Source organism: Aulostomus chinensis, chromosome 19 (genome assembly GCF_037954235.1).
Source record: "Aulostomus chinensis isolate RoL2024-O1b breed Wild chromosome 19, RoL_Achi_v1.0, whole genome shotgun sequence".
Taxonomy (NCBI): Eukaryota; Metazoa; Chordata; class Actinopteri; order Syngnathiformes; family Aulostomidae; genus Aulostomus; species Aulostomus chinensis.
Window position 1 is genome coordinate 3,473,447 of NC_141338.1, and position 265,751 is coordinate 3,739,197.

The 265,751-nt window shown below is 44.2% G+C and overlaps 2 protein-coding genes across 3 annotated transcripts; both read right to left on the minus strand.

The window, feature by feature from the left end:
- Positions 1-259: 259 nt before the first annotated feature.
- On the minus strand, positions 260-27,527 carry tnfrsfa (tumor necrosis factor receptor superfamily, member a). The gene is made up of 10 exons (XM_086187655.1): positions 27,239-27,527; positions 14,363-14,531; positions 10,865-10,996; positions 6,175-6,286; positions 5,024-5,157; positions 4,824-4,913; positions 4,696-4,742; positions 3,842-4,123; positions 3,373-3,409; positions 260-2,472 (listed from the first exon to the last, which is right to left on the minus strand). Exons 1-10 carry the CDS (start codon positions 27,293-27,295, stop codon positions 2,171-2,173), a joined length of 1,362 nt encoding a protein of 453 aa, XP_086043781.1. The 5' UTR covers positions 27,296-27,527; the 3' UTR covers positions 260-2,170.
- An 11,857-nt stretch (positions 27,528-39,384) lies between these two features.
- LOC147243695 (netrin receptor UNC5D-like) lies at positions 39,385-218,392 on the minus strand. 2 transcript variants are annotated; one of them, XM_086186476.1, is made up of 18 exons: positions 218,096-218,392; positions 110,553-110,759; positions 91,760-91,903; positions 91,481-91,584; positions 77,558-77,732; positions 76,477-76,644; positions 75,114-75,278; positions 74,777-74,809; positions 71,973-72,158; positions 68,945-69,094; positions 66,850-67,068; positions 65,130-65,214; positions 59,308-59,479; positions 55,988-56,218; positions 53,274-53,423; positions 49,898-50,062; positions 49,509-49,687; positions 39,385-46,871 (listed from the first exon to the last, which is right to left on the minus strand). In XM_086186476.1, exons 1-18 carry the CDS (start codon positions 218,205-218,207, stop codon positions 46,685-46,687), a joined length of 2,832 nt encoding a protein of 943 aa, XP_086042602.1. In that variant the 5' UTR covers positions 218,208-218,392; the 3' UTR covers positions 39,385-46,684. The 2 variants fall into 2 exon arrangements, with proteins under 2 accessions (XP_086042602.1, XP_086042603.1); XM_086186477.1 differs by lacking the exons at positions 110,553-110,759; positions 218,096-218,392 and adding an exon at positions 98,476-98,651.
- Positions 218,393-265,751: the final 47,359 nt, after the last annotated feature.

Consider the following 265,751-nt stretch of genomic DNA (forward strand, 5'->3'; position numbering starts at 1 on the left):
AGGACTGAGTTTTGGCAAAGAGGCCGAATGTGGCATTTTGCCATGCGATGGCTGGATTCCACGCCGCTGGATTGCCTCCAAACTTCACACGTTTAGCTCCTTACCACACCTAGAAGCTGCATTTCGGTCATAGCTCCACCTAGCGGTCGGAGGCAGTAGGACTGAAGAATTCTCAGCTTCCGAAAAATACGGAAATGAATCAATGAACAAATACAAAAAAACATTAGGAATTCCAAACAATGACAACATGGGTCTCTGTACAAAATATTTATTTGAAATTGACATTAAAAACAGCTTTATTTGCATAATTTATGTCTGAAATCCATGACAAGCAAACAATAACTAAGGGGGAAATGACTTAATGGCAATGAGCGGCACCCGATCCGCCCCAGGACTCGCAGTTAAATATGTAAAAGTTAAAAACACAGAAATTCTACAAGAGACTTGAACACATGAGCTGTCCGAGTAAAAACATGCACTGAAAACCTTGTCACTGCTATGCTACTTCAGGAAAGAGGACAGAAACAGGTTGATAAATTGATGTGTTAGAAAAAAAATGAAGAGGACAATGTTAATTGAAAGCAGTGTACAGGGTCCCTAGAAATTGATGCAGGCTGTGTTTTCTTTGTCGATCAATAGATTGCAGTGCCAGCACTGTAGCATCACTCTTCAGCAACAATATAAAACTCTGTAACTCTTCACTTTATACACAAGAGACTGCAGGGAAACGGGCAAAACCTTGCTGTCACATCAGCCACCACTGACGGATACTTTTGTTCTTACTGACTTCTCCTCACGAAAGCTGGATTTGATACCACAGCTGCGCACACACACACACACACACACACACAAACGCACGCGTGCGCGCGCACACACACGCGCACACACACGCGCACACACACACACACACACACACCTCGTGAGGATTTTATATGTATGTACAAGAGTTTCAGGGATGTTAAATTTAGCTTCTTTTTTTTCTTCTTCTTCTCTTAAATCCAGAAAAGGTTTCCTTCATCCGTACCTGCATCCCGCGTCCCCGCTGACGCGTAGGGAAGATCTACTCCGTCAGTCGGGTCCACGGGTCAGTCCTCATTTTCGTCTCCGATCTGAAACGCGGAGGCGTTTATCCTCGGAAGCTCCCCTAATGTGATGACGGCGATAACAGACGTGAAGAAATGGCACATCAGGACGACAGTGTGGACAGAAGTGCTACATTGAACGAGAGCGTAGTTAAAACACGACACGATTCAACCACACTTTCAATGATTCAGTCTTTTTTTTGTTGTTTTTTTTTTGTTACTGTTGCTGAAATGATCACAGCGCTCATACAACCTGTGTGCTTGTATTCCAGGGTAGATAATGGTATAAATAATGAAAAGATAATTATTACTCATTACAATAAATATGTCAATAAATTAAATGACGTCTGAAGTTGTACATGGGAACATGAGCTTGTGAAATTCCTTCTACGTCTCATGTGAGGAGTTAACACTGAAAAGACTGAATGACTCACGTGACTTGATTCTACAAACCGCGCTCCTTGGCCGTGAACGACATGCCGCGACGCATTTAGATCAAATGGCATTTAAAGAGGTAAAGTTTACGATTAGTAAGGCCACACATTAACCCTTGTCAGAACAAACAGGTTCCCCGGTCGTCACACTGGAGAACGTCCTCGTGCTCGCAGAGGAACCTACAAAGCGCGACTGTAGTTTTAAATCCTGCATGTGCCAGAGGTCAGTGCATCAGAGAGGCACAGTTATTAGTGACATAGCTAATGCCACTCCTACAAACCAGTGTATATCCTCGTCTCTAGCTAGTGTTGAATGATCAGGCTGCACACGCGCCCGGAGACGTCTTAGCTTTCAGTATAAGGCCACGTGTCGCTTCCCACTGGGGAACTCGACACCTTCATGTTATTCTGCTCTTTAGATTTTTGAAAACATTTTCTTGACCCAAAAAAAAAAAAAAAAAAATACAAACAAACTTCAAAATCCTCAGAGCACAAACGGCTTGACCTTCCCCTTTTTGTGTTTTTCTTTTTAAAACTACTGGCTTTTGTATACGTGGCGAGGCAGCCACAAAGAGGTCAGCCTGTTCGTGAGACACCGTGTCCTCCGACAGCATCCATGTGCTTAATTTGACTTCGTCAGGAGGCTCCTTTCCTTCAGGGTGTGTCTGCATGCTTGTAGTAGCCTCTCTGCAGCGCGGCAGAGGCGATGTTCTCAGCCGAGCGGCGCTGGTCCATACTTAGCAACGCCTCTAACAAGTCGTTGATATCGGCTTTGAGTCCCTGCCTCTGCATCCAGTTCTTCAGCAGTTCATACACTTTGTCACCGGGGGCGCCGTTCTCTGCAATCCGAATGTGGTTGTCGCTGACTCCGATCATCCTGAAGAACTTGTTGTGGATCCGTACGTCCAGGTACTCGTCGAACAAGTCAAAGCTCTTCCTCAGGGACTTTTCTGACCCTTGAAAACGGAAATAAACAGAAAAAGTTAGTGGCATAACACTGAACTTCTCTCACACACACACACACACACACACACACACACACATACAGACTTGTTAAAACAAACAGTAGTCTGCAAAAGACAATTAATTATGGTAGTCTGACAAAAAAATGGGACTTCTCTCCAGAGATGCTGGTCCCGACTGAAGTCAACTTTTCAAAGAGGGGTTAACACGCCTGGATTATGAGGCTGGGGATCGATTTACTCGGCCACTGGGCTCTAAATTCGCCTCGCGGTTCTGCACATGTTTCCTGGGTCCTGCTGCGATGTTGAAGACCAAAGACGCAACGACATCGTTGGGTTTGAAGGACCTAACCGAGCTGCAACTGGAGCTCCGCTGCAACAGTGCATGGAAACCCAGTGACTTACTACTGCTCAGTTCAATGTACAAAAAAAAGAAAAAAAAAAAAAGAACAGAAATAACTGCCTGGCGACACAGTAGATACATTCATCTATATGGCAGTGGGAACAATAGGTACATTGCAGTGCGCTCTCCTCCAGGGGATGCACACCAAAAAAATTAAACAGAGAATCAAACTGGGCCGAGTGATGTTTTCCCTAATTTAGCATGAGAAAAAAACAACAGCAAAAAAATACAGCGTGTTCCAAACCCCTGAAGGCCCGAAGGCCTGACTGTCATGAGATTATTAATCTATCAAGCCGCTAATGTGAGATCTTGAGGAGACGCTGTTTATTTGACTACCCTGTGGACTGAAATTAACTGTGCCGTGCTCTGTGTGCAGCTGCCTTTCAGGGCAAACTAAGTGGCATGAAAAGAGCCTCATGGAACAAGTAACGATTGTTTCGCCGAGTGTAAATGGGAGGTTCAATCCCTCCCTGCGTCTGCAGGCGTCTTACCTAGCAGGGGGACCAGGCGATGGTGCAGGGGGTCATCCTGCAACACCAGAGAGAGCACGTGAGAGCCGGTCCATTCAGGTTGGAAAATAAAAACACCACAATGCACAACATACACTTCAAAAACGGAGGTAGGAAGGGACAAGACCAGTTCTGTTCAGTTCTGTTCAGCTCCTCAGAGAACAATATCAGTCTTTGAGAGGTCAGAAGTGAGAGCAAGCAGGTCAAGAGGCTTTATAAAGCACTGTTGGCAAACACATGACCACACAAGTTTAACACTAACAACAGCAGAAAGAAGGGAACAATACAAACAAGACGCGCACTCTCACTGACAGTGAGAGTACCAAGACAGCTGAAGGGTAAACCAACGTCTTCTCCCTCCTGCAACTGGTATTTGTAGTCTTTTAGGTACACACTAGTACCTCCATTTCCAGTGTGTGTATGTGTGTTAACCTGTGGATCTCCCCCTCACCATTGCTGCAGATGGTAGTCTGAGGGCCGTGGGGCTCTGCTGGGGGGTGTTGCCAGACGAGGCTGCTGTGGGCAGGGCTGACAGGCTGGTCTGAGACGAACTGGTGGTGTTGGGTAAACTGTCCCCCAGTCCTCGGTCCTCATCCTCCAGGGGAGAGGAGGCCTTGGTTATCCCAGCCTGGGTCTCCTGCAGCAGAGGCCGTGACTCTGGGCGTGCCTCCTCCCCCTCCAGGCCGGCGTTCTGATTGTTCTGTCTCTCCTCTGCTGTGGGTCCAATCTCGTCCTGACGGGAGAACAGTGCAGGAGGGAAAACAGTATTTTACTGCAAATTATCTGCAGTACCAACAGCTGGATGAGAAGAATACTTTTAAAAGAACACAGCAGGAGAGGAATCGTACACAAAGCAAGCCAGAACACACTCAGGGCACACAACACCAACACGGCCTCATCTAAATCTGTTCATTTAGCTCCTTCTCAGCAGCCAGAAACGGGTCTCTGGGATCGCTGATCCAGAACGCAGCCCAAACCGCCTTCAGGACTTTGTCCCTCGAACGCATTTCAACATCACGCTGACCGTCATATTAAAAAGTAGGTCAATTGAGATGATTTCCAGAAACATTCTTCACTCTCATGAATTCAAGGAATTCTTTCGAAATTACTCTACAACATGTCCAGAGAAACACCACTGATCTCTAGGTCCTGCCAAAAGGTCCAGAACAGGATCCAGGATCCACAGTTGGAACTGGATCACCTCCAAAAAGTAAATCACATGCTCCTTGTAATGCTGCCTATCTTTCCACCGGATTTCCTGCGAGTGACACAAGCGTGTGATGATGGAGGTAAAAATGTGCTTACGATGGGAACCTTCACGATCTCGCTGGTGTCACAGTGGCTCCTCACACCTGTTGGACAAAAGGACGAACGTCATCAGTAAAAAGAAGTGAAGCTAAAGAGACTCGGTCAGGTCCATGACTCCCACTCACATGGTATTTCACACGTGCGCTGCCTGAACAGGAACCACCACAGTCCAGAGACCAGGAGGATGAGGAACAGGAAACCAAAAATAGGAATCACTGCAAAAAAAAAACCCACAAAAACCAGAAATAAATCAGGTGAGTCAGAAAACTAACATCCCTCCAATATTAGGCAGTAATCTTTGTGTGAAACAGCGACGCAAAGTTACCGATGAGCGTCGGAGAGACAGGGGCCTGTGTCGGGACAGCTGGCGTGGATTCCGTAGGGGACGGATCCCGTTTTCGACACACTGTGTTTGAGAAGGGGGTGCACTTCTTCACCTCCTCCTCACCTGCTTTACACCTGTACATTTGTAGGAAAAAGCAAAAATTGGTTACGTGTAAAACTAGAGGGGCCCTCTGAGGAGCGCACACTTCCACCAGGGCAAACAAAAATGAAAACCTGCAGTTTTTCGCAATGTTAAATGGATCTGGGCCGGAATCTAATGGTCCAGATCCGTTCTAGGCCATTTAACTTCCTCCCCGGCCCGCACCACCACAATCAGCCAGGTAGTTTTTGTGTAAGTCTGCTGAAAGACAGACGGACAAACAAACCGACAGACATGGGTGAGTGCACACACTCTAAGGTAACAAACCAAACCCAGGTCCTGAATTCTGGTTTGTTGCCGGCCAGAAACCGACTCTGAACCGGCAATTTGAACCAGCTGGATAGGACAGAACCCCCCAAAGATCCCGGGCTTCAACAGCAGGTCCATGGTTCAGCACCACAGAGGAGTCCTTACCGTGGTGATGGAAAAACTACTGCTGATTTTTATGAAACATGGTTGAGGGGCGGAGCATGGACAGGGAAGGACCAATTAGATTTTTGGGGGCAGATCAGAATCATGGGGCAGAGCCACAAATTAGCATCACATGGAGTGAGAAATTGATTGCAGATGGTGAGGAAATTGTTGAATGAAAAAGGCAAGGAGAGCATTTCTCCCTCCAGTAAGGAGGTGATTTTAGCGACGCTGTTTAACCGTTTGCTCGATGATGAGAGGAGCTGAACCCCACCACACCCGGGGGAGAGGGAAGCACGGGCTGAGGAGGAGCCCGTTCAAATTTGAGGTAGATCTGATAACCGAGCAATAGCAGCATTTTAAACCCTGGCCGGCCGCCTTGGTGGAGGTATGTGCTACCGGTCTGACAGATAAAATGTTCTCTTCAACCTTTGACTCCTGATCTTCAGTGTAAGTCATTAAAAACAGACTGAAATACATTTAACAAGGTTGGAAAGAAGCAAGAAGTCTCCCTAACTTTAACACTAACTCATATCTGCTGAGTTCATTGAACTGACGGCTGCGTTATGATCGGTACTTACTTGGCGCAGCGTTTGCAGACTTCACAGGCCTGATCTGGGACGCAGAAGGTATCTGGTCTGCACTGACACCTGGTGTCTGCAGTTGTGGTGCAGGGCGTCGTTTCAATTTCATCTGTGGGGAATAAAGTTGTGATAAAGATTTAAAGAGTCAAACACGACACCTCCGTGTTTGAACACTGCATTATTCACTTGGAGGATAATTGACAGAAGTGAGGACGATTGGATTCCCGCACTGCAGACTGAGAAGAATCCATTTTCACAGCCCTAGAATTTATTTGTCCATACAATTGTGATCATTTTTTTATGAATATCTGCCTTTAGCATGCTCAGGAACTAACGTGAATTTTACACAGGTAGGTAACAAAGTGTGACGACTGAAATGACACAAATGAAATAAACGGGCTTGATTTTCTGAAGATAAGTTTCCATCATTGTTTCACTTTGTCACTACATGACATTTGGCCTAATTTTTACAGGACAATGCAGAAGAGAATCTTTCATTCATGAAATTTAGACCCTTAAACACATCAGCCGATTCCTTTAATCAAAAATAAATAATTTGCCCTTTGCAGAAAATGTGATTTCCAAGCTTGCCGATTTCGAGAAAATGGCCATGTTAGGTAGGCAGAGAGCAGAAAGTGGGTTGTAGAGGTGGGCAGACTAAAAATAATCTTCTAAAAGGGAATTCTAACTCAATATTTCGGACGCTTCAGTTGATTTTGTTTCTCTGATGTGAGAACAAACGTTTACTTTATGTTTCTTGAGTCAACAGTGAAAACAAGCGCTAGAAATGCATTTAGTCATAGAGGAGCCGACAGTTTGTCACCTTCATGTGGGAATGGTTGAGAAGGTATGTCAGCAATGCTCTGGGGGATTAACTCAGAAAGAAGAAATGCGTCTAACGGGAAGAATTCGGGTCTTTAATCCGTCCACTGACTATGAAATCAAGTCTACTGATCCACAACAGCAGTCGAAGTTTCACAAGTGTAGATTCCCGTATTTGGGTTTTTTTCTACCTCTGTTCTATCTGCGTGTGTGTGTGTGTGTGTGTGTTAGCTACTATCAATGTAAATGATCATCATGATCCAGACGCAGTCGGTAGAAGGATAACACAGCTGCAACTTATGCTGCATTCATGTGATTTGTGACTATGTAAGGAGACACTTCCTGGCTCAAGGCAGTCACTCTGCTTGTTTGGATAAATAGAGATCAGGGTTTCATCACCATGGAGATGGTTTGTCAAAAGGTAGATTCAGTAGTTCTTAAAAAAAGAAAAATCAACTTAAAATATCACCTTTTGCAGGCAGATTTCTTTTGAGTGAAAAAAAGAATATAGCGTGTGTTTTTGGAAGATATTAAAGAGACGACGACCCTGCAGGGAGGAGATGTGTGCAGGGTTGCTACGAGCTCAAATTTATACTGCGGAAAATCTGAAGCACAAACGGTGACTGTATTTTATCACTGCAATTTTTTTTTTCATAATATCGATATAAATGCATCTGAAGGGGTGATGCATTGGTACGGAAACTGCGTGGCAGCTGTTGACTGTATTACTCATATTTTACACAGTGCAAAACCTTCGTACTTCTATAACTTTTACTGTGCAAAACTGCAAAAATGAAGAGAAAAATCAGAGATTGAGTCAGGACACGTCCTCCTCTGACAAACAATAAAATCCAGCAGCAAAGGAGGGTTCTCAGTATCTAACTTCTAAGTCACAGTACTGCAGGAATGATCGCTGCTGCGTTGTCCCTTAACTTCAGAGCCTGACACGTTCACTGGCTAAGTATCAACGTCAGATTTTTTTAAAAAAACAACAACAATTTAATCCCAATATTGGAATCGACCCCAAAAATCCGGCACTGTCTGCTCCAATTGGAAGCATCCCAGCGGTAATTGCTCTCATTGCAATTAAAAACAATAAAATCTACTATCCAGCGGCAGGGGCGCACTGGCCCTTTAAATGAGTGAGCGCAGCAGCCTCATAGCTCACTGGCATCGCAGATCATTGTTGAGATATTGGAGAACAACAAAATAACAAGAATGTACCGATTTGTGATGACTGTGACAATGATCTTATTGAATTATTCAAAAATGGCTTCCTAGGAAAAAAAGAAAAAAGGCACTCAAGAGTTGAATTTGTGTAAAGAAGTGAAACAAAATAAGAGTGAAACAAAGCGGATACTGCTGGGCATTCTTCTGTGACTCCGTCTCATCCATTTTGTCCAAGTGTTAGTTTGTCCTCCATGTTGCTCTGAAAAATCGCTTTACATTACAAGACTTATTCTCTCCCGCGCTGCTGTGCTTTGCAGAGGTGGAGCCAAACGATGTAAACACTGGGGGCTTTTAGTCCAAACCGGTGGGGGGGTTCAAGGGCATGCTCCCCCGGGGACATTGTTTTCCCATTTATGGCAGCTCTGTGCGCCATTTCTCAAGTCATCTGAGATAATGAAATGTCTACAGAGCTGCACATCGTTTTGGAAAGACATGATAGCTCATAAAAAAAAAATCCAATAAAAAAAAATCCAATGAAATCACCGTCTGCATCAGACTGAAACCACAACACCACAAATGCTGATGTCATGTTCATGTTACTATAAGAGGACACGGGTAGAGGACGAGTTTGACACAAACCATCGCTAATCTTTGTTACGCCCTACCAGAGGAGCGTTCACACAATCACATTTGAATCCATCCCATAATCGTCCAGGCTGCTCTAATTGCCCTTCAAGGACCCTCATGAATGCCGGGGAAATGTGGTCTGAATAGAACTGCGGCCCAACAGAAGAACCTTTAGTCGTGCCGTATCACGTCAATAGTTTAGGGAGAAGCATGTGAGAAACAACCATCCGTTCACGCTCCTCCACCTCCACTGAGGTTGTGTTTTGAGGTCGACTGTCACCAAACATGGCGGAGGGACGTAGAATGTGCTGAGGAGGGATTTTGGAGCGCTGCTTTCTAGTTTATCCCTTGAAGTGTCCTCCGCTGAAAGGAGAGAATTCCAAATGAAAAAGATTTCTCATTATAAATCTAAGATACAAAAAAAAAAAAGGGGGGGGGGGGACACAACATCCTCTTCTGCTCTCCTTTCCTCTTCTGCTCCTGCTCCCGTCTTCCATCATAGTTTCATCCCTCCTCATCTGCTTTCTGACTTCCTCTACTTCTTTCCTCCCCTCACTCTCCTCAGAGGGAGAAAACGCTGAAGCTGATTTGCACCAAACTATTTGCAGCTCAGTGTCAACGGATAGTTTGCAGTGTTTGTTACATAATTCTGTGGAGCGCTGATTGTAAGGTAACACAAGCAGAGAGCGGCGAGGCTTTGAATAAGATCAGAGTCCCTGTAAGGGTCTCTCCATTCAAAGAGATACGTATGAGAGGCGGACAGCAGGTAGTCAGCAACCAGAGGATGAGAGGATCAGGTCTGGACCATGTTATGATGTGAATGGTAACAGGCTTTCCATCTGAATCATAAAGAGTCATTTATGCTTTTAACCTACGCCGAAATGATTATGAATGAAAAACAAGATCACACTTACAAAAGGACAACACGCCATTGTTAATTCAGTAAGTCAAAGGACTCGTTCCAAAATAGAACTCGAGCAGATAACTGCTTCGTTCATTTCAAGTGCAAGGAGTCCATGGAGGGGACAGCTTGAATTTTTAATTCAGAGTCCCTTTGCTGTGTTCCTATGAATTCTAACGAGGTGGTTCAGAAGTTAAAACTAGAGCAAAATACTTCTCAAACCGCAATGAGGGAACAAAAGCACATCCAATGTAACAGTAGTCTCTTTTCTGCAGCTCTGGCCTTTCAATGGACACAAAGACGCCCAGTGTGGGAGACAATCAGGCAGAGACACACCCAGTTCAACCAGGTAAGAGACACACCGGCAACTCTCCCGAGACAGGAAGCACGCTCACATTCAGCGCACGGAACCAAACAAAAGAGACACGCCCTGCTACTCCATGTAACATCATAAGATCACATTTTCAGTGGTGCATGTGAGAGGTTGGGGCTCAGACACAAAGGGATCAGCTTTCCCAGGTAAAGACTCAACTTTTATGAAGTTTTTCAGGGTAATGGATAGAATTAAAGGGCAGTTCAATTAGGTATTGTTCTTTTCTTTTTAACGACCTTCAGTTGTCAGGTTAATTGATCCCGACGGCGGTGATATTATCCTCGACTTGTCTTTTAGGTCAACTCTGTTTTAATTTAGGGGGCGATCTCTATCGAATCCTTCATAATGAGGAAATATCACATTACGACTGAGCCACCAAAACCTTTCCCATTCATCTCCGAGTCCCAGTGGACGTTTGTGCCAAATTAGAGCACTTCCCTCAAGGTGTTTTAGACAAGAAGAAATTCGGTTTAATTCGGGGGGAGGGGGGGGGGGGGCTGGTTTTTCACAGAATTTGGCAACAAAGATCAAGCAATGCTCGTTCATCATTTTCATCAAAATGTTGATATTTTGTGTCAGTGTACCAATACTGTGTCACTAGAGGTAGTACTGCAATATATTGCAGTTTCCTGATTTTCCCTCCCACCCCTACCGACAAGTGTTGAACTTCAGAAAACACCAAAACTGTAGTATCCAGAATAAAAACACAAACTCAGCAGGTGAAAACGTGTCCATTTCTTCCCACTGACCCAATTAAAATGATGAAGAAGCCCAGGTGAGGGTGCTCTGCTTACCTGAGCGACAGTGGGTGCAAGGCAGACAGCGGTTCATCCCGTTGGAGTGCTCCGTGTAGGTCTGGCCGTGCTCACAGGGGAGACACATCCCCTGTTCTTGGTCTCTCTCGCAGGCCTTCTGCACAAAGCTTCCTGGAAATAAAATACGAAGATTCTGATGGTAAATATACACAAACTGCATTGAGAAAGGCAATACAAAGAGCCTCAACATGTAAAGTGTGTTAATTAAATTAATTTGGAATCCCGGTTTTTGAGGCCACGTGTAGACAAACGTGCATCCGGAGCGCCAAGATGCTCCTTTGTTTTGTTCTAATGTAGAACATTTGTCTTCAGGCCCTCTACAACCCAGCATTCAAACGCTGTTGAGGAGACTTTGACCAACCCAGAAGTAAAACTGCAGAGCAAAAGAGGCTTTTTAACCCGAAGGTGAGAGAAGTGGGATTTTGAAGTCAACATCTGTGGCGTAAGGTCACAGACAAACGCGCGCGCCTCACACTGTGGTTTTCCATGCAGTGACGTGACTTCGGGAAGTTCAACTCTGCATTTCACCGGGACCAACACAAGTAGAGGAAGTGAGTCAGTGAGTATGTGAAGTCATTTTTCAGACTCACTTCACGCACACCATTAATAAAAACACTTGATTCCCATGTGTTTCCAGAATTTCTGATCATCCATCTGATCCGGGCTTACACTTTCTGCATCCACGTGTTGTCCATTTTTACTGTGTTGAGGCCCAGCTTGGATGCACATGCAGTGACCACGCAGGCTTCTGATTATTGTGATCAATCAATTTAATCAGCCGTCAGGCCTGTGCTTTTGTTTCTGACCGTTCTGCCTCATGAATCATATGATCTTCCGTCACCATCGACTGCTTTGTCGCTAACCGGTGGCGTAGCCTCTCCCAGTAAACGTGCACAACTCCAAACAGACTCTGGAGAACCGGCCTGAGGTTCAACTCAAACTTAGAATTAGAAAAAACAAACCAACGTGTGCATTTAAAAAAAAAGAAAAAAGAATACAAGTGAAGCTGGACAGTGGAGCTGAAGAAAAGGTCAAGCAGACAGAGGTCGCTGAATCAATACATGGAAACTGACGTTTAGTGGGAAGTTTCTTCATGAACAATTAATTCAAAAACAAAAGTTCATTAATCTTAAACCTCAATGACAAAAGAAAATACTAATACATGATAATTAGAAATAACGCCTCCAAAATAAATTTGATGACTGTGCATTAAATTGTCTCAAGTTCCCAGCAGACTTGAAACAAAATAAATGAATCCCTGTATCAAATTTTAAAGACTTCAGTCAGTACAATTTTTTTAACCGGGTACTTTATTGTTTTTTTAAAAAAACAACAACAACAACCAGCTGATTTTAAAAAAATCTCCACCTTCCACATCGTACGCTCTGTGGTTGTTGCCCCGCCTCCTCAAATCTGACTCGCGCTGAGCATGTGAAGACTTGTGAAAACAGCCTTCAAACGTCACACGCACACAAAAATTCTACAAGTTGAAGGAACAAACGCAATTTACTGTCAAAAACATGTTCCGTGAGGTCACGGTGACCTTAAGATTGGACGACCAAGCTCTAATCAGTTCATCCTTGAATCCAAGTGGATGTTTGTGCCAAATTAGAAGGCCGGCTCCAAAAACACGATACCTCCGTCCACAGCTGTAAAGCCACCACGGGGGCAGAAATAGAAAGCAAATGGAATAATTTAATCAGCTAGCAGCGGCATGAAGTAATTGCATCTTGCTCAAATATGTTTCAAGCTACAAAAAAAAAGAGGTAAAAGTAATCAGCCTTACCAAATTATCTAAATAATACATTAAGAGGTCAGTCATTTTTATTACTTGGGCCTTAAAAATAACCTCTACTTCATATCCTGCACTTCTCACTTCGCTTTGTGCTTCACTCTGCAGCAGCCTTCTGCTCCTGTCATCACACATTCTTTCCAGACTAAGCAGTGAATATTTGCAAAAGTGTTTAGTATACAGTTGAGGTTACGGCTTTGACACTTGACTTCATTATTTTCCACACACACACACACACACACACACACACACACACACACACACACACACACACACACACACACACACACACACACACACACACACACACACACACACAAAAAGAGGCTGCATGTGTGGCACTGCGTAATTTGACGTTCCTGGGTGTATGAAACAATGCAGTTTGTTGTTCATGGTGTTTCAGTTTGGAAGTCGCTACTACTTAAAGAAACAAGCCAACTTTTTCTTAAATTAGCTTATTATCCACCTTCCCCAGAGCCAGACAAGATAATCTCTAACACCCGTATCTGATGGCTAGTTAGCTTAGCGAATGGTGGAGGACGGTAAGTGTTAGCGCACGGCCATCAACAGTCATCGGATCGATCAGGCTCAAGACGTTGGTTCTAAAGACAAAAAGACCCATCACACCCAGTTTGAGACAGGACCACTAAGCTAGTAGCATCTCAGTGGGACAAAGAGGATTGTTTAAGACATTCTAGTCTCATTTCAAGACACAATTTGGAAGTCTGCATCGGCGTCTTATCGTCACAAGCAAAATACAATACTACTCAGCTGAGACTTTTTTTTGGGTGTATAAAATGCACTTCTGTGCAACATCAAAATAATCAACATATTGTTGAACTATGACCTATCTGGGCTGCACGGTGGTGCAGTGGTCAGCACTGTGGCCTCACAGCAAGAAGGTTCCGGGTTCGAGTCCCGGCTCGGGCACGGATCTTTCTGTGTGGAGTCTCCATGTTCTCCCTGTGCCTGTGTGGGTTCTCTCTGGTACTCCGGCTTCCTCCCACAGTCCAAAAACATGCAATTTGGGGACGAAGCTGATTGGATACTCTAAATTGACCGTAGGTATGAATGTGAGTGTGAATGGTTGTTCGTCTCTCTATGTTGGCCCTGTGATGGACTGGCGACCTGTCCAGGGTGAACCCCGCCTCTCGCCCGTTGACGCTGGGATAGGCTCTAGCCCCCCCGCGACCCTTAATGTGTAGGAATAAGCGGAAGATGACGATGGATGGATGGATGACCTATCTGACAATGTCAGTCACATGTAAGACTCATCATCTTTCTAAAGAGTTATCACATCAAGACAGCACCTGGAATTTAATACAGGTCCTAGTGCTTCACCTTCTTTATTGTGGCAAAAAATTATTTTCCAGACTTCTAGATTTTCAGGTGGGCTGCTGTTGCTATCTTCAGCTTTTGGATTATGTTTGACCAGGTGTTTCCTCAGGGTTTGTGTACCACTGCGTCCAACTTTGCATTGCAAATATTGCTGAAAGAGGTGTTTGAGAGTTTCGAAAAGTACATTTAAAATCACCACTGCTTTTGTAACATGTTTACCCTGGCTGTGTGTGGGGCTTGCTGCAGGGTGATGTCACACTGTCTCTCTTTCTCTTGATTAATGAGTGCCCTGCAGTACCAACATAGTCCTGGGAGTGTATATTTTACTTAGTGTTTTTCATCCTTACCAGCATGGCAATTGAGGCAGCAGAGTCCCTGGTGAAGGTACTGCTTGTTCTCCACGCACGTTCTGTGCCGTCGCAGGGTGATGTTTCTGTAATCGTCACTGGACCACTGAGCTGCTGGAGGTTCTGCTGCTTGACAAACCAGCTTCATTAGAAGCATCACCACCAACACCTACATCACCAAGCGGATACGGAGCGAGAGGGAGAGAGAAACCAGACAAAAGCTTCGCATTACAATTGGGTATCACAGAATTCATCAGATGAAAGACAGTAAAAGAGGAGGCATCTTCATAGGAAGCCTTATGTGAGTAATCTATGACTTAATTTGAACCATCTGACCTGAACATCTGCCGTGGGAAAGCAATTACAGGAGCAATCCAGCCGGTCAAAACTGGAGGCAAAACAACCCCGTGTGTGCAGGATGCAGAGCTATACGCTAACTACATGCAGCACAACAGGCAACCAAACTTAATTACTCAATGATCTAGCTTTCTTCTAGGAAACGTTTAAAAAGCAGGCCGTCTGTTTTCTCTGCTGGGGACACAACAGAATGGGTTTGATAAGAAAGGTATCTTAGCGGACACCAGCATATCAAATGTGATTCCAGAAATCCATTCATGTGGTAGACAATACCAGACTTGTATAGGTGGGGTACTGGGAAGAATATAGCCGAACACTTTAGTGTTGCCCCCAGGCGCTGGTGTTTATTCACACGCTTTTCACCATGTCAATGTGAGAAGGCTCCATTCACTGGCAAACAACACACTTTAGTGCCTCTACTTCAAATGACCCACATTCTTAAACCCCGGCTCTTTGAATGCTGTGACATGTGACACCGCTACGAAGCGCCTCAAACGCAATGGGACACCTTCTGGGTAAAAGAGAGGCCTAGATTTGAAGGTTTTTGTCTCTCCTGTGCCACCACCCCTTTACTAGACTGGGAGAGAAAGGAACAGGTTAGGGCGGAGAGGGCCGGGTTGAGAGGGAGAAATAGAGGGAGGAGTGTCGATTCAAAGTGAGAAACTGTAGACTGAGAGTTGAAGATGGGATGTTCTGTAGGGAATAAGCAGTCTGAAAAGACAGTGTGGGAGTGTACAGAGCAGAGCAGCAGCGGCCGAGAAAGAGCCTGACTTTTGAGGCTTGACTCCTGACTTGGCTCTCTGGAGGGCAGCCATGCCTTGTTGCTCACAAGAACTTTCCCTTCTCTCTCTCTGCCTTTTCCCCTCTTCCTCTCCCCGCTGCTCACGTCAGACTTTCCAAAGACGCTGAGAGGCAGACGTGGAGCGGCAGACAGCCGGCAGAGCAGTCACAATCACACCATTTAGATCTATCCAAACATTCTGGGGAGGCAGAAGAGAGACGGAAAGGGGAGGGAGATAAAATGGGGTGGGGGGGTGGGGGTGGGGAGGGGGGCTAACAGCTTGCATGACACAGGGTGAGTCTCAGTCTTGAATACACTATGTGTATGACTGCAGGGTGGGGGATGTATAGAGACATGCAATTGGAGAAAGAGTAGTTAGAAGGCTATGTGAAATGAGTGAAAAATATGCATAAAAGCACATGTACGCCACTAAGAAGGGGAAAGGAGAGATGGGGAAAAAGACAACGGTCCAGAAGGCTGGCTACAGTCCACACATTGAGTCTTTAAGATGGCTGTCGTACCGTATACGCTCGAAAATGTTCCCTCCAAGATGCATTTGTAACCACAAAAGCACAATGCTAGTTGTCAAGAGAAAAACATTTGGACAAACAGAAAGGGCACACAGTGAACTGAAGGGTACGTGTGGTCCTGCGTCAAAACACAGCGTAAACCACTGTGAGTATTTACACTTCATGCTGCAATTACATCACCTAAACACTAGTTGGTTGTTGCCACTGTTAAGAGTATACAATCAAAACAGTGGCATTTACTGAAATAAGTAACTCTGAAAAGGTTTGAAAGGAGCAAGAATAAATGTGATGCTACACAGCGGACCAGCCTGTGCCACCGCAATGGGAAGTTACTCCTCTGTTGAGGTCAGGCTATGATGTGGACTGGCGTTGATGCAATGATTCCTTTACACCTACTACAAACCCAAACTTGTCAAATATTAACTGCCGGAGCCGTAATCGATATGGCAAATTTTCAAATCAGATGATACAAATGATATATGCAATGTAGTTTTTGGCGGTATCCAATTCGTCATACCTTTAAAGCTCTTTTTTTCCTGCGGTAAAGAGCACTACTGGCTCGCCAATCCCTAAAAACGTAGGCAGCTTGCTCAAGCTTCATAGTAATCCAACAAACAATAACGTTACAGCAGAAACGGTCTTATTTTATTGGACAAGGTCATAAAATGACATGATCACACCCAGTTCCACGTTTAACACATAATTACATCCATTATCACACACACACACACACACACACACATACACACACACACGGACTGCTGTCATATTATTTCAAATTAACTGGCAGATGTGTGTATCATAAATCTGGAACTATACTCCAAAACGGATGTGGACACAGACAGCTGTGGACACCACAGATGCCTCGTACTTCTGTTTATCCTTTAAGGAGCCTGCTGTAAACCGTATCCGGCCTCTGGTCCATAGTAGCCAGTAAGAGTCTGCCGTGAATCCCTGTGCCCGCCCCCTTCTCTCGTAAAAAAAGGCAGGGCCACTTGGAGGAGAATGTATAGCCAATAAAATCCCAAAATTATCACGTCATTGAAATGGGCCCTTGTGCAGCAGAATCTGTTTATGATGGTGATGACACTGTCTCTATTTTTAAGTCGCCCAGTATAGAGTATTATCACATTACCGCTCAAACCTACTGACACAAAAAAACCTAGCAGGCAATGATGGAAAAGAATTCATACAACGACTGTCGACAAATACAGTTATCAATCAGAAAACATTCGATAAGTTTCAATGGTCCACCAAATGCTAGTATGTTGTTTTTAGCATGGGCAGCAGAGAGATGACATCATTACCAGTCTTTCATTTCATTTCCGGGCCTGTGGTTTAAAACACAGCCAGGGTGCAGCCTCCCGTGACGCCACAACTCCTCCGTTCAGCGACAGCAGGTGTTCCGTCAAAGGTGCATCTGGCTTCCAATACAGCTGCAGAGTCATTCTAGTGCGTGATCATTTCTCCATGTGGGGAACAAACTGCATCCCTGTCCACCTTTTGTTTAGTAATAAACAGCACAGTCAGTCTGAGGGAATCACACTTTGTGGTGTTCCTCAAGCACAATCTGCTCACGCACAGGAAAATGAACAAAAGCTGTCAACATATGTCAGAACTAATACTCCACGGCTGTCTAACTACATAGGCATAATATGCACGGTATACATAAACACTATGGGCAACCACAATGTGGCTTGGTTTTACCTCCACGACCGAGCAAGGAGGAAGACTTGAGTGACCGTAACCTCAGTGTAGAGATCCCTCCAAACCCACAATCCCTGGAAACTCTCCAACCCTGGCTGAAGTGCTTCAGTCTACTCCACTATCCCCCTACAGCGACGGGCTGCAGATTACTTGGCTGCACACTGTCCTATTGTGAAGTCTGTGTATGATAGGTTAGTAGTTTACTTGTGTGGATGCAAGTTAAACTAATAAAAGTTACAATAAGTCATGAAGGAGCCTGTGTTTATCTGACAACAGTAGCTCGCCTCCACTTCCTCTAAAAGGCCTTGGGTTCTTCCAAATTGCCTTGGCACAAGCTCTACACATGCCACGTACACTGAGAATACATTTGTGACTAAATGACAGGACATCCTTTCAGTTGACCTGGGTTATCAATGGGCCATTTAGAGTGCCGTGATCACTCCGTGCCCCTCAGGGAATTACAGCCAGCTCCATTATAAAAACAAGGAGAAACTCAAAATGCGGTGCACAAAACACACACACACACACACACACAAACCAAGGGAGATTCTTCATTTCATATTGGATGGATGATTTCAATCATAGTCAACTGATGAGGAGACACATGATGTACGTTATTATACTCCTGCATCCGGAGGAGAACCTCATGCTTTTCTTATTAACCAATCCTTTTTTGTCTATCAATTGCGGGATGTTGGTGGAAAATATTGTGTTACTCCCCAGAACCGTGACAGGGACAGAGGAAAAGCGTCCGTGACAAGTTTAGATTACAATGGTCTGATTTATGGGATTAACTTTGAGGGAATGCACTTGCAACTGGGAGATTATTCCGCCTTCCTCCTCAACTTTAACTTTTCATGTGCTGCTGGGCATGATGATTAATTGTCCCAGAAATCACTGTGATAAACAATAACGTTGACATTTTATGAGCGTTCTATGACATAATGAGAATATAATAGCATCATAATGCAAGTAAAACATTTCAAAATGTGATCAACTTTAGAATATTTAGTCAGACATCAGGGTGCTGCAAACTATTAATAGTGGAATAAGAATGTAGATGACATTCTCAGGTGAACAAACATAAGAAACTCAATGGACGACAGGGTCTGCAGAATTACTGAATTCTGCCTGATTATCGTAAAGTCATTTGATATTGTAACTGTTGTGACAGGCATATGTGCTACCAGCCCCCCCCCACACACACACACACACATCAACAACAAACCTCAAGCTAGCTAGCTAGTAGCAAGCTATGCGCTGAAAATGTCATGTTTTTGACGAAGACTTTGCTTGTAAATGAGTTGTAAAGTTATACAACAAATATCAATATACACGTTTCATCACTCATGTTGATTTGTCAAGGTTCCGTTGCAGCATTTGTGATTTTAGCACTGCCCACAACGAGGACGATTGGCTGGCACCAAAAAACAAACAAACAAAACAAGCCAAGGTGTTTGTTTGTTTGTCCTATCGCACACATTTCTACACAAGACCAAGATTAGAGTGAATGAAACGTCACTACGTGTTGATTAAATCATAAGAATGGTCAAGAAATCTCCAATTTGAAGTCATCCTCCCTCTTTGATTTGCTCCTGTTGTCTGGTCATTAATTCAATCCCGTTTTGGAATCCAACTTTAATGGTGCGTTGATTTGTTTTAGTAAGGGGAAGCTAATTCGTTAATCAGATTATAGACAGTTTGAAATTAACCGCCACTTTATTTTTATTTTCATGTCACATCGAAAAATTTAGCCATTTTCGCCTGATATCATTTTAAGCACATGACATGAGAGCAGGATGGAACCAACATGCTTTGCCACGGATGCCGATTCGTAGCACACTTGAGCATGAAATCTTTACTGGAGTTAACATGCGTCATCATCTCACTTGGCCACAGTTCAGATGTTATCACTGTTGCCTCCCACGACCATGAAAACATGAAATATATCCCCCCCCCCCAAAAAAAGATCTGCTAACAGAGGAGGAACATCCCAGCTGCCACTGTTCAGAAGCTCAAATACCGTCAGAGTTGAGTCACATTGTACAAATGCAAACCGATCATCCTGTTATTTAGAAAGCGAAATATTTGCATGTTGCACTATCGGCCTGCATTCTGCCTGATTAGACTATTAGAAGCTGAAAAACCCGACTGCGCGTTCACTTGTCTTATCCAACTAAATGCACAATAGTTTCAAAATAATTCAGCACCTTGTGTAGCATTCGGGCAGCTTCTTGTTTTCAAGAGACATAAAAAGATGAAATGAAATTTTGAATCAAAAGTAAAAAAAGGTTGAGGACTCGTTTGGCATTCGTTTTTCATTTGATCATTTCACCAGTGTCGCCCCAAGCGCCAAGCGTCTACCTGGACCTAATGACTCATTAGGGAGCAATTTTAATTTAACTCTGAATTCTCCATGTGATCCACATTAATAAAGCAGATACTCACAGCCATTAGCGCTCCTTGAAGCTTGTGCTCGAATCAGCCTCTCATGCAAAATAAGACCACAAAACAAAATTAGCATGAACCAATGAGCTAGGCTGTAGCTGTTCCTGCTGCAGGTTACTGACCAGATTGAGCACACGTGGGTCGAGCCGTCAGTTTAATAGCCTATAATTTTGATGTATGAATGAGACGCATTGTGACGCATGTTTTCACACCTGTTCCACCACACCTGTACTTTCTTACGCTACAGGCGGTGGCTCGCTGCTGCAGCTGAAATGATTTTATTTGTGTTATGGACATCCAAGTAATCTCAGTTGCGCGTTTCGCACATGTGCTCGGACTGTGTTTTGAAGGCTGCTTTTGATATTTATTAATAAAATGTCCAGAATGACCTTTTGTTGGCATTTGTCAGACACTCTGTGTTGACTGCAGGCCCCAGAATTGAACCCAATAGTATTGCCACAATTTTTGAGAAATCAAAATTCCCTGGATTGTCTGCTAAAAGAAATGACGCAGCACCGTGATGAAACTTGTGATTTATACCACTAGTAAATATGTTGTCTCATTCATTTATTCCCAAAACTACGGCATGTGAGCTCTCGTTAACCCGAGCCAGGCAGATGAAGACCTTCAGGACATGAACATGTTGCTCACGAGTCATCACTCAGGTTAAGACGGTGGCTTTTGTCAAAATGCTGAAAGTTGATTGTTGCAGCTTTAAGATGAGAAATAACACTCCAGCTTTAATTTGTCATTGATGATAATCAATAGTGATTTTGTGTAACTGGAACTGTTGCATTTGTACGATTCCAATCAGAACAGACAGGGCAGTGAAAGCTCTTTGAGCTACGCTTCACATATAAATCCTCTCATTCCCTCGAGACAGTGGGTTACCATGCACGACTTTTCTTGAGTGATAAATCACGTTGACATTTTCTGTTAAGAAGACACAGACAAGTACAACACAGCTCATGTCAAAAGAAAGATGTCTGACACTCACTACAGCCCTGCAAATAAATCAGTGTTCAGCCGAGCGAGGACACATTCATCATTATAAATCTGAGGGATAGAAATTGAAAATAGTGACTCAATATCAAGACACGGACAAGAAAGCGCTAAGAGTGTGAAAGCCACACAAAAGATGCACACACAGAAATACGTGCACGCTTATATATACAATAGAGTGTACAAGTACACATTGAGTGTATGAGTGGGAGCGTGTGAAAAGCGTCTGCCCCCTCCTCTCAGGGAGCACAGGAAGCTCAAGACAATACAGAGGCTTCATGCAGGGTTCAGCTCCAAACTGTTCCCCTCGCAGCCGCCTGCCTCGGAGCAGGCGCAGCAACCGATTAGACCCACAACATATCCGCTAGGCGGGATATTTATAACTCAGGAAAGCTGCAGCTCCGTGACACAAATTCTTGAGTTTCCTCAGGAGGTATGCTTCACTGATTAGATGAGTGTGACACAGTGTCACAAGCAGGTTGGGTGACATTCACCTTTTGCACCGGGGACAACAAAAACAATCCGTGATGACGAAAGTTTCCCAGCAGGCAACCTCACGCTGGCCAACGGGCTGATGTTAACCACATCAAATGGCCATATTGTTTTGATGTGAGAAAGAGAGTTGGAGAGGCAGGTGCAGCCTGACACGTACTTTCCTATTTGTCTGAAATCGGGAAGTGGTTGTGAAGGGTTAGCTTCTCACACATGTGCGACACACCACTGAGTCATGCAGCACGCTATCAAAGGATAATCAAGGACAGTAATGTCAATACACAAATTGAATTAAAGATTTGTGTGCTGGAGGGCGACTAACTTAGCCTTTTCAAATTCTGATTAGGCTCTTCAGACGAAAGCTAAGCGGCGACTCACAAGACAACTCCAGGAGGGGAGAGAAGGAAGAAAGGATGACTAATAGATTAAAGAATGTGCAAGAATCCATCACCTCGCTCTAGAGACAATCACATTAGCTCCATTAAAGCTCCTCTTTGTGCTGGAGAGAAAAAAAAAAGGAGCATGAAGCGCTGGCAGTTTATAGTCCTCTCTATAAACACATCACAGCAAAAATGTAGAATATGTGGCCGGCGCAGCAGGTCAACAAGGACTTAAGTGACCATCAATAGCAGGCGTTTATGTGGGGTTTATATCTTTGTAAACAGACGTCCATTCTCTACACAAAAGTTGAGTTTGTGCTGAAGCTCAACACTTTTATTACAATCTTCTCATTCATCTCGACGCGCGGGACTGTCAGCGGGTTGCTCATGGTTTTGAATGGTCTACCTCCAAATATCTACTGTGTTCCATGCAGTTACTGATCAATAATCCTGATTAATCCATTCATTGTTAGGACAACAGTCGGTCCGAAAAAAAAGAAAGAAAGAAAGAAAGAAAGAAAGAAAGTATCGAGGACTTTTACAGTTTTGTACCCTTTGACAACCGGTAATCATTCCTAATAGAATGTCCCAACAGAGGACAGTAAAACCACTCATGTGATTCCACCCGTCAGATGACTTCTGATCACAAACGCACATGGAGGCCGCCTACAAGCGCACGCCAATTTACCCCAAATCAGCCTTTGTGACTTCTGATCATTAGCAAGAAATCAGATGCAAAAGGATAGACAGCGACACCGCTTCAGTTCAGAATTGTGGTTTTTATCCTAGGGTTACTTTCCGACTGAACGCAACAGGGCTTAAATACGGTTGCAATACCAGGCTTCGGAACCTCAGTTGCAGCATAGTTGAGGAAATTCAATAAATGTCTAAATATCAGTTTGAGCACAGAAGTAGAATAAACGTCAGCAGGCTAATTGATGGACAGCAGTTTGCTTTTAAGCACCGGGTGTGAAAATCCCCACCGACACTTAGAATAATAATCTGGCAGATCAGCGATACCACTTAGATCTGTTGATGCTCTTTTTGTTGATCTCTGTCCAGCTTATCCACCTGAACCTGTCACACATTTTGCTCACTGTGTGCGTGTCTTGCTGGTATTTTGGTGTGAAAGTAGAGGAAGTACCAAAGCAGCCTCTTGTCACACAAGCGTTCCATCCTATTAATGACTTTTCTGTTGGTTTAATCTCTTTTAAAGTGTAAACCTCCGACCCGACATCATCACTCAGAAAAGCACCTTGAACTTACCACAGTTTATGACATGTGCAGTACAAATACTGCTGCCTCTTCCTGTGCGTAAACTGGCAATTTTGTTGACGAAATCTGAACAAAAGAATCTTCCATAGACTATACTTTTTTTTTTTAGATGTTGGCAGCTGAAAGGCTGCTTTCAGAACTAATTCTTCCTGCTCCCAGTTGTTGCTAAATGCTGGTTGGTGAACTGCTTTTAGATGCTCATTTCCATCATCCTCATAGAGGGATTAAAGTTCACAACATAAGTCACAAAAAAACGGGCGGCAAACTGACACACCCACACGGTGCCTAAAATAAGACTGTAAGAGCAATTCATCGAGCAAAATGTGACTGAAACTAATGTGAATGTTGGTCAAAAGACAAAAACTGAAAAATGAAGAGACACATTAAGGCATCGTTTTTGAGAATAATTCAGAAACAGGGCTGCTACAATCCGCATGAACAGATAAAACTGTTAAACCCTGCGAATGATGAGCTCACCCGCTGAAGTTTACAGTCCAGTCGTCACCAATCATCAAGAAACCAATTATAGAAATTTGCTTTAACTCTTTGTTACCAAGTCAATAATAAACGAGGAGAACAATACAAGTCATGGTTTGCTGATGTGAATCTGGCTCATACATTTATTTCACCACCGGCCCGGTCATGCAGGAGTGGGGACGCGCCTCCTCTGGTATGCATTACGACAGCGGGCAACACCTGAACAGGTGGCACTTCCTGCATGACTCAGCAGATAAAAGGCGAGCTGCCTGCCCCCACAGCAACAGGTTCATAAAAACAAACGCCAACAATATAACAACTCTGCATCCAGAGACAGGTGATAAAATAAAGGGGAGGGGAAAAAAGAGAAGCTTTGGGAGGTGACGAGTGAGAGTCGTGCGCTATGGCAACACAACCACCTGGTATCTGACAGTGACTTGGTTGCACCCCGTTGCATCATTCAGTGGCCATGAAGCTTTTCTAAGCCACTGGCATGCTTAGAACTGTTCACATGGTCGCCATGCAGATCAGCAGTAAGCAGCAGTCATGGTCTTAGAGTGGCCAATCTGTTGACCACGGCTCTGTCCCCAGTGACACAGTTTGGACTTCTCTGGTCCCAGATGTCTGTCCTGCCCTTTTCTCTGTTGTCCACAGAGACGAGAGAGGGATATTTCCTGTGTGAACCAACACCCAGACGCACAGTAAGCAATAACAGATAACAATCTAGTGTACATTTGCATGGGCATGACAATTCTCAGAAGTAAATTGATGCCACTAATATCAGCAGATCTGTGTACACTAGACAGGAAGTTTACTGGACAGCCAGGCACGTATAACTCGGGCAATTTCAAGGGGTGTGTGTGTGTGTGTGGGGGGGGGGGGGGGGATTAGAGAGGGAGGGGATGTGAGGGGAGGGGGTGAAATTTCCTCAGAGTCCCTAAGCAACAAGGCCAGTTGGCGAGGCCTCCTCCAGAATGGCTTACAGAAGAGATAAACATTGACTTTGCCACCCGGAGAAGTAAATCTGATTTGAGTAATGGAACACTGCATGACTTCACACACAGATCTGACAACGCGGAAAACAAACACTAAATGTCCGAGCAGATGTTAGTCAAACGGCCACTTCTGTGTGCAACAGTGTTTCCATTTTATTGTCAAGCGAGTTTGAGGCAAACTCTGGAAATGTCGCTAACAGGAAAATGAGAATTAAGCGTGTTTCCATTAACTGGTTTGGAGTTTATAAACCAGACAGCGCAACAGGAGTCTTCATCAGAAGATGGCAGTACAGGCAACTTTACGCATGGAAAAGCGACAAGGGTCGTCTTTGACAGACAGAAATGAAGAAATCTGGAGGAACTACTGTCAGCTGGACAAGCTGTACAGGTTCCCACCTCCCAATTTGCACTTTTATCCTTTTTAAAAGAAGACAAACCCTCCTCAAGAGAGTTTAAAAATATTTTTTGAGGGAATCAAGGGAGTTTTAATGCATTTTGCTACTTCTATCAAAATCTGCATCAACATACGGATGAAAAAAAAAATCAAATGGCAAGCAGAGTTACAGTTATTAGGTTTGAAAAATGTGAGTAGAAGTGGAATTATTGCATTAGTACGACTCAAACTGGACATGTAAACACAGTCTGACTGTAATCGCACTTGTCAAAACTGGACTGACATACGTAGATAATGCGATTTGAGATTGAATTTACTCCAGCGTGGATCATCACGGAGGGAGAAACTGCGGCGAAACAGCACATTTGTGGACGGAGGACGAGACGACCCCCATGTCGTCTTAGTTTAAGAAGTTAGCTCTTATTCTCAAATGGTCTGTCGGCTGTCAGATGTTCAACAGGAACTAGCTTGTTGCTAGTTTCTTGTTTTTGTATGAGAAGAAAAGGGGAAGAAGAAGGAAGTCTGCGGACAGAACCTCGGAATCTCATACTGGAACAACATTGGTCCAGTGATTGTCTTCCGTCTGGGACACTGAATCATGCGTCCTCTCATTCTGCTGTGTACTTTTACACAGGCGAAGAAGAGTAACACAACAAAACAATGTTCCCACCTTGAAAACAACAACAACAGGAAAAAAAAAACAACACCAAACAACCTTTCCAGTCATGTGACTCTTCCAGGATATTCTTAATGTCTGCCTTTGTCTCCGGGCAGACTCCAGCATGGCCGAAAGCCACGAGCTGGCATGAAAGAACAACTTGCCCATCAATTCCTTGAAATTTCTCTCCAGTTTTCACCAGTAGACGACTGAGACAACCTCTTCTTCCAACAGTAAACTATGCCCGCAGTTGCCTGTACTGCCACCTGCTGACGGAACTGTGTTGCCAACTTCAGTCACAAAATTCACTTGCCAATGGAATGGAAGCACATCAAGTGAGCCCAGCTACAGTCAGAGGACATGACGGCCTTGTTAGCTCGGCCCTTTCAGAACTCTTTGCTCCTACTGTAATGCTAACTGGTCCCGTATGGGATGCAGTCCTGGTATTTAATAAACAGTTACATTTTACTGCCGCGGCACTAATGTGTTTAGAGTGTCAAGACTTTTGGTGCTGCACGGTTTTGGAAAAAACAACAGCCAAGGAATGAAAAGACGTCTCTGTGTGAAGGTCTGAGAGTGGAAAAACCGTTGAGAGACTTTTGCGGCTTTAATCGACTAACTGGCAAGTTAAATTCTTGGCTTAAAACTTCAGACACACACACACACACACACACACACACACACACACACACACACACACACACAGACACACACAAATCCTGTGCTTCTCACACACTTCACATAATTGCATTGAAAGCCAAAGAAAAGCACCTCACTGCAGGCTCTTATTATGAGTACTGATAAACACAACAACATCCGTTGTGCCATCATATGCTGGACCTTGATGACCACATGATGCCCAGCACAGGGGTGTGTGTGTGTGTGTGGGGGGGGGGGGGGGGGGCTGAACTGCTCCAACTCCTATGGGGGGGGGGGGGTAATATGTTGTCTCTCTATAAATACAAACACACAAATCAACAACAAACACAATGTCGCTTCCTGTGTATAAACTCTTGCGGGACAATGAACGGTCTGTTTCATCTTCCCCCCGCAGGCCTGGCCCTGGCTCTCATGTCCCAGCTCAGCCCCCTAACACGGCCCAACTTTTCTCTCTGATGTGGACTCCAACCGAATTTCACGTCATGGGGACTTCGATCAGTATGAATCAGACGTATTTATCGCCGCTCGGGTTGATGCGGCAGGCGGCAAGCGGCAGGCGGCAGCGCCGCGAGCGCGTTAGTGACAGTAAGCTAGCCAGAAGTCGGAGACTTGTTTAAGACGTAAAGACAGTTTGAGGAAATAAAAGAAGCTAAACGGAGCCGGAACGGCTAACGACGAGACAAGCAGGCGAGCGCGGCGTTACTGAGAGTCGTTACTTACGGAGAGTTTCCCAACCACCGGATCGAAGTTCATCCTGGGAACCTCGAGATGAGTCATTCTCACGGACTTGGACGTCGCCGCTCAACCGCCGGACAAAAGTCTCTTTAAAAAAAAAAAAAAAAAAAAAAAACACCGTTATAGTGGGGAAAAAAGCCAACAGCCTCGTAAGCCCGGGAGTCTCTCCGTCATCCGGTTTCTTTCATGAGTTTTCTTCCCGTCACAGCCAGAAGTTCGAGGCGTTTCACTACAGGCAGAGACAGACGGTCTGAGCACTCACTGAGATTTTTTTTCTGTGTGTGTGTGTGTGGGTCCCAAAAACTCTTGTGACGTCACGCAACGTAGCGGCCAATCACAGCGCGCCCTTTTGGAATACTAATTGGGCGGCATGTGTGCAGTTTTGGGAGAACTCAACAACATATTTCGATCTGATATTCGCCTCATTTTTATATGGAATTTTCGTTTAGTTTTTTTTTTTAATTATTTGTTTACTATCGGCCATGTATTTTGTTGCCACAAGATACAACTTGTTCCCACAACTTGAGTCAGTTGCCACAAGAAAACAAGAGAACGATAATCTGGACACGACCGCAACAACGTCAACCGCTCAAGTAACTGCTAATTTTAGGAGTTCTTTACTTTTTGTTTCTATCTGATTTCATTTTACTTGAATCTGATTTTTATATACTTAGTTAAACGTTTCTTGTTTGGTGTTAAGAGTTTGTTGTTTACTTCAGGGTCTATTGTCCATCTCCTTTATTTCATAAGAGTATTTATCTGCTTCTTTTTGCTACTGGAAATTCAATTTCCTTGAGGGCGCCAACCCAAAGGGATCAATAGACAGAAGTCTAAGTCTCTCTTGACAACAAGAAATATCTGCCAGCCAAAAATTCAACTCAATCAACTCATGACTTGTTAATTTTTTCATTAAAATAGACAACAACAACAAAAATTCCAGTAACTTATATCTCCTGGCAACACAATATATTTTCCCTGCCCCTGCAGTGCAGCATATACAGAGAGTGTATTATCCTTCCACCAACACAGGAGCACACAGCACATTTTCCGCCATCATGGAGGCAGGCTCCAGTCCTCACATCCAGGGAAAATAAATAGGCTAAACAAATAAAAGAGAGACTCAGAAGAAAAAACAAGCAGACCAAAAGAGTGAAGCGCACACGTATCAGACACAGGTATCTTCCATTTTAAGACCCGGTCCCAGGTGAACCGCCCCCACCTCCTGATAGCATTTGAATGGATGTGTGCTTCATACAATAAGTGGCCATCTCCTCCACTGCTGTTCTTTCAGTCCTGGATCTTTTATTTCCTTCCAAAGTAACTCAACAGACTGTTATTACACACAGCAACAACTGAGGAGTCACGCTGAGAAAGGTTTGCCCCCCCCCCCCCCCCCCACCGCCACTTGTGCTTATCGCTAGTTATTTATGGGATAAGAACTGTGCAGGCTCACCTCATGAGTAACCTCCCGCCACATTAACTAGCCTATGTAATGTGTAACTAATGTGGAATTACTCACTAATGAGTAACAAGTTGGAGCACCAGTGGATGAATAATCGCTTCTAAAGGGTGACTTGTGACACAAAAACACACTCCAGACGAGAGGGTCCACATGTGGCGTCTCCGGGGGGGTCCGAGGGAGTCCTGACGTCTTCAGCAAGCTGAGGAAAACAGTCAGCAAACACACACAAAGCAAACATTCTCATTGGATTTAAAAACTCCAGCGTCACATCACTGCTTGAATTAAAACAGATAATACACACGCAAATATGGAAAATCATCTAATAATACCTAATACAATTTTTTAATCACATTTTGCAAATTCTGCTCTTTATAGGTGTGATGCAGGCAATCAAACTTGCACTGATTTTCCAAAAACTTGGAACAGCTGCAGGTTAATAGAGAAACCCACTTTATGACTAAATCGCATCCATCCATCAAGTTTTAGATTTACTGACGTGCTGAGGAGGCACGAAAACTTGAACTGGCTTCTGTTAAATGTCATCACACTCAAGGAATCAAAAAATTCAAATCCAGAATTGGAAAACAGAGCACTTATTGTGAAAAGGATAAGTACTTGTAGCTTTAGCATTCCTTCCAGCAGAGCTTAAAATCCCAAACTGCCTAACATGTTGACATACTTTTGTACCCAAATACACAGTAAAAATGCATAATTGGGAAACTACTCAACACAAGTAGTCTTTGCCCTGTGAGTGCTATCAAGACAGGAACGCTCCTGCTACTCGACGATAGAATAACAAGGTTCCAGTAGTTTTTACTGAACTACATCTAATAACAAACATCCTCTGAAAAGTAGTTCCTGATGACAAAATCTAATCAGGGTTCTAAAACCTGTTTCTCTGGAGAGGAAAAGACAGATATTTGGACAAACCTCCTCCAAACGGTGGCCGGGTCATTAGCAAAATAAACAAACAAACAGAAGCAAGCATCTATAAATAAACATCAGACCTCCAAGTCAGACAGTGGCGTGATGAAAGAGACGTTGAGCAACTTCGAGAGACATTTAGAAGAGATGCTGTCTGGCTCGTGTATCACTTCTCATTCAGTTAACAGAGACGATAGTATTATGAAACCTTACATCTTGTGACTAAAGGCATGATAGCGAGGGTTGAGAGAGTCATCTTAGTTTGTGTGGCAAAAAGCAAATTAAAGGAACACACCAACTTTTTTTTTTTGAAATCTGCATATTGTCTGCCGGCCCCAGAACCAGACAGGTAGTTAGCTACCCCTCTCCCCTCTGTGCTGCAGAGCTGATGCCCACGCTAGTTAGCTTAGCACAATGGATGGGTAGTGTTAGCATACCCCTGCCAAAAGTCACCAGATACACTCTTCTCCAAAACTGCCTGGCTGCATTAGTATGACCAGTGTTGTGAGTACATGAATTATGACACAACAATTTAAGAGAGACTGCTTCTACTGACCATGGCTGACTGCACAGAGGATGAGGAAGACTACCCCGGGCAAACCAAGACCCTGTACCTTATGTAGGTGAACATTAACCACCTGCTACCATTCATTGTGCGAAGCTAGCAAGCAGTCAGCTGCTCTCTGTGGGTCTCAGCTCCCTAATGCAGCCCAGAAGAGAGAAGGGTATCTCCCGTCCGATCCGGCTCTGCCCAGGATCGCAAATTAAAGTTGGATTTTGGTTTCACAATGTGGAAATTAGCATCGCCATGTGTTCCCTCAACCAAAAGCTAATAAGATTTTCATGTTGGATTCTGAATTATTGCAGAAAAAAAAAAGATCTGTAGCAAACAAAAGTTTTAGATAAACTCCACAAATGCGCACCACTTTGATCATTTTTGAAACATAAATGAATCCTTCGGTAGCTAATGTTGGTTGATATAAGCACAATACCATGGAGACATAATTTCCATGTCACCACAGCAAAATGCTGCACTTCCCCTTTGTTCTTCTAAACATTCGGTGCAATGACATTTAACCTTGACATCCTCGACACATAAAAGCTTGAAAATACAGGAGTGTGGGGTTTACAGTTAGCATGTTTCATGCAGCAGAACATAACATTAAAATATCTTGAGCTAGTGTTAGCCACAGACTTTATTTCATTCATTTAACCATTAAAAAAAAAAAGGACTCCCACTGACTTTGAGACGAGAGATGTGGAAGTTCAACAGTGTTAACTTCTTTCTGGGTTTCAGGACTAACTTCTGCACTGATCTGTAGTCTCAGTATTAAATGTAAGCTTAGATCACCTCCAGATCGTGTTGGAGGGACCAGAAGTGTTGGTCATCCCGGGGCGTCTAAAAATAACTGAACCGACCTCTGCTGAGAATAATGCTAATGCGACAGTTCTCGCACCAGAATGTCGTTTATTCACAGTAAACTGCTGCTACCCACATAAAGAGCTCCAAAAAAGGAAAGAGAAAAGAAGCAAACAATATAAAAAAAGAGAGAGAGAGAGCAATCAAAAGTGTATTTAGAGAGGCTGATGTTTTGTTCATTGGAACAAGCCAATCATTTCATCTGGAACAAACAACACAACAGATGCATCCCATCTCCTCCTGCCAAACTTGTTCAAACTATCTAGGAACCCTCTATCTGTGTCTTCCACTTGGAGCACATCCTGTGTTCCTCCTTCTGAGGTCACTGGCTACGTGCTCAAAAACAGGAAGTGTATGATTGAGTTATTTGCAAGCTTATCCTGAGCAAGTTTGTATTTATGGCCACTGGGGTTGATTAGTTCAGATAGAGAACATTTGGAAAGACAAACATCTCTGAATATTCCACAATTATCCATCAGCGGTTTGAGGGAGAATGTTTGACTTTACCACTGAGGGATGTTCGGAGCTCAGTTCTGTGTTGCTTGGAGGTTATTTGCATATCCTGTGTGTGAACAGCGAGATGATCTATGTGCATAATTGTGTTTGTGTATGCGCGGCAGATGGTGGTGTGTTGGAGAGTTTTTCACTGAACTGACCTGCAGAGGAAAAGGCAGAAAAAATAAAGGGAAGAGAAACCTTCCTGTTACTTATCTTGTGACGTCTGCTGGGTATTGTTTCACTTTGCTGTTTAGGAAGGTTGAAAAAAAAGAAAGAAAAGTGGCTGATAATGTAAGACATAAGCTTTACATTTGGCTTTATCTGCAGGTGCTGCGACTCATGAAAGTTTCTTATTTCGCAGCACTGTGGCTGCTGAGTGCTTCTTTTATTTGATTTTAATTTGATAGTAAAAGGTAAAAAAGAAAAGAAAAAAGAATAGGTCACATTTATTGCAGAAACTTAGACAGGAAATGGTGTGAAAATCCACATTTGAACGCTAACCCTTTGAACAGTAGGGACATGACAAGAACTGGATGCAGTGCCGACGTCGGGGAGCCCAAAAAAATCTTTGACTTCCAGGTATAGTCTCTCCCAACCTGAGGCCTGTAGAGGAAGCGCGCAAAAGGCTTCCACTGTCCGAGCTGGTTTATCCTTGGGCTAACTTGAATGGGTTTAAAATTGTACTGGCGGCTCTCTAGACCATTAAAATGTTGCCAGACCAAACAAATCAAATCATGATAGTTGAATGAGTCATGTCTTGGGGTCGTGACCGTTTTACAGCTGCTTCTTTCACAATGCAAGTTCACTGGGAAAAGTCTTAATGGTTCCAGTGTGAACTCAACACCATGCTTGTAGTGCCATGGCGTGGCCACCGGGTAAAACTGGCGCTATCCCTGGGGGCTTGAATAGAAGACATCGGTCGCATCCGGCCTTACCTGATTCAGCGCTTGGTGCACCGGCCTTCTAGCATGCCTGTAGCACCTTGTTTCCACACATGCAGGCCCGTAGTCTGCTTGTTACAAGCAGACTACGCCCTCACAAGGTGATGAAAACTGCCGGGGTGAGAGGTGCGTCTGTCTGTTTCTTGGCATGCATGTGGAACATATATATGGAAGACTTCAGAGATATTAAAAGCCTGTTATTTAGCTCACTTGAAGCCTGTCCACTATCGATGCAAAAGTTCAGTCTTTTAATGTCCTTGAAGCCAACAACAAAAAGAAACAGAGGGGAAGAGCTTTGCAAACACATCAGAGATCCTGGAGGCTTTAGGAAATGAACAGATTTCCAGTGTATTAAGGGTCTTAGAGACAAGACCAGGTGCATGAACGTTGAAAGGTGGCAATCATTGACCTCCCAAATCCCCCTCCAGTCATTAATATTTACCTACAGCTCAGCTCCTGGGTCTGCACCCTTGTAGTGAGACGTCCTTTCATTTGCGCTGCGCCAGCATCCTTGATCTCAGTCACACGGGCTTCTTCTTGGCCAATTTGTCCCTCCTTCATCGGGGCATTGCCCTCCATATTCACCAGGGAATTTCACTCCAGACTGTTCTCATTTGTGGTTCGCCGAGGGTGGAACGTGATCCAATGCTTTCAGACGGGAGTACCTCGAAAAGAATCTCTTGAAGTCTCATCTCCTCTGAACAGACCTCCCGTCTTAGCACCTTCAACACCATAACAATGAGTTAATTTGTGTTAACGCACAATATTTGTTCATTCCCTGAGTTTATACTCATATATATATTTATATATACACACACAAACAGAGCAATTAAAACCGTGATCACTGCGGCCGTGTGGATAACAGTTTCTCTCCATGATAACAACAGCCAGGGAGTCCTAACTGCCTGTTTACAGTGAGAGGTGAAAGGTCACAGAGTGAAAGTTGTGTTGAGATGAGAAGCCGAAGCCTTACACAGAGGTTGATGTTGTTTATATTTCTCTCATCTGCGTGTGGAAGATCGGAGCGTGACATTCATCCAGTCTGATTCTTCTTCTCACGCATGCAGACACACTAGTGGAGTGAAAATGTCTCCACATGTGGGGCTGCATACTCCAACTAATGGATTAATGGAATACATATTTTCATATTTATAATGAATCACATGGCTACTTGTATGTCGGAGGGGTCACTGGAAGGGATCCATGGAGAATTATCAGTTCCCCCTCTTTTTCCAGGGAGTGTTTTCTCAACTTGTTTTGGTTTTCCAGTCTCACTTACATCAGTGTTGTGTTAAAAATAATCAGCAGATTAATAGTCCACTGTAAAATCAGCAACTGCTGGCACGCTGCTAGCGGTGTAAATCTGACCATTTGACCACTGACCATTCGTCAGGCGTGTTAGCACATTTGCTAATTAGTATAAACACAAGGCCCATCGGAGGCTAGTGAGAATGTCATGAATCTGTGGGTTATTGGGTGGGATAAGGTAAAAAAAATGAAAGGAAATCTTTGAGCTGATGTCTGCGCTACGGTTGTTAGGGTGCCGCTGAATCCATCACAGCTCATTCGGAGGCGAAGCCAGTGGAATATTTAGCCTTCACAATCATAAAACTAAAAATAAATGATGGGGACCTTCTGACAAGTGCCATTTTGTTCCTTTCATTTCAGTAGCAATGGAAAAAAATTCTACCCGTACCACCTTCCAAGAATTCGTTTGAAAAAAACAGAAGAGGTCAAAGGAGGTAAAAGTTTCTGTAAAAAAAAGAAAAATAAATTTAGAAATATTCATCAAAGTCATATTCACTTGAGGGGTAAAAGAGACATGCAGGCAGCTGGGGCAGAGAGGGAGAAGCTTTCTGACTGCTTTTGTCTGGCTGAATATTAACACAGTGGATTACGATTGACTGAGGAATGCTAGCCTTTGTTGAAACCTCGGCGGTGATGTCATCAAGGCTTGGCACCTGGGCAGGATTCACAGGAGGGGCCACGCACGCAGTTGAAGGCGGCGATGGGGCTGCGGTAATGTGGCCTGATTAGTCACCTGACTCTGTTTTTTTAAAAAAGCGCTTTTGACAAAAGACAGGCTTCAGTCAGCACTGCCATAAAGATTAGCTGCCTGGTGAACTGTGTAAACTCACTGACAAATCTGTATGTTTGTGTGAGCGCCGCGCAGGAATGCGAGGGTGCCTCTGTGCTCTTGTATATACGGCGTGATTTAGAGAGAGGGAGAGGAAACGTCTTGAATAAATAATAAGAGAGATAAACTGAGTGTGTGGAGGTGATTAAAAATAGACAGCGAGAGCAGTATTTATGTGGTCTTGAGTGTGTGGCTCATGTCAATAACGGTTACCCACAAGTAACATTAGATAACAATGTGTGTGTGTGTGTGTGTGTGTGTGTGTGTGTCATGTGGGTCCTGGTTTCACTAAATAAGTAGACTAAACTGTATATAATCTACGCCCTGTTTAGCTATCACCTGTTCCTAAATGATCAGGTAAATTATTATTGAATTTATATTCCTCATTTGCAGCCTTCACCTGGTTATTTGAATCCCACCTCCGGTGTCCCTTCATCGCAGTTTCTTACAACAGCGTTTCCTCATTTCCGGCGCCGTTTTCGTCCATCATATCGTCCTCAGCGGCGGTTTGCTGCCATGCTGCTTCTGTTTTTTGAGTTCATTGCGTGAAGCATATTTGTGGTACAACTCAGTTGTATGAACACTGCCATGTTTGACTGATTGATGGTAAGTATCTCTTTGTTTCAAGGGTTAAGACTTGGTTTTAGGGTTGGAGTTAGGGTAATATTTCTTAATTTCAATGATGACATCCCCCCCCCCCCTCCGCCAAGCATGGATAAGTTGCCAAAGGCAATGCAAAGGCTGCCAAACACACTGTCATCCACGATTTTCTAGTCCCATGTTACCCCAAGCAAAGAGTGTACAGAGCTTACTAGCTGTTCCATCAATAAAGTAGCAATAAAATACTAATAAAAACCACAAGGATTTTGGTACGTGGTCGTCACCCATGAGCCAAACTAAAAAAAAACAAAATCTAAATTGAGAAAGGGGCAATAACTGAAGTTTACAGGGGACATGTTTTTCAAAATAAACTGACAAAGATGAAACCTCCAACTACGTCCAACAATTGGGCAGACGAAGCAGGTCCCGGCTGAAAAGTGCAGGCCAGAACTCGACATCAGCAGTCCCCCAACCAGGAGCGCATGAAAGCGGGTCATCTGTCCTTTTGTGGTTGTACATGGTTGCTGTGGTGATACGTAAGTGACGGTTACGGTGAAGTCCAATTTACACTTTTGCATCAAATTGATAGCGCAGGTCGTAGCGTAGACACGGCCGATGCTGTAGCCTGATGTTCACCTCCCTAAAAACACAACTGCAAGTGTGACTCGCCTGCTTTGTGACGAGCCTGCGCCGCACGGCATGTCCTCCTCTGGTCCAAGGTGTTTTTGATGTCATAGTCATGTCCGTACATGTAACTGCATTCAGCACGTATAACTCCCCTGTGACTTGAGCCCCATTAGCGGGACGTGGGCAAATGGGAGCAAAGCTGTGGCCCCCCGCCCCCCAACTGGTAACACGCTAGGCTAGGGTAATGTACAAAAACAAGCCGTTAGCTTTGTCTCCAGGAAATGAACACAATCCTACTAAAATACAACAAAAGTGATTTATTAAATGTGTGTGTGCTCTTGTTTAAATACTTTGTTGGGTGTGAAAACCAGGAACCCAACAAACTTACATGTTGTGGTGAAGACACCAACAAAAGTTTCTCTCTTTATGTGAGCGTGCGTGCGTGCGTGTGTGTGTGTGTGTGTGTGTGTGTGTGTGAGTGTGAGTGTGATGGGTGGTAACGAGTGAGAGACGGCGGTGAAAGAAATCCAACACTGAGAAAGTGTCTCGGAAAAAGACAGTGAGGAGGAGAAGCCACAGTGCTGATGTTAGCTGTCTGATCCGCTGAGAGACAGTTGGCAGCCGACTGTCTACCAGCCACAAATGTACAGTAATTCAAAGCATGCGACGCGACGCCGTTCCCTGCGAGCTGGGCCCGCAGTAACCACCCCCGCACCACCTAACCACCCACTCACACATCCACTGGAGAAGCATATACCCTGTAACATTGCTTCATTCAAACACCGTGCAGTTCTTCACAGCTCTGTAACAAATTTGGGCTGAAGCTAATTTCATAACGAAATGGCGCCGACCAAGCATCTGTGAGGAATCCAACTCAATAAAGCGTCAAAGTTGATGGAAAAGGTCAGCAAGTTGTGTTTGCTGTCGGGAGTGTGTGAACAGCGTTTATTGCCTCATGCAATTAGAGCCTGGTAGCGACACAGCCAGCTTCTGTGTCAGAGGAATCGGAACACAAAAGTGTCTAGTTTCCTTTTCTTTCTTTTTTGATCAGGTTTTATCAAGTTTTTAAGAGTTGAAAGGTAACCGTGGCAACAAGGGAAAGAAAAGATTAAGAGCTTACAACAATGGAATTACAGTAAAGAGTTGAAAGAAAAACAAGATTCCAACTTTTGTAGGCTAGTTCTCATGAGCTGCACATGACTTGCATTTAGCCCTTCTCTCAACCCCCCTCCCCTCTCTCTCTCTCTCTATCTGCACCCTCCCTCCCTCCCTCCTTTCTTTTGCCACTTCCCACCCCTCCACCCCACCTCCACCCCCTCCCTGTGCAGCACATAGACTTCCTGTGTGTCCTGGCCTGAATGGTATGTGCATGGAGTGGGTGTCTGGTAGGCCTTTCATCCGGCATGGAAAGAAAGTCAAGAGAAAAGGGTGAAAAAAAAGTGAGAGAAGAGAATCATCTTTAATCCGTTTGACTCAGAGCAGTTGTCCAGAGGCGAGCGAGGGTGGGGCATACTGGACGGGGTGAGAGGCCTCCGGTTGTGCCAGCGACATAAATGTGCGCGTGTGTGTGTGTGTGTGTGTGTGTTGTCTGGAGAGGAAGAGAGAGAGGCCTGCTGGGAAAGCCTGCAGCCTGTCCGTTTGCCCTCTTGGGACAAATGACATCCGGTTCGGACATTGCTGGCACGTCTGAGCGAACACACTAAAGCAGGTACAGACGTAAATGAACTCCAGCACTCACACAGGAATATAATACGATGGACCAGAATCCAGCGAACCTAACATTTCCTGTACAGTAGTTCTGGAATCCTGCAGCTTGGCGGGCGAAGCTTGGCGTTGTCAGACAGGGTGTAGCTGGCTGCTGAGTGCCAGGCCTGGCTGGACCCTACCCACTCTGTGAAAGGGCACACATGCAAGTCTGCCTCATGTCATGGAAACAACCTACAGACGTGTGTGCGTGTGTGTGTGTGTGTGTGTGTGTGTGTGCTTGTGTGCACAGAATGTTTAAACATGCCAAGACAAGACTCAGAAGAAAGCGTACAGCGCCATCTGCTGTTTAGACCGTTTTCGCTCTTACCGTCAGCTTCTCTCTTTCTGATCAGGGAAATATTCACCACACGTGTTGAAGGACTATTTTTACGCAACATGCGGCTCAGTCTGTCCCTCAGACCCGAGGCCACGCCCACGTGCTCCCCAGTTTAACCTTGGACGCGACAGACGTCGGTTACACTGGATTATATGGGATTGAGTGCTGGGTTCAATTTTAATTTTTTACGAAACGATCAATTTAACGTGCCTCATTTGAACGTACGAGTTTAAATTAATGTTTTTTTCTTTATTTTTCAGTAAAAGGCTACAAGATATTTTATTTAAAAAGTGATTTTGAAATCCTTTCAATAAATCTATCAATGCTCCATCAAAAAAGGGGCAACATCTGGGTTTCCTTCCATCTGAGACTGATTTAACATCTGCACCATTTTTATTTAAAGAACAATTAATGACCAGGGTTTTTTTTTTTTCCCCTTTCTGCTATAGAAGCGACATATAAAAGGTTTTAGCGGCCGCCTTTCAGAAAAAAAAAACAGTTTTTTTTTCAAAGGCATTTTCTGGGTCTAAACGCATGAATGTGCGCAGAAAAAGTCACGCAAAGACAGAACATTAAAGATTTGTCTGTCTTTCACTTCGCCTCATGGTTCCTGTTTCAACTCTCCGCAGGGAGCGCAGTGACACAGCCGCTCAACTTCACTTTGATCCCACTGTCTTCAATATGGAGGCCCAACACCACCTGCTGGAGCTTCACACACACACACACACACACACACACACACACACACACACACACACACACACACACACACACAAAGAGCAGAGGGAGGCTACTGTTCTGCAAATGATGAGAAACTGTGTATGTACTATTTTTCAAAGTCCTAAAAATGGAGAGAGAGAGAGAGAGAGAGAGAGAGCGAGCGCTGCAGTTGATTTACCTTTACGATGAATCTGCTAATAGCGAGAGCAGAGATTTTACAGCTCATAAATAAAAGGTTACATTACCCAACAACACGGTTTATCATAATCAGAGAGAGACCCCCTTAAACCCTTATTTTCAAATTTGTGTTTCACAAACAAACAAACAAAAAAAAGCAAAGTAACACCAAAGATTTCAACTCCGCCGATAAGCTTGCGTTTGCAGTGGCTTTGGTGCGTCGGTTTGTGTTCGCTTCACAAAAATCCCACGGCACTCGGTGGAGGGGTGCAGCATCGGCCGAGGAGGAAGCCGCGCAAATCAGTGGCAGATTGGTTTAAAAAAAAGTTTAAAATTACTTCTTTATTTTTTTTTTACATTGGATTTGTTTAAGGCAGTCTTGCTGAAGGTAAAAAACAAACAAACAAACAAAAAAGTTCTTGTTTCTGCTTGTATTTGATGGCAGTTGCTTCGCCAAGCGCTCATTGCCTCGGTGAAGCAACTTTGTCAATTCATTCCTCTGCGATTTCAACTGGAATGACACAATTTATCAAAGGGAGATCTGAGATATTGGAAAAAGAACGAGCGAAATCATTTTTCTCCTTTTAATGAACCGAATAAAACACTGCAATCACTGTCACCTCCGAGCTCTGCAGTTAAAATGGAGCTCTATGACACCACAGTCCTCCTTTTAATTTAGCAGAGCGTTAATTGTTGGTGGAGGAGCGGCGGACCAAACAGATGGACTCAAAACCAGGCAGTCGGGGTGCAGGGTGGACCTGGAATGTGCCAATAAACCACAGCAAACTGAAGCTTTCACTGCATATTTATTTCAACACAATACAGTATATACACTTTCAGAATTGCAAATCTTAGAAAAAAAAAAAAGAAGAAGAAGAAGAAAACAATTTGGCGTATGGGACCATGAACAGTGGCGAGCAGTGTGGCTGTCACGCTGTGACAACTCAACATTCATAGAGCATCGAAGTCTAACCTTGAGGACAGAGCGCCTGATGATGTTTCAAATCAAACATACACGGAAGCAAAACACCGTCTAGATAATCATTTTATAATATAATAAATCATGGAATATTATATCATAAAATACCATTTAAATATCCAACATTTTCAGCCATCTGCAATGACAAACAGAACGCTATGGACGAGGGAATGCAACAAGGCTTTCGATTTCTTTTTTCTTTTGAAAGAAAAGCGGATGAAGAATCAAAATAGCAAGAACCTTGACTTGAACTCTCATCACGTCTGCAGGATTCATATACTTTTATTTAAGGTAGCATTGTTTTCTATTTCCTCCACAGAAAGGCATAGCCCTTCCATAGAGAGGGAAAAAAAGAAAAAAGAAAAAGAGAGATCATTTTGAGGCCACGAGTCAGAACTTGCTCCCTCAGTTTAGTTATCTTAACATTTATTTGTGGCCTTTGCTTTTTTGTATCTTGTCGTCTCAAAAGAACTAAATGGAGGGAACAAGTTACCTGTTGTGGCTTGAAAATATAGATGTTTTCTCTCTCTACGGCCACTCCAGGACTCCGTACCGTCCAGATCTCAAGACTATGAGAAAAACACGTTACAGCACACTTAAGCTGAAATAGTAGCACTACTTTAGGCTGGATTTTTCCAAAGACACAGTTTTTTCTTTTTTTCTTTTCTTTTTTACACACAGCTTTCCTGCGCGCACGCACGCACGCACACACACACACACGCGCACGCACGCACGCTCACTGAGTTAATGTAAAGGACGCCTGACACTGAGCGGCGTCAGGTGACGGGCGCTCACACGGTTGTTGCTGTACGTTCCCGGCACCAGAGACAACAGGATTAAATGCTTCAGTATTTGTAGGAAAACGCACGGGTTGGGGTGGCCACTCCACCTGGCAACCAACCGCTCAGCTTGCATACTTGCTTCTTTGATATGCTCTAAAATAAAAAAAAAAACCAACAACAACAAAAAACCACACATTCTGGTCCGACTGATGACACCAAACCCACATGGTGAGGCGCAGCTAGTTGGAAATTCAATGGTAACGTCCTGGTGTTACCCATTTATCTGTGATTTTAGTGATGCACAGCACATTTATCAAGAAACAAAGCACATAAAGCCCGTTTTTATAGGACGTGTTGATGCGCGTGAAAACAGCAACGTAGATGAAATACAATCCAAATGAAAACTACAGTAGAAGGGCTTCACATTTGGAGTGAACAAAACACAAAAATGTTTGGCAGCATAACTCTTTTTGCCTTTTCTTTTTTTTTTTGTCCAAGCTGCAAGCCAAAAAAAGACAATTCCAGCCAGGTGTCAGCGCCCCATGCCAAAGAATTGTACGTTTCCAGACACTAAATCTCATCCAATGTAACCTCCACTACAACATTTTTCATAAAATCTTTATGAGGTTGCATAAATCAAACTCTTGACACTGCCGGCTGGAGCTGCATCGCGAGGTGGAAATCACTGCAGATTACTGAAGTTACTGGAGAGCAGCAGGTCCACTCTCTCTGCCGTAAGTCTTCAAACTCTCCGTTTGGTCGTCAAGACAACATTTCCCTCTCAAGCCTCCAGTCTACAAGTCCAGTTATTGTTTGTGGGGTTTTGATATGTTCCTGTGACGTGTGGGATGGAGAGTACAAGCACGTGTCTGACTGCTTTCAGAAGGAAGAGGCGCCATTCAGGCCAAACCCGGACAGATAAAAGTGGTACTGAGCGCTGCAGGAACGATGCATTTTTTTCGGCCAGCACCCATCGCCATGGTTCCCTTGACCTTAAGCCAATTGGGATGAGACTTTTGTCCAGTCAAACGATCTCAAATGAACCCAACTTGCATGATTTAGGGAGTGTAAATGCAGCTTCTGGAATTAGAAAGCCAACGCCAGGCTGTGAACAAACGGCACCCTGGATGCAGGATTTCAGTGTCCCACAGTTCAGCTGCACGCTTAGTTTGATGTCCCTGACAACCTCTGAGGTCTCGTTCAGCGAGTGGGAGCAACAGCTGAGCCTTCAGCAGCAGCACTCATGCCTGCGCGACTCTACTGCGTCTCTTGTTTTCTCCATGTACAGTTTTCTGCCGGTGCTTTGGTGTCACTCCAATACTAGCAACTAAAGTCTCTGGTTCCAACTGGAATGGAGCTTTGAGAGCTGACTGACCTCAAGATTATGGAAGTTATGCAGAACCTAAAGAATTTTCCAGCAACGCCAGCGTTACGCGCGCCCGTGCAAACCACCAGCTGAGGACCTCGTGCAAAACGCAGGGCTTTCACCTTCTTACTCTCAGTGAGAAATGCAATATTTGGAGATAGTTTTGACAATCCTGCGGTGTGTGGGATACATAAGAGAATAATAACTCATGATTTGCGCAACGAGTGCAGCTAATAATGCCTCTCCAAGAAAAGCAAAGTTCGGCACCGTTAGCCAACTCCAGGGCTCCGTTGGTGGTCCCCTTTACCAGACTGTCTGCTCTTCCTGGCGAGACTGAGGGCCACTCATTCACAGCTGAACGTGCTTAAGGTTAGCTGTCTTATCTAAATAATTCTTGAGCCCAAATGGAGGGGAGAAGTATTAACTCATCCATTTTATGTGAAAGTCAGTGTCGCCCTTCACTTGAGGCTGACGCTGATGACTGCACAGATGAAGGGAGCTGGAAACAACCACCGGACACTCTGGTATCAAACAACTTAATGGACCTCTGACAGAACAATTAAGAATTGAAGCTCGGGTCCCTGCTCGGAGGCTCATGAATAATTCAAGTCCGTATTACTGGAAATGTCTGAAACTCTATGGAATGAAGAGGACGATAACCTGGTGCTTCATGAGCAAACCAGGGTTCTGTTTATCTGAAGCTGCTTCAAGAGGGGTGCATCCTGGCGGTCGTGGTACTAGTACTACTGCTACTACCAAAGGTTGTTTGGCGGCGGTGCTAACGACGGGTACGGGTAGGTCTACCGTCGAGAGGTTACATCTGATTGGGTGACCTCAAGGGTGGTCAGGTGGGGACAGAGATGGCTTGCTGGAGCTGGCTGAATTATTCATCAAGAGTCAGTACGTGAAAAGGTGATACCCTTCATCTAAATACAACAACAACATCAACTGTTGCAATAAGTAGACGTCCCTTTACTTTTGGCTGCATCTTTTCTTTTGCCACTTGGCAGCCATTGCTGCTCAGGTTCAGAACTCGCCGTCCAAAAACAGCCTCCTGTGAAAGTCGTCCAATTCAGCCTGTGACAATGGCGACTCAGTCTCCTCCAGGTCTAACTCTGCCAAACTTTAGTCTGATTACAAAGTGACCTTTTCAGGTGATAATGGAGAATCAGTTCCCTCCCGTATGGGCGGCTTGTCTGAGCTTGTGGCGTCCTGTGATCCGTAGAGATAGAACAACAAAGGCTCGCTGATAGAATACAGGTCTTCATTATTTCCACTGATTATTTGGTCGTCACGGTTCACAGAAAACAGATTTTCTGGAGCTCTCACTATCAATTCAAAGGGGATATTGCAGTATATTTCCATGATTACACAAGTTCACAGCTTTCTGCCTTCCCACTGTAGAGCCAGCATGAACACACGCGGACCCGCATCCTCCTTTGTCAGAGTGAAGATCACGTTGCGTCTTGGTTAATCAAAGACACATTCGCTTTCTCTCTGGGGGTCAAAAATAACGGCTGAATAAAGGGCCACGGGAAAAAAAAAAACAGCAAAAACAAAACCAGCTGGTTGAGTTACATTAAAATTAATTGTTCCTGCTCAAGAAGTCGTTGCAGAACATCTGCAAGTAGTTGTGTGACATTCATATGGTTACAGGTTCGCCATCAGGAGGTGATCCTGACTGACGTTCCCATCCAATCTAAAAATGTTCACCACAACTTCCTGAAGCCCACTGTGACAACTGACTGATCAACAGTCCAGAACCCCTCAAATACAACGTTTACTACAATGTCCGAGCAAGAAGAGCAGCACCTTCCTGTATCTGGGAAGGTGAAATATTCGGGGCTTTTGCCCGAGAAATGACATTGCAATCATTAAACCAATTATAACTGTCGATTACTTGTCTCCACTGATCATTGCAGCTCTTTGTTCCCAAAGGCTAGTTGTTTCCATTCAGTGTTTATGCTAAGTTAAAGTTATCATGCCAAAGATTTATCTCCCTTTTCTGGCAGAGACAGTTATTACAAACAGCTGCTGACATGTGTGTACATCATCAGAATTTAATCTATTCGGTCTGATAACGTTTGGAAAATCAGGGAGAGCCACATAATTATTTATCCACAATCAAGTTAGCGGCAAGCTAATAGGAAGTAGCCGCCTGGGCTAGCATAAATATCTGTAGGCCTACGCATAAACTCCATCTTTCATGAAAGGCAGAGAAATTTACATGGCGGTGATGGTTTTAATGAACATTGTGTGTTTGGCAGGCGCTCGAATGTGCGGGACATTCATGAAAATATGAAGCATGAAAGCTTTAAGCTAACCGGCTTCTTGCTGTAGCCTTTTATTCAGTTGACAGACTGTTATTGATCTTCTCGTCTAACTCAGAGCCAGAATAGGAAGCACTCCTTTTCCAAAATGTCTAAATATACCTTTGGGAATCCTCTCAGACGGCAGTATTATTTCAGTCAGTCTGGGCTAATCCAAGATGGTTAAATACTTCTGCTGAGACAGTAAAGAGTGAGAGAGTTGCAGAGTTACACTGAGTCACATAAGGATTTATACACTCCCCTCACTGGATATTTTGACTGGAGCAGACATCTAATCAGATTTAAGGGTTAAAACCATGCCTCTGCACGCTGGAAAGGAGCCTAATTCATATGGAATTCGCTTTTGTTTGCAGTCCAAACAGCGAAGCAATGCAGCATCACGGGAATCATTTGACTTCCAAAACATGGCGCTGACACAGCTACTATGCATCTTTCAGAAAATTGGACGTTTCATGTCTTTGCTGAATACAGTTTTGGATGCTTACTCGGGCTGACTTCTTCACTGCACCTTTCAAGCTGAATCAGTTACGTTGATGGAAAGAGAGAGCCAACGCAGAGTTCAACACAAAGTCACTTTATTCAATGTTCGGGCAGGTGGAGCAACTGAACGTGGCGAGGTTCCTGATCAGGATGTCTTTGCTCAAGTGGATGCTGGCTCTGCCTGGGAGGAGAAAACCAGGAAGTGAATCTCCGGCTAATGACGTGAGATAATCTGTTCCGAGCAGCTCCAGCGAAGCCACACATCAAAAGAAAGAATTTGAAATCCAAATTGAGGAATAATTTAGTCATAGGAGTCTGGAATTAGACACAACCAGCGATGTCTGTCTACCATCTGTCTGGTGTGATGTCACTTATCACACGTGGGCTACTCATTTTCCTCCAGACGGACCAGAGACTGATGGATGGACATGGAAGGGTGGGATGTGGTTGCCAGGTGAAGCACAGATTGTTTAACTATTCCTCCTCTGAAGTCTTTCCTTTGACTGTGAGCTTCAGCTGCGGGAGAGAAAATGTTCCAGTGCGACATCGGCGCCTTGTGGTCCTGCAGCGTGTGTTTTTGGGAGTTTCTCAAACTTGGCTATTACCTCGGCAAAGGATGTAATGTCAAGTGATGGGTTTGTGTGTGCGCGTGTGTTTGATTGTGAGCAGGAGAGATTTTGATTAAATTTGCTGGAGAGATTATTACTCTGAACAACAGATTAACTTTGGGAGGCGATCTGGACTGCTCTCGGCCGTCGGCAGGATGTGGGTACTCGCGGTATTTCTGAACATGTCACAAATGAATTTCAATCAAATTCCTTGAGCCCGAGTGAAAAGGCTGAAAGAATATTATGGAAATCCTCTTGATCCTACTCTTGATCTGTCATCCAGAGGACCAATTTTCAATATTGTAGTAATTATCTTAAAAAAGAAAAAGAAAAAAAGAAAAAGCAAAACTATTTGTTTTTGCTCCTTTCCTTGATTTTCTCCCCAACTGCACATCGTCAGTCCAGCCAACCAAGCTGCTCTGGTTGTGGCTGCACCTTTTTGAGCGCTGGTGAGGAGTTTCACCAGGGGGACGTTGCACGTGCGAGGATCACGCGACGGGTTGAGGGGATTGTGAAGAAAATGCGTGAGCTGATACTTCCTGTATATCCTGTATCCATGTGGTCTCCCAGGTGAAGGTTGGTGATCTCTAGTAGTCCAGGTGATCCACATCAATTTAACACAGAAAAAGCCATTAAGCAATAATCTCTTATAAACACTACTATCTTTAGCATGTGTGCATCATCAGATTCTTTTACATGCTAACCAGCATGAACTATCATGATCAATGTCTGGTCCCATCACGATATGTCCTGACATTACGATCCGATATTCCTTTAGTCCCGCATTTTCATCTCGCAGTGACTTCATGGACACGATGAAGGAAAGAAAACCGTTCATCGATATGGAAAATAAATGGCAACATAATGACATTACACTAAATGTTTCGCCAGCTGGGAGGAGCGTTCGAGGGCAGCACCAGCACGTCCTGTCTGGTGAAGGTCACAACACCACCCTGACCAGCATTCTCTCTGAAACGTCCTCCGTCCTGTGCAGAGAGTCGTCTCCGCACGGATCTCTGAGCGCAGTTCATCAAATGGGTCTTCAGAAGAGTTTCTCAGTTGAAAGATAACTTGTCCATATCTCTTTCCGAAATGTTCAGTTGGTGCCTCTAAGTAACATAAATATCTCTCCCCGTGTTTCGGTTTAGCGGAGTTGCTCCTTCTGTCACAGTCCCAAACACCTGCAGTCCTCTTGCATCGTCTCCTCCGCACCATAGGTTAGCTAGTAGGCCTACACCCGATCACTGGTGTTCATGCAGTAAAGGTTCGTCAAGATTTGTTCTACTGGAGACCAGTCCTACCCGAGGTTTGAGAAGTCAGAGTCTCGATCATCTATGCTGGCGTTACGGGGGGACTGGATCTTCCCGATTTCTTCGAGGGCACTGGCCAGAGAGTCCAGGTCACCTGAGTCTGGGTGCTGAGCTTCCCATAGACTCAGAATCACTGACGACGGGCTCTCCTGACAGGCAAAGTAGCACAGGTTCCTAAAGGCCAGGGAACACGGAAGATCATTTTAGTGTAGATGACAAGGCCAGAGATAAAAGCTGAGTGTTTACATGCCAGTTGGACCCCTCCTGCCTTCAGAACCACCTGAATTCTTTGTGGCGCAGATACTAAAAATGCCTAGAACATTCTCAGACATTGTAGTCAACGTGTGACACCATTGCTTTGTGTATGCACAGCAGATTTGTGGGCCGCACCTTTTAACCTGACGCTTCAGATGGTAGGCGGAGTCACACAGAAACTGTTTGGAAAAGGAGCCTAATCTACCCAGAGGAATATAAGGTCACATGGATGCGTACACCACTGAAGTGTTTTTCTAGTTGTGTGTGTGTGTGTGTGTGTGTGTGTGTGTGTGTGTGTGTGTGTTTGTTTCTTTCCCCACAAGAGCTAAAATACCATACACCAGACTCTCAGATCAGTCTCCAGATGCTCAAATCTCCCAGGATTTATTACTCAAAGTGGGAGGAATCAAACACACGCTGGGGACCTGAGCTGAAGTCTGTCGATCGGTGACATGCGGAGGTCCGAGCAGCCACGTTACAGCACGGATGAGATTTTGAGTTTGTGTTGAAACATGTTCATCAGTTAAAAAAACACTCACAGTCTTGCTGGGTCATAATTCCCTCGTCTCCAGTTTGCTTCACTATGACAGTATAATTGGGGGTCAGCGTCATTTCCAGTACGGCGTGTCCTTGTAAAGAAAACATAGTGGGCGCGGGAGTTTTCAGGGGCCGTTCATGCAGCTAACTGGCCTTTAGTTTAACTAAAATTGACCCAAAGTTAATTTGAGAGAAATCGTGACGTTGTATTTTCGCAGAAGGCTTCATATCATCCTTGTATATTCAGAAGCCATCAAGTAATTTGGGTTGGCTGAGGACACAACGGAGACGGCAACATTTGGTTCTTTGTTTGAGAAAGAATCATTTCATATTCTCTTCCTCTGCTGCTGTTACAGCTTCTCTCCAACAGGGTGCACTGTTCCCTTGGAGTGAGAGTTTGCTTGTGGCAGTCTCCCCTCTTCTCCTCTCCATCCCTCTCACTCTGCTCTGGATGATGACATTCCCCAAACATTCAGGGAAATAATTACAAAAATCAGCTTAACTAGGTGAAGACATTCCCTCTTCATGCCCCCTGGTGTGTTTGATTGGGTTGAGAAGACTCCAAAATCCTTTCTCAGCCTTCAGTCACACATATTTGTTTTCAGTGTAAGCAGAGTTGCTTCATCACACAGTTGCTAAGTTAACTTTTGCCTCTCATGTTTCAGACTGACAGCGCTGATTTCCAGGACGTTCTTCCTCGAGTGTTTGACGGAGCTGAGATCTAAGAGTGTCTTGATTATTCACTTCTCCTCTGAAGCGCAAATCCTGATCGCTCGTCACCAAACAAGTAAACTCCACCACAGCCTACGCAAATACTGACCTGGCACAACCTCGCGAGAGCTTAGCAGGGTTTGGAGGCTGGAGCGCACGCAGAGATGCCGCTAATGAGGAGTGTTAACATGAACACAGTTTTTCTGGCCAGAGGCTGGCCTGTCAGCGGTCGGAGACTTTCCCTCGGATTTCTGCTGTGCAGTTATGACGCTGCTGAAGTTGGACCTTCCATCCCGCCTCCCTCCCTCCCGCCTCCCTCCCTCCCTCCTGCCTCTCTGCATGTGTTTCTAGATCTATAATGAAATCAGCAGCGCGGTGTGTCACTGAAGGCTGGTTGGCGATGGGAGATTAGGGCTGACACGGTGCCTAAATTCCACATTAACAGTATTCAGAGCGAGGACAGTTAGCAGAGAGACTAGAGGATGCAGCGCGTCTGCTTTCTAGTCACCGCTTACTGAGTCCCCGAGTGGGCGAGACACAGAGATATAGGTTACCCTCACGCCTCAGCTCATTCGTCTGAACAGATTATGGCATCTAATTGATCAAAATGGGTTAACAAATTACATTTTGCGGCTACAAATCATTCAAATTGTGGGAAGAAGTTATATCCTGGGGCAATAAATCAGTCAAATTATGTGGAAAAGGTTATATCTGTCCATCTAGCTATGTGTGTATATATAGATACATGTCATTGCTACAAATGAATTACAAGCTGTGGGAACACCCAATATCGTGTAGCTACGGATTAGTCAAATTCAATGCACGGCCATGAATTTTTCAGTTCATGGGAACACATTCTATTTCGTGGCCATTAATCAAAGCCTGAGAGCAGGTTACACATCATTATGGATCATTCAGATACTGGGATCAAGTTATTAACCCGTGGTGACAAATTTATCAAATTGAGCAAACAAGTAAGATCTCGTGGCCATGAATTAATCATAAGCGTGAGAGCAGGTCACATCTTCACGGCCACAAATGAACCAAAGCATGAGGACCAGTTGTATCCCGTGGCCTTGAATTGATCTAAAAATGGGAACAAATTAAAAATCATATAAACACAAAATATGTTGCTGTCTCACCCTCTCTATGGTGACTGCAGGTCTCCTGTTGTTCTTATTATTAGTCAGACTAGAATATGACCAGGGTTTCTTATGGCTGCGTTTGTTTCACACAGATGACCCAGCAGAAGAGCTGGACACAGTAGAGGCAGAGTGAAATGGAGGCGTCACAGACGATAACTCATACCTGTCTACGTGGAGCTTTTGAGCTAAGAGCTGCCAGTCCTTCCCCTTGGCGTTAGCCATGTCAAAGGTGGCGCTGATTCTCTGACGGATGGACAGGGGAATTTTAAAGGCCCTTGACCCAGTCTGGGAGGTGATGGTGCAGTCCGACTGAGCGAAAAAGGGAACCACTCCCTTCTCATTCTGGCAGCAAGCAAAAACCAAGATATGAAGACAAGGACAAGGACTTATCAGGACATTTTATACATGAAAAGTTCCCTGAGAGGCTCATTAAGCAGACCCTTAAATCAAATCAAGAGTTATTCAGTGTGCTAAAAGAACCGATTAACAAGCCGAGCGACTGCCCACGCAGCCAGTAAGCACACACTGTTTCTTTTCAAGAGCGCTGCTCACCTCCACCACCGACGTGTAGACCTGGAGGATCTGCTCTTCGCCTTTGACCTGCCGTACGCTGATCTTGCAGGAGAGCTGAGACGAAGAGTGGCTGTATCGCTCCAAAGAGAAGGCACACTGCAGGGGACGCTGGTTACTGGCCCACACATGAGAGAAGGAGAACTCCTACCGCGCCAGAAGAAACAGAGGGCAGACGGAGAGAACGATTAAAGGATTAGGAAGTGGAGACAACAAACTCATTAAATCCCAGCTAAAGACATTTGTTATGTGAACCCTGCTTTGCCACCCACTTTGCTGTTGACATGATTAATTAAGACCAGAGTGGCCTCTCTAGCCAGTCAATGATGTTACCTAATCAAGGAGTTCACCTGTCAGAGAGGAACCCCAGCAGGCATTGGAGGGATGAAAATGTATCTTGTTAACATTTTGAAAGAGCTGAAGTTATGAGTGTAAAATGTCAGGAGTTATTCCACTGATATTGTAATTTTATTCACAGCTGCCCCATGAAAGTAATGAAGCTACTTTGTACAACTTCTGCTCAGCTCCACATATGGATAGTCATCAAACGAAGGCTATAGGGTGACGTCTCTTCCAGATGCACGCCCAGAGCATTGGCAGAGGTCTACAGGTGTGGACAAGGTAAAGCTGCAGTGCAGCATTTTGGTTTCCATCTTTGGCAGTGACGGGTATTACAGACATGTTGCCGTGTTTCTATGACAGGAAGCTTGTTTGCTGTTACCGTCACTGGAACGACGCACTGACAGAATAATGCAACCATCCATTTTTGCTGTGTAGTTTGCTCCTCCACGAGCCAGCGCTCGAGGGCAACTTTGAAAATTGCACAAACAAACCACTCGAGAACTACAGAAGTGGAGGGGTTGTTGTGGTAAACCAGACTAGCGGCGCGCGAACTGGGAGTAGCCACCTCCAGTAGCCTACCCTGCAGTTGTTGTTTTGGCTTTAAAACGGTGAATAAAACTGTCTTTAGTACCACACAACCCCCGAAAATGACTGGTATCGCCATTAGAATTTGATCCGTTTGGTCTAATAACATTTGGAAAGTCTAGCGAGACACAGAATTGAGTTATTAATCCGCTTCTGAGAGCCTTAGAGGCAGGCTCGGTGGCCCAGCCCGTAGTTTCTGTTGCTGATTGTTTTTAATCATCCGGCAGCCCCTGTGAAATGAGCCCTTTCACTATCAGATTTTGATCGGGTTGGTCTGATAACTCTTTGAATGGCATGATTAAGTTATTTGTCCACATTCATGTTAGCTCAGGGCTAAGCAGAATTATCCCTCTGGGTTGGCGTGAGTCTCTAGCGCACGCTTTGCCGACGGAGCATGCTCAGTATGCACCCTCCAGGCAGCACGGGAATGTCGCCACGGATACAAACCACATAGTCTGAAAGGGACAGTCACAGATATGAAAATATGATCCACTATAGCTTTGAAAGTAGAACCCACAGCTTTAAATTCACACTTGTGCCACATTGTTGGCACGTTCCATCCAATTTCCAACATTCTGATACTTCAAATGCCTTGGAGCTTGTAAATTGCTATCTGTTAGATCTGGAACTGTAATGTGATTATGGAATTAGGACAGCGATGCCTTAATTTACCCAGTTTGCACTGCATTTCCCTCAAATGTGGCAGATGAAAAACAAAAAATGTAAAAAACAACAACAACCAAAAAAACAAAACCCCAACAAAAGCTTGTTGTGAGTGGGTCTAGAAGGCCCATTTCGCCCTCCATCACGAACGACTACCTGACCCAGACGCCGGTGCAGTGAGAACAGGTCAAAAACACAGTTTTGTGGATGAATCATCCCCTCTTCACATCCATCACACAGGAGGACGGCTACTTGTAAGAGGCTCCTTTAGGCGAGAGACGTTAGCCTACTGTCATCTTCCCGGTAGGACCCTAAAATAGCGTCTCTTTCCTCTGCTAGAAAACCTTGTTGGTATTCTGGAGGCAGTGCGGTGGTCTAATTCTGCTAATAGGATGTCACTGGTGGGATAAACATCACAGGGCAGAGCAGAACATGCAGCATATAGACACCTCGCAAGATAACCAAAAGATGTGTGCGTGCCTGCCTGGCAGTCATAATTAATTTTGCAAGGGTGTGCATATGTGTGTGTGTGTGTGTGATAGCTAGTGATCTCCCGCTGTGCCCTTGCTGCTGTCCTTTGGCTTTGATGTGGCCATCAGGAAAAAAAAAAGGGGGGGGGGAACTGGTGGAGGAGAGAGCTCTAATTGAGGAACAGACGACGGCGAGAAGATGAAGGTGCGCAGCTCCTTCTCTGACCCTGACGGCGCGGCGGTAGCGTTAAATTCAAGCCGACTGGTGCACACAGCGAAACCTGCTCGCCGCGATACAGCCGCCAAATGACAGAAGCTGAGCGAGACGAGGTGAAGTTTGAAATTTCTGCTCAGATTATTTTGTAGTTGTGAATTCTGGATATTCGATGTTCACCTGTTTCCTGTAGCGGTCCAGTAATATCAGTCTTTGAAGAGTAACGAAGCAGCAGAACACACAACCTGGGGAGGCTAGAGAAGTTCTAAATGCAGTTGGTCGAACAAAACTTGCCACTGGTATCTTAAGATGTTTGATTTGTGCATGGAAGTTACGTTACAGGAGAGTTTCTCCAAAATTTGTGAGCCTGTAAATACTTTGTGTCGCGTCAGAGGCTGGAGGATGAGAAACACGCCACTAGTCCCCAAGTTACCAGATCTACCAATTCTGTGGACTGTCAGCGCTGTTTTAAATGCGCTCTTCACGTTTTCTGCATCCTTCCATCAGCATTCGGCATGTTTCTGGTGCGCGACGGTGCCAAGTTGTGTCCTCCTCGAAATGTTTGGCATGATCAAGGAGCTCCAGGATTAAAAGAGCCAGTAAAGTTTTGCCAATGTCATCATTTTGCCAGCGCACACATGCACACAGTCTCTCAAATTACGAGTCTGAACTTTCATATCCAAGAAAACTTTACGACAAAACACGGAACAAAATAAAAGCGAACGCAACAAGAGCCTGGAGCGCTGCAGGTGCCTCGTCCTGTCCATAGATGACAAGAACAGAAAGAATCCTTTTTTTTGGACTGAGCCTCTGGGAGGGGTGGCTGAGGCGTTTTCCTTCACTTTGGGTTGCGTGGTGATTTGAAGTCCATGCCGACAGCCTTGAAGCGCCATTGTTAATATCAACAGATTCAATTCAATCGGAGAAGTTAAGATAAGTCAAGATAATCAAAGAGGTGCATTCCAGACTCTGTTTAATGCTCTGCGGTGATAACAATGACATATGTCGGCTCTGATTGGATTCCTATTTAGTCCTTGGGCGCCTCGGGTGTCAGGGGTAAAACCACAAGCTGGAGGACACCTACCTGGCAGGTGGTGAAAGGCTTGATGCTCCACAGCAACTGTGGGAGATCCTGGATGGAGACCTGGAGGCTGAAAGTGTTCCCCTTGAACAGCATCATTTTAGGCTCCTCCAGCAGCCGTCCACCCCTGCTGCGCTCACCTACTACCACCTCCTGAAATGGCAAGGTGTGGTGGGGCGGAGTTAGGCAGTTTTGAGAAAAGAGGTAAATAACACTTTAGAGAGTGAGGTTGAACTCCTGTCCTTATGTTAACCCCTGCTCCTCCATTCTGAGTGGGTCAAAGACTGTAGCTCTGGTAGAACAAACAAGTTTTCCATCTAAAAAATAAACACTTCCCAAGTAGACAGAGCAGCAGCAACGAGCCCTAAAAGCTGGAGATCCTCTGTTAAATGTCTGAAATAATGTCCGCATTAACACGAGCTCAAGATATTTCAATGTTTTGTTCTACGGCATAAAAGAATCACACTCATCATCTTTAGTTTTGAAGCGCCTGTCTTACAAAGGACGGTTGTTAAAAAGTGGCTGTATACTACAGAGGTCGGACCAAACGCCGCCTCACCGCCAGAGGCAGCTGTGGTGAAGCTGAAGCCACTTGAAGTGGTTTGTGCGTAGCTGAACGTGAGCTCAGTCCTTGTACCGATTATAGCTACACTTCAGAAACGCGGTGTTCATCTGAGAAGATTATTTTACAAAACAGAACCTCTTCGTCGCATTAACTTGTCTTTGCCACCACACCAATTTGCATGAAAATCAAAAATCCAACGGAAATTAAAAAAACAACAACCCACGCATGCGGTGGCGACACTTCCAGGGTGGTCTAAAAACATTTTGACTTGACGATGCAAAGAATCACCAAATCGATCACAAGTCATCCTAAGACATCCTTGTGTCTGCGCCACATTTTTGTGTTGTAATTTCCCTCCATAAATCCTCCTCGCTCACCTTCTCTACTTTATTCTCTGAGTGCATGTGTTTTATTTTTGGTAAAAAAAAAGTTCTTGAGTAAGGGAATTAACTCCCAAAGCTTCAGATATTTGTGCCTGTTGTTTTCCACCTCTTCAAATTTGTCTCAAACCATCGAGCGTGAGCCTCCTGGAGGGGATGAAGACGATCTCAGGGCATCGCCCACATCACGGGGTGCATCATCTGGGAACCGTGAACATCTTTACGTGGCAGTTATTGAGGTTTGACGGCTGGAGGAATTGCTGTCGGAGAAGTTCCTGTTCAGCAACACGGCCACTGGGAGATGGTTTATGATTATCGGAGCCAAAGAGGGACTTCTAATTAAAAAGACAACACATGTTCTGAGGTTGTTTCCCTACCCTTTCTTTGCCTGATCTAATTTGCTCTTTGTTAATTAAATGCGTTTCTGTATAGCGTTCCATGTGACAAGTAGTTAACCCCTCGGAGTGAGGCACATTCTCCCCATGCAGCTGCATTGTTCTCCAGAGTGGCGATACATGGAAAAGTTTGCCCTTCTTCTTGCTTCGTAGGCTCAGTCAAAAACAGCTGTTTAAAGGGTTTACAATCTTGACTCCAAATCTCATGCTGATGGTTGTCTCCTTGAGCCACCTCGCCAGGAGTCCTGCTTCACTTTTGACTTCATTCAAAAGCAGAGGTGCACGTGAATAAAGAGATATTGGATGCCGGTGCCAAGAGCCAATTCACTCCACCTCTCCATCAGTCAAACATGGTTATTTGTTCATTTGTTCTCCTTTTGTTGACTTTTGTTTGTGCTTCATAGGACAATTAATTTCCCCTGTGAGCTTGAAGCAGGAATCGATCAGGATCAAGACAGCCAGTACGCTTTACATTTCCCGTCTCTGTGTGCTGTGTGACTGAAAGGATAAGAGCCGTGCACGGAGGGCTCACACACCCGAGGCTGGGCCACACGGCCAGAGAGTTATCTCAGGGATAATGCCTGACGAGCTGTCCATTATCAGGAATTCAGGGACGATGGGGGGGCCTGATTATGGACACCTCAGAGGACGTTATCCTGCTTATACCATGGACGCTTGAAAAAGAAGACGTAAAAGAACATTCAATTTTTGTGATTTTTCACGAGCTGTAATTCTGGCTTCAGACCTAATATCTGGAAAACTCATTACCACCCCACAGACGCTGTATTCATGTGACGTGGGACTGATCGGAATACAAATCTCCGACTGGGAGAGGACTAGGAATTGTCTGAGATAATTCTGGAACTCAAGCGGCCCTCACATATGCAGAAACACAGCGGACCAAAGTCAGTGTTCAGTTACTGGCATTTGATGTACTGAATATCATTTTGTGATCCGATACTGTGTGATGTTGTCAGTACGAACTGCTGCCCGTGTAGCTCGTGAGCTAGATTAGCTACAAAGGTTATTAATTAGCATAAACCCTGATAACAATCAGGTAAAGTAATATTTCAGCATTCGGCATAGAAAGAGAGAATCGAAACAAACGCTCTGAACATCAAAGTTCAGCTCATCTTCTCTGTTGCACCCGAGATGTTGACAAATTACAACTAAACATAAGTTGTTCCTGAGTCCTTCAGATAATTAGACACACATTTTCTCTTCTATGTTTTCTTATGATCTTTTTTGCAAAATATCATCATGATTCGTCTGTTTGCACGCTGGTTTGGTTCTGTTCTAAAAGCCGTTCTAAGAGCAGCAGCGTGTTTTCATGATCCATCATCCGCACCGTTCTAACCGACAGGAAGTTGATGTCACCTGAAAAGCATTGGGCGTATCGTCCACGCAGTAGACCCTGAGGATGAAGCCCAGAGAGTTGCTGCTGTCTGGGCTACCAAACACAGCCAGCCTCAGCCGTTTGGCAGCCTCCTGAGTCAGCGGCTCCCCCACCAGCGCGTAGCGACCCGGATGCTCCAACAGCACGTGACACCTCTGGGCCTCCAGCAGGCAGTAGCAGGATGTGCTCTCCTCGTCCACAGACATCACTTCCTGTGGAGAAGGAATACATCAGGATTTAGTTTGGCGCTTGCTCTCACTTTCCACTCACCATCACCGCGCTAAGCTAAAGAGCAGTCAGCTGGTCTCTGTGGGTCTCAGGTCTCGAGTGGGAAGACGACAAGAAGCATTTCACAAAAAGTTGGCAGGTTCCATTAATCCCGCAAACGTCCCAGTATTGGAATTCTGTCTTGCCGATCCCTTGTAACTCAGTTTTAACTACGCAGCACCAAATCTCAACAACTTATTTTGCGGCAGTTTACAAGAGAGCAAATCTTACCCTTTACCATGATATCGTTTAAAGACTGAGGCATTATTGATTTTGTAGTTTTGAGAGTCCAGCGATACAGAGAGAAGCACTCTATTTCTTGTTTATTAACATTTCAATTACTGTTACGAAGTGTCCGCAGAAGGAGAACGAGGCTTTAAGTGAACCACCTAACTGAAAGCTGAGAACCATCCGGCTTGTGTTATATGAACACTTTGCAGATGTGGTTGGTCGCGCGAAACCTATTATTCTGACTATTATCTATTATTACCTGAGGGGAAAATAGATGAAAGGGAAAATTTAAATGGCCATTCGGTTAAGTAATAAGCTGGATACGGCTTTTGATGGTTAAAAATGGACTCAATTGTTCAGAATATTATTAAGACACCTCACAGACAATAAAATGGAGACTCTCCCTCATATATAGAATCGGTGCGAAGCTGAACGAGGGCCAAATGAATAATGACACATCTCACAAAGCAGATGGGGATACAGTAACGCTGACAAAAAGGATTAGCGGTTGTATCCGCTGGCCAATTCCTCCTCATCTTGTGCTAAATCCTCCCTAAATCACCTCTGAAACATAACGCTGACCCACAGGTCCCCTCTGCATACGGCCAGGCTAAGACATAGAAGGCAATGAAGGGTAATTTAGAAGCCCGCAGCTTCGGAAGCTGCCCCATTAGCACTGTAGCAGACATGAAGGATCTCCATGACACAGCTCGTCCTCACAGGCTGCCGGGGAGAAGTGATGGCGTCAGACCTTAGCGGTATAAAAGTGCAAGCTTTAATGGGAATGGCACTGAGGAGCAGACCGAGAGAGAGAGAGAGAGAGAGAGAGAGGAAGACCTTCATCTCCCTTTCTATCACTAATTCCAGAGATTAGGTTTTGAGTAAGCATCCTTGCTGAGATAAAGGGCTCATTATTTCACAGCGACAGAGACGGGTCCTTGAAAGTCTCCTCCTGTCCGTCCGCCTTTTTCTGCTCTCACATTCCCTCCTTTCTGGTGGCATACAGTTCCAGCCGGTGACAGCTCTTTTGATACTTCCCCTTTTGTGCAACGCGTCTACCGGCAAATCACATCTGTGTAAATGTCACAGCAGGCTGAGAGAGAGACGCGTGCCCTCCAAGGTCATGCACGCTGCTGGGTCACCCTGCCTGCATGATGTCCCCCCAGCTTTGTGATGAGGTTAGTTAAACATTAAAGAAACATCTTCCAAACGTCTCCTCCCATCAGGAAATGGATAGAAGCTGTTGGGACTGAGCGCCGATGTCTGTCTGAGACTGTGAAGTAGCTCCATAGTGTGGCTGAATACCTTTTCTACAGGTACTGAAAGAAGTGGATGTGAGAAAAGGAATCTGAACATTCACAGAGAGAGATAGCGCCACACTGCATTCGCAGCAATTAAGTACTAAATCTTTTAAAAAGCGCACCTGACAGTTTTTATCTCTTGAATCCACACTTTGGTATCAGACTGGAGAAGCTACTTTGACCAGTTTTTCTTCAAATATCTCTGCGTGTCTGCAATTTCCATTTCATTTTCAACACAGCTCTGGGATACAGTTTCCCGTTGACTCTTATATAAGCAGCTCTTGAGATTTCTTTCATTTCACATCAGGATATTTCAAAAATGATTTCCTGATAAAAACAAAATATAATATTAAAACAGCTGAATCCGTTCTGATACGCATGATCTCAGTGTTTAAATATTCATCTCAACAGCAGCCAAAAGCACAGTGGCTGAATTATTTTCAAGGATAATTGAGATTACATGTTCTTGTATCTGTACAGAGGACCGCAGGGACGATGTGAGCATCGCTGTGGCTCGCCTGCACCAAAAACTGAGGGGATGTTTATATTGGATTTTGGATTATTGCTGAAAAAAAAAAATAGACCTCTGCAGCAAACAGAAGTTCGGGAGACTTACAGGTTTTGTTCGGCAAGGTGATCTTTAAAAAAAATAACGCCGCTTTGATGATTGTTGACTCAGCCATAAGAGCTCCAAAAACTGGAGTTAGGCAATGAGGGGACTCCTCTGTAGATGAGTGAGTTTCAGGAGAGAACAAAATGTGAAAAACGCCGCGTCAATCACAGACGTTATTTCAGGCATGAAACAAAAACCCAAAAAAAACACGGACTCGGAGACGATGAAACCAGACGCTCACGACTTATTTCTGGGTTTGAGGACTCATTCCTGCTTCAGTTGTTATTTAAAGTCACAAAATAGTAACCTGTCATCTGCAAACGCAACCAAAATTCCATTTCAACAGGAGGAGGGGGCAGTTTTAGCAGTCTCATATGGTAAAGCGTTTTCATATTTTGGATATATTTTTACAAACAAACACCGTGTTGATTTGTTTGTTTTCTTCCCCTCGTAATTTGATCTCCACTTTCTCTGGTTTGTGCCGATTTCCCAGACGTGACAAAAGAGTGCTGCTTTTAAAACACAACCGTCATTAAAGAATGAAAGAGACGACAATTTCACTGACTAACAGCCTTCATTTGCATTTGTTCTGACATTTCTGTTGGATGTGCGACAGCATGAGGTAGAGCCTCACAGGCTGAATTTTATGTTGAATGACGAATCTGAGCTGGCAACCCTGAAATCAGCTCCATGCTTGCATGGCTGCTCTTCAGGATGAACATTTCTCATCACCGTCGCATTTTATCAGGTTGTATCAATATTCTGCCCCCTGGCACAAGTTGAGTGTCGTTCACTTTCCTGTCTGATGTTACAGACAAACATTCGGATCTAAAAAAAAAAAAGAAAAAAAAGACAGAAAAAGAAAAAAAGTTTATCAAGAATTACTCACCTCCCACTTGTTGTCCTGCATTTGTTTCTTTAGCCGGATAATCCAGTTATCAGCAGCAACCTCGGCACAATGGGCGATGGTCATGGCTATGGGACAGGACAGGTCCAGGCCCGGTGGGCCGTACATGACTGCAGGGCTCAAAAAGATCTCGGGTCCATCGTCGGACACACTACTGCACACGGAGGGAAGAGGCACGTCATGATTTATCACACATGTAATACAACGGTGTCTTCTATATGCATTGCAAATCAGATCATTCAGATTAGTTCAATCCGGCTGCAAAGTGCAGTGCAAAGCAGAAGTGGTAAATGGACGCCTCTCGCCACTCGTGGCACTTGAACACGCGCGCACGCGGTGCAGGCTGCCAATAAAGGCGCCAGCAAATAGAGGACCGGTATCTTGCTCAGGGACACTTGGGCGATGGTCTCTGGGGGACGCGGGGACCAAACCAGCAGCCTTTCCTTCTCTGGACACCCCAAAGTAACCAACCATGGGCCAAGAGGACCTGCAGCTCCGCTCCAGCGGAGGAAACACTTTCTTTGTTGCTTGTCTGCCACCTTTTTTCCCCCCTAAAGACTTTCATTTGTCCGGTAACATTTGATGAGCAACGATACTTTCTGCATGTGGAAACGCCGTTGCACCCGCAGGACACTTAGACTGACAGCAGCCCTTCTCATCTTCAGCAAAGACATTAAAGCAAAATTATGAAGTCACTTGTCAACACGCTGATCCTGTCGAAGATTTAAATGATGTCGTACGCTGCTGTGTCTGCGGCGTAAATGTCCACAGCGTCTCCGTTAACGTGGAGACGCACTAATCATAAGTGCTGCGGGGGGTTTGCAGCAGGCCTGAAAGCGGCGAGGAGACCATCTACAGGAGCAGCAGGAATCCACCGCAGCTCCCTGAGGTGAGGCAGACGTGATGTTCGCAATCTCCTCTCATGTTGTGATGTTTTAGTTGTGCAAGTGTGTGACTGTGTTGCGCGTCCGCTTGTGTTGGTGCAGCTTCACAAGGAATTGAATGACTAATTTAAATGTTTTGTGCTGCATCAAGATAGCAGCGTGCCAGCCCGACCCCACCACTTTTAAACACCATGGGGGCTCAGATGAGCGCAAGTACAAATGCTATGCTAACTAGCATTGACACCTGAGCTGCTTTGTGCTGGGAGTATGATATGATATTTGAGTTTAAAGTAACACTTCATAAGTGTACTTTGGCTTTCAAGTACTCACCAACAGTTGTGCTGAGCTGACTTCTTTCCCTCTGATACCAGGGTTTGTTTCTTTCTGACTCCAGAATGCAGACAGAGCAGGCAGTTATATTTAGCTTGAGGCTAATAGCGACTGCTGGCCGAACAACAGAGCTGTTTAAAAGCTTTCATTTACAAACTCTCAAGCACATCATCCAGTAGAATCTATGTTTTATTCATCCAGCTGTATGCTCAGTAACCCACAAATGCTTCTGAGCTTCTTTTGACTTTAAAACAAACGGTAAAACTTCTGTTTCGGTGCTCGTTCACAGTAGCGCTGTGTGTGACCAGCTGGCGCATTCAGTTGAGTCAACTCGCTTACGCTACTCGCCGCTTGTTCACAGTCGCACCAAACAGGAACTGCAACTGGAACTGGAAGTGACAAATTTTGTTTGTTTTTACCCAGCACATGGCTGAATAACGTCATGGATTATATCAGATGTGCTAGGGAGTGTGTAAACGGACATCAGTTTTACTGCTGTTTGCCGTCAGCTGCTATTAGCTTCCAGCTACTTAAAAATGTCTGGCTCATTCCAACTCCTGGAGTCACAAAGGCCTGATACAAGAGTGAAATTATGTTTTTGTGAGCTCAGGAATGCTGTTTGTGGGTAATTGATAGGCAGAATATACTTTTTGGGTGAAGTATCACTTCAAGACAGTATGAAAAGAAAAAAATCTGACTTCCAGTGACACTCAGTGCTTAAACCAACGTCCAGATAGCAGAGTTCCTATAAACAAAGTAAAATCAAATCCTTGGATGCTCGTAATGAATCAATCCCTGACTAGCTGTCACACAGACACACGGAGGAAGATTAAAGCAGCAAGACTAATGGACAGAGGGGCTGGGGAGGACAGGCTTTAGCACACAGCGTGTAAGCTTGGTCGGTCGATGGAGCTTATGAAGCCTGCTCAGGCCAGCCTGGTGACAGATTAGCTGGGCCAAGCTGCTCTTGGCCAGTGGCCCAATCCTGGCCGGGAGCCCTGAAGACTGAGAGCAATCGATGGGACCACCATCAGTCATGCAGCTGGCCCGGCTGGACACCTCCCATACACAGGACGCAATACTGGGGTTGTTGTCACTGGAGCAGCATGTATTTCTCAGCATCATTAATGCAACTGCGGTGCAGACCCATCCGGACATGGAGGCAGGAATCATGGAAGTGCAAAAGTAGTGTAGTGTGTCTATGTGTGTGTGTGTGAGTGTGTGTGTGTGTAGATACAGGAATCATAAAGAGTGAGAATGAGATAGAAATTGAAAATAGGAATTTTATGAGTTACACTTTTCATGTTGGCACATTTACACACAAACTGCTGTATGGAGGCACTGAACAACCTCAGTGCATTTATTATCAATGTCTTTCTGTGTCCGATATTCATCCCTTTTATGCAGTTTTTCACACTGGCTAAATTAAGTAAACTCAACGAAGGCTGCAAACATGGTAATAAGCTTAATAGAGTCGTTGATGGACACACTCGTCCAACGCCAAGAAAGAAAGAAAAACTAAACCCAAGATTGTCAGTGTTACTTTTCCATTGGTTATTTGCCAGATTAACCAATAACAAATTTCTATGACATGGCAATGTAAGAAATCACAACATGTCTGGGCCGCATTGGTGAAACTCCAAGCAAGTATATTTAGTATTTTTGGGAAAGTGACAGATATCGCAGTATTCTGCCACATATTTCCATTTCATACTGTGACTGCTTCATTGTAGTGCAGCAAATGGCATAAGGGCAGCAGACACACACTGTTATCCAGGCAAACCACACATTTATCACACTTAGTGCATTCTCAGGTCTGAAAAAATCTATTATTTCAAAGAGAACTTCCCATAAAGGTGGCGTGTTCTCTAAAGGAGCACTTTCACGAGTGTTACTGGCACTAGATTATTTATGATACTATCGACTGTGTATTGCCGGCGGAATATTCGTGATAAGTTATTGAAATATCAACGCTACCGTCACACAATGAGGTGGAGGAGTGGTGAGCGCTGTCACATTACAGGAACAAGGTTCCACCTTCCCCCGCAGCTGAGTGAGTTCTCTCCAGCTGTTCCAACTTCACTCCACAGAACCAAAAACAGGTGAGGCTAATTGGGGACTGTAAATTGCCGGAGGTGTGGATGTGAGTGATTGACCCCGTGTGTGGCTGGCGATCTGTACAGTGTAACCCCGCCTCTCTCCAAACGGAGGCTGGGATTGACTCCCGCTCTGCGCTGCCCTGCACAGGGCCCACTGCATGGATATGGAGTGGATTTTCACTGTGTAGATTGAAAAATTGTGCAGCTACTGTTATTTTTGAAATACCTGAGTCAACAAACATCTGTGTGGGTGCTGCGTGTGTGTGTGTGTGTGTGTGTGTGTGTACGTGTGTGCATGCTGAGAGTGCGCCCTGTGTCGCAACTTCTTCAGTTCCTGTTATTTTACCAGTTTATGACGCTGCGTGCCGTGTGAAACTTTAACTGTTTTTACAATGCTACCAATCAACACAAGGAAATTAAAAAAAAAAAAAAAAGGTTTTGAGCTACTGTCTAAAAATAAAATCACACATGCAGACTGCAGCGTGGCCCTGTGGCTACACTTATGTGCTAATCAGCCTCCAGCTCAGAGGAACCCAAGGTTATCTGCTGCTGAGATGATGGTAATTTGCCAGATTGGATGTGAGTAAAGATTAAAGATGGTTCTTCAGCATCTCTGATTGTGGGTATGAGAACAAAGACATTGCACTTCAGGATGGTTATTAGGTAAATCAAGTTTAGGATGTGGATCACAACATGCAATACATTATGAAAACAAAGGTTTTTACGATGCAGTGCCAAATAATTAAGACCGTGGTATGGAAATGTGTATCAAATACATATGCGAATAAAAAACAATCCAAAAGAACCATGTGATCTTTTGGGGCTTAAATAATTAGTGAGGGGGGCAGCGTGGCTCGGAGGTAGAGCGGCTGTCTAGTAACTGGTGACCTGTCCAGGGTGAACCTTGCCTCTCACCCAAAGTCAGCAGGGAAAGGCTCCACCCCCCGCGACCCTTAACGGATAAGCGGTATAGAAAATGGATGGATGGATTAAATAATTAGTAAGAAATCAATTTGGACTGCTTTCTTTAGTCGAACAAGGGAAATCCATCAACTAGTCTTTATTAGTGGAGCACTTTTAATACAGACCAACACACAAGCACAATAAGATAAAATAAATCACTAAAATAAGTAAAAGCATCCAGTGGTTTTTAAAGGAAACCTTTTCTGAGGCAAGTATGATTCATACAGAGGGGCTGGCGCCTCCCTGCAGACTGCACTCAAAAGCGAGGGTGATACAGCTCGACTCCTTCACTCCAACTTGTGCGTCACATCATATCAGATGTATTTTGTCACACACTATGACTCTGTCCTTGGACTACTCGGTGTCCCCCGCTGAGCTGGAGAATATCACACTCTAAACAGCCTCGTAAAGCCCAGAGGATGAGCAGAGGCTCTTGTGAACACCTGAAACCGAGCCACAGCTGATCGATTCCTATTCTTTACAGAGGAAAGTGTCGTCTCATGTAGATGGCTGAGGTTTGAATGGGAATAAAGGATCCAATTTCTCCCCTGGACTCTGCAGCTGTCAGAAGATAGGCTCTGACTGACAGCTCAGGCTCCTGCAGCTTCTTAAACGACAGCCAGAGAGGTAAACAGCATCAGGCTTATCAGAGCAAAGCAGGAGCCTGAAGGGCAGCAGCTTGGCTGAATCTGGGAGCCTTTAGGCAGGGGTGTGAGCACCAAGCCACCCCCTATATGTGACCTTTTATCAGCATCTTAACCTCAGTGACCCAAGGAGCTCCATGGGAGACAAAGGTGGGATGAGAAGACTGCTGAATCGGACTAAATGTCACTTCTGATTCTCACTCAGATGTACAAATCCAGTTTCAGTGAGAGGCAAAGCTTGTTTGCTGTGTTGATAGCACGACATCTTGCTAGCAGGGCCTCAAAACTGACACGTTGACACTTTGATACTGTCTGCTATAAATCAAGAATGTGTCCAAAAATTGACTTCTAGTTGTCAGACAGCTTTTAAGTCTCTGTTGCATATTTGACTCCTTTTCAAAATGGCTCTTATCTTTCACGCTATTTAGCTTCGAGAAAATCTAAGACAACCGCCATGTAAACTTTGTAGCATATCAGGTTACATCTTACCCAATCAATCACCTCAAGTTCACTCATGATGGAAAGCGATAGTGTACCACTTCTACCACAAAACAGGCTGGCAGAGTGGATGTGCTGAGAGAGAGTTGCCTCGGGCGGCGATGTAATCTGCCTGCAGCTGCCAATGTATTTGTGACACATCAGGTCCTCCCCTGTAGAGCCTGCAAGATGAGCACCAAGCCCATGCTGGGTGGGAATATGTTTGCATCTGTGTGTGTACAGTACATGTGACAGCCAGTGGATATGTGGGCACCTATGCATGTTGGGCTCAGCAAAGGTGGGGAGGAGACGGCATGGGGAGGAGGGCGATGCGGCGCGACAGGTTGAAAGATTAAAAGAGAGCAGCCTAAGAGGCAGACTGCTCTGCCTCAGTGAGCGTCCCTCACCTGCTGTCCTCCTGGTTGATGATCATATACATTTCCCAGGTAGTGTCTTCTGCGATTCCCCCATGTGGCACCAACAGACTGATACCTGCAGCGAAGGGAGGGGGGGGGGGGGATAATGTGAAAACACATAAGACGTGACACACACCTGCCCGGCTGTCAGGTCTCTTAACTGAAGGTGACAGCGAGTGAGGTTATGCTCCAGAAAAAAAAAAGAAAAAAAAAAGGTGATGGAAGTAAGTCCTGAAAGCGGGCGGCGCACACACACACGCACATACACACACACGCACATACACACACACACACACACTTATAGGAGGTGGTGCGGGGTCGATCACTCCGGCTCAGAGGAAATCACAGCTGATCTTCTCCATCCTGCTGCTTTCCACATGCAGCCCCCCCCCCCCCCGCCAAATTCCCTCATTATGTGAAACAACAACAAACTCTGAACAAGCTGCTGCAGCTAGCTAGGAGCAACCACGCTGAAAATGGCATCATAACTTAACAGGCAGGTCTGTAGGGTTTTTTTCAGTTCTTCGTTGTAAAGATACACACACATGAGAGAGAGGGAGAGAGAGAGAGAAAGAGAAAGAGAGAGAGAGACGTGTTGGTGATGCAAATCTCAGCGCAGGAGGTTTATTGAGTCTGCGACGTTTCTAATTTCTGAAATATGTCGCACAAGTCTGCACCTCTTCAACTTGTTTGGGTGAGCTCTTCTTTGCACATAAAAATAAAAGTATGCGAAAAACATGAACATATTTCCTGAATATAACATAGTCCCACCCCCCCAAACACACACACACACACACACACACACACACACACACACACACACACACACACACACACACACACATAGAGCGATAATGACTTACTCACAAATAACAAACCAGGACAGTTTCTCTCTTATAACCGGGGATGGACAGATTTCTCAGCTCAACATCAACACGTGGTCAACTGGCATCGGCCTTTCTGTAAAATAAGGTGGCGATCCAGCCAGGTGGCCACTCTGTTGTCTTTCATTAATTTTGTTGCGGGTACATGCACTGTCGTGCACCGCCTCCCGGCAGCCGTGACTCTGGCAACATGCCATGTGAGCGTCCAGCAGAGGTGCTGTGCACACGAGCGGTTTGTTTTGGGTGAGAAAATGGAGGCTGAGTGGGAGAAGACAATGTCTCGGAGAAAAATCAGCAGCATTTCAAGTTTAAAAGGTGAATATGGGTATCAGTTATTGACCCTGCTGTTACTTTAAATCGTAACACTGTATAAGACCCCTCCAGGGAAAAGATGACGAGGAGTAGCTTGAATAATACAACAGTATCACGGGTTTATTCTTATTTTCTTCATAATGCAATTATTTCAATCTCAATTTACCTGGTGAAATGTCAGAAAGTGCATCCACTGTGTCTGCGATCACGCTCTATACTCAGAGAAGCGCTGTTTGTCAGGATGCAGCGGTTGCTTGAAAATGCCAATGCTGTCAAACTTCATCTCTTCAGTAAATAAAATATTCATGCCCCTGTTATTTGGTCGATAGGTGACATTTTCACGTTTTTGCTGCAGACCAATAATGACAAGGTCAAACATCTTCAAAATGCAGGACTAGATTCACTTCTTACATGCTAGATTTAAGCTTTTGTGTGATGTTTTGTTTTTGCCTCCAGCAATGTAAGCTTTCAACACCGAGGTGCATCAAAAGAAAATGGATGCGCGGAGCCCTCACCTGTGTTCGGTACCACCAGTCTGCCTCCTGCATGCCCAAACACTGCCGTAGCTTTGTGGTGAGGCCTGCTGGGAGCCAGGGAGACTTGTGGGTTGAAGAGGTTCTTTTCTCTTCTGCCCAATGTGGTCCCCATTGCCACCCCTCTGTAGTCTGGAGACAGGCCTCTTGGAAATGTCTGAGGGTGGGACATGACGTGGTACTCTGCCCTTCCTGCCATCCCTGGAGATATAAGGAGGGAGGTGTGACTTTGTGGCAGGTAAACAAACTCAGCTCACATGTGTGTTGCGGAGAAAAAAGGAGAAAAAGTGAGAGGCGCGTGGCATCACGGCAGCAGTGAGAGAACAATGACACGCTGGTTTTGTAGTTATTCCAGTAAGATTATAAACTGGCAACCTTGCCTGAACAGCAGCTGTCCAATCATATCTCAGCAACCAAAACTAAGCCTGGCAGGCCTGTCAAACGTTGTTCTCCTAAAGATGAAGCAGACATGTCTCTTCTAAATGTGAGGGATAGAAATATTAGCTCTCACCCTGTTAACTCAAGCTGCTAACTAGCTCAGGCACTGTGTGGTCCGTGATCATCCTTGACACTGAAAACAACTGGGGAATGTACTTATTGTCCATCCTCCCAAGAGCCAGACAAGTACACAGGTAGAGATGCTAGTTAGCTTAGCAAAATGCATGGTAGCGGAAACAGAGGGTTAATTATTTGCCAGCATTGGCATTGTTCTATTGAGTCGCTCATTAGCTACAGTAGGATCAAGGTGTCTCTTATCATGACGATTACAGGTTAAAAAACAAAGAAGAGTTTGTACTGGACCGCTAACAATTTAGCTAACAGCTCTGGCAGTTTCTCTCGCAAGACCTGCTTAAAGCTGCAAAGCTTAGTTAACTCAACAGGCCTCATCAGGCTAAACTGACATGACAGCGCTATCACATTAGCTTTAGCATTTTAGAAGATTATAGTGTAAATAACTGGAAAGGGCATATCGAGAATTCTGTTAGAAAACTGTCATTTTACAACGGCTGGAAATTGGATCAGGGTCCTGGACCAACTGAAGGATATTATAAGTAGCTAGCAAGCTATAGCTCCAGATGATGCCTCTAAGAGCAGCTGACACTTGGGCAGCTCAAGGTGGGAGATGAAAAAGTAATCAAGGACAAGGACTGGAGGATATGTAGAACATGAAGGACATGGAGGATAGGGAGGACATGAAGGACATGGAGGATATGTAGAACATGAAGGACATGGAGGATATGTAGAACAAGAAGGACATGGAGGATATGTAGAACATGAAGGACATGGAGGATAGGGAGGACATGAAGGACATGGAGGATATGTAGAACACGAAGGACATGGAGGATATGTAGAACACGAAGGACATGGAGGATATGTAGAACACGAAGGACATGGAGGATATGTAGAACACAAAGGACATGGAGGATATATAGAACACAAAGGACACGGAGGATATGTAGAACATGAAGGACATGGAGGATAGGGAGGACATGAAGGACATGGAGGATATGTAGAACACGAAGGACATGGAGGATAGGGAGGACATGAAGGACATGGAGGATATGTAGAACACGAAGGACATGGAGGATATGTAGAACACGAAGGACATGGAGGATATGTAGAACACGAAGGACACGGAGGATATGTAGAACATGAAGGACATGGAGGATAGGGAGGACATGAAGGACATGGAGGATATGTAGAACACGAAGGACATGGAGGATATGTAGAACACGAAGGACATGGAGGATAGGGAGGACATGGGGGACAGGGAGAACATGGGGGACATGGAGCACATGGGGGGCATGGTGGATAGGGAGGACATGGGGGACAAAGTGGATAGGGAGCACATGGGGGACATAGTGGATAGGGAGCACATGGGGGACATGGTGGAAAGGGAGGACATGGGGGACATGGTCCAGCAAACTTGAATTCAGCCACACCCTCCAAGGTGATGTTCAGTTTCTCTTTTTGTTTCTGGCTGCATCTCCAGAGAAGGGCTCTGATTTATCCAACGATTGCCTCTGGAATAACTAGTTTCATCCTCCGTACACAAGCTTTGAAAATATTCTCTGACCTTTGACCTTGAGATCAGGCAGAGGGTCGAGGAGCGAGCGCTCTGCCATCAGCTCCTTGTCAATGGAGTCCTGGAAACACATGGGGCTGGTGTAGGTGCGCGACACTGTCAGATCAGGTTGCATGGATGAATTAATAAGCAGAGGGTTTGCTGGAAAACACACACACACACACACACACACACACACACACACACACACACACACGCAGACACACACACATACAAAAATCTAATTACTGTCAGCAACACATTTAAGCTACAGTAACAATCCCTCATAGCAACACCTTAAACTGCCAAAAACCTCACGGGTACGTCACATCAATTAGTTCTCGTCAACTTGTGACTTTCATATCATCGCCATGGAAACAAGGTTGGCGCGCGCGCGCGCGCACACACACACACACACACACACACACACACACACACACCTTGCAGTACGTATGTCTCAATTAAATGTGACAAATGGACAAAAAAATATTTATGTACAAATAAGCCAGTATACAAATTTGTTTGTATGACCACTTGGAAATAAAGAGTACAGACTCACAGTATCCTTGTGGATTAATCAAGAAAAAAAACAAAAAAAACAAAACCAAAACCTCACAATGGATGAACTCCCCATGTTTATTAAAGATAAGATAAATATGTTTATTGTAAGGTGAAATTATTTTCTGATTAATGACTTGTTGTTTCAGCGAGCGTGAAATGATAAAGAGAAAAACAAGGCAGCGTGGTTTCTCTTAATAAGCCTTAAAGAAAAAAAAAGAAAAGAAAGGGTAGATTGCCAATTTATTCTGTCTGGAATTAAGTGAGCTACGAGCACAGTGACTCATGACGGGGGACGAGTTTGCAAAATAAATTAATAAATAAATTCAAAAAATGCTGAACGACTGTCTAAACTTCTGTAGAGCAGAATACAGCATACAGGGGCGGGGGTGGGGGCGGGGGTGGTGGAGCCCATGTATCTGTCTGTAGAGCTTTAGCCCCTCTATGAAGCGTAGCAGGGACCAAGATTAAAGCTTTCGTGCCTCCTGCTGTGTTATCAAAATGAACTTTATTATGCCCTGCTGAGAGCTGTTGCCGTAGTGACCCATAATGCCAGCCTTGTAAAAAAGAAGAAGAAGAAAAAAAAAAAAAAGCCTCAATCTGTGAGGCAAAGTACACCATGCTGCTGATGTTTTCCTGTTTGGAGGTCCATAAATGAGCTCCTAGGAAATTTAATTTCCATTTTCAGAATCATGAATAATTAAGGGAAGTTTCTTTTTCTATGTGAGGACTCCCCCCCCCCCCCCCCAAAAAAAACCCCAACAACACCCCATAACCTCACAAATCGCCACACGATGAGACAACGCTTGTTCTGCACGCTGCTTACAGGGACACCCCAACCCTTTTTGGGACATTTGCCATTCCTCCCCAGAGCCAGAGATGAGGACACACACACACACACACACACACACACACACACACACACACACACACACACACACACACACACACACACCCTCCTCTTCTGTGTGTGCACATTAGGGACCCGAGACCCTCAAAGACCAGCTAACCACTGGTGAGCTTAGCACAACGACTGGTGGGGGATGGATATGATACGCCCAGAGCCTTTTTATATTTTATAACTTTCACACTTGTCTTTTGAAAAATTGCACCAAAGGGAGTTGCGCTCCAATTTCGTTGTACGCTACACAACTCAACGTTCCTCATCGTTCCACGAGTTTACCTGAGAATACAAGTTTGAAGGAGAGGTTTATTGCTCAGTGGTGTTAGCAAATGAAACCTTAACGCACGGTGCGCTTCATAGATTAAGTGTTATGCTATAATTTATTGCATATTGAGCGTGCTACAGCACAGAAGGGCTCGAGGAAACAAACTAAAACATTAAATACAGTCAGTCCGGCCTCAATAATTAATATCCTCATATCAGTGTACAAAGAAACTCGTGCATAATTCAGGTTTTCACGTGAACACATACAAACACAAAACTACATGGTTTGCTTGCATGTTCTGCAGCTCAAGTTACATCCGTACGTCAGAACAGTGAACAGATCTGAATTTGAGTCCGGCGAGCCGGCCTAGATCTTGTGTGTTGGTGCGTCATTTATCTTTGTTCACTCATAGCAAGACAAGCAGGAAAACTAGATTTGTATCATTCCCTCAGCGGTGGTGCAACCCTCTAACGTTCTGAGGAGGATTTTCATATTAAAGCCAGGGAGCGAAAGTTGCTCAATGTTTAATCTTCACCTCCAAATCTCTCCGTAAATTCAATGATGGAGTGTGAGTCCTCTAATTAAGCAAAAAAAAGAAATTGTCATTTCTACGAAGGAGTCCAAATGTAAAGAGAGTGTAAAAGATTTAGGTTCCACTAGAGGTGATCTTTTCGTTTGTTATTGAAATCTCATGAATTAAACTTTTAGTCAAAACACCTTCCGCCCTCAGGTTTTGTCCCCGTTTATGCTCAACGTCACATACGCGTACGGATACGGACGGAGCCTTTTGTCCGTACTCTGCGCTCATTTCGTCTGTATTTCTGCATGTTTCCTTGAAGCTTACGGATACGGACCAAACGGAGCACTACCACTGGGGGGCAGTGTTGCTGTCACTACCCCGTACGTCGCTCTAGTGAGACACAAAGACGAAACAGCAACGGCGGAACTTTTTGAGGAGAGATTGTCCGAGTTTGTCTTATTATTGTCTCTGTTTACGTCTTTTATGTGGGATATAAATTATCAACACTTCCTCCACAGTTGCCATGTTTGTTTTTTGAGTTTGTTGTTGTCATAAACTTTTGACTGTGGGCTGCCCCCTGGTGGATGTATTGGTCAACACACATGCCAACGTAAAGGACGCATGGACGTATGTGCGGAGCGACGGTAACAGCGTTTGAAAACGGATGCACACATTTTCATACGTAGGTTGAACATAAATGAGCCTTTACCTGTTCAGGTATGCGGGGACAGCAACAGGAGTCCAGTTACCTGCGTGTGTAAATATTACTCTGATGATAACCTGAGTAGCTCACCTTGGCGGGACGTCTTGAAGCTGAAGGACTGGAAGCCCCCAGTGAGGGCGGAGGAGTCGATGACGTCAACGCCGTACTCACTCTGGCTGCGTCGGTAGAGGGTGACGGCGATGATCAGCAGCACCACTGTCACCACCCCGGCGGCGAGGCCTGAGTACAAGGCCACGTCACTGCTGCTCTCCACACCTTCCAAACACAGAAGCGTCTCCCTCAGTGGTTTGAACTCTCTGAGTCTGCAGCGTTTCACGAGGGAGTCGGGAGACATTTCCCCCTAAAATAAAATTAAATCTGCTTTGCTGAGGATTTTGAGTTAAAGACTGTCAAAGGAGGGAAATCTACCTTGGTTACAAACTACTTGAGCATCCTTTCCCCCGATCCCCCAGTCTGCCCTGCCTCCTGATGCACAGCTTTGTTGTTCCATCTTGGAGTGTTAAAGCCACTAATGAGGAACCTCGGAAGGAAGGCGATTATAATCAAGCCAGCACCTGACTGTCATTTCAAACACTGCTTGGCTCTGGAGTTGGAGACACTCTGGGATAATGTGACAAAACCAATTCATTAAATTAGCTCATCGGCAATGATTATACTCTATCTGGTCCCACCAGTGCTGGAGCGTCCAACTTCACAAAGGAAAAAAAAAAGAAAAGGACAAAAAAAAAAAAGAGTAAGTGGGAAATAAAGGGGCTGCTAGCTTGTTCTTGAAAGATAATGAGATCTATGCTGAAACAGGACATTCTGAGAAATCCTCTAAGAAGCCTAAAGCTCGAATGAGGAAAAATGGAGAAATGTGCAACGCGGCATTAGCAGCTACACTCGCAGGTTAATTGAGGGCTTGGAAACTTTTGGCAACACCACTGCATTCTTTTCCCAATTTTCCCACAAACAAATATTAAGTGTTAAGGACGAGCAAGGAGAACATATGCCTGGGGCTTAGAAGGTATCAAATTGATTTTTTTCCTTCTTCTTTTTTTTTTTTTTCCTTTACAAAAGTGGACAGGACTGTCACTTTAGGCGAAAGCATCTTCTAGATGGATAAATGTAAATTACTCAGCAAACTCGATGAAAATTATACATAGAAACAATCGAGATGCGGCGAGTGACCGGCCGCTCGGCTTTGAACGCTGCAGCTGACGTAGAAATGATAACGATCAGCCCCTTTACTTCCCACGAATTCAACGTGATCCGACATTCCTGCTAATTCTGGCCTTTGTCTTGTGACAAACATTTAGTTCACATCCTGTTTAGCCGTCCTGCACTTGTTTAGTCAAGCTTCGCTTGAAGCGTTAGTTCTTAGTCACGATTCGGTCATCTGACTTGTTGGTCCTGTTCGAGTCAAAAAAGCCTCATCATCCTCGTCCACAAAGGGAGATTAAAATCCACAATAACAGCTGACTAAGATGGAAAGAGTCTCTAGAACTTTACGACACATCAAAGTCGATTGCTGCCTTTCTTTCTTTCTTTTTTTTGGTTTAATCTCTTTTGGTCCATCTAGGAAGCGGGAAGATCATCAGTAAGTAGAACGAGACCGACGTTTCTGTTGATAAAACAGCAATAAAAGTCCTTATTCTCTAAAACCCTGACAACATTTCTAGAGGTTTTAGTCTTTCTGGAGTTAACTCACGATCGTTAACTTCCGTCCAGTTTAAGTTGACCCAAGCTGAGGAAGGGTCGCAGTCAGTGACGACTTTTAGTCCAAGTTCTTGGTGAGGAAATTGATGCAATCCGGCATCTGCAGTAGCGCACAATTACACGGACGGGGGAAAACCTTCATCAACCATGAATCAGAGGACTCAGCTTTCACCGTCAGCCAGGCTCAATGGGAATGTTGCTCAAATTCCTGCTGGCCCAGTTCAATAATCCAGTTGATCTGAAACCCACAATGCTAAACGGATAAATACGACATGAGCTTCTCACTCCTGGGTACGTCTGTCAGTCGCAGGTATCAAGCGTGGGAGAAGTCAGTGCAGAGTGCAACATTTTTCAGACCCACGCGTGTCACCTTGATTTTTTCTATCTTTAAACCGTGACACGCTTGCCAGCCATTACATGTTGTTTTTTTTCTTTGTTTTTTTTTTTTTTTTGACTTGGTGGCAATCTGTCGTCTAAGGGAAAACATCCCCGTCCGTCACACAAACGCGTCTTTCTTCCCGCCAGTTAACTGCGCTGAATCAACCAAATGGCTGCTGATAAGGTTTGTCGAGGTTCTCCAGGAAAAACCTTTTACACTCGGCAATGGATTTCATGTTCCCGTGCTACTCCTGGCAGAGGGTTGCCTGGCAACAGCTCCAAACAAGTTATTGTAATGACGATGAAAGTAAATAAGCAAAGAGAGAAGCAATCTGAAGATAATGAGGACACTCCAGGCATCAGGAGGACTCCGGAACGCTCTGTGGTCCCTGGACAAACTAAATAATTGTACACTTCAGTCTTTTAACAGTCAATATTCTTCTTAAATGTAATACAAATGAATATAAAGATGACACTTTATAATGCAAGCTCAGATTTCATTGTATGATCTGTGTAGAGATGGAAACGTTTCTTCCAGTCCGGTATTTTAAGTTCTTACAGTGTACAACATCGAGACCGCAGGGGAAAAGTATAAACACGTTTTACTTTGTAAATACAATGTACTTCCAGGTTGCAGTACTGGGAAACAACATCAAATGTGCGTACAATGTTGTACTGAAGAGAAACTATACCTTTTCCACTGCACCTACCAGTGCGAACTGGTGAGGATTTTATTGGTACTGGATTCACGCAACCGAAGAAAAGGATGAAGTCACATAAACTGCAGTCAAACTCACCCTGTGGTTTAGCGTCATGGAGTAACTTCCGATCTGCAAAGACAGAGAGACGAGAGAGGAGCTCCATAACCTTCCTCAAGTGTTTATTTAATTACTCCTTGTGCATGCGTCCGTGCCCGTGTGCTCTCTGTGTTATGTATAATTAAGCTTTGAAATAATGAAGATGGATGAGGTTGCCAGTGATGATCATGATCTAGCCCACACTGCCAAAAATCATGAACAGTGAATCTATTATGACACAGTCCCTGAACACAACAGGAGCGACAGTCATGATGCTTAACCGTCTCTTTCTCATTGTGAACCGTCAGAGGGAGGCGCCGCCGCTGCCGCTACTCACTCTGTGTGCACAGGCCGCCGGTGCAGTTGTGAGTCGCCAGCGCCACCCCGTCACACAGTCGTCCTCCGTGTTTGGGCTCTGGGGCTGTACACTCACGGCTCCGCTGCCTCTCGCAGTCCGAACTACACACCGACCACTCACTCCACTCTCCCCAGCCGCCGTCCACTGGGGGATTACATAAGAATACACATCTGTGAGAACACAAGGCCTCAAATACGGATTCTGACTTGCATGGCAATGTGAACTGGAGCAATCTGGCTCGCTACAAATTGCAGGAAGTGGACAGTTATTAATAACAGCTGACTGTGCGTCAAAATACAATTTCAAATCAAATAATGTGGTTTTGCAGATACGTCCCAACTGGACATGAAACTGGACGTAGGCCAGTCCCATACTGATCCCCGGAAAGAGTCAAACAATCAGAATTTCCTGGGGTTTTTATTGAAAATGAGAATAATGAGGTAAAAAATCAAATCGAATCACAACTGCACGATCAATCGAAATAATCACAAACGGATATTTTAGAAAATTGTGCTGCCCAAATGCCAACAAATGATACTAACATTCCCTACAAAAACTAATATTTTGTCATCCATTTAAACACAATCTAAAATGCCTTTCCCACTGGACAAAACCCCGCTAACATCTGGCCTTTTGTCTGCTGTGGGATGGGTTTACTCAGCATTCGGTCCCTGCAGCAGACGTAGCTATTTATCCCCACTGGCTCCCATCCGAGCTCACGACGTGTGCAGGTATGTGAAAGTAGGAGTTTCTAAATCGAAACTGTAACAAAATATGGGAGCGCGAGCGTGTCACTCCCCTCAGAGCTACACAGATGTGTTCAACACCTAAATGCTGTCCCAATTAAAGAAAAGATTACCAGACGCAAGGCAATCATCCTCAAAAGATGCAGAGGACGTGTCACGCTGGCTGCTTCCTCTCGGTTTCAAATCTACGCTAAGCTAAATTAAGCTACGCCGCTCTAAGCTAAGCTAAACTAAGCTAACAGTCTGATGGCTGTTGAGCTTCATCTTGAACGGAACGGAAATCTGAGTTTCAGTGGTAACACTGGGCAAGATAGCAAGTAAGCACATTTTCCAAAACATGTCACAATTTCTTTCATACAAATAAAAATAACCAATTTCACAAGCTTTCCCTGTGTCCAAATTTAAGAAATTAGCTTGAATGCAACAATGTAGCTTATTTTCCTAGCAACTGTACAGTTTTCATTTGTCAGCTGAACCATTAACTTGGGGAGGAACAGGGGGGAGGAACAATTTAAAAGGCAAAAAAAAAACCCTCACTCAAGCACGTTTTTAAGGCCGTACGTGCAAACAGCAGAGGGCTGATAGTGAGGATTTACCTGGACAGAGTGTGTTACAGGTGCTCTTCTGTACCGACATGCCCTCACAGAAGGCTCCTCCGTTGAGCGGTGCTGGATTTGTGCAAGTGCGAGAGCGTTTCTGCACGCCGCGCCCGCAGCGGACGTTGCAGGGGGACCAGTCCGACCACGATGACCAGCCGCCATTCACTGTGAAAGGGAGAGAACAAAAAGGATGATGAAACACTGACATCGTTTTTTTTTTCTTCTTCTGCCATCAAATAAGCACCAGAGGTGACAATGTACATCTAATCAGGTGAGATAAGAGAGGTGTCTTTGAAGAGATGATCAGTGGCGTCTTCCCTCATATCTACTTACACTCCTCTCTCTGATTTGCCGGATGAAATAAAGCCGGTGATTGAATAATCAGCTCATTTGAAGTCGCAGGAAAGGGAAGAAAACAGCCGCCAATGCGCATCTGTCTGAGGCTGCTGGGAGCCTGTCAGAGACTTCATCGTCGAAATTAATGATTGATGGGTCTCGACAACAAGGTGTCAGAAGGCATCAAATTAATCCCAACAGCGGCTAAGTGGCATGTGCGGAGAAAAATAAAAAGTAACAAGGAGAAACCCCCCATAAAACAAGCACTTGAAATACAATTATCGAGGTGTTTCTGTGGTGAGTGCAGAGGTGGTGCTGGTATGACACTGGAATTTCACTTCTTGCCTGTTCGTCTCTGCAGAGCTCTATATGGGGCTGTAAAGATGGTGGAAACAGTTGGCCTGCAGGTGTGCAGAGGTGTTTAGTGCAGGCTGATAAAAGCCGGTGAGTTGTGACAGACCTTGCCGGCTCTCCATCATTAATAATTGAATTCTTCTAAATATTGTGTCTACACAGGACGGATGGCCTGTCCATTACCTGCTCATTAGACTCCCGTGTTAAAAAAGCCCACACGCTGAGCTCACGCGGCGCTATTTATATTAATGACTTCAGGGAAATCTCTTAAAGTGCCAATTTGAATGTCCACCTACTCTCTTTACTGGGGAGAAAATTACTATTTTGATGCAAACAACAAAGCAGTTTGACATCTATTAAGAATTCCACACCCCGAGACATAACTTACCAAAGACTACAACCGTGGCTGTGGCGCTGCGTCTCTTAGCCACAATGTTGCTGGCGACACAAGTGTAGTTTCCCGAATCGGACAGGCGAGCCTCGGAGACGATGAGATTGTGGTCGCCTCGAGCGTCGCTGACAACATCGGAGCTCAGAGGTTCTTCGTTTTTTAGCCATTCCACCTGGTAGGAGCGCATGAAAATTAGATTACTGCTGAAACACACCAACATTTATGATTTTTTTTTTTCTTCTCGGTGTAAGGTTATGATGTCACCATAACGCAAGCAGTCGTCACAGAAAGGAGGAGGCCAGGAGGACCTCTGATGGGGGCTTCCTCAGGACCAAAACATACTGTTTCCACATTTTAAACTTTGGAACTCACTCCTATCGGACTTAAAAGGAAAACTTCTTAATTTTTTCAATCTGGACCCTATTTTCCTAATGTTTGCCGCTCCGGTCTGGAACGAGGGCAGAACCGGGTGTAGCCCAGGGCAACCGTTAAAAGTGCGTTTTTCCACGCCGGCGCGCTCGGATTGTTCTTATAACTGGCCGACATCATAACAGAAAACTTTTATTTTAACTTTCATAAAACATTAAATTTGACGTTTTTCTGTAATCCAACACCGTCAAGGATCTCCTCCAGCAACTCAACTCTCGTGAGATTTTAGAGCGAGACTTCTCCCCCGGGTGAGAGTTGGACACAGACCACAACAAACAGCAATTTACAACTGAAGGTACCGCAAGGCATTTATTTTTCCTTTCCATTATTATTTTTTTCCCGGACTATTATCATAACAATTGGAGCCTGTCGGTGCACTTTTAGCGGGCACAATTTGACAGTGGCAAGTTGCCCCATGGGTTTACATGACAGCTGCCCTGGGGCTGCAGGCAGCTCGGCCCCCGCCTCAACGATGCATGGCTCCATCACTTATTTAGACCAGAAAAGTTAGGAAAACAAGTTCCAGGTGGAAATACAACTGAAGTTCCGCGTGGACGGCTTTAAAAAGCAGCTCATTTGTTTAAACTTTTCTTTGTGTAACTTCTCCAATTAGCGCTGCTTTGATTGTGTTTTTATCTACATGAATTAAATATGTTTTTTCTTATTGCCCCTGTGAATCTCTTTGTCACATCTGTCTCGAAAGGTAAGGATAAATAATGTGTTGCTCTGCCGAGCAAACATAATAGGGTCTTCGCCAGAAGTGCCTTCTGGCTCAGGCCCTAATTAAGTTACTTACTCTTAATGATCTGAGGGATTCATTCCAATCAAATTGTAATTTCTGTGTTTGAGTGAAATTGGTTGAATTAATTAAGCTTTCGATATTATTCCCCCCCCCTAATGATTAAAGATATACCCGGGGAGCCAAGACGCAGAAACGGCGAGGAAACTATCTTATTGTAGTCTCCTCTTCATTCTTGCTTCAAGGTCAGCTTCCCGTTAGCGTACCTTCTCAAACACACCACAGCATCTGATCAAACTGTTGCCGGTTGTGTTGGTTGCTGAGTCGTATTGTGCCACCCGGTCCGACCCAAAAAAGCTCTGTAGTATCCGTGTGTTTCTGGTATCCCTGTCCCGGTCCGGTTCGAGTCGAGGACTCACTGAATGGATTCAGCGGTGTTTCTGCGGTTTGGGTCGCTGCTGTCACGGTGTTATCTACCGTCTAATCAAGAAAGAAAATGTCGGCGAGGTGAAAATTTGATATTTCTCTACTTCAGCAGTGTTCTCACCGATCCATCCAGGCCCAGATCGTGCAGACAGACCTGATCACCGCTGGATTTATTTGGCCTTTTTTAAAAAAAAAACTTTTTGGTGGCGGTACAGTGCGAAAGTACTTCGCCTTGTGGCTAATTGTGGCGAATTCACACCGGACTCCGTGAGTATAGATGTCACACAGTCGTCGGCGTCTCATCATCTTGACTTCTGATTTGTGTTCTGAGGGTTTGTCTGAATGGCGTTAACATGGCTGACATCCACTGAGAGGCAGTGAAGGTTGACAGTTACCTCCCGCGCGCAGCCGGCGAAAGCAATAGGAAACTACAAAATAAAGGACGTTGTGTTGATGCTCCTCTCCTTGCATGACCGCCCCTGTAAATTGCTATTAATGTGCCAGTGGCTTGAGCTTTTCATTGAGAGAGACGAGCCTGGGCACGAGGGGCCGCAGTTTGATTTATGGCAGTGTATTTGAGGATTAAAAACTCCGCCCCATTGGGAGCGCCGTGTGTTTGTGCGCGAGGTCGTACTCCACTCGTGTGTGTTTGTGGAGAAGGTCCATTCACCGAGGGAATATAACAACAGCAAACAGATTGCTTTGCTCTCTCCAAGCAACCCGGATGGGAAAAAAAAAAAAAAAATGGAGCTGGGAAATCGATAAATCAGGAGTCACGTTGTCACAAGTGTTTTTTTTCCCTCCTTTTAATGGCCTGAGAAGTCTTCCATCATGTGCTTTTAATTTAACTTTTTTCATCATTTGGCTCCAGAGCAGCTTTCAGGACAACTAACCACTGGTGGGCTGCATGGGTCATTCTATCAGTCGCGTTCTTCATCTTTCTCTCTATTTCACACCTTCAGTGTCTAATCAACCCCTGTGCTGCCGACCATGCACTCTTCTACTCGCCGCAGCTGCTAACATCAACCTCTTCAATTATGGAAGCAGGCGCTTTCAACCCTGAGACGGTGGAGGAACGGTGAAAATCACTCTCATCTCACAGTTTCATCTCCACAGTTATCATTCGCACCCGCTATTGAGAGGATGATCCAGTTATAGAGAATCAAATGAAAATAAACACACACACACACCAAAGAAAAATTGTTGTAATTCTGGAATTTAACATTGATTTATGTGTATTTTTTTATACTTTTGATTTGTTTCTATAGCTACTTACCAAGTCTTTCCATTCCATATTTAAATATTCATATATTTACTTATTTTAGTATTTCTAGATTCACATTTCTGCAGTTCATTCATTTCTGTGTCTCTGTGCTAATAATAACAAGGTGGGTGGTTCCAAAGCAGGATGGGTCCGCTGAGGGAACCGCCCCCATTAACAGACACGCATAAATGAACACATGCAGAAACCGCGTGATTAACGGATGCAAAAAATATATGTTTTGAAGAAAGAAAGAAAGAGTAAGTCAATGCACGTAGAAAAGCAAAAATAAAGGTTATAAATAATGTAAAAATACAAAAGCAGATTTAATTTTTACGTACACGTCGTGGTTGTACGGAGCGCCGCACTCCTTCCTTCTCCCTCTATCTAACTCTCTATCATTAAGTCAGCAGAATGTGTCCTGCCAGTTACCGTCTGGCATTTCAGGAACAGGTGAGAATTTCACCACGATCCCTAAAAATAACGGAGCCCGAGGATGTCAGAGGTGAGCTCTGTTGTTTTTATTAAGGTCACATTATACATTATTTGTCTCCTGTGTGCCAGAAGTCTTTAATGTCACGGAAATGCTGCTGATAATGAACCCACAGCAGACTTTTTGCACCCAGCGACAGGTTATCTATTTATTACGAGCAACAAATTACATTTAGAGGGAAGTTCAGGCTTCAGCTCCAGTCTGTTGTGGCTCCACTTTTATATCTTCATTCTTGCTAAAACGCAGACTGTTTTTACTTGACTGCCTGCATTGTAATGATGTGAGAAAAGGTCACAATAATTTAGTTTTTGGTCCCAAAGTGTTAGATAAGAGGAACTCATAAATACACAAATTCGACTTCGTAAGGTCAGCTTTTCAACTTCAAACATTGCATATCACTTCAAACACATATTGGTATCTCTACTCGCTGCATTAGAGTTTTCCTCATTTGCTTTTGCAATTTTTTTTTTCCAGGGCAAAAAAAAGGCTCAAATCTCAGAGCAATTATGAGGTTTTTCAACAGATAAAAATGTCTCATTCATTCAAGCAGAGCGCGCGCGTCTCGGCACGCGTGTGCAAAAGTCTAGTTGCCGAACATTCACCGAAAACTGCAAGATTTCTCTCTACGGGTCGAGAGATTTTTTCCAGCATCAAGATCTGTCAAACACACAAGTGCCGTGTATCCCATACACACCTGTTTGCTAGTGATGGGTGCTAAACTGGCAAATCACCTGCCAGGTAAGAGCCGAGCCTGATGTCTACACAGTCAGGGACGACAGGTAAGTATGTAAGCATTGTTGCCACAACACGCCATTCAGTGCAGCACAGAAAACACTATCGACGCTCCGTGAATCCAAATCTGGAAAAACATCCATTGCGCTGTGAGACATAGAAGAAGACTATGAAGGACACAACCGGCAAACTGAGGGTGACACGATGCATTTGTGAGGGAAACGTCTAAATGACCTCAGACAGCTGAACCGCTCAGTGAGTACCAGACATTTACCGACAGTTCTGCTAAACTAAAAGAGATTCAAAGAGCAATCGTAAATGACGGAATGACAATGACGTCTTATCAAACATCTACCCCGCACGGCTAGACGGCGTGCTGACAAGAAATCGGCCATTAAATCAATTGCTGACAAAGAAAGACTGAGAGAATGAAGAAGCTGCTTTGTGACGTTTATCATTGTGATTTTTATTCATCAACATTCCTTGATAGGGATCTTTTAATTCTGTGCCATGGCTGTCAAAGTGGATTGCATTTGTGTGGTAACCTTTTTTTTCCTGATAACAGTGTGCAACTTTACATTGAAAAATTAAGTTTTGGTCAGTGGAGGTTTAACACCTGCGCTTCTGATTTGGATCAAATTTAACAGTGCAGGTGTGAGGACACGCCGAGAGGCCCCCACCAGGCCCCCTGCTCCGGTGGGATTGGCTGAAGAAAATGCAGTTGTGAGAGCAGAGGCCAGGTCACATCCGCAGGTGTGTGTGTGTGTGTGTGTGTGTGTGTGTGTGTGAGCGCGTGGGGAGACGAACCCAACAGCGGAAACTCTTGCAGGGCTACGCCCACGTACAGAATCAGAAGGAGATTGACAATAACGTTCTTGTACATTAAGTTTTCAAAGTAAATAGTCAAAGAAAACACAGATTAGCATGAGAAATCTGACTGCTGCTGAAAAAAAAAAACATTTATCTGATTGTTATTCTGACGCGATGACAAAACAACTTCTCAGCAATCGCAATTTATTGAATGAGGTCCTGAAGCATGAAAGAAATAAAATGGTTGCGTTACTCTTTTTTGCAGACATGCAACGGAGTTGTGACGTCCTGTGACAGTATATTAGCTGTGACAGTCACACTTTCAGTTCATCGAATGTCCAGAATGTTTCAAAAAGTAGCAACGAAATTGAGAAAACTAAGTTACAGCGTATTAGATTGCAAGGATGTTCAGATTTGGTTATTTCAGGAAAGAACAAACAAAGAAACAATTCTCCTGCAGGCAGCTGCACTCGAGTATGATGGATTAATATAATGCAGGGAATTAATTAAATTCAGATCAACCCCCAAAACCGCGATCACTCCCAAAATATACTGAGATTAGATACATATTTATTGCACTGGGCTGAGATTGGATTCGACGTGTATAAAGATTTCACCATTATGCTGTGTAATTTACATATATTCCAACAGTTAGTGGAAAAAAATGTCACCTCAGGGTATATCGCAGTAGAAGTAAATACTTTGCCTGAAGCAAAAACATTCTTTTAAGTGACAAATCTAATTCTTATGACAATGTAGCAGGTCAACATAATGTGCTGCATGAATGTACAACGATTCTCTGTTATGCAGCAGCTTTCCATAACTCAATTATCAAATTGGGGCAGAGAACCTGCTTTACCAAAGTGGTTTTTGCATTAACGTGGCGTTAAACACAGACCCGTTGGTATGCTAGCTACAAGAACCTGGCAACTAAGCCTCACAATATCTTACCATACGGTAAATTCACGAACAAATACATGGCACAGCTTCTGTTCCTTTCTGAGTGTCTTTTACTGCACTGAGTAATTTTGAGCTAACGGTCCGGCTTGCTTGTTGTGCTACTTTCAGGTACCGAACGTTAGCTTGGATTTTTTTTTTTTTTTTTTTAAGCACAGAAATACAACATGCTAAAGGAAGAAGCTGAAAGCAAGACTAAAAGCCCCCTACCTGCTGCTAGTGCCTCATCAGCTTAGCGCTAGCTTAAAAACCATTAAGAATCTCACAGCGGAGGAAAAAGTTTATTTATCTCTTGCTAAAAAACACCTTTCTGTTCCTTTCCGTTCCAGACTCGGTTCTGTTCAGGGTACAACAGTGCGGCACTCCGCTAACTCTGAAATGGACAGATAAATAAAATAAAACCACTTTAGGCTGCTCTCACGTGGTGGAAAGAAACATCAACAAGAAAATATTAAATTCTACACGTATTAAGATAATTACTCAGTGTATTAGAAAAAAAAAAAGACATCTTTGATTGTAAAGTTTACAAAAAACAGACTGAGGACGGAGGCTGGCTGGGGAGAGCATTCTAGTGTTACCAGGGTCTGGTGAGTGGAACAAATAATTTGCCTCTGAGTGCATTTACTTCTGCCAGAACCTGCAAACACCCTCAAAAAAACCCAACAACTATCTAATCAATGCTTTTTAGCTGCTGTCGATAACAAGTGAGCCGCGTTTGAGTGTTGAAATATTGATCCCTGTGGTACTGATCTTTGCTGAGGATCGTTCACTCACATGCCTCAGCGGAGAGTAAGAATCACACAAAGGAGTGTGTGTCATCCTGCGGCTGTGTGCATTTCTTTTCTCGTATTATCTATAAATTGTGAAAAATCGCATTCATCAACACCTTTTATGAGCTCAGTGATCAAAATTAGGATGATCGCTGCAAGGTGGAGCGGAAATGCATAACTTCCTTCAACCAGTGATCAAGCAGCTTATCACCGCTAAAGTTGGTGATTTTCTCCCTCTGATTGCAGGAGGGTAACACCTCTTCCTGACATACATTATTCATGACCTTCGTAAGTTTTAATCCTCAGTTAGATCGTGTATCAGTGAGGCTGATCAGCCTCCATCACTTCACTTAGTGAATTATTCATTTTTGTGATTCGTGCGCCGCTCGCTTGTCCCTTTTCATGACCTCTTTATGGAAAAGGCTGCTTCTGAACTTCATAAATTAATATTTCTGCCTTAATTACAGCTGACTGCACATGAAATGGACATAAAAAGAGTACAGTTTGGAGGGGGGAAAAGAGAAAGAAAAGTATAACCAGAACAAACATTTTGTTTTTCTCCAACAAAGGATGCATTAATTAGCCGAACCAAGAAGACAACTTCTTTAAAAACTCGACGTAGCAGATCACGGTTGTGTGCCTCTGCCACACAGCAGGTGCCTTGCGTTACCTAAAACACAACAAAATGTGTTTTAGTTTTTGACTTGCACAAACATAGCGGCTTATAAACTTACAGGGTATTTCTCATGGTGATGGTTCGTCGCTCGGCTTTCATCAGAAGACAAAATGTGTGTGTGGTTCACTGGAATGGACGACGCGTCTGAGAGTTTTTAAACGGACGTTTGGGCAGTTCTGCTGTTGCGAGCCATCGGTTTCCATTAGCAACAAGCTACATATGTGTAGCCGACTGTTTCTGCAGTCACAAAAAAGTGAGGCGGTAAAAAAAAAAGTGTAGTAAGCTGACGACACCTATTAGTTGAAAGACAAATACGCTTCTCCTTGCTTTACTTGTTTTGTCCTTTAGGGGTCCGTTATGTTAATCGTCTTGTGTACTTGCTTTGATTCATATCTCTCTCTCTCTCTCTCTCTCTCTCTCTCTCTCAGCACCTCCCTCACTCGCTTCACTTGTAAGCTGTAGGAAGTGTACGAAGCCAGGAAGTGATTTGCATTCCGTCTCAGTCCTGGAGTCTCCCCTTTGGGGCAGAGCGATACAGAGATGCACATGCTGATGAGAAAGCAGCGACGGGACAGATGAGCCTGGTAAGCCGGTGTCTGAGGAGGACAGGAAGCTGATTTGCTTAATTGGCGAATTTGTTCCACTTAGAAAGCAGCAACCAGTGCTAAACTCCACCCCACCCCTCCCAGCTGACCAGGCTCTCCGGCAGCCGGCTGGGGCTGCGCTTAGTCAAGGTCACCGTGTTGACCTTTCAACAACAGCTAGGCTCTGGCTACCACTAATGAAATCCTCAAGGAGAACATTTGCGGGCCATTTGAAGGTCTTTATGTTCAGAAAGCTAAAACCGACACAAAAACGTACGTCCTGTCCAAATCATTCCAGTTCTGCATCATAAGTTCTGAAGGCTGATGTAATAACCTACGTTTACAGTCACTGAAATGGGAAGTGAAAGTGACGTGAAGATGATTACAAAGCGTTTTGTCAATTAAGGTTGAGCTTCATTAACAGATGCTCTTCGCCTTTCACTTCTGTCGTGCCTGCACGCCCCCCCCCCCCCCCCCCCGTCATGTACGGCCTTATGACTTTTGTGAAATTACATTAAATAAATGAGCCCTGGAAATCTGACAGCAGAATATTCCAGAAGCGGGGGTGGCTAAACCCTCTTTGTGTCCCGGTTTATCTCCACGGCGTCTCTGGAAATGTTGTTTATCGGTGAATAATTACATTTTAAGCACTTCAAATTACTTTGCATGAGGGGCTTGATGATTAATTACACTCGGTGAAGAATACTTGGGCGGCTAATACGGGGAGAATGGTTGTAAATTCGTAGCTTTACAAAGCAAGACAACGTTTCTGCTTCACCTATCGAGGGCTGGCGCTAGTTTCTCATCTGAAGTGAGCTGTACAACGGACGGCTGACAGGTTCCTCCTCCTCCGCCAGAACCTTAGCATGAAGGCTTGGACGCAGAAACGGTGTCCTGCTCTAAATCAGTTTGTCAATAGATAGGAGTCATAAAAACAGACCATGGACTTCCATCATATATCAGTCTTCACTTGATATTGACAACATTCCCTTTGAGTGAAGTTTGGGAGCGTCCCATTGAGCTCCCCACACATCTCAGCAGACAGATATGAGCCCTGTGTCTGACCTGTCCTTTATCTCAGCTCTGCCTCTGACGCGGCGGACCAGAGCGTCTTTATCAGCCGGCTTCATCTCATCTGTGCCGCTCTCCTCTTGTTTCCTTCAGGTTAACGACTGGCTCCCATTGTTGCGCCGATTTAGGATTTATTATTAACAACTTGGAGCGCTGAATCTAAATGCACTCAGAGAGCGCCGAGGCAAAATGTTGCCATCTGATGCTAGAATCGATTTGTCCCCGGCTTTAGTTCTATGATCGTCTTTATAGGTTTATAAAATCAGGCAAAGATGTTTCAGGTGTCCTGCGAACAGACGGAACAACGCCAGTGGTCACATCATCTCCCTGGACAACACAATTCCATCCAGATCCGAACTAAACTGTACATTTTCTTTGAAATTAACTCGGCGCTTTTTGGTGATTATGTTTCGGGTAGTTTCAAGAAAATTGTGGAAAATCCACAAAATGCACCACTTTTGTAACGTCACAAAAGATGAGTCTTTTGTTTGGACTCCAAAAACTTCCAGGTTCTGCCAAGGTCCAGGTCTCATCCTCCAATTACCTTTCAGAAAGGTCAGTTCAATAACGGCTGCGAAATCGTACTCATGAAACAAACAGCAACGAGAACATTAACGTCCTCGGCGGAGCTCACGAGGCTGCGACCGTCCCTGTGTCCTGCACTGAGTCTCCTGGTCCAAATCAACCGGAACCACCTGACATTTAACCAAAATTCACTCATTTATCTCACTGGCATGAATAACGACGACACAGTGCAACACACAGAACAAAATGCCGCTGCTCCGGTCAGCGGTCAGGAGTGGCGTTGATTTTAAATGACACAAAAATATATAAATTTTTAATCTCAGACGTTTCTCTTTTCACTTTTGATTGCATTACATAAGTTGTTTTGGAAAAAGTGCTAAATGAACAAAGCCCCCCCCCCCCCCCCCCCTACATAAAAGGACACTGACTCCTCTGATCTTAACAGAACAGAACCAGAACAGCACCGGAACAGGACCGGAACAGGCTGGACAAAGGTAAACAAACTATAAAACACTGACTAAATAAAGATATATATTTAAACAAATTTATATTCATAAGTGTGCATGTAAAAAAGAATGAAAAATGATGTGACAAGAGGACAACAGCGCAACTGTGCCAAAATGAAAATCTATGTGTTATTATAAATATGAATTATTCAGATGCAGCTGAGCTTAATCCTTCATGGATGTTTCCTATGTAGTGACTGAATATGTTTTATTTGTCCATAAAACTGCCTGTAAGGTCTAATTCTTCTTTAAAACACAACAAAATTGTTTACAAACTCAATGTGCAATTTTTTTCCCATCAGTTACTCAATTTATAACCCTTAAAGGGTTCATTGTTTCTTCGAACCGCTGCATATCAATAAAGCATTCACAATTAAGGCAGATATGTTTTTCATGTGTTCTCATCACTGACGCAACGACTTTCTTTATTTTATTCAAATCAGAGGCGATTAAAAAGATCCGGGCCGTAATGACTCTTGTCACCAAGAAGGTGTCGCCGCTTGTTGACAAGCACATATTCTCTGTGGATTAACTCTCTGCACAGATTATTGCGTCTATCACTGCCGGGACAGATGATATGGCAACTTTGTGATTTTCATTAACGTCTTACGCAGCGGGCTGGTAAACTCCCGGGTGGCTGGGTTACAAAGCGACGCAGATAAAGTTCTTTCCTCCTTCGGTGTTAGTGTTGCTTCTGAGGACATGAGCAGAGCAGAGACATAAGGAGATTTCAAGCTGTAAAGTAGCCTGTGCGGTTAAAACGGCATGCAAAGTCATTTCATTTGCATCGAGTAAACTGAGCAAAAATAACCGTTTGTGTTGCCAAAACATCACATGTATTCATTTCCTTCGGGATGCATTGCAAATTGCAGAAGTATGACAGATTTAAATACATGTCATAACCAAAATAAACATGCCTCCGCATACAAACACAGTTCAGCAGATCGCGCTGCATGGTGACCTAAATTCCTTAAACTAAGCTGAAATTCGGCTTCTCCCTGAGCCAAATTTCACAGTCGGTTACAGAAAACGGCTTTAACCTCTCAGCAAAGCCTGAAGTCGAGAAAAGAGAATAGCACAGCCTCATCCCCAAACTCTCGATGTGAGATCTTCCTCCTTGTGCTATTCATACCAGAGGAAGCTGGATTTGTCCCTGCATTATTTACTATTACTATTCTCTTTGTTAGCCGGAGTCCCATAAATGAATGCATGAGGAGTTGCCTATTTGATGACCACAATGCATGGGGGAGACTCTCGGTACATCAATGCTCCATTTGTGTGAGCTGAATCATTCATCACACACGCCACACACACACACACACACACTGCAATTTTAGTGCAATGGATGGAATCCTCTCTCATTTTAAGGAATCTTGAAGGTCTAATCTATTTTTCTTTTGAAAATCGACATCTTATTAATACAAGAACATGCTAACAAAGGTGCTACTAGCTGGTCTACCTGTTATTTACGAGCACTGATGAAACTGAGACACTTTGTGTCCTTCATTAATATGAAGTCACAACTATTTGTTTTGCCCTCAAAAGCAGTAATCCATTTGGAACACGCAGTATTCCCATCTTTGCAGTATTACTGAAGTGTGTTGTAGACAAGCACACTGCACTTTGTAGCCCGATTGGAGATTTTGCAGCGTTTTTGCATCGCAGTCGGGTTTCCAGCGAGTGTGACAAACTTGCATCGTGAGCAAGAAGTCATTCATAAAACACAACACGGTCACAACATGACAAACAGTTTCACGTCAAATTCCGTGTAAAAAGTTGTAATGTGGGCGGGCATCTTGCAGCCCTGCAGCATGTAAACGCAATATTCATGGAATTCTCTTAAAGCAACTCGTGTAAAGACCTTAATTTAAATACAAGTCTTCATCCGAATCAGGTCGATTATTGGATAATTACCGTCCGTGCAAACGTAGCCACTGACAAACTCTATGCTTTGAGACTGAACCGACCTAAAAACACGGATTCAGACAGGAAAGGGTTCATGCATGGATCCCAGCCCCACCAATCAACCTGCGGGGCGGGGCCTCCGGTGCTTACCGTATCATTAGCATGCTAAGCTACCGTGAAATGGAGGGTATCAGAAGAGGAGCGAGGTGATACCTCGTTATCACGGCAGGGTACGACTTTTCATTCTTGGCTGACACAAGAACAGCACAAATGACCGTCGTAAACATGAATAAGGAATACCTCCAAACCTTTTTGTTTTTTATCCCTCTTCACACCAGATTTTTAATTCAGTGTAGAAATCCAGCCCACAGTCCTCTGAGTCTGGCCACGGTCAAAGTATTTTCCTCCCTCTCCACTGAAACTCGGCTCCCCGAGCTTCCTCAGGCCTGAAGCCTCTGAGGGGGATTAGCGTCGAAAATGATAATTGTCTGTTTGCCCAACAACAGTTTACTGGTCCACCTTGTTTAATGCTTCACTGATGTGCACATGGAAGCTCTTGCCAACATGTCAGAAGTTGTGTGTGTGTGTGTGTGTGTGTGTTTTTCTTTTCAGAGGTTGGCCTCTTCTACAGATGCTTCGTACTTGTTTGTAGCATTTAGCTCACAGGTGTTTGATCACGCTGTCGCGCGCCCTTGCCTGTTTGACTGAGCTAACGTCAGGTTCGGCACTGCGATAGTTTGAGTTTGAAGTCTGCAGCTGCTAAGGGTGATGTTGGTTGTCTTGAAAAGGAGAATTAGCGCCGTTTCAACTCCTCAGGATCCATACGCATAAAAAAAAAGGATACTTTTGGCATCACTCTGGTCTGAATCCTTACCCAAAGTGCAAGCTTCTCAAGGTTTGGTTGTGGAATGAGGGAACGACAGAGTGCGACATGGCCGCTTTACCGCAGTGTTGCAACAATCAGAGGCTGAGGCGAGAAGGCAAAGCTCTCGATCTACTGGCCCAATCCTCTCTCCCACACTTCACACGTGAAGGTTTGTGGATACTCGCGGAGGCTGGTTGTAGCAGCTCCCTCAGGGATGCAGGGGGAAGCTCAGGAGCTCAGGCTTTTACCTGGACAGGAGCCGGTTGAGGTGGTTTGGGCACCTCCCGAAGACGCCTGCTAGTACAACAGCAACATCCTTGAGACATGGATGGATGCTTTTCTAATGTTAGACAGAGTTTTACACAAAACGAAGTAGTTGCTACAAATATTTTGTCCCTTCTGGGCTACTGTAGATACAGGAAACTCCTGTAGATGTGAAAGGCTCAATCTAAGCTCGCGGAAACCTGAACATACACGAACGTAATGAACACAGCTTGACTACAAATTTAAGTACAGGTGGCTCACTACTCCCCTACGCTGGTGATTAGTCCATCACCTGTCAATCAGTCAGGTGATATTTATGAAGTAGTAGCAGGGTTCCAGCTGTGTGCTTTGAATTTGCCTGGTAGGGCTGTGGCGGTGCTAATGTGTGGCTCACAAGCTGTGCCTTTAACTAAATGCAAAGCTTCAAATGTTGAAGGCACGCAGGCTTTGATATTGACATATCTGCCGACTGAGCCTCCACATGAAGGCACACAACATCAGAGCGCCACACAACACACACCACTCAGCAGGACTGTCCACCAGAGCCTCATTCTGTATTCATAGTAGAAAATTAAAATGGGAATGACAAGCGGTTTCTTTCAGACACAGAAGACAGAGACAGAGAGAGAGAGAGAGAGAGGGAGAAATGAATCCGTGACATCTGAATAGCAGAAGGTCCTTTCAGCTGAGAACACAGCAGACAGAGAACACTGAATTCCAGCACATGAAACTGAAGGAATCTTCAGCTCATCAACTAAACTGAGGGGAGAACCACAGACGTCTGTGATTCCTGGGTGATTCAACCAAACTTTGAATCTTGAGAACACATTTGTGTGTAAAGCAGACGGGCGACCGGCCCTCTCCAGGCAACACGCTCTGACTTGTTTGAAGTACAAGCAGCCCTCACCTCAGCCACAGGCACTCCCTCTGGGGGACGACAGTGCAACACAATCATGCCATTCAGAGGCACCTCTGTGCCTTGGGGGTCCTGCTCAAAGTTCTTCCTCAGGTCTGGGGGAGAGAGTAAACAGCATGCATTAAAGAGAAGCTGCAAAAGCGTGAAAAAAAAGCACCCAAAGATGCACGCTTCAATGCCCTGTGGTTGATTTCACGTGTGATCTTAACCTCCTCACACAAACATGGAATGTACCAGTTTGAAGAGGAAAGGCGACAAAGTGTCACTCACAGGCAATCCGCACGGTGGCCTTGCGGCTCTTGGAGGTTCCCAGGTGACTCCAGGCAACGCAGAGACACCAGTAGTCCTCCGGGCCATGGAAGTCCTCCACCTGCTGGCGCGACACGTTGATCATCACCTCACGGATCTTCAGCCCTGCACACAAGACCATCAATCAACTTTATTAGGGTGCGGGGTAGGACTGAGCATTTCGTCATTTATCAAAATCCAGATTACCATAATTGAGACAGGGCTGTACGATTAATCAACATTTTATTGAAATCACAACGTGGCCTTTGCTAATGGTAGAGTGCGTGTCAAAATAAAGTACCGCAGATATCGGTATGTCAGCTGATATCTCAGCCTGCAAATTCTAAGCAGACCTCCCCACTGTGTACGTTGCTCCACAAAAATCATCATTTCAATACGTTTCTTTTTTTCAATTAAAATGCGACTAATGACACAGGACTGATGATTCCTTCTCATGTAATGAATCACATTGCAACTGCAACATCAGTCAAAATAATTACAATATTGTTGTAATTATTTCCATCCAAAACTCCCACTCACAAATCAAAAATGCATTCAAAAAAATGACCTCACGCCACCTCACGCTCATTACGGTTAAAGTGGATGCTACGTTCCCGTTAGCAGGGCGGCATGTTTGCGGTCCAGAGCTTGGATAATCATTCGGTAAATCTCATCCAAGTGTAAGTTTGAAATAATTGTGATATTGATTCGAAGTCACATCGGTCATCCCTCATCCCAGTGATCGTCAATCAGAGCCAAGTTTTGCCAGGAGGAGATGGAACGCGGCAGCTTCCAAATCCAAACACACAGGATTCATTCCAACATCTTCATCAGTGGCCAGTAAGGCTGAAAGAGTTGATCACTCCTGTAAGTTCTCGCATCAAACCTCACCGATGAAGCTTCAGTTGGGAACAAAACTAGTTTGATCCCACAGAAAATACACTGAAAGCATGCTTGTTAGCCCTCGGCTAACTTGAATACTGTGCAACTCCTCTAGGCTTACCCAGTGTTTTCAGACCAAAGGAATCAAACCCTGATAGTGAAGCAAGATATTTTGTTGAGGCCTGAAACAATGGAAGCACCCTTTTCTCGAGCTGAAATAGTAACGGCAGAGAGGGTTACACAGCAGAGCCTCTGATGATTCTGACTGCAGCTCAAAGCATCTTTTCCTAACCAGGTGGTTTTTGTGCCTAAACTTAAGCTAAACCTTAGCTGTGCTGGCACATTCTGAAACATTATTTCCCAACTACAAAACGCCACCCAGGGAGTCACGTTGTTGAATCAGGGATTTCATGCGTTCACCACGTAAAAGGACACTAATGGACTTTCCATTGCCCGTGTCGTTTTAACAGATGCCGCTGCACCACCTCATAATGCTTTGTTAAAAGGTCATGGTGATTTTCCTGGTCATTCCACTTATTTTTATGAGATTGGTTTTGGCATTCAAACCGCCGGAAACACCAAGTAATGGTTGAGCTTGTTAGAAAACATGGATATAATCTCATATCCTTGTTTTCCAGTGGAGCTCTGAGTGAGAGGACGGCGAAACGCTGCTGCGTCTTGACACATTCTTTGTCCATCAAATGGAACTGAAGCGCTTTTGTCACACAGGTCCTTCATTAATATTGGTGTATTGTCTTTGATGGCGCCCATAATGAGCTAGGCATGAGACGAGCATATTAGTAGTCGACTGATGGAAATCTAAAAGCCCAGTATGACAATTAAGACAGGAGGAGATGACAGGCTCGGAGCATTAATGTATAATGGGATGGCTTTATTAGCTGTCTGGGAAATTGTAGCTTTCAAGTATATGTGTGATATCTGTCATACATTGAGAACTGGGATTAAACAGACTGATTTATATTTTTATTTCTAGTCATGTCATGACAAAAACTAAACATCAGTTTATCGCCGCAAGTGGTCCAAACTGCATATTCAGTCACATTTCTATTAAAAATGATGATTCCATGAGAATTACTGTGTCTATACACAGTTCTGACTGTCACGAGTGTGTTGTTATGGGTGTACGAGCGAGTAGGCGCATGCATATTTATCCTGGGACTCCATATAGTCGGGAGCCTGATTCAGAGATAAAAACAAACATTGTCCGTCTCCTACTGGTCGTTTCTGCAGCCCTTCCATTCACACGCCGTTTCAGCACTTGTCCTCACCACAAAAGCCCACTTTTGCTCTGATTGGTCAACTTCAGGAGGGATGAATACAATAAAACACCAATTTGCCACAAAAATACTGCAGTTTATCAGAATGGGCCAACACGAACACATTTCCATGAACAATGAAATGAGCAGAGAGAGACATCCTAACGAGGGACGCACGGCAGAAACAATGTCGTACCCACATAACGAAGAGGGTTTTACAAATATTTTTGAAACAAAGAAAAACTGCTTTTAATATTCACGATATTGACATCTTTTTTCAGAATGTCAATATCATATAAACTTGTTTATAAAGAGTTCAAATCGATATCAAAAAAATACATCACCTATGAGCTCAATAAATACATAAATAAAATGAAATATAGTGGATCCCTGATTATTACCAGCTCCTGTGGTGCAGCTTCCAGGTGACCCGTGTGTACCTGGACCTCAACAGGTGACCAGTAAACCCACCTTGAATGAATAAAGCTTTAGAAACATGAGGCTTCTCCTGCCCGCGATGGGAGCAGCCGCAGTCAGGCTACTCACAGACAGATGGTTTTAAATGTGTGTCGATTGCGTTTAATGGACAATCTGGCAATTTATGGACACAAAACTTAGGGACGCATGTATGACATTATTCATAATACAAATTTTACGGGCCGTGCAACCGACGTGGTGGACGACGAAAACAGGAGGGCCTTGAAACAGAGGAGAAACCTGAGAACAGCTAATATGTAGAGTCTAACCACGTGACAGGGAGCGATGCCCATATATGGGCTAAGCTCAGAGAAAGTCCAACTTTGAGCTCACATGTGCTGCGAGATACCGCTGATTAAAATGCACGGGCAGTTGGCGTGATTCAAACCGGCCATCTGATGTTGGCTTTACGGTGAGTTAAATGGTAGCAGCGGCAGCAGGATGAACTCACAAAGAGCGGGCAGCAGCTGGACTCTGCTTCCTTGCAGAAGCACTGGAAATCAGCTGCAGAGAGGGTTGAGCCGGCCTCCTGTGGGAGACTCAAGTTTTCTGCTTCAACTAGCAGACCTGATTCATCGTCGATGACAGTCAGACCTGTTGCTTTGCAGCAACAGTGGGAAGAATACCCCCGCAACTGTGACAAAGGGCCTCGTTAAATCTAGTACAGTGTAATACAAAAACTCCACAGTAAATCCTCCTTTCATGAGGATAATAAAGTTCTGTTTTTATTGAATCTGTTTGAGAGGGGTGTTGATTTATATTAATGATCATGTTAGAGGCTATAATTTGTTGAGCAATATTGAGCAACAAGTCCTCAGACCCATACAGTCCCCCCCCAACGCCACGTTTGTTGTCCGGTGTGGTTTGGGTTCGGAGGAGATGATGGTTTGGGCTCAAATGATCACCGTTTTGACGGAAAGGGAAATCCTTTCACCGCGAGATGAAGCCAGCTGCCTGCTGCTGCAGCTACCCAGCATCCTCCCCCTATCAGCCACCATACGGTATCTAAATGTCTCATCAAAAAAAAAAAAAAAACACACGCTTGAAACAGCAGCGACTGCAAACAACAGCTTCCTCCACCCAACCTGAGCCTCCGCTGAAAAGTCTTGAACACGAGCCTGCTGGGCTGTGGTCACCTTTCCATCTGTCATCCACCGCACCCTCCACCTCTGGGTACGGAGCCGTCTCCCATCTTTATTGATGTCATATAACTTCATACTTTGCTGTGGGTATAAACTGCCACAGCCACCAGGGGGCATCAGTCAATTAAACATGATTAACAGGTTGTTTTCGCTTGGATTTATCCTCTTGTCCTTGTTTCCCACATAAATCTAAAGGGCAAAGTTTCTGGAGCAGCTCGTGGTATAACCCAGTACCCTTCAACAGCACCAGGATTCAGAACCGATATAAATCCAACCCCGGCCTGCAAAAAGCAGAATTTCAGTAGAAACCAGCGAGGCTCCGATCCACTCAACGGCATTAAGATTAAACCCTCACACAACAAGACCATTTAGACAGAAAATCAGTTCTGACCAGCCTCTAGTTGGGAGCTCTCCCAGATCGCTGGGAGGGGCCAGCTGGACGCCAAATTGTCCAGATTATCCTTGAGTGGAAGGGCAGCTTGCTGGTCCCGTTGCTTCAAGCGATTCTCAAAACTGATCTGCCGTTAAGAAAACGTTGACGATGCCCGTTGCTCTTACTTCCTCCGAGGAGGTAATGCATCGAGTACTTTGTTTATCTGTGGGTGGGATTATGTAAAAAATAAGGAGGCTGAGTTTCACCTTGCCAGTGGAGGTGTGCAAGGGGGCCGAGGGAGAAGACACTCAAATATGTGGCTGATCTTTTTTTTTTTTTTTTTAACACCGAGTTTGGATGACAAATGAACTTGAATTCTGTCATTTCTCATTGTTTTAACACCTCTTTTTCTGGTCTCTTTCTGTATCAGTATGATACACATCTGCGGTGTATCAGTAGCGCCGGTGGTAACACTGATTTCTCCCAACAGTGAACAGGTCTGGCCATCTCCAGCAGCTGTTCCAAACCACCGTAAAGCTCAGCCTCTTGTGACTTATTGCTTAATTACGCAGCCCTACTCATGTAGACCACTTGTCCCCTCCGCTGGCTTTCACTATCACGCCTTACATTGCAGACAGCAGCTTAGACACGGGCCCGGATTAAATTCAAACTAATAACGTGAAATGAAAGGTTATCAAACGGAGCCTAATGAAGGAATGTAAAACAGAAATGTTCTCTGTAGACACTGTAATCCTCCTGCAGTGACTGACTGCTATTATGCAAACAATGCGGCCCACTTCGCGGACTCCTTCACTCATCGCCGCAACAAATTACAGACCTAATCAACCTGCCTGATTAAGTGAGAGGGAGGCAGATTTTAATATAAAAATACAATTCTAGATGGCACTTGTGGAGGTTAATTTCATTCAACTGATCGGGAGGTGTTGCAGTAAGAGAGCTCAGCCCTGAACAAACAGGAACCATCGCCACACTGTCGGTAGATCATAAAAGATCAGCTTGCATGGCGCAAACAGAATTTATCATTTGCGCATGGACAAATCTGGGCGCGCGCACGCACACGCACACGCACACACACACACACACACACTGGCAGAAATTAGCTTAGCTTAGCTCGTCACGATCACGTTGTGTTTTGTTTTGCCCCCCCCCCAGTGTGAGAGGACTTCATTTCATTGTATTTTACCAAGTACAACGTGAATGACGAGCAGTGAGGTGTCAGTGGAGCAGCACGGCTTTTCCACGACGAGACTTTTCCCAAAATGTGAACATACAAAAACAGGCTGAAATCAACGACGCTAAGGTGAACAAAAAGAGGCTCCAGTTAAGTTTTGTCCTGTTACCAAGACTTCCAGCACCGAGCACGCCCACATCTGGAAAAACAGATATTTTTTCTATCACAATCACTCATATTGTTTTACCACAATTCAGTGAGTCCACAGACGGATGAATTACCTCTTCCTTTCTGAGGAAAAAAAAAACAACACTTTCATTACCATTGTTTCAAATCAGTGGCTAAATAAATAGAAAATGTCCTTATATTAAAAAAAAAAGAACTGTCAAATTATCAGCTTAAGACTTTAAAATTAATTGCAGCCACTGTTAAAAATAAATACACGCACGTCTTGGTTTTTGTTTGCCATGTACCCTGTAAACTTGTGGAAGTGTAGGAAGTTCTTTTTGACGACCGGGATGTGACAATGGCCTAAAGCATAGAGAAGGCTGGGGAACGAGTTTAGGCGCCCGGCCTCTTAATTCACAATGGCTTGTTCACAATCAGACACCTCATCTTTATTAATGGTGAAGAAAACAGAGGCAACTAATGAATAAACAACAGTCTGCTGCTCATGATGCAATGTTTTATGCTGATAGCAGACGAAGTGAGTCACTGAGGGACGAGTGACTTACAGCGCGGCAGACTTACAACCTGCTCGCCAGATAAAAGGTGAGCAAGCGAAGTCCAAAGTTAACTCAGCGTTTGCGGAGAGGTGGCGTCAGTCAGGGAGGCTCGGGATTCAGTTGTGAAGTTGGCAGCTGGTCGTGGAATGGTCAGGTTCCGGCGCTTGTCTGGCACGTCCACCAACGCAACTCTAGACTAGCGCAAGTCTAGACTTCAATTAACACACAGCGAGAACATTTCTGACCATTGAATTAAATGTGACGCGACACAAAATAACATAACAGCTCATTTCATGATTAGTTAAATGTCTTCACACACACACACACACTCGGGCACAATGTGAAGCTCCCGTGTGGAAGGCCATGAGGTTTGCAAAGAGAAACACAAAGAGAATGTTTTCCCTTCCAGGTTCCGTCACGTCAGGCAGAGATCAAAGTCTCCAGTGGCCTGAGTGACGCTCAGTGGCTCCGTGCTTGAAAAAGACAAACAAAAAAACAAACTGATCCAGTGACTTCTAGGTCATGTTGATGACCCGCGGCCTCTTCTCTGTAATCCAGAGCAGTCATTGACCTGCCCATTGAGTCCCCCCCCCCCCCCAAGCGTCATGCCAGTTGCTCTTGACAACAAACCTGAAGCAGCTTCCACGTGTCCCTTCAATCAAGTGAAGCTCACTCATCACGCCACCTCTCTTTCCCCCTCTGGTGTGCCTGGCTGGCGCGAGGCCTGTGGTGTTGTTACTCCTGGCTTTGGCTCATTGTTTTCAGCTTGGCGGAGTCCATGAAGACTCTCTACGGGAGCCGCCCGGTGCCAGCTACAAGGGAGTCCTGATCCAAGCGGCTCTGTAGAACCCTACTCTCTGGCTCAGCTCAAGCAGGTCCAGATGCCTCTTTTTTCCAAGTGGGGGGATTTGAGGGATCCTGTTTATCTGCGGGATCCTCGTGAGGCAGCAGTTTACAGAGTCGGTGACAAAGCGTGGGCTGCCGGTTGAGGTGGATGGATATAGCTTGAGGAGAGCATCTGTCTGATGTGAACCCAGCTTCGGGGAAATGTTTGTGTGATGTGACATTGCAGCTCAGCATGTGGGGGCTGTGAGGTTTGGCTGAGGGCCAGACACAGACGAACCCTGCTAGACAAGCGGAACATGCTCCCAGCAACATCTTCAGTCTGGTCCCAGCTGTGTGTGTGTCATACTTAATCCTGGAACCAAAGGGACGCATTACCCCGTGCATAAAAAAATCATGATAATTCAGCCATTAAAATGCTGCAAGTCCTCATTTGTGTCATTCCCCTGGTTGCCTTGTTTATGTTTATTTGAAAACCGCGTGTCTGCTTATTAGAAGCTGGTTTTGCATACACAAGTAGTTTTCACTCTGTGGGCCACTTCATCTGGATCGCTTGTGTTTCTTTAACTAATAGTTTGTGACACTGAGAGACTCTGAGGCGGTTCACTTTCCCTCCTTTTCCCACTTTGTCGCCAGTTCATGCCTGGTTGATGGTATCTCTCAGCAGGCTTGGATCATAATACGCAGGAGTGGAGTCAGTCCTGACAGAACAGGAAATGCTATCCATACTTCCTCTCTGTATTCAGCCCCCCATCACTATCTCTTGATCAGAGAATCTGCAGGAGCCGCTATCCTCTCCCTCTCGACTCAAACAACACGGTATCCATTTTCAGCCTCTCTTTCTTTTATCTCTCCATCAGGGTATCATCCTTTCAGCTGAAGAGTTGGGGCACAGATATCCTCCGTTTCACCTTCCTCCCTGCTCTTCTTTCACGCTGTCCTTCAAAAATCTCTTGACTTCTATCACTCATTTCCATCTGTTACCCCTCTTACATCATTTCAAAAGGAGACAAAGTCATTTTGCGTGATGGGTCAGAGGACGCAGTGGGGTTTTGTTTACGGCATTTCTTTTATTTGGTCTTTGGATATAAGGCAACTCTATTGCCCTTTGAATTACAAAAAACTTTTTTTATGGTTTAGAGTCTGTAAAGACTCGATACGGCATCCTAAAACCATTCTAAGGAGTTTATCGGCGCTAGCTGTTTTCCTGGAGGGAGGTTAAAATCTGGGTAGTGATGATTACATGGAATAATCAGCTGAGCCTTGTCTGCCTGTGGTTTATCAAACAGCTTAACAGTTGCAAAGGGATAAGGAAATAAACACTGTTGCACTGAATTTGAAGATGCACTGTGCTGCGGAACAATCGTGTCGTCCAGAAAACCGATTAGTGCACCTTTTTCTGGGCAGAATCCAAACTTGGGGTTCAAAGATTTCCCTCGCACTGAATTGGAAGATGGCACTGGGGATTAGCGACGCATTTTCAAACAGAACAAGAACAGGGGATGTTTTAATTTAGCACGTTTCATTCTTTCTCTGCAGTCGTGCGTTTCAATGCAGCCACACAAATTGAATATTTGAATGCAGGCTTCTCCACCATCACCCTGATCAGTCTCTTGTTTCATATTTCAGATTAGACCAGTTACCTCCGCAGCTTACACCAGGGTACGCATACATTAACGCCAGAAACTTTGTTTGCTTGGCATCATACATCCACACGGGATGCATGAAACACTCTTTCATGTGCACCACAAAAACAGATTTACACTTCAAAACATGTGGAACTTGTCACCACCACCACCACCGGTGCTGCAGAGCCCAGAATTAAGGGTTTAGACATAAAAACGAAAAAAAAAAACAAAAAAAAACTAAACTAAACTGATTCCATGTGTGCTGTAAATTCAATTCCATTCAAAGTCCCAGTGTGACTCTGCTGCAGAAAGCCTCCCACCAGCTGACACGCTGCCCCCCCATTCCTCTGCTGCTGTTACTGATGACAAACAACGACGACACCGCGCTCAGCTTAATGTTTGTGGAAGCAGAAAGCTGCATATGTATGTCTGAGGCCTCCGAGTGAAACTAGCGGGGAAACATTTCAGCATTCGAACACTGGGAGAGGGAAGGCAGCTCCTGGAACCACGTGAGAGGATCAACCCGACATCTCAGGAAATACGCGTCTCATCATCTTAGCCTCGCTTTCAGAGTCGGACATCATCGGTAGTCGCAGTCGCTCTTCTCCCTGCCAACGCACGATTTGTTCAGCAAAGTTTTGAAGCGCTGCATGAAATCAATGCACCCAGACCAGCAAAGTAGTTCCGGCAATATATCTGATCATAAATTTACAATGTCCTGCAATTTTAATCTGACTATACCGTATGCGGCAACATGCGGCGGGTGGATGGCGCTTTGCGCGCACTGTGCGTTCGGGGCAGGTTCAGCATCATATTGCTGTGAGGAGGTGATCAGGCCTGGGAGGAGGTGATCAGGCCTGGGAGGAGGTGATCAGGCCTGGGAGGAGGTGGCGCCACGTTGTCAGGCATCGATAGAACCGCTGCTGGTTTGATTGACCAGACCTTTAAATAGCACTCCACACACAGCGCCACTGACCAAAGACCAGCCTCTTCTTGGTCTATTGTCCAAACATTTTCTGGTGTTCCAAAATAGCAAAGCACCATGGCTGCAGCAGACACGCCTCATTGACCCACTTAAGCACCTGCTGGAACGAACGGAGCGCAAACTCATTTGCTAGTTAAAGGGCGACGGAGCTCGGTGTGAAAACTTAAAACTCGTGATGATGCGAGCATCAGCTTGCACCAGGGGAAGATCGGAACCTTTTGGGGGAAAAAAGTGTATTGGATGACTTTCGACAGAGGCATGCTAACACTTCCCATCCACTACCATTCACTGTGCCAAGCTAATTCAACTGCAGCCAAGAAGAGACAGTCCATCTTCTTTTCTGGCAGGAACGGATAGAAACCAGCATGTTTGTGCACACGTTCCTTTCATAAAACGCTTCTAATGTACAGTTTGGCTTCCGGGTACAGGAAGAGATGCCGGCATTCAGACGTCAGCCAAGCAGAGTCACAGTGTGACTGGATTTGCAGTAAACAACCATACTCACTTCCCGCAGTGACACATCAGCTGCACAACTCTTGATGAAGATGATCAGCTTAATGGATATTGTCTTTTGGGGGGTGATTAGACTTTCATTAACACTAAATTATTTGCCAAAGAGTAAACATTTCTTTTCACTGCGCTCTCTTGATTAATTCATTTTTTTCCGGCAGATGAAGAGGCTGTTCTCTGGATCCACACACCGGCAGCGGCAGCGGCAGCGGCAGCGGCAGCGGCAGCAGCAGCAGCAGCAGTGGAGGCAGCGGCAGCAGCAGCAGCAGCAGCAGCAGCGGCGGCAGCAGCAGCAGCAGCAGCAGCAGCGGCGGCGGTGGCAGCGGCAGCGGCGGCAGCAGCAGCAGCAGCGGCGGCGGCGGCGGCGGCGGCGGCGGCAGCGGCAGCAGCAGCAGCATGTCACTGCTATCTGTTCGGTTTTCCACACCTAGTTCAGCATATTCGCCATAAAAGTGGGTAAGAAGACATGGACGGCAAACAAATGAAGCGTCGCAACACTTCAGAGTCGATATTTTGGTGAAAACTGAACCAGAGAGGTGCAGTCGAGTAGACATTTGAGAACCAGGTATGCCCCCCGCCCCCCCGCCCCCAACTGGAATTATGCTGAGTGTCAATGAGAGCATATTAAAAAAAAAAAAAAAATCCTCGGAATAAATGAACAAGAATTCCAGTGGCACAACCGATGACGCCGATAAACAGTTCCGCTTGCACATTTCTAGTCAGGTGGGATATGACACTCACCAGATCAGAAACCCACAGATGCGTTCCACTCCACAAGTATGAACGTTTGAAACGTGGAGCGCCAAGTCCTTGTGAGCACTGACTGGGTTCACACTGATTCAAATACCTGAGGGTTTCTTGACCACTGCAGCTTTACGGACACGTTATCAAACCACTTTGAAGCAAACACAGAAAATGTTACCAAAAAAAAAATGAAAAAGGAAGGAAATGAGTATGAATCAGAAGATAGTGGTGTCAGCAGTGCTGCACCAGGCTATAACAGCAGAAGAAGAAAAGCCTCCAAAGCTGAGGGATGGAGGGAGGGTCTGGACGAGTTAGAACTGTTCATCAGAGTACATCCACATTTACACTTAAAGGTAAGAACAAGCAAATGAAAGTGGTCCTGATATCCACTGGCTCCGGGTCCAGGACGCTCACAGCTGATTGGCTCAGAGGTCCCAGGAAACCTGACAAAACTGTGACTTCGCTTCCAGCTCTTCTTTAAAAGCTACACCATCTGTCTTTGGCTGCGGATCGGTTGGTGCCCCCCCCCCCCCCCCCCACAGCCCTGCACCTTTCCACCAACACTATTTTTTTTGTACTTCAGAAAATCTCCTTTTAGGGAGTCATTTTCTAAAAAGGTACAGGGCCAGGAATGTGAGAGGCCGCCTGTCACAAAAGGAGTCTGCTTCATGTCCGACCTCACACTTTCATAATGTTCATTATCTGATCACAAAGTTTCTTCCTCGTTATTTGGACTCTTTCCCATGAAAACACACTCAATAAGACGGCTTTTTTTTTTTTTTTTTTTTTAATCACGAGTGCATAATCTGTGTATTTACCCCCTGGCCAAAACATCCTGGCTCCCTAGTGCTCATAACTTATTCATACATGAATAAATAACACATAAAATACATAAAACACAATAAATTCAGTATTATTTTCTCTCTGGGGTCCTCATGATGTCATCCATACGGCAAGTTTAAAAAGCGATCACTTCTTAAAGAAAGAAGGGAAAACAAAGCAAAACGAAAGACGTGCCATTGATCAAACTGGTGATGATAATAACAGAGCATCTCTGTCCTTCCTCTCCCGAGACCAGCCTTCACTGCTGAGCGTTTCTGGCTGACATCACACCATTGCCCTGTTAATGGTTTGAGAGGCAAAACAGTGGCATTATTCATTATGAGCGCATAATTATAATAAATGTGCCTCCATGAGAGGTTCTGCATCCTACGTCTTCCCTGCGACAGGTGTCTGCTTCGATCCTTCAAACGAGACGATGATGCCGGTGACTCCTCAAGTGCGCCAATCTAACAAATGGTGGCGGGGAAATCTCCTCACAAAGGAGGCAGAATTGTAGATGTAGCAGGAAACAGACAGAAGAAAAGCTAGCAATAGCAAGCGATTTTATTGGCGTTAAAAAGAAGGAGACAGCAAGGCCACTCCCTGAGCAGAGTGAACTTTCAATGATTGAAAATTTTTTTTTTTTTTTTTATTTCTTACTAATTTTCCTTTTGATGGAAAAAAAAAAAAGACTAAGTCATGTGACACGGCAGTGACCAAACAACCCTTAACGGATAAGCAGTACAGAAAATGGATGGATGGACGGACAAAAGAATGGTAATTCTGCGTCTGGGAAAATCAAAGAAAATAATAATATTCATAAAATCAACAGAATGCGCACGGAGCAACAGAGCACACACGTGAACGCGTACAAAAGCTTCAAGGATAACACGAGAAAGTCAAGGGCTTATTTTCCTTTGGCGTTAAAAAAGATGTGAAATGAAAAAAGAAAAGGGGGACAGAGAGAGAGAGAGAGAGAGAGAGAGAAGATGTCAAGTGTACAAGACTGCCCTTTCTAATAAATAAAATATATTGAATTAATTTGAATGTCTGTAAGGTCTTAAGGTCTCCACCTGCCTTCAGTTTCAAGAAATTTCATGTTTAAAAATAAGGACAAAAGTGTTGTTGGGGTTTTTTTTTTTTGGGGAAAGTGCCTCTATTTTTCAGGACTGAAAAGTTAAGAAGTCAAAAAAGACAAAAGAGCCTCCCCTTTTCGGGGCTGTGGAGCGTTGAGCCGCCTGGATTAGCTCGCAGACACGATGACACGCAGGTATGAAATATTTAGACATTATATTGTGTTCAAAATATCGTTTTACTCCCCTACAACAGATCAAGAAAACACCTTTAGTTGGGATGTTGCGCCAGATTTTTATGGCAACGGCTGCAAAACCTTTTCACAGGAGCTCTGATGGATATTTTTTTTTCACTTTTGTTTTCTACATTTCTTTTTCCTTGTCCGCTTCTCCGGCTCCGGCAGCTGAATCTGAGGGAAACAACACAAACGCATAGATTTGGCCCGGTGAACAGACGTGGCCCGGTGTCTGGTGCCACCACGCCCCTGGTCAAACAGTGTCAGGGCATCTCTTGTTGAGTCTGTCTGCATTTAAGTCACAGCTTAGTGCTTTAATAGCTGCAGCCCCCTGCTCTCTGCTGGACCCGGGGGCCACTGGAGCACCTGAGTCACACGATAATAGCAGCGATCCAGCTGTTCACCTGCCTCGCTCTGCAGCCACGGCCGGGAGTGTCTCAGCCGAGGCCAGCCGTTCACTCTCTGCACGTGCGTTTCCTCACCTGTGCCCGTGCAAGCAGCCCTGGCAGTATATAAACACACTCAGTGAAGGATCCTCTCACAAAGCCCCGCTCAGGTCTGGAGAATACTAACGCATCACATCATTAATGCAGGGCGCCATGCCTGCTCGCCACATTAGAATACAAGCAGATGCCTTTAAGCTGTGATATTTTTGTTTGTGTGCGAGTGCTAAGAGGACAGAATGAAAGCATTTTTAACTCTCCTGGGTCTCGTCACCTCAGATCTCTTATTATAACCGGAAAGCACTGGAGAACACACACCTCCACAAAGAAAACTTTCGGCCCCTGGCACTTTCATGCTCGGGCCCTTAGGTGCAAGGTGCAAGCACTGATGAGTGACGCGTCTCTGCTCAGCATCGAGCTCATGAATCTCAGACACCACAACAGTAAAAACACAATAAATTAATCTCTGTAGGGAGGAGGCGCGATGGATTTTAGAGCTTTTTGACAATAAACGCTGCTGGAATCACGTGTGAATTTAGAGAGTCACCTTCTGAGATTTATTGCATTGAATTCATTCCCAACGTACCAAAGCCAAACAGAAACATGCAACCAGACACCGTTTCTGATGAGTTCTTGTGAAAGATGATGAAATACCCACAAAGGGTTAAAAACAAGGATGGAAATGAATTTCTGGGCAAGGGGGAGTACAGAGAGAGAGAGAGAGAGAGAGAGAGAAAGGAGCAACGGGGAGAAAACACGCCACTCTCCAAGCGTGTAACATGTATGCCGAGTGTCATTTTACTCCATTAGTGTCGTGTCTAATCAAAGAAGCCCCGCTGGCGGCTCTGTGAGGAGCGGCGTCACTTGAGCCGATGAACTAACGTCGACGCCCCACAGACGACTTTTAGAGGATTTAATCTACGTCTCTGCCAGGATGTCAAGGAAAGGACAAGAGGAGCGAGAGCACACATTTCTATATGAACCTCTGAAGTGCCTGACAAACAAACTTGTAGCAGAACAAAATCACTTCACATCGTTCACGTAAATTCAGGTTAAAAACGTCGCGCACAACCAGGAACCAAAGGAAAGAGGGTTCGTAAAGAACCTACAGAATGTTCAGAGAGCTCACTGCTCTCTGCGCCGAAAGGGCGAAGCTCACCGAAGCGTCACGTTTCTCACCAAGCACCATCTCCAGGTAACAAATGAACCCAGTCGCTGTCAAACTGGCTCTGAGACAGTTCCAGTGGCTAATATTGACCTTGTTCCTCATGCAGCTGAGCCACGGTTGAGGCCGTTGTCAATATTGTTCCAAGAATCTGATCGACGAACGAATCAATACGCAGACTCAATGATGTCACTCGATGAAAGGTAGAGCGCCTACCAGCGTCATTGCCAACCGCACGGGGGAAGTGGAGACGTTTACGGAGAGAGAGTCTGGCTGAGGTCACGTTTAACCTTTTCAAGCGAAGCCACCTGATGCTGGTGCTGTTACACAAATGGCCGCTGACATCAGAACACTTCCTCCCCTGGAACTGAGATTTTTCCTTACGCCATGTTTCATTTTATCAATCACGCGCATGCAGCCCTAACACTTTGTTTTCAACGCTGTGGAAACCTCATCTTACCGAAGAGGAGCCTTCAAATGAGCCTGCTGGCTTTTCTGCCTCCCCCTCCGCTGCATTCTTCTGTTGATGCGTTGGAGATTGTGCAGAACTCAACCAAACGAAACAAAATTAAAGAAAAATAAATGATGCTGAACAAAAGTAAACAAAATTTAACAAAGCCTGACAAGGACTGAATGTCAACAATCGCCGGAATAATTACGAATCATGCAGAGTGTGTACTTTTATACTTAAATCAACTCAATGTGAAGTATTTTTCTACTTTTCGCAATAGAATTTTGAACAGAGGCATCCCCTTCTAGCAGAGTACTACTCTATCTCCTCTGGGTAGTAGTTTTAACGCGTACTACATCGTGATTCTCACTTCAGTGGGATCCTGTTGAGTGAGCAGAGATGTCCAAGTGTGGGCTGTAAAAGATGGCAGTCTAATGTTTGAAAGAATTATCTGCTATTGGCAATAAATTGGTGATAAATTTAAGCCAAAACCAATTAGTTTGTTCCTCGCTCCTCTTTCCCTCTGCATCCTCCAGCAAGTTCCTCTCTCATTCCTTCATGTCTTGTAAAAGCGCATGTTTGTGTTATTTGTCCCCCCCCCCCTTGTATATAACCGTGTTTAACTGCACCTTTCATTTCCAATTAGCTTCCCCCTGTTTTTAATTACAAGGTGATATGCACTGGCAGCGCACCATCGGAGAAATCAGAGGACAATCAGTGGGCGCCATCCTCTGGAGGCCATGAATGGCCAATAGTTGCAAAGATTTGTTGAGAGACGGATGTCATGAGAGCTCAACGCTAAAGACGTGGACACGCTCCCGCAGGCGCGCGTGGCCGTCACCGTCTCACGCTGCCTCTCTGTAATACTAATCAATACCAGTAGTACTGCGTAGTTCTTTTACACAGTCTGTCTGGACTGCAGTGGTGAACCGAGTATTGCCATCTGAAGACTACAGAACAGTTTTGGTTCAAATATTTAAAATGATGTATAATAATTGCTCTGGTTTGATTCAAAGATGATTTTCCCGTCATGCCACAACGGATAAACAGAGGCCGTAATTGGATTTATAACTTAAAAGAAAAACATGAGAATGATTAAAAAATGATGTACGGTTTTTAACTCCCCACAGGCCAATCAGGAGGTTTTCACAGCCGGTTTTGTGTGCTGTGCTCCTTCACTTGTGTGTTTCACTTTGACTTTGAAGACCGGCACGACAGCAACAGTCTGCAGAGTTGAGCGGCAGCTAGAAACCCTCAGAATAGCACAGAGACAGGCCGAGGACTTCTGCAGCTCTTCATCTACATGTGGACGTGTAATTCACGTCTGGTAAACAACCTACCAACTTGGCTAAACGCTCCATTTGAGTTATGCCGCTTTTCAACACACGTCCATGATGATCCTCTGCCTGTTTTCAAATCTATTCCTGTCATACCAAAATATTTCAGTGAAAGCTTTGCAAGGTTACAAGAAAGACAACTAAAACCCGCCAACGCCATGCGCATTCTTTGTGGCCAGATTTAGCAGCAGCAGCAGCTCGTGCTTGAGGGGACACATCCTGACAGGGTCCATGCTCGGACAGAGCTTTCTACTTCATGACATCTGAGTGCAGGAGGATTTCTCAGACACTCTCATGTTTCTGCTTTTATTCTCTCTCCATCAATCCTCTCCTTCCTCCTCGTGTCAGTCCCAGAGGAAACGGATATGGAGGGCGATAAGGAGCCAGATGGGAGCCCAGCTATGAATCCAGACCACGGGCAGTAAAAAAAACAAAAAACAAAACTAGAGGTCCACTCACAGCAGCCGAGGCAGGCTTGTGTTATTCTGTCAGCAAGTAATAATCCAGCGTGATGATGGTCATGTGAATTTCGGGGCCCACCGGCAACTCATCATTACCTCAGTAAACAATTTTGGCCCACATGGCATACAAGAGAGATGACGAGGCGTCCGAGAGCCAAACACGATCCAAACCACGGAGAACTCAGGCAGCACACGCACCTCCACCAAGACGGGCTTAGGGGCCCCTGGCACTGCTGCGGTCGGGCCCTGATTAAAGGTGCTTGCAGGGAATAAGTGACACAGGCGATTAAGAAGGCAAATTCCAAAGTATTCAAAAGTGGCCAAACTGACATTGAAAGTCTTGATATCCACTGTGAGATGGTGCAATAAATACAGACAAGGACACTGAAATATAATAATAATAATAAAAAAAACCACCAAAAAAACCCCCACATCTCTGTGGTCTGGATGAATCAATTTTGATGTGGAAAAAAAAAAAACAATAACAACTGTATTTCAGCAAGTTGCATCAGTGAAAGACGCCATTTGGAGTTCAAAGTCAAAGTCTAAAATTGAACAAGTTGGTGGCTTTCATGGTCAAACAGTTGTCACTTCAGTTTAGATCAAATGTGACAAGCGGTGGGCACCGGAGGGGAGGCGACAGGGGGATATCTGCAGGGTCGGCGAGGGCGTAAAGCCCAACATGCAAAGTTCAGTCTTGAGACTTCAGTCCCTGCACATCCTCTTGGTCCCCCTCCAGTCAGACCTCTCATTCTCTTCCTGCTGCTGCTCTTGAATGCTTGAGTCTCCCCGTGTCGAATGATGGATGTGCAGAGTTTGACACTGAAGGCAGCCGTTTTCACTTTCACTGGTCAAAGTGCGCATTTTCTCTGCGCTCATCTGATTGTAGGAGGCGGGCTGAGGAGCACGATTTATGACATCACACCAGGGGGCACAGGAATAAATCCTAAAAACCAAGTTTTAGTCACCTGAGACTTAGAAAAATGGACTTGTGTGACGAAGACATTCATGAACCTACTTGTTGCACTACCAGACCCACTGTTGCCCACTGGCCAGAAACCAACAGCAGTACAAGCACAACAGGAACTGGGTTCAGTTTTTGTTTTACCATCAACATCATTGAACTTCACGGCAACAAATTTGAAGAAATGGACTTTTCTCCATCCCTCAAAAGCTGTAAACTGCACTGCTACTTTTGACCTCCTGTCCTGCACAAACTTGCTTGCGTGCGTAAGCAAAAAAAAGTAAAGGTGCGGCCATTTTTTTTCTTCCAACAGCCTGTTATGGAGACGATTGAAAAACTTTTGGAACGCGGTAACAACCTCTGGGATTACTGACTTTACAACAGTATTAATCCTTCACACTGCTCATTACACACAAATGCAGTTATTTGGCCTTTTTTCCGGGATTTGTTTCCTCAAACTCTGGTGCACTCAGAACAGAATATAAAGTCAAGGAGGAGGGAGCCCGTGTGCAGCGGTTGAATGGGTCAAATGTGAAATATTTACACATTTGTATCTTCTGGAGGGTTGAGCGAGGGAGTTGCAGCTCTTTGGCGATTGTAGAGTCAGACACACACTGTAAATGTGACAGAAAAATGGTTTAACAGGACACGAAGTGAGTTGAAGGGCGTTTTCACACCTGCCTTGTTCAGCCCGGCTGAATCTGACTCTGGTGTCGGCAGGTGTGAAACCAGCAATCACACTTGGGTGCAGACCAAAATATCACACTGAGACCCTTAAGCAGAGGCTCTGGTGCACTGTGACGACCTGATATCGGGTCAGAATTTGTTGCCTTACTAAGCTACACAGATCTTGTAGCAAGTACACAAGCTAGAGGCTTGGGAAGGTATTTTATACTTTTACAGTCAAAGAACTGCAATCCAGGGCCCAGGACCTTCTGCCTGTATTTCTGCCTCCCACCCCAGACACATCAATGCAGCAGGAAGGATGTCTCCAGCAGGTTGGTCTGTCTGTGTACAGAAAGACCAGGGGGAGCTTTGGTCTTACCTGTTCCCAGGTCAGTGTGCTCCTGAGACATGTGCTGGCTCTGATGGACCCATTCCCCGTTGCACTTGAAGAAGATCTGCAGAGCGGGTCGAGCTTGACACCGCAGCTTGATGGGGTTGCTCTTGATGATGTAAGCATCAACGGGCTCTTCCAGGAAGTGGGGAAGCGTCCCAGACTGGCCATGCTGCAGGTTTTCACCTCGGGAGCCTGAAGAATAAAATCACATTGAACAAAACTGTGTAAACAAGACAAACAGAAACACTCCATCACAACGTAAAAGAAGAAATGATTCATCAGTCGCAGCAAGTTGGCGAATTCAAAACCTGATGTTCTCTCTGTCAAAGTGTCTTCAGTGCAACTGAACCTCCGCCACTGCCCCTCACTCTCCCCCCGCCAACAGACCCTGCTAGTAGCCATTATTCCTCTCAGAGTCTCCCTCAAATAAATCGTCCCAGAGCACAAGAAAAGACAAAGCACCAACAGGCCATCAGCCCAGCCCACCATCCAGTCTGTGCCGCCGCTGCCTCACAAAACAATCATTTACAGAAAGTTGCCTGTATCCTCCAGAGCATCACAGCTTTATATGTTAAACACTGACACCTGAACACTGTTTCACAGCCTGCACTTTATTTTGCAGACTTGCAAAATACCTGCATGCATTAAAAAAAACAACAACCTCCATCCAGGCAGGTGTCATTGTTTGCTAACCCAATTTATTTGGGGAGGTTACAGTTGCATCAGCTGCCTGGGTTTCTATTTCAACAATTGACAACAGCAGAAAGACTTTTCACAAGATTCTCTGGGACTGTCCAGGAGTAGGAGCAGGAACAAAGGGCAGTGCAAACGGATTCTTGTGAAACGATATCTTACAAGAAATGTTTTGCACAATTGTGCATAATTTTAAGAATGTCAAGCAGCCCGAGCTATCGGTGCAACCGAGCGGCAGTTGCAGGCAGGCGGCCGGTGTGGAGAGGAAAACCTCGCCCTGCTGCCACACCGTCAGAGATGTGCCAGTGACAAACACTAGCTCGCATGGGTTTTGGCCTCCGTGCTAGCACGTCCACCTACACAAGCCACCTTCCATGCTGTTGTTGGAAAAACACCCAGATTTGTTGCCAGGAACAGGGCAGCAAATGTTGTGACGTCTCACTGAAAAGACCCGGTTTTGTTGCCAGAAGAAAAGAGCGCTGCGGAGATGGCAATGACGTTTTTGCAGGTCAAACTAGAAGTTAGCATCGCCATGAGTTCCCCCCATCAAAAGCCAAGAGGATTATTGCTGGAAATCACGGCAAACAAAAGTTTAATGTGACTTACTAGTTTTGTTTCAGCAAGAAAATCTTCACAAATCAACATCACCAATTTTGAGATTTTTCAAGCAAAAATGCAACGGTACAGGTACAAATTTGATGCTATGAAGGAACTACGTACTACTAAGTACTACTACAGTCAGAGCTACTCAGTACTATCACGACAGCCCCTGTAGTCTCCTTCACCCACTTGTTTGCAACTGCTGTTTTCACACATCAACACTTAAAAATGCACAAGTACGCTTTGTATTAATGTAGTTTATGCTGCAGAACAGAGCGTCTCACTACCTCATGGTAGCGTTAGCACAGAAGGGAAAGACATTTCCAGGTGTCAGGACGTGTCCCTGTGCCACTATGGCTGCAAATAGTCTTGCACCAAGAGCTGCAAATGTCTTATCGTCTCACTCCCGGCGCCTGTTTCCGCTGGTTATATAAACATTTCAGTGCATTACTTCTCATGGCTATGTGAGTGACTGATAACAGGGCTGGTGACGCGTAGACATCACGGCGGAGCCTATGACAGCAACAGAAGAGACACAACAGGTCTGCCAGGGTAAATATAATCCACAGGCACCTCAGGACAGAAACACGGAGGACACGCATCTACTGACTCCTCCGATCTTACTGATTCACTAAAGACACATAATTCAGGTGAAGAGCTGAACAAAAGCCCACCGTAAACACAGTTGCAGGCACTATTCCCTTCTTCCCCTGCCTGTCTGACGTGACTTCCAGTCAGAGCACGTCTTGCTAGTTGTAAGGCACTGCAAGTGTAATTAGACTTTGACTAATCCCCCAGTTTTATGGAACCTGTTTCATGCAAGTGTAAAAGGTTTAGTGAGGCAAACTGTCCTGCATCCGCCCTCCCGATCCCGACTCCCCGCTGCACACTGCATGTTTCTCCACAGTGATGGGCGTACCTCTGAAAACCCCATCAGGATTAGAGAATCCACTCTCTCCTTCTCCCTGCTGCTCTCTAGCTAATCTAATCCTCCTACCTTTCCTGCCTGATGTCTCCTGATTGAGGGGAATAGATAAAAGACTCTGTGTGATTCCCTGGCGGTGAAAATCACAGCCCGTTTTTCGGCGTTGCTCCCCGCATTCTCTCCAAAATTCCTGGAACTGAGGCTTAACAGAGACATGCTTTTAATTTCAAAATGACTAGCCGCAGGCAGGCTTTTCTTCTACAGAGTGCTCCAATTTGTTTTGTGCACGGAGCATTGACATGGCCTGTTTGTGTTTGCAGAGATGCAAAACTCAAGACGTGAATGTGCATCCAGACGATGATAGATGGGAACATGAATACACATCTGTGGAACAAAGCCGCAGCCCGCCAACTAATGGCTCATTTGTTAATAGATCAGGTATTATTCTAATACTTAGCAACATGGCAGTTTAATGCTTCTGCCTGCAAGTGAAACCCTGAATGTCAACAAGGAAAACAGGGAGGTTTCATGAAGCGTCGGAGGCTTTATTCAAGGGAAGAGTGTGTTGGATTAAGAGGGATCTATACTGGCAGAGAGTGAATGCTGTATTCATCCTCAGAACTATGTTTTCATTAGTGTACAATCATGTCAAACTCTTATTCTGTTTTCTTTAGCTTAGACTGCTCCAGGGATGTAGGCAAAGCCAAGTCTCGGTTTGTATGGTGGTTTTTGGCTCAAGGTTTCAATTTGGCTTTTTTTTTTTTTTTTTAAGGATGCGAAGAACTAAAACATCCTCAGAAAATGACACAAAAAATCACTCACACTGAGGTAATTCAGTACTCAAGAGACTATGAAAGAATGAGGTTTCCTTTAAATCGTCAAGGGAATTTTTAAGCCAACTGTGGTTCTGTTCCAAAATAGAAAATGTCGATTAGGTGTGTTTCCATTTGCTGGTTTACATACGCGATGTAACGCCTCCAGAGGAGGGCGGTGAAGGCAACGTTACACGTGACTGTGGCCGATGAATCGTGCGAGATGATGAGCCGTGTACGAGCTGTAAAACGCAGAACGGCCTTTCTTCGGTTGAAGAAGTTCTGACTGTTCCTAAGTAACAGCCTCTATACACAAGGTGATGCCGATGTTGGGAGAGAAAGACAAAGTTTCGGAACATGAAGGTGGATGACAAAGCCGGAAACAGCTGGTTAGTCACGCGGGGTAAAGAATCTCTGCGTTCTCCACGTTTTGCAAAAACAATCTGAAGCAAGCGTGACAACATTTTTATGAAACTGAGGCATGCTGATGGAAACCCAGCCTGAGAGCTAAACTACGAAGAATTATTTGACGCGCAGTTAGAGGCTAAAGACTTGGCCAAAGCCAGGGTAAAAACAAAAAGCAAAAAGATTATTTGCTATGTTCTGCCCCCAAATGTAACAGCCGCTTCCTTGGCCCCTACGCATCCAAGTCTCACGCTCAGTTTTCAAGTCATCCTGCGAACAGACAAACAGCAACGATGAAAGCACGCAGACGTTTTGATGGTGGAGGTAAACCCACAAAGACCATTCAAAGCCGATTTCCTGCCTCTTGTGATGTGGCGTGTTGCCGTCGCGCTTTCAGTGCTCGCCGTCATTAGAAAAATGCTCTTAAGTTGGGTTTGCTTCCACTGTGCAGGCGCACGTCTGAAATATAATCAGACACAGGACGTTAGCAGCTGACCTGCACGGCTAACGACGCCTGGTGAGGCTTAAAATTCAGGCTAACTTTTTCAGACCTGCAGGCGGAACGTTGGCTTGTGTTTCGCATCCCTAGAGTGAACCCTTCATGGTCCTGCTCCAGAACAGACGAACCTTGAATTGGCAGCTTGGATTTGGTAGCACAAATACACCAGTTGGAAGACGACGAAAGAAGAGGAATTAAGTGTTTGCTGGCTAATCATTTTGTGTTGTGAGACATTTGAAAACCTAAATTTCGACAAGTGGGATCACATTTATTATTTGGCACAAGAAAAAACAAGCAAGTATGAATCCTCGACATCAAAGAAGCAGAAACCTAAAGACGTAAAACCAAGCAGATGGCATATTGTGAAAGATGGAACAGGAGAAGAGACACAGAAAAGGGAGCTGGTGTGTTTTAACCTCAGGCTGCTTGTGGGACATGTGACTCCAGGGAGACTCACAAGCACTTAACTGTCTCTGGGAATCGCCTCTTTGCTCTTGAAATTGCTGAATATAGATCAGAAAGTGCAACATCCAGGACTATGGGAGGCCCCCTCGGCTCTGCACCCTGTAGTAAATAGACACATGGCGACAAGATAAATCATGCTATCCTGTGAAATGTGGCTCCAGCAGAGTGGGCCGGTGTCGATGATGCTGCGAGGATTCAGAAATGACTCATTCACACCCAGTGCTTTGTTCGTACATGATCTCAGAACAGACCGTAGACCAATATCTCCACGCCATATGCTTCAGGAGACCACGGCACCCCGCGCTTCACAGTTTCCAGAGTGATCTACAACCAATGCTTCAGCCTGGCAATAACACATAAGGGGCACAGATACATCTCGCCCAGTCCGAGAGGAAAACAAGACATCACTGCCAAAGGGCTGAGTGATGGTTCTATCACACAACCTCTCTGTCTCTGCCTCTCTGGCTGCCTCGTAAACAAACTTTTATCCGGGAAATGCAGTCTGCTAATAGCCTCGCAGCAACCTGTACGAGAACTCCTGAACGTTTTAATTTCCTCAACTACATCAAACTCCGTCTATTCGCAGGCAAAATTAAAAGCAACGGGGAAGGGCGGGTCTGTAATGTCAGCTCAGTGTGTTCATAGCTTTTAGTGGAAATCTAAAGGAAATGAGGGAGAAAGGGCCCCTTGCTGGCTGGACTAATGTGCTAAAGCCTTTGGGTGGTAGCACAGGCTGTTACACACACAGACACACACAACAATGGCTGCCGCTCCAGCACACTTGTAGGGATTTGGAGAATTCAAAGCCAATAGCCACGCTGATGTTTTGCCAAATTCTCAAAGAAAACTGGAAACTCATCTTCAAACTCTTTTCCATCTCTACGATCAGAGGATCCTCTATAGAAGCCAAGAACAGCCAAGCTGGTAATTACTTTTTTTAAAGCCACTGTTGAGCTCACCACTTAATTACTGCATGATCTTGAGATAATTAAGCTTGTTTACTTTATTTATCTTGACCAAACAAAAGATAACAAGTTAATTAACTCATTATTTCAATTAAAAACGGCATTTTTCTTGTGACAACCAGTAATTTTCTTTAAAGTTTTGTGATATATTTTATTTCTACTATGGGCTTTTTAATGTTATTATGAGGTGGGGATGTGAAATATGTGTTTTTAAGCTCTCAAGGCAAATTTCCAGTAATGGACAATGCTAAACATCTATTTTCTAATTTGTTATTTAAAAAAACAAACAGCCTGTTATTTTCTTTAGTGATAATCCCAGTTAAACTGTTGCAAGCTTAGTTATCTTGATATAACAAGATACATTAAGATGTTTAAAATTAATTTAAGAAAAAAGGGCTTTTTGCTTTCTTGAGACGAGATTAATTAAACGACTATGATGAGAAATCGGGCTTTGCTACCCTGAGAAAAATAAAGATAAAAGATGCCAAAATGGACTCACTGAGTTATTTAACTTGCTAACTGATCATGAAAAAAGCTATCTTGAGATAAGATAGGTCAAGATGATATAATTCTGTCTTTATCTCAAGAAAAGACCCTTTGTTTTCTGAAGATAGACAGATAAATGAAGGTGTTGTCACACGAGAACAAGCTTAGTCATCAAGATATATCAAGACTTTTAAATTAACTTGAGAAATCTGACTTTGTCTTGAACAAAGAATCAAAACAGCTCTCAAGAAACCGGCCCTTTGTTTGATGATTTGCGATAAATGTCCTTATTATCACGAGAAAACCGGCTTAGTTTAAAAAAACAAAACAAAAACAGCAAATACACGCTCGGCCATTCTGGGCTTCCGTAGAGAACTCCTGCTTCGCTGCAGGTCAAAGTCAGCGGCAGGTCCTCCGACAGCTCTACACGTGTTCTCTTAACGCTGCCATGTGGTGGGAGGACACCGACCTCACAGCTCACGCTGATGGATCCCGGCCCAGTACTGACGGGCTGCGCTCACCTACTATCTCCACCTACGAACTGCTGGAGGATCTCCCAGCAACCAGCTTGGAGCAAGAATCAGAAGAGAGTTTCACTGGAAATCAACAAACTGGCTTGATGTTTGATCGAAACTGTCACATCATTGTCAGAGTGCTGGAATGGATCCCTGCAGGGATCAGGTTCCAGAGGCATCTCTGTGCGTGTTCAGCTCTGTCACGCTGCAACACACGTGTGAACGTCTACAGCTTCGTTCCATCAGTGCTGGATTTCTAAGCTCAGATGCAAGAACGAATCCATAAACGGGAGAGGCAGAGAGAGAAGCTGACATCAGAGTGATGTCCCCCAACGAGGTCATGTGATCACCAGCAAGTTTCGCTCTATTTGTCTCTTGTTCTCTTAAAAATAAGCCCTTGATGAACCTGTTGCCAGGACGTTATTTTACACGGGACAAGTGATTAACTCTTGGAGGTGACTGAGAAACATCTGTTCACGACCAGCGACAGGACGTAGCCAGCAGCGGCGTCAGGGAGGAATTTCAGTCAAATTCCTCTGCGATGCTGCAAAACCTGGAACTTCTATTCTCAGACGTGTTGAAGGGAATGTTTGATGCGTGTTCAGAGAGCTCCCCAAGGCACGCGCACGCTCTGATCGCTCAGTGGTTTTAATGAAAAACTTGGTGTTGCAAGTTCTCTTGAACATGAACGTGATTTCAGAGAGAGAATTTGACGTTTCAGCCGACTCAGACTGTGCTGGACGCTGCCTTCGAGAGTTTGTGTGTTTTGCTGTTGTAAACTTTGGCCTCCGGAAGCTTGCTGCAACAAGTTCCTGGTCAGTTTTGTTTCACTGTTTGAGGACAATTACTTGCGGGTTAATATGGGTCCTGCAGCTTCATGTCACAGGAAAACAGGGTCTTCACCTTTCAACACAACTCAGATCGACGGCTGTAGTCTTCTTACCTTTTGATACTTGACACCTTTGTAGAGTCTGTCTGCCTCCACAGCCAGAAAGGTTAATCCGCGTCTACGTGCATGTCTGCTGTATTATTATTATACTGAACTTCCCTACAGCAGCGACAAGGCTGCCAGACTATTGTACTTGTCACGCTAGCACACCACGTCCTCTCTGAGTAGACGGAGCATCACAAAACTGCAGCAGTGGGAAGACTTAGTTCATCAGGTCTGGGTTGAAATATCCCGCTTCAGTCTGAATGGCGTTTAATGGAAGGAAATGAGCTCAGACGACAGCTTGACTATGACATCATGGCTTATTTAAAAATTCTAAATGTCTCAAATGTGAACCTCCCGCGTCGGACATTTTCACAAATATTTGAACAGAACGAATTTGTTCAGTCCTCCAACGATTTTGAGGCTCCAAAAACCAAAAAAGAAAAAAAAAAGAAGAAGAAAAAAAAGAAGAACCAGTCTGCAGCTTGTACTTTACAGGATTTATCTGCGGGTCCAGGAGTAAATCTGAGAGGCTGAAAGAGAGAGAAATGGCTTTAATAAAATGTGATGTTGCTTTATTCGCTGGACAGAAGCAGCAAAGTAAAGTTTCTCAACAACTTAAAGGAAATACACAGGCTTCAGTATTCACAAGGAGGACCCAGCTTAGCTGAGCCACGAATTAATAAACTAATTCACCGATTAATTCTTGTTTTCTTTAATTAAGGGCTTAATTATTTGTTAATTAATTCACTCTTCTTGTTACAAGTTTGATGAATAAGTTAGCTGTTAGTGAATTTTATTTAAGTAAACTCTGCCTCTCCTGCTAGTGTGTGTTTGTGTGTGTAAGTAAATACATGAATAAATACAGCTTGGCAATGGTCAATGTTGCATTAATTATATATGCGCAGGGTGAGGTGTGTTCATCGACAGCATTGACGCGGGTCCATGCAGCAGATGGATGGTGTAGATTGAGGATCAGAGGTGAGGCTAGCAGAGGAGACGGGGGTGGAGGGAGACTGAGGCAGCAGATGATGGGTGGGTGTCTGAGAAAGTGAGAGGCGCTGGGGGAGCATCTGCTGGGATCAACACACACCACCGCAGGAAGGCAGAGCGCAGCATTCCCATGCAACACAAACCTGCACATCCCAACAGAAGCTTCAGTTCAGCCCCCCCCCCCCCCCCCCCCCCCACCACCACCACCCAAACACGCAGCCCACTTCCTGTCTGTCTGCAGGGAGCTCGCCACGCTGCGCCGCCCGATGTAACTTATAAAACCACATCGGATTGAGTGTTTTGCAGACACGATGAGAACACGAGAGCTTATGGTTGGAGGTGACAACGTTCCCACAACGCTGGAGAAGAGAACCCACGGGTTCTATTGATTTCTACAGCAGACAGATCCAGTCTGCTGCTTAAAGCGTGTTGAAGGATGTTCATTATTTCATTCAACATGCCCACTTAATCAAACTCATTAAGCCATCCAATCACAATTTCTCTACTTGTAGATACTAATGGTTACTTTTGGCCAAAAAAGAAAAAAAGAACTGCTCATCCAAAACACTTTTTTTTTTTTTAAAGGCACCAGAAAAGGGCTGCTGCTGGGATAATGGAGGAATAAACAATGAATGTTGGATGAAGGGACATTCTAGAATATGTTGCCTCAACAATGTCCTGCTCAGAATGTTGCAATGTTTTCTCCCTCGTCAGGTTAACAATAAACATGGATGAAACTGTTTCTATGAGACATTCGCAGAAACCTTATTAGCCACGGTGTCACACCCCGACCGTCTAGAGTCGCCGGAATGTTCCCTGACGTCATTTAAATCCCCGCCATGTTTCTGAGAATAAGAAGATGCGTGACTCGATTCCAGCAGCATGTCAACATCCTAGCGCTCCTCTCCAACTCTCCCCGCTACTGCTGGCAAAGACTCAAAGGGATGGTTCCCCCCCAAAAAACCCAGTCACCACTTACTCACCCTCACACTGCTGGAAGGTGAGGCTCTGTCGTGGGTTTCACAGGAGGAGCTGCTGAAGAGATCTCCCTCACAACTGAAGTGGATTGAGGCCAGTTTTCAAATAGAATTTATTAAAAAAAAAAAAAAAATCCCCATCTTATAACCCTAAAACTCCTCCATACAGCAGGCGGCAGCTTCAGGAGTCTCAGATGGCGTCCTGTAAGGACTCTCAGGACTAGAAAACGTCACCTGACCTTCCGTCGATGAGAAGGGGAGTGGGTGACGACTGAGTTTTCATTTTTGGCTTAACTATCCCTTTGATGATCTAATAATAATCCTAAAAAGGTTAATATTCTAGAAGGTTATCACCAATCGGAACATTACCCTACGGAGACCAGAGCTCCGCACAGGTCACTCTCAGAGGGTTTAACATGAATTCCACCGAGGAAGCTCATAAACTGACGCTTTTAAAAACCTCGCCGTCTCGAAGCTAAACGATCATGTAATTCCGACGTCAATCCAAACCAAAGTATGAATGCGGTCAAGGTGGCGCTGCGCGAGTTGGTTTCATTATTCAAAATCTCAGTTCCTTTGCCGGCTCTCCTGCTCCTCCTCGCCGTGACCCCCGGCGAGCCAAACAGCGACTTCAGTCGGACTGCAGAAGTCCTTGGAGCTTTAAATCTCCAACTTGTAATTTCTTTGCAGCTCAAGTCACACAGGCAGCGCATTTCAGCTTCGCCTTCCAGACTCTTAAAAACAGCGTAGCCTCAACAGAAAGTTATGCCGGAGTGCTTTGTTCAAATATTGATGCGAACCTCTCATCCGTCACGTCAGAACACAGACACACACGCACACATACGCTGCAACTTTTGTGTGTGCAGCTGCTCTCGTGCAAAAGATGCACATGTCACATCTGACTCCGATCATGTTTTTCAGCTTAATAATCTCAGTTAAGGAAAATGGCTCCCTCTCTCTCGTTTTTGTTTTAAACTTAACATGAGTGACACCCACACATGGGAGCTGCTCAGTACAACCGATGTCTTATCTTTTGGACAGCAGAGCCGCAGGGGGAGCTGGGAGTCCTGTTTAAGGGCAGCAGGATGGTGGGAGATATGAGAGCATTATTCATACACTCCCCACCTATAGAGTTATCCAGTGTATCTGCGAGGGGGAGGGGCAGGAAGTGTTTTGCATCAGATCAGGCTCCCCGTTCCTCCAGCTGAGGTAAAATAAAGATGACAGATTGTCAAGGCACAAAGAAGTCTGGCTGGCTATGAGAGGGAGGTTCACGTCCCCTTCACTTTGCTAAATCATTGTTCTCCTAAAATTCCCCCGAGGGTTCCTGCAGTCCTACAGCAGCTATTTACACATTTGAGGAGTTATACAAGTATGATTAGGGACAAGCACGACAACCAATTTGGTCGTAATGTTTCATTTGCTAGACTGATATAAAGTTTGCAACAAGTCGAGGACAAGTGAGGACACACCTCCGAAAGAAAACTGAGGGGAGTTCCTCAATGTCAAGGACAGATCCTGAACTGCTGCATTTAGAAGCCGCACCATCATCGAGTGCCGTCGCAGGAAAAGTTCTAGTCCAGAATCCTTCATAACCAAACAAGGGGCCTCAAAAATGGAGGTATGAGACAAGAATATTCCCTTGTATTGGTCCTCAAGAGGCCAGGAGTTCAACTTTTGACTCACAGAAAGGCTACAAAGTGAACTGAGGGGTTCCCAATCGTATTTCAAAGAGGCTCTCCTGCAGCGACAAGCATTTGTCCCTCTATTTAAAATGTCTACCCACAATCCTCTGCGCCTGTTCTGGGAAGGGACATCCAGCCCCACGCGCGCGTCATCGTACGTAATTTTCCCTTTGGAAAATGGGTTTTGGTCTCAGAGACGAACCAGAGGACACCCAGAGAGTGTTGGCAACCTCAAGGTGATGTCATCAGATCCGGATCAGATCCAAACCCAGTCACCTGTTCCTCGTTCTGAGGGTTTTCGGGTTTTTTAAGGTTCATAACACTGACGTAACAACAGGGTAGAGAACATGGTGTTGTGAGAGCGTATTAGCCGAGAAGTTCAATGTTTGTTAAAACTTATTCCTTATAACTTATAACTTAGGATGAAAAAAATGAAAAAAAAAAATCTTAAATGACGAGTTCAGTTAAGGGATCATCCTTAGTGATGCGCTTTTTTTAAGGGAATTCCTTCCAGGGATTCATCCTCGCCACAGTTTTCAGTGCCGCTGTTATTACTGCTGGTAGCCCAATCACAACATATTTCTTGTAATAAAACTTTATTGTGTAAAAAAACGTTCATCAGTCTTACAACTTACTCAGATGCTATTTAAGCGCTTTTCCCCCTCATATTAAGTGTACTTAAGCTATTTTTTAGGTAGTAATTAGACATGTGGTACTTGGCGGGGCTCTTTTTTTTTTCTTTTTTTTTTAGTTAGAATATCGACATATACGTTTTTAAATACAGGAACGTCAGTAATTGCATTGCTGCTATAGGAGGTGAGGTTGAGTTCTTCCTTCTAAATTATTTCAGACATGCAACACTGGAATATACTGTGTTGTGTCAAAAAAAAAAAAAAGGTCTCAGGAACTTAAGTGTGTGCGCGCGCCCTCGTGCAAGCGTACAGTCTGTGTGAATGTGTGTCACCTACATACACTCAGGTGGTATAAAGTGTCTTCATCAATGTTGTGACAGCTTGCCAACCTGGTTTTGGCAGGCGGGAGATAGTGCTTCCCTCAGCTCTCCCGATAATCAAAGAGTAAACACGCCGCAGCAAAAGTGGGTTACCTGGATGTCAAACTGAGAAGAAGAAGAAGAAGAAAAAAAAAAAAGAGTCTCCCATCTCTATCCCATCAGGCACTTCGCAATGAGGTTTTGCTTAGACGCGTTTTAATGCTGCGAGAGAAACAAACTCATCGAAATAAATGCGACGTGCATTTGCATACGCCTTTCATATTCAATATGTTTAAAAAAAAAGAAGAAGAAGACTTTTGCTCCACCAAAGAAATGGGAAGCGTGAACAAAAACACGACAAATGAACTGTAAAGAGGGCAGGATAATCCCAGAAAATCCATTTATGCTTGGGACTTTTAATAATGTATGACCAGCTTGAGAGGTGGACACCAAACTACACGTTGCGTGACAGTTTTGCCTCACCGTTTCATTTTTTGCTGAAACTCTTGGCTGATTATGTCCTCTCATACCGGCAGAGACGTTGATTTACCTCAAACTGAACTTGCAGCTCTTTAGTTGTTGTTGTTTTTTGGGCACAATTCCGACTTCTGCTCGACGTCAAATGACGAGCTCGGCCATCGAGTCCAGATACCGACGCCAACAAGTTGGCCAATGACATGAAAAACGTGATTTAGGTCATAGTGCTTGCGAAACAAATGCAGTTGTAGGTTAACGATATCAATGCTGATTTTTGGAAGACAACGGGAGTCATGCGTCAGTCTCCCTTGCACCTTATTTGCTCCTGACAGTGAGGAGTCAGAATTCCATCCGCAGCTAGAGGGATTTCTCACTCCAACATAAACAAGGAGTTTTCTTTGTTTCAGCCGGCGGCGCCAGAAGGAGTTCTGAAGTGGAAGGGAGCTTTAGATGCTATTGAACTTTTTCAACCTCAACCTCCTTTCATTCTCAGCCGATCCTACCTTTCTAATAAGTAAAATATGGTTAGAAACAAATCCTCCTCTTCTCATCGGGGTCACATCGGATGAAAGTGGTCGCGGCTCTTGTTCACCGCTGCCGTGTTGGTCTGCAGCGCGCGTAAGCCCCCAGCACTCCTGAGAAATACGAAGACATGTTTTTTTACTAGCCAGAGCCTCCTGACTCAGGTGTGCACGCTCTCCTCCAAGAGAGGCACCTTATTGGTGCAGCGAGAGATCCCACCCAATGCTATAAATCTCTCACGGCTCACCCTGCCGCCGTGACACCACTACGCACACTCATGCACGTGACAGGTCCTCAGAACGAAACTGTGACTTTACCACTTATACCCCCACAAAATCAGAAAGTGGAGGGAGACTAAATGGCCAATGGGCCGAATTTACAGCACTTTTCTAATCTACGACCACTCAAAGCACTCTACAATTCCCACACACATCCACATTTGTTGGCAGAGAGGACTTGGAGGTGCTAACACATTCATACACAGATGGCAAGGGCATCAGGAGCAATTAGGGCTCTTGCTCAAGAACACTTGGACCTGATCTCTAGAGGAGCCTCTGATCAAACTAGTAACCCTCCGATTATTAGATGGCCACTCGACCTGCTGAGCCGTGACACCATCTCACATGGGACTTATTACGTTTCTACCTCAACTCACAGAAATACATGGAGAGGACCATGACCTTTTAAAACAAACACAAAAGCCAATTCCGTGATCGTAGACATAATAATTCTCCTCCTCCTTCTAGCGTCCTACGTGGAACACTCTCGTTTTAATCACACTAGACAAGCCCACGGTACTTGCAGGTACTATAAGTTTGTAATTCTTTGTATTTTGAGTGTAAACTCAAAAACTTTTTGTTGCTCTGCTAACGTGCTGCATTTAGCTTGCTATGCAGGCTGCATATAGACATTGTGTATGTCAAGGGTTTGGGATGAGAACAGCTAGGGAGGGGGCACCTGAGGGCAGGCTGGGAGGCAGGTAGAACAGGTCAGGGTAATTTATCAAACAAAGTGAAATAAACAAGGGCTTACACTAGGTGACAACAAAGAAAGTCCAAACTCACAAGTCTAAGCTGCATTTATGTAGCACACTCTTGACTTCAGGGTGCTGCAGTGGTGCAGTGGTTGGCACTGACGGAATGCGCACTCGAGGATTTCCAAATCTAAAAGAATTTTAGGTTTTAACTGAGTATTGACATTTTGTCATCAGAATGCACTCTCAACTTCCGGAACATGGAGTCTCACAGAAACTTTTGTGGCCAAATGTCCCTTCGGGGAACGAGCCTTTACCCCAAGTAAAGGAACTCAAGTATCTCCGGTCCTGTTCTAGAGTGAGGGGACTACGGTGCGTGAGTCGGGCTTGACAATCGGAGCAGTATTACGTTCACTTCAATGTGCCGTTGTGACAAAAAGAAAGCTGAGCTCATGATCATGAATTACGGGTCATGACCAAAAGAATGAGATCATGGCGAGATTGTAAGTTTCCCCAGGAGGGTAGCCCAGGATCCCCCCGTCACAGCTGGTCCACCTGGCCAAGGAAAGAGAAGTTTGGGCTACTCTGCTAGAGCTGCTACGGTATTTCAACGACCCAATTTCAGTTAAGTGGTTTGAGAGGATGGATGGATGGATGTGGACAGTCATTGTTTGGGTCGATGACAAGAAAAAATTGGCTACAAAGACAGAATGAGGAAACATTTGTAACATTGAGGCTTGACAGTGAGTTGGAAATTAATTTATTGACGGTCTCAAAACGGTAGCTAGAGCTAGCTACATGCTAACGTACGTGCCAGTCTGCCTACTTTGGGTTTCTGCTCCAAATTCCATCACTTTTCAAAGGTTTTTTTTAAGTCAGTCGCAAATGTCAAACATGTTTAATATGAATGACTAAAGATCGGGGAAACAAATCCAGTTCATAACTACACCGCAGGCTCATTGGGGTTGATAATCTGAACAGATCAGCTTCAAATCAGGGACACCCTCAGGAGTATCAGGCAAAACTGATAATGGGGCCAATTAATCTCCCCTGTGCACCCCATTTTAGATTAATTTAGACTAAGTTCATCTCATAAATGTCATCCCTGTGATGGACGGGTACCCTGAGAGCTCATTTGCCTCTCGCCCGACGTCTCCCTGTGACCCAGAGACTTTTACAACTACTCCGTAAACTTGGTCATTCACCCATTTATACACACAGAGGCGGCAACGCAAGGCGTCAACCTGTTCATTAGGAGAAATTAAGGGTTCTTGCTCAAGGGCCATGTCCAAATGAAACATGACAATTAAGAGAAAAGCCAAGAGTCAGTGCCCTTCACGGTTTCTTTTGATTAGCAGCAACCAACGCATGAGTTTTCAACAGCGCTGACGAAAGCGGAAAGTCGAAACGTTGGTCGCTTTTTTTCCCCCACTCCATCAAAAGAAACCACCAAGGGCACAGACTGCTGGCTTTTCTTCTTTATTCTCGGTACATCCCATGAGCCGTACTCCACTAAGGTGAACGAACTTCTTTAACTTCCCAACACACTTTTCCGATTCAAATTAAAAAAAAAAAAAAAAAAAACATGAAAAAGCTGGCGGTGATGGCGGTGGGGGACACGAACAACAGGTGGCAAAAAGAAACAAACAAGTTACCAGGCTGGGAGTACTGGGAGAGTAACTGGTATTGCAAGGGGAGGATAATGATCTGGTGGAGAATGGAGGGGAAAGATAAAGGGCGGGTGAAAGGATGAAAGCTTTGAAAGACTGAACAATGACAGATGCAGATGTGGATTATAAACCATGTAACATGTACCGCAGCATCTGCCATTGACTTTCCGCTTCTGCTTTGGTGTCGTTTAAAAAGCAAGCCTGTGCTGACTGACAGTGACAGCAGACAAAAGACGGTAATTGCTTACTTACTCTTTTCCATATAGCCTTTGATCCATTTTGTCTTTTCTGACAGATAAGAGACAGCGACATAATTAAAGGCATTGTGTGGTGTATACAATCTCGCCTGCAATCACTCTGGCAACCTGACAGCTCATTCTAATGAAAGCCTACTTTGTAAGGGGGCTCCATAAATAAGTAAAAACCCAGAAAACAATCCTTTTTCTCACATTTTCAGTCCACTTCTTACTGAGAACTTCAGTAGAGGACACAAAGAAGAGCAGGTCTCTATGAATAAATTACGGCGGTGTGGCCATATGTGAGAAAAGGTTTAGGCCACCAAACTTTATTTTAAACGAGGCTTTAGTGTCAATTTAATAAACTTTGGCAGAGGAGAAATGAGGTTCAATGAAAAAGCTAATATCCTGTTAATGACGAGGTGCGCTGCTTCTGGCAAATGAATTGATGTCATTAATCATCTGTCATTATGTATGGGGTTGATTGTGAGGGAAGCTGTTTTTTCTTCTGTTCGCAATTAGTTTTTTTTTTTTTTTTTCTTCCCCCCACGAATGTCTAGATTGCACAGTGATGAGCTCGTGATTGTACGGCAGAAAAGACAATTGGTCTATGTCCTGGATGTAACCTCAGGTTTGATGGTAGTTACGTGAGGTGATATTTAAAGCAGTGTAACTCAAAGTGGCTGTAAAAAAGCAGGATGACGTGTGGCTGTTTGTGTGTCAGTAATCAGGGATTAATATATGGTGATATTAGTTATGTTCCTGTCTCCTTCACTGCATTTACTTTTTCATTTGGCTAACGAAAGAATATTCGTTGTGTTCTACATTTTAAATCAATGCGACATTTCACCAAAAAAAGGTGTCTTTTTGTATTTCAGCTACCCACAAATGAGCATTTTGGACATATCGATGTAATTTGTTCCCTCCCGCACCGCTTCTTTGCCATGTACATTCAGCTCGAGGCCAATGGAGCGCCACAAAACAGCAGCAAAACTTTCCAGAAACTTCAGTTTGCAAACTCGGCAGCTCATCGTTCAGAGTAACCGACATCTTCTTTATCCAGCCGCATGCTCAGTAATGCCCAAACACTTTGATTCAAGCTAAAAATAAACAACCCTTCCACCTCCTGATCAAAGTGCGGACGAGTCGGTTCAACTGAATGCGCCGGCTGGCCACGCTCATCCAAAGGTGGCAGTGGGAGGGTCTGTTTGGATTCAGGGTTCATAACAAGGAATGTCTGGATTAAATCTAGCTGAAACTGTAGACCCTGGATCCTGAAGACTGTTCCAGGCCATTCGCAGGATGTAGAGATTCGCAGTATCTTTATAATATCATACAGACTTTCATGAAATGTCTTGATTCCATGCGCTTGACAGAAGAAATGTCTTCTCTTGACCGGACTCTCGATCTGTGAACCAGAATCCCTATTTTGACGCAATGGTCGATATCGCTGAAAAACGAGAGCAGATTTTGATGAGACTGGCAGGGGCGATGGTCTGGATCGTGTTCTGGATCTGTGAACTGGAGAACTTGGATTTGTGCTTGGGAGGGAAATGTATCAAATGATTTTGATGACAATAAATTCATATTCTGTGACCACACTGAATCCTTGGCCGGAGGATGCGCTCTGCGTGTGTTGATATTGCATTTTTTCTTTAATCCGGCTTTGTCTTTACCGTGAACGCGCCCTCATCGATGCACAAGGATGATTTCATAGCATAATTAACTTGTTCATTTCTGCCATATCTTCTTTTGCCGTCTCAGCACGTGCATCTGCTCCAGAAGATTCTGATCTGATGACTCAGCAAATCGGGTCAGTTTTGCATCCATTACACCGGGAACCATTTCGTCCAAATATTATTCACAGTGAGACGTGCAGGACCGGAGGACGTCATCTGTGATTGCGGTGCAGCTCCACTTGCAGTTGCAGCTCTACAGCGGAGATTAAGAGCTGAGGTTCGGAGTTCATCTTTAAAGCTTCATAATAGCCTTCAACATTTTCAAAGGCTTATCTGTCATTTGAAAGCACTCTTTCTACTATACGGGAAGGTATTAACTTCTGCCTATAACGGTCTGACTCATTCACTTACATCAACTTCACTTTCCTTTCCCCTGCGGAGATTTAAGTAGATGCAGCAGGGAAAAAAAAAGAAAGAAGATGGTCCGCATAATCCGGGAGCACCCAGTAATGACACGGCAATATTCCTGAATGCTGTATCGGGTGAGACGAGAAAATAAAAAGACAAAAGAATAGGAAATGACACAAGGATTTGATTGGAGAGGTTCAGGAAATGGAGGTCAGAAAAGCTCTTGATATTTAAAATTCATGACAATCAAACGCCTGCACAGTGCTTTTCCATGTCTCTGGGCATCCCTGCATATATCAAACGGGAAAGATCTCTAATGGCCCCTGAAAAATTCAAGAAAGGGAGTAACTTTATCCAGCACCTCGTTCCTCTCTCTTTCCATTCTCCCACCTCGTCTGTGATTATTTTAGAGTGCAGGGGCCAGAGGTTCAAAGCACAGCACCGGAGCACAATCTGCCCTGCATTTTACGTCCCAGTGGAGGTCTTCAAACCTTTCTTTTAACTGGCCCAGTAACGCTACCTGAGTGGGTGGGGGCTACAAGATCCAGAGCCAGAGAGGCTCCGAAGAAAACGGCATGTGATCAAGATGCCATGAATAATGGACAAAAGGACAAAGTTGAGCCAAAGGTTAATAAAGAACAATCCTGCGGCTGGGGACGCCAGCCACTGACTTTTTAATTGGATGGGAGATATTTAGCCACGTATAAAAGCTCATCAAGAGACTGAAGGATATACAAGCATATGAGTCACTGTAATACATAACTAATGAACAATTTCCCATCTTTCTTCTTAATAACTTATTACGAGTCACGGTGCTGCGCCGAGGATTAATCTTTAAAGAGCAAAAAACAAAAAAAACAAAAAAAGCAGCGAAACAGGAGAAACGCCATCTTTTATGGTTGAATACCCTCATTTGTCAAGCTCAGATGGACACGGCACAAGTATGTCAACACAGTTTTGTTGCTGTTGTCACACACGTGGCGCTTCACTCCAAGTAACGGAGCAAATGAGCGTGTGAGCTCAGCACCTTGTGGCACCTCCTCAGCACACCGCGTCCCAGATTCCACCTTATGTAACCTGATTATTTGTGCGCGCCACGCAAATACTCATGACAAAACAAAAAAATGGCACTTTCATTACTCAGGGTCCCAGGTATTGTGGGCTAGTCTGCTGAGCAGGACCTATGCATTGCAAATGTTTGCTTTCTCAGCACGCCGATATGTGAGATTCATGAAAAAGGAGTGCTGAGTAAAGCTAACGGAAGGACTAAAGAGGAGGAGGAGTACGTAATCAGCTGCCCGTGTGGATATTGTGTGAATGACGTGTAGCGCGGGACTCCGGATCGAAGGCCAGCTCTCTCCTCATTAGGAATCCAATTTGACTTTAATTAACAGGTTAAAGCCGACCATCAACCTGCTGCTGCAGCTCACCATCACAGGCAATAACGCCTCAATTAGAGGAGCCTGACAGCGCGGAGCATGAACCCCTCAGTCAGACCCGCGACCGTCGAGCACACGTGCCTACAGAAGCACCTGCTGCGGTGCGTTTAGGCAAATCCTGATATTCGGATGGGTGGACAACGGCAGTACTGAGTTGTACTGGAAACTCCAGTGTGTGTGTGTGTGTGTGTGTGTGTGTGTGTGTGTAAATGTGAAGCTGGATTCTGCTGGCACAGTGGTGGTGTGCTCTTTCCCTGAATAAATTAATGCTTAAGTAACGTTTGGATAATGCCTTGTAAGCTCGCAAATCCCGGCTGATCACAGTGACGGCCTAATTAAGAGTTTGTAAATATAATTACCTTATAAAGGAGGCCCGCAGGTGACATCACGCGGTAGTTTTGTAGTTCTAGATGCAAAAAAAAAAAAAAAGGAAGCCATGATGATTTAATTTTGATCCGTATGGAGATTATGCTGCATTGTCTTGTCTTATCGATACTCTGATTGTAAATTGCTGTTTTTGTGGTTGTTGTTTTTGTGTGGACCCCGACGACAGCCATCACATACTTCGTGGAGGATAATGAGGATACACGTAAACAACCGGAAAACCCTCCGAGAACACACTCTTCAGCCGAAGGAGGCTACGTGGGTGACGAAAAGTTGTGTTTTTCATTTAATTGTCGACCGAAACTGAGGCAAACTTAAACTTTGGCAAGGACGGGAAACGCTGGCAGTGTTTGTGCTACGCTCGGCTGCAATAAGAAGGAGACGAAGAAGAGGAGGAGGAGGAGGTGCTGGCCATCTGCAGCCATAAACCAGAGAAAAAAGGGGTGGAGAGGAGTTACTTTCAGGTAGGGAAATAGTAATCATTCTGAAGTATCAGCGAGTGTCGGACACGCCGCTTCTGCCCAGAGACAAAGACCAAGTGATATCCAGGCAGATGCCGGCAGCAGAAAGAGCTGGCTAGCTTTTTTTTCCCCCCCTCCAAATTTTACTTTTTCTATCAGAGTTTTGAAAGCAAAACTTCAAAAATGCTGGAAACGTGTCAGTGGTGTCATTAAAATCTGTTCATACATTTCCTTCAACCTTTTTTCAACCTTTTCACGTGGACTCCGGGGTTTTGAACTCTAATCTATGCGTCTTTTTTTTTGTTTTTGTTGAATGAACGAACAACTCACAGGAGGGAAAACACAGCCACACAAGAACAACAACAAAAGTCAGAAAAAAAGGGTCTGACTTTACATTTACTGTCCGACTATGACACGTCCAGAAAAACAACACCAACAGCTTCATCCTGCCAAAGGTCCAGAGGAGCTGTCAGGATTCCTAACTGGATCCAGATCACCTCCAACGCCTCATTCCTTGTGCCTCCCAGGTGATCACATGACACCCTTGGCGGAGGTTATCAGGATTGTGTCGTCGTTCCCTTCGTTTTTGATCAGCCCCATTTATTGTGTTTGTGTTTCGCTCCAGGAACGGCGGCTCCACCAGGGTTTCAAATCAACAATGAAAGCGTCTATCTCCGGGGGGGGGAAAAAAAATTAAAAATGAATTAAAAAAAAAAAAGAATAATCACAACAGTGGGTAGAATTAACATTGTTTTGATTGTCAGAGACAATCTACCTCGACCAGGAAACCAGAGCGCTGCTGCGGCATACAAACCAAGAGGAAGTCGCAGCAGAACAAGGTGAAGCTGCAACTAAATCTTAAAAACATGAGAGGTCCGCAGTGTGGCGACCTCTGCGCCTGCTGTTTATGCCGCTTGTCAGGTGTGTGTGTGTGTGTGTGTGTGTGTGTGTGCACGCACATCCATGCATAATATGCAGACAAATAGGAGACATGAAGAGTGATCTGGTTTATTGACAAGAGTGAGTGAGAGGGTGTGTGTGTGTGTGTGTGTGTGTGTGTGTGTGTGCGTGCGCGACTATTACAAAGAGTCTAAGACAGGGAAAGTGTTGGTATTTGTCTTAACACGGCTCTCCTTTAATGAATGTATCCGCCAAATACCCGGGATTACGGCTAATCCTGAACATCGACTGATCCCACAATGCAATGTGAGTCTGGCTAAATGTCAAAAAATATAAACTTGAAAGATTTTTTTTTGTTTTTGATTCAGTCAGAAAAGCTCATTGTGGATTGTTGATGTCACGAGTGTCGTTTGGACAGCTTGTTCTGTGTTAAGGAAGCTTAAGCCTCAGCAGGCTTTTGGGGGCGTGGCCTGACGCTGCATTCACATGCGCTTAGGTCCGACCAAAGTCAGAGGTCATTCGTCTAACTGCTGAGTTCATGTGCTCTCAAGCTGTGAACTGGAAACATGGAATGGAAGGGGTGTTGTATTTTGTGGCTTAGAGCTCATGAACAACATGCGAGTGAGTGACAAAGAAGAAAAAAGGAACTTTTCACCCTCCATTTTTCTGCATACATGACGTCACCTGGTGTGCTCATTTTTCTGATTATTATGACGCCACTTGAATGCCACACAGCCAGACCTCTTGCCATGCAGCACTGAATCAGCACAGGACACAGAGGACAACCACCTTTCTTATGACAAAGGTGAAGGAAAAAGTTGGATATTTTCCACGTGGTATTTGTCTTTCGCTGACTCGGAGCTTGTAGTTTCCTCAAAAACGGTCAACGACGACGCTGATAGAGGGAACAGGTAACGGCCAGTCAGGAAACAGACGGCGTACCTGCCTGATTTTGATGACGTCACAGAGTAGAATACAGAATTGTAGCCAACACAAATCATCACTGTTACATCAAAACATTTCACTGAAAAAGGTGCAATTAAATTGAAAACTATTCCAGTTAAAGGACAATCAAAGGTTATCTTTGCGACGCTTGTGTGCTCCGTAGTGGTGTGACAGACGGGAGAGGGAGGGACAGAGAATCCCGGATCAATAGCCATTTCCCTCCGCTATACATAAACACCGGACCACAGCTTAATCCTGCTTGATTAGAATCTATTCAAACAGCAATTCCTCACAGTTAACCAGCCCTGTTTCATATGACAGCAATTAGAATATTAATTAGATAAAAAACATCTCCTTGGCTCAATCTCTTGAGCCGATGGGATCTCGATAGATAACCGAGCCCAAAATCATCGGATACAAAGGATCCAACTGCATGAGCCGTGCCACTCCTCCAGCCTGCTAGGAATCGATAGACCAGCCACTCCAGTGGGTTCAGCCGCTTGTTAGCAGGCCTCAAACGGCTGTCTTGGCCTGTGTCTTCTGATGTTCTACGCCGTCCTGCTGCCCACGTTTGGGGTCACTGCTGGTTTATCGGTGACGCATGCTCAGGTGAGTGAACACCGTATCCACTTAGGCTTTTCAATCTCGCTGTGACACGGTCAAATCAGGGGAGTGCACAAGATTAAAATCGATGCCTGGCCAGTTGACTGCTTGACGCAGCATTCTCTTCCACACCATTTCCTCCACCGGACCATCTATCACTCACAAGCTAAACATTCCTCTTCTTTTGTCCCCACCCTCCGCAACCTTCTGCCACCACGACACGTCTCAGGGGGTGTGATACAATCACACAGTTCAAAACATCTGTATTCCAAGTGATTCCTTAGCGGAGGGCCGAGGAGCGATGGTAGACTGAGGTGGCACAGTTAGTCCGTGCTGGGACAAAAAAATAAAAAAAGAAAGAAAGAAAGAAAAAAAGATGTAATTTATGGTTGCCCCCGAGGTCAGTAGAGTGGACCAGGTCCAAACATCTATCAGATAAATCAGCTTTAGGGCGCCAGCAATCCACTTACCAACTCCACCTTCTGACTGCCTCCCTGCCAGTTAAGTGACTAAATTGTGCGGCAGCTGAAACAGACGATGAACTCATTGAGATTCAAGTTGCCTAAGTTTCAACCCGGCCAACGTGAAATATGGTGACCTGGTGTGCGCCTGAATAGAAGCCTGGAGAAATATCAAACCGCCCCGAGGAGTTCAGAAAAGAGGGGCCTTTTAGAGGAAGCATCAGCGTTCTGGCAGATAAACGGACGTATTTAGAATGACCACATTCTATTAAACAGGAGTCAACCGCCCAGGTCTTTCAAGTCTAATATCAGTAAATTGGAGCTACTGACTTCTGGAATAGTCGTGAAATCATTTCTAATGTGTGAAACCAGTGGAAGTCATCAACACGGCCGATTTCTCAAGAAACTGCTGCAGCGGCGGTGGCCATGTATCCTGGATGGAGGCCTCCCGCGATGTGCACCTGACTCCCACCATGACCTTTGAGTTTCCCCACTGAAAAACATCCCTGTTCAAGCTTCAGTCTCGGTGGATGATCGAGGAGATCTCATTAACGGGGCTGGGATGAACGGATCAACAGCCCAACCCGTCAAACGTCAGGGAAGTTTGCTGATGAGTATCGCCTCCAGACAGATGATCAGAGAACACACTTCTGAGAGTTTTCTACTCTTCTTGATAACAAATAACATCTGGTAATGACACCGACACACACACACACACACACACACACACACACACACACACACACGTACGCGTGTGCTGTCATTAACGCGCCTTCCACTGAGGTAAACCAAGCGAGAACGTGTCACATGTCCACGTCTCTCCTAAAACTCTGCAATTAGGAGCAAGGAGGCAAGTGCCCCTGCAGCAGTCTCATTGACCTTTCTCTGCCTCCTCTGCCTGCACTCTCCTGCAATATCTTCATTGTGTGTGTGTGTGTGTGTGTGTGTGTGTGTGTGTGTGGTGTGTGTGTGTGTGTGGTGTGTGTGTGTGTCAGGGGCCTGTGATGCAAAGCTCACGATGCAGTGACACAGAGATAATCACCATCTTCAGTGAGGTGTTTGTGTTGCCTAATAACCCAACGGTACACAAGCTGGATTTGCTCGAGTGCTCATGTTGATCAAATCCAGCTGTTTCCTCCTCTGGAACCTCATCTCCTCCACATTCATCTGGACTCAGACATTCTAGACACCAACAGCAAACATCTCGCCACTGATCTAGAACAGCCTCAAGGATCCAGGAGCTTTGATCTGATCGATTGCCTCCGATAGCTCATCCCTTGTTTCCTCCATTATTACAAGTTTTTCCACCACGTCATGAAAACCCATTCTTTTGTCTTTTTTTTTTTTTGAGATCCTACTCGCAGACAAGTTTTAAAAAGTAATATAAAATGGCCCTGTAATGGCCCCCTTTTTTTTTTTTTCCTTTTCAACATTTTTGAAATGAATCATATCTGAACCAAGTTTTTAAATCATCACTCGGAGAATCCCACAGTTTTGATCCTGTCTTGAGATGCACATCTGCTTTAACGTGCGTCCGTGCAGACTTTTAAAACTACATTTGCGTCTATGACCTTAAATCAACGATAGAAAAGACAGCGCTATCGTTTAATAACGTCTCCATTGTGTAACTGCGTGTTAGCTGTAATTGGATGTTACAGTTGAAAGCCTGCTAAGAGTGAGGCACCGTCCAGACATTAGGATGCTGGGAAGTGCCCAGCTAAAACTACACTTCTCCCCCTCAGCCTGCTGATCAATGATGCTGCTGATCGTCTGCTCTGGTCTGAGAAACAGAACACCAGACTTAATTTAAACGCTACCCAGAATCTAGTCTCTGGGATTAGAGCGGGACTTTGATTGACTCCAAGTCGCAGCTAGCTTGTCCCGTGTGACTGGGTGAGCGAGACTCCCTCAGCAGAAAGAGCATGATCAACCTTGGGAATAATGACCCAGTAAATAACATGGGCCCTCCACTGAGATCTGATCAGGTCCACTGACTCCCTCACACTGTCTGCCACAGGTGTCCCAGCGTGTGGGGACCCTGCAGAGAGGAAGCAGAGACCATTTAAAACATTTTGAGCTGTCAATCATCCGTCCCGTGGGGCCCTAGGCTGAGAGTAAGAGGACTATTTGGTGAATATTAGAAGTACGGTTTCAAAGGGCAAACAGCTGACGCATTTAGTGTCCCGACTGGGTTCTGGATTTTCTCTTCGTCCAACGTGGTTCCACTTGAGCTCCTGAGAGTCCAGAGCTCGCTGTGATGTATCTGAACGCAACAGATGCATCACCACTCGGCAACGCCGGCGTTAAAAATCGATCTCATCTCAATCAACGACACATGCGACGGATGCCAAGATCATTCCATGGCCGTTCAACAAAAATGAGACGTACTAAATTGGTTATTGGACTACACACAGATTCAGGAACGCAGCAGCAGCAGCAGCAGCAGCAGCTATAGCCCCTCCCACCGCTGCTGTTCCTGGATTGTGACATCACACGGATGTGTGCTGCTGGGTAAATCCTGCTGAATGTGTCCAAAAAAGAGTCCAAGACAGAAATGTTGAAAGTCTAGACAGGAACACCGACCACCAGAAAACCCTTAAAGGTCTAAACATGCAAGTACTTTCATTGCTGTCTGCTACCTCAAGCATGTACTGTGATAAGTACTCCGTGATACTCTCTTCGTGTCCGTCTCTTCCCATATTTTTTTTTAGAGCTCCTTTCTCGCGAGTGTGCAGGTAAGAATTGAAATGATAAATTGCAGGATTTCTGATGAACACAACGCAACACTTCACATTAAGGGCCCATTGATAACAGTTCATTAATGCTTAGTTACATAAAAGACTGCTGAACAAGCATGACTTCGTTTAAGTTCAGTTTATTTGGGAAAAGGGCAAAGTGGGCAATTGAAAATTAATAATTCATAGGGAATAAACAGAACGTGTGTGCCAGATTTACCACTCGTAGTCCTTCAGCACATGACACAATACTACTACATCATAAATACGTAATACCTCTACTAAATGAGCAGCACTGAAGCCTCACAAAAGATGGAAAATTCATCCTGCTGAAGTAGGAACAGACAGACCAACAACAGTCGAGTGCTGCCCAACTAATGTCCAGCATTTAATCCAAATAAAGGAAGACGCAAGTAGCCTGATAATAAATATGCAAGCGCTTGGCTTTGCATACCAAAGATGGTAATTAGTCCAGATAGAAGAATGAAGACGTGCGACAAACTTAAGTATAATTAACCATTTAATTATTCTCTTATTGTAAAGTAAAGAACACACATTCCTGAAGAAATACTTCATCCCAACCCCACCCCAACATCCCCCGTGATTAATTTAACACCCTAACAGGAAATGATGACTAAATACACCAGTTAGCTGTTAATTAACACTTAACTAAGCATGAGCTAACTGTTATTAATGGACCCTGACTGTAAAATGGTTGATCGTAAGCAGGAAGCAGCTCGGTGGGTCCGGATAGGCTTGAGTCACTTTGTATTTTCAGCTGGACTCCAAATAAGATGAATAATAAAGCAATAAATGAGAACTGTGCCGACCCTGTGCTGCTCTCGGCTCATCACCTCTCCAACAAAGAACACTTCACCGTCCCGCAACTCCTCCCCCTCGCAGGATTTTCACTTGACAAAACTCCTGACAAAAGAACAGCAACTGCTTCAGACATAAAATTTGTCCGCTTACATTCTAGTGACTCACTTATCGCAAATAAATCACATGCAGGGGAGAAACCAGTGTGGCTGCAGTAGAGGGGAGCACAAATAAACACCGGCGAGATGTTGGTGTGTGCTCGCGGGCCCTGAATCTGCCGTGTGACAGTAAGCAGAATAAAAGTGCTTTATGGTGTCTCGTTGAGACACCCTTGACGGTGACACCTCTCTCGATACTATTCCTGTCGCCCGCTCCTTAACTGTCTAACCCCTTTCACTGCTTTTCAACTCTATTTCTTTCCCACTCCCCCTGCTGTCTTTAAATCACCCCCCCCCCTCCCCGTCTCCCATCTTTTCCTATCTATCTTTCTCAATCATCTTCTTCCATATTGCTCTCTATCCCCACAAATCTCCCACTCAACCAATCCGGGCACTCCTCTGTCTGCTGTTGCTCTCACTTTATATCCCTCGCCCTCCCTCTTTACCCCCCCCCCCACCCCACTCTCCTCCTCCTTCAGTTCCAGTCGTTCCCTCTCCGTCGGAGTACTTGGTACAGTAATTGTGCACTCTGCTGCCGTGTTCATTTCAGCATCGTCCCACAGCGGCTCTGTTTATATCTGAATATCAGAAATACATTTTTGGAAAAGCGGTGCACTTGCACTTTTCAGGATGAGTAATCTGTGATTTGCATTTGGACAAACAGCGTATGCATTTCTATACACAAAACGTTACACACTGTGAATGGCAATGCTCGAGGGGGAAAGCTCTCTCCATGATAACTGAAAATTTGCTGCAAGCAAAAGGAAACAATGAGCAAGCAGGATTAAATCTGTGATGAATCAAAGTCTTCATGCTTGCATTTCCTCTCTCTCTCTCTCCCTCCATTCCCCGGCGGGGAGTTTTCTCTCTACCTGCTGGTCGTATTCCTTGCATGCAGCAGCGGCTGCTCTGGAGTCCGTCCACTTATTGATCCGTATGGCGACTAGAGTGGGTGGCAGCCTTTATAGCTTGTCTGACTATGGTGTAATTAAAGCTGAGGCAAAGGACATGTATCACTGACAATATTGCTTACCCTGTTAAGAGAAAGCTACAGTTCAGTATGATCAGGCTGCAACACACCAGCTTCAGCCTCAATGTGGAGAACGTTGAAAGGATGATGCTAAACACTTGATTCAAGGAGCGCTGAAGCGTCAAACTCCAAAACAAAAGCAGAAACATGCTGCCAGAGAGTCAGACATCAGTAAGCCATGCAGTTAGCTTCCTGGAAAAGCCGCGGAGGGACACCGTTTCAGCGTTAGCTCGTTCATTGCTAGGGTTGCTAATGTTAGCATTGCTAATCTGCTAGTGTCTGAGCTCTCTGGGGAGTCTGACCCCGACATCGGCTCTACACTTCCAGCAGGCATGCGAAGCTCTGTGGTTCAATTATCTCAGGGCGCTGGACAGATCTGCTGAGGTGATGAGGGAGCTGATTTGGAGGCAAAACTCTTGATGTACGTTCCAGCCCTCATCAACAGTGTGGTCACGAACTTTGAGCAGATGCAAGCAGCCAAAATGAGTTTCCTTCATAGGGGGATTAGCCTAAGGGTGTTTTCACACACATATTTTGTTTGCTCTAATCCAAATGAGTTCATGAGATATTAAACTTGGAGGGAACCGAAATGTTTATTGGTCAGATAAGTTTAAGGCTGGAGCCGGACAGGAAACGCAGGAAGAAACTCCTGTGTTCGGGACAAGTGTGTATTTCTACTGTTCTTCACTTACTCCTGAATACAAAAATGCAGAGTACCTGGTTACAGAAGCTGTTGAGCACAAATGTGGAGATTCTAATCACGTCCTCACTAGAAAATCTCCGCTCCGGCACGACCATTCCAGGACCCAGGATGAGACCATGGAGACCTGCTGTTTTCACATCAGGCCAAAATGAACCACACCACCAATGGCACACCTCCAGGGTTCATTTCAAATAAACTAAAAAAAAAGTGTGAAAACAACCAAAGGTCCAGTAAAGACCTCCGATAGATCTGGAGGGGCCTTGATGTGGAACCGCTGCCCCTTCACGCGCCAGTGACTCACTAACTCCCCTGACGCACAACGTTGTATCACGCGATGCGCAGACCTGTACGCTAGCTGGTTAGCATGCTCACGCCGGAGGGTTTATCTACAACCCGGTAGGCCGTTTGTCTTTAACACAACATCAAAAACTGTTTCCTCCACATTCTGTTGATGAATTTAGTTAATTTTTGAATGAGTTAAACTGAAATGGTTTGCGGTTTTGGCAGGTAGGGGGGAGACTTAAATCAACAGCCCACAGAACAGTGTGTAAGCTTCAAGTGTGTGTTCTACAAGTAGCTCCAATTCTTTCCCCTCTTAAAAGCCTACAAGAGAGTCAAACTGTGGTGGGGTACAGAATTAAATCTCACTTAGGGATCATGACGATCGGGGAGTGACGCATGCAGGACTCGGACATTTAAAAATACTGACATCACTGCAAGAAGACCACAGCTGGGCGAACCAATGCGACCCCTCCTCTTACCACTGACTGCATCTCAGAAACTCCGATGCAGAACACACTGTGGTGGTCTGTTGAAAGTAAACGCGCAATAAAAATGCATGCACCTGTGCCCGCGTGCACACACACACACACTCCATTCACACTGCGCACCGGCAAACATAGACTTTTTTCGTGGGACATCTCATTTCACTCGCTCTTGCGACATGGTGACGATCGTTTTTGTCATTTTAAATTTGTAATTTGCCTGAGATGCATCAAACGCCGTCGAAGGGGCAGGAGGAGGGAGAGGAGGGCAGGATGACCAGTGGGGAGAACGACAGAAAAATCAAAGAGTCAGCGAAGGAAGAAAAAGTCGGAGAAACTCGCAAATGAAGAGGAAAAGATCAGAGCGGCTCAGACTGACGGAACAGTCTTTGTTCCCTTTCATTTCTTTCACAGGTGAAAATGTTGTTCCGTGTTCTCCTCCTCGAGAGGTGGATGGTATCTCTGGTTATAATTTATCTACCTATCCCTCTATTACTCACTGCTGGAGCTCATGCGATTATTCCCTGACACTCTGGTATGTAATTACCAGCCTCCGGAACACACAAAACACGCTTCCAAGTCCATCAGTTTGTCTTCATCGTAATCCTGATGTTCTCCAGTGGGAGGCTGGCTGCCGGTCCATGCGCTGGGTCACAAGTGTCACCCATTTTTCCACAAAGAGCTTTTCAAATAAACACGCCGCAGTTTAGATGGATGCTTCAATTAAGATAGCAGGTGCACAATGGAGAGGTGTGTTTAGGGAGCAGCACTTGACCCACAGGTCATGTATGTTACTCCTACAGCAGCAGACAGAAATCCATCTTCAGCTCAGTGGGATGGACGTGAACATTCTCCTCAGTGGTGCGAGTACACTGGTATATAAGTTAAGGCGCATTCACACATGTAGCTTGTTTGCTTCGCTTCAATTCAGCTAAATGAGACACTGCATTTCTCCCCGGGTTCCTTTGGTATTGAAATGACCTCATTCAACAGTGGCCCAGAGGGCCACTCACAACAAAATGTTTTTGCTTTCATTGGTCAGAGGTGGAAGGGCTCACCTCAGGGAGATCAGCCCTTCAGCTGGAACTGGAGCTCCACCAGGCCGAGGGCCCGGGGGCACCGGTAGTCGGTGGTGGTACGGTCCATTACAGTTAGTTGCAATCCGAATTTCTTCCACTTCACTTTTTGTGTCACGTATCAAAAAGGTTAGCAAACAGCAAGTGGGCCTCTGGTCAAATAGAGGACTTGAGACAAAAGATTACTCACGAAAAATAGACAACCCATCCCTCTTCTCTTTCTATCATTCGCTATCTTCCCTAGATTGTCAAGACTTTATGGAAATACTCTATCCCTGTCGAGCGCTAGGGGGCAGCGTTGAACACCTTGTGACAGAGTACCGCACGTCTTAGTCCAAAAATAAGCAAAGAGGCTCCAGAGCCTGGATGACACAGGAGACGGATGGATGTTGCGGGGGGCCTGTTGTGCTGCACCAGCCCGACTCAGGAGCACTTCAGTCGGGCAGAGGAGGAGGAGGAGCAGCCCCGCCAGTCCCATTACTTTTATCTTTTTTATAGTATACAATCAAAGTAACCGTACGGGAGAGAGGAAAAAAACAACAATCCAAATGAACAAATACAAACAGCAAATCAAGTCTATGCTTGAAAATCACTTCTTTGTCAAAAATACCTTTCCTCAGTGTTTTGAAAATGACAAAAAGCTTGAAACAAATTGTTAGTCAAGCGTTTATAAAAAAAGAAGGGATGCACTTACAGGAAAACTATTTTACAAATAAAAGTAGAGGCTTCACTCTTTCTTCTGATAAGTTCATTTTTTTTCAAAATCATTGTAAATATATATCTTATCTCGCAGAGATTAGTGGCGCTGGAGGTGTCTGGCAGCTTTTTTATTTGTCCATTTTCTAACTTGTACCATCAAACTTGGATGTCTTGGTAATAAACTCAAATCAGTATGTTTTTTTTTTTTTGTTTTTTTTTTGGACGGATCATCCATCCTATCTTACTTCATTCAATACAAACCTGTTAATGTTTTTCTTTCTTTCTTTTTTTTTTTTTTTTTAAATCAGCCAATTATTTCAGCATCTGTTCTAACCTGAGATTTCCCCGAGGGGTGAATCTTGTTTGTAGTGAGTAAAGATCGAGGAAATGCAGGTGAATCGCAGAGGCTACAGCGGAGTCTTAAGGGTCTCCCCAAAGATCAATTATGTCTCACTCCAATCAATACAAGAGCCGGAATAATACAGTTATGAGTCTTTTGAGGAAAGTGTTTGGTTATTGTTAAATATTTAACAGAAATGGTTTGCCAATCCGAAGTCAATTAAGAAGCTCTCCTGTTTGACACTGAGCCACTCGACAGAAAGGCTCTTCTAAATGTGTTTAAAGCTCATATTGATACTCGCAGCGTTATTGACATCAGGATAACAATGTCAACATCCATCACATCCACGCCTGTTGGTGCTCCACTACACCTGAGTACTCACAAGATCCAAGTGAAGTAAGACAGTGACATTCCCACTGCGGTCATGATTCATTCATCCATATCTATTCATCTGCTCCAAACCATGCAGCCATTTTGTTGGTGAAATCCTCCGGTCCTGACACATTTTCAGCACCGTCTGGTCAGATTTACGAACAGAAATGGCGTCCACTGCCTGTCAGCAACTATTCAGCGTCCAAATATCCGTCAAAACAGCTGCCAAAACAACATCCGCGACGGTCGATGTACAGCCTTCTCCGCTCAGTCGCCTCGAACACGAGTCTCCCGCACTGCTCCCTCCACCTCCATGTACGGGTTGTTTTCCCACTTGTTCATGTCACCTGAGTTTATAGTTTCCATGGCCACCGGATGGAATTAGTCACTTACACAGATAATAGCGACTTGAAGAATAGCATTCATCGTTGTGTACCAGCTGCTGGGGAGGAATTAAAGTTTGGGCTTTGAGACTGAGGTCAGATGAAAATGTAACACACATCCAAACATGCAGTTTTGAGTACTGCTTCCCTTCGTGGTTTACTCTACGAATGTTGTTGGCACTGTCACGCTGGAAAGTCAGCTGTTGGTTCTTTCTTTTCTTTTTTCCTTGGTACATGCCATTGTCCATCCGCTGCGTTCCTCACAGGAGACAAGCAATCACAGTAAATCCCTGTTCGTATTGGTTGCTTAGGGCACGTACCATTTTTGTGTATTTTGCTGAAACTCGTGTTGTTGGGTCAGTTTTGTAGTCAGAACGCCTCCGTCACCAATTAAAATCAAGTCACCACAGGCATTTTCCTTTTACATTCATATCACTAAGTATTTGACCCCGGGGTGTGAAAATGCCCCAAAAGTTCACAAGTTGCTGTTAAAAACTGGTTCAAACACTACTGAGTAAATAATTATCACCTTTGGTGAGAGGAAACTCTGTTTTCTGTTGATCAGGCACATTCCACGCTCAGGGCAGCAGAACCTATACAGCAATTATTTTTACAATGAAAACCACGGCAACTTTTTATACTCTGCCACATATAGTATGGTATGTTTTCAATAAAACGCAAACAGCTTCACAGTTTTAACTGTGTAATGTTTTTGGAAAACTGGATGCTTCTGTGCGTAATAGAAATTCCTAACCTGAGGGGATGGGAGGTTTAAAAAGGCAAACAAATTGAAAACAAAATGTGAGCGGCGGCTCACGGACGGGCCACAAAGTTAAGCTTGGCAGTCATTATCGGCCCTCTCCAGCCTCCAAGCCCAGGCGGCCCCGACTGAGCCCGGCCATGGCCAAAGTGTGTCACGGGAGGCCAACAGGAAAACCTCACAAGTGGCAGAGGTGACATCTGTAAAGTGTCGTAATGAGATATTTTAGAGTGCCAATGAGGTCCCTGAGAAGCTCGGTGAGTGATGCCCACAGCTGGTCATTATCTGCTCCAGTCACTGCAGAATCATAAACAGCTCTTCAAAAAGGCCCTCAAAGCTCAGGCAGGAAGTCGTCGGCCGTGTCCAGGCGGCGGGGCTCGACGAAACCCCCATTTATTCGTCGTAAGGATTCTTAGCTGTATCAAGGTCTACGGGGTGGGCGCTTCCTGAAAGAACATTTGCTTTATTTACAAGGACTTTTATGATGTACTCCATAATGCCACCGCTGATCCAGCCTGTGACCTGACACGGCTGTGGAGACACAGCCTTGAGGACCACATAAAAGGCAAACGGCATATCTGTACCATTACAAATGGCAGCTCATCTCTGCACGGATCTACGATCATCAGTCATCAGGAGCAACTTTATCTCACTGTTGCCAAGGAGAGGAACACCAGGGAGACATCGCATGATGACCCACGGTGGCGGACGGGAGGGCTGATGAGGAGGACCACACAAACGAAATGAAAACGTGAGTGAGCTGGAGTGTGTGTGTGTGTGTGTGTGTGTGTGAGAGAGAGGGAGAGAGAGAGATAAAGAAAGGGAGCTAGTGACAGATTGATGGGAGAAATACTATTAAAAGTAATGAATGTCAGTCTGTCATTCTGCTGTGTGATCCAGGTGCCTTTGCCAATTATCCTGCCAGCCAAAAGGTCTAGTCCCTCTCCCTTTGCCACGGGGGAAAAGCTCGGTTCCAGTGCCAAACGCTGGCCTTGTTATAGGATTCACTGGGGGCCGTGGCTCTAACCAGAGATCATCACTTTTTAAGATAAAGGAAGGGCTGCAACTTCTGTATGAATAGAAGGCAAGGAAGCCGCTGGGCTTGATGGTCACCCGTCGACCTTTGGCGTTTACCGACTGGAGGAAGGACAAACACAGGCTGCGGTTTCTGAACAACGAAGGCCATACTTGTCAGGATGAACTCATAGATGATCGAACCATAACCATTCTCTTTAATTTTGTTTCATCAAAGCTACATGGAAGGCTAATTGTGCACGAAAAACATCTGGCTTCCCAGCTATTAGAATGGAAGCTGAGTCCGTGCACCTATGGATCACAACACTGATGAATACTCCCAGCCTCGGGCCCTGAAAATAAATAAATGATTAAGGCTTCGCAGCATTTTGTGAAATTAATCTCGAGAGTGCTAAAACATGCAATAAATTGGACTCCTAATGAAGCTTGGAAGAGGTGTAGAGCATATGGCAACTCATGTTTAATCACAATACCAGCCAGCTAAGAGAAAAGCTGAACACAAGTGCAATATGTCCCCCTTTGACGAAACCTTTCAGCTGTTCAGGAAACACTCGTTGGGATTTCTTCACTGTTCACTACAGAGTCTCGGGATGCTAATGAATTAAAAAATAAAAAAGAAATAAAATATTCAACTCATAATACGCTGCTGATGTAGCTTCATATGTTATCACAATAAAATAAATTAATGCAGAATACATTTCTTTTTCGTGGGACTCGAGTTGAATAATTCATAGAAACGTGTTTTATATAAATCAAACTCCAGGCGTGTGTGTGTGTGTGTGTGTGTGTGTGGCGTGTGTGTGTGTGTGTGTGTGTGTGTGTGGTCGACGCTGGACCGAACCAGATGCGACCCTTTGGTGCCAACTTGACTGAGTCAAAAAAATGAAATAATGTTCTGCGTTTTTAACCAAGTCGTAAAATGCGGTAAATGGGTTGTAACACTTCAGCGCTGGACGGTTGGGTGATGTGATGACACTGTTCTGAAATTGTGGTTCTGTTATTTTAAACCATTTCTTACTTAAATTCACAGGATAATCACTGACTCTTATGTGGCGGTGAGGGAATATTTGCACTACTGTGTATACCCACCAGTAGCACTGGCAACTCCTTCATGGTATCCACAAAATACATAAAAACTCCCTTGACTTGTTGCCTGGAGAATAACTTACTGTGCCAGTAGGAAAACTAAAATTACTGGCTTGGACATGAGGAGCTCCGCCCTCCAGGAGGATCAGTTCAGACCTGCCCCAAGTCGAGACCCCCGTCATTCAGGGCTCTATCTACTTTCTCACGACACTTCTTTACAGAAGAATTCAGTGCAACACCTGGTAACCATAACTGGAGGACACTCGCATGTTTTATCATATCCATAACAGCTCACATCCAACGAATTTCATGAGCTCTTCTTCAAGTGAAAAATAGATCCGTTTTCTTCTAACTGCACAAAGGAACTATTTCTTGTGGAGACACCTTTTTTTCCTCTCCCTCTCTCTCTCTCTTTTTTTTTTTTTTTTTTTTAACCAACATTAAGATGAATTCATTTTAGAGTTCATCCAAAGATACAGTATTGAGGGCCTGGGGATGCAGGGAGCATCTTTTCCTGCCTTCTTTCTGGACGCTTTCAACTCAGTTTGGAGATAAAGTCGCAGCTTTGATCTTCAAACAGATGGAATTGCATCCCTCCCTTATTATCTCCACACAAGAACTGGAAGTTTGACATGTTTTCAACTCTGCGAGCTTTTTTTTTTTTTTTTAAATTTTCGAGCGCCGCGGTGTTTTATAAAATCAGGAGGCTTCAATAATAATAAAAAAAAAAAAACACCACCCTTGATGTGGTTATCACATGATATACGGGACAGATGGAGTTTTTAGCGGATGGCTGACAACATAATTAGTTTGCTATTAATTCTGTTGCTGCTCTGCCTCCTTCTATGGGTGAACGTTAGCAGAATGAAGCCTGGCCGAAAAACCGCACATCCTGGCTAAAGCTAAGTAGCATTTAAATAATTTCCCTGCTAATGGATAAATGAGGAATCCTCCTGATGTGACTGAGTGATGTGCTGCCATTCTTGATGAGACGGGAGGCTGCTGGGTCGGCCAGGCTGCCGATGGATCCCCACTGAGTCCATCTGTGCGTCCATCCTGCAGGGACCCATATGGAGACGGCTGATAGCAGAAAGAGGAAGACTGCATGTGGCCAAAAACATGTGGTCAATACATAAATGGGTTTGTCCGCAAAGGAAGCCAATGAGCAAAGTCTTAGCGCACAGGGATGAATTACATTAAGTGGAGTGAGTGCAGCACCAGACATACGGTACAAGACGCGTAATAAAATAAACAGTGGGTGGATAATATTGGCAATTTAAGAGTGGCAGGAAGCAGACACTTGCTCTGGAACAATAATCTGTCCTGGAGGCGTTTTATGCTCTGAATGTCAATGTAAAATAAAATGAAATCATACACATATTCATATGCTGCACATGTTCGAAGCAGGCTTGTGGGGTACAACTATAGAATAAGTGTTGGCATGTTTTTGTTGCTAGTTTATATCCAAGTGTTTATGGATTACTGAGCATGATGTATGGATTATGCCAGCTGATGCACTTGAGAGTCTTCAAACAGATGTTCTTGGGCAGTTTTGAGGGGTTTCTCTAGCCCTCAGACGACATTAGCTGAAGCCAAATTTATGTGGCTGCGCTCTCTGCCTCCTGGCGTTGCCACGCAGCGGGAGAAAACCTCTTTGCGAGTTCAAGACACCTTTTTTGTAAGTACTTGTCTCACTTTAAGATATTGTATAAGTTTTGCTCTATGGCATAAATTGCATCTGTACGTAATGCGCCGATGAATTTGGAAGCTTTTGTGCTTAATATTGCTCCTCTAACAAAGACTACTGTGATATCTATCTATCTATATGGATACAGATTTGGAGGTTGGTTTATTCTGGGATGAGTAAAACCTGGCAATGCTGTAAAATGCGATAACTTCATGCAGCGAAGCATAACGGCATGCTAAAGCAGACAGGTCTCTATGTGGGTTTATAGCATCACAGACTGGGGAATGTGAAACACTCCTCTAATCTCTAACAAATCTACTGTAGCCTTGGTTGCCTTTTGTCCCTTAATCCTCCCTCTCATCCAGCCAGCGCATGTACACGCCAAGCAGTTCTCCGCCTCATCGGAACCTTCAGCTACCTTCTCAGAGAAAGAGCCGAGTGCGCAGCACAGAAACTCAGAAATATGTCCCATCTTTTTCCCTCCAAATAGGCGTTGACACATCCTGGAGAACTTTACAGCCACGAGTGCACTGGAATGTCCCTGTGAACTTGTGTTAACACCATCTTCCATCTCGTGGCAGCATAAATTTCAACAAATGCAAATAAGTTCGACATGTTCTAACCTCTCGTCAGACGCAAACTAGTGGTGACTCCTCCGTGATCTCTTGAGGAAGTCTCCAGATGTCACCCTTTTAAAGTCTCTTGCAAAGGTTTAGAAGCGGCCGTTCGTCACCAGCTAGATCAAGACTATGAACACGGAGTCATCAAAACACCTTCGTGGATTTTCTTCCCAACCACCGAAAAAAAGCTCCCTTGGATCACAGATGCACAACAACATCCATAAAATCAACAAAATATTGAAAAATTGATCTTCCGGAGATCCAGAATAAGACCAAGACAATTCATGGAAGCCTGAATGTTCTTTCCTGGGCTCAAAATGTCCCAAAATAATGTCAATGGTTACATCCAACCGACGGTCTAGAACAGTCTTCATGTTTCGGAATCTACAACTTGATCCAAGTAACGTTTAGCATATTAATCTGGCAGTTTTGAGATGTTCCTGCTGACAAGCTAACGTCGGTGAACCATGAAGTCCTAAAAAAGTGAAAAAGAGATTCACAGGTAACATCCAGACGCTTTCTGCCACACACACACACACACACACACACACACACACACACACACACACACACACACACACACACACACACAAGTGACTCCTTAGGAAGGAACCACCAGATTCACAACCAGACCATAAACCTTTTTGCCTTTGCTGGACAATTAATTCCCTTCTCTTGCATCACCAAAGCAGCGAGACAGAACCTCAGCGGTGGACGCGCTCCTATCTTTGAGTGCTGGGTAATAGAATAAAAGGCCTGATTTTCGCAGTGTGTGGCGTCAAATAAGACAGTCTGGGTACATTCAGTGTTTCTAAAAATAAAAAAATAAAATCTTTTGGAGGGAAAAGAACATGTTGAATCTTGCAAAAACAGAAAAAGCAAGACTCAGGTTACGGCAGCACTAAAATGTAGGGGAGACGCTGTTCATCGTCGCCTTTTACCATCCCAGAGCAAAAACAGCTATGTTTGTTTACCTCTGTTGCATTCCTTCATTCTTCAAGTCGCTCTCTTTTTTTCCCAAGTAATTCTCCCTTTTTTCCTATCTGCCTGTGCCAGCGTTCGCTTTTGAGCCTTCTCTCCAGATTGCAGGCCAGCGAGAGGGGAAATGTTGTCATTTTAGAGGCTGGGTGGCCGAGCCAGTGTGTGTTTTGTGACAGGTATTAGTTGGGTACACTGGCAGCAGGTTTCCACGCGCCTGTGCCAAGTCCATCTGGATTCAGCCCCACCGCTGTCCGGAGTAATTATTCCTCCTGAGAGTCGCCTCTTAATGTTTGCCACGCTGCTCGCCACACAAAGCCGTGCCCCGAGATGTGTCAAGAAGGCTTCGTGTAGGTGAAAGAATGCACTGGGAAGTGTGCACGTGTGTTGCTGTGCACTCCAGTTCTTGATTTCAGGTTGTGAACGAAGCTATTCAGGCTCGGTCTGCTGTGCCGCACTTCATCTCAATTTATAGAGGCAATTAGTTTTTTTTTGTTTTTTTTGTTTTGGTTGTTTCTCCTCTTTTATGTAACCACCACAGTTTAAGGAGTGAAAATTGTGCCCAGAAAAATTAATAGTCTATATGCTCAAGCGGCTATGATCAAGTGTCTTATTAAGCTGGACTAAATTAGTTATGTATGACTTTTTTCTTTCATGCTCAGTTCACTTTTAATGAGCAATTTTATTCCAATTTCTGTTTGGATGTCAAATGATAACAATTATCTGGAAGCTGCCGTCGGGTTACTCGATCCTGAGATACTCAACCGTATGATGGACCGTAAAGTGACCCGCCACAGGTGTGTGTGTGTGTGTGTGTGTGTGTGTGTGGGACAGAAACAAACATGGATAATCATCATCTTTAGCCTGGTGAGTGTGAACTGATGAAGATGTGTTTGAAGCATAAAGGCGAGCGAGGGTGTTGGCGATTTTTTGCCTGAACCGGTTCCGAACAAAGAGCATGAGGAACGACTCCACACGGCCCAACTGAACCTCCCACACCGGGGCTACAGAATGAAAACCTGATGAATTCACTGAGCTGGTCTTAGACCACCTGGACCACCTGGTTAGCCAAGACCTGTCCCACAGGAAGCAGGTGAAATGCTCATCAATCATGTGTTCTTATGCCTAAACTGAACTGAACCGTACGCGTCTGAAATACTGAGCAGGAAGTAAACACGCTGGAGCGACATGGCGCGTCCGTACCTGTTAAACACGTACTAACACTTGTACGTAGCGTCTGAACAGATATCACATGATACAGGTGTGATATCATTTGTGAGATTGGTCTGCTAAATGACATGTAGGAACCTCTGCAGAACCCAAAGATTCAATTTCAAATGGTATTTGTTTTTTTTTTATATAAAATTAGCCTTTAAAATACATCAAGGGATTTGAAAATTGCCGTAGCCCCGTATTGCATAATTTATATCGACTAATTGCGCAGTCCTACTCTGAAGGGTTCTGCTTATGCCTTCCACCTCCTTTGGCGTCCAGTGGCAGTTGGCAAACATCCTTTCGACTCAGTTCAGTCCAGAAACTCACAGCAAGGTTTGATGCGTCTCCCAAAACTCCACAACATCTTTAAAACATTAAAAGACTGCACTTTTGACAGGTTGGCGGTTTTGAGAACCAGTCAAACTGTTTACGCTTCAACATAGTAAAACTCTTCTCGTGTGTTTATGTCCGTAGTAAAGTGTAACCAGTCAATATAGGACCATATGTATTTTTAAGATGGTCACATTAAAGAATCCGTTTTTTTTCTCTATATTTCAACGACGGTTTTAAAATATTAAAATCGTGATGCCTCCCCAGTCAATCTGAGTGCACATGCATACCCGCATATAGAATATTACTACCTCCTGACCTCTGCAGGGTCAAAGGCACTGGGAGGATAACGTCAGTCTTTCTTGCTGGAAAGCCGTCCTCTCCTCCTGTATTCTCTCCATCCCTGAGGCGGTTTCCTCGCACGGGAGGAAACAGGGAGTTCCTCTATGCAAATGAGCGCGCTGAGGAGAGGAGCTGCTGCTACCGCTGCTCCTTCACAGGCTCATTCTCTTTACCTCATAAATCATTAAAAAGGAGGGATGGATATAGAAGGGGAGGGAAAAAAAAAAGGTAGACAAAGAGCAAGTTCAGAGCTGAGTGCCTCCTGTTGGGAGCTCTGTATTTGCTAACTTGACAGAACGCCGGGTTAGTAGGTTCGGGTGCTGGTGGGGTCGCTCTCTCCTCTCTCTGTCTAACCCAGGCCACAGCCCTCCTGGGCCGGCTCTATTGTGCCGGAGGAAAATTGCCAATCCAGGCTACTTTGATTGAACACTGAAAGCAGGAGTTTTATAAAGGAGCTGATTTGCTATTCATTACCCCTCACTCACTGTCTTTCTCTACTCTCTCCCACACTCTTCCGGTTTCCGCTGGCTTACTGTGCAACGCTCAAGTTTCTTTCTTGGTCTTTTTATGCTGCCTTCACCCTTTCCTTTTCAGTTGATCCCCCCCTTTGAGGCTCCATGGTTAGGCTAAGATCAAACGTGGCTTCCTCTATTTTCCCGGGACCGTGCGTGTGTGAAATCACCGTTGGTGAGTCTGTCAATTCGGCAAATAGTATAATTACCTGGAGGTTTACAGAAGGATCAGCACACATCTGCATGGATTATCAAGTGAAAGCTGAGCTTGGAACATGCGAGCTCTCAGACGGCTGCAAAGAAATGATGAAGCAATGGAACAAGCACACAGAAGGAGAACAAAAAGAACCAGCGCGGTTCTGCCTGACGTGTCATGAAACGGCTGTGGATTCTAAATGCACGATACATTTTCTCTGCAAAGATAAAGAAAATTAGTTTTAGTGATCATTGATTCAACCGATGCGTGAATGAAGCTGGTAATTTTTCCTCCATGGAACAGAAAAAGTTCACGCATGAAACAGATAAATGAGAATTGGAAATCAAAAGGATGAACGATCAAGATGCAGCCCTGAAAATAAACCTCAGATTACTGGGAGAAGGAACTCCACGCCACAGCAAACATATTACATATACATCTGAGAGACAGTTTGGTCTTTTGGCGGGGGAATTGAGAGCCAAGTAGAGCCGAATGCAATTAATTGATTAGTTGATCAAAAGAAAAGCCAAGTGTTAAGATGAATGATTGCTTCTGTCTTTTCAAAGTAAAAATGCAAAAGAAAAACAATTACCAGTTCCAGAATTTGGTAGTTCCCAGGATCCTTAATTAACTTGAGTTACATTTTCTTGGGGGGGCAGCACGGAGCACGGCTCAGAGGTAGAGCAGCCGTCTAGCAACCAAAGGGTCGCTGGTTCGATGCTCACTAGGGCCCCGCCAACATGGACGTTTTGAGGCCGATGATGATCTCGTGTATCTGTTGATTACATTTTTAAAAAAAAACATTTTTCATATAAAAAAAGACCAACTACCTGCATTTGATTGATGACTTTAATACTGCCAGTACATCAATCATGGTGACTGACTCGGTTAAATAGTTCGTCAAGGTCGCTCACATTTAAGCCAGGTTATCCTTGCTTCCGTTAGCTTGCTAGCATATCAAGTCATGACAGACACAACGAGGCACGGAACGGGAAACTTATTAAGTTGTTTTTTTATTTTTTTATTTCACAAACTATTTATTATGAACTTACTGTTGAGGCAAACTGCTTGGTTTTAGCACGCATGGCTATTCAGCACGGCACACTACTTCACTCTCACTCTGTGGGGTTGCTGAGGAGTGTGACATGGGAGGAGTCGGTGCGCCCTCTGCTGGATACTCAAGGACTTTCCGGGAAAAAAAACACCCTTTTAACGGCATTTTATTACTGAAAACTACATCTTAAAGTCGGTGTCAATTTGCCAACTTCTGGCCGAGTGAGGATTATGCTCTAATGGCTGCAACCGGCCGATTAAATCGGTCAGGCCCCGATTCTCACTTGCCCCGGTGACCATGTCCAAGTATCCTTGAGCAAGATACTGAGCCTCTGATTGCTCCTTTTGGCCCTGCGATGGACTGGGGACCGTCAAGGGTGAACCCCGCCTCTCGCCCAATGTCAGCTGGGATGGGCATTTTTTCTGGAATGACAATAATTGCTAGCCACAACCTGGCCGGAATCGGGAAAATCAACAAGTCGTAACAAATTTGTCATCACCCATATAATCCAACACAAAGACAAATCTAAGCCCAGGAGGTCAATGTCACAGTTCTTTCTCTTCTCTCTCTACCTCCAAGATGTGACGCCTCTCAAAAAAGAGGATTCTCTCTACCAGTTCCCCCAGAACAACGGTGGGAGGAGGAACCATGAGCCAGCATTTTTATTTCCGTGGACATTCTGTATCATAGCAACCAAACGTGCGCCCCCAAAGCGATATCAAACGCTCCCAGCATGGCGTTTTCAGCTGAACAAATATAAACACACGAAGCAGTGTCGGATCAGTGGTTTAAAAACCGGAGGCGAACACAGAGAATCGTTATGTTTCGGGTTTGTGTTATTGGAGGATTAAGGCTTGGTCCCACCGGACAGTTGAAAAATGAAAGGAAAGGAAAAGAAGAAAAAAAAAAAGACTCCAACCTGTGGAAGAGCCTCCTCTCACCATAGCAACCTGATTGGTACGAATGGATTTTACCAAAGTTTGAGTGCTGTAACGTCCGTGTTCAATACATCCACCGTCTGCGCACCGAAACACTGTGTTGTGATAAATTCCTGTTGCCAAGAAAACCTGCGACGTGGAAGTTTAATGCTTGGGTGTGCAGTTTTCTGTGGAAGAGCCTGTTACAATAATGGCTTTCCCCACTGTTTTATCCCTCTTGTCTGCAGGGTTCGAGTTATAATCTGAGTTTCGTGGAGCCTAGAAAATAACGAATGGCAGGGGCGTGAGAAATAAATAAAAACAGTCTAATGGAGGCACTCTCCGCCAGAGAAAGATTCATTTAATTGGACTGTGCTGGACTCATTATGTGGTCCAACACTTTCACACACTCAGATATAAACAACACTTGCAATATTTTTATCAAGTAGAAAATCTCCCAAGTTTCAATAGGTTGAAATATGCCGACACAGCCAGGTTTAATTGACTGACTACACACAGCTCAGCTACGCATTAGCAACTCCCACAAATGATTTTACTGCTTTCGTGGCAGCTCAGACCTCCCTCACTCCCACATAACTTGCCTGTCCACATAAGTGCAAGCGGAGCTTCGTTCCTGCTGATGCATTGACTTTCAACTTGCCACTTTGGGTTTGTCATCCCTCTTTTGGGTAAAGCCCGGAGTCCCTTGGAGCACTGTCCAGAGCAGTGAGGGCTTCAGTACCGTGTGTCCATATGAAGCGATGGCTAAACGGATAGAGGCGAGTTGAGATTAATGTCTCTGTCGATCTACCCCACTTCCAGCTGAAATAGGGGGTTTGTCATGGTTTGTCAGGGAAGGAATTGGGTGTTTAGTCTTCCACAATCACGAGCCAGAGAGCGAGCAGAGAAGCAGCTTTGAATCCGTACACCAATTGGAGACAGGATGGGTAAGTGAATTCAATCTCGGACTAGCATATTTGTCAGGACTAAAAAGAATACGCGGCTAGTTAAAGCAGTAATCTGTAGTTTTGCCCGGCACGCGTGCGTAAAATACAGGATGCTGATTCATTAAGATCTGTGCTTTGTAGAATTGGAAGAGCACGACCGCACGATAGCTTCCTTCCTCAACATCCTGTCCTGTTCTGCGATGAGAGTTCTGAGCTAGCTTCAGCTAGCCGCAGCAGCACCTCGAGCTAGCCAGAGTTTCAGTTTCAGATTCCACAGAGCAGAAAGCACAGCTAAGAGGGGGGTGGTATATTATCCTCCTAATACACAAATCTCTATCACCACAGTGATGTGGAACAAAAATGCTGCATGATGTGGTTGTAAAAGGTCAAAGAGAAAGAAAAACAAACATATTTTAAGCAACATTAGCATGGACTCATAGACCCCCCCCCCCCCCCCCGTGCCAGGCAGCACCGCGACCTCTCTCAGAAAACATTCACAGCAATAGAAGAAAGCACAGCTGCAAAGCCTCAGAGAGGCCACACGGAAGGAAATGCCACGTTCTGGCAATGTTGTAAATAAAAGAACCCTGCACAAAAATCATGGGATGATATTGAGCACACAATAACGTAAAAAGGCAACACATTTATGGAATTTATTTCCCCTATTATCTTCTCAAATGGCCACCCAGGGTCTATATATGCAAAGTCTGTCTCTCGTTATTAAGGAAAATGTAATATTCCAATGGGCATCTATTTACCATCCAACCCATAGTTTCATCCCCAAATGTCCCAAGTGATCATTTCCGGTCCAGATCTTTTCCTCTCCAGTAAGACGGAAGCAAACGCTCGTTCCCTCCTCTGTTCCCGTCGCCTCAGACTCATTAAGGAAGGTCACGTCGGGGATTAAATCCACGGCATTTCTCCAAAATGAACTGAAGTCAGTCCAAATATTTTATTTGTCCTAAATGTCCCGTTAATCAATGCTCTGTTGAAGCACTTTTTCTTTTTTTTTTAAACAACACGAAGGATCAAAATGCTGAATGACGCTGTTCTCTTCAAGCTTGCTGCTGCATCTTCCACCGTTGGCGGCTCTTTGTGGGCTGCATTCATGGCTCCGTATTTATTTGGTAATTTATGGTAATTTTATCAACTGTTACATCTCTCCTGTCTGAGTTCATGCCGCGGAGCAATGAAAGGCTCTCTTCCTCCACCTGTTTGCTTTTCCATTTATATGCTGCCCCTGCAGCAAAATATTCATGGTCAAGGAATCATTTGTCATTGTTATGCAAATTGCAGACTTCTATTCTTTCCTCTCTTATATGAATGTAAATGACAAAAATCAGATTGACTTAATAATAAGAAAAAAAAAAACCCTTCTGAATCTGCATCAAATCTTATGTTGAGCAGTTAAATTCAGAGAAACCCGATGTGATGATTTAAAGCCCTGATATCGTCAGTCAGCCCATTATCCCCTCGTGTCACCTTTCATTTCCTCAGAGAGGATGACACGGAGCGTACTGGCTCATGACGGCGCCGCCGACGCTCCGGAGCGCGACCACTGAGGGGTAGACACCCACTGTTAGGATCCATATTGAATTATCTCAAAGATTAACTGGCTGTTGACCTTCTCCTCCTAAATCTTTCCTTCCACAAAATTCTAAATTTGCCTCCTTTAATCACATTCTAATAATCTTGTTTGCACCCATTTCATCCTATTTTTCTTATTAATTCTGCCCCTATTTTTATTCTGTTCTCTCTTTTTTTTTTTTTTTTAAAGGCTCATTAACTCTTCTTTAAATGCTACTTTGACAAACTAATAAATCTTGAAGTTATTTCAGTGTTTGCTTTTCTCTTCACGCCACCTTCTGGAGGACAAACCGCCTGGACCGGTGCTCTGGACAGTCTTTGAGTGCAGCTAGCCGCTACAGCGCTAGCATTAACCAGGAGGAGGAAGGAGTACTTAGGACAGGTGACCAGCTGCGGGCTAAAGGAGGGAACCTGCAGGAGACGATGGACGACATGATGTCAACCTCCCAGGTGGTGGCGCGGACAGAAGCTCGCCATTTAGCTGCAACACTGCCAATAGTGCCAAACCAGCGGGTGAGCGAGTGTTGCCGGTGGTGAAGTGGTCATTCTGTCCTGGCCAGGATTAAAAACAGAACAGAAGATGATGCAAAAATGCCTCAAGGCACCATCTGTCTCTGAGGTGCTCAGGGTGTGTGTGTGTGTGTGTGTGTGTGCGCGTGCCTGCATGGGGGGGGGGGGGGGGTGAGTGAATCTGGACACAGAAATGCCAGGGGCCAAGTTTTGTCCCCAGTCTGACCCTGAATCCGGGATATCTCCTGATAGCAAGGACACCTAGAGATTATTCTGAAGATCAATCAGTCCGTGGATCATTTTTATAATCAAATAAAACTTTGAATTGTTTTTTTTCCCCAAAATAGAGACACAAATATCTAATGATGCGAGTCCCCAGTGCCTGATCTTACATCTACGGATTGTTTTCCAGGTCTGACCACCCTAAAAAAAGACAACTGTTCGTTCTAGAAGAACACAAATGGAGATCATCAAGTAGCTCTTAGCATCCGTACACCTTTTTGTGTCATTCATTTCTTAATATTTCAGCCTCTTATCTAATAGCTGAATCAGCAGAAAACTCTTCAACATAGCAATTCTTCCCATTTAATTAAAATTCGGTCCAATTGTCGAGAAAAGACCGGTGAGGGTGAAATGACTGCTTCTCTCCGTTTAAGTGCAGGTTCTTACAAACAGACGGCCGGTGTCAGAGTGCAAAAGTTTCAATTAAGTGTAACAATTAAATATCTCAAGATCTCAATTATTCCTTGACTGAAATCATTCTTTTACGTTGTTTTTTTAAGGTTTTCATTTCAACGCCAAGGTGTGTAGAAACGGCCCCCATCTTCAGAGACAGAAAAGCTCCCTCGCCAGTGTGTGGGTGGATGTGGAGATCTGCACGGCGTGTGTGTGTGTGTGTGTGAGAGAGTATATGTGTGTGTGTGTGTGTGTGTGAGAGACAGAGACATGGAGGTTGAAATAAAGTACCTCAGATGAAATTGATATCGTATGAAATCTCTGGAAAACAGGAAAGGTATATTACAATGCCCACATGGCCTTCAGCTGACACCCCCCCCCCACACACACACACACCCCCGCCCGCCCGCCCGCCACCGTATCACACGCATCACAGATCCATTGAATTAAAATTCAATACGATCGAGGCTGTTTCCCAGACCGTTTTGCACCAGTGAGCTGTGACATCACCCTGACTCTCCAATCAAACGCTGCTACCATTTTCTTCTCATTATTTCAACCAATCAAAATAACTTATTATCTGATTCACTCGTAACTGATCGCCGGATCTGAAAAACACTGGGAGGTTGGTTTTGTTGTTTAAAAAAAAAAAAAAAAAAAGGGATTTGCAGTAAAAAGAAGTATTTAATGAACACGGCATAAACAGCAATCAAGAGGTAGCGGTGAAGCCTTCTCCCAGCTTTGTGCTCTCCCTCTTTACCCGCACGCTCACGCACTTAAATAGGACGCTGTAAATGAAATTGTTCCAGGCCCTCATTATGCAGGCAGCAGAGATACGCACTCTTTGTCCCATGAAAACTATTAGATTAATTAATGGCTGAACATATTTCCCTCTCCTCACCATCCCTGCAATCAGCTTTCTAGGTCCATTCACTGCTCAGTGAGCTGATTCATTCTCTCTTTCATGACGGGGCCTTCACTTGTTTTAACAAAATAAGACCTGCAGCTAAATCTGATTGACTTGATAGATTTGTACAATTCAAGTGCTGGCAGCTTAATGAGGGCAAGCTGTAATCAAAAGGGGGAACGAGAAGGCAGCAACTTTTCAAAGCCACGCCAGCCTCAGGAGCATTTCACGCTGAGGGGCCTCCGCCGCTGTCATTTCTCACAGATATCACCCCGTTTTATTTACCCTGTTCAAGTTATCAAAGGGCACTTTTCACTGGTCCTGACAGCGCTCTATAAATTTAAAGAGGCCGGTGTCGCAGCTGTGGAGTATTTTAGTAACCGAGTACTATCCGTCTATGAATCTACCGACTCCATCAACTAAAGAAGCAACAGGATCAAAAAGAAATCATGAGCGTCATTAAAAAGTAATATACAGAGGAGAAGATGAGCAAGGTCTCTTCTATGGAACAACAAATTGATTCGAAGAGATTTTTATTGCTTAAACCGCACATGAAAGCAAAAACTGAACCTGCTGACCCCCTTAACTGCAACCAACTAAACGGAAAAACCCTTCCCCCATGTGATGTTTGGCTCTTTTTAAAAGTATTTCATGCATCGCGGTGAGCTGCATGTGTGGCTGTGGCCATTTTCTCCCTCTCTCCCTAAGAGAGGGACATCACAACCAGACCCACCTGAAGAGGTGATGGTGTGATACGGGCTGAAAGACGCCAAAAAAAAACAAAAAACCCCAACCAAACAAACAAACGAAAGGATTCAAAATCAACAAAAAGAAACATCAGTATCAGCGTCAGCTATTGGCAAAATTATCGTTTTCAACATCAGCATGGATTTCAGCCCAGACTTTCACAATCGGTGCATCCCTAACAGTGGCCACTAATTAAAATGCAGTGAGGCAAAAAATTGGAATATTTTAGGCAAAAACGTTATTCGAAGAACTCGAGGAAACAGAGTGAAAGAGATCGACCCAACCATCCTCCAACGGGCGGCACGGTGGGCAATTACAGAGAAGGTAGCACAAAAGATGCATGGCCCGTGTTTAGTGAGCGGCGCTGCCATTTACCATGGTAAATATGTGCATCTGGGGCCGGTGTTGGCTGACGGCTCTGCAGCAGGCGGACGTGTGATATACGGCTGTATGCAGGGAGAGGGCTGATCAAGGCCACCTCTATCACTCAACCAGATCATCTCTGCACCCGTGGAAAAACAAATGACGGCCGCTTGCAAGCCTCAACAGCCTGCCTCACATGTTCCTCCTGCTCCTCCTCCCTTGCTTTTGTTCCATTTTCTTGCATAATTATGTCTTTCTACGGCGCGTTCAAATATTAATGCCTTCTCTGGCTTTGAACCACCTCTCCTTCTACCCAAACTGCTATTATCTGCAGGGCAAGACGTATTTGGGAGATGTGTGTGCTTACATAAAGGTTATAAGAGCTATTTGTGCTTCTTGAAAGATGTTTAAATTGTGCCACAGAGACACGGGTCAAAGATGGTGAGACAGTGATTTAGGTGAAGGCGTCTCAATAAGCAGGAAACACGCGGGGGTCAAGAATAGTTCCCGAGGGCAATTTATAGGCCTCTGTTATGGCTGGGAAATGAGAATAGAAGAGTAAATTGCTATCTGGATGGCCAGAAGATAAGATAGAGCTTCACATTGGGTTCAAACGCAGAAGAAAGCACATATCCCGGCAAAGCCTCAGGTTGGGTAAACAGACACTGAGATGGTGAGTAGATTGAGATGGATTGGACAAAGCTGACCGGGGCGGCTGGATGTCCTTTCTCAAACATGGAGTGTGTCGCTAGCTCCGATATTCATAGGGTGGTTTGGAGAAGGAGTCAGATGGAATATGTGATATATGACGGAGGTTGGAAAATGGCTTGACACCTACGTTCCGTAAAGACGGAAAAGTAAGAAACGGCAAGAAAAGGGAGGGCACGGAGGGACACGTGTGCTTTCTGTGGTGTTGCAGACCTGCAGGACGTTGGAACGCACGTTTGCTTCCATGATGCATGTTTATACTGTCACTAAAATGAGCTTATCCGCATAAACTGATTAGCAAGAAATAACGGGGATCATAAAAAGAAACCCAGTTGGACAAGTATACATGATCTATGATACGGTAGAAAAACAAACAATACAATGAAGTAAAAACAGAAGTCTTGAAGGAGGAATAGAAATATTCAACCAAGGTTTTAGGAAGTAATCTTTTGAAAGGGGGACTTGTTTGTTTTCAAGCTCAGCATGTCCAAAGATGGCACCTTACCATATCGTCTCTACGCTCCATAAAATAAAAAACTAAGTGTTGGACGTTTGTCTGAGATGTAACCAGGTTCCCTCCACTGACGGCATTGCTGAGACATCACCTTCGCGAGCGGCGACGGTAACCTTGACCGCATCTTTCCACTTCATCTTTGATTGGTTCAGTGGCGCGGCAGCTCAGCGCTGTTGGCCATGATGAAAACCGTCACACCAAGCAGATGGACGGCGTTACAGCTGTATGCCTCCCTGCCACAGTCGCCCTGGCCTTTGACCGCCAAAATCTTTTGTTCAACCTTGACTCCCAGAGGATGTTTGTCCCGAGCGTCTTCAAAATGTTCCTCAGATTATCACGTCAGCAAGAACAGGACCCGGCCCACCATCTACTGTCCAGACTCCTCTTTTCACTAAAAGCACATTCGCTCGCCCGTGGCCGCGTTTAGCGCAGACCTGGTTGATCTTCAGGTTTTGAGTAACTGAGTTGAGTCACATTCACATAAAGGTTATCAACCAAATATGTCTGTATGTGTGTGCCATGACAATAAAGAGTATTAGAATAAACTGAAATGCAAAACCTGTGTCCTTAACCTCCGTGCTTACGCGGGGACGGCCCGAAATCGTAACGCCTCTGGCCCTCGGCTGTGCGGCGCTGAGGCAAAAACATGTCAACGTTGGTTCGTACGGCTCACGAATTTTACAAACTAGAAAACACAGGCTTCCTGAATCCAGCTGTCATCTGACATTCTCATTAAAGCCTCCACAGTGAAAGCGCTTGTGTTTCCAGGGGGCTGTGTTTATAGGATGTAATGAGTCACAGATCAGGAAAAATAGAACAACACAAGGAAAAAAAAAAATGAAACTGAGAAAAAGGGACAGGGGGAATTAGAGGGAGAGGGAGAGAGACTCCCAAGTTCCCCCCGCTGGCAGGACTTTTCATGTAATCTGAGCAACCATAGGCCCAGAGAGAAACTTTGATAAGAAATATTTTCTGTGGTCCATTCGGAGCTCACAGTCTGGTGTGTGTGTGTGTGTGTGTGTGAGCATTTTCCTGTAATGTAATGTGGAGGACATAAGCAGGTCACACAGACACATGCCTCATTCCACGTTCAGCAGACCCAAAGGATTAATTTAACGAGCTGTCGGACGCTTGTCCTACGCGGCCCTCGTTAAGACCATCATGCAGAATCTCCATTTGACTGCTGCCTGCCGTGACTAATTGACTTATTTTGCAAGCCTAAGCAGTACTGAAAGCTCTCATATTTCATATTTATCACTTTTTGGAGCCACGTCAGGAAACTTCAGTGAGAACATCTTCCTTTGAAAACCAACGGTGATGGATACGTCTCATCTGACCACACAGAAGAATAAGACACTTCTTCATTTATCTTGGGGGGGGGGGGGCGGGACCTCATGAACTGATTTATTTAATGTTTTCATTCGCAATATATTGTTTATATGATATGATCCAACCACTCATAATCCGACCCGACAGATATGTCTTCACCTCTCGGTTTAAATCTCCTTCCATGATGCATTCTATCAAGATTAAACAGGTTTTCAAGCTCCTTCCAGCACAGGAGCAGTAATGACTGCATCAATCAGGCTTTACTCTGCACCCGACTAATACCTGAACAAATTGACTTGCTTGTTTCTCCACTATCGCAAATATCAGCCTCCTCATTCCCTCCTCATACCACCCTGACAGAGCATATTCTTTCAGGCGTGGAGTGTCACGACACACCGAGCTCCCCTGGGCTTTCAGGAAACTTATTGACGTCGGCGGCATTGAAGAATATAAACAAAGGAAGATACATACTTCATTTCGATGTGGAACTTTACTAACTCGTCTTTTTTAAAAGGCCCCATGACACAGATGTCACAGCGCTGTTTGTTTCTGCATATATTTCACTGGCCAACCCGTGAAGCTATGGAGGAACTTGTCGCGGGTATTGGTTGGCGTTCACCGAAGCAGTGAAAGTGCATGAAGCCCTGTGCACGTCAGAGCTGGTAGAACTCTCTGCTTCTGATTAGACCTCTGCAAACAAATATGGATGCATAATTTAAAAGCTTTAGACTTTCCCTACGTTATCAGACCAAATCAATGGAATTCTGATAATGCAACGAGTCATTTTGGGTTGTGTGACGCTCAAAACAATTTACCCAGCATTGTTATGATGGATCCTCTGCCCACTTTCATGCAAATAAGGTGAAATATTTTAACCATGCAGCTTTTACTGGCTTTCCAGATGCCGTCAGATCCACTGGGTCAAACTGTGGTCATGCAATGCATCATTTTGCTGGAGCTGCGTCATGCGGGGGAAAAAAAACAAAACAATTTATCTACCTTTTCAGAGCTGCGCCTTCTACAAAGTCTGCGGGAAAAGGGTATTTTGGGGCCAGACTGATCATGTGACTGATTGGGGCGGGGCATAAATAACGGAGACAGCCTTTCTCCCCTTGGGTCTCAAATTTAGCGCACACCTCTGACTGCAGGATGAACCATTGCAACATCTGAACTGGTTTCACCTGTAGCGTGAAGGATTTTGGTGTGTAATTATACCAATTGTTTGGCATGTATTTGCCCTGCATATCAGGAGCTAAACACAGTGATGCATGTTTACAACTAAGAAAACATAATTGGTGAAAAAAGGAGAATCCCTACCTGCTGTCTAACACCTCCAGCGCCACACCATTTCTCTCTATTAATGCAAACAAAATGCCCGAGGCTGCCGTATGTTTCACCGCCACCGCTGCTTTGAGTTTCGACAGGGATGGATTAACACATTTGTGTTAGCTGGTGGCGAATGGCGAGGATGGATCCAAGACTGTCTTTTATTAGATCAGTATTGTGTCTGAGAATATAAAATCTGACAAGTAAATGGAAAAGCATGGATCATGTCTTGGGAAAAATCAATAATAAGGGTCAGTGTTGAGGCCAGCCTTCTGTGGATGCAGTTGGCTTTATGTCTTGTCTCCGCTGGCAGATTATCATTCCACATTTCTTATGGCTTTAATAGAGCCATGATCTGAAATATATAATATACATGGCTCTAAAAAAAAAAAGCCCCTGTGCCTTCTGCCCTGCCCCTTCTATCTAGTTAGGGATGTGCTGATGGATTGACAGTCTAATTGGATGTAAGCCATACTGTGTTCCCAGTCGTGCAGACACACTCGGTCCAGATGTAAGGCAATCAAGTAAAACAGTGTGAGGGTGCGATCTGCACACCCACTCTTACGTGTGGAGGAGAAGAGCAGTGGAAGAGGATGAAGAAGCAGGGAGCTGCCGCGGTGATTATGCCTGGCAGGCACGCAGCTGGCCACAGATGTCATTAGACGTTGAAATTTGGCGGAATTTAGGTTCAAAGTCGGAACATCGCCTTGTGGCAATGATAATTTGACAAAGAGCAGCTGGCGCTGATATTTAGTAGTTTTTAAATCGTGCTTTTAAAGTGATATTTCACCAAAAATGTTCCATCAAGTGCTCACCATTAAATGTCTGCAAGTCATGTGAAAATGCCTTGTCCTCTGCACATCAGCAGCTCTCGGTCGAGGCCCAACGACGTCCTGGGAACTTACAAATAACATCTTTGTTTTCCTTGAATTTATCTGAATACAGTTCATGATGAATTCCTGAAGACAGAACCTTAAGTACCCAAAAATATAAACGTGTAATAAAGTGGTACGTGAGGATTACGATTCCTTCCTTCTGTGATAAAGATGTCTGACATTTATTAGAGGGAAAAACCTGAAAAATCTGAGTGAAGAAAGAAGAAGCGTAAACCACAAAATGGTGGAGAGAAGGAAAGGTATGAAGGAGAGGGGCACAATAATGGAGAGAAAGTAAAGTGTTAACGGCAGTGGTGACGTTCATGACTGCACCGAGACCTGCGTGGCTATTCCAATAACGCCCTGCTGCTGTAATCGCCAGCCAATGCTAAATTATTCAAATCCTGTTATAGTAAACTATGATATTCAGTATTTTTTTTTTCCCAAAGATCAATTACTTGCCAACCAGCTCTACACAGTAAAAAGCTCTCCTGTTGCTCTCACTGGTTGATCATTTTGGTTTGTCCGAGTGTGACCTGCCGTCTTGCGCCCAAGTTGAGAGTTGGCAGCAGAACAACCACAAAAGTGAATGGGGTTGGGTTTGCAGTATTACAACCGCTAGCTCCCAGGGGCACCCACTACCATCGTCGCTAAGGCCTTGTTTCTAAGAGCTGGTTTTTGCACAAGCGCCACTTTGTTCTTCCCAGTCAGCAGGAGAGCTCCTCCAGCAAAATGAGCCATGCAACATTCATCTAGCACAGCCTACTATTTTGGAGCGGCTGGCTGCCAGGCTTTTGTTTTGTTACTAATCATTCCAGCATCCAGTTAAGAGTAGCTTCCTACGTTAGCCGGCACTGCCAACTCTAACTTAAGATTTAAAAGAGGAAAAAAAAACATTCCCGGCAAGGCGCTCCAGAAATGCACGATTTTAAAAGCCTTTATTAAGGTGTCTGAACTGTCACATGGCAGTGATTAAGTTATTAAGTCGAATGCTGGTTATTTCAAAAAGTTTTAATGACTTAATCACCATCTTGTCATGATCTTTAAATTCTTTTTTTTTTATTGAGTTCAGAATGTTCCCCCATCTTGAGGGGTGGAACTTTCTTGCCTCCCAGTTACTCCTGAACTCTAAGTCATCTTTTACATGACTCCCCTCCCTGTCTTTACAGAATGAAATGAAAAGACAAACAACCCTGGGAACGACCTGACAAAGGGAAGTAAACAGTACCAAGAAATAGGATGCCGCTCGGGGGAGGCTATTGTGATTGACTAGCATTACCATGTTGCTGCTGACGGATGGCGTCGCATTCACGACTACATCAGTCGTCGCCGTGACACCAAACATTTCGCACAGACCAACAGTCAGAGTTTCCCGTCACCTTCTCGTTGGGGTTTTTACCTTCTTGTCGAAAAGAATGAACATCAGTGAAATGATGGAAACATCCCATCCTCCATAATCTAATCAAAGGAATTGGATCAAAACAAAGACGGAGCTCAGAGGGAATTCTATGATAAACCTGCTATTTCATGCACCTGTGATGCTGCAATCCAACTGCTCCTTCAGTCAACCTCACGTTGAACCTCAGCGTGATGTAACATCATGTCACACTTCATTTACCCCGGGTTCCCTCGGGCCTCATCATTCTGATTTCTGCGTCCAGGTTAGTTTGAAGACCTTTCTGGGAAGTTCAACTAGACGTAGTTGGGCTTCGACGAGACGCCGTGATGTTTCTGTTTCACTAAGAAACCATCAAATTCTGTATGCAGGGACGACATGGAAGTTACTCAGATTTGTACATTGGATTTTGGAATACGGAAACTAGGGTTCGTGGAGATCAACAGCTTATGAGTTTTCCACATTTTGTTTTGCAAAAGTTTCACAAATCCACACTGTATTTTTCATTTTGGAAGCATTAATGTGGGCGGCGCGGTGGTGCAGGGGTCAGCACTGTCGCCTCACAGCAAGAAGGTTCTGGGTTCGAGCCCCGGCTGGAGCACAGGGTCTTTCTGTGTGGAGTCTCCATGTTCTCCCAGTGCCTGCGTGGGTTCTCTCTGGTACTCCAGCTTCCTCCACAGTCCAAAGACATCAAGAGGGGACCAGGTTAATCCAGACTCTAAATTGACCGTAGGCGTGGCTGGGAGAGCCAATGGTTGTCTGTCTATATGTGTTGGCCCTGCCATGGACTGGTGACCTGTCCAGGGTGAACCCCACCTCTAAGCTGAAGAAAGTGGATGGATGGATGGATGGACGGAAGCATAAAAGCAATCACTAAACATAAATAGCGAGCGTTACGCAACAAACAAACTACAGCAAGGAAGCTTGACTGCCACTACGACTGACCTACCACCGCTTTTACCCTCGGTAAGATGATGTTAGTCATTTTAAGCAGCTGGTTTAACATATAAATGCTTCCAATTCACAAGTGAGGTACAGTGTATACCAGCTGGTGTTATTCCATGGAACAGGACACTGAGATACATAAGGCCGAAAACCCATTCCAAAATCCCACTGACTTTGAGACAAAGGAACCGGGTATTCAACAAAATTAACTTACTTGGAGGTTTTAGGGCCAATTCCCGCACCACTGTGTTGCAATTTTGATTAAAATTTGGTTTAGTTGTGCAGCCCTCCTTAATTCTCTGTAGCCTCTGGACTATTGTTAATTTGTTCCTGCTCAATTACACACTTTCAATAGTAGTTTCAAGGTGCAAAAGACAACAATTTTAAAACAAACAAATCGTTAAAAGAAACAATACATCCACAGAACTTTTAGAAAGGTGCAGAATTAAAGTGTGAGGGAGACACCTACTGACCGGAAGCTAGAAACGCTGTCCATCGCAGCTTCAAGTGTAGCTGCGTCCTTGGTTTCCAGTACTTTCCCCCCTCCATCATGACACAGACCTCAAGCTGTTTCAGAGATGCTATCATGGCGGGGTAAGCAACTAGACTGGTAACTTTCAACCAGGACTCTCCAAAACAACATTCCATCCACAGCTTGGGATTGGCTGTGTTTGAATAAGTATCTCTGTTTCAATCATTTCACTGCACATCCTTGTTATGATCTCACACCGAGTCCTTCACATCTTCCCTGTAAGTGTCCCCGTCCCCCCCCCATCTGTTTGTGAGTCGAGCTGTCAACCAAATGCTCCCTGTCGCCTTTACCTCTCTTCCTTTCTCTTTCAGCCCTCTTTTCCTCGCCGCTGTCGTTCAGCTCTCGGAGTGTGACTGGTAGCTCCTGTGATTGTAGTGCGTGTCCCCTCGGACTGAAACAGACGTTGCCTCTACTCCTGGAGGGGAGGCTCATTTAGGCTCTTCACTCATGAGGGAACAGTCCTATTTGTGTGCGACTCTGTGGCTGCCAATCTGCAACAACTTTTTTTGTTAGTCTGTATTCATGTGACGGACGAGATCTACACACGTTTAAAAAGGAGCGTCAGATTCGGCAGTCGTTTTCATTCATGTCGGCATCCTTTTCAGGAGGTAGAGAACATGTCAGTTTAAGAACTCCGTTTGTAAGTGTGATATGTAGAGAGCGACTGCAGGGGAAAAAAAACTGGAAAGACTAGCACAGACTGGTCGAGGATTGCACTCCCCAGCATGTTGACAGTGAGCCTGACAGTTCATTAATCCCACCAAATCCCTCCAAAGTTACTCAAGTGTGGATTCTATTTTCAAATTTCCTATTAGTTCCTCTTTGTGGATTAAGCACTGCAGTTCACGAGTGAGTGCCCAGCCTCAGCCCCGGCCCAGCACATATAATTGGCTTGTAATGGATTTGGGGTCGTCTTTGCATCAGTGATACGGATAGATCCCAAGCAAAACGGCTGCTTTCCAGCCTCCCTCCCTCCCTCCCTCCCTCTCACTCCACACGCAACCCATGTAGAGGTTTTGTATAATTCTCTTTCTCTGCTGCGCATTGTCGTTTCTATTTCTGTGTGGAGCTGCAGCATCCATAGCTCAAGGACTGAGGCAGGGGAACGTGACGCGGCTGGAGATGAAACATGTCAGGTGTCATGCGGCCTTAGGGCCCCTGTCACCGTCAGGACCCCTGATTCACATTCCAAAACCGTGCGCTCATCTCTAACCCTGCACTTGTCTTTTGCCCTCTCGTTCTCTTGCCGACTGTCTTTCTCGCTTTATTTTTGTTTTGTCCTTGATCCTCCTCCATCATCACGACACATAGTTTGATGTGTACACAAACACTAAAAGGAATTTATTATGCAACAGTACACAAGCTGGAGGATTCCTTTGATATTTTCTTTCTTTTCATAACAATATATTGAATGCAATAAATATTAAATCAGGATTTTGACTTACTTGAAGGCTGTATGATAACAGTCTTCGGAATTAATCTGGGGCGGCACGGTGGTGCAGTGGTTAGCACGGTTGCCCCACCAGCAAGAAGGTTCCAGATCCAAGCCCCGGGTCAATCACGGGGTCGTTCTAGTGGAGTCTGCATGTTCTCCCTGTACCTGCTGGGTTCTCTCTGGTACTCCAGCTTCCTCCACAGTCCAAAGACATCAAGAGGGACCAGGTTAATCCAGACTCTAAATTGATTGGCTGGGAGAGCCAATGGTTGTCTGTCTCTATGTGTTGGCCCTGCCATAGACTGGTGACCCGTCCAGGGTGAACCCCGCCTCTCACTTGAAAGCTGCTGGGATAGGCTCCACCCCCCACCCCCCAACCCCCACGACCCTTAACAATCTAAGAGGTAGAAAATGGATGGATGGAATTAATCAGTAACAACACTAAATTTGACATAACATCTATGGTTTTTCAATGTTAATCTCATTTTTTAAAGGCATTATTGACATCGTAATCAATAAGGAAACAAGGTGACAGAATATAGTGATTAGATTAGTGTCTATTCTGGCACTGCCATTGTCTTCATAGCTGTTGAAAATAACAACATGGATATTTAATTTGATATTTGATTAATGAGTAAAAGTGAGAGCCTATGAACAAAATATTTTTAAAATTAAGCGTGACGTTTAGAAGGTCAATACCATTAGTTTAGATTAATATTTTGCATCATTTATTACTGTGAGGGATAATTAAAAGAAAGAAAGTCTCTTAATGTAAACTGATTGATGCAGACTTGAATGGAATTGATTCAGGTTAAGGGCACCCCAGAGAGAATCAATACGTTAATCATACAAACTTGAATATGACAGTCAGAGAAACTCCACATTTACAGAGCAGCAGCGGGCCGTCTTTAAGTGGTGCTTCTCATCGTCGACCGTTAGCTCGGACTACGGAGGAGACGGTGACATTCCTGCTTAACAGTTGACGACGTGCTCCACGCGCCCAAATATTCATCTAAGGACGCCTTTGAGAAAAGGACTTGCGCAAAACCCCCATATATCTTCAGGGTGTTGTGAGAGAAAACTTTTTGAAATCCAAGAATTTGCCCTTTTACCTGAGTACTTGCGGACGGGTACTTCGCTACCATGTTCCTGAGAAAACCTTAAGGGACCCACACAAATATTTTTGAATTAAAATTAAATGAGGCAAAATGAGACAATGGCTGAAGGTCTGGTGATTGAGGAGGAGGAGGAGGGAAAACCCACTGGACGCAACATGCAACTTTATGGGTCAGTGATTCTTGAATACACTGTATATATTTATATATACTCAAAGAAATATATCTTGAATTGGTCTTGTCTGTTATTTTTTGCCACAGCTTCTGCTTGAGCCTTTTTGTGTTCAAGCTAGCTGAGTTGAATGAACTTTGAATTGTTTGCCTGCAGTTTCCACCCTGCTTCTCATCGTCCATCCTGTTCTTTTTGTATTTCACTTTCTCGTCCATTTTGGGGAGGCACAAGACGGACCATAATGCCGTTGGATGATGTTGAGTGAACTGTAACCATAGTTACTAAACCGCGCATTAACTGCATTATGACAAAGCGTTATTCCTTGTTGAGAATACATTAGCCTTGACATACTGGAGGAAGGGTTTTGTAGCTCGCCGAGGGAAGCCTCAGCTCAGAGGCAAATTAACAGTAGATTTGCTGCAGAGGGTTAAACGACTGAAGGCGTTGACGATGAACAATGACAATGCGAGGCACTCCATGAGGGAGGGGTCCTCTGGAGCAACTGTTGTTTCTGCATGTGCATTTGCAGCACGCACCAATGTCATTTCTAGAGGACACCGGCCAGAAAAAAGCGAACGCTTTCTCACACACACACAACATGCTCTTTTCATTTTCTTCTTCTTTGGTGGCTCTCTGCAACTCATCACAAAAACAACTTGGATCGCTTGTTAGTCGGCAACTTTGAAAAATGCATCTTTTTGAAAGTCGAGTACTTGACTTTGGTCGGAACACTTCGGCAGCCACCATAAGAAATATTTTGCCTCGGGGAGAAAGTAGATACACATATAACACAAAACTGCCTTGCTCGTCTTTTCGTTTTTCTACATTTCACCTGACTTTAACAAGGCGAGCCTTTGAGACCAGCTTCTTATTGACAAAGGCAGCCTGTCTTGCAGGATATGGAGGCGCTAAGTAAAAAATCTTTTATGTTTTTGGGGTTTTTTTTGCATGCGTGTTTGTAATTCGTCCCACAGTTTCAGAGATTAATTCATTGGGTGTTTTGTTTTCCTTGCAACCCGAAATCCGTTCAGATAAATCCACTTTCTAACGTTCACTGATCTCCACAAAATAAAATAAAGCACCGCAGTTTATTTAGAAAGCCCAACAGAAACGTCATGGTGGGTTGCAATCAATGGTGGAGTGATTTTTTTTAATAGTGATGGGGCATTTTTCATGTGAGCACGACCAGGTGTGCTGTTCTGCTGACTTGAACACATTCTAAATGTGCATCTAATTGAATGCATTACCGCAATAGCTTTACACACAGTAATTGAATTGAATCGTTTCTGTGATGCTGTGTGAGGTTGGTTAGTTTACTAACTGGAACAGACAAAGGCACGCACATAAACAGACACACACATGCGCACAACACGCCCCACATTAGACTTACACACCAGCGTAATGGAGGTTGAATACAAACTAACAAGGTTGGAGCTTGCCATCTCACAGTCTGATGTTCCCTAACCAATTATCACACCATAATGAGCTGGCCACCTAAGTATGCTTGCTTACATTCATTTAGGATGCACTGCCAAAGTGGGTACGTGCCTTTTGTGCTCGGAGGGTGTGTGTGTGTGTGTGTGTGTGTGGGCTACGGGTAGGAGTGCTGTAATAAACTGTGCTGCGGAGTGAAATGTGTTTATTTGCATGTATAAAAAAGTAATGGGAGTGCATTTTTGCAGGGACAATTACAGACGGCATGCTACAGAGAGGGATATTTGTGATAAAAGCATGCCAGAAGGCTTCTAAATGACATTCATTAAAGGTTTATGTTTCAAAGCGCATGCACTGTGCATCTCTGTGGACATAAGTGCTCTTTTTGTTCACCCCTTTAGGTATAGCATATAGAATGGGTTTACCATGAATAACAGCTGGAAGAATATTAGCTGTCCAGCGAGACACTTGATGAATAACGCTGTACTGCAATATTCCTGGCTGCAACTCGGACTACACACAGGGAATATTATCATTTCCTATCATTTCATCACTTCCTGGTTGACCAGCAACTGAAAAAACAATGGACAGTAAAAATCCGAAGAAACATCAAACGTAAAGGTAGCCAACAGCTAACATTAGCATCCTTAGCCAACATTGCCGGGGTTATTATTTTTGGGGGGGCATGAAACAAAAGAAAAATATGAAGTCAAAGTTATATTGCATTATACTTACAGTACGTTATATTCCATTAATATTCCCTTAAACCACATTCTTATAGATATCCTTGCACAAGTATTTCTGGCCCACAGACACAGGCATGTCTAGCTAGCCTCTTCATGCTACAGTGATAGAAAGCTTGGAATATACTGTACTTTTGTGCTGGATGTGCAGGAATATGTCTGACCATTTAACAGAAACATGGGTTCTGTTTCACATAACATCACATGACATTAACTTATCTTTCCTATTGTTTCCTGAAACAAAACCTGCGATGTTAGCTAGGAAATGGTTGAACGCCAACGTTCCCAGTTGGCTAAAGGTAGCGAACAAATGATCAAATATGTGTCCTTCAAATATTGCCCCTATGTCCCTCCAAATTTAACAAATCTTTGTTGTTTTTTTTAAGTTGATGGTCAACCAAGAAGCAAATCATTCATCACAATTTTTCAAACACCTTACATTTAGAGGGGGCAGGTGTACATTTTCCAGTATTTTAGCTTCCAAACCCAACTGACCACCGTGTGATTAATTATTCATACCCAGTTGTTGAGTTTTGTGATTAAATGTAAAGACATTTCTTTCACTAGTATACCAGTGTCCTTTAATATGTTTTGTCAGCCTCCTTATTCCTTCTACAAAACTCCCAGAGGTGGGAGTGTTTATTCTTTTTCAATTAAAAAAAAATCAGCAATATTTATAATATCACATCTGCTTCTAATATCATTGCTGGAATTTTGTCATCTGCTGTTGCGCACGTCTCCCTGTTTTACTTCCAAAGCACTCAGCAAGACGAGGTGGCGAGCTGACGTATTGGTTTTAGACTGCTGCACAGAGCACTTTAAAGATATGCAAGATAAAATAAACACTGCTCAATGAGATGCACCCTCGTGATAGAGATCTATGCAAATGATGGCGTGTCTAACAAAACACAGATAAGCAAATTGCATCCTTCAAAGTCGTGGAAGTCAATGAAAAAGCTGTTAACAGTTCTCGCAGTCCTGTAGATTGAGTTAGTATTTTGTTTGATTAAAGAATGGAATCAATGCTGGGTTAAGCAGTTTTGCAAAGTGCATGCTTGTGTGTACTGAAGCTAAGGTTGCAGTGGTAAACAGGTTCCTAGTGTGTGCTCTACTTCCAATTGATTATCAGGTCTTTCTTGGGTCTCATGCAATTTCTTTTGACTGCTATAATATATCATAATACACACATGCTTGAGCTGTCAGACATTTTTGTATCTTCCACCACTGAAATGAAAAAAAAAAACCCAACCTAAAATGCTCTAGGTGGTAGTCCATCAGTGCCTGGTGTGTCAAATGTTGAATGTTTACTTCAAATGTTGGATATTTATTTATTTTTTTGCCTTTATACTATTCCTGCCTGTTTTTGCACCGTGGGTCCAAGAGGACTGGAATTTCATCTATGCTGTATGTCATGCGCGTATGGTATATTTGACAATAAAGTTGACTTTGACGGGGCCATGGTCATGACATGTTCTTACACACAAATTTGGTTCCTACACACTGTATGACTTTAAAAAAAAAAACCTCGATTGACTCTGAACCCTGATGATTCACAACATGGCCCAGAGAGCACAAACCTCCACAAAGGAAGCATCGTGGAAACAGGATATGAACTCTGCATTATATAAATCTGTAAAAAAAAAAGGTCCAGAACACCATCCCTACTGTCTCCAAGACCTCCAATTCGATTAATGTATGCAATAACAATTTTCAGAGATGTCAACTGCTACACTGAACGAGGTCTTCTGTGGTACAGATCGATATGACTGTCAGAGACCAAAATATCATTCAACTGTTTCTCATGGACTCAGTGAATTTGATTTGATTTTGCCCGTGGCATGTCAAGAATCAGTCGAAGGTTAAATGCCAGTACAGCTACTGACAATCCCACATTTCCTTTTTTGTGCATCGAGTAAAGCGAGACTTCTGATCGTGCGAGGAAAGAAAGATGTCAGAACAAGGGGACAGTTGAAACGCCTCACCAACTGATGCGTAGTAAATGACTTCCATCTGATGGTGAAGCCACCATATTCCCTTCTTCACTCTCAGCCACCTAAAAAAGTTCTATGTCCCATTTTCACTCTTGCGTATTTCTCATTTTGTCATCAATCTTGTGGTTAGAGCTTGAGGGGTTCATCAGAACTATTCCTTTTAAAAGCAGCACCCTAACAGGGTTGATGAGGACTAAATGAGACTCGTGCCTTCTATAAAACAATAAACTTCAGAGCTGCTGATCTTATTTCTCTGCAATGCAGACACAGTGACAACACATTCACTCACTAATTGGTTATTACAGGTTTAAGAACACAACTTGCACTGGCCAATAATGTGTGCCAGGCTGGTCCCAACATGAAGAATAGAAGAGAAAAAAATGAAGGAAGCAATATGGCCCCAGGGGCTCCCAGACCCTCTACACTGATAGCAATTCCATCAGATTTTACTGACGTGGCGAGTGGCTTTGCCCAGAGACATCATGGTAAAACACACACGAGTCAAGGTCAGACAGCTGTTAGCAGGTCCCAATGTTTACTGCTTGTTTATCGAGTGTCTGGTTCAATGATCAATGCTTTGCTTGTCAAGTTGGGTAATTTTCAAGGTAGATGAGGTAGCGAACCCGATGCGTCAAAGACGGTTTGTTTCACAGAACCGTCTGGGAGGTAGTCCGGATGCTTCCAAAAAATATTAACTTCAACCAACAAATCATACGACACTCGCTGAAGCCTCTCGGTCAAAGAGCAAAAACATTTTTCCAGTTGGGAATTTTGCCTTTTTTTTTTTCTTTTAAAAGAGAAGAAATCCAGTTCAGACGTAAATATTCCATCAATCCATCCATTTTCCACTGCTTACCCTGTTAAGGGTCGCGAGGGGTGGCGCCCATCCCAGCAGCCTTCGGGTGAGAGGCAGGGTTCACCCTGGACGGGTTGTCAGTCCGTCGCGGGGCCAACACATAGAGACAGACAACCATTCAACACTCACAGCCACACCTACGGTCAATCTAGAGGATCCGATTCCCCTCGTCCAAAGACTGTAGGAGGACGCCGGAGTACCGGAGAGAACCCACCCACGCAGGCACAGGGAGAACATGGAGACTCCACACAGAAAGATCCCTGACTCAAGCCAGGGGTTAAACCCGAAGGACATATACAGACATTTACTGTATATAGACATCATTTGTGCACGAAAGACACTGTTGTACGACTACATTAATGGAGGTATGTGAATTGGCAAATCCCACAGCTTGCAGTAGTGGAGGAAGTATTGCAAGTATTGGGTAGGATGAGTCCTCACAGTCTCCAGCACGTTACTTGATTTTCGTATTCAGGACCAAACAATCTTTGTATTTATTCTCTTGGGCTCCCCCCCCCCCCCCCCTTTCAAAACACTGTTTTTCAAATTCTGGTCATTTGATTCCAAAATAATGTAGCTGGCCCAAACAATCCAAAGTGTCACTATTTTTCAAGTGAAAAAGATAAAAGTTTACAGCAGGTTACATGCCCATTGCAAGAGATGAAAATTTGATGAGCAGCCCAACATCCAAACTAGTATTTGGATTCTTTTAATGGCACTATGACAGCGCATGTGTCCACCAAGATGAATTCAACCAAACCCAATGTTGAAAAAAAGAAGAAGCAATATTTCACTATGTCATACATATCTGTGCTACTATGTGCTGTACATGTACTACAACGTTTTCCCCAAGTATCGTGAAATTCAGCGCAATATTTTCATGTCATCACTGCTTAAAGTCAAAACAAACACCATTGGAAGCGTGACCTCATTGGTGGAGGTAAAATGAGCTGAAATGAAGCTCCACAGACAAAACAGATCAATGTGACTGGGTTCAGATGACGCATTAAAATTTAAAAAAAAAACAAAATCTGTATAATTGTGACACATCTCTGGTCAAGAACTCCAGCAATTACAGCCAGTAAGTAGCACACTGGAGAATTCTGATTATATGTGGATCTTTATTTTTTAAAGGTAAATTAGGAGGCAGGAGAGCGCAGGAGTAATCAGTCTTGCGGTGTATACTATGAGCCAATATTAGCATCAATATCTTTCCCAGGTCCTTCTCCCTTCATTAATGGTAACCCAAGGTTGAAAAGTTACCTGTGTCAATTTAAAATTAGATTAGTCCAGGTTAATTGGGGGCTGGTGTGCAATAGAATCAGAGTTAAATTGTAAATGTAATTATTGCTGGCTTTAGTTTAATTTAATCCATTTAATTGGTTATAACTGCACCGTGATCAAAGACGGTAAATTTTCAGTGGCAATAAAATGAACACAACATAAATGGCATTGTCTCCACTCAGTGCTCTGCACACTGCCTGTCAATTTCTACTTTTAATAATTGTTATTTCACCCCATGATTCAGCTTTGACAACCAAACATTTGCATGCAAACGGTGAACCGTTAGCTGATGGCTAACACTGCTTCATCTGCAATTCAGACACAGCATGCTAATTACCGTCCTGTTTGTTATTTCACCCAATAGTTTACTTTGTACAACGAGCCAAATGGACCGACGACGACCACATACACACATGAATATTATGATTGTTACATTACTAAATTACAACTCAGACATCATATGCTAGCCCTTCGCACATCACCAGCCTAACACCAGCCCTGAGCCTGTGATTTCATCCGGTATCCGAGGCTTCTAAAAGTCTTGTTCTGAAACTGGAAGGACTCTACTTTTATTAAAATGTTCTTATTTTGCCCAGATTTTGATTGGTCGGTCTTTGTATTAGTATCTGTACATAATACTCGCCAGATCATCAGATTTCTTCCAATATTATGCACATCTCGATAATCTTTTAAGTTTCAGTGAATGACCTGAGTACACGGGGCAATGAGCCATTTCTGTGTTTTCTTTTTAGCCTCAGCGGGAGTAAACCAACAGTCGGTCATGGTCCATTCATCCAGCATTTGTATGCCTATGTTTGCTAGAGTATTTATCTGTAAAGCCAGTGTGACCAACGCCAAGCGCGGCTGAACCGTGGCATTTTGTTTAGTCTGGCTCGTGCCTTCTTTCTCGTATTGACCCATCAGTGAGTCCGGGCGGACCGGCCCTCACTCCCTGACACTACACAGATAATGGCTTTTCTAGAAACTCAGGGCATTACGCATCTCCACTGAGTTGTAATTATACCACTAATGTTCCAAAACATTCCACTAAGGTATTCATTTTTACAGTTTCGACTGAATGTAACCACAGAAAACTGTTATTGAGAAAAAAAGGCTTTTTGTCATGGTTTTCCATCCTCCTCTATAATTTTAACCATGATGAAAAAGAAATTGGAAAATAAAATGTCGTGAAGGACATCAAGAGTGATGTGCCTTCTGTTCATTGTAACCATGGAGATGGAATTACAAACACCTAGGAGTCCCATGCCCTTGATATTTTTAATTTTTCAGAATGTGTGATATTCCGTCTGTGGCTGCATATTTATTATTCTGGCTCAGGTGATGCAACGATTCAATGACTTTGATCAGCCTTTGAAGACATTTCTTGCATGTTGTTAATGCAAGTTAGTAAAAAATTACACCTGCAGTGCAAATGTTATTTCTTACATCAACCAAACTAGTCACTAATGTAGGACTCAACTCGATTAGCCCAATTTACTGCCCAGGGGTCACAGTTGACCACTGCTGATTATCACAATGAAGTGAAGATAGTAAACCACGTGCGTTCATTGCTCTGACCAAATCTGATTTTGTTCTTCTACAGCCGATAAATGTGTGAACTTATCTCTGGGTTGTGCTCACACCAGCAGCCCTGCTGTACAGCTATGGTTGGTAGCTACCGCTCCGGTTGGTAGCCTGTTTAACCAGCTATCATGTTACTATACTGCAATCGACAACAACAACAAAACAGTGGTTACTACAGAATAAATGCTGATTGCACCCTGTCAGTTGTAGTATCATTGGGTCGTTGTTCGGTGTGAAAGTGAAAAATATTGCAGTAAATAATATGGTGCCATTGTATGCAATGAAATGTTATTTCCCCTCCCAAAATGAACCAAATAGTTTGTCATTTATGTGTTTTAGTTTCTATCAACTATACTTTTTTTTAAGGTAGATGGCAACAAATAATGTCATCCCAGAACGCTTTACCAAATAAATCAGGTCTAGAAACGCACACATATTCCTTCTCTATTTGGGAACGAAAAACTAAAGTGCTTAGGAAATCGAAAGACAACAGCAGCAGACGGAAACGCATAAATTCTAAAACGTACAACACATTTGAATGGAAAACTGACTTGAGCGAGAGTATCTGTTTGCTGCTTTATAGCCAATAATGCACGTGTTGTTTTTTTTTTATCAGATTAATCAAAGGGAAAAATCAGGAGAACATTCAATAACGAAAACATGCGTTACCTACAGCCCGACGACTGTAATGATATGTAAAACGTCTCCCTGCCTCTCTCTGAATCCCCAATTATTGCCTGCACACACTGTGATTTTGGATGGCATCAATTTAGATTACATTATCTTGCCAGTCCCAGAGGTGGCACTAATGCAGTCCTCCCAACCTGCACCAGTTGTAAATGAGGATGGAGCATAATGATGAATGGCCCATTTGTTAGCGACTACATTAAACCAACATTAGCTAACCCTATCTGCAAACCCCCTCCAGTCAAGAACAGACACCCATGCACCAGCAGCTGATTTAATTGATCACTTATTCATGCTCACAATTACAGTTATCATTTGCACTTTTTCATAATTAATCAAATGTGTGGGATAGTCGTCTCTCGCTTGGAGGCTGTTTCCCACATCACATTCCTCCGCCACGTTCTCCTTCCTAACAAACTCATGTTATTTGCCTTCCTTCCTTCATTCATTCATCAAGTCTTCTCCTGTTTTTATTTCAATCACCCCCTCCTTATTTTCTTTGCTGAAAAGGAGAGTGCACTTAAGAGTAAATGAGTGTAACTATTCCTCGGTGCAGGTTTTTGCAGTGGTTATTACCATATGATTATTAGTGATGGACAATTGGCCTCAAAGATGTTTCATTATGAAAGACTCGCTGGGATCTCATTAGCGCTCTCCGTCTAAGGGCTGCTGCTCAAGCCTACTCGGCTCAGGGGTATTACGTTTTGATCACCAGGGCCGGAGTTAACAAGGCAACATTAAAGGAATATGAAGGTGCAACCACCAAAAACTGACAAATTGGTAACCCTCTACTCTCTCCACTCACATACGTGTATGTCGGGGACGGCAGCAGTCGGCGAAGGATTGGAGTGTTTCTATGACCGCCAACATTCTATCCACTGCAGTTTGTATTCATACTAGGGATGGGAACGACACGGGATTTTGAGAGACAATTCTCGAGGCCCACGTGTTGAATTTTGTCGAATTGTAGTCCCTTTTTTTTTTCTTCCTTCCAGCCACAGCAGCAATGCGGAGGATGGAAAATATTCTCCACTGTACTACAGCTCTAAACATGGCTCTAAGGGTCATGGGGGGGGGCCTATCCCAGCAGCCTTCAGGTGAGAGGCGGGGTTCACCCTGGATGGGTCACCAGTCCATGGCAGGGCCAACACATAGAGACAGACAACCATTGGCTCTCACAGTCACACCTACGGTTAATTTAGAGTCTGGATTAACCTGGTCCCCTCTTGATGTCTTTGGACTGTGGGAGGAAGCTGGAGTACCAGAGAGAACCCAGCAGGAACAGGGAGAACATGCAGGCTCCACAAGAACGACCCCGTGATGGAGCCGGGGCTCGAACCCAGAACCTTCTTGCTGGGGGGGCCACAGTGCTGACCACTGCACCACCGTGCTGCCCAGAAGCAAAATAATATTGGAAAATTATCGACAGACCTCGTCGCTCGTCACCAATCATGAGGAGGAATTTTTTTAAGTTCACAATCTCATGTGTGTTTTTACATCAATTTATTTTTAAATTGTCCTTTCAGATATTGGTTTTAAAAAAAAATATTGTGCATTATATTAAGAAAATATATATGATGTGTATTTTCACACCCCTCTAAACTAAAGGCCTTTCTACAGTGCAGCCTGCTTTACCTGCACAATCACTGTTGGGCTGCAGCCGCGGATGCTGTAGGCATTTGTTCTTGTCTGACAGGAGCATCCATCAAAAAATGTAATTTCATTTCTTCTCAGCTGTTGATAAAGTTGCTGACTTGTGCCAGTCCTCCCCCCCCAGGATCAATAGCTGTTTATACAAATAACGCTGGAAAGCACAATACACCCATCGCGTTGGTAGAGGTGACTCTCTCCAAGGGCAGCTGCAGCAGTTTAGCGAGGTGGCCCTGCGCTGGGCTGCTTTCATTCTATATTAACCACATAAACCTTGTAGAATTGTACAAGTGTTGGTATCGGCCGACAGTCGGGGTTATTACATGCACTGGGTTTACACACAAACCCAATTACAGGACCTTTAGGCTGCAACATAAACAATTTATTATGCTTTTACACAGTAGCCTGAAAATACATTTGCTAGGGGTGATTTGATTTTTATTCCCTTTTTTAAATATACACTGTACATCAAATATTGATTGCTCATTAAGATGAGGGTGGATTCAAGCTGTAGATCCTCACATATTGTAGTTAGCGCCGCAAAAAAACAAAAACAAAGGGCAAAACACATTTCTCTTCGATGTTCTTGACAAAAGGGGAAAAACACCACCCTGCAACCCAAACACAACGCCTTGTCTCATCTGGTATTCTGAGTGATATCACCTTAATCCTTTGGAAGGTGCTATAATTGATGCATTACCCAAAACAGTTTGCAGAACATAAAATAACAGTTTCTAGCATGAGAGAGGAACATAAAAGAATATGGGAGTGGAGAGAAATAACAGAGGGAAGTGAGAGTGAGAGAGGAACAAAAAGACACAACAGCAGCATACAATCGTCTACGACAAGTTGCAGTAAAGCTTATAGCTGCACTATCAAAGCCCCTCTTGCAAACTGCTGATACACTATGGCTCTTAACAGAGGTGGAGTGTAACACACCTGAGAACATGTCACAAGTGACAAGAACGCAGTCAAGTGAAACCACAGCTTTGTCTGCGAGGAGGACGAGAAAAATGTTGTTTTTTAAGCCGGGGAGTGGCGAGTAACATGACTCTCACTGGTAAATTTGACCGTTTCTTTTCTCTACCCAATATTTTCACGCATTCAACCCGATTCAAAAACCGTAGGCATCTGTTTTTCAGCTGTCAAAAAAAAAAGAAAAAGAAAAAAAGAATCCAGGTCTCAGCATCATTCAGTTTTTGAAAAATTCAGTGTAATACTGGAGTGTGGGAGTACACTGTGAATCTATGTTTCTGATAAATATTGAGTAAATGTACTGCATGAGCCGATCTGTTTCAGTTTCATCTTAATAGGACACAGAAAGTAACGCATAAAACCCATCGAACTACTGCTCGCTCGGACCCTTGGGCGGCTCAGCATGCAGTTCCCTCTGAGGAAATGAAAACTGCAGAATACTGGATTGATGTATCGCTATTTCTGTTGTTCTTGTTTTTCTGTTCAGAGCCATAAAACTTTCTCATTTGACAGCTAACAGCTACCAGCAGTGACAGAATCTTGCCCGATTTCACAAGATGTTTTTTTCTGTATTGTGATGCACATTTTTAAGTACTGCATTTGAAAAGCTTCATGATATCCTTTACAAAAAAAAAACCCAAAAACCTTTCAAATGTTTTGAGGTTCTTTTTGCCTTCCTTGTCAAAAAAAGACTGAACTTGGCAAAATGGAGATGGAAACCCTGTTTCATTAAACTCTGACTTCGCAAATGTCTCCAGCAGCGACGCCTCCAATGCTCGCTGGCACCAAAGATCAACCCCGACGTGCTCAACTGAAAGTACTACTACTACTACTACTACGACTACTACTACTATGTTTCTTAAAGCCACATGCATCGTTGCCTATACGGAACATCTTCTGACAAACACACACACAAGAATTAGGCCAGTAGATTTGGTCCAAACCAGTTGTCAGGGAAGCAGTGAGTTTAAAATGTCAAGTTTAGCTTAAAAATTCACTGGGCAATTATGGCACCGCAAAGACACTTAAAGACTTCACTTACGTGATGACGTACACGGACAGCTGATTGTTTATGTGTCAGCATGTTCATCGAAAATAAACTGGTAGCTAATGGGGATGCTCATAAAACCAATATATAAAGTATTTTCAAAATAAATCATGACTGTATCAATTAAAAAAATCTTAAATATTTCCTGTGAGGGTTTGCTGACTGGTTAATATTCAGTCTTGTAAGGATGGATTCATTCATGATGAAGGTAGTCAGCGATCGCAGGCCCTCCAGTCTGGATTCAATGTTCAGGCTCTTCACCCGAGTCATCATTGTGTCTTGAGGCTTTTCTGCTCAGTACAATGGTTTGCCATTTCTCTATAAAAACCTCCCACACATTTTCTCTGAAAACTTTTCCAGTTCAGCAGATAGAAAACAATTTCACCTGCATGAGAACTCCATGCCTCCTCTCCCACCTTTACCACAACACCTCCTCCTCCTCCTCCTTTCAGAGTTCAAGCACATCAGCGGGCGGCCGAGACTCAACCCTTGGGTTTGCAGTCCTCCACTCAATATTTCCTCATCAGAAAGAAGCGGCAGACCAACAGGACGGAGGGGAGAGTGCAACGACTGGCAGGCAGCCGTTAATGACTGGCTGCTTGATGTGCTAGAGGCCAAATCTCAAGCTCTGAACCCCAAGACCTCGGTTGGTCAGCAGCTCACGCTCTCACACACACACACACACACACACACACAAACACACACACACACACACACACCGTGTTTGCCCACTGCCTGCACCTCTGAAGCACCTCAGAGGGAAACGTGATTAATTAATAGGATTGATTGAGCTGTGATTCTTTGCACCCCCCCACCCCCAGGTCACAGGAACCGTTAACAGATAGGAACTGGTGGGCAAAAAAAATACAGGCTGACTCAATAGACTGTAAGGAGAATGCTGGAAATGTGTAAGAGGAGTGGTAGGAAAAAAAAATTCAGATAATGCACTGAAGCACAGGATGTGGTTACGAAAGGGGGAAAAAAGAGAGAGAGAGAGCGAGAGAAAGTAAGACAATACAGCGCGTGCTATTTGCATAATAGACAGCTTTGATCACTTCATGTGATAAGCAAGCCACCACGCTCACATTTTAACAAGGGTCCTTCAGCCAGAAACACTGCTGCTCCCATGAAATGTGTGCACCATTCATAAAACATTAAAGCAACTTTTTTCTTTTTTTTTACCAATTTAATTATTGAACACATTCTCTTCACAAGAAAGGCATCGGACGCCTTGAGGAATGTGAGGAGCAGTTTCAAGCTTTGCTGAGGACAATAAAAAAAAAAAAAAGAAGGAAAGGAAGAGAATGGATGGAAAGGAGGATACAGATGGAACCTGAATGTCTGGAGAATAGAAAAGTCCGTGTCTCTACGACTGCTCGCCCGCTAAATATTCCTCTGACACCAAAGTGATGCCGTCTGCAGGGTATCAGCTACGCAACGCTAAACTGGAACCATTTGCTTTTTTCATTTAAATTTCGTAACACTTCTGTTGCCCAAAACTGTTTTCTTGTGTTTCCTTTTTTACTAAATGACACCGGCTAAATAATATCTTGAAATAATTTCATAAAATGCCATCCAACTAAAGCGGTCACGATTATTTCCGCATGTAGTTTAGTCATTTGATTGATTATTAAGGTACTTCCAAGTATTTTTTTGTTAAATTTCTGATTTAAAAAAAAAAAAAAGTTTCTTGTCACTTAAAGTTCGAGTACATCATTATTTCATACAACAGGACGTCACTGATGTTCAAGCCCTCACCAAATTAGTGATTCAGCTCATTAAGCTCTTCACCACCAGGTAAATCTCTCTGCAGTTCACAGTCGACGCACTCTGTGGGTATGAGGACCTTCACGCTGCCAGCACGATGCATACTGAGCATGCTCCATGGACACAGCCTCTTCTCGACTCTCCAAATGTCGTCAGACCTAACCGATCCAATTCTGACGGTGGAACGAATCATTTCGCAGCTGCTGCGCGGCGCCAAGAACGACGACTCCACCGTTTCACGGCTGAAACGCTGACGACAGCGTGGGCCACAGCCGGGCTCGGGATGTACGCAGAATCTGCGCTGCTTCTTTTGCGCATTCAAGAGTCGTTTTCTGTCATGAACGACAGAGAAGCAGCAGATCCTTTTATCCGGGAGTCTGGAACCAGTAAATGTTTGACAGTTTTCCTTTAAAAAAAAAAAAAGAAAAAAGGAAAAATTGACTGAAACTGCCATGATCAAAATAACGGCTGTTCAATTTTCTTCTGATTGACCTATCAATTCACTGCTGCAGCTCTAAATACACACACACACACACACACACATACATATATATATATATGTCCTTTAAAAAAAGCCCCTTTAATCCGCTGAGATGACAGTTATTAACTGATAGTCTTATTTTACGTGTAATTTGAATTTTTGAGATTTGAAATTCAGCATAAGTACTTGACCATTTTTCTTCAGGATTATTCTTATACCACGGTTGTCATTCATTTTTTCCAGCTCAACTACCCCAGATAGCATAACTGAACTAAAGTAATGCTTATGATAATTGCATAGGTTGGTGTGTGTGTGCGTGTGTGTGTGAGAGAGAGAGAGTCCAGTCAGGGAGATGGTGGCCCACTTTCAGCCGCTGATGAGAGAAGAAAAATAGAACGCTTGATTACCCCCGACACCGGCTGAACACTGCTCCTGCCAATGAAGGTTATTGGGCCTCCATACAGGCGTGGTCAAATATAGAAGGACATAATTATGATCTAGTTTTGAAGGCTTTTCTTTACCTCTGCGGTGATGGGTCCTTGGTTCATTTGATATATGCTTTATTGGTCCTGTTTGATGCTGATGGACCCTGCAACCTCCATCACTGGTCCCATCTACTGAGTCAGGTTCCTTTTATTTCTATAGTGCCAAATTAGGGCTGGGATGTAAGGAGGAAATGAGTAACACAACATCCAGGGGCCTTTTTTCCCCCTCCAGTTTTATGCGTCTCATGGTATCTGCTTATGATCATCGTACTGGTCCAGCTTGGGAGTTGTCCTCTTTTCTCTTCATCGCCCACTGCCGATGAATCCGTCATGAGTCAGGTTGTATTCATGCTACATGTCGTCGTGCTAATTCACATTATAGCGTTTCATCGTGATGATAAAAGAGACGCAAGTAAGATTCAGAATTAGGATTAGATTAACTCATTCAACGATGAAAAATACACCCACAAGTTGCTCCAGATTTAATGTGTTCGCGAAAAGATGGTGTTGGTGTGTATCCACACGGTTCAGAACTCCTCCGAATATGGCACATGGTTGTACTGGGGCGCTTTCACAACTATGGTCCGTTTGACTCATCCAGGTCAAATTGAACAAAATTAAACATCTGATTTCTTAGCTCGGTTCTGCTTCACGCTGCAAAAAGTCAAGCAGATCAAATTAAAATGAGACCTCGCTAGGGGGCACGTAGAAGGAGCAGGGCTGGAAACGCGCTCAATGAAACCTCTCTAACTGGACAAAATTGTAACACTGGAAATTGTCGGCACTGTTGTGAAGGTGTCTAGCAAAAAAAAATCTGATTTCTATCTCAAGAAATGTTGCACCCAGACAGCATTTTTGGTTCACGCCCTGCAATCCGCTCGGATCCGGGTCGGATTTGAGCTTTCACAGCAGTCCTGTCACACGGGTTTGCTTAGAAACAGAACCGAGACTACTTCGGAGGGCTGGTCTTGAACCGGTTCTTTTGGTCAGCACTACAGTAAACCTACTGCTCGTACGAGAGGAACCACACTGGGCTTCAATTTAGGAGCAAAAAGACAAAATGGCTGTGAAAGCACAATCGGACGTTTTCATGCAACAAAAAAAAAAATGTTACAAATGACACCTTTAAAGTTTTACCGCCGCTGTCAATCTTAACTATTGTCACTGCCAACAAGGACATCATCATCATCATCATCATCTTTATCACAAACCCTGAATGCCGATTTTCATTTGATACCCATCGCCTTAATTCTCTGAATCACATAAAAAATAACACACTATTCCCCTAACTGCAATTTACTCTCACTGCTTCACTATTCAAACAGTCGTGCCAGACAAACAGCGAAGGCCTCTGCAGCCCTGAACAAAACACTCCCTAGAGGCCACACTACTGATGGTTTTTCTACTATGTAATGAATAAAAAACACAGAGTGCTTCAGCTGTCCCCCAGGCCAATAAAACCCTCTAAGAATCCCTGCATCCTCCCCCCCCCCCCCCATGCCATCTCCAACTTAGAGCGAACACATACATTTTATGGCAAACAACACCTGTCCAAGTCTGTAGTCACGACGATGCATCAACCAAATGAAATCCACTATAATTGGAAACATTGCCTTTGTTCTCTGAAGCGTTAAGGGTCCTGCCAAAGACAAGTCAACAAACAATATGCAAACACAAATATACAGTACAGCCCCCTGACCGGCAGTAAACACATGAGCACACATCAATAAGGAAGTCAGGCACACACGTACACACCAAATGAATAGAAAACCCTTAACCCCACTCTTCTGAAGTAATGAGAGAGGCTGGACTGTATTTTGAGGCCTTAAGCTTCAACCGCTGCCTGCTCTTTGATACCAAATTGTTTTTACCTTCTGAAGCTTCAGATGGATTTGAGGGAAACAAATGTTGTTTTTTCATGTGTTTTCTGTGTACAGTTACCAAGAAGCTGTGTGTGTGTATATAGATATATCTATATATATATATCTATATATATAAAAACTTGAACCACCTGAGCTCTAATTCCTCTAGAAGGCTTCTCGCTGTTTCTTCTGAACACTCCAGTATCTAACATCTCTCTTAAACCCAAGACGGGGCTCAAACTCTATTACTGTGATAACACTTCATACCACTTTAAAGAAACTCGCCAACTTTTTGGGAAATACTTTTATTTGCAATTCTCCCCAGAGGCAGGCTAGAGGTTAAATAACCTTCCTGCCTCTGTGCGGACACCCTCGGGGACCAGCTGACTGCTGGTTAGCTTAGCACAACGAACGGTGATGGTGGTGGATGGGCGGGTTAGCATATCTAAATCATGAGACATCATCTGAAGACATCCGCCCCCCATCCCCTCTTACAAGGTGTGCCAGGGTTCGAAGCAGCAATCGATCTTTAGGACATCAGCAAATGTTTGTTTCGCTGGCTACAAGTTACAATGGGGTTTTTGAGGTGCTACGTGAAATCACTGTGCCTGTTGACAGGAAAGTAGTTCCATCTATGTGTCAAATTCTGACATTTTGTTTATTATAACTTTAAATTATTATTTGATAACCTTGGACAGAAGTACGCTAACAAGTCCACCCATCAACATTCATTGCGCTAAGCTAACTAGCCGGTCTGTGGGTGTCAGCTCCCTAATACAGCACAGGGGAGGGACAGGTATCTATCTTCTTGTCTGGCTCTGGGGAAGATGGACAATCCCTCCCCCCCCCCAAAATTGGCATGTTTCTTCAAGAAGTATTGCCAGATTCCTTTCTGTGTTTTGTGTGTGTCTGCAGTCTAGTTTTGTAGCACCACCAGTAAAAGCATGCCCCCCTTGTGTGTGTGTGTTTTTTTTTTATAGTGTTCTGAACCCTTGGCTGAGAAAGACACACCTCAGAACAAATCTAACACATAACTTCACACATTTACCATTATGCCCGCCGCGATTATGTTCATTTTCAAGCTATAGCAGAGGCTTTAACGCTGCAGTGATTGATGCACTCAGGCTGAGGTTACTGTCAGAAGATGGTGATTGCGGGCGCGAACAAGCGTCAGAATCACTCCTCATGCAGCAGGTACTGTGATCAGCTCGCTGGGACGCTGTGTGAATAATTTATACATATTGCGGTTCATGCCCACCAACAAGACAATATTCACATTGAAAGTAAAAACTGGAAAAAGAACAATCTCATTTTAAGCTCATGTAAATTTTACCCGTGGAAAAAAAAAAGAAGAAGAAGAAGCCGTTTCTGTTGCCAAGAGCTCCTCAAGGGTTTACCACAGAATTTAGGCAGCGTTAATGTTAGTTGTTCTTTAATTGCACTGCTTATCACTCGCCTTTTTATTTGGCTTAATTTCTGATTTTCTAAAGCTTTGATTTTTTTCTTCCTGAAGCCAAATGTGTGGTTTGACTTCAAATTTTTTTTTTTTTTGTTATATTCATTGTAAAATACGTAATCAGGACTTTAAAAGCTTCATGACATAAAGCGGTTACATTTTTCCTTCAGTAAGTACAGGTAGCCTTAAACTGCCAAATACTCAAGCTTGAGTTCAAGCCACAGTTGAATATATCAACTTTTAATAACTCTGCAACATTTGAAATGCTGATTGGTTTTTGGATAACATCTGCTGAATTTCAAAGATGTGACCAGTATGGGCGACTACATTCATCTGAAAGCAGGTTTCGTGTGGACCGGGTGCCGGGAGAGTGGGCGGGCACCATGATAACGAACTTACAGGCACAAGGAAAAGAGAACATCTGGTGTGTAACGCAAGCAGCAAACCGCATGTTGGTAAGGAATTATAAATAAAGTTTGTGACGCTAGGCCTTGATGAATTATGCAACCACAAAACAAGCAGGCTTGACATTTAACGTGTGTCTGATGACTTTCAAAGGCCAGCGTGTTGGATTTACTCTGGGGGCTCCACCATCATTAGCATCAAGTCTCACCTGTAACATTTTCGAAGCCACAGGAAGCTGCACTATCACAAGATCACCTGGTGGTACTGTGACATCACTTTAACAGAGTTTATGCGACAGATTAAAAGAAGGAAACGCATACGCGAGGTGTCAACACCGACTTCCTGTTGATTTTGCCACTTTCATGCCTCAAGTTTACAGTCTGTGCCGCCAGGCTGTCCGTCTGTATGTCAACATGGAATTGTACACGTTCCATTTTACATTGACGTGATATCTTTGGGACAGCTTGAAGGAAGTTCCTCGCATCTGGCACCAAAGTCCACCAGGGACTCACGGAGTGTATCCAGTTCTTTTCCAATCCTGTGATTTTCCAGCATCATGATGCTCTGCTCTACCCAGCTTGACTTGTCCATTTTTCTTTCTTCTGTCATGTGATCGTTGAGCCGTGTCTGGAACGCCTCGCGTCTGAATCCCCGTCTTCTGCCGTCATCTGCCTCAATCTTGCCTCTCAGCATTTGGTATCTCTTTCTATTGATATGATCGTTCTAAAACTTTGCACTGTTCAAAATGCTAAGGTAGCACCAACAACCATTTAGCGCTTCTTCTTCTTCTTCTTCCGACTGATGCATTCACTGTTTCAAGGAAGAAAACTGCAAACTCAAAAGAGTTTCGATTGTTCTCTCAGCAACATGGAGATCGAGTACACATAAGCGACGTATAGAAAACACGAAGAACTCCCTCTAATCTAGTGAAAACGCTGTTTATCCCTGAGCACAATAATGTAAACAAAACCCCCCAAATCCTACACGCTGGATCTTTATTTTGGGTCTAATTTCAGAGTTAAAAGTTCCCTGATAGTCTGTAAACACTCGTGCAGCACAACCAGGATGTTTCCGAGAGTCAAGAATGAAAGAGTTGCATACGCGCTGAAGTCAATTTGGCAGAAACGCGTTAATATGTCAAAAAAAATCAAATTACACTGAACAGGTTGAAGATCAGAGGAGTTAAGACGGGACGTGGCGCAGTCAGCAAAATCCACCGTCTTTGTCTAGCTGGGAACGCAGCAACACGATGATTAGAATATGAAAGGAAAGCAGTATTTCCTCATCATAAAGTGCGTCTGCTATGATCAGCATTTCATCAGGCTTAAAACATGAAGGTTATTCCGCACGTTTGCTAAGCCTCCACAAAGACCTGAAGATTTTTGTCAATACTCTCTGTCTACACTGGAAAAGATGAGCAGATTTGAATTCGAGCCGCTGGGTTTTTTTTTTTTGTTGTTTTTTCCCCCCACTTCTTCTTGCTGACTGAGAGCAAAATAATTACTGCAGCCCGGTCTTATCCAAAGCTGAGCACTTTCTTGTTGTCTTGATTAATCACTTAAACGAAGTCGAAGGGGTTTTTTGGAGCAGAACTAATGGTTGCACAACGCGGTTATTGAATTTTCATTCCATTTTAAGACTTGGCATTTCCCTTATTTTAATAAACTGTAATTGCAGCATATTTTAGTTCATTGGTGAGAAAGGCAACAAGGGGAATACCTGCAGTTATGAAAGCTGCTTCGCCGGCTTCAGTTGATGTTTTGAAGTAGCTGCTGGACCAGCCTGCTCTGTTTGAGATAGCCAGGTAGGGTATTTTTCCATGTGTGCCTCTTGATTCAGCTCCGCCAGAGCCTCCAACATTACAGAAACTGCTCTCTATTTTCACTGAAACCGTGTCCACAATGGATACAAATAACAGAAAAGAACAACTGAAGTTGAGGCTAGCCTCACCACAGCTAACGATGAGGAATAATTAAAACGAAGCATCCTAGTTGACTAATTATTATCCATGCAAGATAAGCATGCAACACATAACCAACGTCATTATCAAGACTTTAAACATATGCAGCTGAGTTATATCATGGAAGCGTTTGAAGGAAAGTGCAGCAATTTGTCTCAATAACAAGCAGCAGAAATGGAGACGGTTCCACGCAAACATATGGCGAGGGAGAATGTGCCCCATGTATTGCGCACATTAAAATGTAGACCTCTAATTCTATTTTTTTTTAAACTGATAAATTGCTTCAAATGCAGTTTGCTTAATCCGCAGTTGCGTGCCTCTCATGTCCAAACAGAACGGCAGGATAATACCTTCTATTTTTAAAAAACAGTTTCCATGGCACAGTGCAAGCAACTTGTGTATGTGGGTCATAGCTAAGAAAAGCACAGATAAGATATTTGATTTATGGCTTCAAATCATGCGGCTGATGCCATTTCTTCGAAGGCCAAGTCATCTCCAAGTCATTTGACCGCCAGGTTGTCTAAGAACACGATGACACTGCGGGCTCGTCTGGCAGTGCTCAACAACAACAGGACCTTTCGTTACCCGATCACAACTCGTCCTCTGCGTTTGCTCAGGTCACATAACAGCTGTAAGAAGACTTCAAACAACAAGAATTAGCTGCTCGCTGGTGTGGGTGGAGAGCATAGAAATCTTCAAAGCTGCCATCGGTTCCTCAAAAGGTAGGATGAAAACAGCGCCGATCAAATTACGCCAGAGTGCAAATCTGCCAAGAGGGGCAAGCTGGGAACTTTGACTCAGGAGGGGTTTTTTTATTAAAAAAAAATAAATAAATAAAAGAGAGCACAACTCAAAAGAAACAAGCAGTGAAAACAAGGAAGGTGGCGGAGAGGTGTTGAAGGCTGGGAGTGAAATGCCTCCAGGACAGAGCCCTTACTCATCGTTGCAAACCAAAAATACAGGAGTAGGAAAACCACAATGAGCTTTAAGAGGGCATCTGGTGGTCTCTCACACCCATCCGCTGGCAGTGGGAGGCAGGGTTGAGTGTGGTGAGTCCTGGGGGACTTTCAAGCGCGGGTCAGATCGATGTTTGCCCTTAACGCAGATCACAGCTCGACAACTCCCCGTGGCGTTGGCATATCTGAGCGAACAACAATTGCCCGCCTCCACATATGTGAGTAACATCTAAAACACAAAAGTGTGTATTTGCTCAAGAAGATCTGTGGACAATAATTACACCAAAGTGCTCTGGAAAGTAAAAAGAAACGTCAAAAAAAGAAAACATTCAGAGGATGAAAATATTGTTAGGCTTAACTGACAAGCGGCTGTGCAGTTGCACTTAATCCAAATAAGTTTCGGGGGCCGCCGCCGCCCGTCCTTCCTGTTAACACTGTATCCCATGTAGGATTTCACCAGAATAGTTTCTGATCTGCTCTAAGCTGCATTGCCGTCATTTCTGGTCAGTGTTGCTAATTTCCGGTCTCAATATTATCAGCGGTGATGGATTTGCTTCATATTTTAGTCAACTGCCCAACAAAAACAGGCATTTCATTTGCGAAATGTTCACATCCTACAGCAGCCTCCTTGATTTGTCTTCTTTTTTTTTTTTTTTACAAAATCTTCAATATCTCTCATCTTTAATATGCCTTGATGGATTTTATGTGCCTCCACATCTTATTGTTTCACTGACGAGCGAGGATGGGTGGTGGAGTGATGAGGATGAGCACGCTACCCTGATACCCCGGGCACTCAGGCTGGATTCAGACCAACCTGTGTGCCAGCTGCGCAGCGGTGTAGGCGTGTCATTACGTGGCCTGTTTTGGTGAAGTAGAAGATTCTTAACGCCGACAAAGATCCCCTCCCTCATTTCCTCTCCTCAAAACAAGCAGACAACCTACAGGCAGGTGACTGCCAGAGCTCTTTTGCTGCATGAACTTGCATTTCCCTTCTAAGTTCTCTGCCGCTCGGGAAACAGCAGAAAGCTACACCAAAAGAAGCATGTTCTCCCGTTTACGGGATCAGCCGCCACAGCGTGGTATCGTGTCAGTTTGACTCTGGTTCAGCTTTACTAGACGGTGGCATGCTGCACCTAAAACACACTATCCTCATTAAAATGAATGAGGGAACCTGCAGCAGTGCCTGATTTGGTCTGAACCCAGCCTTAGGGGAACTCTAAATTGGGTATATGTATTTCATGTTGTGCGCTTTCACATACTTAATATTTTATCTATTTAAAATACATAGCTTATAGCCTGTAAAGAAGAGTGAGATGCTCACGGAATGCCTGCTTGTTTTGGATGAGGTACAGTATTTATGCAGCATTTCGGCCTATAAATCTAAGAGCACCATCAGTTGTTATTAAATCTTGAATTAACACAAACACAGACGGACAGAAAGCCTTGTGAAACATTGGTTTGTGTCTGAAGCCACATCTGCTCGAATCATTAGAGTGCCATGACTCACATATTGATGGCCTTCTCCAGTGACAAAAGGAAATCATTCAGCGCACAAACATAGGAACCTCCCAGTAATGTCCTGACATTGAGATAAATGTGTTGAAATCAATACAAAGTTTTCTGAGGATTGACCACAATCATCGCAATGACAAACACAGGACACATTTCCATCAGCCCAGAGCATTCAGTCACCAGACGAGGGCTGAGCGCGGCGCCGTATCTCCTCCTGTATCAAGTGGAGGACGCTGAAGCTTCAAAACCCAATATATTGGGAATATTGGGACTAAGAATATGGAAACAACAGACTTAATGACATTCGGAGAGGACCTTCTGCAGATATTAACAATGTTTTTTTTTTCTCCCCAGTCACACGATACCAAATAAGTCAGGCGATCAGTTTACTGAGAAACAAGACAAAAATCCTGATGTAAGAGCAATAATCTAATTTAATTCAATTGAAGAAATACCACTAATTCTTTCTTCTACTGCCAGTAGAACCCTTGAAGTTTAACTACGAAATATTATAAATTACAAGCTGTATTGTTTTGAACTGTGTGGCTGCTCTGGCATGTCCAAAAATGCAAAGTCCACCTGGAAACATTAGCCTGTTGGATAACCGATAGCCGATAGCGGTTTTCAAATCATTGGAAAATCAATATTTATGTCTCAAAATACCATTTTAGCTTAAATAGTGTGGAGCTGCGGATACATCACATTCTACAGCCCTTGTTTGATACCGATCTCACAGTAATCACACTATCATCACTAAAAGGGATTTTTAAATGAAAATGTAAGTACCGTAATGTCCGGACATTAAGCCGCGACTTTTTTCACACGCTTTGAACCCTGCGGCTTAAATAATGACGCGGCAAACCGTTCGATTTTTACGGGCTAACGGCCTCCGGGGGGGCGCTCTAGCAGGAGACGGACAAGTGAGAAAATGCGCCGAGGGAGATGCATGTTTTAATGGGTTTTGAACAGTCACTTAGCGCATCATGCACACACCCACGTCGTGGGAAACACATGGAAAAATGCATATGATGCAGCTTACAAGTAAAAGGCAATCAATCTGGCTGGCGAAGAGGGAAACAGAGCTGCTGCACGCAAGTTTGGCATCAGTGACTCAACGGTGAGACGTTGGAGACGTCAGCGTGAAGAACAGACTCCATGCAACAAGACGAGAAAAGTTTCCAGCGGTAATGAAAGCAGATGGCCCGGGCTTGAAAACGTTCTTGAGGACTGGGTGAACACACAGAGAGCAGACGGCCGAGGTGTGTTTCCACCGTGCCGATCCCACTGAAAGACACTAAGTCAGAATTTTAAAATCGTTTCAAAAAATTAGTTGGTGCGGCTTATGTTCAGGTGCACTCAATAGTCCCAACATTACGGTAACGGAGTAAAAAAATGAAACCCCTTGAATTCTGTCACAATAGCCGTAATTTGACATTTTATGAAAACCGTGCACCTGTTTTTGTTTGTTTTGTTGTTGTTTTTTACATTTTTTCCTCCTAGCGTGGCCACTTTAGCGAAATCACCGATGCGTTAAAGTGAAGTGCTGACCTTAACAAGTTGAACGTGATGTGCTACCAGGAGCGTGCCCGCCTGTACATGAGGACTGATATTGATCAGCTGTCGGTATCTTTAATCAAATCGTTCTCCGCTCTCGTTATAATTGCACACGGCGCTGTCCTTTAGGGTTAGAACAATTTTTAAATCTATGCAGTCGTTACCGTTCTTTTCTCATTAGTCGTGGTGCGGACGCTCATTTAGACCTGTAGCTTGACTTCCAAATGAGGTGTAGAGGTGACCGCGCTCGCCCATCAGGCAGCAAGTGTCCACCCCAGCATGTAATTCATCAGATGGTGTTCTGGAGCATCTGTGATTGAACTGTTGTGTAGACTGACAGAACACCGCTGCCTCTCTATATGGTACAAGACATAATGGGATGTCTGTAAAGGTTGACAGAATCCAGTACACCTTGTGGGGAGAAAACATGCTGGCTGGTATTTTAGGCCCAATTACCCATATGTTTGGGACAAGTGACCTTTCCAAGCTAGTGCACTGTCTGAATGTCCAGGTAGCAACAGCTACCAGCCATCAAAAACGGTTTATTGAAGTGTTTATTCTTAGCTTTACCCCAAAGGTTAGACTGAGCTCTCACACTCACGACGGATCAGCCTCCCCGTGTGTGTGTGTGACACAGCAAATTCGGCCCATGATCTAATAAGAAAAGGCAGATGGCTGATGAGCTGGATGCATAATTTCATCATTCTCTCTCTCTCTCTTTTTTTTTTTTACCCTCATCGAGGATAAAATATTAGCGGGCTGTCAGCCACCCGTGACACAGTTATGATCCCACTTTCCAAATGAGACTTTATAGCTGCGTTTAATTCTGTGGTCGTTCATCAGGGTTTCAGAGGCAATTACTCTGTATTGGGACACTTATCTGAAATCTGACCCATGCTACTTTTCATTAAAAAGCATATGGTCTCTTGTGGTCAGTAAAATACAGTAATATGAAACTACTGAGACTGTCACATTGCAGCAGAATTACTTTCACTCAAAGTAGCTGCAGAATATTTCTGTGGTGGGCAGGACAAGCCCTCAGCTAAATGTACTTATTCGAAACTTGAATTTCCAGGGGACAAAACGCAGCGGCTGTTTTTCTGGCCACTCTTAAGATTAACACCTGCTTACAGAAAGTAGTTTGTGTAGCATTATCGCTAACGTGTCTAGACAGCAGCCAAGCTCCAGTCACACAGCATGAGTCAGAATCTCATTGTCAAGCTCCTTTTCTTTCATTAGAGTCTTTGTGGCATACAGCTATTCATCAGGAGCAAAACAAAAACAACACAATCACAAAATGGCCACCGTAGATGGAGACACTGCATTTGACTAATAAACCCAATATCCTGTAGTTTCATCACCAAGCACCGTGACTGAAACAGGAAGAACCATCAGCAAACTACAACCACAAAATCCGCCTGTCCTTGAAACTGCAGCATTAGTCGCAACCCCCAGAGCAAACCAGACATCACCAGCCGCTGACAAACAAATCAACAATGCAGCAAGCACATGTTTAGGTAAACGTTATACACAATAACTCCAGCTGCTGACTCAGCACAACATGTCGACATGTGGATTTCAAAATAAACCAAATGAATTACTTACATGCAAGACTTCTGCTGGAAAACAGGTGCGCTCCGGCAACGTGACTACCACACTTCCTGTCTGCACAGGAAGTGATGCTGCCTAAAATAATGTTAAGTTACTGAAAAATGAATGGTTGACTAAAAATATTTACAAAGCATTTAGAAAAAATATGGTGGTTAAAATAGTTTGAATGAAGCCTGAAAGGAACAATTTGTACGTGTGTTAACAGAAGTGTCTCATAGGACCACTTTGTTGCTCACTCAGGTGATGAAGGAGCTGTGGGTGGACCAATGATGCGTTCACACACTCCTGAATCGAGTTGTTGTTGTTTGGTGCGTCCATGTGGTTTCAAGTCCATCCATCCATCCATTGTCTTCCGCTTATTCCTACATTCAGGGTCGCGGGGGGGCTGGAGCCTATCCCAGCGTCAACGGGCGAGAGGTGGGGTTCACCCTGGACAGGTCGCCAGTCCATGGGTCAACACAGGGTCAACACAGAGAGACAGACAACCATTCACACTCACATTCACACCTACGGTCAATTTAGAGTCTGGATTAACCTCGTCCCCTCTTGATGTCTTTGGATGGTGGGAGGAAGCTGGAGTACCAGAGAGAACCCACGCAGGCACAGGGAGAACATGGAGACTCCACACAGAAAGATCCCGTGCCCGAGCCGGGACTCGAACCCGGAACCTTCTTGCTGTGAGGCCACAGTGCTAACCACTGCACCACCGCTGCACGTTTCAAGTCATAAACTGGAAAAAAAAGAAGAAAAAAAAAGCTTGCAAGCGTTGTATTTTATCGCTTGGAGCTTTTACTCAATATTTTAATAGCCGTTTCCAGGTTATGAGTGACAAGGGAATGAAGTGGATCAGGAGAGCGACGACTCTAATTTAAAACATCTGTGCTTCAAAGCAGGCTAGCCTGTGGTGTTGAGGGACAGGCACGCGGCCCGCAACTAAGAAATAAACGGTAGGAAAAAAAACACTCACATTTGCCACAGTGAAAGTTAATGTACAACACATACATTAATAAAAAGTGTCCTCGCATGATTGGAACATTGGTTTTTGTCCACTAGGAGTCTGCATGTATGATGCCACATGTCAACTGTGCTGTCACCTTGACCTGCATTTTCCCGTTCAGAACATTTTTTTTCTGCTTATTTCCCCACCACATGAAAGTTACATGGCCAAAAGTTTCTCTCCAGACCTCTTCACCCAATATACACTGTAACAGCATGCTAAGGGAAAATAATATCTCCTCGGTTCCTCCAACCCCCTTCTATTGATTTGGGTTGGGAGGTATGAAATGCTAGCTTGTTCAGCTCCGCTCCACACCGTTATACACTCCTCGCACCTTTAAATTCACATCTTTGATCACTGCTTTCGACTCCACACCGATGTTTCACCTTCTCTGATGTGCCAATTAAGGTTTGTGTATTTGCCATCGAGCCCTCCTGGGGAGCGGGAGCCCTCTTGATCAAAACCAGCCACCTTTACCGAGCCCTCATTTTAGCTAGGATGAGGAATATTCACAGGGGCAAAAACCAGAAACACTGGCGATAGGGGATGTACTGTATAAGGGTATCAGGCTCCCACTGCCCCAGCCCTCATTTCAGAAGCGCTGGCTAAAGGTTAAAACTCCAATACCTGCAGAGGAGAAGGAGGGAAAATAAAATAGAGCAGAGGGATCAACGCTTTTGGGCAGGAATTTAAAATTCATACACTGGATATCAGGAAAATTAAATCTGTGCTGACAAGACTGGATCTGGCAGAAGAAACACAAGCGAACAATGAAGCATTCTGTCTCTTAATCCTCTCATAAATGTATTCACGTGGTAGGCTTTGACCCACTAAATGCTTCAACACTGGACCTCCAATGAGCCCGGTTTTCCTGCAACATACTGAAAAATATCCAGAGTAGATTACCTAAATTAAACTACACAAGCAATATAGAGTTAATTATAGCACAATATCTAATCAGAGACCAGGTCTATTTAAGGAACATTATCATAAATACTCTTGTGTGCTGCTTAGGCTAAGGGAGCAATGTGATATTAATTTTAGAAATAAGGGGAATTCCATTTAAGCCCTGCTCCATGTGAAGTATGTTTCTAATATAGTAAAGATAAAACCTAAGCAAAGATGAGTCTGGTTACGTTAATAAGGTTAATGTTTCATCCACGGGCAGGTTGCTTTGGACACATTAGCGTTCCTCCTCTCTTTTATTATTTTATTATTGATTAGCTATTGCTACTTTCATTTCCTGGCACTATTCTGTTTGTCTGTTGCTGCCTGCAAACTACAAATCTAACATTTCATTTAGCAGACGCTTTTAAAAGTAACGTACAACACAAGCAGACTTCACACCTTTGAGCCAGTGTCACTGCTTTCTTTTGTCTGCCTTCCCTCTGAGTCTGCAGTTCTACAATCACTGGCCCAAACATGAAACTGCCCGCAAACCAATTCCTTGCAACAGCGCAGCACCGGTTGGCCCGGGGAAGAGTGAATATCATGTCTGCCTATTGAGTGCCTCAAGAGCACAAACCTCCACCGAGGCCAATTGCCAAGCCTTTAATAGCCTCAACTTTTGACAGCACAAAATCCTACGCATCAATAGATATTCAAGCTGTAAATAAGTCAGATTTTTCCATAAAAGTCTGTGTTATATTTCCAGAGAAATAAATGAAATGTCAAAAGAAGGCTCAATCGTCCCCATGCCTGACAGCTACCGTACAATATCCGAAATCAATTCAGTCGCCTCAAATATTATTAGCCCCATGCCTCACCTCTTCTATCAAACCACCCCCTGCTCCCTCCACCTCCATATACGGATTATTCTCAACTTTTCAGTCACGTATACATGAATATAGGAGTTGTTTTCACACCCTGTATTTACAATCTATCTGCTTGTTCCTCTGGGATGACAGTCTGGATGCAAGCCTGATGTTACATCAAAATGTGTTTCCCCATCAAATGAAGCTCCCCTACTCGTGGACTTGGACATGTTTTGTGCAGCGCCACCTCCACATTCATGTCTGGGTCTCAGGTGAAGTTCATGGTACGGGGAGGACGAGATAATCAATGAAGGGAAGTTCATATTGATAAGGACACAATACATTCTGCCCAGAAGTGAATGAGTCTTTTCCTTGACCCATGCTCCACCCTTCCACCAAATTAAATTGAAATAGCTTTTGGAAAATCCTCCAGACAGACAAACTGACAAAGACTGTTGAAAATATCTCCTCCTTGTGGAGGTAATAAGGTACTTCTTCATTTAGGCCAACCAGAACACAGGCAGCTGTCTTGACTGGGCGAGAGAAGCGGGTCATATAAATAAAAGTAAAGACGACTTAAATCCTCCTTTGGTGTAGCAGCTCATCTGCTCTAAGGACCAACAGAGCCAAATGGATTCTGTTAGGTACAGATGCTGCACCTTCAGAGGTGATATGAAGGATTTGTGCTGTTAGCACAGGGATATGAAGTAGTGGTGCAGAAGTTAGCTTGGTAAAAAGTATCGTAAAAGAGTCTGAATGGAGTTATTTAATGACCCTCTCTCAGGAGAACACCAGAGTACTAGAGTCTGACAGAGCATTTCCTTCAGTCTGTCAAGAGTAGCTTTCCTGATAAAACTGTCAACAGACAAAGACGGCGTGAACGATGATGAGAGGGAATGGCTAATGACTGCCTCGCCTCTCTCTGTGTTGCCTGTAATCAATGCCATCCCTCTAATACTCGGGTGCAGCACCATCCTCAATGAGGCAGCGAGATGAGGAAAGACCCAGTTGGCTCACAGATAGCTGAAGGCTGGATAGGACGACGACACAGAAACAAGCTTTGCTGTCTGACTTGCCAGCGGCTCGCACCACAGCCAGGTAACAGCTTCGAGGATGACAAAAGGTTTGCGGTTGCATGTCTGTTGTTGCCTCGTGTCCCCAACAACAGCTGCATGAGCTGCAGAGAGCACCGGCAGATGCAGAGGGAGAGGGATGCTGAATAAAATAGCAGTGTTATCACCGACAGCTATTACATGATGATGGGATACAAGTTTTAGTTCCTGGAAAAGATTACCACAAATATGAATTGTTATTCTATCACTGTCAGTCTGCTTCCATTATGCACCTATAAATTCTTGTTTCATGTTCCACCCTCACAGCAGTTTTTCACGGTTGAACTCAAAAGGATAAGTGGAGTGGTGCGTTTTTTTGGATGTGGGATTTATGCACCCAGATTTTGGGAAGAGACGAGTTGATGCGCACCTTTTAAAGACCTTGGAATGGAATATTTAGTACCCTTTCCACTGAAGAACGAGTGCACATAAATGGCTATCGGGATGACTATTCATTAGGATTTTATCAATACTGACATTACTTATCAATGCCAAATTAATGATGCCTTCATTGATACTGCTCTCCATAATTTGGTGCAAAATATAAACACAACATTTACAAAGCACATTTATTGATATTTTCTAAGGTATTCCTTGTTTTTCTGCACAGTTCAAGGACAGCAGTTGTTGTATTCAAGTACTCTACTTCAGTGCAATGTTGAGATATCTGTACTTTACTTGAGTGTGTGGATTTTAGGGGAAATTTGTTCTTTCCCTGTACTTTTTACCCCCACAGTCAATGATCTGATCCTATCAGTCCCTTTGAAGAAAAAGGATTTTGGATAGAAAAAACAAATCTGATGAGGCTGAGGAACTTTCGAAACTGAAAACTGTCAACAAGAGGACGTAATCAGCTGTAACAAGTACAACTTTCACAAGTTAACTCTTACAGGTCAGTGGCTACAATGGAGGAAAAAAGTATCACATTCTCAGGAGGCGTTCACCTGGTTGTTGGGTCAGATGCAGTATGGATCAGCTTCATGCCATAATTAGACCAGATTTCATTGGTAACAGACCTGGACTACGTCTTCAAGAAGGTGTTGGCCTATTTTATGGGGATTTCTAGTTTCGAGTCCGCCTGTAGAAACCACAGGAAACCTGAGAAGGTCTTTGATTCAGCTGGACTAAACGAGGTGTTTGTATTCTGTTTGAACTCCCTACATTATGGTTTCATGTCTTGTTTTTGTATCTTACTGGATCAAAGTAACAAGCCACAGAAGATCTCCAGTGCTGATGTCACTGCCGGTTAAATCACACCAGCAGCAGAGAAGAGCAAACAATACATCACAATAGCAGACCTATAGATTCCTGTTCACAAAGCTTCCAATAACTCAGGGGCTTCACATTTTCATGCAGCTGAACACACTCTCTGTTTAAGATGCTCGCGCCCGCAGGGAATTTTCAGCTTGATTTTTAACATCTGCTTAGTCCTGTTAGAAGGAGCACAAAAATACCTGCATGCAATATCTTACAACAGAAAGTCAGATAAATAAAGACAGAATAAATAAAGGAAGGGCAGAGCATCCCTATTTATTTAGCGAGTGCTTCCGAGCAGCAGAAATTTCACACACGTCCGGTGAAGAACAAACAAAGCAGCAACCCTGCCTACAGCAGTCAGACTGTATAATACACAAGTGGATGGGAGGAATATGGGAAGTGGAAGTCTTGCGGGTTTGTTTGTGTTCATGTTTTCTGTTGTATATTGTTAATTCATGCCAACCAGATACTTGCAGGAATGTATAAGCACATGGGTGTTTTTGTGAAGGCGTAGGAGTATGAATGGAAGGATGCATGCAGAAAGATATATTTCCAATTAAATGCAACTTCTTTTTTTTTTTTTTTTTACTCCTTTTGGTTTTTTTCTATGAATGAAATACCATCATTATACAACAGGGATTAACTTTTACAGTTGAGAGGTCGGTCAGTTACGGTCCTCATCCATGGCTTTCATTTGAACGCCGTGACCACACCAGCCTCATGTACGACACTCAACATGGGCACATGTGATCATCATTATCAGCTGGAGCGCATTCATTGCTCAGGACACGCCTGTCACAGCACAATGCATCCCTATTTTTGTGCCGCGTGTCTTTTGTGAGGCCCTTTTCACACAATGAGGCCATCCTCCAGAAAATCATAACAACAGAATCTCAGTAGAAACGTCTCTGTTCAGGCTGCAGGGTAGACCACCACCGGGGGCAGTGCAGCTTCTTACAATCCTTCCAGAAAAATGCAGAGTGTTTTTGTGATTGCTGTGGGCAAAAATCGTTGATTATGCTGCATGTTTTCTTTAAAAAATGCGATGGAATATGCAGGATATTTATGTAACGTTATGCGAATAAATTGCAGGAATTTGCAAACATTTCAGAAACTTGCAAAAACTACAGCTTGATGAATAAGACCAAAAAAAAGTGACTCCCCCCCCCCCCAAAAAAAGCAACATTTTTCAACTTTCTGCAAAGATATGTGACATTTTTGTGACGACAACGAAAAGCCTCGCATATTTTGCATGGAAATGGGTGAATTACGCGGTGAAAGTGAGGTGTCTTTGAAAAAAATGCACGGAATTTGGCTGATTATGCTTTGAATTATGCGATCGCAGAATCGCGTTTTTCTGGAGGGACTGTTCTTCAGTGTAGCTGCTGAGGTGTTGCACAATGGACATCTTCAGTGGGTTTCAGTTAACTAAAAGTCGGCAAACATCCGCGCTAACTCACGTCCGGTAACTAAGGAAAAAAGTTATCATGTTTCTTGAACGGATACGACAGTAAAAAGTAGAAACCTTAATGACCTGCCTTTATCCTACCAGTGGACAGACGCACACTTATAAGTAGGTGCAGCTGCCCTTTTGCAATATGGCGGCTGTATTGACACATCGCTCGGCAGCAGCCAAGGAAGCATCTACGCGGACGTATCTGTAACATTTTGCATGTGCTTGATGCCGTTCAACATCCATCAACTCCCATTTGTACTCGCTGTAGCAGGTAAGCTGCAGTAGCAAAGGCTTTGGTAAGTGTGAAACACGTGTACGAAGAGAATAACAGGGTATGAGATGTAAATCATGATGAACTGGGGATTAAGTAGGCTGGAGAGAAGTGAACCGACAGATGTAAAAAAATCAATAGTACCTACAACCACATTTAGACCACAGAGGATCTCTAGCATCCATGGAGTACTCGTGAAAGAAACAAATCATATTCACTCACACACACGCACACACACCAAGTCAGGAGCACACTTTTATTCTCCTCATCAAGCACAGGAGCAGCTGCTTAAATAATGATTTTTTTTTTAATTTTTTTTTTTAAAAAGGAGGACAGAAAGCCTGTAACCTGCAGTGCCTTCAAACCAAGAACGAGGGGCTGTGCATCTTGGACTGTAAGAGCGAGGTAGACAACTTCTCCTCATCCTCCATCTTTGATAACTTATCATTTATCACAACAGACTTTGCCAGAGGGAGCTAATGGACTGCTGTAATGAAATGACACACTAGAGAGAACAATGGACATGCAATCATGTGTCCATTTACGTCATGGTGATGAGAAGCACGTGGAAATAATACACACCGCCACTGAGTGGTTCTCACAAGCAAAATGGAATGATGACTTCTGATTGAGCAGCAAGAGGCCATGTTGGAAATGACAACGGAAAGCTAAGAACATTTACCAAAAAAAAAAAAAAAAACGACTCTGTCTTGATGGGTTTACTAGTCACATTCACAGTGGAGTGCAAAAAATTGTGATTGAAAAACAGTTTGACTGGTGAAGAGAAGAAGCAACAAAGAATACGATAAGTAACATGGTGTGGAATCTTGCAATCAGGACTTTAAGTCCAGGATGAGCTTGAATGTGAACGACAGGTTTTATGCTCGTCGATATGTTAGAGAATAAAAACAAATAATAGTTAGGCTTTTATATGTCATATGTGAACTTTACCCAATTACTCAAAACCCAGTAGAGCTTATGGACGTACTATCAAGAGCAGGTCCTGTGGTGCCAGCACAGAAGAGCAGAGTGACGTTAGCGTAGCGGGCAATAGATAGCAGCTTGCTAGCCAGCAACAGAGTCAGCTCATTCTGGACCGATTTCATATATATATTATATGTATACATACATATGGCACGGTGGTGCAGTGGCCAGCACCACAGCAAGAAGGTTCTGGGTTCGAGCCCCGGCTGGAGCACGGGGTCTTTCTGTGTGGAGTCTCCATGTTCTCCCTGTTCCTGCTGGGTTCTCTCTGGCACTCCAGCTTCCTCCACAGTCCAAAGACATCAAGAGGGACCAGGTTAATCCAGACTCTAAATTGACCGTAGGCGTGGCTGGGAGAGCCAATGGTTGTCTGTCTATATGTGTTGGCCCTGCGATGGACTGGCGACCTGTCCAGGGGGAAGGCTGCTGGGATAGGCTCCACCCCCCACCACCCTTAACAGGATAAGCGGCAGAAAATGGATGGATGGAGATACTTTTTTTTTTTTTAGAATAAGTCTCCCAAAGCCAGCCCACAAATTGTAACACCTCAGCTGTAAATTCCTGCAGACTCACAGACAAGAATGAAATCAGCCCGTGTACTCTCCATTAGTACTATCACGAAAACCTAGTATTGAACTGGATATACCTATAGACTAGTACTGCAGAACACTGAGGAATATACTGTAGGGCTCCACATTAAAAAATGTAGGTAGTAAACAACAGTGAATACTGTGTGTGTGTGTGTGTGTGTGTGCTGCTGCGCATGACTCGGCAGCCAGATATTTATCTGTTCTTGGCTGAGACGTACGGCGAAGCGCTGCAACACTTGTTAATAAAAAACATTTGTCGTTGTTGTGGTGCCACCGTGGTAGGCCGGTTTCAAATTGCATATTTGGCACACTGCCTTTGTCTTGTCATCGCTCAATTTAAAGTGTTCTCACACAGCTGAGGTGTTCGGCATTTTATCTTCCCTTTAACAGCCAAGGTGAAGTGAGGCGTAACGTTCACTGCTGTGAGTGAGAGGGGTGTCAGGCACCCCGGCGGAGATAGTTTATACCTCCACATTTTAACAGTGCAATTAAAATAAGTATAAATATATGTAGTACAAGAAGAATGTGCTGATGAAAGGCATTGTGCAGTGTGCCTTTATGGACAGCCTACAGTTACTAGGGGAAGAAGGAGAAAGCCATCTGAATCCCCCCAAAAAATGAAAAAGCCAATGGTTGAATATTTGGATCAATCCCTAGAAAATTATTTACCAATAAAAGGAAAAGTCTAAATTAAATGAAGTCCTCAGCCAAGCAAAAAAAAAAACGATACAAGCCAAAATCTGCACACAGGAAGGAACTGCAGAGTGTGAAGAGTTTGAATTTTAAAAATCCTCAGCAGCACATCCAACATTTAAAGACCCAGAAAAAACACAGGGTCGCATAAAGTATTACCTATATTTTCTTCTTCTTTCATAAACTGACCAATTATGTACAAATATGGGCTAATACACGTCAAATATTCCATTTGTATACATAAACCTTTGTTTGCAGAAAATAATTACGCGCAAATAACACCTACCAGCACAGTGTCCTTGTTGTTGACTCCAAAAATAATTTAATAATACTCTCAATTTTTTTTTTACAAAATTCAAATTAATATCAACATAATATATCCAATAATAAATGCTTTATTGAAGCTCAACAAGATGTTGAAATTTTATCCAAAAGTGCAGTATTTTTTAGAGGTGAAATTTCAAAGATATACAAGCCTATAAATAGAATTTTTATTTTATTTTTTACTAAATTACACTGCAAAAAAAACAAAAAAACCATCACCATCTCAATACGTTTTTCAATGAAAATATTAAGCCATATAATTAAATACAAAATGGAGCATTTAGTTGTTGTTTTTTTTTTTAATTGTTAATGACCTCTCGAAGCACGCCTGCAGTACCGCCATGATCCACCGGGTGGCCGCTGCCTACACTTTGGGTATCACCGACCACATCACATCACTTGAGAGTAAAAAAAAAAAAAAAAAAACGTAATCTAAAGTCTAATGTGTTTGAGGAACTTGGTAAATGAAATCTATAGCTATTGATTAAATTACAGCAGTCACATTACATTATGGACGACCTGACTCTCCCCCCTTGGAGGGGAAATGCGCAGGCATAAGTGAACAGAATCCCTTTGAGAGAGGTCATAACATCCCCGGTTTATGTTCTGCCTTGGGAGCGTACTCCATTAGCCTTGAAAAACAAACCCTCTGTTCCTGTAGGTTATCATACACCGTGTAGGTCAGCAGAGCCGGAGCTGAATGTCGGCGGTATATTCCGCCAGTATGTGAGGGTTACAACGAACACTATTAGATAGAGAGCATGGGCACGACAGAGCAAACCTGACAACGAACATTCTCCAACATCTAATTATACAAGTTAACACAAGGGGGCTTCGTGATGGTGCATCCTCCCGCGGTGGACAAGGGACCCAAAAATGACATTTGTTTATCGGCTACTCACCTTTAACTGATTTCATGAAGAAGTTTGTTTGTTTGAACTCTGCGCGACTTTGTAATGAATCCAGAATTCACAAAACTCTATCTTAGCCACTAGAAGCTCGTGGAGAGTGAGTGCTTATAACAACAAAACCTCAGTTTACAATCTCTCAAGCGTTTTACTTATCATGCTGAGGCTCAACACTTCTCAAATGCTCTGAGCTAACGAAAACGTTAGCTAGAATGTCATAGCTAACGCCGAGCTAGCATCGCCCTTTGTTCCCTCAACCAAAAGCCGTTAACACTGCATTCTGCAATCTTGAAGATAATAAAGTTGGTAGCCAAAAAAAGTTGATGAGATTTACACCTTCCCAAATGAACACCACCTTCATCATACAATCGTTTCACGTAATAAGCTAACGTTAGACTAAAAACACACTAACCACCAGATGCATGACTTCATCGTTACCACAACCCAGTTTCAGTTCTTTGTTTTTCTCCATGTTCTGTAGTCCCGTTTAGCCGGTTCTTAGCACCCGCCAAGGCACATTAATGGTATTTACTGACATATTTCGCACAGCAGCACAAATTGTTAAAATTTCTTGTGTTAACCACAGACTGTAACTCAGGCTTTGAACTAAAAGAACGCTGACTTTGAGGTTAAGGTAAAAAATGCTCATCTAATTCCTGGTTGAAGTGCACCACTGTACACCAGAAGTAAACTCAGGAAAAGATTGCAAAGGTCATCTTGGGATAGATTACGTCTCCAAGGCATTGGACAGTTATTAATTAAACAGGTTTACTATCAAAACAAGTTAAATTGATGGGTCGAGAGGGGAAAAAAAAGCAGCATTATCTCTCTTCTGTCATTTTGAGTTTGATCGTTGGCATTCAATGGCTGAGACTCAGGAGGCCTGTGGTATCGACTGACTATGGATCAGGACCGTTCTAGCCTGTAGGCTATTAGGGGAGCAGCAGTTCAAACTCCTGCCCTGCCGCTCCTTAATTGGTCCCCTCAGAAGTCTGACACATACAAACTTTACAAACACACCGAAAGATTATCCTAAAGAGCAAAGAGAATCTCTGTGTTCAAGCCGCTTGGCATCGATGAGATCGCTCTACCCCTTCACCATCTTCTTCGCATTTTTAAGAAACAGATCTCGGTTCCGTTCACCTACAGATTCTGACCAAGTGAGGTGGTCTTTGAGGAAACTGTACAAGTCGAGATAAAGACGAGAAGAAAGAGGAGAAAATGGCTGGAACAAATGGGAGATGACTCGAGACTGCCTACTGGGTAATTGGCTTTTATCCTCTCATTTTATCAGGCCTTGTTTTAGATTACAGCAATTCAACATACACAGGAAAAGAGAAGGATACCTTGACATGAGGAGATTTCCAGATTAGGAGAGGCTGAATGAGACCTTTCTTACACTCATTACCTGAATGTTGACCGTTTTTCTGTGGAGGGCTTTTCACTCCAACAAAATACTGTATCAAGGTATTCCGGGTATTCAGTAAACACAGTGTACATGAAAATGTCAACACAAGATCCTGCCGCACAATACCTTGTCTTTTCTATTTCCGCATTCTAATTCAGGGCATGTTCATTTCAACCTGACATTTCAATTTCAGATGCTTCTACAATTCAGTGCGTTGAATATGGGTCTTGTCAGTACAAGTGTACGCTCCGGTTGGAGACTGCGACAGGCTGACAATTGCAGCAGAAAAGGCTGGAGATATCTTACCCTCTAATACACAGTGGTTTCATACCTATTTCTACCAGGATGTCTGACAGCAAAGTGGGGCTGTTACAGAAGTAATTGATGGCAAACTGCAAGAGATCACGTCACTCAGCATAAATGCTTTTTTTTTTTTTTTTTTTAATATACAGGCGTTCATTCAAGCAGCAAGGCAGCGCGGACACATCCAACGTTCTTTTATTCAATTAACAGGCCTCAAAGCAGAAATATGTGGTTCTGCAGCGACAACGGTGAGGATGAAGGAGGCTGACGCGTTCAAATCTGCCAAGTAGCACTAAAGATTATAAGTGAAACAATGATTGTGTCGACAAGACTTGGGCAGAGAGGCCCGAAGACCTGGTATGAGATGAAAACAATGGGGTCTTCGCCCCTCAGTACCTTCAGGCTCAGGCCCTAAAAAAAGGTTCTGCACTGACACACCTTGGCGATTGCCAGAACCAACATCCGTTGGGTGCATGCGACGACACACGCAGTTGCTAACAGGGTTCCTTACTTAAGTCAAATGCAAGTGAATCTAAAGCATTTTCAGGGTACATTTGCCAGCTTTTCATGCCCCTTGCAGCTGTGGCCCAAACATAGAATCAGCACGAACGTGTAAGTGGCGTTCCTCAAGGTCTTGTGGTATTTTGGAGGGATTTTTCTTTGCAGTTTGATTATCATGAACATGTACTTTTTCCAGCCGCACTCAAAAATCTTGTAATTGCGTTTAATCCTGCCAGACAGCTTTGGAAAGGGTGGTCTCTGTGGCAGCGCTCCCTGTGGCTGTAGGCTGTGACACGTCACGGCGTGGACGGCTTCCAGAGGTGGTTCTTCCTCACCTGGTTCCTCAGTGCCTTGCCATGTTTTATACTGACAGTTGGTGAGTGCTGTGTGTGTGTGCGTGCTTGCACGTGTGTGTTCGTGCGTGTCATGTATGAGTGTGTGTGTGTGTGCCTGCGTGTTTATGTGTGGGGGCAGGTTTTTTTCATATTTGTAGTATTTTTGTTGTATGTTTGTATTCTTGTGAAGCACTTTGTGTTGCATTTTTACTGTATGAAAGGTGCTACATAAATAAAGACTGATTGATTGATTGATTGAAACATGAAACCGGACGCTGCAGCCCGTCTAGCTAACAACGGCGTCGTTCGGTAACCAAGTAACCTCGTTGACGTTATGCAGAAGAGTCGCTCTGAGCCACAACTTAGAAAAACTCGACAATGAAAGATTAGGAAAACCTTGCTTGGTGGTGCAGTATTCAGAATATGGCATCAACAACATGAGAGCATAAATCTGTCCTGTCATTTACCAGTTTTGCTGGCTCCTTGCGGTGTAATGGCACGGGGGATATTTTCCCAGCACACTTTGGGCCTCTTCGTAACAGCTGAACATCACTTAAACGCCATAACCGACATTGTTGTTGACCATGTCCGTTCCTCCACGACCACAGTGTACCTTCCTCTAATGGCTCCTCTCAGCGGGACGCCACACCATGTCACAAAGCTCATATCGTCTCACGCTGCTTTCTTGTCTGCGACTTCCCTGGACTCCATATTGACCAGCTCTCAAGCCAACACTTCACATCTGCAAGGCGCCGCCCACAAGTCTGCGGCAACTGATGATGTCAATCTGGATCGAAATCTCTGAGGAATGTCTCCAGCGCTCTGTAGAATCCGTGCAACAAAGAATTAAAGCAGCTCTGAGGTTGAGTTGGTCCAAGATGAAATGAAGCAGAATTAGGCAAAGCTAGATATTGATTGTGCTGTCTGGGCGGTGAAACAGAAGTAGACTTTAAATGAATGTAGCCACATCGATGCACAGGATAGATGTTATCTATCTTAATGACAAAGGGGAGTCCTTGGCTGAGGGGAACCTCATCAAAGTTACACATGCATAACCTTCCAGCGGAGCTCAGAGAACAGGAGAAAACACACAACCACACCAACGGACCAACATTTAAAAACAAGGCTTCAATGTCAATGCAAACCAGGGGAGGGATTCAAAACAGCCACGCTTCGAGCAGGTGATGTTTGCGTGACATTTGTAGGTCAGAGGTGTTGTGTTTCCAGGCTGTCCATCTACGGGACACTTTCTCCAGATTTACCACAAACATTCGCGGTTACTGAAGGATGAACTGGAAACAACACGGTGGTCCGAGGTCACTCTCAGCACACGCGCCTGTCATATCTGCCCTGTCTTCTCGAGGTGATCTCTAAGGAACGCCCCCATGGACTCTTTTCAAACTCGTCTCACGGGTCCAACGGCACGCAGGGACGACCTGAGAGGATTCTGGCGTCCAAAGGTCAAAGTCGCTGTCATGTGAACGCGGTATCTCTGGAACTTCTAGGGGCTCCAATGTGCCACGATGGGATGACCTGAGTTTGGTGGTCACGGTCGCCGTGACAATCACACATCACGGAGGTTTACAACAGCAGTGTGGTGTTTTGAGTTCATCTTCACGGTCTTAATGCTAATGTCTCTGCATGCATCGCAGCTTCACTCACTTTTCTTTGTTTGTTTCATGTTATTTTAGGAGAAAACAAACATATCAAACGCTTCCATAGCTGAAGGTGCTCACCTGCCTCTTTTCATGTCGTGTCTAATCCAGAAATATTGCAGGCAAATGTCAGCAATGTGTTTTTGTGTTATTGTTGTCTCATCAATGCTGATCCTGCCCGCTATGGCATCTTTCCTGCTACTACTATGTCTCGGGGGGGGGGAATACACACACAGGGTTTTCCTCGAAGGCTTTCGGCCTGGAAGCCAGAAAATCCTTTGTAATAACTGGTTAAATGTTATGAAAAGTTTCTATTTTAAATCTAACCAGAGTTGCTCCGCTTTAAAAAACTAAAAAAACAAAAGAGGGAAACAAAGCTGAAGACAAGTTTAAAAATATCAGAAAAATAAGTCAAGTAAGGTAAGTAGTCATGGGGGGGAGAAGTAAAAAATAAAACCTGCTGCTCAAAGCCTGGCAGCAGAGCGATTCTGCTGGCTTGCAAGCGTCTTTGTCAGTAATTAAAATTCGTCACCTGACGTTCTAAAGACAGAACACCTCTTTCAGGGAGGAAACCTCCCAAGCTGACTTCTCCCAACACCACCGACGTCATAATCCTGCATACGGCGGGTTGAAATGTTCCTGAAGGATCGTTCCTCTGCTAGAGGATGGATTTTGATGAAATTTGGTAGAACTCGGGTCGAAGAACAATTGATTTGATGAACTGATCCAGATCTGATGCCGTCTTATCAGTGGTTTGCTCTCTCTCTCTCTCTCTGATTGCCCCCTGACTTGCTATTTATTTATGTCTTTATTTGTCATTTTTGTCATTGACGCAACTTAGTTTTGACTTTGAATACTTGTGGACTCATGCAATCTGGATTATAGAAAACACATTAGCCTTTGCTCTAAGTTCACGGCAGTACAAACGCACGCTAGTCATCAGTTTTGCCATCCGTGACATGAACTTGATACGATTAAGTGTCTCTCCCTCTCTCTCTCACACACACACACACACACACACTTGTGCTTGTGAATCTTTGTCTGTAGGACTGCGTTGCTTCTGTTAAATATACAGAAGTCATCTTCAAAGACCATGTTGTTTTACTTTCTGAATGACAGAGCTTTGCTGGTTTTACAGCAAACTGAACTCACATGAACTCAGAGGGGTCTTATGTTGGCTTCATCTGCCAAGAAGGACTCCTAAACCCCATCCTGAATCTCTGACACTCATAATAGCACCAAGTGGCGTTTGAGGACACACGGGGCACGTTAGAATGCGTATACAGGTTAGTCTTTTTCTGCAGCATCTGACCAATTTAAGAATTCGTAAAATGAGGTGCAGCTATTTGGAAGCTGGATTTCATTTCTACCACTTTCCTTCCGTATTCACGAGGCAGAAACAAGAAACGTCGGAGCCGGAACCTCCGAGGGGATCACAGCCCGTTTTAGGCTGCGTAACTTTAAAACACACAGTGCGAGTGCACGTGTTTCTAAGCTAGTTCACACTCCCATACACGTTTCCATCGCACCTTAATGTCACTCACAAGTGTGAAAAGTTAGCCAACATAGTATCACCGTAACGTTACGCGAGCTAAACATCCACTGAAAGGCGAAAGGTAGACTGACCCGCAAAGGGTCGCCAGTCTGTCACAGAGCCGAACGCGCCAACTTCCACCCCGAAAGCCCCGAGCAGGTCGGAACCCTTCCTGCCGCGAGCGGCAGTGCTCACCGCTGCTGAATCTGAATCTGAATCTTTTTTTTTTCTAATAAGCACCTGAGAAGCATTAATCGTTGATTTCCTGCATCTCAGAATCGTCATCGAGTTGAAAAATGTTTTTATTTTCTCACCTGTATTCTTCAAATTGTGAAATATAACCATGCATATTAATATCAGCACATCATCACTACCCGTCGATATTGGTCCGTGTTTTTTTTTAATATACTGGTATCGGCCTGGTGGATGATATTTACATCGGCCCAGTTTTGCTAAAATCTCTCTTCCTTTCATCATCAATGGCTTTCCAAATGTTTTGGAAAGAAGGGGAAAAGTTACTCTTTCATATGAATAATGTCCTCTAGTCTAACGTCTTTCTGTATGGTAAAAGTTGAACTTACATGGATCATGTTGATGTTGGTAAGTACCAAAAACCTAATACCGCTCTCTTTGCGTGCCACATCACCAGACGGCGGCTCGGCAGCACGACTACCTCAGCCAGCGCTGGTGGACGGGATGTCGCCGACAACAAATTGACTGATACTTTGTGGAAAAACTTCATATAAAAAGGAATCCGGCATCTGAAAGTCTTTGTGATTTACTTTCATATTCATACGTTCTCACCTGACACTGAAACCGGGGAGTAAACATGTTTGCTTTTGCGTGTCAAAACACTGAGGCACACACGAGAAAGCCCACACGGCACCGCTACTTTAATCTAAAGTCATTAAATATGTATTTGCTTTTGATTACTGCTGGAATTAATTCATCAGGGAGAGTAGTGACAGGTGCTGGCTGTAACTGACAAACTGCTGTGGCAGTTACTGATAACAGTGGATACTTGAGTATTCCGCACTGTAACCCTCCTATCTGTCGCTCTCTCTTTAGCCCTCCGCTTCATCCCCCCCAGCAACGCCCCCCCCCACCCCCACCCCGACTCCCTCATCCTGCCTCTCCAAGCTCAGCTCGGCTTTCTCCTTCCATCAGGTGACGTGAGGAATGACACCAGAACCAAAACATTTGTCACAGCAACAATCCACCCCAGCTAAATTACACGGAGAGGGATTGCGAGGGAGGAGTGGACAACAAGAAAGGCTGAAAGGACGGGATATTTATGAAACCCAACACACAAGTACAAGGCACAGAGGGCCAGCGGAGAGGGGGGTGGCCGTAGGGGAGTCAGCGGGGGACGGTGGGGTGCTTGACTTTGAGGCGATGTCCTCAAGTTTGGCGCTGAAGCAGTGAGTGGTGTAAGGTAGATGGGTGCTGGTCTCCAAGCCTTGGTCAATATTCTGCCAGGTGTTATTGGAAACCACATGACAGCAACGCTGGCTCCCAATGGACAGAGAGCAGGGGGTGACGGGTGCAGCCTGTCTTTCTCTCAGGACTCACACACAACCAACAAACACTGTGCACGCACATAAAGTACGCAGAAATAATCACTTTTAATTATATCTGCGAAAAACGAACCACTAAGAAGATTTCGCTGACCAAAAATGACAACAGTCCAACTGACTGAAACATCCAGCAACAACATTTAGTCATAAACTGACGAGTCAATCCAGAGAAAATGAATCCCCACTAGGGCTGGGCGATATGACCAAAATTGTATATCCCGATATAGCTCATTTTATATCCTGATACGATATACATCACGATATAGCTCATTTTATATCCTGATACGACATACATCACGATATAGCTCATTTTATATCCTGATACGATACACATCACGATATAGCTCATTTTATATCCTGATACGATACACATCACGATATAGCTCATTTTATATCCTGATACGATATACATCACGATATAGCTCATTTTATATCCTGATACGATATACATCACGATATAGCTCATTTTATATCCTGATACGATATACATCACGATATAGCTCATTTTATATCCTGATACGATATACATCACGATGTAGCTCATTTTATATCCTGATACGATATACATCACGATATAGCTCATTTTATATCCTGATACGATATACATCACGATGTAGCTCATTTTATATCCTGATACGATATACATCACGATATAGCTCATTTTATATCCTGATACGATATACATCACGATATAGCTCATTTTATATCCTGATACGATATACATCACGATATAGCAAATTTTTGGTAAATTCAATGAGTGAACAGTTTATTTTATTTTTTATTTCTTCCTCCACTTTTGCCCGGCACTCATCATAAAAAGCAGGTAACACAACGCTCCTGATGTGTTTTTGGCTGGGCGTTTCATATCTGGGGTCGAGTGTTTGCACCAACTCAAGAAACCCCCGTTTCTCGACCGTGTAGATTGGAATCATATCTTTACAGATGTGCCAACCCTAACGGCCATGGTTATTTCCTTCCATCTGCGGGAGGTGCGGCTATACGGTGTGCCGCGGGTAAGAGCCTGTTGCAATGTCTGCGTCGGGAGTTTCTTCTTGACGTCAGCGTCACTCGGCCCAGCTTTTGCTACTTTTTCTCGTTGACTCTCTTTCTGTATTCTTTTTCATGATTCTTTTTTCAGGTGATTAAAAAAAGTTACTCGTGTTCGAGTCTGTTGTTGGAATCGGGCTGCGGCAAACTTTACAAAGTGCAGTAGTCTGATCCTTGTCGGCCTTTTTATATCCAAACCACCGCCATATGACAGAAGTTCCCCCTCTTTTAGGTACAAGCTCGTCGGTTTGCGCTGGTTGTTCGTCATCTTGTTGTTGTTTGGATTGAGAATTGGTAACATGTTCTTCTGTGTGGCGTCTACAGTCTTCCTCCATGGCTGTTTATGTTTTAGCCGCACGCCTGGGCTTGCCGTAAGGCGCGTCGGTGACGTAAAATACTGCCGTAAAGCCTGTTTTGCGACACAAGTTCAACATGAAACAATTAGACATTGTCTATCGTCCGGACAATATATATCGTGATATCGCCCAGCCTTATCCCCACCATTTTAGGTACTGATTTATTGTTTTTCAAGCTAAAATATCAAACTTCTGCCGGGTCCAGACTCTCAAATCTCAGAGCCTGGGTGTTTTGGATCATTGAAAACAAGAAGACAAATGAAACTGAAAACACTGGCGCTGGAGGAGGGAATGCAAAGAGGACGACGGTGATAAATATGACGATAATTAATGAGGGGCATTTGACACAAGACTACGTTAAAAAAAAAAAAAAAAAAACGCTGTCAATGAAATAACATCCGTCGGGCGATGCATAAATGCGGCTATGATTGCATCCATTCTTCTTCCAAAAACTTGAGGGTGACGCGGCGACAGAACCTCCGTTAATCTTTGGACATCCACAGTGGAACCGAGCACAAATGCAACGTTACATCAACGCACTCATAAAGAAAGCATTGTTTATTATTGGAGCAAACAAAAGGATCTCGTTCCAATCAATCCTGCTGCTCCCGGGAATATCATCCACAAAAGCTTATCTATCGACCCGATTCCGAAGTCTCAATATCCAAACAGAAAAAAACAAACAAAAAAAACAATGGCTATTTGATTGCTATTGTGTCTGCATGTGAATCAACTTTTCCACTCGAATTTGCAGCTTTCTGATTTCAACATAAACAATATTTCCTGCGTTTGTTTGGCTGCTGGCGAGCTTCTAGTTCGCTGTGGAGGAGATGGAGCAGGAGGGAGGAGTGCTGAGCTGGAGAGAGAAATTGGTTCCCCTTGAATAATGCAAGAGTGAAACAGAGCAATATGACCACCATGCAATCTCCTATAAAACAGAAGCATCTGTGGATCGCAGCACAACTGCGCTCGTCAAATCGTCTCGTTTCGAATGTCACTTAAATGAAAGCTGGAAATTGAGAAAGTCACATTTAGGGATAAATAAAACATGACATGGATGATTCCATTGCCCTTGATTCCTCTCGCACTCTTTTCCTCTCAAGTGTTTTTCACTTACACCACACTCCAGTCTGAAAACGCTTTTAAGGGCAGGAAGCACTCTGGGTAACCTGGGGGCTACAGGGGCCGCAGCCCCCGGCCGTGAGATGTCAGAATCAAAGCTCAGAATGAAACTGGCGAGCGAGAGTCTGTGATATATGATTTCTCTATTTGAAACGGTGTTACAAAGCAGTTCCACTCCTCACAAAATGATTCCAGGAACGTTTGGGAAACCACCGTTACTGCGAGGGACGCGCGCCAACGTCGGCACGTCACCTGCAGGTAGGAGTCATTTTTAATTTCCTGGTTTCGATCTGATGAGTCTCTTTGTCGCGTGTTAATACGGGATTCAATTTGGAATTGAATAAAACGTTGTGATGAAAAACTTGTACATGTGAAACACCACACAGACTTCTCATGACAACTAGCTTCTGGCTATTTGCTAACTTGCCTCTGGGTTTTAGGGCTTAGGGAACGCGAGACAGGCGACGTCATCCGCCAGTCAGGGGTGATGCCGGCCGTCTGACCCCGCCCTCTCTGGAAAAACCCAAAACGTGATTTGAAATTGAAGACAACTCCATAAAGAGCATTTTTTGGGGGGCAAAATATTCTGGATTTGTTGACATTTTCGGCTCATAAATGGCCGTCTCGTTAGCACCGTCTCTTCATTGAAACCACCTGTGGGCAGCGCTTGTGAGCTTCTCCCGCTGAGGTTTCACCCTGGCAGCGAGGGAGGTTCCCTCCACGCAGGACGCGGAAACAAACAGATTATAAATCGGCTTCTGATGGGGGGGGGGGACGTCGGTTTGTTTCAAGGCTCTTTGTTTCAACCTCACTCTTCTTTGTATCCATTTCGTTTCATTTAACATATTTGACTGCTGACATCCACATTATTGCACAACATCAATATTTTACAGCCTGGCGGAGAGCCACTGCAAATGCAGACGCCGCTTAAAACCCTGGCAGCTGCAACAACATGCTGTGTACCTTAGAAGAACCACATCTCGCACGGTTCACTCCACTAGCAAACATGCACCACCTCATTTGAATACAACACACATGAAACTATTGAAATGTTGCAAGTAAACACACACACACACACACACACACACAAAATTATTTTAAAGGTCAACACCTTTTAAAAACAGAGCCTAAAAAGCTCCCCCGAACCCCTAAAAGCCGCCCTGCAGATACGTTTGCTTCATCTAATATTTATGCAATGCAAATGTCCAAGTCGAAGCTAATTTCAAAAACTTGGGGATGTAAAAATGAAAACCTCGGGGCTTGATAACTAATTGACTTGCAAATGCGCCTTTGTCACACTGCCATGCCAGCTAAATGGATGTCAATAGGTCAGGTCACACAGATCCACCAGAGGAGGGCACAGATTTCACCACGGTCCGGTTTGGTGACCACGCCGTTCAGGACCACAACAGCGCCTCGCAAAAAAGTGTGTCCCGGTGATGAAACACAGAGCTGAGTCTTCACCGCCGGATGCTGCTTGATTCATAGACACAAGAACGTGGACACAGCAGGTTATTAACCACAGTGGGACTTTGATTCTCTGTGTGAAATAATCCCTCCGACACAAGCGAGCAGAACAGGAGCGATGCAAGGTTTCATCCACCGACACTCTGGCAACTATGAATGTGAAAAAAAAAATCATAATTATAAAAATAAATAAAGCAGTCATGGGGAAAAAGAATCAAAGGTACGCTGACTCTTTCCATTAACCTCCAGCTGAAACTGGTTTAATCTGTCAGAGCAGAACTGATTCACAGTCCAGCTCCAGACTTCCTGATGAGCTAAATTGGAGTCGGGGCTAATTATATTCATCAGTCCTCTGGGAAAACGACACAACTCACGCCTTTGCTCCGCCAAACTTCGAAATTAAACTTAATAATTCAAACGCAATTAGGACAAACACACGCGCACACACACACACGCACTTTTCAGAGTCTGCGCGAGCGCGCACACACACACACACACACACACAGTCTATCGAGGAACATTTATGCGTGAGTGTGTTCCTCCCAGGAGAGAACCATAACAAGGTGTCTATGCGGAGCTTACCTCTCGCGAACGTGACCGGCACCCGCAAACCGAGAAGCACGAGGATGCCCAAACTCAAGTAGCATCCTCGGGAGAACTGTCCCATCACTGCTCGGCTCGGCTCCCTCCCCATCGGGTCCAGGGGCAGCGGCGGCGGGGGTCGAGCATTTGTCGTCTGCTCCGAAAAAAAAAAGAAAAAGAAAGAGGGAAGAAGAAAGGGTGAGGGGGAAAAAAAAGACTGGGAAAAAAAAAGAAAAACAACAACAACAACCCCGAGGAAGGCTCGGTCCGGGTGTTGGGCTCGTTAGAGTCCGCCGGTGGTGCCGCACTTCTCGCGGAATGAAGCGCAGTGCGCGCGCGGGGAGGAGAGACCGAGAGAGGTGCGGGATTTTGAGCTGCGCGAGAGCGGAATAATTGGAGAGAGAGAGAGAGAGAGAGAGAGAGAGAGAGAGAGAGAGAGAGAGAGAGAAGGAGGTGGGGGGGGGGCGGCGGACCTGTTGAGAAACGTGTGCGCGCCTCCAATAACATTTTGGGCAGGAAGGTGGCCTTTGGAATCGAGCGGTGTGTCGCGGCGCTCTTTGACTAATTAATGAGCATCTGGCCTCTGATTGGTGTCCTATTAACAATTAAAGGGTCATTACGGCACTTAGAGGAGGTCGATCCTTTGCAAATGAGCGCCATGGTGTTGATATTTTAGATCCTTTGTTTTTATTTGAGTCACCCCAAAATAAGTCCGTCTGTCACTCAACACACACGATGCGATTGTTGAGTGTGACTTGAACCAGCCTTTTCTGATGTGGTTTTTTTTTTTTACTCCCATGTCAGAATCTGTTAATTTTAATCCTGTTTATTGATCTGCATCCTGTTTTTAGGGCCTGAGCCTGAAGGTACGACAGGCGAAGACCCTATTATTTTTTAACTGTTTTGTTTCGGTCAAGTTCTAAAAGTCTGCTGAATAAATTCTTGTCCCTGTCGAAGAAAACTTACTCTACTTTGAGTTGATGGAGAATTGACCTTGATAGATTTACGGTTTGTGTCATTGCAGCTGAGTTTGACTGAAATGTACATTAGATTTACACACTGGAGTAATTAGACAGCTGCTAAAGGAGCACGCTGACTGTGTCCGTCATGGTCCATCCGGACCAGAGCCAGACAGGAAGAAGGAGACCCCTCTCTCTTCTGTGCCGCCCTACGGAGCTGAGACCCACAGACACTGGCAGACTGCTAGTTAGCTTAGCACAATGAATGGTAGTGGGTGGGAAGTGTTAGCATGACTCAAGAAATAAGGTTCAAGATCTTGGTTTGTCCAGCAGTGACCTCATCCTCATTCTCATCCTCTCCTACAAAGTGATTCGAAGCAGCAGTCGCACTTCTAGTCGTCACGCGTCAAAGTGCTGCGTCGGGTCGCTACGCCCAGGCAGGGAAGAAGCTCCGTCTAAGTGTTTGGGTTAAAAAAACAAAAAACAAACATCTCTTTAATGCCAAATTGCTATTTCATATTGAATTCTGTACATAATTCCTACTCATATCAGTGAAGACAATTTCGTCAAAGACATGCTAACACCTCCCAACCGAACCCATTCATCGTGCTAAGCTAACTAGCGGTCAGCCGTTCTCAGCTCCCGAGTGCAGCACAGAAGAGACTCTGGCTCTATGGAGGACACAAAATTAGCCCCATCAATGTTGGTTTTTGATGATGACAGCTGATAAAGCGCAGCCCAAATTGACATGAACTTACAGGTTTGCCATTTGTGTTTCATAATTGATCATTTTGAGGGAAAAAGAATCTCAATTTGGAAGATAGCGACGGCTGACTATACACTCACTGGTTGAGTCCCTTCAACAGTTCAATCTATTGTGTTGTAAAGAAGCAATCCTGCCTCTTCAGAGATGGTTTACTTGATAGGGGAACAGTAAGCAGCTATCCGACACAAGTATGATAGTGTTTATGCTCTAGTGGATGCAACAGGAATCTCCAATCCCCTCCCTTGAAAGGCTTTTGGAACAAAATCTGTGCTTAATGGAGTAAAATTCAATAAATAGACTTTTTTTTTTTTTTGCTGAATTAACAAGGTTGTTCTCCTTTTTAAAAAAAAAAACAAACAAACAAAAAAAACAAAGACGTGCTGGCATCTGCAGCACGTTTCAAGCAGAATGTGACAAAATCGAATGTTTCGATAGTTTGAGAAATTTCTCACAATTGTTTTTTTTTTTTGCAACACATCCTGAGAATACTGTGACAGAATCTTACTTTCCTATCGGCGGTAAATGTTGCACTACACCATCACAATATGTGCCCAGTAGTTTTTTTGTTGTTGTTGTAAATCACTGCAGTTTGACCTTCTGTGACATAATTACCCTATTGACCAGAAATTCAGTGGTTCATTTCCCAGCGTTCTAGCCAGGGGTCAGTCAGTCAGGCAAGGTTAACGACTTGATAATATTTCTGAAGGGAGCCATAAACGTGCATTAAATATTTGGGCCGGCCTTAAGGCTGTCGAGCAAGCTGACAGTCCGTGCACAATACGGAGCCTCCGAGAGAGTTCTTCCTCTGTTCTGTTGTTTCGCAAACATCAAGAGTTGCAAAAATGACACGTGCACTTGTACTCAAACTTATCTTGAATCGATCGGGGTGGTAATTACTCCCCCAATGACAGACGTGACAGCTGCAAAACACTGTTTCATGTGTGTGAGACGGGGGACGGCTTGTTGATTGACAATGACGAAAGGGAAACTAAATGCCTCACGGCAGCTCTGTAGTGCTCGACTGTGCACTACGTCGTCCCCGTGATGCTCACAGGAATTAGCCAGCGCTCCGTAGGGAGTGTAGTCGCGGAACTCGAAGCAGCCTCCGTCCTCCTTAACTCGCCAACCAGCAGGACCCGAGGATTTGGCTTTGCTATGGTTCTGTCCCTGCAGAATTCAGATATGTGTCACTGTAATCCAAAACAATAAAGAGCTCATCACAAAAATAAATAAAAATACCTCTGTCCATGGAGACGACATGAAAGGATGTTCTCAGCATTTAAAGGTTTATTTTCTCCCTCCAGTGTAGCAAGCAGGCGGGTCAAAGCACTTGTACTGTTTGTAGTGTTGTTTTGACTGTAATTGCTAAATCTTGTCGTCTTAATTTCCTCCTCAAACATCTTTGGGCCTCTGGGCTATACAGTATGTAAATTATGGCATAATCATAGTTTAATGCAGAGGCAAAGACTGTCTTAATTGTGACTTTTGAACACATCTCATTGAAACATATTTTTAAAAAAAAATACGTACGCTTTCAAATTCGGACGGGAAATCGTAGGTTACAGCAACATGTTCATCCCCATGTAACAGGAGTGAGAAAGTATGAACGTTTAGCACCTTCAGATAATTAGAGGACACGCGGGAAAAGATGCAAACACACGTCAGAGCCAATAGACACGCCGTCTACGTCACAGCGCATCTCCAAAAGGAGGCAGAGTGTATTCCAGTTTTATGCGCAACCTCAATAAAGTGACACGGCGCTGTTAAAACAGTTGATGCCTCTCAAGCTTAAAACTTTGTTGATGCCATATAACGGCAGATGCTCGGAGACTCTCCTCACAGCGTGAACAGCATTGACAGACACATTGCTATCAAGACAATGACCTAATTTAACACAGTCGAAATCTTCAGTATTGCCACCGGGGGAAGGAGAAGGACAGAAAACACACACACACACACACACACACACACACACACACACACACACACACACACACACACACGGCTCTCAACTAATAAACAAAACGGGGGTTTACTGTATTCAGTACATAAGGCAAAGTCACTCGTGTGCATGAGATATGAAGTTAATCAGACAAATGAGTGAATCAGACCATCTTTGTGCAGTCAGGTGGTGGAGGGACGGACCGCTGCTGGCCGTCTTCAGCTGCTCGTTACAAATCTAAACTGACGTAATCAAGTGTAAACACTACAGGCCCTTTATAGCAGTATAGGAGGGAGTATTTAAATGGCTGCAGCGGTAGACTGGTCAGAGTCCTGCTGGGACTTTGGAACGCTTTATTAAGCTGTTGATTGCTGCCATGCGAGACACTGGGATGCTGCTCTGTCACCTGGTCAGTCAGAGCAGCAGCTGAATGCAGCGTCTCACTCTGCCTGTCAGGTTTCAGCCGGCCATCATGTCAGGGTTTAAGCTAAATGTTCTCCAGCAGTCCTCCTTGTTATTCCTGCTGGCGACCAGGCATCAGCACATTCTCCCGGCTGATTGGTCTGAAGGCTGCTCATTTATCTCATTTAGCTTTGTTGCTATGGCTAGCATTGATTGCTGTCTGTTCTGTTTTTCTGGACACTTGAACAACATGCAAAACACAGTCTTCTCCTAATAAACAACCTCACACACCTCCATCAGGGTGATATGATGCCACTCAAGTGGCCTGCTTAAATTCTATCCTCCTTCCAAATCCTCTTTTGGGCCTAAACCTAACCAGACCACAAGCAGGTGATAACACATCCTAAAATATTGTAAGAACTTCGATCGCGGAATCTTTGTTTTTCACCGTACTTGATGGTAATCTGTACTCATCTGCTCTCCGGGGAAGCTAAAGGGAAGGACGACAACCACATCACCTGCAAAGAAAATTGGTCTTGAGCGTGCCCTGCGTGCAACATCAGCAGTCAGATCATGCTATTTCTGTACAAACTAGCCTTCAATACAATTACGATGTCACAGAAAATTAAAATAAAGGGTGAAAAGTAATAAAATCATTCAGGTCGGTGGAGGCTGAAGTGAATCTGTAATATTGAGGAGAGGAGGTTCTTGAATTTCACTTCCTCTGAGTACATTTTTTCAAGGCCAGAGAAGCTGAGGTAGAATGACAGCGGGTCATGATTGATATGTCAGGATTTCTTGTTTTGATGGCAGTTTTGTGTTCAGAAAAAGATGGTTTAAAAAAAAAAAAAAAACCTCGTCAGGTTTGCAGACCTTTTCACGAGGGCGTACCGGCATGTGTAGGACAAGCTCTTACATCCCTGTGTGGTCATGATCTCCTTGTTGTCCTGTGACTAATGTCTCTTTTACCAGCAACCAACCAGAAGTGGTGAGAGTGGGACAAAGGAGAAGAGCTGAGAAAACGTCTTAAATGATTTGCCTCACTGAGCTGAAATAAGACTGTCTGAAAGTAAATGGATATTGCCAACTGGATTTCCTTGCTTCGCCCATGTGATGATGGAGGAACACCCGCAGAGCTTTGATGGAAAATTTGCAAAACAAGCCGTTTCTTGCCCCGATCAAAGTACTGAAAAGGACCCACTGAGAAAGTTCATCACCACCAAGCTGCAGCAGCTTCAGCTCACAGAGAACGTGACTGACAAGCGCGTATAATCTGTCTTATTTTTGCTGCATATTGAATTGGGTGTGTATCTCAAAAATCCTTAAATTTCCTTCATTGCCAGTGCATGTATATTTGTCAGGGTATTTTCTTTGCAGTCTTCCCAAAAGCTCCGCTGAAGAAAAGTGAATGTCACTCATTTTCTCAGTGAACTGAATCTGTCTTTCAAAAAAACTTTGCCCATGAGAGATATTGGGGTTTTTTTTTTGTTGTTTTTTTTATCCATGCAATGTTTTGCAGAGTTTGCATTCTATTTGTTGCATCAAGCGTATGCATCACAACACAAACGCTTTGATTTGGACCGCATTTGATTGTGTTTTATTCAGCCTGTCCTCCCCGGGAGGAGGAGCACGCAGGTCAGACACCAGCTTTTGTGGACCACCAGCAGTGGTTCAGGCCAATTAGCAAGTGGCGACAGCAACAGTAATGGCCCCTCCTGACGAGGTAAGCATGGATGCCGCCGTGGCATCAGTTCTATCACTTTCCTCTTCAAAAGAAGGGCAAAGAACATCACTAAAGATTTTTTTTTGCCATGGAAATGATGTTTTCACTCCTCTGCTGCCTTGCTTTTGCTTCTACATGAGTTTATTCATCTGTTGGGTCAAATTCGCACGAGAGATGCTGATAGATGTTTTATCCAGCATCTTAACATTCCTTGAAATTGTCTGCTTCTTCCCCATTGGTTCTGTGAAACAAACTCTCTGGCTTGTCAGCTCAGATCATAAGATCATAAGTATAAGTGCTGAAAACAACCTGTTAGGGCCACAAAAAAGTAGGAAATCATACAACTTCAACAAAAGAAAAAAACAAAAAAAATCTGAGTAAGGAGGTAAAGGGAGCATGAGACTGCATCTCAGGAGGCTGATGTTTGAGGCTACTGAGTGGAGAGTGACACTGAAGTGGAGAGATCTCATGTTAAATTCTGTTTCTTGCCTATTTTCATGTGATTTACTGCCACTTCATGGCTGCTTTGAAGAGATATATGATGGATATATCATGCTGGTGGATAGTGCAGCAGGAGCTCGCTGGTGGTGCTGGTGAAACCCTGATCTTCCTCGAACACTAAGCAAGTGTTTTGGTGCTAAAAGTGTATTGAATCAGAGAGTCAGATGGAATCACAGGCCGAGTGCAGGCTGAAATCAAGTTGGGAGCTCATCTGTGAGCCAGCTTTCCTCCTGCACAAGCTGAGGTTGGCTTTTTCATGTTGCTTTGCATCATAAATACGGATGCAAAAGTGAACTGTAAAATGAAGCGAAAAATTAACCATTCAATACACGACCCGAGGTTCAATCTGCATACGAACCACTATTTTTTCTTCCACAAGGATCTAAAAGTCACATTAGGTTTTGTCTCACCATCGCCCACGCTGGCTGACAAAGTGCAGAGGCATTAGAGACCATAACTGACAACAACACACAGTGGTGACCGCGTTTATTTATGTTATTTATTCATTTCAGCTCAGTGTGAGAATCATTTGCATAGGAGGTTTATGTTCTCCTTCAAACAAACTCAAAATGTGACCCAAAAACTGCAGCACAAACCCCACCACTGCACCAATAATCACAAATAAAGAACCATTTCTTTCAACAGTTTTTCAAGATGTAGCTCCTGTATAAGAGCTGTGAGTCCCATCTCTCGCTCTCCAGGGACAGGGCGTCCATCAAGGCTTCCTCTGAAACCCCCTGGAGATTTTACAAAGATCAGGCCTCGCTTTTTACACTGACACCCGTGTTTTTGCCTTGTGCGCTTTGTCCTTGTTTTGAGAGAGAAAGGCTCTGTGATTGGGGAGGACAGATGACTGTTCAAGTTTGGGTTGGAGCCAATCCCCACTGTCGCTGGTTTACCTGTACAAGGTCGACACGTGAGGGAGGTAGAGGGTGTCGCCCCACCTCCCAGAGGAACGCTACACAGCGGAGCATGAGCAAAGCACCTGAACACGAATTCAAGACCTTGCAGTGTTCTTTCCTCACTTTCCCCAATCTTTAATTCAAGAATGGTCTTTTTTATTCTCTTTACATGGTTACAGCATAGATGTATGTTAACAGCCTTGACAACATTACTCGTGTAACTCCTCTGACACACTGACAGTGATCCTTTTTGTTCTTTTTTTATACATGAAAAGGACCAGAAGGAGGAGATATACACATGTCATCCATGACTGAACCAACATCTTACACCCTTTCACACATCAATCACACACGTTCGAGGCCGTTTGATCATTTTGAAATTAATAGCATTGGAAAGAAAGCATAAAGAAAGTTTATATTTATAGTCGCTGTCAACTCTCCTCGAATATTGCATCTCAAACCCTGGAAAGTTCTCCACTGCCTCACAGAACAACCCATCTGCACGAGCAACTTATTGTGTTTTGTTTAGCAATGAAGGGAAATTGAGACTTGCGCGGTTAAGAGGCAAACAGATAATTGGTCTCAGAGGATGTGATACATCATCTGAACTTTGTTGGGAGATATCTTTGTGCTGTTTGGAGATGTTACACTGCCAGTGGCGCAGTTGGCAGTAGGCCCGGTTGGATAGTTTTCCCTGCCCGGCGTTTACTTTTATAACACTTCATCTAACAAACTAATAACAACACAAATGTGTCAAGCCTGGAGTACTGTATGTAATTAAAGGTGTTGTATTTAACAGACATAACAGTCATTATCTTCTTTATGTGTGAATAAAATATAATAAAATGATGATCGTCAGCGTCATTTTATCATTTTTCCTTCCGTGACACAATTGTCAATGGAAAAAGACGTATATAAGCATAGTTTCTGAAATTTTGAAATCGTCATCATCGTCCTCCGCTTTATCCGCTGGGTCCGGGTGGCGGGGGCGGCAGCCTCAGCAAGGCAGCCCAGACTGTCCTCTCCCCAGACACTTCCAACAGCTCTTCCAGGGGAATCCCGAGGCGTTCCCAGGCCAGCCAAGAGATATAATCCCTCCAGTGGGTCGGCCCCGAGGCCTCATCCTGGTCAGACATGCCTGGAACACCTCCCGGGGGGGGGGGGGGGGGGGGACTCCTCTCAATATGGAGGAGCAGCAGCTCTACTCTGAGTCCCTCCTGAATGACTGAGCTTCTCACCCTGTTTCTCAAGGAGAGCCCAGCCACCCTGGGGAGGAAACTCATTTCGGCCGCTTGTATTCGCGATCTTGTTCTTTCGGTCATTACCCAGAGCTCATGACCACAGGTGAGGGTTGGAACGTAGATTGACTGGTAAATCGAGAGCCTCGCCTTCTGGCTAAGCTCCCTCTTCAACGCAACGGACCGGTTTAGCACCCACATCACTGCGGATGCCGCCCCAATCTGCCTGTCAATCTCCCGCTCCATCCTTCCCTCACTTGTGAACAAGACCCAGAGATACTTTAACTCCTCCACCTGAGGCAGGACCTCCCCCCCGACCTGGAGTGGGCAGGCCACCCTTTTCCGGCTGAGGACCATGGGGTCAGATTTGGAGGTGCTGATTCTCATCCCAGCCGCTTCACATCCGGCTGCGAACTGTCCCAGCAAGAGCTGGAGGTCGTGGCCTGATGGAGCTAAGAGGACCACATCATCCGCAAAAAGCAGAGACGACATCCTCCTGCCACCAAACTCCACCCCCTCCACCACCCGGCTGCGCCTAGAAATTCTGTCCATAAAAGTTATGAACAGAACCGGTGACAAAGGGCAGCCTTGGTGGAGTCCAACCCTCACTGGGAACTGCTGGCAACGCAAACCAGACTCTCACTCCTCCGGTGGAAAGACTGAATGGCCCTTTGTAAGGGTCCATCCACCCCATACCCCTGAGTACCCCCCACAGGGTGCTCCTGGGAACACAGTCATAAGCCTTCTCCATATCCGCAAAACACATGTGGACTGGTTGGGCAAACTCCCATGCTCCTTCCAGCACCCTAGCGAGGGTGAAGAGCTGGTCCACGGTTCCACGGCCAGGACGAAAACCACACTGCTCCTCCTCCGTCTGAGGTCCGACTATCGCCCTGACCCTCCTCTCCAGTACCCTGGCGTAGACCTTTCCAGGGAGGCTGAAATTTTGAAATAAATAAGAATAATCATACTGCTGTTAGACACATTGTTTGTATGTATTATGTGTTTTTTCCCTCTTTTTTTGGTTTAAATTAATTACTCTCAGTGGGGAGACGACAACCCACCACCTACCGTGTTAACAGTGGTCTGATCTTGTTGAAATATGTGAAATTACCTTTTAATCAGGCATTTTAGCAGTGGGATGGCAACTGACAGAACAAGAAGTCTTTTTTTGTTGTTGTTTTCAAAGGTGAAATCGCTGCACCCTACAGCGCTCAGCGGCTCTTTAGGTGACTTCATATCATCATCACATTCACTGACAACAGCCTCTCCAAATGACATTTTCTCTCTCCCCCCCCCCCCCCCCCCCCCAAAAAAAGGATTTTATTTTGTGTCGATGTGGTTTAGGCGCAACCGGAACCCAGTTTGGGCAATATTCTGGTGTGGGTTTAATCCAAAAAAAAAACCAAATACTAACCATTGCCATCACCATGCAGTGAAGCATAAAAAGATCCCCCGATAAAGTCTCTGGGTCATTCATTGTCTATAATGTGATATAAAGAATATCATGGCTGTCATCAGGACTGGTTCATTGTGACACCCTCTCGATCATGCATTACGCCGTGTGGTGAGAGATTTCCATGCCACTGCATTTAAATCTAATATCAGTGCAGTATAAACATTCAGGGGAAATTAAAACAATAGTTCAGTAGTACTGCATTTAGGCGCGCTGCACAAAAGCTGATTTGATTCGACTCACTTTAACCTCCACAAGCAGGGAAGCATGTACAGTAGCAGATTTCCTTTGAGGCAATTTACATCTGTCGGTTGTGTTTTATCCTTGACCTGCATTATTAAACTCACATCTCTGGGCATGTTCTGCAGCATTCTTCCATTTGCACTTATTCATAATGAATATGATAAGGCTAACACTAAAAACAATGAAATATAGAAAAGGCTGTGATTTGACTCAGGATCCATGTATTCATTCTTTGTCTTTGTGGTTTTCCTCTGGCTCCTGAGAACACAGCATGCTTTACCCAGAAAATCTGGATCAGAATCCAGGCTGTATTGCGAAACCTCTGATTGGCAGTTGCTCTAAACCCCGGAGCAATGTTGCACCAATCACCAAAGACAGTTTTCCTTCACCTTTACATGAATGTCAGAAGCTGCAGGGCAAGATTACTGGGGGAGGCTTTGCTGGAATCCAGTTAGTCAATTCTGACATTTGATTTCCATAAAACACAAGAAGTGGTGGATCTCTGCAGACTGACTCAAGCAGCAAACGTTCAAATCACAGAACCAAATTATCGCTGCTTCTGTGGCGGTGGGATTACTTAAGCATGTACCCTCTTTCATCGTGCGGTTGGTGTTCTTTAATGACACATAAAATAGTATTAAACCGTACCAGGTCTCGTGTAGAATGTGGTGTTTCTTGAGTTTGTTGTGTGGGTTTTTTATTTCACTTTCTCTTTTGTGTTCGTCGGTGTTTTTCTATTGATTTGTCATTTAGATGCCAAAAAAAAAAAAATGCATCTTTGTTCACTGATAATGCTCACTTACCATAAACAATGAGATCACATGTATCTCATAAAATATACAGAGAGGTTTTATGTATTTAATGTCTGCAGCTGTATGAGACGTTCATGAAAAATAACTTGTATTTTATAGACTTGCAGTGTTATTACATACACTGATATACCTGAAATATCACATGCCTGGTAAAAGTATTTCATCTTCATCTCCGACATCTACTCTCTTGTATGTTCCCCTTCAAGTGTGGGTGTAAGAGGATGAATAAATTAAATAATCAAGTAATTAATATGCGAGCGAATTGCCAACCGGATCCAGGAGACGCTCAGCATCTCCAACCGATGGCCATATTTTCCTCTTTAAGATGAAGTCAGGCAACGTTAAATTAATATATTCAATATCCCGTGTCGAAAAATGCCACCTCATTTACAACGTTACACACACTGACAGATTTATTATAGGGGTTCACGCATGACTTGGTACACACAACACCGAAGTATAAATGATGTAACAGTTCACATAATGCAAATGCTAGCCTCCATATCAGGCTAATGGAAAAACCAACAAGGTATAATATCACCGTATAAAAGGTCTAAATGCCATGATTATTATTTGAAACACACGCTGCTCTCTCCTCTTTCTTGTATCCGAATATCTGAGTTTCTTTATGCCATTAGTTTAAAAAAAAAAATATATATATATATATATATATATATATATATATATTATATATATATATATCACCATTCAGTCAGCAGTACATGCCAATATTGCTGTATATTAGCATATATACAATAATGATGCACTGCCTCACCCAGCACTCAAATCTGGTCGATGAGCGGGGGAGAGAGAGACCTTCAGACTGCCTGCCGTACACTGGCGTGTCAAGCAGCTCCAATCATCAGAAAACATTGTCTGAGAGCTCCTCGCGTCTTTGCCTCTACATTCTGATGCCGTCACATGATTGTTTCTAAACAGTCACGATCTTTTCTTTAATTAAAGTGATTATTCACTGTAATTGGGATCTGGTATTATTGATTTGGTCCATGGAAAATAGATCTTTAACAGTTCTATTACATCAAGGGTAACAATCTAAGGCCGACTTTATACTCTCTCACAAATTCAGCTTCAACTAGCAACTTGCCAAAGGTGGACTATGTTCAGGGGGAGGGAAAGACCTTCACGCTGACTTTATCCCTCTTTGTCCTTATGTGTAGAGAATCCCCAAGTATCAACAACAAAAACTGTTGCCTGAGAGCATGTCCCAGGGGTCTGATTAGCTCCACGGACCCTGGCCCTGTCACCGGGACAGCTCTCTGAGGCTTGAGCCCATTGCTTGAGGGCGATGGCTTTGTGTTCCACTTAGTGTGTTCAGGGGGCTCTATTACCACTCAACCCCACACACACACACACACACACACACACACACACACACACACACACACACGTGTTGCTGGTTCTCGTGCACATGCTGCATCTGCAGTCACACATAGTTTTGTGGGACCTTGAAGCTGACCTGGATATTAATTTATACCTTGAACACTTAAACAGACAGAGGTCAAACTATGTGCTCATGGTCTGGTAAACGCAAGGCAGGAACACGTTCTATGCTTTTTTTTTTTTTTTATGTCATTGCTGTCGTTTTGAAATTCATTTTATCCATTTTTACATAAAAGCTAACATAAAGTCTCAGTCTCTCCTCCTCAGAAGATCAAGTGATGAAAACAAACTGCAGTACGTTCATGCCATCTAGTGGCCATAGTCGATATGACTACGTGAAAGTAGGAAATGAGATGACAATTAAAATTGAGAAAAATCTGTATAAGGAGGTGGAGGGAGCAGGCAGGGATGGAGATTCACGCTACTCCCAGAGTTATATTTCGCAAACTGGTATTCATGTACGCGTTAGGGATACCCCCCCCCTCAAAAAAATTCCCATTATTTTCATAGAATCCTCCATCAAAAATAGAACTTTCCCTCTCTTAGAGCTGATCCCGATCCATCCCGCTCCACACACCTAAAGGCACCAAGCACTAGCCAATCAGAGGCAGAGTAGAGCCGTGAAAAAGGCTACTTGGAATGTACACCCAGTAAGCCTTTCAAAATTTCCTCTCGGGTTTGTTAAAATATGGTTAAATGCTTGAAATCATTTTGCCACAGGCCCATGGAAGCACCAGAAAATCAGTGGACCCAGCTGAAGTGTCCCGACTGTCCAATACATCTGCATCACGGCCTCCATGTCTGACAGAGCTAGCACTGATGTGAGCAGTGCTAGCCTAGCCACATGTGCTAGCGCCATCTGTAGCAGCACAGAGAGTTTTGGAGCCACTGACCTACAAAAAAACCTGATGCACAGTAACAAAACAGCCCCGCAATCAATTCTCATTTGACAGATTTTAATGTTCCTTTTTTATGGAATTTTGGACAGAGGTTTGCGGATTTATTTTACGGGTCATGTCGGAGGCAGTAATATGTGCCGGTGTTGGACTTTGCCGGGCTGCGGGTGCAGTTTTGAAGGTCAAGACTGGCATCGGGACCAGGTGAGCACATCAATCGTAAAGTTTTGTCCATGTGGAAAAACCAATTAAAGAGAGAGAGATTGATAAAAACCTCACATTGTCTGTCTGGCTTTAGTGTTGTGTGACCGTGCCAGTTTGCACTTGGAGTTTATTTACCACAGAAGGAAAACAAATCTGCCTTACAGTAAAACTCCCACACAATGGCTCTGTGTGCTCTTTATTATTTCCTGCTACTGCATCTGTCCAAAGGCCAGCAGAACACCACAAAGAGAGGGACATGTTGTTTAAATGTTTCTATCACGTCTTCACCATAATCGCTTTGTGTTTATAAGGACACAGCGGTCACAGATAACCTGCTGTGCTCTATGTGTGTTTGCTGCCTCATCAAAATAGAGACTGTGTCTCTCTCTCTCTCTCTCTCTCTCTCTCCATGCTCGCCCTTCAGAATAAACAGACTATTTACACGAGCTTCTGCAATACCTGCTGAAGGAAAAAAACAACACAAAACTGCAGAGGTACATCTCTTATGTGTCAGTAAAGGTTGGTTTGGTTTCAATTCAAGTCAGAAATAATATAGCATTGTCCATTAGCTTCTGCCCTCTCAGGTTGGAGATAAAGAGGCTTCAGAACCTGCTCACGTCAGAGCAGGTTTTTGCTCCATGGGCACGAATCCTGTGACTCACAAATCTGCAGACATTGAACTAAAAATGTTAACCAGACATTCAGCAAACAATGGCACAATCGTAATCTACGTGAGGCAAAGCTAAAAGAGAGGAAAGCGATTGCATTTCCTTGCATGCCACAGACTGAATCTCTGTTTCTTGTAGTATTTAAAGGAACGACGGCTCAACATGAACAACATCTGCCATCTGCCACATATATTGACTGTTGCATATCAGCACTGGGGGCACGTGTTAACATCTGTGGTGTCACGTATGGATGGCTTTGCTCTGACGACACAACAACATGATTCGACCCTCAGGCCACGCTGTTTCCATTACAGGATTGTCATTATGTCCTAGCGGGAGGTGAGCTGTGTACCTTCAACCAGTGCCAGTCATGAATCACATATTTTTCCTCTGTCTACATCATCTTCGACGGTGTCTAAATCAGTCTGTCTCAGAGTCCTGCTCCCTGACAGGGACTCGATGGATGTCCCACAAAAACAGTGATTTGCTACACTGCAATGTGGCAATCATTTTCATCTCAAAGCTACTGACCGGAGAACACTTGTTAGTTCCTGTCATACGCGGAGAAAAAAAAACTCAAACTGCAGGCTTTTGCTGCTGGTAGACTGTGGAAGGAGGTGTTAGTTCTCCAGCGAACACACCTTGTGACTGAAGGAACACTCAGTCAACGGATCTCATTTCCTAAAGCAGAAAAGACCGAATAAAACATAAAATTAGCACTTTTATCATATTTTGAAAAATGTCCAACAGTAACCCAGCGTTTCCTTGATGGATTTCTAAGACCCTGGATTGATTAAAAGAACAAGTGATGAATGCTTTGCTGCAGGACAGGTAGGAGTAATGTCAGTCACACATCCATTACAGAGATAGTATCATAAGCTGAGTAGCAAGAGAAATGACGGAAAAGACCCAGAGGGCTGAACGATAAAACCCGAGTCGAGCTTTGTTCATGAAAGCCGCTTCGATCAGGACGTTTGTAACAGGCAGGCGCAGTAAATATGTGACTCGAGGGGATGTTCCCGCTGCAATACACTGTTGTTATATTATGCAGGTTTCTAGTAGGGCTCCTTGCGTCGGAGCTAATGAGCCATATGAACGGGTCGCAGTGTTGCACATAACCAGGTGAGTGCGAATCCTGAAATTCAGACCCGTAAAGCAAACTGTTGATTTTCCTGAGCTTCCTGTCTCTGTCTGATATTTGGCCTCGATTCCAAGTCGAGGCTTTGGTGAACCTCGCATGGGAAAAAGGTTCCAATTTGACGCGATATTTAGCCCCCGCTAAGTTAGCACGACATGCTGGATGACAACGAACTGATGGTAGCATCACCGGGCTGACGCACTGCTGGCTGTGGGCTCGGCTGATTATCAAGAGAGCAAGTGGGACACCTGAAGACTGCGTCGATGCAGGCTCCGGAGTGTTGCGCTCCACCTGAAACAAACACTGACACGCAGAGTTTCCTGACCATCTACACACACCGAGTGTGTTGTTCAATAAATTATGCTCTTCTTTTGTCTCTGCTCCTCCATTGTTGATCTCAGGGACTGATAAATGAGTAGCAGTGAAGACTATACTAGCATTAATATACAGGAACTGAGTCAAACTAATACGTCCAATACATTGATTTCCTTTTGTAAGCTAATTGCACCTGGAGGCTGTTTACATCCTCGAAGCCCCTAAACAACAAAGAACAATAGTGCATTGAAAAGGGAACCCTATTATTTCAGTGTCGGTGCACACATGGCATATGTATCATCAGCGTCCGAGGATCTATGACCTTAGTTATGACTAGACGCTTGTTGGACTTAGCGTTAGCGAGGCAAGTGCATGTCTCATACCCTGGACTTTTAGTCAAAAGGTTGGTTCCCTTTCTAAATTCAGGCTGGTTCTAAACCTTTAACTTTCCCATCGTGAGTGAAAGATGTAGATTCTCAGCGGAGGGGATAGCTTCTGTTTGGCAGCTCTGTTGAAGCTGAGGACAGAGACTGATTAAAGCAACAAAGCCTGCTATTTCTTGACCTCATAAGATTTGCAAATAAGTGAATGCACTGGTTTGAATTACGTTCTTTCCAGCTCTGAACACAGGGTTGCTGCTGAAAGAATGATGCTAATATTGACTAACACGCCATAATGATACATCTAAGCTACCCATTCATTAAATGGAATGCGCAATTGTGATTATAGTCGGATCTACTCCTGCCTTAATGGCGGGCCAGTGTTACTGATGGAACTATTAAGCATTCACGCAGTAGGACCTTTCTGTCAGCATTTCCATCCTCCCTCCAACTGCAGCAAACGTGTTGCTTTTGTCCTGTTAATGGATTTGTATTTTTCTTTTTTTTTTTTTGGAATGGATCATCTTTCTAAATGTTCCATGAATTAAAAAATATATATAATTTCCCAGTTTTAAGCCTGTGTCCCTGTGTTATTTGTTAACTTATCGGTTATCTTCCAAACAGGCGTAAAAAAAACAACAACAACAACAGTATTTTTCAAATCTGTATCCCCATCTTTTTCTGTAAAAGGCTCATGGCGCACCCACAGGCGGGGACTAATTTTGCTTCTAATGAAAAGGCTTTCTGGTTGTCAAGCCCCTCCCCCAGGCATCATGTGATGCACTGCAGGCCTCTTAAAGACTTTTCCCCACAGATGCACAACCATGTAAGCGTCCGTCTCATAACATTAAGAATCCTTGAGGAACTGCATGATTAGAAGAAACCAGTTCAGCCTGTGAAACGCTGGGATTTGCAGGCTATACCACGAGCGGGAATTATGCTTATTCAGGGCCAATTAACATCCGCGACAAATTCCTGCTTAGCTTCATACCGGAAAAACGTAAATATGCAGAAACAAGCTTCAGTGTGCAGTTTAGTGTTAATTAGCATTGTGTGTCAATTCCACATGAATGATGTGCACTGCATTGTCCACTTTGAATGTAAAAAACTTGGCTTTAGGTGCAGTGTTTGGCTATACAGCAGGAAAACATTTCCATCCATGCATCCACTTTCTGCTGCTTATCCTGTTAAGGCTTGCAGGGTGGGTGGAGCCTATCCCAGCAGCCTCGGCGTGAGAGGCGGGGTTCACCCTGGACAGGTCACCAGTCCATGGCAGGGCCAACACATAGAGACAGACAACCATTCACACTCACAGCCACGCCTACGGTCAATTTAGAGTCTGGATTAACCTGGTCCCTCTTGATGTCTTTGGACTGTGGAGGAAGCTGGAGTACCAGAGAGAACCCAGCAGGAACAGGGAGAACATGGAGACTCCACTAGAACGATCCCGTGCTCCAGCCGGGGCTCAAACCTGGAACCTTCTTGCTGTGAGGGGACAGCGCTGACCTCTGCACCACCGCGCCGCCCAGGAAAATATTTAAAATGTCCCAATCACAACTTAACTGAAATGTTTTTTGGTCAAACTGCCAAATGAAACGGCAGGCGATGTCACGTAGCAAGAACATGACCGGAATGTTCTCAAACAAACTCCCATGAGAGGCACCTTCATAGAAGTATCAATCAATAATAATCACATTATCGCCACAAATGTGCGTTTTCGTTTAGGTTTTTTTTTTTTTTGGTGCTACATAGTTGAAACACCTTACCAACCACAACACAACAACGTGGTGTTAAGAGGTTGTGGTCACACCTACATGTGACTGTCAATTATGACATCCTGCCGAAAAGGTTTGGTCTCTTGTTAACCCTTTGAATTGCCCGGTTGTTGACCGGTACAAACCAAATAAACTGGCAGTGGAAATGACTGCTGAAAGCGCTGATAGCGTTTTGCTGCAAATTCAAGAAGCTCATCTGACTAGATTTGTGTTCTATCTAGAGATATGGCCTATGCGGGGGGGGGGGGGGGGATTTGTCACAGAGAACCTGCACAGAACAGATATGGGGATAAATTACATGCTTTCCTCAGGTAATTCTAGTCCAGGGCCGAAGAGCCTCTAATTAGATGACACACGTGTCGTTTGTTCACTCATGTGTGACTTGTGTTTGGTTGCAGTCAGTCTAGCTGCTGGCCATGCCTGTGTGTACACCTGCCTCCAGTCCACCGCGCAGCACACGCCGCTTCTGTGCGTCTCTGAATAAAATCCAGATGTCTCTTGTCTATTTCTTCTGAACATAAAATGCTCTTCTATTAATGCTGAAATGCCCTATTTTTTCATGCTAATGTAATCAACATACATTTCTGCACGTAAGCGCGCCCGGTTTGATTCTCATGCTTCCTGCTGAGCACCTGTATGTTTAATTCATGGAGTCTTGTGGATATCTCACAAGTAATATCGACTACAGCTGGTTATAAAACACAATGATGCTGTGTTTTCTAAGAAGACGGGAGACACGGATAACAAAGAGGCTGTGTGTCTGTCAAAGTCTTGAAGCAGCCAACCCACAAATTAGCCGCTGAATAATGCAGGCAACACGTTGTTCCTTATTTCAGTGTTCTAGTTTGCATTTAACAGAAAGGAATAAAATGGTAGACAGGTGACATTTGCAGCAAATTTTAAATAAGAAAATCACAGCTTGAGTTCTCGTAGAAAGTAGAATGACTACAAACCCAAGCAATTATAATTAAGACGCCCTCTCCTGCTCCATCGAGTATGTGCTCACATACTAGTTGATGAATTCCATCCATCCATCCATTTTCTGCTGCTTATCCTGTTAAGGCTTGCAGGGTGGGTGGAGCCTATCCCAGCAGCCTTTGCGTGAGAGGCGGGGTTCACCCTGGACGGGTCACCAGTCCATGGCAGGGCCAACACATAGAGACAGACAACCATTGGCTCTCCCAGCCACGCCTACGGTCAATTTAGAGTCTGGATTAACCTGGTCCCTCTTGATGTCTTTGGACTGTGGAGGAAGCTGGAGTACCGGAGAGAACTCGTAGATGAATTCAAATTTTGAGAAATGATTCATCATTGTATGGAAGCATTTCTGCAGACATTCCTGGTCCCACGAGAACAAACCCTGACTGTTCAGGTAGCATCACCGCAAAGTTTTTTTTATTTCTGTTATTTCATGGATCAGGTTAAAAAATGTATTCATATTTGAGCAAGAAAAGAAGCACATTCGGGGAAAAGAGTCCTTTTTTTTGTGTGGTTACCTTCATGGTGTTACTGAGCTTCAGTGTTCAAAAAGTTAAAAATGATACCGCGATGTGTGACGGGGACCGCAGGACAAGCAGTGACGAGCCTCAACGATTGTCTCCCAGTTGGAGAGCCAGCAAGAGCGGCAACCAGCTGGCCGGTGGTATGGAAGCAAGAGCTGCACTGGAGCATCAACTCACTGGTTTATAACATCAGTCCCCCAAAGGTCTCCCAACCACAAACACACAAATAAAACAACAACAACAACAACACAACTATCTCAGCTCCAAGTCCAGTCAGTACAAGTTTACTTTTGGGGTATAACCAAAGGTTTGATGTCCTCTAGCAGAATGTGCTGATCCTTGAACACACACTGAAGCCAACGGCTGAATTTTACCATTTGGAGACACAGACTTTGTCCTGAATTGCACATACCGTCTCCAATGAGCATGTCTAAAACCTAGTTTGTGTCCCTAAAAGCGGCTTAAGTCACACACACACACTTCAAATGCTTTCATCAGTCACTGTAACAAGAACTCTGTGAAAAATTCCTTTTGAGATTGAAGTAAACATGAACAAAGTGATTGGATAATTTTAATGTCAAACAACCAACCTTAATATGAAATAATAAAGCATTCAGCGAGCTTTGAGGGACCCTAACATGACAATCAGCAGGAGTGATGGATGAACTCAACTGTGCAGGAAGTGCACCGTACGAATGCCTCCCCCCACCAGCTGATGTTATTTGCTCCAGCATCCACTCAGTTATTCAGTCAGTCAGTAAGAGGAGCTGAGGCTTAAATCAATCCATTAGATCCATCCATCATCTCGGTATCTCAGTGGGAGACAAACACTGATGGATATGCTCACATAGCTGGCACCAGCTTCAACCTTAAAAAAAAAACAAAAAACAAAAAAAAACGGGAGCTCCTGGATCTTCCATTTGCTCCAAGGTGCACAGAGTGTGTTTGAGGGGAGAGAGAGGCATACATTTAGGTGCTGCAGTGAGTGCGTGCTTCCATTACCTCGTTCTCTACTTCAGAAGACCTGGCATGATGGTAAATATTTTTTTAAAATGCATTTGAGAAGACATATTCTACACAGAAGTGGAAACAGACACTTATCAGTCAGCAATGTTCACTTGACGTGTTGACAGCGAGCACACAACCACTGCCAGAACCTTTTAGCTCTTCCCTGATGAGCCCAACTTTTGCCAGGTTGTATTCCTCTCCCCGAGTCTGTTTCCATGGCGAATTCCCTGAATATTCACAACCAAGAGGGATAGTGGTGTGTTGGAAAGCTTATCCGATAACCAAGGGAATTCTAAATGTTTGCTTAATGATATAATGATACTTTGCTGACAAAGCAATTATGAAAATATCAAAGCTAACTGAGACAACCGTAACTGCTCTCGTGAGAGCGCTAACGAGAAGGTAAAAGTGAAGAATGGTCAACCAACAACTTCTCATTACCAGCAACCTTTAAAAATGACTAAAGCAGCATTATTATTGGACAGTAAAAAAAAAAAAAAAAAAGCTGAAATCATGAAACTGGGTTTTGTGATGAGGAGAGGCAGAGCCAAATGACAGGTAAACTTTAAAAATAAAGAACTGAAGAATAAATATATAGAGAGCGAGAGTCTAAGTGCTCATGCAACATGTCATATTATTGTCATATCCTGCTCTCCCAGCCACCCGTGCCTCCTGATCCCCCGGTGAACCTGCCTGTTGCCCAGCTGCCAGGAAGCCCCCTGCTCCTTCGCCATCTTTTCAGTCTAAAGTGATCTTAAACCCCTGCAAAGATCTCCAGCTGAGTGGCCTCTGCGGCAGCTTCCTCTTCTGAAGCAGATTCAGTCATCGGCGCTACCTTCAGGTTATCCTCCAGAACCGATCCGCCCATCGGCCGGGCCTTCTGCTCATCCCCTAGAGCAGATCCACCCCTTTCCCCGGCCTTCAGGTCATCCACCTGAGGTTCCCCTTGTCTAGTGATTCATAAAGACTCTGTTTGTACAATCACTGACTCCAAATCAATATAGGATGATGCCCATTTGCCTTGAAATTACCATCCAAACTATATTTTCAAGACAGCAGGTCCACCAGAGGAGCCCAGGAATGGCACTGAAGCAATAATTGTGTTTACACGAGGAGAACGGGCAGAATTTTACATCGCAAACAACTGGAAGTCAATAAGAACTTTGCCGTTACTGTCAGCACTTAAGTCTCATGCAAGTATGAACATAAATGATACTACAGCTTCACCTTTACGACTTCCTCTAAGTCCTTGTGAGCGTCAGCCACATACAAGAAGAGTTATTTGCATGTACAAGAAAAGGTGAGGAAATGTAATGCAATACCAGACAAAGTGTTCCTCATTTCCATCGATGGATCACACAGTGTTTTTCTCTGAATATGTGTCCCCTCACTTGTCCAGCTGTAGCACACGACGCCCGTGACCTTTCCGCTGTTCACTGGTATGCGGGGCGGGTGACTACGAGAAATGCAGTTAAATCCCGGAACTACGATAGAACCTCTGTCGCTGGTAGGCGATGTAAGCTGAGGCAGAGAAATCAAGCCCAGACTTTGAAGGGAGGATAAGGATCAGTCAGCGATGGGACCACCGCCTATTGCCTCTGCAAATCTAACTCTCATCTGTCTTTGCTGGGCAGCAGCTGCAGTGGAAACGCTGACGATCGGTTTCAACTGATATGAGAAACATGCTGCCACTGAGGCGCACATTTGCTTGATTCTCAGTTAAGTCTCTAATCAAATGGCGATGAAAAACAAACAACCGCTTCCGGCGGGCAAACATATGGCGCCACTAATTATCATAATGTGAATAGCACAATATTCCAACAATTAATCAGCTTACCATGAAATAAACATGTCAATATATAAGACGCAACGAAGCCAATAAATATGATGCCGAATCCAACAATGACTACACAAGAGTTGACTTACTGAAGAGACTTTTATTTTTTTATTTTTGGAACCATGAAAAGAATAAAAATCCAGTCACATCTTTCCCCTTTTATCTGACTTTGGAGTGCCAAAGTGGTTGAGTCAGATCAGGCCCATGAGCATTAGTCATCCAGGCAACCCGTGACTAATGGTGTTGTTTTGAGGAATGCAGTACGCTACCACTGTGTTGCACACATTTCTGGCGGTCCAAAGCTTGCCTGAATGAATGGGGCAAAATTATTCCATATAATTTAGGTACAAACCTTACGTGAATAAAAGAGAAATAATTTTATTTCACAATGTGAACTGAACATCCAGCAATGCTTCTGTATTTTCACAGGAAAGGTTTTAGCATAGCGCTGTTGTCAGATTGTTTGATGGGATAAAAAGCCAGGGTTTCAGAGCACACCTTCCATTGTTATCAATATCAACACAGGCAGACAATACATCTCACTTTTGAAAACTTTTTTATGATGAAATACCAAATAGAAAGTAGGCATGACTGCAGATGGAACTATTGGAGTGTATAGAGCCATGGAGTTATGGTAAAAAGAGTTCACTGAATGGTATTTTCATCTTTTGCTGAATTTCTGTCCAACCACCATTACAATTGTACACCTACAGTATGCTATGTACACCCGGCACGGCAGCCTGAGCCATCATAATGATCCCTGTAGAAGCAGAGTCACTGCCGCAAGGTGCAAAGAGAAAGAAAACAGTCTCACAAAGGTCAATATCACAAGCTGAAACACGCTGGTCTATTAAAGGAGTTCCAGTGTTGCTGCAGTTTTGACTACTGAGGAAAAAACAGACGTTTCCATTCATTTACTGGGCTGGCAATGTCCAAGCTAGCATTAGCAAGTCTTAGCTAGTCTATTGACATGATGCACAAAAAGTGTCTATTGCCTTTCAGTTAGGGCGCGTTTCCACCGGCTCACTTTGGCTCGGCTCAGGTCGCTTTGGCCCCGTTTCCACTGGCCCCAACACAGTACTAACCATTACCATTTTGGTCCCTGCTCCGCTGGGGTTCCAAGCGAGCCGAGCGAAAATGTGACAAACACATAGCAGGGTGCTGATTGGGTAACTTACCCGCTTACGTCATCGACTTCATATTATCTTGGCCTCAGCGGAATACTGGTTGATCGCTTGGTAAGGCCTTTTATATACTTTTCTTGTGTGTTGCCTGTCCGTCCTCCCTCACTTTTAGTTTAAGCAAAGACCACTGACCCAGCAGCAGGCATCACGCTGCCTCCGTGTCGTCCATGATTGTTGTTGTGTCGCACACAAATGACGCCGGGAAATCACACCCACACCGAGCCATCCCTGAAAATGCGCCTTTAGTCACTTCGGTGTCTGGAGCTTACAAAGATGATTTTTCATCACTGCGCCAATTTTTTTCTTCCGTGAATCCAGAATGCTGAAGGAGCCAGCCACGAATGCTGAGGCTGAAACTGACTGTGCCCTATAGAGACTGACAACAAACAGCAAAACCGTGTAAAGATCCATCCACGTGCAAACTCATACGGAATAATCCGTATCTTATTATCCAGCTGAATGCTCAGTAATCCACAAACACTTCACTTAGCGAGCGCAGGTAGATTTTTCTTCTTCTTCAAATCAAAGTGTTGATGGATTTTTAATTTTGATGAATTACAGTGCGATCACCAGTGCTCCTGGGCCAGTATAAAAACACCGACTGTTTCACGGCGTTGTCTGATGACATAAAACAATGGTACTGTATATGCTAACAGAACTCAATAAAATCAGAGCCTGGACAACGGTAGAGTGCCAGCAGGGCTGTGGTAGCGAAGACAACCGTTTCTGTCATTTTGGAAAATTTCTGAAAAACATTGATGCTTAATCAAGATCAAGCCAGTTTAATTTCATGGCTATTGTCATCACCCTGTTATGAGTGTTAATTTTTTGGGATACATTTGGACCGTTAAATAATTCTGCTAAACAAGAGGGTGGACACAGGTAAACGTCTCCTGTTTTTCTCCTGCTAACATTACATTAATACTTGCAACGAAACCACATCCAGAGAAGCTTCCTTAATTATAAGATTTATCCTTTGAGTTCCAACACTGCTGCTCAAGCGAGGGCACGGCAAAAATAACACCAACGTTCGCCCCTCCCCTTTTTTCAGGTCTCATCATAAGAAAAGCTGCTGATTTTGACCCCAGTGCACAGCTGCAGCTCCTGTTGGTATGACAACCACACCTGAGTTTTTGCAGTCATTGTCTTCTTTGTTCCCTAACAAGGAGAAGTTGTTGATTAGTCTACCAGCAAAACGGCAAAACTTTCCCTGCATTCTTTGACAGAAACCTGTCACCGGCAGTGAATGTCACGCAACACTTAGTGCACGTGAGGCTGCCTGGGTGCGCCGATGTCTGATCCCAAACCAAAAACACTTCTTGGTGAACTGTCTGTACTCAAACCACCCACTTTACTCCATACCATCACCTTCTGTCATCAGACACACTCGGCAGGTTTTGTGGGGAAGCGAGGAAAGTGGAGCGCAAAGGACCAAAGGGGTGCTCCGGTGAAACACAGTTAGCAGCCACACTTTGTGTCAGATCATGTCACTTGCAATTACTGTAAATTGCATCTGTGCGCTGATATAAAGCACTTGACTGAGCACCTGTACTTCCTGTGACTGCTAATGGCAAATGTGGCGAGCAGAGACATGGAATTACCTGCTGATTGTGATTTTGATCTTCACACAAGTGTGAGGTGTTGCAGCTCACAGTAAAAAGTTAGCATGAAGCACATCGATCAAGATTTATGGGCTGTACGTGCAGCGCGTCTACCTCTGCCGAGGAGGCCTCGTTTTCAGTGCCGCTTACTTTAGCATAATTTGGCAGTAAACTATTCAACCAGTTATCTTGAAACTTCGCGGGAGGGTGGGGCCGGGGCCGAGGAAGCGCTGTCAGGTTTTGTAGTAGACCTGAATAACGAGGCCAATCCAGGATGATTCCAGTTACTTTTTTAAACAACGCAACATAGGTATATGTATATATCATTTTGCGGATTGTCATGAATTTCATCCACCATATATCACCATAAAAAATGTAAGGCGGCCAGCTAATGTAGTGCTGCCTGGCAAACGAGGGGCCACTGTTTTGGTTTGCAGTGTTGCTGTGAAGCTTGATGACTGTGTATGTGTGTGTGTGTGTGTGTGTGTGTGTGTGTGTGCGCGTGTGTGTGTGTGCGCAAGTTGATGCGTTAGCGCCTCCTCTGGTCAGTCAGGGCGCCTGCTCAGTGAGAGACTGTTACTGGGTTGAACAGCACATTTATCACAGGGGCTACGTCCTCCAGGAGAAACTGTGTGTCGTCAAGGGGACAGACGCAAAGGCAGTGGAGCAACAACCGGGACAGGTCAGGTGAACTGGCAATGTACCAGTAGAAAAATAAGAGAAATGGCTGAAGCTCTAACAAAATGCGCAGCAATAATTGATACGATTTTTGGAAATTCATTGACGTCTCTAGTTTCACATGCGTTTGTTTGTTTGTCAGCAGGATCATGCAATAACTACCGGGCTGATTTTCAGGGAACCTGCCGGGGGGCTGTAGCGGAGGAAACGAGGAACTGACTACACTTCTAGTCACTCGTCACTTCATGGGGGGAAAAAAAAAAAACAACTTTCCGAGACCATAGAGAAAGCTGTGAGGCGATGACTTTCAGTGTCATGTGACTGAATAATGACTAGACATGTGGACGCAACTTCCTATCTAATTCACCTTTCATGGCGACAGTCAGCATTGTTTCCTCTCATCTTCCCAGAGTCCCATGACTTCTTCAGTGACGCTTTTATCAGCACCGCAGCAGCACAGGTTTCCCTGCTGCTTTGACCCCCCCTGAGTTCCTCTCCTTGTTCCACAGCGCTGCATTAACCAATCCAGTTTGCCACTGCGCCTGAATTGGTTTAATTAAAATCAGGGGCCCTAACTCTGTCATGAATTTCAAAGAGTGCAGAGACGCGTGTGCGCATACGCAAAAAAAAAACAAAAAAAACCCCCAACCCTACACCAGCTTGGTGCTGCCAGCTCCATGTTTGATCGTCATTAGTTGATATTCACGCGGTGCACACTAGAAGTCCTACAATTGAATTTCATATTCTTTAATATTCCTGTGTTCATCAGCGTGCATATTAATCCTGGAATTATAATCACTGATTTGCCTCTAATAGACTTTATAACACATCTTTGTCAGCTTTGTAAATCCCTTTTCTCCTCTCAGGTGCTTAAGATGACATTATACTGTGTAATTAAATCACTTAGTATATAGAAGGAGAGGCAATCAGTCAATGTGAAAGACACAGAAAGATTAATACAGGCTTTTTATATTGATGACTGCCGGCTGAATATTAGATACATTAATGAAGTAGTTCATAAGCCGTGGGAGCTACAATATAATAAATGACCAGAGCAAAAAGGGCTGCATATATCTTTTTTTCTTTTTTATAATGCTGGTCTTCACAACACCGGGGAGGAGTAACTATGCGATACTGTATTGAAATTTAAGCTGTACTTAATGCTAGAGTGCATGCAGCTTTGTCTTCCCTGTGTAATCCTTTATTCACAATTCCTAGATCCTTCGGAAATGTCATCCCTCCCTACTCTGAATTACTGGGAAGGACTACGGGAAGAGAGAAAAAGAGTGAATTACTGCCGAGCTGATGCCTAGTGATGCCTGACACTAATTACATTTTGCTGCTGTTTTAATGGGAGTTTACATAAAGTCTTCTGGCAACCATGTGGGGAGGAGAGGTACCTTGTTTTCATTAGATTGATCACTGATGCAGAAAGCACCTACAGTATTTGTGCCTCTAACGCTGTTGTGCTCTATGTGGGCAAAAATTTAAAATTTAAAAAAAAAAAAGAAAAAAAAGTCATTGGCTACGTCAGTGCAAAGCTGCTGGTGACATTCTGGGGATGCCATCACATCAGTGCAGGGCAGAAGGAGCCCAGCATGTCATAAACCAAAATAAAGATTTTCTCCTCTGATGAACACAAATGCTTCAATGAAAACCTTCTGCCACGGCAGGGTGTCGACGTGCACGCTGGGGGGGGGGGGTCACGTTTAGGAACAGCTGAGATAAGGTTGATATGCTAGGAGACCCGCCATGTGTCAACAACGTGTGTAACATGAAGCCTCTTCTCCTGAGAATCCCGCATCTTTGATGTGTGTTCTAATTAATCAGCCTCCAGTCTTTGATCAGTAATTTCCGCTAAGATCTCGTGTGTTCTTACTTGGTCTTAACTCAGCAGCTGTCGACAGCTTTTGTTGTAGACAGCGGGGCCGAGGCCACACTCGCCGTTATTAGCCAGTTTATTGCCGTCCCGTTTTGCATAAAGTGATTAATGATTTGTCACAGTGTATTTTACATATCAACCACAGCTGAGAAGAAGAGATCCATTTGTTACCCAGCCTCAAGGACAACAGGCTAACAAGGTTTTGTTGCACACAAACTATTTAATCATTGCTCTACATTTCTGATGATGTATGTGATTAGGTCAGACGCTGAAGGAACCCGGCCCGCTTGACAGTACGGATTCTGTTTAGCGTCTTCACGGCTGTAACGCACCCGCAGCCTCATTCATTCCCAAATGCCAACTTAAAGTCTGCTGAGCACCAGAAGATTCAGGTGAAGAAGACAGCTGAGCAGACATTCATGGCACAGAGATATTGACTCAAAGTGCGTTTGCTAAATTATTAAAATAATAACACGCAAAGAGATTATATGCTTTCAACTGCTGCTGTCATGTGACTCAGAGACTCCAAATCAAAACCAGATATTAATACCAGACTAGACAATTGAGGAGGGGCGGGGGGGTTAGGGGTGTGTCCATGATTTCAATGGAATAAAATGGCATTTCAACAGTCTTTCACTTCCTGTCAAATCCGAGATATCATTCCTAGAATTGGCACTTAAGACACAAAACATTGGTAAAATTATTTTCAGTTCATCAGTATTTTCAAGCAAATTACCATTATTTTCATTTCATGCAGTACCAGAGATTTTATTGTTATTATGAATATAGTATTGAATGTATGATACTCCACCTTATGCATGGGAATGTGTTTTATTGCGCGTGTCGGGTGTTTTTATACTCCCTGTTATGTGTTACAGATGTGCACATCTTTAACATTCGTATGAAAACATATGAATGTCAGTTTGGCTCCAAAAGGGCACAAAGAACACTTGAGTCAGACAACGACTCAGCAAAACTGCCACTACAACCAATACTGACCGCAAACCAGGAGCAGTTACCTGACGTTAGCACCCCTGCTAGCGACAAATACGCGTGGCGCAACAACGTTAGCACTGTAACTCCAGCAGACGCCGAGAGCGGCCTGAGTTTTTGCGAAATCCTGCAAGCAATCAAGACTCACAAAAAAGAAATGAGCTCCTCTCTTGGGTGGTGGTTGCTGGAGGACAGAAACCAACGAACAACTTTTAGCAAACTGACTAGTTTTCTAAAGATGCTTGTTTTGCTTGCACCCTTCAGTTTGTCCCCCACCAATGCTCTGGGGTAACACAGCTTCCTGGAGGCTTCTGAGAGGTCTCGTCTCTGAACGCCACAAAAAATAACATTGACAAGAAACCATCAACAGCTCGCTCTAATCGACCGTTACTGGTTTCCTCTGAATGCGCCATCCCCCTTCTTCTCCGAGCAAAATCGATGATGACCTTACGATTCTCCCCCGCTACAGGATCATTTGGCCTGACTATCGACTCCAGCCGGCCTCAAATCTGATTGTCGGCAACTGAAGAACTCCCAGTCATCCTCCAGCGGAAGACCAGAGTAAATTGACTGTCCTGCTACGTTTGGGGTTGTTCAAATGTGACGTAAAATACAGATTTCAGATTTTATATCTGCGAGTTGGCAGAATTTTCAAAGCAACCCATTCTCCTGATGGCAGTGCCAGTCCAGACACTTATTGATCACTCTTGTCCAGCCTGAAAATACTGAAACTGTTGAATGAATAAAGCTTGTCGTCTGATTTTAGTGCTGGCACAAAGTTTCGATCTATCGATAGATCGATAGATAGATCGATAGACAGATAGATGTATTGATGGATTTCAAGGAAACCTGGCATTCATGTTCCCCACAGAGGGTCTACGAAGGACAAAGCTTCTCTCTTAGTGTTTAGCTCCAAGCACACCCTGACTGAGCTGCTACTGAAGGCATGAGGGGGATATTCATACAAAGAAGCGAGCCCCCTTCCACTGCACACTGATCCATATCTCATTGACCAAACCTACCGAGGTCTGCAGCAGAGGAAGTACAGCCTCTGAAGACTGTCGCCAACCTGTAACCAACACAACTCACTGTACATCAGCACTGTATATCAACATGCACATCCTTTGTCCGAGTTCTTTTTCCATGTCACTTCACTGTTTTCTTGGCGATAAGTATTTCAACATCCAGAGGGTCGAAGGAACATATTTCTACTGAGTCTTTCTGCTTTGTCTGGCTGGCGAGAAACCAGCAACTCGATACATATTTGCAACAAATGCAGGTTATTAATGCGATTGTGAGTTTCCTGTATTATTCCAGCATATCCATGACCTTCGGCCTGAGTCACATTTTTCATAAGCTGAAGCATTTTATGAGAAGGCATGGAACTTTTTTTTTTTTTGGAATAAACTTGCTAATTGACAATGTTTTTTTTTTTCTTTCTTCTCCTTCCTCCAATGCCCTGGCCGTCAACGCTCAATGTAAAGTGAAGCCATTTTCTAATTCTTACCAGAAGGGCATTTTAGACTTGGACTGCAAGGCTGTTTTTTTACCGATGAATCTGTACCTGCAGTGCTTCGATTTCTAGACCTTAACTATATTCTGGGGAGTAAAACTGAAAGACTCAAGGGTAAATTTCTATAAAAAAAAAAAAAAAAAGATTATGGATGCTGATAGCACCATAAATGGTACAATACTGCCTCCTCCAGCAGTCTATAATGAGATTATCACGCAAAAATGACTATAACCTTTTTCTTCTGCGCTTTGAGGAATAATTAGTGGCACTGATTATTGAGTTTTGAGGTATTGCCATTAGTATTATTGTGGACCAGGTTTCGTTTGTGTAACTGGAGTTAGCTGCCTGAAAATATTTTTAATGACCCTTCCCTCTGCTGTGAAACTGTGTCACCCAACATATGGAGGATACTCATTATAAATGAGCTTCGGTTACCACCAACTCTCTGCAGATGCTCATATCTCCACTGTCGGCGCTCGCATTTGTGAATTGGACTTTTTCAATGAAGGTAATTTACCGAGAAAGTGACCACATTTTGCTCCGGACGTACGTTCGTTACCTAAATTACAGCACTGGGGGACCATTATGCTACTTTCATGGCTGTGCACCAAGGGCTGCATTTCACTTTTGAAGTTCCCTGTGAATTACGCTTTTTGTCTTATTTGCAAGTTTCCACCTGAAACACACAGAAAGGTGTGTGTGATCTTTCATGGCGGTGGCACTTGTTATTTTTAAGCTGCCACAATGGCTCCGTTTGTTCTGCCCAACCCGAGGCACACAAAGAGCTTTTCCTTTGGGGATTCTGTCCTGGAGGACCAAGTCGACATGGTGAGAGTAAAAAAAATACGCCATGAATGAAGTCAGAGTAACTGCTTCCGTTGATTATTGGACCCATTGACCGTCGCTTGTTACTGCCCCAGGTATTACGGACGTACCTGCTGTTTCTCAAGTTGTTAGCAGGAAGAAAAAGCAGTGCAGCACTGGTGAAATTACGTCAGAGAATTCTCTCTTTTTTTTTAAAGTTTATATTGTGCGGATTTGAATAAAAAAAATTGTAAAATGACATTTAAAATGGACGTTGCAGTCTCTGAATGTTTAGATGATGTGCATCTCCAAACTAATTCTAGTGTTTTACATTTCATATTTGAAGCAAAGCACTTTGACTTATGGGACTTTGCAGACATTTTGACTGCATTCAATGTTGTTTCTCCTTAAGATTCTGCTACTGGAAATATAAACTGAACTGAAATGCTGATAGCAGTCAAAGTAGCACAGACAGTCCTTTTGCATGAACTACACATGCACTTCTGTGGAAGGAAAGAGTCGCTTCGTAAACTGACTCTGGCATCCTTCTCATTTAAAATGAACTGTAATCTGTGTCTACACTGATTGAACATAGACTTATTATAATCACACAGCACACCATCGTGCTATGTTACACTACAGAGTCGCAGCTTAGCGTGCGTGTCAGGGGATTTTTCCTTTTACCGATCCTATCAGTAACAAATCCTTGCAGAGCCAAGCCTCAGTGACCATGTTTATTAATAGACAGTCATCTGAACTACTGGCCAACTGCTATTCCCCAAATATATGAGATGGGATTTGCCAAGTGACAGCTGAAAGAGAATATGGGATGATGACGACCAGCCTGCACTGTAACAGAAAAACTGCAAAGGCTGAGAAGCTCCGAAAGGGTTCCTTGTTTCTCGTCTCAAGATATTGTTTAATAGGCACAAACCCACGCCGTCATGACGGCCGCGTTCAAATGTACTGCGTGTAGAATCGTGATTGTCCAATTGGCAGAAATTAAAGATGACATTCGGAACAATATTTTCATTTGTGTTTTTATTCCTGGGGCCCCGTCATGTTGCATACAAGTTTAAAAGTTAATCATAGTAACTTATTTAGACTGGGCCCTCTCTGAACTAGCTGCTTGAGCCTTTTGCTTTATCTTATACCACTGGTGCACCTTTTTTTTTTTTTTTTTTTTTTTTTTTTTTTAAATTGAGTTGTGTTTGTTGTGTTATACCTTCCAACTCCAAAGTTGTTGCTGTCATGGCGACCAGAGCAGCAATGAAGTAGAGCAGCCACCGTGAGAGGGGAGGAGTCTCCAGATGCTGGTGGGGGCGAGGTAGCTGGACGGATGTCAGGTTTGGGGAAGCAGGGCCGCAACACAGACTGAGAGGAGGCAGAATGGAAAAAGAACTTAAATACACAAAAAGAAACAGAAGGTAGAGGATGAGGGGAAGGATGAGAAACACTGGGAGCAGGACTGTACATGACGAGACTGATTAACCGACGAGACACAGCTGAATCGCTTCAAGGCGGCGGGAAACAGACAGAGACAGGAAATGTAAAGCAAATGACAAAGCGTTCAAAAAATTACAAGATAAAAAGGTGGAAGTGGCCGGGCTGTGATGGACAAACACAAACTACAAACACACAAATACTCTGACCAGGTGCTGCTTCCATGATGGAGGTGAGAACATAAAGCTGCAGGTGCATTCACCTGTTCATAAAAACAAAAGCATCCAGAAAAGAGAGGACAAGAAGGAACATTTCTGCAGCCAGCAGTTAGCATCGAAGCGAGGGGTAGAGGTTAGCATAACTACTCCTATCAGCTACATCAGAAATGAAGAGCAAAGAGCACCACTGAGGACTTTCGTCCATGGAAAAGACGTCACTCTCTTAGCCCCCGGCTTCAGAAACTGACAGACAGATGATTCGTCCAATCACCTGCTGAGTATCTGCGCTTTCGCACGCTGAGTTGCTTCCTGGATGGTTCCTTGCTGCTCACCATTTTCTCAGGTTCACACAGGAAATCCTTAACATTGGAATTGTGAGACTTCTGGTCTTTTACAGTACATGGTATCACACCCAATATAATAAACACATAAGGTGATGTATGTATAATTCATGCTTCAGGGCTGCACTCCATGTGTCCACCCACTGGTGTGATATGTGATATGTGCATCTTGTTTTGATGTGTACACTGCATAATGTTGATGTTAGCCATTAATAAAAAATGGCACCATCTGCTCCCTTCCTGTGCCAGTGTTCAGTGTAGGATATCTGTCCACGCAGCTACTGTAGTGATGGACAGCAATTCAATAATCCACCACAGAACAAGAGCAGCCAGCAGCAACGGTGCTTCCCCTACCGCGGCCGATCCAGTTACACATTACTGCAACATGTTAACTGACCCTCATACGATCAATAGCATCATGAGAGCAGGCCCCAATTAATCAGCACAGGAGTTAATTGATTAGTTGTAATATGCTAAACAGGCTGCCAGTGTTGTGACAGTTGTTTTGAAAAGGATTTGGAGAGTGATTTCCCTTGTGAGGGAATTTTCACGGTAAATCTTTTGAAATTATCTCATTATTTGGGGGCTGTAAACACACACACACACACACACACACACACACACACACACACACACACACAGCTGTAAGCACAAGAACAAACAGTTCTGGTGTATGATTTTAATGTACTCCCCCTTTTTTCCCCAAGAAAAAGGCTTTACACGTGACTCGGTACCTGTTTCCAAAACTTAGGCTCGAGACCCCAACTTGCTCACTCGCCCCATTTTATAGGGTCACCACTGGGTAGAGTAAAATACACAACTACCCTGTCACGCCTGAATTAATTTTCCAAATTAAAACAGCTTTGCTCAGCCAAGGCACATCGTTTTGTGGTCGTCTGAGGACAAGTCAACATAAAGGAACGTGCCAACATCTTGGGAAACGTCATTTATCCTGACTAGTGTCGGACGAGCAGATAGACCAAAGTTAGCTTAGCTTCCAGGAGTGCTAACATGAGGACACACTAACGTACGACCTGAAAAGTCATCAAATACACTTTCTCTTCATCAGCATTAGTAGAACGAGCGTTGTGCTTAACACTCACTGTGGGAAAAAAAAAAAACCTGATGACAATTACGAAAGGTTATTTTGGAGTCAGATACAACGCCTGAACTACTTAATGAATTTATGCTGCCATCAAATATCCAATCAGGTAATAGGAGCAGTCTACTGTTTCCCTAACAATAGCCCATTAGGTTAATCTAACAGCAGCATATCTCTGGCCTGAGTTCATTGCACCTGCATGGCTAACGACTCTCTAATTTTCTTGCTGTCTAACTCCCTCCTTTATCCTCGCTACCTCTGCTGTATGTGTCCACCGGGACCAGCGCCGGTTTGATAGTAAGACACGACCACAAGCTTCCTCTGATGGATGTGGAGTCACCTTGTTCTCATCGCCCCCCAGCGGAGTTCACCGTCGCAGGCCTGATGATTTCAATGCACCGCACAGTAGCGCGAGTGTAGATAGCCTGAGGGATAACTGGACGTTGAACAGGGTGATGGAGAACTGCTTCCATCGTGCTAGAGACACTGGAGAGGACACACAGATTTCTCTGGGAGTACAAGGGACTAAAGGCATCCTGGCCTGATATCATAACCGCTCCAAATACCAAAGCTGGTGTAAAAACCTATTATTTTTTTAAACTGTAACTGCAACGGTTGTGCTCTTTAACTTTACAAACGTATGTTCTTATCACCAGGAGTAACTCCAAGTATTTTTATCTGCTGTAATGATTGAGATGAGAGTGCAATGCTGATACTACAGCAAAATGCGAGTATGGGGAATACTGGAGCTTATATATTCCACTTAGCACTGCTTACCTTGCGCATTCTCCATTTCTTTATGGAACAGTGGAACAGTGGACCTGTTTTCTACTCCTCAACGGCTCTCAGAACTTGGCACTTCTGTCCCTGTTTGCTCTCTGGACTTTAAGAGGAAGCTCCAACTCCCTTGGGTTGTCTGGTGAGGCCTCCTCATCCAAAATTCTGCTTCTTTCAGAATGAATCTCAAATCATGCTTTTTGATCTGTTTTGCAAAAAATAGATAAATAAATAAATAAAATAAAAGCTACCTCTGCGTTACTGGCTCAGTTATTGCTGAAAGCAGGTGGAAGTTCTGCAGGGGTTAGCAATGACAGTCAGCACATCCACCGTCACGATGGTACAGAGCCACAGAGGACTCCGCTGAGGGTGCGTCACTGCCCCCAGTGAAGGATTTCAGGGTGTTACTCCCAAGAAAGGGTAAAATGGCAGAATGGTGTGGTGTTGGAGGGCTTGGTTGCTTTGAAAAGGGAATTGGGTTCCAGTTGACTGTAAGCTGTTTTCTAAGCCCCCTGGTAATCCTCTGAACAGGATATAGGTACGAGATATAGGAACAACCTGAGCAATGTCACTCATTTGCCTCGAAAGGGAGCTACTTAATGTGGTTTGGGCATTTTCTCACCTGGGGGGGTCAGGATGTGGTCTAGACTTGAGCGTAGGGTTGGGCCCCCGCCTTTACTTTTCATACTGACCAGATTGTGCCGACATTACTGGTTGATTTCAAGTATCGATTATCATTGAATCAGTACGAAATATCAACACTTGGAAGTGCTTCTGGTTTGAGGGAAGTAAACCTTCGAGAGAGGGGGCGACGACGCGATGCCATCCTTGTAACGCGCTCAACACCGACAGGGAAAATGGTCTCTTGCATTTGAGCTTTTCAACGCTTGCAGACATGGATCTTTGGAATGTTTGTGATGCAAAGTTGACAAGAGCAACGCATCTAATCTGATGCACAATATATCTAAAATATTTGCAGCAGAACTAGAATAAGATCTATTGGCTTTTTTATTTATTCATTTTTACAACTGAAATTACAGTTTTGATATTAAAGAGATTAGTAAAGCCTCAAAAAAAAAAAAAAAAAGTACCAGTGGGAGGTTTTGCTGAAGTCCAGGTTCAGGTCTATCAGCCTGTATCTACAACGGATGAAGTGCTGCATAGATGCCATACTCTAAATGGACAGCTGCTTTTGAAGATTTGAAATAAATCCACTCAAACTTTTACTGTACCTCCACGTGCAGGCGCACTAGAATTCTGCCCAGTGCTTCGGTTAAGTAGATCTTGACACCGTTTAGGTGTTAAAACCCTTTTGATGGATGTAAATCACTCCGCCGCGGCTCACCAGGGGTCAGGCTTGTAGCTCCAGACGGCAAATAGGAGGCTGAGGAGATTCAGCCCTGCTTTACAAGGCAAAGCAGCAGCGTGGTCGATCATCATTTACAGTCACAGCTTTGTTACTTTTATGCTCAAATCAATATGAATAAGCCATTGCAACAATGAAGCCCAATCTTCCCAAATGGTGTGTGGATGACACAAATTTGCAGTTATTATTATGTATTATACATGAGCCTCCTCATGCCATCGATGCACAAATAAAAAGTGAATTATGGATTTATCTTGGACAAATGTTCACAATACAGCGTTACACGTGTCATTCAAAGCGACTACTCAAAAAAAAAAAAAAACTCAATAGCGAGGCGTGGCATGAAGTATATTTAATGTTCACATCATCCTTGTCTCCATGTCAGACAGGGCACAAGAGAGCCAAACTACTTTTTGTCCCCCCATCTCGTCTGTATTCCTCCCTCCAGTCTTTATTTCAGGCTAATGGCACATGGAGGTTAAGGACCATTAGTCCGCTCCCTGGACTATAGCTACACCTATTATAGTGCTACAGTATAGCTTTCTTCAGGGGGCCAACCCTACTTTATCACTGCTTACCCAAGACCTTTCCCAGAAGGTCAGGCTTTTCTAATGACTCGTGACTTGAGTCATGAGGAGGAGAGGAACAGTGAATGGAGAAAATTGCTTGTAGAGAGAGGAAGAGACAGAGCAAGAATGAAAAACAAGGAAGGGAAGAAAAAAATGAAGCGGGTTGAGGAAAAGGTTAGTGGTGGTGGACAAGGATATATTGCAGATACAATAATGGATCTAATCTGATAACGGTGGATAACTTAGTTTAGAGGTCATGTCGAAGTTTCTTGAATTTTAATCAGGCGGGATCGTGGAAAGAGTCACAAATTTCCCGAATCTGAGTGGGTCAAACACGGATCGCCCAGGATCCCTAACTGAGAAACCACTAAGGCTACTGAAACGCCACACGTGTAAAGTCAAGCAGCAATGACTCTGACGGGTATGCAAGTAATGAGGCGCATTATCTTGGGAAATGACCCTTTGAAATGGAAAACAACATCACGCCATCATGTTCATTATGTTTATATGGTAGCTACTAATTCTCCATTATTCATCAACGGAGGGAAATCTGGGCACTGTGTGTGAAGCTGGAGTGTCGAAGCAATCGAGATATATATGAATAATTTTCACGGCGTTCATTTTCCTCGGTTTCTGCCTCCTTCACCTTAATTAAGGCTGGCCGACCTGTGATTCAGGCAAACTCTGTGAATGAGCATCCTTGATAACTTGAAGCAGTTTAAAAGAAAATGTTCAGAAATGTTTTGTACAGTTTGAAATTTTCAACCAGCCTTTTTCCCTGATATTCAGTGTGTGCAGTAAAAGATGGATTAAAGAGTGTGTCCTTTGTCTCCGGTGGAGTTTGTTTGTGGGTTTGTCTAACTTTTGGCAGGATTATCCAAAAACTTTTGAAGTGATTTTCTTGAAACTCGTTGGGTGGTTGGAGCCAAGGTAGAACCCGCTGGAGCACATCTGAATAAAAGGGAGGGATTTTTAATCCTTTAAAAAGAAGGGTTGACGGGTTATCAAAAAGAAGAAAAAAAACAGATGGGGAGGAAAGGTTTTGATGAAATTTGGAAGGAAGATGAGCAACGTTGCAAGAAACAAGCTTAATTTTTGGCAGTTATCTGGGTCAGATTGTACATCCCGGAGTTTTGTCTTGCTCCTTATGTGTGGGGATCGGTAATAAAACCCAGAGCAAAGTTTAGAGTCGCCTCACAGACTCTTTACTCTCCTCAAAACAACTCATTAATGAATTAAACCTTTAAATCCACACATTGTGGTTCATGTAGTTAATGTGTTTTCTAGAACTGGGGAGTAGCACAGATGGAGCAGGAGCGTCTGGGTGCGTGTGAGCACGCCGGCAAACAGGGACGTGGTCCTGACTGAGCCGGCGACGCTGTGAAGGGGAGCCCGCCTGCCTGGAATCCCACTCTTAGATGTGCAGCTTTGTGTTGAACGCTTCGGGGACGAGTAGCAGAGGGGGTGCTGATGAATGTAAAACTCGTGGAGTTAAGTAAACAGCACAAGGGAGCAGGCTGTTAATTTCAGATGAAACTGCCAGCAGGGCCGTCCTATACACCCTATACGGTACAGATAGGACGCCTGGTTGAACATCTCCCGCGCTCCGTGTTTGAGAATATGATTCAAAGGCAATTTAAAGGTCCATTAGGTAAATTTTGATTCAAAGGCAATTTGGGTCACGGGTAGAGAAGGTGTCACCAGGCAGAGCTCAGTTGATTTATGAAGCCACAACCTGATATTCACTGTGGGGCCCGATGACAGGCTGCAACATTATTTCACAGGGCTCAGCCTCCATTTAGGTACTTTTCACCTTGTGTGTGTTTGGTGAGGACAAATGCGGTAGAAAGTGGCGGTCAGACACTCAAACTCCATCATCATGCAGGGACAAGCAAGATGTTGAAAAATTAATCAGAGGCGAACTGAAAACGAGTGGGAAGTTAGTAAAATATTGATGAAGTGATGATGCAAATGCAGGACTTCAGGCAGTGTGTGAAAGACACAATGACTTCTGTATTGTTAACAGAAGTAATAGTTTAATATGTTTTTTGTGTAAAACTGAGGAGGAAGCTCAGCGAGAGAGCTAGAGGCAAAGAATGTGGAGCTGTCACACAGAGAGAGGGAAGAGGGAGACTGGTTGATTCTAACTTTGGTGAAGTTTGAGAGAAACACACAACGACACGCAGCAGCACGAGGCTCCGGCGTTTCGATGGTGTACTTTTTTTTTTTAAAGGGTTTCCAAAAAGTCAACTGAAATGAAGGATGGATAGTGATTTAATGATCCTGACTCATTGTGCAGTGAAGAGTTCAGATACCTTAAAGGAGCTGCAGAGTCGAGCTGCTGCTCTTTGGTGTTGAAAGGAGTCACTTGAGGCGGTTCTGATCAAAATGAATCCGGGACACCTCCTTATGGACATGTCCAACATGGAGGAAACCTCAGGGCACGTCTTCTAGGAGGAGCTAGAGGACATGGAGGGAAGGACGTTTGGACTTGCCCTGCTGCCGCCACCGCCACACAGACCCAGATAAGCAGTGAAAAATGGATGGATGGAAGGATGGAAAATAGAATATCTGTTACATGAAAAGTATGAGCAATGTGGCCCAGCTTCCTGGTTTAGCTTATCAGCTATAAGGCATTGGACCGCAGTGTCTCATAACCTCTGAATTCTGGCATACCGGGCACAAATGGTTGAACAAATGGAAGACAGATAAGCAACGGAAAGGTATGAGGAAAGATACAGTGTCATTGTAGGAATATTGCCTTCACAGGTACGGGACACAGTGACTTGATAATGTCAGCCAGTGATTAGAAAGTAATTGCTTCCTAATACGTTTCAGGTAATCCCTGAAATATCACCTGTTGCCTCTGCGTGGAGCCGTACGTGCTGATGTGGAGGCTCGCTCTTGCTGAAATAATGGAAAATCGTCCGACGCAAAATTCTGACCTATATGCGGTGCTGCGGCGGTGCCAGCTTGGGTTCAAATACTCATTTCTTTGCCCTCTCAGAACTTTATCATGAGAACTGATGGGTGCATTTCCATGTGGTTTTCAAGAACACAAATGAAATGACAGTTTGAGAGTCTTGCATTCAGGGCCAAGCCACAGTGAATATGGTCATAACTAAAAGCTGTATAGGTGGGATTACCTTAACAGGTAATAACTAACTATTGCTGGATTTGGATTTGGATCCCAGTATAGAAGAACCGGTGTGTCCACCACCGCAGTGTCAGGTGTCCGTCTACCCTCTCACCGCTGGCGGCAGTCAGACTTTCTTCTTGGTTTTCACGTTTCATAATCACATGAGGAGAACTGGACGAAAACATGGACTCCCCTCCTCTGTTTGGTGAGCTTGTGTGATAGCATGTAACCAACTTTTACCAGTTCTTGGCTGGTCAACTGCTTTCTAAAAATATTCCGCCTGGCAATTAAGTTTGCAATGGTGGTGCAGTAAGCAACCTTGGTCTAAAAGTGTCATCTTGACATTGTATTTCTAGAACAAGTGCAATACTCCTGGCGGAATCGTAGCACCCTGCCTCTGAACAGACATTCTTTTGCTTAAAAATGCGAAATCGAGTGTCAACTTGTCTTTACGGTGAGGCGTTCATCCCGACTTTGATCCTGCCGTTAGCTAACCTCGAGCTACCCTGAGGCCCATAGTCCGATCGTAACGTAGTCACAGCGGAAACTCACCGTCGCTGCCTTTTGTTGAGTTTGGTTCCATTTGCCAGTTCTGGCCCCTGGGGCAGTATTTTCTTTTGCCCACGTGTGTTGTAGACCTTTTCAAAAGAATGTGGATCACCGGTCAAAACAAAGATTTGACAAATATCAAAGAGCCGGTGGAGGAATTTTACTGCTCTGCTTTGAGGAATGACAACACGAGTAATCCTTGGCAAAGCGGTGAGCTAATTGTGAGATAGTCAGCACGGGTCGGGTTAGCAACAAATAAGCACCGGGACAGGATTTGAATAGCACCTTTGTCTCATTGATTATTTGGATTATTACAGGAAGGCAAACACGCAGATGCATGAAAAGCAAAAACGCCATGCCAGGCAGATTCTCTGGTCAATTTGTTAACATTATTAATTGATATTTTTATTTATTGTAATGTATTGTTCTTGTATTTCTTGCCAAGAGCCTGCAATTGAAAATTAGCTATGTAGCTAACTCTGGCCCCACGGTGATGTTCTTCATGGCCCCTGTTGAATAATCTAATTAACCAAACCAAACCAAACCAAGGAAAAGTATTCATATCTAACTACTCTATCAATGTGCAGTATTTACAGTTGCTGATGGCAGACGCACACTCCATATATGTGGCCACACATGCATCACCTTCTTTCATAAACATAGAAATATTTGAAACTCTGGGGTCCTGTTTATTGACCTTTAATTTTCTGAGTTGCCAACAAGCAAGTGAAATATGATGGAAATACTTTACAGTGCACTCTTCATTCAGCTCTGACTCATTACAAACTGGTCTTGCAGAAAGTTCCATATCTCACATGACCAAAGCAGTGCTGATGTTATTTGTTTTGCTCTGATGCTGGAATTGTTTATTTCTTCTCTTCCTCCTTCATTCAGACAGCAATGTGAACTGATGCCAACTGATGCAAAAACAAGTCTGCAACCAACCACCACACTCACGCTTCAAACTACAAAATTAAAAAACAACAACAAGAACAACAACAACAACAAAAACGTAGCTCACTAAAGCATCAAAGCATGCAAAACTCAACAGGGAAACAGAGCACCGAGGCACTGAACCTGACTCTTCTCCTCTTTGTTCTGTGTGGTAGAATAAGTCAGAGGACCCAGCACTTAGTGATTATGTAGCACTAACTGTGTTGTGTGACGTGGTATGTTTGTCCAAAAAAAAAAAAAAAAGGGGGGGGGGCAACACTTCTTCTGCCACTAGATGGCAGTACCTGTGACCAAATCACAACTGAAGCACTTTTGCGCTTCCTATGGGTTTTTCCTTAATTAAGTCTGAATTCTTGCTTGTGTTGTACGTCGCTTTGGACAAAAGCGTCCGCTAAATGAAATTGTAGAATTGTAGAATTGCAGAAACATTGGAAAAGCAACTGCACAACACGAATGTTCACATAACATCAAAGGAGAAACCAAAAGCTGAATACTTCTTTTTTTTTTTCTTTTTTTTTTAACTGCTCAGGAAACCAGAGGACTTGTGACAGAAAATAACGCAACTTTGTAAGAAAACTATGTACCCTTATAACACCCAGTGTGTCCTTGCGGAGATGTTTGCACCAACAAAGATGCTGCTGAATGGATTTGTGTGTGCGTGAGCTTGTGCTGACACACATCATTCCAGCAATGCTTTGGCAGAAAGCCGATTAAAGAGTGAATGAGGAAGTTGATTTCTACCTCACAGTGGACCAACAATGTACAGGATTAATAAGGCCGGGCTCCTATCCATGCAGGTTAATTAGGGTTAAATGATAATTAGGACACCATTAAAAAGGCAAACAACCACAGAGGACCCTTAATCCGCACAATGTGCTGCCGCTGCGGCGGGTAGGTTTGTTTGTAACAGCACGGGTGTGTTAATGTGTATTTGTACTTCTAATATATGTTGCATTGACATCAGGGCTGGAACAAAATACGGATGCTGCATGACATGGCAGTATTTGCAACTGTACGGCCCGTTCTTGTTCACGTGACACCTCAGTGGAGCCTTGAGGGAATCGCTTCAAATTTAGCTCAAATGTTCACTGGGACACAAAAGATCAAATTAAAAGCTTTTGGCGGCCAGAGGTTAACGTCACCGTCACCTCGCATGTGCGATATCTCTCCCGTTATGATTGATAAGATATTCCAGGAACACCTTCAGAGTTTTTGGTTTGTTTGTTTTTTTTTTCAAATTTGGCTCAAATATTCACTAAAACTGAAGGAAGACCTGAAAAGATTTTGGGGGTCAAAGGTCAAGGTCAATGTCATCTCAGCTAAATTCAACATCGCTGGAAGGGAATTGCTTTGCAGTTGCTTTTACAACAGCCGTAAACCGGAGGCGTTCTAGTCTCAGGCTGCCTGGACGGGTTGTTGTGAACACGGTATCTGAGGTCCTACTTCAAATATGGCTCAAACGTCCACAGGGATGAACTGAGAAGATTTGGAGGGTTAAGGTCATATACACAATGTCTGTCCCATTCTTTACACACTATTGCAGAGACAACTGGTCAAAGGTCAAGGTCACTGTCACTTCACATAAACGCCTGGAGGGGATTTCACCGAATTTGCCACAAACATCCTCTGGGACTGAAGGATGCACTGAGCCCCGGTGTTCTAGAGACTCGAAGCTAAGACTGTGTACTTTCTCTTTGTCAACGTCTTTAAAACACCACAATGCAGTAGATATAAATCCATGATTCCCGCTTGGAATCGATCATCACAGACTCCTGATACTACAACGTACAAAGTATCATGATAGTATAATGCGAGTTACTCTGTGAGTAGTTGGTATGTGTGTTTTATTTACAGCTCACAGTCTCATCTTTCAGTATTCTCACAGAATCGCGTCTCATACCCGGCGTGCTTCGGATCATACCTGATGGGATGTAAATCAGTTGACCTCGTCTCTCATTGTCCCTCCTCAAATTTGCTCCCATTTGTGCTCGTAATTGTGACACCAGGATGTGGAGGTGACAAATTGGAATTGATTGGATCCTTGGCTAAAATGTCTCAGGTTCTGACCCCTGAAGTTCAAAAGCATTTTTGTCTGTATTAGTATTCTCTACCTCACCATTTCTGCCTTGCAGGCAAGACTTTAGATCAAGGATAGAATCAGTGGGTTTTACACTGTATTCTCGTGTTTCTTTCATTCTTATGGCTGTTTGAGTTAATTGCATCTCTTTATCATTAATATTCCTATCATTTCGAGGTAAGAACTATTGCGGCGCAGAAAGAGGTGCTCAGATTTGACCCGGCGAGCGACTGCTTTGCAGAATGCTGTATAATGCGTTCACGTGCTTGACGTGGTTGTTTCCAACTGGGCGAAGAAACAGTATCCTGCTGCTCACGCTTTTAGCCTGCTTGCTAGCGTTTGGGGCACAAAAAAATAAATTAAAAAAAAAAAACAACTACTTGGTTAAGGCTAGGGAAAGAAAATGGTGGAATCTTCGCTAAAAACACTTGGTTTTGGTTGCCAGAAAACTGAGAGATTTGAGTTAAACGAAGCCCTGGGTCTGCGGGAGCAGAAGTCTGTGGAGAATCAATGGTGTGTGAAAACAAAAAAACGCAGGAAGTTGGCCAGCTAATTCTTTAGGAATGTGCATCAAAAGAGCTGAGAGAGAAAATATTTTAAATCCCAAAGCTGATGGCTGATTATTTAGATTTCCTGCCTTCTTATTACTTTTTTTTTTTTTCTTTGCCATTGATATTAAAATATGTTGCAAGTTGTACTTAATGATATCACCAAGTTACAGAATGCGGTCCTGTCACCGGCTGGGGTGACAGTGGCTGCACCTAATCACCTTCAGGAGCCTCAGATCTCAAGGGCTTGCATTAAACCCCCCTCCCTCTGTAGCACCCACATGTACACATTTATCAGCGCTAAACACCCTCAGTGTGCCCCTCAGCGTACCAGGGTGAAAGCAGTAACTTTGCACTGATAGTAAGACTGCAAAGAAGCGGTGGACATTTTATTCCGTCTTATTTTATTTCTTTCATGGAATTCTGTATCTGGGTTCCTCCTCTGATCTGAATGCAGCCTGACTGAGTAATTCCTGAGCTGTGATAAGGGCTTGGATAAGCATAATGCCGTTTGGAGGTGTGAAGTTTTTGCTCCCTTTAAATGGAGATGCTGATTCTTTTCTTACACCTCTGTGCTTAGTTTGAGCCCCAACCATGGCCAGGAATTTCAATGCAGGTTCTTATTCACAGACAAGTTTTGCCTCTGAGTGCATGTGTGTGTCTGTATGTGTGTGCGTGTGTGTGCATGTGTGTGCGTGCTTGTTTGTGACCTGCATTCTTTCGAGGTTTCACCACCCAACGAGTTTGGCTTCCTCCAGAGGAGTGCGGAACAGGCGGTGTGTTATTCCTAACTGGAGTGAAGGGGTCACTCTTCCCACCAACGTTACCATCAAGCTCTAACACTACCGGCTGTATACTTGCGTGTGTACGTGTACTTGTGTGTGAGCATCTGTGCGCATTTGTACAGGAGTTATCAGAGGTACAGGCTGTGTGGACAACACGTTTGCAGCATTTGTCCATCTTATACCTCAAAATTAAAAATAATAGAGTAATATACACAAAATGACAAACCTCAACTTAGCTCCAATGTGCATTTTGTTTTTTTGGGAAAAAAAATAGTTCTGTATGAAAGAAAATATGTTTTTTTAACAGCCTTGAAATAAGAGACTACTACGTATTCCACTGCTGAGGCTTCTCTTAACCAGACGCGTGTGTGATGTATTAAGTCCTTTTCTATCTATTTTGTAGCTCTGTATTTGCTTTTTTGCTTTTTTCTTCTTAGCCTCCAGACTACAGTTGCAAATTAGCATTATTGCCAACTCCAGCACGTCTATATCATGGATTTCTCCATTCAGAGATGTTCATTAACAGGTGGTCAAATAAACAACTACGGATTAACTGATGAACAAAAGTTTTTGAGGCAAAACTGGACTCATTAAACAAAACAGAGCAGCAACGCACACTGAGCAGAGAAAAACTGCTCTATGTCATAGATGACGGGACTAAAACTAAAAGCAGAGACAGAATTAACGCCGCGTGGGAGGTTTGAACTGGGGATGATGTCACACCTGGGTCAGAGTGTGTTCCCGTAGAAAGTGTAGGGCAAAGAAATGAGAACGCACATCATTTACACCTCAAAAGTTTAGCAACGGCCGTTGATAACAACGTTCTCTGTGGTATTTTGTGCATACAAACATCCCAGTAACACGTTCACGGATAAAACACATGTTCACGGATAAAACGTGAACAGGACTGTGTGCATGTGACTGAACTAATGTGACAAAATTAGACAGAAGAGCTAAAAAAAAAAAAAGAAAAAAGTACATTTTCAAAGCATTCAGTCGAAGTGATGCACGGAGCAGCCATGTTGGTTTGAGAAGTCAAGCTCAAATTCCAATTTTTGAACGTCATCAACAGAACTCAAAGAATGACCAACTACGGATCCTTGGAGCAACCAAAGTGTGAACCAAGAGAGAAAAAATATACTGGTTGGTTACATTTGTGCAACGTCCCAAGTCTCATTACTCCAGAATATTAATTGTTTTACAAATTTCAATGGACCAGAAACACCTTGAAATCCCTCCCGCAAGGTGTGTTTGACCTTATGGCTTAAACATGCCCTTTTATTGTAATTGCTCAGATTACAGCCTTGTTTTCCTCTGCAGTTAAACCATCCTCCATGGATCAGTGGGCAGTTCGGCGCAGCACCTGAGGACCAACTCCAGTTCTCTCTACCTTTGCCTCTCATCAGGGACACTGGCAGGAGTAATAACTTTATAATTTCCTCCAGTTTCCTCTGCGGCAAACCCTCACAGCGCTCACCACTGAGCCAGCGTGCGGCGGCGACGAGTGAGTGAAGACGCTGAGCTTGAAAAGGCGACTTCATCGTAAGAGGTTTGATGGATGACGTATGTTGCGCATCGAAAAAATACATCACAAGCAGAAATCTATACAGAGGCGTCCCCAGCCATTTTCACGAGGAAGGCCACACTTGCAGCAACACCCCGGGTGCCTGGCAGCTTTCTGTGGTGTGTTCCCCCCTCCTTTTGGAAAGTCCTGTAGCCGCTCGTAAACCCTAAAGTCACTTAGGTTTCATAGGAGAAATCACAAAATGGAAGAGAAAAATGAGGGGAGAGGGAGCAGAAGCAATTTTACAGCTGAAGTGCAAACAATAGCACAATTACTGGGGGAGGAGAGTTGGAGTGCAGCCGGGTAATGTGTGAGAGTGTGGATGTTTAGCCCGTCTGCATTGACTGCGGTTGAGGTCGAACCACATCGGACTGATTACCACAAAAGAAAATCTATTGAAAGCCTCTTTCAAAACAAGGACAGTGAGTCACTGGCATTTCACACAGATATTATAACTGTCAATTCCACTTTAGGAGTCCGGTAAAGCCACGCGGCGCTCAAGTCATCAAGCTATTTAACCTGGCAGTCTGAACGTCACTTGGCATTCAGCGCTTTGCGCATTTCACTTCACTGCAGTGGCTGCTGGTTCATGGAGCTCTCAATAGCATGAATCATGGAAACAAAAGGAAAAAAAGTCACCCTTCATCCTCGCCTCTGCGCGTTCAGTTGTGAAAATTTAACAGCGTCATCATGAAAACTGATTTGGACACGCAACCTTGTTATAAGAAACAAGAAACAAGTTGTTCCGACACTGATTCATTTGCTATCTTGTGGCCACAACTTAATCAGACTGTGGGATAAAAGTTGCATCTCGGGCTCAGGAATTATAGAGTGGAAACCAGTTGTATATTGCTGCCAGAAATGAATCGAAGCGTGAGAACGAGTTGCATCTCCTTGCGGAAAATAAAAGCGTGGGAACGAGATCTATCCCGGGGGAAACAAATTAGTCAAATTTTTGGAACACGTATCTCTTGGCCATGAATGATCAAAACCTGGGTCCAAGTTATAACTCACATCCGATAACGAATTAAAAAAAAACAACAACAACTTGTTCACGACATGGAATTTATCTTTCTTCGTCTATTGCCACTCTGGGACTCCCGTTACATGAAAAAAAACCCCAACACTCGCTTTCTCAGTCTGCTCGGAGGTTTTCATTAATAGCAGGTGGTAACCATCGCTTTTGCTAATTAAAGTGTCAAACGCCAGCACCCTTTTAACTAATGTTTATTTTTGAGTCATTTGTTTGCAAAGATTAAAAGTTTTCTGCTTCCTGCAGGACAATGTCTCTCGTCAGAAAGTCACGTGAGATGTAACACAGGACCTTTGATATTTGGATTACATGGAAACCGGCGGATCACCGGTTGCGTGTTTAAAATCCACATCCCGTGTCTTTGCTGCTACATAACCGCACACGCCGGTTTGGAGTATTTCCAGGAAAACTTGATTGTGACATGGGGACATTGTGTCATTCAACAGCATTTTGTGTGACATAGCCTGG

What these genes read in the sequence shown, in the direction of transcription:
- LOC147243695 (XM_086186476.1), bottom strand. Translation starts at nt 218,207, where the DNA reads ATGGGGAGGGAGCCGAGCCGAGCAGTGATGGGACAGTTCTCCCGAGGA. An exon ending in CGGCGGCCTGTGCACACAGA is followed by an intron (nt 74,810 to 75,113) that starts GTGAGTAGCGGC and finishes CTGTCTTTGCAG; the next exon opens with ATCGGAAGTTACTCCATGAC. An exon ending in ATCAACCAGGAGGACAGCAG is followed by an intron (nt 59,480 to 65,129) that starts GTGAGGGACGCT and finishes CTCCGTGTGCAG; the next exon opens with TAGTGTGTCCGACGATGGAC.
- tnfrsfa (XM_086187655.1), bottom strand. Translation starts at nt 27,295, where the DNA reads ATGACTCATCTCGAGGTTCCCAGGATGAACTTCGATCCGGTGGTTGGG. An exon ending in GACTACCATCTGCAGCAATG is followed by an intron (nt 3,410 to 3,841) that starts GTGAGGGGGAGA and finishes CTGGTGTTGCAG; the next exon opens with GATGACCCCCTGCACCATCG. An exon ending in TCGCCTGGTCCCCCTGCTAG is followed by an intron (nt 2,473 to 3,372) that starts GTAAGACGCCTG and finishes TCCGTTTTCAAG; the next exon opens with GGTCAGAAAAGTCCCTGAGG.